Genomic DNA, 279,595 nt, shown 5'->3' with positions numbered 1-279,595 from the left:
TCATTAAGTGTTTACATGAAGTTTGAAATCTGCCAGTAAGTCTTCTCTGGCAATCTTCAAAGGCGGAATGAATTCAGAAATGTCTTGCCCGCTTTCTGCTTTTAGTTACAAATTTGATCACTATTACTGTTACTGTGATATTAAATTGATCTAAATAGGGGAGGGGAAAACTAGAGACTGGCTTTTACTGAATAGATACTGACCAACTTAACTGGACAAAGAGGCAATTGGAGGGTGGTATGGTCAACCGTCCTAAAGACATGTTCAGAAGGATAACAAGGGGTGGATTACCTTTGTTACAATCACATTGGACGTGGGAATTCAGGATACCTGGTTTCCCTGATGACTACATCTGCGGGAAGCGTGCCCAACTTCAGCGCCTGACTGACCAGGTCACGTACTTGGAGCTGGAGTTGGATGTATTCAGGATCATTCAGGAGGCTGAAGATATTAGAGATGAGACTCTTGAAGAGGTAATCACTCCCAAACTGCAGACTTCGTACAGTAGATAGGTGACACCCCCCCCCCCCCAGGAGAGGCAAGGGGATTAAGAAGCCAGTTCAGGGTTCCCCTATGGCCGTTCCTCTCAGCGTCATATACCTCTTTGAATACTGCGGGGGGGGGGGGGGTACTGTAGCTGGCTCTGAGGCTCAGCAGGGAAGGGCAAATTCAGAAGGTGGGGTAGTTGCTGGAAACTCGATAGGGGGACAGAAAGGAAAAACTGTGGCCACAAAATAGACACCCCCAATTCTTTACTTCACCCCTCTCCCCCTCCCATTTTCACCTTGTGTTTCTTCCTCTCCTCCCCCCCCCCCCCACCTTCTTAGTCTGACTCATCTTTTTCTTTCCAGTCCAAATGAAGGGTCTCAGCCCGAAATGTCAGCTGTACTCTTTTCCACAGATGCTACATGGCTTTCTGAATTCCTCCAGCATTTTGTGAGTGTTGCTTGGATTTCCAACATCTGCAGGTTTTCTCTTGTTTGTGACCAGGATGGTGTGTTGCCTCCTGGATGCTAAGGGTCCAGGATGTACTGGAGCTGCTGCAGGATATCCTCAGGGGGGAGAGTAAGTTGCCAGAGGTGGTGGTGCTTATTGGGACAAATGACATAGACAGAAAAGGGGAAGGGGTCCTACACAGTGAGTATATAGAGTTACGAAAGACGCTGAAGAGAAGGACCTCCAAGGTAGTGATTTCTGGATTACTCCCAGTGCCATGTGCTAGTGTAGTTAGTAATGGGGTGATAGCATGGATGAACGAGTGGGTGAGGAGATGGTACAGGGGACTGGGTTCCAAGTTCTTGGATTATTGGAACCTTTTATGGGGATGGGTTGCACCTGAATTAGAGGGGAGCCAATATCCTGGCTGGGAGCTTTGCTAAAACTACTCGGGAGAGTTTAAACTAGTTTTGCAGGGTGCTGGGAACCAGAGCACCTGGTCAGTAAGGGAAGGATCAGACCAGAAGGTAGATGTTAGGGAAGATATTGAAAGGCAAAATCAAAATAATAGGTTTTATGGGTTGGATAGTTTGAAGTGTGTATATTTTAATACTGGGAGTATTATGGATAATGGTGATAAACACAGCATGGATCAGTACATGGAACTATGATGATGTGGCCATTACTGAAACTTGGTTGAGAGAGGGACAGGAATGGGTAATTGATATACCAGGTTTTTGAAGCTTTAGAAAAGGAGGTAAAAGTGGGGGGTGGGGGTAGTTGCACAACTAATGAGGGACAATATCACAGCTCCACTCAGGAGGGACATAATGAATTCAGACACTGATTCCATTTGGGTCAATCTCTGGAATAGGAAAAGTGCAATCATATAGATGGGATTGTATACATACTACCCCAATAGCCACCGGGACATTGAAGAACAGATAAGTAATCAGATTAAGAAAATGTGTTAGATAGATAGATAAATAAATAAAAATAGGGTCCTTTTCATGGGAGATTTCAACTTGCCTAATATAAAATGAGACCTTCCTAGTGCAAGGGATTTAGAGGGGGGAAACTTTGTTAAGTGTATCCAGGAGAGCTTCTTAAAACAATATCGGTCTTTCCAATGAAAGGAAGGGCTGAACTGGACGTTGTATTGGGTAATGAGCCTGGCCAGGTGACTGAGCTTTCAATGGGTGAGCAGTTAGGGAACAGTGACCTCAAATCCTTAACTTTCAGAAGAGCTATAGGTAAGGGTAGGTATGGTCCTTGTGGGAAAGTTTTAAATTTGAGTAGGGTAAATGGCCATGAGCATGAGGCTGGAATTAAGAGTGGACTTCTAGCAAGTTCACATTAGACATGTGTGGGGTGTTGAAAGATCAACTGCACAAAGTACAGGAAAGGTATGTTCCTGTTAGTAGGAAGGACAGGGATGGAAAGGTAAGAGAACCTTGCAAGCCCAGAGAGTTGATGAAGAAGAAAAAGGAAAAGTCTGCAAAGTTTTGGAAGTTCAGATCAAACAAAGTGCATGAGGAGTACAAAGTACCCAGAAAAGAACTAAAGAGAAGTAGGAAAGCCAGGAGGGGCCATGAAAAGTCCTTGGCAAGTAGGATTAAGGTGAATCCCAAGGAATTCTATGCATACATCAAGAGCAAGAGGATAACAAGGGAATGGGTGGGACAACTCAAGGATAAATGGGAGAACAATACTTGGATATGTGAATGAAGTTCCTAATGAATACTTTGCTTCAATATTTACCAAGGAATAGGATATGGAGAAGCAAGAAATCATTGCTGAGTTAATAAATATATTACTGTGTTTAGAGGTCAAGAAAGAGGAGTATTAAGGTGGATAAGTCCCCAGGACCTGATGGGATTTACCCAGGTTATTGAAGGAGGCAAGTTGTGAGATTGCTGTGGCCTTGACCAGTATCTTCATGTCCTCTCTAGCCACAGGCGAGGTCCCAGAGGATTGGCAAGTGGCTAATGCTGTACATCTATCAAAGAAGAGAAGGAAAAAATCCTGGGAACTACAGACTGGTGAGTCTCACATCACTTGCAAGGGAATTGCTGGAGATAATCCTTAGGTATAGGATATATGACCATTTGGAAACCCATGATCTAGTTAGTGAGAGCCAATATAGCTTTGTGCAGGTCATTTCTTGTCAACTTAATTTGAGTGTTTTGACAAGGTGATGAGAGAGATTAACGAGAGTATGGCAGTGAATGTTGTCTACAACAATTTTAATAAGGCATTTGACAAAAATCCCTCATGAGAGGCTAATCCAGTAGAGTAAGATGCATGGGGTCCACAGCTGTTTGGTTTCAGAACTGACTTGTGTGTAGAATACAGAGTGTAGTGGTTGAAGGGTCTTATTCATGCTGGAGATCTATAACTAGTAGTGTTCCTGTGCTGAAACCTCGGCTGTTTGTGATGTATATTAATGACCTGAACTAAAATGTAGATGATTGGGTTAGTAAGTTTGCTGATGTTACCAAGATTGACGGAGTTGTGGATAGGGTAGAGGACTGACAAAGAATACCGTGTTTTATAGATCGGTTGCAGATACAGGCTGAGAAATTGCAGACGGAGATTAACTCGGATAAATGTGAGGTGTTGCACCTTGGTAGGGCAAATGCAAGGAGACAGTACAGTGTTAAAGGTAACTCTCACATTGCTAAGCAGAAAGATGTTGGGATCCAAGTTTATAGCTCCCTAAAAATGGCTACACAGGTTGATAAAGTGGCTAAGCAGTCTTATGGGATGCTGCTTTTATTAGTCAAGGCATTGGGTTCAAAAGTCAAGAAATTATGTTGCAACTTTATAAAATAATGGTTAGGCCACATCTGGTGTATTGCATACATTTCTGGTTGCCCCACTATAGGAAGAATGTTGAGGCTTTGGAGAGGGTGCCGGGTTTAGAGGGAATGTGCTGTCATGAGAGGCTGGACAAAATTTGATTAGAAACATAGACATAAAATACAAGCCCTTCAGCCCACAATGCTGTGCCAAGCATGGAATTAATTTAGAAATTACCACAGCCCTCTATTTTTCTAATCTCCACATACCTATTTAGGAGCCTCTTAAAAGATCTTATTGTATTTGCCTCCACCACTGTTGCCGGCAGCCCATTCCACACGCTCACCACTCTCTGCGTTTTTAAAAAATAATTACCCCTAACATCTCCTCTGCATCTACTTCCAAGTACCTTAAAGCCATGCCCTCTCATGCTAGCCATTTCAGCCCTGGGGAAAAAGCCTCTGACTATCCACACGATCAATGCCTCTCACTATTTTGCACACTTCCATCAGATCACCTCTCATCCTCCATCGCTCCAAGGAGAAAAGGCTGAATTCACTCAACCTATTCTCATAAGGCATGCCCCCCAATGCAGGCAACATCCTTGTAAATCTCCTCTGCACCCTTTCTATAGTTTCCACATCCTTCCTGTAGTGAGGTGACCAGGACTGAGCACAGTACTCCAAGTGGGGTCTGACCAGGGTCCCATATAGCTGCAACATTAACTCTCGGCTCTTGAATTCAATCCTACGGTTGATGAAGGCCAATACACCATACACCTTCTTAACCACAGAGCCAACCTGCGCAGCTGCTTTGACCTCCACACTGCCGACAGTCTTACCATTAATTCTATATTCTGCCATCATATTTGACCTACCAAAATGAACCACTTCACACTTATCTGTGTTGAACTCCATCTGCTACTTCTCAGACTGGAACATTAAATAAATGATATGAAAATAGACAGAAATGTATATTTTTCCCAAAACAACATTCCTTTTTCTTTCTCCCACAGATGGTGCCTGACCTCCTGCATTCCTCAAGCAATTTGTTTATTGCCCCAAATATGCCAATTAATTTAATTGACATTCCTTACTACAGGAGTATAGATAAGGCTTACAAATAAATAGTGGATAGAGAAGGTTCTCATCATAAGAAAACTTCCAAACTTCTGGACAGGACAAGATAATATCAGGCAGTAGCAAAATGGATAATGATGGCCAGTGATGGTCAGGAAGGAACAGAACACACAAACATGAGTTAACTTCCAACTCGTGATATGAACAGGGAAAATATGTAAAAAGACACAATGAAAATAATTTTAGCTGAATTTTGCCATCAGTTAGGTGAATAAATGACACAAATACACTCAAATGGAGACTTTGTTAGCTATGGGAGTGGAATCTGGTGTGATCATCATGCTGCTGTAGCCCATCCACTTCAAGGTTTGATGTTTTATACATTCAGAGATGCATCTTTGCACATCACTGTTGTGACACATGGTTATTTGAGTTACTGACAGCTTGAACCAGTTTGGCCATTCTTTTTTGTCCTCTCTCATTAACAAGGTATTTTTGCCCACAGAACTGCCACTCACTGGATGATTTTTTTTTGTATCATTATCTGTAAACTCTAGAGCAAGGGTTCCCAACCTAGGGTCCATGGACCCCTCAGTTAATGGTAAGACTCCATTGCATAAAAAATAGTTGGGAACCCCTGTTCCAGAGAATGTTTTGTGTGAAGATCCCAGATCACCAGTTTCTGAGATGTTCAAACCAGCCCATCTGCAACCAACAATCACTCCACGGTCCAAGTCACATTTCTTCCCCATTCTGATGTTTAGTCTGAACAACTGGACCTCTTCATAATGTCTGCATATTTTGATGCACTGAGTTGTTGTCATATGATATGACTGATTAGGTATTTGCATTAACGAGCAGGTGTTTTAATAAAGTGGTCACTGAGTGTGTCAGCAAAAGAGTACAAGCTTATAAACATTGCAGAGATGTGGTTGCAAGGAGACCAAAGTAGGGATTTAAATAATCTAGGATAATTAGCCTTTTGAAATTATAAAGGAATTCCTTTATATTGTGTTTATAATCTGTATATTATAAACATACAATTGCACAAAAATGTACAATATAGCCCAAGTCCCTGAATTCATGGATATTGTCAGCAAGAATAAGACCACAACAGTCCACAGATGATCACAATCCATCTTGCCTTCTACCGAGCAAATACTGGTGTGCAGCACTGACTGGGAGGGGCCATTCCCCAATCCAGTCTCCCACGTCACCTCGCCTAGGCAGATGCAACAGGTGACATTGAAGCATGGAACCTCGATAACATTACAACAAAGGCCACACAGATCCCCCTCTGGCAGTTTCGCCAATAAACCAATGAACTGGACTTACAGTATTCTACATTACCAATGTCCAACAGGGTCTTGCGGTATAGATGATTGGAAGCTTAACTTGTAACAAAGGTTGAAATTAAGCCTGAGAGACACAGTAGTGCTATTAAACTTTGGACTGCAAAGGCATCGGCTGTAAGAATAACTTTATTGAATTTACTTGCACTTACAATTTAAAATCTTTTTAAAATCAAATTAGAGGCTCTTGAATTTTTTTTATATATATTTCAGAACAATTTTTCTATATTCAGCCCAGAATCGGTACAGAAATCAATGTTGGGAGAACGTCATCAAATCAAGCAAAGATTGAACACATGATCTAATGCATGTTTTTGGTGAAGTTGCTGCCACGTGTGGTTTGCCAGTGAAGACTTCCAAACAACATTGGGCATTTTCAATGAGGGCTAGTACATCTGCCGTCACTGCCCATGGTCCATAGCCCCACCCAGTGGCCAAGCAAATTCTTTCTCAGTCTGGATTTTGTACGAGTAAAATAGATTCAAAGTAAATTTATTATCAATGCACATATATGTTATTATATACTTCAGATTCACTCTCTTGCTGGAATTTACAGGAAAAAAGAAATATAATAGAATTTTACAAATCCTGTACATCAGTAGAGAGCCAATGTGCAAATGAAAGCAAACTGCAAGTAAAAGCTGATTTATACTTGTGCGTTTCATTTACGCTGTAAGTACCGCGTATCCTACACTGTACCTACGCCGAATACTACACCGTAGGGTGACGCGCAACTCCCCAAAAACCTCACACACCAGTCGCGGCAACGCAGACAGCAACAGCTGTGATTGGTCCGCTTGGTAGCGTTGCATTACCTCCTACGCATTTCCAGTTGCTTCTTCTCCGCCATGTCCAGACACCGATGCAAAATAGATGAGCCGAATCGTCAAACTTACCTGCTGACATGCGAAAATGTTTGAAATGCATTTCCTCGTCTGTGTCTGTCACGAAGAAACTCAACACAGTGGCATATAAACCCCACCACCAACTAGCGTTCTGGCTCACACCAACGCATGCTCGCTACGGCGTAGAGCGTCACAGAAGTCAAAATCAGGGCTACGGTGCAGCCTGTATGCACAAGTATAAATCAGCCTTAAGGCATATCATCCAATTACAGCCAGCAGTTGGCCCCAGAATTACAGACACAGAAGTGCTTGATCGATTCCTGATGAACTAACAGGGATTTGCATTGCAAAGCAGAACTCTCAACAGAATCTTCCATCTATTCCACCTGCAATACCTCCCAGTGATCGAGGCAATGCTGACGAGAGTCAACGCATCTGATCTTTTGAAATTGATTCTATGAAGTTCACTGATGGCTTCACACGGGACCATAGTTAATGCAAACAATTTCTTAGGATGTGATCTACATTGTGTATTAGCTGATACTAAGCCCTGAGGCAAAGCTTAAAGGTATGCTAGTGGATTAATTGAGGAAACTTGGAGTTCTTTTTAGAAAGATTTCTATGTTTGCTCTGTCAATGATCCTAGTCCTGTTCAAGAAGTGCTTCCCATTGAAGTACAGAATGAAAAACACTTAACCCATCTACGTTCTACATATAAACAGAGACAGAAAAGACAGCAGATGTTGCAGTCTAGAGCAGTAGTTTGCCAACTTTTATGGGTTACTGCCCACTTGGTTTCCAGACCACACCCAACACACTTCCCCCTTTCCAGCCATTATACAGAAAAACTATTAAAAAAAATTTACAATGCACAATAAGAGAAAATGGGAAGTGAAAATTCCAAGCAGTGACAAATATTATTCAAATCAATTTAAAGCTACAAATAAATAATTTCTTTAAAGTTGTCCTTTATTGTAATTGAATACTCAACAATTTTAGAACATACATTAGTAATCCAACTGTTCTCTACTTTATTGCTTTTTCACCTTTCAATGGGAAGGGTGGGTTTGGTGCAGTGATATCAGCTTCTCAACATCAGGTTATATGAAATTCAGCAAGTGTCTCAGGTCCCCATGTTCAGTAATTTGCAATCTGTTTCGTTGGTTTGAAAGATGTTGAGCGACTGCACAGAAACCATGCTCCACTAAGTATGATATTGGAAAGGTAATAAAGAACATTTTGACCTTTTTCTACAGTGCAGGATTGTGTTTAGAGATTTCTTTCTGCAACCAAAAGTCTTGATATGATTCTTTTGAACCTCAGCTTCAGCTCAAAGTCATTTTGTAGTGAGATCAGTTCTTCCTCTATCCTTCCTACTAATTCCTCATTGCATGTGTTCAGGAATTGATTTATTACTCAATCTGGAATTGGATTGAGAGAAGATCTTGCAATCTTTATGACATATCTTTATGCAGCTCACCCAAGTGGGCACAGTATACTTGAATATCATCATCTGGTCTTCCTTCTTTCTCATCCAGCTCAGAGAGGCTTGGAAATTGGAGAGGTTTGTCGTGGTCAATGTTGCACTTAAATAGGGTTAACAGACAGAAATGTGGAGACAACTGATTTGACTTTGATACATTTCATATAATTTCTTTGCAATTGAAGATTGATTTCATTAAACTTTGCAAATAATTCTGACAAATAAGCAATGATGTGAGTTGATTACTGAATGAAGCATTCAAGTCTTCAAAGAATTTTGTCACTTTTTCATATAACAGACACATTGGCTACTGTTGGTTGCTTGGTGCTGATATAAATCTGTATTTCAGGTGCTACATTTTATAATGTCTGTAGTGGCAAAATTAATCCAAAATCAAAACAAAACAGTTGCCACTGGCCTGTAGCCTCAAAAGGAGTTGTTATACAAGCGTGGGATGCCTACAGCACCAATGATTTCTCCAAAAAGTTGAATTCCCGATTTTGACCCTTTATTAGCAGTTAGTAAACACACAGTTAGATAAATGCATGGCTGAGAAACTGGTGCAGGGGATAGGACTTCAGATTCTTAAATCATTGGGATCTCTTTTGGGGAAGGTATGATCTGTTCTAAAGTGATGGGTTGCACCTGAACCCAAGGGGAACTAATATTCTTGTGGTCATGTTTGTTAGAGCTGTTGAGGAGGGTTTAAACTAATTTGGCAGGGGGGCAGAAACTGAAGTGATAGGACTCATGAAAGGATGGAAGGTAAAAATGTAAAGATAGTATGCCGTCAGACTGTCTGGAAGGGCAGGCAGGTGATAGGACATAGTCACAGCCAGTTGGGTGGGTATCAGTACATTAGGGATGCAAAATCCAAAAGGGTAGCAAATACAGTACTCAAGGTGTCGCATTTCAATGCGCGGAGTATAAGAAATAAGGTGGATGATCTTGTTGCAATATTACAGATTATCAGGTACGATGTTGTAGTCATCATTGAATCGTGGCTGAAGGATGGTTGTTGTTGGGAGCTGAATGTCCAAGGTTACACGTTGTATCAGCGAGACAGGAAGGTAGGCAGAGGGGACTGGTAAAGAATGGCATCAAATCAGTAGAAAGATGTGACCTAGGATCGGAAGGTGTTGAATCCTTATGGGTTGAATTAAGAAAATGCAAGGGTAAAAGGACCCTGATGGCAGTTATATACAAGCCTTCCAACAGTGGCTGGAAGGTGGACCACAGATTACAACAGGAAATAGAAAAGGCATGTCAAAAGGGTAATGTTATGATAGGCATGGGAGATTTTAACATGCATGTTGATTGGGAAAATCAGATTGGTAATTTATCTCAAGAGAGTAAATTTGTTGACTCCCTCAGAGATGGCTTTTTAGAGCAGTTTGCAATTGAGGGAATCAGCTATATTGGATTGGGTGTAATACTGGATGTAATGTACTGGAGGTGATTAGGGAGCTTAAGAAAAAAGTATCCTTAGGAACCAGTGATCACAATATGATTGTGTTCAACTTGAAATTTGATAGGGTGAATGTAAAGTCTGATGTAGCAGTATTTCAGTGGAGTAAGGGAAACTACAGCGGTATGAGAGAGGAGTTGGCCAAAGTAAATTGGAAGGAGCTGCTGGCAGAAATGTCAGCAGAGCAGCAGTGGTGTGCATTTCTGGGAAAAATGAGGAAGGTGCAGGACACATGTCCAAAAATGAAGAAATACTCAAATGGGAAAATAGTACATCCATTGCTGACAAGGGAAGTCAAAGCTAATGTAAAAACAAAAGAGAGTGCATACAGCAAAGCAAAAATGAGTGGGAAGATAGAGGATTGGGAAGTTTTTTAAAAAAACCTACAGAGAGCAACTAACAGAATCATTAGAAGGGAAAACATGAAATATGAAAGCAAGCTGGCAAATCATATCAAAGTGGATAGTAAAACCTTTTTCAAGTATGTAAAAAATAAGAGAGATGAGATTGGATATAAAACTGTTAGAAAATGAGGCAGGAGAAATAATAACTGGGGAAAAGATGGCAGGTGAACTAAATGAGTATTTTTCATCAGTCTTCACTGTGGAAGACTCTAGCAGTATGCCCGATGTTGTAGTGTGTGAAGGAAGAAAAATGGGTTACAAGGAAGAAAGTGCTCAAAAAGCTGAAAGACCTACAAGTACATAAGTCACCCGAACCAGATGAACTGCACCCTAGGGTTCTGAAAGAGGTAACGGTAGAGATTGTGGTGGCATTAGAAATGATCTTTCAAAAATCATTGGACTCTGGCATTGTGCCAGAGAACTGGAACATTGCAAATGTCACTCTACTTTTTAAGAAAGGAGGAAGGCAACAGAAAGGAAATTATAGACCAGTTAGTTTGAACTCAGTGGTTGGGAAGATGTTAGAGTCAATTGTTAAGGACAAGGTGATAGAGTACTTGGTGAAACAGGACAAGATAGGACAAAGCCGGCATGATTTCCTTAGGGGGAATTTCTGCCTGACGAACCTATTGGAATTCTTTGAGGAGATGACAAGTAGGCTAGATAAAGGGGGTGTAGTGGATGTTGTATATTTGGACTTTCAGAAGGCCTTTGACAAGGTGCCACACATGGGGCTGCTTACCAAGATAAGAGCGCGTGGTATTACAAGGAAGTTACTAACATGGTTAGAGCATTGGCTGATTGGTAGGAGGCAGCAAATGGGAATAAAAGGATCCTTTTCTGGTTGGCTGCCAGTTACTAGTAGTGTTCTGCAGGGGTTGCTGTTGGGACCACTTCTTTTTATGCTGTATATCAAAGATTTAGATAATGGAATTGATGGCTTTGTTGCCAGGTTTGCAGATATAATGAAGATTGGTGGAGGGGCAGGTAGTGTTGAGGAAACACGCAGAATGCAGAACAACATTGACAGATTAGGAGAATGGGTAACAAAGTGGCAAATGAAATACAATGTTGGAAAATGCATAGTCATGCACTTTGATAATAGAAATAAATGTGCGGACTGTTTTCTAAACGGGGAGAAAATCCAAACCTCGGAGATGCAAAGGGACTTGAGAGTTCTTGTGCAGAAGACCCTAAAGGTTAACTTGCAGGCTGAGTCAGTGGTGAGGAAGGTAAATGCAATGTTAGCATGCATTTCAAGAGGTCTAGAATACAGGAGCAAAGATGTGATGCTGATGCTTTACAACGTACTGGTGAGGCCTCACCTTGAGTATTGTACACAGTTTTGGGCTCCTCATCTTAGAAGAGATGGGCTGGCATTGGAGGGAGTTCAGAGGACGGTCACAAGGATGATTTCAAGAATGAAAGAGTTACCATACGTTTGATGGCTCTGGGTCTGTACTCTCTGGAACTTAGAAGAATGAGGGGGGATCTCATTGAAATCTTTCGAATGTTGAAAGGCCATGACAGAGTGGATGTGGAAAAGATTTTTCCCATGGTGGAAGAGTCTAGGACAAGAGGGCATAGCCTCAGGATAAAGGGGCATCCGTTCAAAACAGAGGTGCAGAGAAATGTCTTCAGCCAGAGGATGGTGAATAACAAGCAACTGTGAAGGCCAGGTCGTTGGGTGTATTTAAGGCAGAGATTGATAGGTTCTTGATCGGACATGGCATCAAAGATTAGGGGAGAAGGCCAGGAAATGGGGTTGAGGAGGAGAAATAAAATGGATCAGCCATGAGTGAATGACAGAGCAGACTTGATGGGCTAAATGGCCTAGTTCTATGATTTATGGTCTTATGAAGCATTATTGAGTGTTATCTCAGGGGTCAGCAAAGATATGACCTCTACAGTCCCAAGCTACAAATTGCTACAAAATCAGAATAAATATGTAACTTATGTCCCCTTTGCTTTTACAACGCTCCTACTAATATAACTAGTTACCAGAATACAAAGAATACAAATCCAAATAGAGAACAGATGCATGGTTCCTACATTTCAGCCCCCAAATTATTATCCTATAATAATTACAGCTATGTGCTATAGGAGACATGAAATCTCAACATTTACACAAATGTCCTTTTTTGGTAAGCAGTGTATTCTGGATTGTGATCTTCTCCCGTCAGACCAGATTATCCCTCTTAACTGCATTCAGGAAAATCTGTCTTGAATTGCTGCTGTCAAAGCTTATCCATATGCAAAACTGAAGTCCCATTAACTGTCAGCTTTGACCAAGCATAGTCTCTTATCCTTGCAATGGTCCATTAACAGTCCAATCCAGCATTGTTCTGTTTGGATAGGGTCCATCACTAACACTGCAAATCACTTGCAGCAGCTCAAATGCTCTAGGCATATTCACCCCTATCAACAACTCAATTTCTGAATCAATTTTGGACAAATAAACACACTTCAAGTGTGCGATCCCAAAGATCTCTCTGACAAGAAATTTTCCCTTTGTGGAAAGGCATACTTTCCGGTGTACAGATGTTAGGCATTCACAATTGTTTTTACTATCCATGCCATCCACTTCCAATCCTGAAATCTCATTGCTACCCAGGACCTTCTCTTGACCCATTGTGTGTAAGAGAATGTGTATTCAGGTTGGGTTTGGTCATGAGGCTCTCGTTTCCTTGATCTAGGAAAGCGTCAGCAACCACTCTCTTGTTACACTTCATAGTCTCCACCTGAAATGGAATTATAAGAAGTTTGCAATCAATACCACCAGCCTCCATAAAAACCATTAGATACCAGGTTGGTACTCTCTGCTTTGTTTGATTCATTCAAGGCTTGTTCGGAATCTGCACCTTTTTTTTTATTCAGCTCTGAGGTCAGTTTCACTTTCCACGTTAGCCACAGTAGTGGCAAAGCTGCTTCCTTTAGATTGAGAATGAATTTTACGTACTGCTGGCGATGTAGTTTTTTATACTTTCACAAATACTGGGTGTGTAACTATATTTATTTGCTTTTCAATAAAGTCAACAACATCAATGAAAGTAACTTTACAGCTGTGCTTTTCTTGCAGCTCATGCACTGCCGATCTCCATTCTTTTTAAACTCATTTGACAATTTACTTACAACAATCTTCATATTAGCAGGGATATTCAACTCATGCATGACCTGCATGTCTTCCATGGCATTGCAACAAACTTTCAGAAAAAGACCATAGTCCTGAAGAGCTTTTGCACCTTCCAATTTAATATGTGGACAAATAAGAGCCTTTTCCATGTAGTCCACAGCATACTCATAGCCAAATCTTTCTTGTAGTAAAGCTTGTGCCTTTAGATATCTCTGTTCCAGTCTAGCCCACCAGCAACTTTTGACAAGCTGTCTAGGTAACCTCCAATGTACTGTCAAGAAAATAGAAATGGTATCATAATTATCAGTCTTACTTTCAATGCTATTCTTGAAACTCCTAGAAATGAATGATACTGCAAGGGATCACCATTGAAAATTCAAAAATCTGTTTTAGGCAGAGATACAATGGGTTATTATTGCATCACTATGCTTGTTATTTACTTTCGTGTCCCTATGGCCTCCAGTGCGGTGTTTAGAACTTTATCGTCTGAAACATGAGTGTCATCATACTGTAAATCAATGTTCTCAGAAGCACCTTGTGCTATTGGATATCACCTAAGTTCTGAATGTCTCCTTGGTGTAGGCCAAGAATGAACTACCCCTTGGGGTTCAAACTGATGACTTGTAGACTATTGATTCTCAAACATATCCACTTTGACATTGAGTATGTTGGATTTTCTCTGCTTCATGGAAACATAGGAACTCTCACCACAGACCTGCTCTGCAGCAGCATTTTTGCATTCACATCCCCCACAGCCCTTGGCACTTTAACTCTGACCATCTCAGCTGCATTTTCTTCCTGCAACTTAAGCTCCTTCATCTTCCTCTGAAGCTACTCTGCCTGTTCTTCCACTCTGCCTGTTTTTCTACGATGCTCTTCCTGGTTTCCCTGTCATTCCTGGTCTCTTCGAAGTTGTTCCATTTATTCCTCCTGGCTTCTTTGAAGTTGGTTTGTCTGTTCCTCTGAGCTATGTTTATCTCTCAATATCTGTGGTCTTGCATGTAAGTCAGCTGTATCCATTCAGCGTAACGATGTAGTACCTGACACATGGGACGTTGATTTGCCAGCAACAGAACATGTTCCACATATGTTAAACACACTGTCTTCAGTGCATACATCATCCTGTAACTCATCACCTTTATCAGCTATTGCTGCTTGTTCTTTGACTTTATTAATATTTTCATTTCCTTCAAGGAAATGACCTCACACATGGCATGTTTGTTTATTGCTCTCTTAGCCTCAAGATCAGAGTTTCCATCTGAAATTATTTTTACTTTCATTTCAGCAAATAAGAAGAAACATTGACAGTTTCAATTCAGCTTTGCAACAACAGAAACAATTAAATTATTTCAAGTCTTCAGTATTTCAACAGAATCAAGCGCTGAACACTTCAGGCAACCACCACGACTCAGCTTTCCTGTCCAGCCCAGTTGGACACAGCAATTTTTGACCACTTCAAAACTGTGTTTCAAACTAAACACACAGTGTGAACAACAAAAAAAATTGCCACAAGCCGCTCCAGGCTGGTGTGAATGCTATTGTTGATTTGGTATCATTGTCAAAATCTCAAACAGGAGTACTTATTGTCAAGGGATACAGCCACAGGGCTACTCTCTAGTACCTGACTCTTTCACAGTCAGAGGGGGAAGGGGAAGAGTCAGGTACTGGAGAGTAGCCCTGTAGCTGTACCCCTTGACAATAAGTACTGCTGTTTGAGTACTGTTGGCAGGGACAGCCAACCTGGGGGAAGCGACAGTGGCCATACCTCTGGCACAGAGTCTGGCCCTGTGGCTCAGAAGGGTAGGGAAAGGAACATGAAGGCAGTAGTGATAGGGGACTCTATAGTTAGAGTGTCAGACAGATGATTCTGTGGATGCAGGAAAGAAACTCAGATGGTAGTTTGTCTCCCAGGGGCCAGGGTCCAGGATGTTTCCGATCATGCCCAAAATATCCTGCAGTGGGAGGGAGAACAGCCAAAGGTCGTGGTACATATTGGTAACAATGACATAGGTAGGAAAAGGGAAGAGGTCCTGAAAAAAAACTACAGGGAGTTAGGAAGGAAATTGAGAAGCTGGACCACAAAGGTAGTAATCTCGGGATTACTGCCTGTGCCACGCGACAGTGAGCATAGGAATAGAATGGGGTGGAGGATAAATGTGTGGCTGAGGGGTTGGAGCAGGAGGCAGGGATTCAGATTTCTGGATCATTGGGATCTCTTTTGGGGCAGGTGTGACCTGTACAAAAAGGATGGGTTGCACTTGAATCCCAGGGGGACCAATATTCTGGCAGAGAGGTTTGCTAAGGCTACTGGGGAGAGCTTAAACTAGAATTGCTGGGGGTTGGGAACCGAACTGAAGAGGCTGAGGAAGAGCAGTTGGCTCACAATTTGAGAAAGCTTGGAGACAGTGTGTGAGGGAGGACAGGCAGGTGATAGAGAAGGGATGTGCTCAGATGGACGGTTTGAGACATGTCTATTTTAACGCAAGGAGTGTTGTGAACAAAGCGGATGAACTTAAGAGCATGGATCAGTACTTGCAGCTATGATGTGGTGGCCATTACAGAGACTTGGATGGCTCAGGGACAGGAATGGTTACTTCAAGTGCTGGGTTTTAGATGTTTCAGAAAGGACAGGGAGGGAGGCAAAAGAGGTGGGGACGTGGCACTGTTGATCAGCTGTAGTGTTATGTCTGCAGAAAAGGAGGATGTCATGGAGGGATTGTCTACAGAGTCTCTGTGGGTGGAGGTTAGGAAGAAGAAGGGGTCAATAACATTACTGGGTGTTTTTTATAGACTGCCTAATAGTAACAGGGGTATGGAGGAGCAGATAGGGAAACAGATCCTGGAAAGGTGTAATAATAACAGAGTTGTCGTGATGGGAGGTTTTAATTTCCCAAATATCGATTGGTATCTCCCTAGATCAAGGGGTTTAGATGGCGTGGAGTTTGTTAGGTGTGTTCAGGAAAGTTTCTTGACACAATATGTAGATGAGCCTACAAGAGGAGAGGCGGTACTTGATTTGGTATTGGGTAATGAACCTGGGTAGGTGTCAGATCTCACAGTGGGAGAGCATTTTGGAGATAGTGATCATAATTATATTTCCTTTACAATAGCATTAGAGAGAGATAGGAACAGACAAGTTAGAAAAGTGTTTAATCGGAGTAAGGGGAATTATGAGGCTATCAGGTAGGAGAGCGGAGGCTTAAATTGGGAACAGATATTCTCAGGGAAAAGTACGGAAGAAATGTGGCAAGTGTTCAGGGGATATTTGTGTGGAGTTCTGTATAGGTACATTCCAATGAGACAGGGAAGTTATGGTAGGGTACAGGAACTGTGGTGTACGAAGACAACAATAAATCTAGTCAAGAAGAAAGGAAAAGCCTACAAAAGGTTCAGAGAGTTAGGGATCTAGAAGATTATAAGGTTAACAGGAAGGAGTTTAAAAAGGAAATTAGGAGATCCAGAAGGGGCCATGAGAAGGCCTTGATTAAGGAATCAAGGAAGCAGGATTAAGGAAAATCCCAAGGCATACTACAAGTATGTGAAGAGCAAGAAGATAAGACGTGAAAGAATAGGACCTATTAAGTGTGACAGTGGGAAAGTGTGTATGGAACTGGAGGAAACAGCAGGGGTAACTAATGAATTCTTTGCTTCAGCATTCACTATGAAAAGGGATCTTGGTGATTGTAGTGATGACTTGCAGCAGACTGAAAAGCTTGAGCATGTAGATATTAAGAAAGAGGATGTGCTGGAACTTTTGGAAAGCATCAAGTTAGATAAGTCACCGGTACCGGATGAGATGTGCCTCAGGCTACTGTGGGAAGTGAGGGAAGAGATTACTGAGCCTCTGGCGATTATCATTGAATCATCAATGGGGACAGGAGAGGTTCTGGAGGATTGGAGGGTTGTGGTTGTTGTTCCTTTATTCAAGAAAGGGAGTAGATATAGCCCAGGAAATTATAGACCAGTGAGTCTTACTTCAGAGGTTGGCAAGTTGATGGAGAAGATCCTGAGACGCAGGATTTACAAACATTTGGAGAGGTATAATATGATTAGGAATAGTCAGCATGGGTTTGTCAAGGGCAGGTCGTGCCTTACGATCCTGATTGAAATTTTTGAGGATGTGACTAAACACGTTGATGAAGGAAGAGCAGTAGATGTAGTGCATATGGATTTCAGCAAGGCATTTGATAAGGTACCCCATGCAAGGCTTATTGAGAAAGTAAGGAGGCATGGGATCCAAGGGGACATTGCTTTGTGGATCCAGAACTGGCTTGCCCACAGAAGGCAACGTGTGGTTGTAGATGGGTCAAATTCTGCATGGAGGTTGGTGACCAGTGGTGTGCCTCAGGGATCTGTTCTGGGACCCTTACTCTTTGTGATTTGATGACCTGGATGAGGAAGTGGAGGGTTGGGTTAGTAAGTTTGCTGCTGACACAAAGGTTGGAGGTGTTCTGGATAATGCAGAGGGCTGTCAGAGGATACAGTGGGGCATTGATAGGATGCAAAACTGGGCTGAGAAGTGGCAGATGGAGTTGAACCCAGATTAGTGTGAGGTGGTTCACTTTGGTAGATCAAATATGATGACAGAATATAGTATTAATGGTAAGACTCTTGGGGTCTTGGGGTCTGAGTCCATAGGACGCTCAAAGCAGCTGCGCAGGTTGACACTGTGTTTAAGAAGGCGTACGGTGTATTGGCCTTCATAAATCATGGAATTGAATTTAGGAGCCGAGGGGTAATGTTGCAGTTATATAGGACCCTGGTCAGACCCCACTTGGAGTACTGTGCTCAGTTCTGGTCACCTCACTACAGGAAGGATGTGGAAGCCATTGAAAGGGTGCAGAGGAGATTTACAAAGATGTTGCCTGGATTAGGGAGCATGCCTTATGAGAATAGGTTGAGTGAACTCGGAAGAAGGTACAGAGGAGATGTCAGGGTTAAGTGTTTTATTCAGAGAATGGAATGGACTGCTGGCAATGGTGGTGGAGGCGGATATGATAGGGTCTTTTAAGAGACTTTTAGATATATACATGGAGCTTAGAAAAATAGCGGGCTATGGGGAAATCTAGTAATTTCTAAGGAAGGGACATGTTTGGCAAAAATTGTGGGCCAAAGGGCCTGTATTGTGCTGTAGGTTTTCTATATTTCTATGTTTCTATCTTTGCTGATAAAACGTATTGTCAAAATTGATCCAAAATCAAAACAATTACTGGCAGCCTGCAACCCCGCGGTGTTGTCTTGCTTTCATGAGAGACTCACAGCTCCAATGGTTGCTGCAAAGAGTTGAATTCCCTGTTTTGCTCCCTTATTAGAAATTAGCAAACATACAATTAAGCATTGATGAGTGGTATCTCAGTGGTCAGCAAAGATATGAACTCCATGGTCCCAAGCTACAAATTGCCACAAAATAAGCATGAATATGTAACTCCTCCCTTCACCTTTACCAGACCTCACTAATATGAACAGTTTTCATAATATACATAATGAACACAGAGCACAGATCGCAAAGCAAATAGAGAGCAGATGTATAGCTCCTACACTGTTCACATTTGCTTTCATTTTGTCTGCATCTGCCATTTTCATTGTGGATTAATAGTCAATCACATATAGTTTAAGTCCAACATCAAGTAATCTGTGATCAATAAAGGGGAAAGTTATGTTGTAATAATCAGACTCTCCGCCTGAAGATAGATGAAGTTATATCTTAGTTGGATCATGGGCTAGAGAAATGTATCAAGACCATTCAAAAGGGCAGATTCTGAATCATTGAATGCCGTAACCTCTTTCACAGGAATTACGTCATTGCGTAATTAGAGTATGTGAATTGTGCTAGCTAACACTGTACTATGGTAATGAAAGGCAACAACGTGTGCCCCCAGTATGGAAATAGCACAACTTTGTTAGTCCAGATTTCTCATGATATGCCAAAAAGAAGTGTCACGTTGCACTTCAAAACTATAACTTACTCTGAATAAGTCTACGAGAATGGTGGATTAGCAAGCGATGAGATGATTATGTCATCATTGTCAACAATTATGAGAGAATGAAGATCAAATGTTTATAATAACAAAATAATTTCTTCAATTAAGCCTGTATTCCTCAGTTACCCCTTTGCTGCTGTGCACCCTCCATCCCCCCCTTTATTTTTATTGCCTCCTTAGAAACCTCCACCACCCCCAGGTGGGCAATAGCACCCACTTTATGAACCACTGGTCTAGAGCAACACATGAAGCATATGAAGACCTCAGCAAATCAGGCAGCATCCATCAAAGAGAAAAGACAGTCGACATTTCAGGACAAGATTCTTCACAAAGGCACTCAATCCAAGATGTTGACTGTTTACTCTCTTCATAGTTAGTGCCTGCCCTGCTGAGTCCCTCCAGCTCTTTGTGCATTTCTGCAAATGAAAGCCTGACACACAAACTATCAGCTTGGAGCAGTATTTGTTCCACAGGAGGCCACTGTCTCAATGGGATACTTGTATTGAACCAGGGAATGATGGATGTCACAGCAGCTGGGGATTTTCCTTCACTAAGTTTCTGTTAATATAGATTCAAAAGAGGGTGGCCTTTACTTTTATTACACAAGATGCGGTTAGGGCAGTCTAGTTTTATAACTGATTTTTCAAAATGTCTTTCAACATAAGAGAAACAAACTATGCATTTGAATCTTACAATCGTGGGAGGGTGAATTTGGTTCTGGAAAGTTTCTTCAAAAATCTGTTTTTGTTGACAAGCTGATGGCCATGGAAAAATAAAAAAAATCATCTTACTAGAATGAGTTAAGGACAGTGAAAGGCACATTAGCATAGTGGTTATTGCTTTACAGTACAGGTGACCTGAGTTCTATTCCTGCCATTTTCCCTGTGACTGCATGTGACCCCAGTTTCCTCCTACAGTCCAAATACCTACAAGTCTAACCTACCAGTAATATAATTTTTCATATTAAATTGTCCTGTGATTAGCCCAGGATTAAATTGGGGGATTGCTGTGTGGCATGGCTCAAAGGGCCAGAAGAGCCTATTCTGTGGTGCATACCTCAATAAATACAAAATAAAATAAAAGTAGACAAACCTATTGTCTCTGTTCTTGCAATATGAAGGAATGCAGGCTGCCATTTTGTGAAGCTGCTCTGTAACCTCCATATTATGAACAAAATTTGCTCAGAAATAGTTGTATCAAAGTGCTTTAAAGCTGGACAGAATGATGCTCCTGATAATCTGCTAAACTAGAAATAATATCCGAGTAAGAAGTTATTTGTGAGGTGTTCTTTGGTAAGATAGAACATGCAGGTTGTGAATAGGGGAGTTTGTGTCTGACCTGAGTAATACAAACCTAATAATTTGCTTGTCTGCTCTGATTCAGAACAAAGAGACATTAATTACAAGTTGCTTATTACTTGTAATAAAATGCTACTGGCTTGAACCAGAGCCAGTGGGAAGCTGACACACGTTAGCCAGATAGGCTAGAGCCAACGTGATCAAAACATGACATTTGAACTAATAAGAAAAGAGTATAAGAAAGTAGGGCTTTGAATGCAAAGTGACAAGAACTCCAAAAACTAACTACCACAAGGGAGACCCCTATGATCAATCATTTGGTGAAGGGATAACTATTTCAGAGTGTCATAAATTGGAGACATGATTTAAGTGAGTATTAGTACAGAATTCAGAGCAGTAGAATTCATATTTTAAGTTATTGGCTCAGAGTCAACATAGTGACATTTGATATTTGTGCAGAGACAACAAAGTGCAAGCTTTGATTTATTAAATGTTGTGCAGTGAATTGCCTAACCTAGATCAAACGATGATAAGCCAATAGAACTTACTCATTATTAGGTTGGATTGATGCACCATCAATAACTCTGGAAGACTGGAAGTGAATGATAGGCTTTTATTAACAGCAAAAGGGAGCACGACATCTCGGAGACTAAGGGAGGAGCAGTGCCCCAATCGCCTTTATACAGGGGTCTGTGGGAGGAGCCACAGAAGCAGTCAGCAGAGGGGCGTGTCCAGACAGGTATACATAGTATACCACAGCTAAATCTTAAGGAAAGGAACAGGTTACACAGTTATGGGGAGCTTTGGTGATTTTCTTTGGCCCATCACACTTACTGTCCATGTTGCTCTCTACATCCTGCATGGTGCCCAAAACAGGAAAGTCTTGCATTTCAATGAGACCTCCACTTCGAGACATATGTGGACTCGTGCCTTTACCCTTTTTTTCTCATTTGGTAGAAAAACGATTAACATTTCTGTGACCAGCGTTCTTATGTAAATATCCTGCGACTATATTACAGTCACAACTGCCATTCCATTCAATGACTATCCTTCAATTCGGTACCCATTAAGCCTCACTAAGGTATTTCACAACATTTTAATTGTTTACAACCACGGCTAATACAACGAATAGATGCACACACCTGCAACTCATACTTAACACTCAAGCCATCTCAGACAAAAGTGATTAATTCTAGAGATTTATGCCTTTCATTAGTAAGTTTCTAAGATCTACATATCACTACCGTATATTTTAAAACAACATCTAAATCTAACTGTATTGATTCACAACAAGGCATAGAAGAATCTTGTTCAGAGTGAGCCAATTCCGTGGACAATATCCAGAATGGTGATGATGACTGAACAACAGGCAAAGTCCACAAGGTTAGTGCTGGTTTGGGTAACTTGGAAGATCAGCCCCAACAAACAATTTGGGCAAGAATTTCATTGGCAGAGCAAGAATGGGCAGAGTTTGCTATTCATGAACCAAATATTCCACATAAACCACAGAGAGGAAATTGCAGAGTTAGTAATGAGCAAGTCAAGGCTAGAATGGTTTTGAATGAGTGGGAACAAGAAGTATTAACATGTGAGGTATTCTAAGAGAAAAGAATATCCAGGAGGACAGAAGTGATGACAGCAGGGCAGATCCTGGAAAGAGTAAAGAGAAAAGAATAAAAAAAATGAAAGAGTAATGTCAGCAGAATTCTGTAATTAGCCATGGCAGCTTTAGTTAATGTAATGACTGTGTTTTGTTGAATGTCTTCAGAACTAGACAAGTAGCATCTTGTGATTTAATCTATTAATGAATATAAGACCATAAGTCATAGGAGCGGAATTAGGCCATTCAGCCTATCAAATCTGCTCCACTATTTCATCATGGTTGATACATTTCCTTCTCAGGCCCATTCTCCTGCCTTCTCCCTATAACCTATCAAGAACCTAACAGCTTCTGCTTTAAATGCACCCAGTGACCTGCCACCACAGCCACCTGTGGCAACGAATTCCACAAATTCACCACCCTCTGACTAAAGAAATTCCTCCTCATCACTGTTCTAAATGGACATCCCTCAATTCTGAGGCTGTGCCCTCTGGTCTTAGACCTAAGACATCCTCTTAACATCCACTCTATCTAGGCATTTCAACCTTCAATAAGATTCAGTGAGATCCCCCTCATTCTTCTAAATTCCAGCGAATAAAGGCCCAGAGCCTTCAATCGCTGCTCATATGATAATCCTTTCATTCCTAGAAACATTCTTGTGAACTCCTTCTGAACCCTTTCTAATATCAGCTCATCCTTTCTTAAATAAGGGGCCAAAACTCCTCACAATATCTAAATGAAGCCTCACCAGTGCCTCATACAGCCTCAGCATTAAATCCTTGCTTCTATACTCTAGTGCTCTTGAAATGAAAGTTAACATTCATTCTCCTATCAAATTCCCCCTTATCCAGCCCTTATTTCTCACCTATCAACTTCCGAGTTCTTTACTTTACCCCCTTACCCTTTCCCAGTTTCATCTATCACCTACTACCTTGTACCTTCCTTCCCCTCCCCCTTTAACTTCTTGTCTTTTGTTCCAGTCCTGATTAAGGGACCCACCCCAAAATGTTGATTATTTATTCCTTTCCATAGATGCTGCCTAACCTGCTGAATTCCTCCAGCATTTTCTGTGTCTTGCCTTTGATTTGCTGCATTTGCAGAATTTCTCATATTTGTAATGCTAACATTGCATTCACCTTCCTCACCACTGATTCAACCTGCAAATTAACCTTTAGGAAATTTTGCACGAGGACCCCCAAATCCACTGGTATCTTTGATTTTTGAATTTTCTCCCCATCTAGAAAATATTCTTTGCATTTATTCCTTCTACCGAAGTGCATGACCATATCCTTCCCAATAGTATATTCCATCTACCACCTCTTAGCTCATTCTCGTAATCTGTCTGTCCTTCTGCAGCCTCTTTGCTTCTTCACACTGTATGCCCATCCACCTATCCTCATATCATCAAACTTGGCCATAAAGCCATTAATTTCATCAGCAAAGTTGTTGGCAGGCAATGTAAAATGCAGCGGTCCCAACCTAGACCCCTGTGGAACACCGCAGGTCACTGGCAGCCAATCTATGCTCTATCCATGCTAGTATCTTTCCTCTAATACCATGGGCTCTTATCTTGTTTAGCAGCATCATGTGAGGCACCTTGTCAAAGGCCTTCTGAAGTACACAACATCCAGCAGTTCTCCTTTCTCTATCCTGCTTGTTATTTCTTCAAAGAATTCCAACAGGTTTGTCAGATAAGACTTTCACTTAAGGAAACCATCTGACTTTGGCCTATTTTGTCATGTGCCTCCAAATATTCCAAAACCATATTCGTAATAATCAAGTCCAACATTGTCCCAACCAATGAGGTCAAACTAACTTTCTTCTGCCTCCCTCCCTTCTTGAAGAGTGGAGTGATATTTACAATATTCCAGTCCTCCAGAACCATGCCAGAATCTATTGATTCTTGAAAGGTCAATATTTATGTCTCCTCATTCCCCTCAGCTTCCTCTTTTAGAACCCTGGGATGTAGTCCAAAAGGTCCAGGTGACTTATCTACCTTCATACCTTTCAGTTACCCAATCATCACCTCCCTAGTAACAGCAGCTGCATTCCCTTGACACTCTTGAACTTCTGGCATATTACTGGTGTCCTCCACAGTGAAGACTGATGTAAAATACTTATTCGGTTTGTCCACTATTTCCTTGTCCCCGTTACTATCACTCCAGTGTCATTTTCCAGCAGTCTACTCTCACCTCTCATTTACTCTCTAAATCATATCTGAAAAAACTTTGGCATAATTTTTGATATTATTGGCTAGCTTACCTTCATATTTCAACTTTTCTCCTCTTATATATTTTTAAACGCCTTCTATATTTTTATTTTTAAAAATTCCCAATCCTCTAACCTCCACTAATTTTGTTCCATTATATGGCCTCTCTTTTGCTTTTCATGTTGGCTTTGACTTCTGTTTTCAGCTATGGCTGTATCATCATTCCTTTAGATTAGTTCCTCTTGTTTGGGATGAATCTATCCTGTGCCTTCCAAATTGCTCCCAGAAACTCCAGCCATTGCTGTTCTGCCAGCATCCCTGCTAGTGTCCCCTTACATTCAGCTTTGGCCAGTTCGTCTCTCATGCCTCTGTAATTCTCTTCACTGCACTGTTATACTGAAAAGCATGGCTATTATTTCTCCCTCTCAAATTGCAGGAAATTGAATTATGTAATATTATAATCACTGTTTCCTAACAACACCCAATCCACACCCAATCCAGAATTGCTGATCCCCTAATGGGTTCAACCACAAGCTGCTCCAAAGAGTCATTCCACAAACACTTTCTCTTGAGATCCAGTAGTAACTTGATTTTCCCAATCTATCTGTGTATTGAAATCTGCTATGACTAATGTAATATTGGCATTTGACATGCTTTCTTTATCTCCCACTGTAATTTGTAGATTACATCCTAGCTACTGTTCAGAGGCCTATAAATAACTCCTATCAGGTTCTTCTTACCCTTGCAGTTTCTTAACTTTACCCACAAGGATTGTACATCTTCCAACCTTTTGGCACATTATTCTAAAGATTTTTTTATATATCCAGGGCAGAGTCACTCCTCCTGCTCTGCCTTCTTGCCCATCCTTTCAATAGACTGTGTATCATTGGATATCAAGTTCCCAACTATAATCGTCTTTCAGCCATGACTCCGTGATATCCACAATTTCATACCTGCCAATCTCTAACTACACTACAAGATCATCTACCTTGAGAATTCACACATTCAGTCCTTTATTTCTCACTCTTTTCAACTTTGCCAAATTTTATTCTACAGTTTATCCCACGGACTGCAATTTTGCTCTGTCATCTCATTGTCCTTGCTGATTGGGTCTACTTGTGAACAAACATCCCTCTCCTCAGCCCTATCACTTCAGTTCCCATTCCACTGGCAAATTAGTTTAAACCCTGCCCAGCAGCTCTAGCAAACTTGTCCACAAGGTTATTAGTCCCCCTCAGGTTCAGGTGAAGCCTATTCCTTTTGTACGTCATGTCTTCCCCAGAAGAGATCCAAATGATCCATAAATCTGAAACCCTACCCCCTGCACTATTTCCTCAGCCATGCACGCATTGCCAAATCATCCTATTCCTGCCCTCACTAGCACGTGGCACAGGCAGCAGTTCATCGATTACTATCCTGGAGGTTTTGCTCTTCTGCTTTCTAGCTAGCTCTCCAAAGTCTCGCATTTCTTTTCCTTCCTATGTCATTGGTACCAATATGTACCAAGATGTCTGGCATCTCACCCTCCCCCTTCAGAATGCCATGGATATGATCCAAGATGTCCCTGTTCCTGGCACCTGAGAGGCAACATACCCCAGCTGCTGTGCTTTGTGTCTGCGAACTTTGTGCTGATTTGCCCCACTACTATGATGAACCGAATCCCAAGGCGTTGGGCCTACTCCGGGCTGCTCCAGGGGTTTCGATCTAAGGACTCAATCTGATTCGAAGTGCTGTCATTGTTGTTCACTTCTATTGTTTGCATGGTTTGTTTTCTTTTTCTCTTTATCTGTGCACATTAGGGGTTGGTCATTATTCTTATTAATTGGGTTCTTTTGGGTTTCTTGCTTTGTGATTGCCTGTAACCAATGAAATCTCAAGGTTATATAATTTATGAATTCTTTGATAATAAATGTACTTTGAATCTTTGAATCTTGAATCCAGGTCTCTCTATCATGTCCACAGTTCTCCTATCTACTCCTCTAACTATGGAATCTCTAATGCATTCACCCTCTGTCCCCTTCCCTTCTGAGCCACAGTGCTAGACTCAATTCTGGAGACTCGGTTATTAATCCCCCTCTTCCCAGTAGGTCTTCCCCCCTCCCCATAACAGTATCCAAAATGGTGTATTTCTAATTGAGGGGAATAGCCACAGGCATACTGTCTGCTATTTCACTTTCCTCTCCTGACAGTCACTCATTCAACTGTCTCCTGCAACCTAAGGGGTGACTACCTCCCTATCACTTCTACCTATCATCTCCTTGGTTTCCCTTATGAGCCGAAAACCATGGAGATGCAGCTGCAGTTGTTTAACACGTTCTCTGGGGAGGCACAGCTCTGTGCTCCTGGTGTAGATATGGGTATCTGTGAGGACAGAGGTCTCCCAGAATTCCCATATCTCACACAAAAAACAAAACACAGCCCCTGGAGCTGTTCTGACTGCCCTAAATATGCACTTACGGATGAATAATGAGCAAGCAAAATCTTACCAGATACATTGTCAACACTTGTTATCGCCCAAGGCTGTTAAGCCAAAGCCAGAAGTCTCCCCACTCTAACACTGTCCCACTCCAACAATAGCTGCTCCACTTGCCTCTGCCTTATTTTTATTTAAATCCTGATTGCTCAATGTTCAAGTTCCAAAAAAAATGGCTATGAAGCATTGATTTTTAAAGCTCCCTCCATGACCTGGGTTCCTTTTCATCTCTGAACTCTGACTGACAATAGTTCAAGCTCCGTTAGACCAATGACATTCCAGACAGGAGTTGAGTTTTCATTTTGGATCTGCTGTACCACTATGTCTTATAGGCTCAGGGTGTGCCTCTGACCACCTGAAGTTATTGAATTGAATACATACACGAGGAGTAAAATTCGTTATATTATCTCTCTTTCTAACTGTGCCGTGTGCAATCATAGTAATTTCTAATAATTTATAATAAATAGAACAATCAATATAATATAGAGTACACTCAAATCAGTGTGAATTCATCATTATGATGGCCTGGTAGAAGAAACTGTCCGGGAGCCTGCTGGTCCCAGTTTTTGTGCTGTGGTAATGCTTCCCGCATGGTGGCAGCTGGAATAGATAGAGGTTGGGATGACTTGGGCCCCCAATGATCCTACGGGCCCTTTTAACACTCCTCTCCTTGTAAATGTCCTGAATCATATGAAGTTCACAACTACAGATGCGCTGGGCCATCCGCACCACTCTCTAAGGGAGGTACAGTTCCCATATCAGGCAGTGATGCAGCCAGTCAGGATGCTCTCAATTGTGCCCCTGTAGAAAGTTCTTAGGATTTGGGGGCCCATACCAAATATCCTCAACCATCTGAGGTGAAAGAGGCACTGTTGTGCTTTTTTCACCACACAGCTAGTGTGTACAGACCACGTGAGGTCCTCGATGACGTAGATGCTGAGGAACTTGAAGCTGTTTACCCTCTCAACCCTCCATTGATGTCAATAGAGGTTAGCCCATCTCCATTCTTCCCACAATCCACAACCAGCTCCTTTGTTTTGGTGACATTGAGAGAGAGGTTGTTTTCTTGACACCACTGTGTCAGAGAGATGACTTCTTCCCTGTAGGCCACCTTGTTATTGTTTGAAATAAGGCCAATCAATGTAGTGTTGTTGGCAAATTTAATTAGCAGGTTGGAGCTGTGGGTGGCTATACAGTCATGGGTATACAGGGAGAAAAGGAGGGGACACAGTACACAACCAAGAGGGGCTCCTGTATTGAGAATCAGAGAGTTGGAGGTGATGGAGCCCATTTTACAACTTGCTGGTGATCTGTCAGGAAGTCCAGGATCCAGCTAGACAAGGCAGGGTTAAGTCCAAGGTCTCTGAGCTTCTCTTCCAGCCTGGAAGGAACTGTGGTATTGAATGCTGAATTGTAGTCCAAGAAAAGTATTCTCACATAAGCATCTTTCTTCTCCAGATGTGTAAGGACAGTGTGTAAAGCAGTGGCTATTGCATCATCTGTCAATCGGTAATGTCAGTAGGCGAATTGTATGGGGTTCAGTGTGGGTGACAGCAAGCTGCAGATGTAATCTTTGACCAGCCTCTCAAAGTATTTGCTCATTATTGAGCTGAGTGCGACAGGACACCAGTTGTTTAGGCAGGTTAACTTGGTGTTTTTTGGTACAGGGACAATAGTGGATAATTTGAAGCAGGAGGGCACTCTACACCGGGAGAGGGAGAGGTTAAAAATATCACCTGCCAGTAGTGCTGTACACATCCTGAGTACTTGCTGGTATCAGGTCCCGCAGCCTTGTGACTGTCCACTCTTTGGAAACACCTGCGTAGCTCAGCCTCAGAGATGACCAGATTGCAGGTTGTAGCAATGGTTTTCCTTGGAGGCTCAGAGTTAGCGACATCAAGCCGAGCGTAAAAGTGATCGAGCTCATCTGGGAGAGAGGCTGCGATGTTGGCGGCAACACAATGTTTGGGTTTGAATTCTGCGATGGTATGCAGCCCTCGCCACAAGTCACATGTGCTATTCATTGTGAATCTTGATTCAATCTTATCCCTATATTGTTGTTCTGCAGCCTTGATAGTCTTGCGCAGATCATAGCTACTTTTCTTGGGTTCTAGTTGATTGCCAGTAATGTAAGCTCGATGTTGCACTGTAAGTGCTGCTCGCACGGAACTATTGATCCAGAGTTTCTGGTTCGGGAAGACCCTGACCGACTTCTGGGGGACACATCGTCGATGTACTTCTGGATGAAGCACGTGACTCCATCAGTGAACTTGGAGACATCTCCATCATGGAAAACATTCCAGTCGATGTCACCAAAGCAATCCTGCAGCATGGAGGCTGATCGGTTGGACCAACGGTGGACGGTTTTAACTATGGCCGCCCCTTGTTTCAGCTTCTGCCTATACGTCGGCAAAACAGATCGAAGAGTGATCTGATTTTCCAAAAGCTGGGCGAAGGAGAGCTTTGCACACATTGCAGAAGGGAGTGTAACAGTAGTCAAGAGTGTTTTCTCCATGAGTGCTCACCTGAATGTGCTACAAAACTTCAGAGAGACTTGCATCAGCGACGCTCGATTAAAGCCACCGGCAACGATGAAAACAGCCTCTGGGTGTGCAGTCTGCAGCATGTTAATGGTCTCACACAGTTCCTTGAGAGCCAGGTCAGTATCAGAATGTACACCACTGTGATAATAACAACGATAACTCCCCAGGCAGCCAGTAGGGTCTGCACAACAGCACCAGGTATTCCAGGTCTGGGGAACAAAAGGATTTGAGGGCAGGCACATTCTGGGGGTCACACCAAGCATTGTTGACCATGATGCATACCCCTCCTCCTTTACTCTTCCCAGTAAACTATTGGGACAGGTAAAGATAGTTTGAAAACAGGATATATGACATATCACAAGATGTACTGTATCTTTCCAGTTTAACAGTTCATCAAATATCTGATGAATTGATAAGCTGGAAACATACAGTACGTTTTGATATTTGATCCATTGCACCTAATGAGTTAGTATTGTGTTACACTGTGGAAAGTGGATTCCAATAATTTTACAAACCTTAGTACCTTTAGTAATTTGGGATCTGAAGAGACAAACGCCTTACAGGAAAACTGGTAACTGGTATTCATTTTTTTTTACATTTGGCTGATACTTCTAATTAACTTTAATGATGAATTATTCAGAAAGCTGAACACTTCCTTGGAAGCTCTGTTCTCTCTCCTGTTAACAGCTATTTTAGAGACATAGCGTCATAGAGTTGTATAGCACAGAAATGGACCCTTGGGCCCAAACTCATTACTGATAACCATGCTGCCTGTTCACTGTAATCCCATTTGCCCACATTAGGCCTGCATCCCTCAAATCCTTTCCTGTCCAAGTGTGTCCAGATGCCTTTTAAACACAGTAATTCTATCTGTCTTCATCACTTCCTTTGGCAGTTTGTTCCACATAACCACCATCCTCCTTGTCCCTCAGATCGCCTTTGAATTTCTCTCCTTTCATTTAAACCATTGCCCTCTATTTCTACATCCCCACCCAAAACTAAAGACTCTGGCTATCTACCTTGTAATTGCCCTTCCTCAAAATTTTACAATCCTCTTTAAGGTTATCCTGATTATCTTATGTTCAAGAGAATAAATAAGGCCTATTAAATCCCCACAGACAAAGAAAGCCACCCATTTAGGCAGCACCTTTGGTGAATGTCTTCTGTAACCTTTCTAATGTTACTGCATTCTGTGGTGCAGTGACACAATAATCCAAGTACTCCCACGACATGGCATCCCAGCCCTCATACTCAACAAGACTTGTAGATTGTGGAGAACTCACAGGCTTTCTGTACCTTAAGGAAATGAACAATTTGTCAGAAACACTTTTATTGGCCAGTCACACCACATGAAGTTTTGAAGGAGAATTTGGACTCAATTGTTCATGCATCCTTGCTAAGAAAATAAAAAGCAGTCAGAGATAAGTTGAGCTAATGAAATTTTTGATATAACATATCACTCAGCACAAAGTAACTGTTACTACCATCAGGGAGAAGGTATGGGAGCCAAAAGACCCACACTCAACAATCCCTCCATCATCAGATTTTGAACAGTTTATTAACCCATGACACCAGCTCATTATTTCTTTATTTTTGTATAGTTCACTAATTTTTGTAATTTAGAGTAATTTTATGCCTTTTCACTGTACTGTTGCCATGGAATAACAAATTCCATATCATGTGCGTCACTAATAATAAATCTGAATTTGATTCTGACCATTTCATTTCACCTTTCCGAATTTGTTTAAATTATCCATTAAATGTTCCTACAAGTTCATTGTTCAAATTAATCTAGACAAGGAATCAGAGGGCTGTTGAAACTGGATTCAGGGGCCAACTGAGAACTCAATTTGAAGGGGCAGCATCAAAATAAGGTTAAATATTGGGCATGGAAGAGCTGGAATGGGGTGAAGGTTCATAGGTATGGGTAGGAAAAGAGAGATACCACATTATGGTGGCCTGGAGGTCTTATAAGAGATGAAGATAGCCAAAGGATTTTGAAGCTAGAAGAAATAGCTATAGAGTTACAGTTGAGTTAAGAGGCCTGGGGAAACAGTGATTGAATGTGACGGATTGAGGACTGAAAGCAATGAGGGGAAGATGGAGGTGGGCAGGAAACAAGAGCCATTGATAGAGAGGAAAGTAATGGTGTGAGAGTAAGTAACAGAACAAGAAAATAGGAGCATTGATTAAGGATAGAGAGAACATAGACATCCATAGACCCGGTTTATTTAGGATTTGGAGGGACCAAGAATTCAAGTGTTTTGTAAAATGGACTCATGGACAACAAGTCAGCAGTGCTGCGAGAAGCAACAGGAAGTAGATGTTGACCCTAAGAAAAAGGAAGCAGGCCCTACCTGTGGTTAAAAGGAGAACTAATGTCAATGGTAAAGTCACCCACAGGAGGAAGGGCTTGCTTTTGGAGACAGCAAGACTCCAACAGCTGAATGGTCAACCCAGTGTGAGAGTGCTTAATGGGGAAGAAGGAGAGTGAATTTGGAATTGCCGCTACCAAGATAAAGATTTTTAAGTAGTTCAAGAGTGATTGAGGCCAAAAGAAATTAAGCAAATAATCATCAGAAGCATTTGAAGGTGCAATGGATGATAATGGGATGTGATTAAATTCCACAAGATTGTGAAGTCTCAAGTCATTGCAGAAGTTTAGTGGTGGTGGAATGAGAATCTTGCATAAGATGAATCCAACTCCAGCTGCAGGGAAATCTGTACCTGGGCCCATCAGTCTGCAAACATCACACAGATGGCCAAAGAACTTCTCAAGTTTACTGAGAGAAGTCTAGAAGTTCAGAGCCCATAGGTTACAAACAGTTATGCTGCTGTGCTTGATGGAAGAGTGACTGGCAGTCAGGAACTATAAGAATGTGGGCACTTGATTTGCTCGTGGAGATAGTAAGCAACCAGCAACTGGAGAGTAAAGGAAGACCACAGCGTGAAGTTGAAAACTTTACATCGGAACTCGGTAGGAGAGAAAAATAAGTTGCAGGGAAGGTGGTGAGGGGGCTGAATTGGACAAAAGGAATACCTCTGATAGAGTGCGGCCAAGGTTGCCGTGGAAATTAGCTGTAAAGATGATCATCTGGCCAATGGACTATGGGGAGAGAGCATGGTCCTTTGTTTATAAAAGCCATGACATGAAGGCAGTTAGAGACCGACAACAGACAAAAGAATATGAAAGTAGGAAAACACAGTGTTTCAGGGCTTACTCGACAGGTCAGGTCATGCTAATGGAGAAAGGAGAACTTAGCCAATATGATTGTTCTTGCACATTTTGATACAGAGGAAGCGAGTTATCTGAAGTAATGGAAATAAATATTGAGTTTGAAATGCTGCAAACAGATGATGTGTTGTTACTCAAACTTATATTAAGCTTCATCATAACAGTGCAGGAGATCAAAGAGAAAATGAGATGGAGAAATAAAATAACAGGCAACGAAAAATATAGTATAGGCCCTTGTAGCCTGAATACTAGTGTTCCATAGCATGATCACCCATTCAACACATTGTGAACAAAGTTATAGGATTAGAAGACTTACACATTAATTGCCAAAGAACTCAATTACCACAGAGCAAAAAAAGAGACAATAGTATTGTGTGCGTAACTGATTTTAAATTGCTCAATCTGTGTTCATTTCTTTTGTACTACAGGCAATTTATAGCATCAAGACTGAAGAATGACTTCAGTGAACAAATGAATATTTAACCATGTGGTATCATCACACTGCAAACTTTAGCACTATACGGTGAGCTGTCTGATATTGTACACTGTGCCAATTTGAAAAAGTAGAGCTATCCATTCTCAATTAGTTGATTAAACTCTCCCAAAATATGACCAGTATTGACTGTCACATGAAGTAGTTTGTCATCCCCAGTTTAAAAAAGCATATTTATATTATATATCTCCTCATTTAAAAAATGTCATGCATAACTTTCAGAGAAATAAAGTATGAATTATATTTCTCCAAAAATCAATGGTTAATTATTTTCTAAAAGAGATACGTACAATGGATTCCAATTAATTAAGCAGTTGGTTAATTGGGACAACTAAGAACAAAAAATAATTGATAAAATAGCCAGGATCCAGCATTTTGTGTGTGAAGCTAGAGATTCTCTTAGTTTATTTGCGAGACTATGCTGCTTAATTGGAACAGAAAACAGTTGCCGAACAGTTTCTAATTAGTGTCAGTCACGTGCACTTGCTGTGGATGTTAGACATTACACCATGTTTAAACCCGTGAGTGAAAATGAAATGATTTCACAACTTCAACCAGATAAGAACTACAAAGAATTTGAAGGTGTTGACAATCATTTTGAACATTACAATGAAAATGAAGATTTGGAGGATGCAACCGTCGAAAGTATTATATGAAGGCAGTCCATTATCTGCATTATGTGTCTGCACTGATTTTGTTCATTTACTGTCAATCAAAAGAACACAATACACACAATGAATTCCTCCATCAATAACTATTAGGAACTAATACAGTTTTTATAGTACTGTCATAGTATTTGTAATGTTCTAACTTAACTACGTTATTTGTAACTCGGTTAGATGGCAGTTTGCCTTTTTTATACCTTTTTAACTATTTCCCTGAAACTTTGGTTAATTTGAGCAACTGTTTAATTGGTCCATAAAGTACTGGTCACGATGTGTCCCAAGTAACTGTATTAATGCAGGACTCTACTTTCTAATACTTTCTACCAATATACTAATGAAACATAGCCAGTAGGTGGTGTTAATAGCATCTGTAGTTGAACCAACAACAATGAAACTCAAGAAAGCTTTCTGAACCGTGTATTTACAGCTTTTGCTTCTTTGGGTCTGACTGAAGCCTTTTGGCTGTAGACTAGCTAGATGCAGTCTTGTACAGAGTTGTGACAGTCTTCTCTAATAAATCACAGTTTCCACTAATAGTGGGTATATTATTGGATTCAAAATTTAATTTTACAATGCTCTGGACACATTGATAATGATTTAGAGTGCACTTTTGCACAATATCCACAATTTATAATTTAGTTAAATTGACAATTGACATTATGGATCTTATCAATAATGTATCAATAAAGTAATAAATAGTTGGCGCGTGGCCTAGTGGGCAAGGCATCAGACTAGTAACCTGAAGGTCACTGGTTCGAGCCTCAGCTGAGGCAGCGTGTTTGTGTCCTTGAGCAAGGCACTTAACAGCACATTGCTCTGCGATGACACCGGTGCCAAGCTGCATGGGTCCTAATGCCCTTCCCTTGGGCAACATCGGTGGCGTGGAGAGGGGAAGGCCTGCACCCTGGAAACTCCAGGCGCAGATCCATGGTCTCTCGAGACCGACGGATGCCACACACACACACACACACTAATAAATAAAACCTGAATAATGATATCAGGAAGCATAAACTTTGTTGAACAGCATGCCCATTATTTAAGCTGAAGAAAATATATCATACATGTAACGTGAACGTATTTTTCAGTTTCTTTTTCAGGAAAATGTAGTATAACCATATACTGCAGTTGAAATATCCTACACAGGACAACTAATAGGATGAGGAACAGAAATGATTATTGTTGAGCAAGCTGCTTTATGACATCATCCTTATGACATTGAGCTTCTGGAGTGTTGTAGGTGCTTCATCCATTTAGACAAGTGGAGTAAGAGCCTCTTGCTGGATATAGACCAGGCGAGAGGAATATCAGGGGCAGATAGGCAATGACTTGGCCACCACTGCAGACCCACCAACTGGAGAGTGCAGGGAGTAAGGGTCAAAATACTCTATGAAGGTTGGGTACCACCAAACGATATCTGTTTCTGGGTAAAGGCTATGGATACCTCATTAGGTAACTGTAAAGAACACCTTGGTGTTCAAGGGACATCTGTTTGGCAGTGACTTCCAGGAAAGACTGGATGGCAACTGAGAAAGGTTGGCGACACTGTAAAGACTGGCATGGGCACACAGGCCTAGCATCCTTGTGTACAGCACTTGCAAGAGGGCACCATAAAGCTATGGATAAACTAAATACACAATGTCACCAGAGTCTCCCGAGACGGGGGAGATGCGAGACTCAATAGGACAGACATAAAAGCAATGGTCAAGATTGGAAATACCATAACGAGAAGGTTCAAGGAAACAACACTGACCAGGAGGCATTCATTGCAATGTGTCATTGTGGCAGAATCTTCAAAAACATCAAAGGCCTCAAAATACACCAAAGCAGGTCCAGCCGTGGAACGAAGGCAACTCAGGAGCAACACATGTTCTCCACATCCAGTGAGATGATGGGGGACTCCAGCCAAGAAGTACCCCACAGTGCTGGAGATCTCTCTGCACCAGTGCCAAAGAAGAGACCAAGTGAGTTCCCCTAATCTATCGATCAAGGATAGAGAGGGTCAGATGGACAAGGTCATCAGACAATGTATCTTGGAAGCAGTTCAATGACGACCTGGATTGCATCTTGGAAGCTACATTGGCAGGACCTGTCTACAGGAAAATCGGCTCCCTCACAGCCATTGTGTTCAACTTTGCTAAAGAGCAATTCAGCCCAATGGAGATCTTAAAACATCACAGGAATCAAACAGGAGGGGAAGGGAGATCTGCCACCTGAGAAGCAAGATGAAGACCCTGACAAACAATTCAATAGCAGCTCACTTGATGAAAAAGAAGCTGTCAAAGACCTAACCAGCAATCTGCAGGGACAGATCGGGTGGAGATGCTGCGAAAGCAAAGAAGAGAGAAGGAGAGCACATTTTGTTAACATCCCATTCTGTTTCACCAGGGCTCTTGTCAGCCAACAAAAATTTGACACCCTAACCAGCTCAAAGCAGGAAGTGGAAGAATTTCTGCGGGAATTACACAGCAATCCCTAGAGGAATCAGGGATTGGAATTCAACTCAAAAGAACCCCCAACCAAGAATCCCAGCAACTAAGCTCAACTTGGCAGAGCCCACGTGGCAGAAGGTCCAAGATATCATCAAGAGAGCTTAGTCATCTGCCACCCCAGGTATATAAAAAATGCCCCAAACTCCTCTGGAAGTTGTGGGAGATAATGAGGAACATTTGGACCAAAGCCTCTATCTCAACAAGTTAGAAAATGGCAGAATGATGCTTTATTCACAAAGAAGGAAAATTTGCCCAGTTTAGGACAATCTCCCTTCTTACCTTGGAGTGCAAGATATTTTCTCAGTGCTTGAGAGAAGGCTGACCTCTCACAATGGAGAACCACTATAACAGCATATCCATCCAGAAAGGTGGCATCCGGGTTTTTCTGGGTGACTTGAGCACACCTCAATAATCAGCCAATTGATCTGCAAGGCCACATAGATGAAAGGTGACCTGACAGTCATCTGGTTAGACCTAGCTAACACCTATGGATCAATTCCACACATCCTCATCTGGTTGGCCTGAACCACTATCATATCCCACCAGTAACACGATACATGATCACCAGCTACCTCGGAGGATTCAAGCTACGTTTCACTTCAACCCACTTTACAACCAGGTGGCAAGGGATTCCAATTGGCTGTACCTGGCACAGCAAGGCCTCAGCTCAGCACACTTCCAAAGATGGAGGAGTGCCAGTGCAAGAGATAGGCGTGACATGGTCCAGACAGAGGAACGGAACCATAAGGACAAAAGGCAGGTATCGATGGCAATGGATTTGGGACCACAGGGCACTTGGATGAAATGGGATCTTTCCAAAAGCAATATCACTTGGGCAGAGCTTTGGAGACTGGAGCCCTTCCACATTTCTTTCCTCCTGCAATCGGTGCATGACACCATCCCAGCTGCACACATGGGGGCTGAGAGGGGACCTCAGCTGCAAGCTTTGTGTGGTCAGTAGGGTTCACTGGCACACATACTCAAGATGCAAAACAGCTTTATCACAAGGATGGTATAGGTGGTGCCATGACAAGGTCCTGCTGCCCTTGCTGACACACGAGTGGGAGAAGTGTGAAAACAGACCAGCTGGCAGAGAGACAAACAGGGCAGTCATTTTCATCAAGGAAGGGGCCACGCCAGTCATAGCAAAGAGGCATAAATCCAATCTGCTGCAAACTGCCAAATCATGGGAGATGTGACTCAATAGGGGGAGGAACTGCAGTTCTTGGAGGTGGTGAAAACCACACTTTGACCAGACATCATACTGTGGTTAACTGAAGACAAGAAAATCTTCCTGGTGGAGCTCACAGTACCACGGGAGGGAGGATGTGAGGAGGCTGACAAGAGGAAGGCCCTGAAGGACCAGTCCTTAGTCCCGGAGAGCAGGGACAAAGGATGACAGCTGTGACTATTCCCTGCGGAGATTGGCAGTGGAGGGTTCCCAGCAAGGTTGGCATGGAGGTTACTGTCTGCGCTGGGCCTTGATGAAAAGAGCAAGAACCAAGCAACACAGGATGGGGGGAGGGTGGAGCAGAAAGAGCCTCTTGTTGGATATGGAGCAGGCGAGAGGGGTTGAGCTGGAAGTCGAGAGCAGATTGGCCACCACTGCTGACCCTCCAACTGGAGAGTGTAGTGGTTAAGAGTCAAAATGCTCTTTGAAGGTTGGGCACCACCTGACAATATCTGCTCCTGGTCAAAGGCTACCGTTACCTCATCAGGTAATTGTAGAGAGCATCCCGGTGTATGATGCAAGTGATCACATCAATGACTTGTATCTTGTAGAAAGTGCAAAGGTTTTGTTGTGTCAGATGATGGAGGTGTACACCATAGGATACTCAACCTCACTAATATGTAAATACTTTATACTGTGAGTTTCTGTCTTTAGATGAATCACTAGTATATATCCACATCTAAAAAAATAATTAAATTATTTCATTTGTTCTGAGACCATTTTACTCCTTGCACAGTTAATAAACGTAAGGCATAAACTATAGGATGACCAACTTAAAATTAGAGGTGTTCCCTGTCTTTTTAGATGTTTCCCTATCTGAAAACACATCTTGGTTTATTTCAAATTAACATTGTTATATGAGGTGTGATTTTATTGACATTAGCCTGTGAATTCTAATATTGATAATCCCATGTAAAATCAGTATTCATTAGTATCCCTTGAATAGTAACCTTATTACTAATAATTTTGAAGTAAAATGGGCATATTTTGTGAATCTGAGCATTCTCTGAATATGTGGTGTATTGGCTTTCTCACTGTCAACTCCACACCATGTATACTTTGACTTCATTTTATCCATGTTCCATCCAATTAGTTTCCACCAGCATTATTTCAATAGCGATGTCAGTTTTTGTTCTTCATCACTGACGTCCAACGTGTGATTTATCATGACAGTGGCATTCGTCAGATATAGATGAAACACCACAGATCCTTGGCTGCATAGGTCTGGAGAAGACACCCTCAAGTCCCGCCAAACTCGTGAGATTGAGACAACTCATCCCACCCCAAACCCTGGCTTGTGTTGATGCTGTGTAATTTGCTACCCTGTTTCAAAATAGTACCACAAGATAACAGACACAGTGCATACGATTAAGGGAATCGATTATGAATCTTAACTTAACTAAAGGTTAGTAAAGAATAACAAAAAGAAAAGGTCCCATTCTAATTAAACAATTAAATGTGCACAAGTTGGAGCTCATCTTGAACTTCTCTGTCACTCACGTGTTGAGCCGGCGGTCAGCGTGAACACCCACACCACCTTCCAAACGTCACTCGCAATCCATCTTGAACAATTGGGTCTCCCACTGGGTCGTATGCTACAACCAGTTCTCACCAATGCCTTCTCTCTTCACCTCCCCACCACCCCTCCAAACAATAGCCCAAGACTAACCTTATTGTCCATCACCAAGAAAACCTCCCTCTGAATGGATGGCACACATTCCACATCATCCCTTATCTTCAACAATAACCCAAACTGGCTGAAGGTAGAACAGACGGCTCTTCCAGAGCTGTTAAATGAAATACCTACAGCATAACAGTAAAAATGTGTCCAGGGCATTACAAAGAAGTGCTATATAATGCCACCACAAAATTGTTCAGTGACTAGAGAGATTACAAAAGCCAAAGTATTTACATAGTCCCAGCCAAGTTTAATTCCTTACTCAATGTTATTAAAATGGATAATCTCAACATTAACACATATCAATGACATTCTTGATGCTTATTTTACTGCTGGATTAGTTCTTGTATATGTGAGATTATGGGGTTTACTTTGAAGGTTCAGAATGTCTTCTGATTTGTTTTCTTTGCTGTTAATGAACATAGGAGAGCATTGTTATTAAGTTACCGGATCAACAGCCAAATCAGACAAGGGAATTCAAATCCTACCATGCCAGGAGGGGAATTTATATTCCCAATGATAAAAACAAATCTGGAACATTAATAAATGACTCAATGAAATCGATGCAAAAGGCGGAGAGGGAAGAGGTAAAAGAAGCTCGAGGAGAAGCTGTTTTTTTTAACTGATCAGGGCAAAGAGGCTAGACTGCGCAGGCGCGTGACCTAGCGCGCCAAAGGTTTAAAAGAAAGACCACCATATACAGCAGCCATCGTTGGAGTGGACTGAGGCAGATTGGGACAGCTTTGGCCCAATCAGGCTTTGGTGAGAGCAGGCACAGGCGAGGTTTGAACGGGGCACAACTGCGCAAGCGCATGGAAGTCGGCCAGTGAGGCAGCGGGAGAATTTTAAAAGCGAGCAGAGGATGAGTACGAGCTTCACTCCAGGTGAGGTAAAGCCGGATAAACTCCTTTAATTAATCTAATTAGATTAGGAGTAGGTAATGGAGGCAGCAGTTAGGGCAGTTGAGTGCTCCGTTTGCAGCATGTAGGAAGTCAGGGCAAGCCCAGCTGTATGGTTTGTTCCCTGACAAACTGTGTTAGGGAACTGGATGAACTTCGGATCATTCGGGAGGCAGAGGCAGAAATAGACAGGAGTTTCAGGGAGATAGTCACCCTAGGAGTCAGGAGACAGGTAGCTGGGTGACTGTCAGGAGAGGGAAGGGGAATAGACAGGAAGAGCAGAGCACCCCTGTGGCCGTTCCCATCAACAATAAGTATATTGTTTTGGATACTGTTGGTGGGGACGACCTACCAGGGGCAAGTTGCAGTGGTTGGCACCGAGACTGAACCCTCAGCTCAGAAGGGAAGGAGAGAAAAGAGGAGAACAGTAGTGATAGGGGATTCGATAGTTAGGGGGACAGATAGGAGGTTCTGTGGAAGAGATCGAGAATCCCGGATGGTCTGTTGCATCCCAGGTGCCAGCGTCTGCAATATCTTGGATCGAGTTCTCAATATTCTCAAGAGGGAGGGTGGGCAGCCGGATATCGAGTTCCATGTAGGACCAATGACGTGGGTAGGAAGAGTGAGGAGGTCCTGAAATATGAGTTTAGCGAGCTAGGTGCCAAGTTAAAGGACAGGACCTCCAGGATAGCAATCTCAGGATTGTTACCAGTGCCACATGCAGGTGGGTTTAGAAATAGTAAGATAGTGCAGATCAACATGTGGCTGAAGACATGGTGCAGGAGGGAGGGCTTCAGATTTATAGATAATTGGGCAGTTTTCCAGGGAAGATGGGACCTGTTCTGGTGGGACGGTTTACATCTGAACTGGAGGGGGAAAAATATTCTTGCAGATAGGTTTGCTAGAGAGGCTCCAGTGGATCTAAATTAGATATGAGAGGGGAGGGGAACCAGAATGTATGAACAGATGTATGGGAGAAGGAAGAAAAAGAAGACAGTAATGTTTTTGTACTGTTAGAGATAAACAGAGAGGAAGAGCTGGAGAATTTCTTAAATGCATTTATTTTAATGCTAGGAGCATTGTAAGAAAGGTGGATGAGCTTAGAGCCTGGATTGATACCTGGAAATATGATGTTGTAGCTATTAGTGAAACATAGTTGCAGGAGGGGTGTGATTGGTAACTAAATATTCCTGGATTTCATTGCTTCAGATGTGATAGAATTGGAGGGAAAATAGGGGGAGGTGTTGCCTTGCTTGTCAGAGAAAATATTACAGCGGTGCTGTGGCAGGATAGATTGGAGGGCTCGTCTAGGGAGGCTATTTGGGTGGAATTGAGTAATGGGAAAGGTGTAGTAACACCTATCGGGGTTCCTTATAAACCAGCTAATGGGGAGCGAGAATTGGAGGAGCAAATTTTCAAGGAGATAGCAGATATTTGTAGTAAGCACAGGGTTGTGATTGTGGGAGATTTTAATTTTCCACACGTAGATTTGGAAGTCCATACTGTAAAAGGGATGGATGGTTTGGAGTTTGTAAAATGTGTGCAGGACAGTTTTTTGCAGAAATACATAGAAGTACCGACGAGAGAAGGGGCAGAATTGGATCTTCTGATAGGGAATGAAATAGGTCGGGTGACGGAGGTATGTGTTGGGGAGCACTTTGGGACCAGTGATCACAATGCCATTAGTTTCAATATAATTATGGAGGATAGAACTGGACCCAGGGTTGAGATTTTTGATTGGAGAAAGGTTAACTTTGAGGAGATGCGAAAGGATTTAGAAGGAGTGGATTGGGACAATTTGTTTTGTGGGAAGGATGTAATAGAGAAATGGAGGTCATTTAAAGGTGAAATTCTGAGGGTACAGAATCTTTATGTTCCTGTTAGGTTGAAAGGAAAGTTTAAAAGTTTGAGAGAGCCATGGTTTTCAAGGGATATTGGAAACTTGGTTAGGAAAAGGAGAGCTATCTACAATAAATATAGGCAGCATGGAGTAAATGAGGTGCTCGAGGAATATAAAGAATGTAAGAAGAATCTTAAAGAAATTAGAAAAGCTAAAAGAAGATATGAGGTCGATTTGACAAGTAAGGTGATAATAAATCACAAGGGTTTCTACAGTTATATTAATAGCAAAAGGACAGTGAGGGATAAAATTGGTCCCTTAGAGAATCAGGGTGGACAGCTATGTGTGGAGCGGAAAGAGATGGAGGGAGATTTTGAACAATTTATTTTCTTCGGTATTCACTAAGGAGAAGGATATTGAATTGTGTAAGGTAAGGGAAACAAGTAGGGAAGTTATAGAAACTATGATGATTAAAGAGGAGGAAGTACTGGCGCTTCTAAGGAATATAAAAGTGGATAAATCTCTGGATCCTGACAGGATATTCCCTAGGACTTTGAGGGAAGTTAGTGTAGAAATAGCAAGGGCTCTGACAGAAATATTCCAAACGTCATTAGAAACGGGGATGGTGCCGGAGGATTGGTGTATTGCTCATGTTGTTCCATTGTTTAAAAAGGTTTCTAAGAGTAAACCTAGCAATTATAGGCCTGTCAGTTTGATGTCAGTGGCGGGTAAATTAATAGAAAGTATTCTTAGAGATGGTATATATAATTATCTGGATAGAGAGGGTCTGAGTAGGAACAGTCAGCATGGATTTGTGCATGGAAGGTCATGTTTGACAAATCTCATTGAACTTTTTGAAGAGGTTACGAGGAAAGTTGACAAGGGTAAAGCAGTGGATGTTGTCCATATGGATTTCAGTAAGGCCTTTGACAAGGTTCCGCACGGAAGGTTAGTTAGGAAGGTTCAATTGTTAGGTATTAATATTGAAGTAGTAAAATGGATTCAACAGTGGCTGGATGGGAGATGCCAGAGAGTAGTGGTGGATAACTGTCAGGTTGGAGGCCGGTGACTAGTGGTGTGCCTCAGGGATCTGTACTGGAATCTGGATGATGGGGTGCTAAATTGGATTAGTAAGTATGCAGGTGATACTAAGGTAGGTGGCATTGTGGATAATGAAGTAGGTTCTCAAAGCTTGCAGAGAGATTTAGGCCAGTTAGAAGAATGGGCTGAGTGATGGCAGATGGAGTTTAATGATGATAAGTGTGAGGTGCTACATTTTGGTAGGAATAATCCAAATAGGACACACATGGTAAATGCAGAATGCAGAAGAAGAATGCAGTAGAACAGAGTGATCTAGGGATAATGGTGCATAGTTCCCTGAAAGTGGATTTCATGTGGATAGAGTGGTGAAGGAAGCTTTTGGTATGCTGGCCTTTATAAATCAGAGCATTGAGTATAGGTGTTGGGATGTAATGTTAATATTGTACAAGGCATTGGTAAGACTGAATTTGGAGTATTGTGTACAGTTCTGGTCACTGAATTATAGGAAAGATGTCAACAAAATAGAGAGAGTACTGAGAAGGTTTACTAGAATGTTACCTGGATTTCAGCACCTAAGTTACAGGGACAGGTTGAACAAGTTAGGTCTTTATTCTTTGGAGTGTAGAAGTTTGAGGGGGAACTTGATAGAGGTATTTAAAATTATGAGGGGGATAGATAGAGTTGACGTGGATAGGCTTTTTCCATTGAGAGTAGGGGAGATTCAAACAAGAGGACATGAGTTGAGAGTTAGGGGGCAAAAGTTTAGGGGTAACATGAGGAGGAATTTCTTTACTCAGAGAGTGGTAGCTGTGTGGAACGAGCTTCCAGTAGAGGCAGAGGCAGGTTCGGTATTGTCATTTAAAGTAAAATTAGATAGGTATATGGACAGGAAAAGAATGGAGGGTTATGGGCTGAGTGCAGGTCAGTGGGATTAGGTGAGAGTAAGCGTTAGGCACGGACCAGAAGGGATGTGATGGCCTGTTTCCATGTTGTAATTGTTATATGGTTAATGGCCATAATCCTTTGTTTTCACAAATACCTTCTGGAGAAGGAAATATGTTGTTGTCTATATGCAACTCCAGATCCACCAATGTGATTGATTTTTAATTCCTTGGCTCAGGAGCGTTTAGAAATTGAAAACAAATTTTGGCATTGAAGGAGCATTAATTTCTGCACCTAATGAACAGTTAAAAAAAAAAACCAAGATATAACTACCACAAAAAGAGTAGGGTAAGCTGCCTTAACAACTGTTGCCTGAAAACACTCATCTCTACGGCAATGATGTACTTTGAGAAGTTGGTCAAGGCTACAATGAACTGTTGCTTGAGCATGGACCTGAGTCTGCTGCAATTTGCTTACAGCTACAACAGGTCTACAGCAAACACTGGCTCTCCACTCAGCCTACATCAGGCTGCTGTTCATTGAATACAGTTCAGCATTCAACACCATCATCTTCTCTGCAAGTAAAAAGCTTCAACATTTGGGCCTCTGCACCTTCCTCTGTAACTGGATCCTTGACTTCTTTACTGGGAGACCACAGTCAGTGCAAATCAGTAATAACATCTCCTCCTCACTAACAATCAACACGAATATACAGGTATCTCAAGGATGATGGATTAGCCCTCTGCTCTACACTCTCTACTCATGTGACTATGCAGATAAGCACATCTATAAGCTAATTGATGACGATGGTTGTTGGCAGGATCTCAGCTGGTGGCTTGGATGCATACAGGAGTGAGATGGTGTCACAACTGCAACCTTGCACTCAATGTCAGCAAGAACAAGGAATTCATTGTGGACTGAAGGAAGGGGAGGTTGGGAGAACACACACCAATTTTCACTGGAAGTGGGGAGGGGCAGGGAGTTGGCATCTGCAGTGGAAGTGGTGAGCAGCTTCAAGTTCCTGGGCGTCAACTTCTCAGAGGTTGATGGACTCAACAAAATGATGACATCATGATGAAAGCACACCAATGGCTATAGTTCATTAGGAGTTTGAGGAGATTTGCTATGTCACCAAATACTCTAGCAAATTTCTACAGATGTGCCATGGAGAGAATTCTGGTGGGTTGCAGTACAGGATCAAACGAGACTGCAGAGAGTTACAGAGCTCAGCCAACTCCAGCACGGGGAAGAACTTCCCCACCATCACGGACATCTTTAAAATATGACACGTTACGAAGACAGCATCCATTATGAAGGATCCTTTCCATTTGAGACTTGTCCTCTTCCGATTACTACCATCAGGGAGGAGGTACAGGAGGCTGAAGATGCACTCTAAGCGTTTTAGAAACAGTTTCTTGTACTCTGCAATCAGATTTTTTAAAATTCCATAAAAGCATGAAGTCCACCTCATTATTCCTCTTTTGCACCATTTTTTGTAACTTTTTTGTCTTGCTTAATATCCTGCTTAATAATATGGTTTATTCCATTACTACAGCTATGCTGTTGTAAATTTTATTTTCTCCAGCTTTTCTGTAAATTGCCAGTATTTCCAGTTCAGTTAAGATAAGGAATCATTTGATCAGCTTAGGAATGTTGTGTCAGCCATTCAGGTTTGTTCTGATAACATTCTGTCCAATGGGAGGCCATTGAAAGAGTTTGGCGGCATCTTAGTAGAACGTAATTTATGAGAGAGGCCTTTTTGCAGGAGTTGGAGAAGAAGGGAGGTGTGGAACAGAGACAACTGAAGACACACACGGAACCCAGTGTAAGAAGTACAGGCAAATGTTTCCATGGAGAGAGTGAAAATACCTCAGAGTGAGCCAGTTAATTCATAACAGACTTTGAGGGAAGTTCGAATTGTGGCCGGTGTGTTTCTCTCAAAAGGTGGGTTCAGTGCTCTGAGTAATTAAAGCAAAGCACCTGACTACCCCGCAATGGACATTATAGACTGGTTTAACTGTATTGGCCCATTTTCTGTTAGCAGTTTGTTAAAGTTGAAATATTTGTAAATAAGCTTCCACTTAAAGTTTATGCCAGTGTAAGTTCCATCACTTCCAGGTGAACAATATCTTTTGCAAGGGCCAGTATTTATATAGCATTCCCCATAACTTGTGTTCCCTCAACAGAACATTTCAATGTTCCTGTTTGGTTGAACTTGAATAAAACTGTCCCTAGAGGTGTGATTGCTTCTTGGAGATGGCCATCTCACCGTACCCATCATCGCTGAGTCACATGGCTTTTAGCCAGGGATCGCTAACAAGCCTAATTTGTTAGGAGCCACAGTGAGAGGGCTACACATTGTACTGCTGGCACAAAAGAAAACAAAAATTTCATGACATATATCACTGATAATAAATCTGATTCTGATACTCTAGTGTATTTTGTGAGCCCTTTGTCTTAACAATCTTGATGGCCCACTAATGTAATTTGTTTGAACTTCACACCAAATGATCCTAACATTTTAAGATAGTCTGCAGAAAGTTGAAAAAAATTCAGAATTAAGCTTAAACCATTCATTGATTGGTTGCTAATGCTGACATTTCCTCACCTCAATAGCTCCTTTGTGAAGCACAAGAGATTCTGCAGATGCTGGATATCCAGAGTAATGTACAGAAAATGGAGGAGGGACTTAGTAGGCCATTTGGCTTCTGAGGAGAGGAATAAACAATCGGCGGTGGCAGCAACTCCGTGCAAAAATATTTACAGACATGGTCAAGAAGTTCAGTTGTTGTTTAGACCGAGCATCAGAATGGGGAAGAAATGTGAGGTAAGTGACTTTGACCATGGAATGATTGTTGGTGCCAGATGGGGTGATTTGAGTATATCAGGAACTGCTGATCTCCTGGGATTTTCACATATAACACTCTCTGGAGTTTACAGAGAGTGGTGAAAAAAGCAAAACCAAATCTAGTGGGCGCAGTTCTGTGGGCAAAGATGCCGTGTGAATGAGACAGGTCAGAGAAGAATGGCCTGACTGGTTCAAGCTGTGAGGAAGGTGACAGTAACTCAAATAATCCCATGCTACAACAGTGGTGTGCAGAAGAACATCTCCGAATGCACAGTACATCAAACTTTGCAGTGGATGGGTTACAGTAGCAGAAGACAGTAAACATATACTCAGAGGCCACTCTATTAGGTACAAAACAAACACAAAAATTCCAACATGCTGGAAATGCTAATCAAACTCAATATATGCTGAACATGCTCACTCTGCAGATTAATCAGTATCTTTGAAGGAATTGTACTGGTGGAACTATGGCTCAACATAATGCTGAGAGAAAACATCTGTGAACTATTTTGCATAACATTTGTTAGTATTCTTTTATAAGTTAAGCTGCTGCAGCTATAAGTCTTTACAGTCAAAGTATTTCACACATTACCAGCTTTCTGTAAAAGCTATATGGTCCACCCAGGTCCTTCAGCAGTGGAAATGTGACATCCTTCACTAGTTTAGATTCCAGACCCATTGATGTCACTGATCCTTAAGTATTGCTTAAAATTGCCTGGAAGCCATTCAGTTGTATCATAATCATTAAACTGAAATGAAGAAAGAATAAAATTTGATGGTCCTCAGTCATGGCAAAATTGTTCTCAGTCAATCTTGCAAAGATACTTTTAAATATCTTAATAAACATCAGCCTGACGGAACCACATTTACAGAATAAAATTTTACAGACAAGGTGACAGTCTCTTTCATCACAGATCTTGATCTGTAAGAATCACAAGACTCACGACACCAGGTCAAACATGGTAGGGAAACCTCTCCCCCATCTCCCCAATTTCCCATAACTGTGCTCCCTGATATGATGAATCAATGCTCCTCTAATTGAATGACACACGGAAGATGATACAGAATACACTCTGGATGGGGACTTCAATGTCAAATGTGGTTTAGTAGCAACGACACTAACTGACCTGGCCGAATCCTGAAAGACATGGCTGTCAGTTCACCTACAGCAAGTTGTAAATGAATCAACATAATAGATAAACTACTTGACCTCATCCTTATGAACTGACCTGTGGCAAGGATATTTTGTGAAACAATCACTACATAGTCCCTGTGCAGACGAAGTCCTATCTTCATACTAATGAAACTACACCCCACCCAAGGCTGTATGGCATCACAGTTGCCCTAAATAAGCTAGATTCAAAGTAGATCTGACGACTTAAAACAGGACAGACAATGAGGTGTTGATGGTCAGCAGCATTAGGAGTAAAATACACCAACAAATGAGAAATCTAAAGATCTAACATGCTCCTGATTCTTTTGTTACCTAGTTCAATTAAGAATACAGAAGGGAATTCAAGCATTCACCCCAGAGGTTCTTAAAATGAAGTACCAGCTTGACAAAAGTGCAGCACAAAGCTAAACAGTAAAATGAAACAAGTAATAGATCTGAACAGCCTCTCAACAAATCAAATCAAAACTCTCCATTTCTGCCACATCCTCTCATGAAGCTTGAACAGCAGCCAATCAGAGGATGGAGGTGAAAAGTAAAGATGCCTTCATCCAGGTCCAGGAGAGAGCTTTAAAAATCAGCAGTTTGAGCCATTTTATTTGGAGCTTGAACAGTGGACAATCAGAGTTTGGAATTCATTAGCAAGGTCAAATAAAAAATAAGACTGGGGCAAGTGGAGTGGCCATTGTTGGACTGTGGCAGCATTAGAGAGGGGAGACTTTTGGCTCTGGCTCAACAGGCTTAGATGATAACAGGCGAGGGTGGCATAAGTATCTGGTATGTATGGATAGGACAGTAAGAATGGTTTCTCTGTGTGAGATTTAGTAATTCTGGGAGACCTCCAGCCTCCCAGATAATCACATCTGCACTGTACATTGAGCTACAACTCCTCAGAGAACATGTTAAAGAACTCGAGCTGCAAGTGGTTGACCTTTGGCTCATGTGGAACTGAGGAGATGATAGATAGGAGCTACAGCGAGATAGTCACTCCTAGGTTGCAGGAGGCAGATGAATGGGTGACTATCTGAAGATGGAAGGTAAATTGGTAGCTGGTACAAAGTAAACTTATGATCGTTCCCCTCAGTAACAAGTATACCATTTTGGATACTGTTGGGAGGAATGACCCACCAGGGGAGCTATGGTGACCAGGTCTCCAAAATTAAGTCTAGCACTGTGGTTCAGGATGAAAAGGGGCAGAGGTGTTAGGATACTCCACAGTTAGAGGGCATGATAGAAAGACCCAGATGGTATGTTGCCTCCAAGGTTCCAGGGTCAGGGACATCTCAGATCATGTCCACGACATTCCAAAGGGGGAGGGTGAGCAGCCAAACATCTTGGTACATATTGGCACCAATGACACAGGAAGGAAAAGAGAGGAGGTCCTAAGGAGAGAATTTAGAGAGCTAAGTAGAAAGCTGAAAAACATAACCTCCAGGATAACAATCTCTGAATTTATGTCTGTGCCAGTGAGGAAAGAATAGGATGATTTGTCAGATGAATGTGTGGCTGAGGAGTTGGTGCAGGGGACAGTGTTTCAGAATTCTGGATCATTGGGATCTCTTCTAGGGATGATATGACCTATACAAAAGGGATTGGCTACACTTGAACCCAAGGGGGGCAAATGTCCTTGTGGGCAGGTTTTCTAGAGCTGTTGGGGAGGGTTTCAACTAACTTCGCAGGGGAATGGGGACCGGAGTGATAGGGCTGAGGATAAGGGTGTTTGTTTACAAGCAGAGGTAGTGTATAGTGAGACAGTCAGGTAGATGACAGAGAAAAGTTGCAGTCAGTGGAATGGTTTGCAGTGTAACAGAGGGACAAATCTGAAAAGGATGACAAATATAGGATGGATCTGGATGCTTTTAAGAAGGAGCTGATAGGTATCTTATGGATAGGGGAATCAAGGAATATGGGGACAAGGCAGGAACTGGGTATTGATAGTAGACGATCAGCCAAGATCTCAAAATGGTGGTGCAGGCTCAAAGGGCCGAATGGTCTACTTCTGCACCTATTGTCTATTGTCAATTGTCTATAGGACTGATCTATTATATCTGATTCCAAGCAGCATAGAAAAGAAGGTAGATGATCTTGTAGCACAGTTAGAGTTAGAGATTGGTAGATACCTTGGAGACATGGCTGAGTGATGTAGTTGGGAGTTCAATATCCAGAGATATACAATATCATAAGGACAGGCAGGTAGCCAGAGGAGGAGTATCTTTACCTGTAACAAAGTTCAATCAAATATTTAGCAAGAGGTGACATAGGATCAAAAAATATAGAATCCTTGTGGGAGTTATTTCCAGACCCCCAAAAAGTAGCCAGGAGGTAGCCTACAGATTATAGCGGGAGATAGAAAAATCATGTCAAAAAGGAAATGTTACATTCGTCATGGGGGATTTCAATATGCAGATGGATTGGGGAAATCAAGGCTTGGGAAATCCAAGAAGCTTGATCTGAAAGTGCTTCAAGGTCAGCAACCCCAATATACAAACAACATAAATGACGAATAAAAAAATTGGATTGCTGTACATAAAGAACATCTCAGAAATTTGGAAATTGTCATTCTTTGACAGCAAAATTGTTTTGGCAACAGAACATCACAGATGCTCACAAACCAACTGCAACTTTGAGGAGGAACCTATCAAAACTCAAAGCACAACAAAATGTGACTGATAGAACAAATGCTATCTGCCATATCCAGAATAGTGTCTCCGACAAGTACTACACTGATCAAACAGGAAGAAAACTATCAACCAGTTTACTCAAGCGTCAGCTAGTGAGCAGAAGGCATGATCCACTCTCGCCAGTATCAGCTCATGAAAATGAAGAAAGACACCATTTCAACTGGATGACAGCCAGAGTCTTGACTCAAGCAAGAACAAGAAAAGAATGAAAATTTCGTGAAGCATGGTTCTCTGTAGAAGAATCCATCAACAAACACATCAGAATAGATCCGGTATATTAACTCTTACGGAGAAAAGAGAAACAACAACATCACCAATCGATGAATCACCTGTAATCTTGGGATCTGAAGAGTGAAACAAACACTTCCAATTGACCTCCCTCAAAACTAGCCAATCAGAATCTTCTACTGGTAAACTGTTGACAGTGTTTTGAACAGCCAACCAGATCATGACATCTAATCAATATCTATTCGGACCCCCAAGGAGTATATAAGCCAGCATTCTGAGGAGACAACACACTCAACTGCGTACTGATGATGGCTTTCCAATTGGAGCCGAAATGTCTTCAAATATTTTGCCAAGCTCTACAATCAACAAAACTTCCAATTTGTGGAATAGCTCCAAGATGGCTTTTTGGAGCAGTTTGTGGTTGAGCCCATGAGGAGTTAAGCAATTCTGGTTTGGGTGTTGTCTAATGAATTGGATATGATTAGGTAGCTTAGGTAACAGTGACTGTAATATGATTGAATTCACCCTGCAATTTGAGGGAGAGAAGCTTAAGTCAGATGCATCAGTATTACAATGGAGTAAAGGAAATTACAGAGGCATGAGAGAGTTGCTGGCGGAAGGTGATTGGAAAGGAACACCAGCAGGGGTGATGACAGAACAGCAATGGCTGGAGTTTATGGGTGCAATTCAGAAAGTGCAGGATAGATGCATCCCAAAGAAGTGAAAGTATTCTAAAAGTGGCTGACAAAAGAAGTCAAAGCCAACATAAAAGCAAAAGAGGGCATATATTAGAGAAAAAAAATAGATTGGGATATTTTTAAATTCAACAGAGCGCAACTAAAAAAATCATCAGGGTGAAAAGATGTAATATGAAGGTAAACTAACCAACAATATCAAAAATGATACCAAATGTTTTTCAGATATATAAAGAATAAAAGAGAGGCAAGACTAAACATTGGACTGCTGGAAAAGGACACTGGAATGATAGTAATAGGGAACAAGGAAATGGAAGATGAACTGTAGAAATATTTTGCACCAGCCTTCAATGTGGAAGTTACTCATTGCATGACAGAAGTTTGAGAATGTTAAGGGGCAGAAGTGAGTGCAGTTGTTATTACTAGGGAGATGGAGCTTAGGAAACTGGAAGGTCTGAAGGTGGATAAGTCTCTGGACCTGATGGACTGCATCCCAGGGTTCTAAAAGAGGTAGTTGAAGAGATCGTAGAGGCATCAGTAATGATCTTTCAAGAATCAATAGAGTCTGGCATGGTTCTGGAGGACTGCAAAATTGCAAATATCACTCCACTCTTCAATAAGGGACGGAGACAGAAGAAAGGAAATTATAGGCCAGTTTGCTTTCTAGTTCATTCTGGTTGAACATCCAAGTTGGGTGGTCTGCATTAATTTTATCATGGTTATTATTCTATCAATTTATTGAGTTTTTCCACAAGAAAATGAAACTCAGAGTTATGTATGGTGACAGATATATACTTTGATGATAAATTTACTTTGAACTTTGAACATTATTGTCAGTTATCGGCAAGGTTGTGGACGATATCTTCAGCAATGTTTTCAGGCAAGATATAGTAATCAACAACCTGCTCACTACTACTCAGTTTGAGTTTCACAGGACCGCTTAATTCCTGACTCATCACATCTGTTGTCCAAGGGGGAGCAAAGAGTTGAGGTAAGAATGAACTGCCCTCAACATCAGGGAAGAATTTTAGTGGATATGGCATCAAAGAGTTGTGATACACCTGAAGTCAATGGACTCCAAAAGGAAAAGCAATCCAATGGTTAAGGTTATGGACTTGTAAAAAGGAAGATAGTTACTGTTGTTGGAAGCAATTTGTCAATGGATGAGGTTCCTCAGGACAAATATTTTCAGCTACTTCATTAAAGACTTTGCAATTGTCATATAATTCTTGATAATCAGTGCCATTACTACTGTCAAAGACACCATGATCAACATCCAGCAACAGAAATACTGTGACTGCAAGAACTGGATAGGGATAGTTATCTGATAAAGTGTGACTCATCTCCACCACAGCCAAGCTTCCCAGCATTCGTAAGACACAAGTCAGGAGTACTAGGATGAATACAGATCTAACAACACTCAAGAAACACAACATCATCCAGGATAGAGCAGCCCACTTGGATGGTACCCCATCCACTAACATAAACATTTATTCCTTCCATCATCTTTGACTGTGGTTACAAAAGCACTGCAGTTACTCACCCAGGGTAAGATAACAGCACGTCCCAAACCACAACCTCCAATGCCAAGAGGTACTTGGGAGCATCACTACCAGCCAGTTTTCCTCCAAGGTGACCTAAGTTGTGGGAGTAGCTCCACAATTAGAAATGGTTCAAAGGTTCAAAGGTCCAATTTAATATCAGGGAAATGTATACAATATACATCCTGAAATGCTTTTTCTTCGCAACCATCCACGAAAACCGAGAAGTGCCCCAAAGAATGAACGACAGTTAGATATGAGAACCCCAAAGTCTCCCAACCAGCTCCCCCCTCCTGCGCAAAGTGACAGCAAGCAATGATCCCCCCTCCCCTCCAGCAAAAAAAGTGCACCCGCTACCGAAAACAAGCGTGAGCTAGGCGATAGCAAAGACACAGACCTTGCAGTTACCCCAAACACTATTGCATTTCATCCGGCATTTGTCAAACCACAGGTTCAATCTCTCTCTAATAAGGGAGAGGGAGGTGTCACCCATTAGCGAGTGGGAGATGTAAAAAGAACCCACTGGTTTACAAAGTTAAAAAGTCAATTTCTTCATTTTTTACAAGCTCTGTGCCCGAAGATGGCAAAGATATCTGGTTCTCGGGCCCACAGTAAAAAATTTTCCTGCCTCCCCATCAACACGAGTCATCTGCTATGACACCAACCCTCGATCTGCCCTTCTCCAGAGCTCCGAGATCTTAGGCTTCCAATTACGAGCCAGACTCTCAGGCCAAACCCTTGGCATGCCGAACTCCAACAGCTGGTCCTCAAACCCCAAGAACGGGTCCCATTTCCACAAAGAACCGAAGTCTGTGTGTAACTCCAGTTCAGGGTCTTCAAAAGAATCCTGAAAGGGAAAAATAAAGCTATTAAAGATGGAAATAGAGCTGTTTCCGAAGATGCAAGCACAGGAGTCACCATTTAGCGTCATCTTGACTCCGTCTCCAACTTCCAAATGTGCAATAAATGCTAGCCTTGCCATCAAAACCTGCATCCTGATAAAAGAAATAAGTTAAAAATAAACATCAACATTGGTAGCCCTTGTTCTGTCTTAGTAATTTTTGCAGTACAAATATAAATTGTTTTGGTTTCTCCAGTGTAGCTTTAGACATTGTTTACTGGGAATAGGAAGAGCTTCTCAAAAGTTCTCTTGTTTTCAACACTTCCTCCTTGTGTCTTGCTTCTTTCAATTACTTTGTGTTTGACCACTCATTTTCATATATGTCAATTATAGACTGCTTTTAATTATTAAAATTATAGCTTTAATTTATCTTTTTAATTATAAATTGTTCTTTCAATGAACACACTCTATCAGTCCTGACTTTCTGATAGCAATGGATAATAGTAGCCTTGGATAAATCAATTATAAATATGAGTAACAGCATGGATAACCATCTGCTCCACAGAATAGACTCAACTGGCTTTGCAGTGATTTACTGTAAAATAAGTAAAATAACGCAGCTTGTATCCAAGCAGGCTGAGAGAGTTGGTAATATTTGATATATAATTATATTTGTGTAGTGTGTCACATCTACTTTTCCTTCAAAAAGTATGAGTTACTCCTAACTTTATTGCTTATGATTTATGTGGGCAGCAGTAACCCACTACCATTAGGGTAAATGTACAGTCATTTATAAACCCGAATCAGATTCTAATGTGTTACATAACATTTATTATGTTCTTTGTTTTATATTAAATCTGAATCAGAATCAAGTTTATTATCACCAACATCTGTTACAAAATATGTTGTTTGTAGCAGCAGTGCAGTGCAAAACATAAAAATTACTATAAGTTACAATAAAAAATAAAAAAAATAAACAATGCAAGATGGAATAGTACAATAGTGTTCATGTGTTCATGGACTATTCAGAAATCTGATAGTAGAGGGGAAGGAGCTGTTTCTAAAACATTCAGTGTCATCCTGATGGTAACAATGAGGTGAGGGTTCTTAACAATGGATACAGCTTCTTGAGGCACCACCTCTTGAAGATGTCCTCGATGGTGAGGATTGATCTCCTCTGAATTCTGCCTTCAATAATTTGAATTCTTCAATAAAGCATAACAGAATATGTTGATAATACCAAGTAAGATATTAATAGATATTTTGTTGTTATTTTGACTATGTAATTAAGTGTTGTGTGTCTTTTCAAAATGTCAGTGAATATAATGTTCCATAAAAGGAATATAATGTTCCAGTAAACTAGATAAGGCCATATTGTCTGCTTCATTTACATACTCAATTTTCTAAGGAGTAGAGAATTAAAAGCTTTTATCCAAAGGCACTTTATTCAAGTAGCATTGCTAATTCAATTAATTGTTCTCAGTTATTTGTTTTCTTTCTGTTAATTATCTATAAAAAAGGATTTGACTTATAAAAAGTTAAATGGTAGGATTTTAATAAATAATATCTGTCCATACTGTAGGATCATTCCTAACAAATGTAAAGTCTCACTTATTATTAAATAAACAGATTGAAACTTTCTGATATACTGTATATTGGTACGGTTAAATACTGAAGAGTGGTATTCAGACTGAATTATTCTCCAAAGGTTAATGTACAACAGGTCATTGATATCAGACAAGGTTCATACACACAAGAAATGTTGTTAAAACCCATTAAATGTAAAAGAAAATAGAGAAGTTGCATTCAAATACAAGTTGATTTAATTGTATGACTGATGATTGTTGCCAAATTGACTTCTCTGGATCTGAAAATTCCATTGTAAAATTTTGGAATCTCTTTCCTGAGGAAGTAAAGAAAACAACCTTACAGTACCATCACAGATACTGGTCACAAATGTAAATCTACAGAACAAAAAGAATACTGCGGAAAATAGATCTTTATTAATTTAATCAAGGAAATAACATGAAGTTTAATGCAGGCAACTGTGTGGTGACACATTTTGTAAGGCCATATGCAAGAAGAAAATATACTCTAAATGATGGGCACATTAGGAGCATTGAGGTACGAGGTAATCTTGGGATGCAAGTTCATAGCTCCTAGAAAGGAATGGGAGTGGCTAGGGTGGTAAAGAAGTCATAAGACATCTTCATGCCATCTTTCCACCACCTTAATAGTGATAGAGTTCCTCGAGTCCTTACCTACCACCCCATCAGCCTTCAGATTTAACACATTATCCTTTGCAACCTCCACCATCTCCTTAGGGATTCTACCACTAAACATACTTTTACCTAACACCCCCACTGCCTGCCCCAGCTTTCCACAGGGATTGCTCCATCTGCGATTCCCTTGTCCAATCATCCCTCCGCATCTCCCAGTACTTGTCCCTGTGAGTGGCCTAATTGCTACACCTGCCCATTAACCTCCAGCCTCACCTCTATTCAGAACCCTTCCAGGTCAGGCAACACCTCACCTGCAAATCTGCTGGGGATACCTATTGTGTCCGGTGCTCCCGATGCGGCCTCATCTACATTGATGAGAGCTGTTGTAAACTGGGCGACCACTTTGTTGAGCATCTCCGCACCATCTGCCACGAGCAGGACTTCCTTGTGGAAAAACATTTTAATTCTGATTCCCATTCCCGTTCTGACATATCAGTCCATCGTCTCCATTTGTGCCACAACGAGACCAGCCTCGGGGTGGAGGAGAAACATCTGATGTTCCATCGGTGTAGACTTTAACCTGATGACATGAATATTAATTTCGCTTTTTGGTAAACAAGTTCCCCACCTCCCTGCTTCTATACACCACTCTGATCTTTTACCTTTCCTCACCTGCCTGGTACTTCCTCCTAGGGTATCCTCCTTCTTCTCTTTCTTCTATGGTCCACTCTCCTCTCCTATCAGATTCTTCTTCTTCAGCCCTTGACCTTTCCCACCCACCTGGCTTTACCTATCACCATGTGGCTGTCCTTCTTCCCCTCCACCTGCCTTTTTAATATGGCATCTTCCCCCCTACTTCTCAGTCCTGAAGAAGGGTTTCCTCCAGCATTTTGTGTATGTTGCATAAGTCATGTTTGTCTTCAGTGGTCAGGGTGTTGAATATAAAAGTTGACAAGCTATATTGCCTTTGTATAAAACTATGGTTAGATGGCACTTGGAGTATTCTGTGCAGTTCTGGTCACCATTCTATAAGAAAGGTGTGTAGGTGTTGGAGAGGGCGCATAAGAGGTTCACCAGGATGTTGGTTGGATTGGAATGTGTTAATTATAAGTTGAATAAACATAGTTTATTTTCTCTAGAGTGTTGGAAGCCGAGGTCAGCTGATAAAAGTTTATTAAACGATGAAAAACATAGAACACGTAGATAGTCATAATCTTTATCACAAGATGGAAATATCAAATTTTAAAAGCCATTGCTTTAAGTTGAGGCTAAAAAGTTTAAAGGGGTGTATGAAGCAAGATTTTTTTACAGGGAGTTGCAGATGCCTGAGATGTGCCTTCAAGGAATGTGGTCAAAGCAAATATGATAGAAATGTTTAAAAGGTATTTAAGGCATCAGCGTTTTATAAAATGTTCAAGCACTCTGTGGGTGAACCATGTAACAATCTCAAAGCAGTATGGCAGAAGGATCTTGGAAGCAATATTGAAGATAATGAGTGGTCAAATATTTTATCAAATGTGGGTAGACTTAATAGGGAAGTGAGAGGGAAATTTATTCAGTATAAGATGGTGCACAGATATTATTGGACACTAACTAGACTCTACAAAATGGGGATTGTTGATAATCATTTATGCTGGAAATGTAAAAATGAGGTGGGCACATATTTTCACATGATTTGGGAGTGTTCCATGGTTCGTCCATTTTGGTGTAAAGTTCTTGATTTGTTGGGGAATTGGTCAGGTCCTACACTGCCCTTGTGCCCACGGCTTTGTCTCCTGGGTGATAGGACAATGATAGCTAATGTAAACAATGACAAGTTTACTATTTTAAAGGTGAGTCTCATCACAGCTACAAGAATTATATTGCAAAACTGGAAAAAGCCCAAATGTCCGACTGTGCGGAAATGGACTGAGGAAATGGTTAAGATTTCATCATATGAACACATGTTGGGAAGAATTAACAGTGAGGGAAAAGTGCAAGATGCGTGGGATCAATTTTGGTTGTATGTTAATTTAAACTTAAGTTAGAAGTTTTTTTCTGCTTCTTAGTTTTATATGTTTTCCTGTCATGGGATGGCTGTGTAAATATGCTGAACTGTATCTGCTCTATGATATGTTGTGATGCTTTGTAAAATAAGAATAAATAATAATAAAAATCTGAATTACAAAAAAAAAACATATTTAGACAGAAACATGAACTGGCAGAGCATAGAGGAACACAGACCATGTGCAGGCAAATAAGATTAATTAGATTGGTATCTTGTTCAGCAACAGACATGATGGGTCAAAGTGCATGTTTCTCTGCTGTTCTATTTTCTAAAAGTTAGAAAAAACATGATTCCCAGAAATGGTTGACCTCCTAGACTAAAAATAATCAATAAACTAACAACCACAATGCCAAGCTTAAAAAATCTGAAACATTTGTCAGAGTTAACCAGTGGACTACAAGTTAACATTAGCGTTGACTTTACAGATTTATTGACTGGCGATTGTTTATGTGTAATTGTCATGAGGTAATTTCTGTAGTATCCACTTTGGGAGTAAGAACAGGAAGGCAGATTATTATCTGAATGCTGTAGAGTTAGGTAAGGGAGAAATACAAAGAGATCTCGGAGTCCTTGTTCATCAGTCACTGAAGGTGAATGAGCAAGTGCAGCAGGCAGTGAAGAAGGCTAATGGAATGTTGGCCTTTATTACAAAGGGAATTGAGTACAAGAGCAAGGAAATCCTCTTGCATTTGTACAGAGCCCTGGTGAGACCACACCTGGAGTATTGTGTACAGTTTTGGTCTCCAGGGTTAAGGAAGGACATCCTGGCTGTAGAGGAAGTGCAGCGTAGATTCACAAGGTTAATTCCTGGGATGTCTGGACTGTCTTACGCAGAGAGGTTAGAGAGACTGGGCATGTACACGCTGGAATTAAGGAGATTGAGAGGGGATCTGATTGAAACATATAAGATTATTAAGTGATTGGACAAGATAGAGGCAGGAAATATGTTCCAGATGGTGGGAGAGTCCAGTATCAGAGGGCATGGTTTGAGAATAAGGGGTAGATCATTTAGGACAGAGTTAAGGAAAAACTTCTTCTCCCAGAGAGTTGTGGGGGGGGGGGGTCTGGAATGCACTGCCTCCGAAGGTAGTGGAGGCCAATTCTCTGGATGCTTTCAAGAAGGAACTAGATAGGTATCTTATGGATAGGGGAATCAAGGGATATGGGGACAAGGCAGGAACCGGGTATTGATGGTAATTGATCAGCCATGATCTCAAAATGGCGGTGCAGGCTCAAGGGGCCGAATGGTCTACTTCTGCACCTATTGCCTATTGTCTATTGTCTATATCTGCAAAAGTTACCATCAAAAGCTTCATCCTGAATCCATGCTGTTCAGTTCTCCATAAAAAGTAAAAATGGATAATGTTCCATAGGAGGCTATTAAGGGGATTTTGCAACCTACTTAGATTCCACACACCACAAAACCACACTTTGTTTTCTGCACCAATGGAGTGGTGAGATTTTTGCAAATGCATATTGCTCAAGTACTACTCATCTGCCCAGCTCTTGGTGAAGGTAAATCAGGACTGGTGAAGGATCTCAGCTCGAAATGTCAACTGTACTCTTTTCCATAGATGCCGTCTGACCAGCTGAATTCCTCCAGCATTTTGTGTGAGTAGCGGGATAGTATTCATAAGTTTATGGACTGTTCAGAAATTTGTTGGCAGAGGGGAAAAAACTGTTACTAAATCGTTGAGTCTAGGTCTTTAGGTTCCTGTACCTCCTGCTGGTACTAATGAGAAGAGTACATGTCCCAGATGGAGAGAGTCGTTAAGGTTTGGTTCCACCTTCTTGAGCACTGCTTTTTGAAGATGTCCTTGATGATAGGGAAGCTAAGCCCCACGATGATGCTGGCTCAGTCTACAGCCTTCTCAAGACACTTACGAACATGTGCATCGGTGCCTCCATGCAAGACTATGATGTAACCAGTCAGAATTTTCTCCACAGTGCATCTGTAGAAATTTGTTAGTCTTTGGTGACATAGCAAATCTCCTCACACTCCCTCTGAAGTATAGCCACAGGCATGCCTTCATCATGATCCTCTGTGTTGTTGACACCCAGCAATCTGAAATGGTTCAACCTATCCACCGCTGCCCTCTCAGTGAGGATTGATGCATAATAAGAAGTTGTGTTGTCTATTTTGTCACTTTATTTTAAGTAGTGTTACAGCAGGGATCACAACATTTATTATGTTCCTTTTATACTCAACACTAAAAAAACAGTGCAGTAGATTAAAAAGACAATTTGGAGAGGAGAGTTAAAAAATGAAGGAGAAAACTTCTGCATGGAGTGCATATCAGTGGATTAATGAATGAATGCTTAACATAAATAATCTCATAGTTCAAGTGAAATACCAAAGAAATGCACTTGAAATAAATACAAAACATTGCATCCGACATTTAAAATATGTTGATGATTGTTCAGCTCAACTTGCATGTGAATGGAACTTTTTTTTTCTTTATTCATAGTCTTGTGAATCAACTCTTGATTCTGTAATTGAGAGAAATAACTTGGATGAAAACAAATAAAATCAACAGTGCAAAAAATTAACTTATCTTGAGTAAAACAACTACTTTTTTCTGCAAAGGAATAAATAAATAAATATTTGAAATGGATTTAATTGTGACAAAGACTTGAAGGTATATAATGCTTCCCTTGATAGTGGAATAGTAAAGACTTCTGAATGAAGTAAGTACTTTTTTAAGAGCAGTTACTATTGTAACAGAACAAATAAAGCATAAATGAACAAGAATTTTATAATGCTGATTGTGAATTTTATAATACTTTATAATTAGGATTAAGAATTTTATAATACTTTTTAACATTGTCAATTGAGGAACAAAGATTGAATTAAGCTAGTCAAAGATTCAATAGTTTAATAGCTCCATTTAACATCAGAGAATGTATACAATATACAACCTAAAATTCTGGTTCTTCACAGACATTCACAAAAACAGAACAGTGTCCCAAAGAATGAGTGACAGTAAAAATGTTAGAACCCCAAAGCTCCCCACTCCTACCCTCCCACGCATAAAGCATTGACCTTCACCCTCCCCTACTTCAGTAAAAAAGCGTTCGCACCCCTCACCCACCAATCAAGTAATAATAAAGCCCTCAAGAAAAACCATGATCGCAGTACAACACAAACTAATCATTCACCCGACAATTCAACATAACACAAGCTCTCTCTCTCTCTAATAAAGGGGCAGTGAGGTGTCACACAGAAAGAGGGGAGACTAACCCAACAAAGAAATCACCTTCAAGTTAATACCATGGCATCCTTGCACCTTTCAAAGCCAACAGGAGTCTTGGGTAATATAAAAAAGACGTCCCATTTGAGAATGCAATATTACCTGAATAATGCTCTAAATTTCCATCTTGGATTTGTGCACTAAAAATTGAGGCTTCTGATACTGAGATGAGAATGTCGTCAGCATTGACATCTTTTAGAGAAGAATATATGGGCGAGATAACAAACAAAATAAAGCAATCGAAAAACAAAATCTGATGATGAAAGAAAAGAATAAGAGATGGTAAGAAGAAAAAAATGCTTTTATATCCTAGAATCTAATCATAAATGATACAGGAACAATTGTAATAGTTCATGCATTTTTTGTACATGCACTTGTAATTTTGGAAGAATATCTATGTAAAATCAGGATTAAAATAATATAATGTGATATGCTGGTAAATTGTGAGCATGATCAAAATATACATGAACTATTATAAGTATTAAGTTCTTCTTTCATCTCATATCAATGTCATATTAATATCATATGTATTTTTCTAAGATTTGCTAGTACTCACCTCAAGTAATTTATTCTGTATACACTTTGAGTCTAAATTATGTACAATGTCGAAGTCTCAGAACTAAATGTGGTTGTACAAGTGCATGTAACATTGGTGAGAAGATTAAAGATTCTCAGAAAATAATATTTTACAGTTGACATCCTTAATAGTTAAAAATCTGCCTTCCTGTCCTTTATAAGTGCAGGATTTGATTAAAGGCTACAGAGAAGAAAGGCAGTTTTTATGACAGCTAGATGTTTAGTGCATTACCATCAGCCTATAATTTTACAATAAATTTGATATATTATTACAAAATAACTTCAAAGGACTTTCCATTAGCAAGAACACATAAACAGGAGCAGACTATTCACCTTTTGTTGGCTGTGGCTCAATCTGAGTCAAAATATAGTGGGTTCAGATCTATCATCAGGGACTTGAGGACAGCAACTGAGGCTGACATTTGGTTCATTAGTGTCATGTTGCTACTTTATTGAAGATCTCTTGTTTTGGCTGAGACGTTCTACTGTAACCCTCTGTGCTTTCTTAGATAGGTGCAAAACATCCACTGTTTTCATTTAAAAAAAAAGAAAAGGTAAATTATTCCTATGTGAACAAACAAACAACATTACTAAAGCAAGTTAGCTTTTAATTGCCGTAGTGCAAGTCTGCACTGTACAAATCCACTATGGTTTCTCAAGCAATCATTTACTTTAAAAGTATTTAAATAGAAATGTTGTGCTTTGGAACAGTCTACGTTCATAAAAGGAATATTTTAGAAACAACCTTTATTTCTTTCCCTTGATTTTGTTTTATTTTTGGGTTACTCTTGTTGAACTATGCATTAATTTATTTACTTAACCTACTAACATTTGCTTTAATTCCCTTGGCATCCTCAGCTACTAAAACTATTTAGCTGCCTTAGCCAGGTCCCATGCTTTTTCTGTAGTCACTTTTCAATTTGCAACTCTGCAGGACTCCAAGACAAAAGTTTTGTTAAATTTTGATAATTCCACACTTTAAAAAAAAAGTTCATAGAGATCTAAATAATTCAAAATCTGTAAAATAAGAAATTTATTTTTAAATGCCTCAGCCTACTAGATATTAATTGAAAGCCAAGATGAGGTGCATAAACCACATAGCACACCTGTGATTTTAATTAAAATTGGCAACCCTATTTAGATACAAGGGATTGTCCAATTAAATGAGCTGTGGCTGGCATAAAGCTAAGAGGTTGGATGCACACGCTTTGGTTTAGGATGTTTGTGTTTTCCAGAGGGAGTCAGCTTTAAGTCTTATATGTTGAACTCTCACTTCCAAATTGTCACTGTTAAAACTTGAAGCCAGGGGTAACCTACAATGCTCTCCTCACAATAACATTAACTGATAAACAGAATGCTGGAAATCCAGAGCAACACACACAAAATGCTGGAGGAACTCAGCAGGTCAGGCAACATCTATGGAAATGAGCAAACCGTCGATGTTTCAGGACAAGACCCTTCCTCAGGAATCAAGAAGTGGGGTCTCAAACCGAAATGTTGACTGTTTGATCTTTTCCATGAACATTAATTGATGCTTTTTTCTCACCACAGAGGTTGTGTGATGTTTTGACTATTTCCAGCATCTTCTGTGCTCATTTCAGTATTTTTCAGTATTTTGCTTTGTAAATACATATCAGAGCACTGTCTTGAAAATATCATTTCATTCATCATTTGCAACACTTTGGGGACAAGAGTTCCGGGTTCACATCTGTACCTTGTGCAGAAAATGTGATTCCTGGTTTTTGTAATAAAATGGCCAAGCACTAACTTCAATAAAAGTTCACTTTACATTTTTTCCTAACAATTGTAAAGCCATAAGACATATGAGCAGAATTAGGCTATTCCAACCATAGAGCATGCTCCACCATTTCATTTATTATCTCTCAACCCCATTCTCCTGTCACTTTCCCGTAAACTTTGACACACTTAGTAATCAAGAACCTATCAACCTCTGCTTTAGATACATCCAATGACTTGGCTTCCACAGCCATTTGTGGTAAAGAATCCCACAGATTCACCATCCTCTGGCTAAAGAAATTTATCCTCACCTCTGTTCTAAAGGGTTGTCATTGTATTCTGAGGCTATGCCCTCTGATCCAAGACTCCTCAACTATAGGAAACTTCTTCTCCACCTGTTTAGTCCTTTCAATTTTCGATATAATTCAATGAGACCGCTCTCATTCTTATAAACTCCAGTGAGCACAGGTCCAGAACTATGAAACACTCCTCATACATTAACTATTTCATTTCCTGGTTTATTATAGTGTAATTATAGTTAATTATTGTGCCACCTTCAATGTTTAACATTCAGCAGCATCTCTTATGGCAAAGAAATCTTGCATCTAAGAAAAGAGATGTGAGGAGGGAATACCAAAAGTGTTGGGCACTGGTTGCTGAAGGCTCAGCTGCTAATTAGTGAGCATCTGGGAGTGAGAGACCTCAGGACATTGGTCAGCGGTTGGTGGCACTGGCTGTGAATGGTGTGGAGATGTTGGAAAATTGGAAAGGTTCAGGTGGGGGGGAGGATCTGGAAAAGGAACCGGAAGTGGAGGGTTCTGCTGAGTACAGGTTGCTGGGAGGAGGTTGGAATGAAGTTGAATCTAGATCTGGAAAACAGAAAAAGAAACATAATATTGGAATGATTTCAGGTGATGGAGTGGAAGGGAGGGATATTTTGAAAAAAAGAAAATAAGACTTCAAGATATGATTTAAAATTGACCTGGTACAGCCTTCTCTCAATCCCATTAAATTACCTACAGTTATAATCGGCTATAGGGAATATCAATTGTGTTCATACTTTAAGAGGAGGTAATGTGTTAATCATTTATAAGAATAAGAAATAGTGTGAGTAGGCAATACGTTTGAAGACTTTACTAGGCAAAAAGATAGTGTTTATGTTGCCTAATGAAAATAGAGGTGTTAGGGGTGTTCTGGTGGAGATATTGATAGAAGAATTAAATCTCATTTATTGGGAGGCAAGATTAAGGAGGTAAAGAGGTTGCAAGTAGTCAGAAATGGGGAAAAGATGCATAGTTTATTTATGCTGATATATTTTGATGAGGTTAAAGTTTGTTTGGGGTATGTTAGCTATAATGTACGAACTTCCACCTCCACTTAGATGTTACAAATGTCAGAGGTTTGGGCATGTTGCAGCAGTATGCCATGGGAAACTAAGGCGTATTAAGTATGATGGGGAATATAAGTATGAAGATTGTGAAGAAGGCGTAAATTTTAATTATTGTAATTGTGGAGGAGACATAGTGCAGATGTGAAGTGCTTAAGAAGGCAGCTGAAGTTGACTAGGTTAAAGTACAGCTAGATGTGTCTTATGCAGACACCTTGCAAAAAATTTAACTGAATGTTGCTAAAATATTACCAGTCAGAGAAAAGAATGTAAAGTCAGTAGCTATATGTCAGCATCACAGTTCTCTTACTAAAGATATTTTACTAGTTGATGAAATTGTTTGTGATATTTATAGCAGATGTGGTGAATTGATGGTAAATTTATAACAGATGTAGTTCAGACATCTAGTCGCACTGAGAAAATTAAAACTATCGTGGAAGCTGAGGAAAAGTATCTGGGTATAACTGGTGTTACCTGGGAAGCTGGAAATGAAGCTCTGATGGTGGAGTGTCTATATTTCAGACCCTTTATGAAGGACAATAATGGGATAAAGAATATTGCAGTGGAATGTGAGAAGCCTGATTTCTAATGGTCAAGGCTTTAAGAAGTTTATTTCAGATTTATCAGATCCTCCCAATATTATATGTATTCAGGAAACCTGGTAGTTACCATATTTAAGTTTTTCTTTTCAGGATAACATTGTAATTAGGCATGATAGGCTAGTTGGTAGAGGGGTTGGTGTTTCAAGTTTTATAAGGAAAGGGATAGGACATAGAGTTGGAGATGTGAATGAAGTATATGAAGCACTTGTAGCAGAACTATTTGATTGAACATGAACATTTTTTGACCATTTATATTTTGTTTAATAAGATACATACTTGATAATGGCTGTGTGGCTTATGGATCAGATTAATCTTCAAATTTAAAACATTTGTATATGATATAGCACAGACTTTGAGACTGTGTTGTGGTGCAGTAAAGTCATCTCCTGTTTCGGCTTTACTGGTTGAAATGGGACAATTACCCTTACAGTTGAAGAGGTTGAAGTTGATGTTAGCATACTGGTTTAATTTGAGGGGGCAGAGAAATGATCACCCGGGTCATAGTATGTTGGAACACTGTTGGAAACATCACAAGACGAGTGTTTTTATTTTTGGGTGACTGGGTTCTTATCACATTAAGAATGTGGGTTTGTTGGATTATGCAATATGTCACACTGCAGCTCTCTTGATAAGCCCACCTTGTTTGTTTCCAATGACTTGAGTTGATTTTAGTTTATACGATTTAATGAAGTCTAAGAATCCTGATATGCTTGAGGATTGGGGGATTATGGTAAGACTCGTGGGATAATGGGCATACATAGAGACACCTTTACAGAATACACAAAACTGCTGGATTGATGGGAGAAGGTGGTAAAACAAGAAGGAAAGGAATTATACTAACACAACTTAGAATTGGGCATACTATGCTTACTTATTCCTCATATCTTGTCAGGAAACATCACTCTGGGGTGTGTAGGTTTTGTCATCATTATGAAACAGTTTAACACATTCCATCACAGTGTGAAGCATATAAGGTTGAAAGAAATCAAATGCCGGCTTCACTAGTACCCTTTGAGTGTGGGTAGTTTTCGTTTTAAAACTTTAAGTTATGGAAGTGACTTTAATTTAATTCATGATATTATCTTTCATTATTTACAATCTATAGGGCTTTTTGGGGTAATTTAGTTTTCATTTGATAAAGAACTAGTAGGGGTTTTATTTCCCAGCTCTCTACAGCAGACTAAAGTCCACTTGGTGATAGTAATGCACTGCTATGTTGGTCTGCCAACCATCATTAAAAGTCAGAAGAAGAAGTGAATCTATTTACATTTCATTATAGACAGGAGCATTGTAGCTGCAGCAGGCATTGGCAGGTTTGGGCCATTCATTCTGACCAATGGTTTTTGAAGAATATCACACCACTCAGGTTCTCTAGTTTTCAGACAAAACAACATTGACCTTGGTGGAAGGAAACAATAGCTCATAAACTGTTAGAGATCCCCATGGGAGAAGAGTGGTCCCTAGGATGTGCAATAAGGTTAGAGAAGAGGCCAGAGGTGTTCTCCTGAGAACAAAACAGGTTGAGAGGAGATTATACACATGGCCTATATACAAGGACATGATTAGAACAAAGAACAATACAGCACAGTACAGGCCATTCAGCCCACAATGTTGTGCCAACCCTTAAAACCTGCCTCTCATATATCCCTCCACCTTAAATTTCTCCATATACCTGTCTAGTAGTCTCTCAAATTTCACTACTGTATCTGCCTCCACCACGGACTCAGGTAGTGAATTCCATGCACCAATTGCTGTCTGAGTAAAAAACCTTCCTCTAATATCCCCCTTGAACTTTCCTCCACTTACCTTAATGCCATGTCCTCTTGTATTGAGCAGTGGTGCCCTGGGGAAGAGGCGCTGGCTGTCCACTTTGTCTATTCCTCTTAATATCTTTTATACCTCTATCATGTCTCCTCTCATCCTCCTTCTCTCCAGTGAGTAAAGCCCTAGCTCCCTTAATCTCTGATCATACTCTCTGAACCAGGCAGCATCCTGGTAAGTCTCCTCTGTACTCTTTCCAATGCTTCCACATCCTTCCTATAGTGAGGTGACCAGAACTAGACACTGTACTCCAAGAGTGGCCTAACCAGAGTTTTATAGAGCTGCATCATTTCCCCGTGACTCTTAAACTCTATCCTTCAACTTATGAAAACACTCCATAAGCTTTCTTAACTACCCTATCTACCTGTGAGGCAACTTTCAGGGATCTGTGGACATGTACCCCCAGATCCCTCTGCTCTTTAAATAGCTTAAATAGAATGGATAGAAAGAAGCTGTTTCATTTAGTATAGATCATTAGACACAGATCTTGAAAGGACATTCCCTCAATATTCCCTTGGAATTTTGATAACATTTTGAACAGTCACTTTTAGTAATTTATGTAGCTAATCCTACATAAATCACCTTACTTGTTCTCAATTCCCTCTCTCTTGTCATTAACTTATTTTCAAGTCACCCTATTATAGGAAGAATATCATTAAGATGGAAAGGGAGTGGAAAAGATTCACAAGGTTCTTACCTAAAATGAAGGGTTTAAATTATACAGAGAAACTGGGTAGGCTGGTATTTTATTCCCTGGTGTATTGAAGGCTGAGGGGTGATCTCAAAGATATATAAATTCAGGCGGGGCATAGAAAAGGTGGATAGACATGGTCATTTTCCCGGGATAGGAGAGTCTAAAGTTAAAGACTATTAGGATTACTCTAGAGTTATGTGAATTTAATGAATATTAATTTAAGCAACAACCAGACTTCTGTTTTTATGGTAAATTACAAGCAGTAAATTGAAGTTAAAAGCACAGGCTGGCCCACAGATTAAGAGATTGCATATGTTCACATTGGTACAATTTCCTTAAACCCAATGTTAGACAATAGACAATAGACAATAGGTGCAGAAGTAGACCATTCGGCTCCTCGAGTCTGCACCGCCATTCTGAGATCATGGCTGATCATTCACTATCAATACCCAGTCCCTGCCTTGTCCCCATATCCCTTGATTCCCCTATCCATCAGATATCTATCCAGCTCCTTCTTGAAAGCATCCAGAGAATTGGCCTCCACCGTCTTCCGAGGCAGTGCATTCCACACCTCCACAACTCTCTGGGAGAAGAAGCTCTTCCTCAACTCTGTTTTAAATAACTGACCTCTCATTCTCAATCCATGCCCTCTGGTACTGGACTCTCCCAACATCTGGAACATATTTCCTGCCTCAATCCTATCAAATCCTTTAATTATCTTAAACGTTTCAATCAGATCCCCTCTCAATCTCCTCAATTCCAGCGTGTACAAGCCCAATCTCTCCAATCTCTCTGCGTAAGACAGCCCTGCCATCCCAGGAATCAACCTAGTGAATCTACGCTGCACTTCCTCAATTGCCAGAATGTCCTTCCTTAAACCTGGAGACCAAAACTGTACACAATATTCCAGGTGTGGTCTCACCAGGGCCCTGTACAAATGCAAAAGAACATCCTTGCTCTTGTATTCAATTCCCCTTGTAACAAAGGCCAACATTCCATTTGCCCTCTTCACTGCCTGTTGCACTTGCTCATTCACCTTCATTGACTGGTGAACTAGGACTCCTAGGTCTCTTTGCATTTCTCCCTTACCTAACTCGACACCGTTCAGACAATACTCTGCCCTCTTGTTCCAGCTTCCAAAGTGGATAACTTCACATTTGTTACAACTTCACAATGTTGTTACAGGGCAATTAACACAACCCCATTGTCTTAATGTTTGGTTTAAAGAATGTGCAATCTCTATTTTTAAAGCCACTTCCCATTAACTTAAACGTTTATACCAAACTGTCTACCTTGTCTAAATATTTAAACTGTAATGGCACAGGAGCAGCACCCATGTATATGACAATATATCCACCGATCAGCATGCTGAGCAACAAAGTGAGTTTTGATAGACAGTTAGTACAGAGTGCTACATAGTTGAAATTATTACCCTCAGCTAAAGAATAAATATTCCTTTGTGTGTGTAAGTATTGTAGTTTCCAAATTTTTCTTCATACCAATTTAAGAGAGAATTACTCCTTAAAGTCACACTTCATTCTCTACACTAATTACTCATGACACTTCCTTCACCATCCTAACCTTTTTGGGGGAAAAAGCAATTGTGTAAATTATAAATATAGAAGAGAAAACAAAACTGCTGAGAACATGATGGCATAATTTCCTCAAATGACAAAATAAATTGGTCACTGGAATTGACACATAAGTTTTTTTTTCCCTAGCTACTTTAATAAATTGCTTTTATTTGTCAAGCCATGCTATTATTGAAAATGATTTAATACAAAACATAATTGGAAAGATTAGCTTTAATGGTGAGTAAGAACAAATGAGTATATTTTGTGGTGCAGTCTCATTTCCTGATTGAGGTAGAGTTGATTCATCATTGACACACTATGAAATTGGTGACTTTGATCTACTAGAAATAACTATGTATGCCCATCATGGTCATTCTAAAGTTGACATCGCTTTTGGATTTCCATTAATTTTTGCAATGTGACCTCACCATGCCACATTCTTTGCTGAGCTCAGGAGAGAACTGTGTGTAGGTGATTTATTCTACTTGTGTACTATTAACTTCTTAGCTGGTATTTGGGGTCACGTTCTAGAAACATAGAAAACCTACAGCACAATACAGGCCCTTCGGCCCGCAATGCTGTGCTGAATATGTACTTACTTTAGAAATTACCTAGGGTTACCCATAGCCCTCTATTTTTCTAAGCTCCATGTACTTATCTAGGAGTCTCTTAAAATACCTTATCATATCTGCCTCCATCACCGTTACTGGCAGCCCATTCCACACACTCACCACTCTCTACATTAAAAAACTTAACCCTGATGTCTCCTCTGTACCTGCTTCCAAGCAGCTTAAAACTGCGCCTTCTCATGATAGCCATTTCAGCCCTGGAAGAAAGCTTCTGACAATCCACATAATCAATGCCTGTCATCATTGTGTACTCCTCTATCAGGTCACCTCTCATCCTCTGTCACTCCAAGGAGTAAAAGCCAAGTTCACTCAACCTATTCTCATAAGGCATGCTCCCCAATCCAGGCAACATCCTTGTAAATCTCCTCCGCACCCTTTCTATAGTTTCCACATCCTTCCTGTAGAGAGGTGACCAGAACTGAGCACAGTACTCCAAGTGGGGTCTGACCAGGGTCCTACATAGCTGTAACATAATCTCTTGGCTCTTGAAATCAATCCCACTATTATGAAGGGCAATGCACCGTATGTCTTCTTAACCACAGAGTCAACCTGCACAGCAGCTTTGAGTGTCCTATGGACTTAGACCCTAGATCCCCTGATCCTACACACTACTAAGAGTCTTACCATTAGTACTATATTCTGCCATCATATTTGACCTACCTCACACTTATCCGGATTGGACTCCATCTGCCACTACTCAGCCCAGTTTTGCATCCTATCAATGTTCCGCTGTAACCTCTGACAGCCCTCCACACTTTCAACAACAACACCCTGAACCTTTGTGTCATTAGCAGATTTACTAACCCATCCCTCCACTTCCTCATCCAGGTCATTAATAAAAATCACAAAGAGAAGGGGTCCCAGAACAGATCCCTAAGGCACACCACTGGTCTTCATCCAGAATATGACCCATCTACCACCACTCTTTGCCTTCTGTGAGCAAGCCAGTTCTGGATCTACAAAACAATGTCCTCTTGGAACCCATGCCTCCCTACTTTCTCAATAAGCCTTGCATGGGGTACCTTATCAAATGCCTTGTTAAAATCCATATACTCTACATCTGCGGCTCTCCCTTCATCAATGTGTTTAGTCACATCATCAAAAATTCAATCAGGCTTGTAAGGCACAACCTGCCTTTGACAAAGCCATGCTGACTATTCCCAATCTTATTATGCCTTTCCAAATGTTCATAAATCCTGCCTCTCAGGACCTTTTCCATCAACTTACCAACCACTGAAGTAAGACTCACTGGTCTATAATTTCTCGGGCTAATAAGGGAACAACATCTGCAACCCTCCAATCCCCCTGTCCCCATTGATGGTGTTCTTCTAATTCATAAACTACTGTTGCTCCACCCACAGTTCACAACTTCTGGAGTTCCATTCTGAGCTATGGACCTTGGCAGATGTTTAGATAAAACCCCTGCCACTTCTCATTTGAGCCAAGAACTCTCATCAGATCAGGATCTCTGAATTGTTGAGCAGAGAAGGGGTGAACAGGCTTCGGACTGATATCAAGTCAAGGAGATCCCACCGCCCAGTGGCATTGTGAGGAGCAACATGAGAACAGACAGCAGGTAGAGACACCTTGCTAATATAAACGTGCTGTCATTAGTAATTCATTTATTGTTGGCATGTCTACTGAGATAGAGTGAAGAGCTTTGTTTTGGGTGCTATTCAGTTAGATCATTCCAGGGTACTGTAGTACAGATGGAAAAACAATATTAAAATGCAGAATATTGTGTTGTAGTTGCAGAGAAAGAGCAGTGCAGGTAGAGAGGTAAGGGCCATGACAAGGTAGATTAAGGTATCAAGAGGATGACCAGCTTTCCTCATTTTTCATTTTTTGTACCTTTATTTTGTAATTTATAGTAATTTTTTGTCTTTGTACTGTACTGCTGCCTTAAAACAACAAATTCTACATCATGTAATTCATTCGAACTCATAGGACTAGATATTTCAATCCCTTTGATAATCAGATCCTAACTCAGGTCATAGCACAGAGATCTTAAGGGGACTTGAGCCTAGTGGGTGGCAGATAATTCCCAAGAGTCAGCAGGAAGGTACACCCCTTCTGAGATGTTTCATCAATTTAAGCCCACTACATCTCCAGAGGGCTCAACAGTGCGACCCAATGTCCCAGGTGTAGCCCCCTCCACATCTGGCCAACCAAGGGTTATTTTGGGACCCAGCTACCATTACTGGAAGTTGGAGAATTCGATGTTCATACCAAGGGGCTGGAGACTACCCAGACGGTATGTGAGGTGTTGCTCCTCCAACCTGAGTTTGGCCTCATCATGGCAGTAGAGGAGGCCATGTATGGACATATCTGAATGGGAATGTGAAGCAAAGTTGATGTGGGTGGCAATCGGGAGGTCCTGTCTGTTGTGGTGGACGGAGCGGAGGTGCTCAACGAAGCGGTCCCTCAATCTGCGTCGGGTCTCGCCGATGTAGAGGAGGCCACACCGGGAGCACCGGAACAACAGACAGGATCTCCCGGTTGCCACCCACTTCAAATCTGCTTCACATTCCCATTCAAATATGTCCATGCATGGCTACCTCTACTGTCATTTAAAACATATAACATTTGAAATAGGATTTCTATATTTCTCAGCAATTAATTCCAACAACATGCAGTATGTAGCATAAAAATTAAAAATGCATTTATTGATATTGATCACCTTTATCATAGTGACTGCAATTATTTATTGTACAAGTTACTAATGTTATATGACTACTACAATTATGAAGCTAGTTTCCAAATCCATTGCAAACACTTATAAAGAAGTATACTAACAGAAAGCCATTTGTGTGCATAGTGAAAACTAAATAAATTATTTTAAGCTGATTTCCTTCTGGCTTCATTTCAGGCAATTATCATTATGTGCTTGATCAATGCGATATTTCAGCTCCATGCAGGGCTGTCACATTACATTCTAGTTTTAATCTGTTTTTATTAGTAATTAATGGCACAGAATTTCAGTGGGCCTGCATGGCCTGCAATTTCAATCTGTTTTGCAGGCCAGATTTACAGGTGTAAAACAGGCCTGGAACAGTCCAATCTGCAACCAGTATGCACAAACTTTCTATAAGGTAGGGAGAACCCTGTTAGGTATTTTGTGCTTGGCTCTTCTGAAGGCAACCAAAGCACAATAAAAGCTAAGTTCAATATTAAAATAAAGGTCTTGTTCATTTTGTTGAAAGGATTAATAAGAATTGTGTTATTTCACTTCTAACTCATCAACTGGACTCTTCACCCACCAAAACTGTTTAAGGATTTACCACTTCCGCACAGACTGGCTGCAAGTTTGTCATTTTTAAGTTGCTCTTTAGCTTCTGGGAGTTGGTGGTCTATTTTCTATCTTCAAGAACTTTTTGATCTTTGGTTGTTAGTCTTGCTGGTGCACAACCAATTAATTGTCTGTATTGCACAAACTTGCCATAATGAATTTGCAGCAACATCTTAACATGGAGCTTTTGCCCTGGGAAAAACTGGGAGAATTCTCTTGATCTCAAAAAGTAATAACTCACTTGTGGTCCATCTTATTCCTGCCAACAGTTGATAAATTGCAGCTTTTTTTGTATGACTGCCACTTTAGGGCAGAGTCCTCATCTGACTCCACAATCCTACAGGTTCATCTTAACAGCTATTAACTTAAATTAACTCCATCATTTCTCTTATAAATAAAAGTTCAAGATTTGATGGAATTTTTGAAAGAAATACAAATCCATCTTTTGAATGGTGATCGTAATGTCCTTAAGTGTATAATAATGAGCTCCTAATGGATCTCTGGATTCCAATCTAGCAACAGGTGAGGTACCTGAGGATTCCTTAGCAACAGATGAGGTACTGGAATATTGGAGGATAGCTAATATTGTCCCATTGTGTAAGAAAGACTCTTAAAAATAAACCATGAAATTATAGGCCAGTGAGCCTGACATCAGCAGGAGGAAAGTTATTCGAATATTTTCTACGAGGTTGGATTGGAGTATTTAGGTAAACATGGTGTTACGTACCCCGTAACTGGGTCACTTACTAGCAAAGATAGTCTGATGGTACTATTTTAACAGTATTTATTGATAAAAATACACAAAATAATATCAATGCAAACATACAGATAATATATGTCGTCAATACTAAATCTAAAAGCGCGGGTATAATAATAATAATCAATAAGAAATAGCTCTATCGTTGTCTAGGGGATAATGTATTGTCCGATGGAAATATAAAAGTCACTGTTAGTTCATTCAAGCTGCAGCGTTTTGGTTTGAGAGAAAGACGGGTTAAAACTTGCCCAGTCCTTTTATGATGTCAATCCTTCGGGAGTCATTGGCAGTTGGTTTCCCCTTTGGTAGCTAAAAGACATTCTTCCGTGGTAAAAGCCACCGGTTCCGGGGCAAATGGAACCGAACACATGTGGCCTCCTCCCATCAGCTTCCGCTATTACAGGATCACTAGCGTTTCTTCTGGTGCGTCTGAGGGGCTGTTCCCACAGACCCTCTTTTATCCTGACTCACAGGGTCTCAGATGTCAATCAGGTTGGGATGATGCAATCCCTCCCTCAACCAGCCCACTTTGCCTGAGGGCTTCCACGTAGCACAGTATTGTAATACACAAATCCGTCTCCAAGAGACAATGGCTGTTTCCCGTGGCTTTATATCGCCGGGGGGGGGGGGGGGGGTCAAGACATTCCGCACGTCTCTCTCTCATTTCCTGGGTCTCCTGACCCAAATCAATAGTGATCCTGCTATTCTCAGAAAGAAGGGGGCTGCAGGCGTAACACCCCCTTTCTTCAACGTGTTTTCACCAGTGGTGAAAACGAAGTAGAACAGAGTCTTACAGGATTTTTTTTTAGAATCTAACCCAATACAAAAGCTTTTCCTTTTCACTACAGAGTAATGCAGATATACATTCAATTCAGCATCTAGTTAATGATTACAGTGTCACTTCCTTTAATATCTTAACATCTTGTACCTTACTATAGTCTTGTAGCATCAGACTTCAATTTAATAACCACCTATTTTTATTTCTTTCCTTCAGCAAACAAAAAGTAAGGAGTTGTGATCTTAGCTTATGTGTATACTACAATAGTTCATGCAAATACTAATCTTTCTGTTGCTTTCAAACTTAACAGGCAGGCTTCCATTGGGTTGTATTTATTATTCACATGCTTTGTCGAAATCCCGTAAAACTGGCTTTTGCTATCTAAAAGTGGCGTCCCCATTAACCCTCGCCTCTTTTCCAGTTAATCCCCACGTGGGGAGCTTGGGTATCCTGGCGAAATAGGCTCTCGCCCGCTTCTTTCATAGGAGTTATTTTACAACATCGTGTCCCAAACTTAGACCATCTTCTGAATTTTCACCCAATTCTTTAATTTTACACAGGTTGCTAGCTCTCTCTTCGGGACCCTTCAGGCTATGTGTTTTCAGTTCAAACTCTTTGTTCAAGCAGCATTTCAAATTCTGCCTTTTCACGCCACACTCTGGAATAACAATAGCATGGGGGGGGGGCCCCATCATCTTCCAACTCAATCTATAAGCAATCCGCAGGCTTTAAATTTTCTTCATTCAATTTGGGAACTACATATTTCCCATTTCCTTCAATAATAATATTCATCTCCCCACTTTTGATCTCCGCATTAACTTTTAACACACCGTCGAGCACAAACACCTGGGAACTCTCACTTCCCACTATTACCAAGGTTAACCCTTTCTTCACTAAACCAAGTCTATCTGACCCACAAGGACGGCCTTCCCTTTCAACTGAATCAAATACCTCAAACTTTTTCTGAGCTCCATTACTAGGTTCAGTACCATGTGCATCCATATCTTGGACACACTCAAATGGGACATTTGCCTCTTTCAGGTTTTCAATACCCGTACCCGGTCCAAATTCTAAATTCCCCTGATTCTCCCAGCTACTCTCTGGGCAACTCCCTTCCGGAGTAAACTCAACCCCGCGGGCTGAAACAACCTCATCTGCCAACCCAGCAGACTTCTTCAAGGTAAGGGCACCCTTTTCATCTAGGACTGCCCTCATTTCATTGTCAGGAACACCTTTAGAATTTTCAACTTCTTCAGACAGTTCTGCCAAACCAGACAGGTCATCCATGTCCAACCCTGGACCTTTTAATAGCTCTATCTGTTTCTCATCTTTATTTTCTGCCTCTAGAACTTTCCTCCTCGCTAAGGGCAGGTCTACCTCCTCTCCCTTACCCTCTTTTACTTTACGACTCTTTGTTTTACCACCCTCTAAACCCTCGTGGTACAGGGTCGGTAAAAATGTCTCAGCCAAATCGAAACTGGCCGGATTTAAACTGCTCCCTTTCTCAGCTGCCTTTCTCAACATGCTGCGAGTGATCGCGCATGCGGGATAGATCTTGGAATCTAGGGGCGGCGCCGCAACACTCGCTGGCCGGCTTGTCAGCATCATGGATGACCAAACCTTCCCACCGGCTAAATCGTTACCAAGAAGAACGTCCACGTCAGTCCTCGGGAATTCTGATCGCACCCCTATTTCAACTGGACCAGAGACTAGCTCACAATTCATAATAACCCTATGTAAGGGCACCATTTTCGTCCCTTTGCTTATTCCTTTCACAGCTACCATTCCCGTCTTGCGACCAAAATCTAGTACCTTACTGCTGATCAACGATAGCTCAGCCCCCGTATCTCTCCAGATCCATACTGGAACTGGTGTGTCTCCCTTTTAACACACTTTGTAACAGCGCCACCCACTGATCTCTGGGCCACTTCTGATTCACTGCCACCTTTTCAAAAAGCAAGAAATAACTATCAACATCCGTCTCCTCAAATGGAGGTACTAACCTCAACTCTCGACTAACATTAAACCGCTCCTCTCAGTCTGACCCTTGATCTCTTCACCTTTGCCTTAACTTCTCCATCTCCAAGTCATGTTTCCTTTGTTTCTCTGCCTCCCCATACTCTCTCTCCTTCTCGGCTCTCTCTCTCTCTTTCTCAGCTGCTTCCAGCTGTTTTAACTGAATTTCGTGCTCTCTTTGTTTCTCAGCTCTTTCCCTCTCTTTCTCAGCTCTTTCCTGCTCCCGTTTCACCTCTTACTCCTTTAGCTGGAGCGCATGCTCCCTTTCTCTCTCTCTCGGCTCTTTCATTCTCCTTCTCAGCTGCTTCCAGCTGCTTTACCTTAATGTCATGTTCCAACCTTAATTTCTCAAACTCTAACTGAGCTGTCCCACTATCTGGTACCTTTTCAGGGATATTTTCCAGTACTTCAGCTGCAAACACATTCTTCCCAATATAATACTGAGTTATTGCCCTTTGTACCTCCCGCTTTTTCATTGACAACCTCATCTCTACGAGCTTTAACCCCTTTGCCAAATTTATCTAGTCTGATTTGGTGGCTGCCTCTAGCGCCTCCAGAGTCGGGTTTTCTATAAATTCACCCACGTCCATCTTTGCTGGTTTCCCGTCTGGCTACCCGCGTAACCAGATTCAAGTTCTGGACTTACAAGCCCGAATCACTGGCCCTCCAATTTGGTGTCAAATCCCGAGATGAGAATCCCAAGTTGTTACGAACCCCGTAACTGGGTCACTTACCAGCAAAGATAGAGAGGTCCGTTGAAGTCTGATGGTACTATTTTAACAGTATTTATTGATAAAAATACACAAAATAATATCAATGCAAACATACAGATAATATTCATCATCAATACTAAATCTAAAAGCGTGGGTATAATAATAATAAATAAGAAATAGCTCTATCGTTGTCTAGGGGATAATGCATTGTCCGATGGAAATATAAAAGTCACTGTTAGTTCGTTCAAGCTGCAGCATTTTGGTTTGAGAGAAAGACGGGTTAAAACTTGCCCAGTCCTTTTATGATGTCAATCCTTCGAGAGTCGTTGGGAGTTGGTTTCCCCGTTGTTAGCTAAAAGCCGTTCTTCCGTGGTAAAAGCCACTGGTTCCGAGGCAAATGGAACCGAACGCACGTGGCCTCCTCCCATTGGCTTCTGCTATTACGGGATTACTAGCATTTCTTCTGGTGCGTCTGAGGGGCTCTTCCCCAGACCCTCTTTTATCCTGACTCACAGGGTCTCAGATGTCAATCAGGTTGGGATGATGCAATCCCTCCCTCAACCAGCCCACTTTGCCTGGGGGCTTCCACGTAGCACAGTATTGTAATACACAAGTCCATCTCCAAGAGACAATGGCCGTTTCCCGTAGCTTTATATTGCTGGGGGGGGGGGTCAAGACATTCCGCACATCTCTCTCTCATTTCCAGGGTCTCCGGACCCAAATCAATAGTGATCTTGCGATTCTCAAAATGGAGGGGGCTGCAGGCGTAACAATGGGCTGATTAGGAATAGTCAGTATGGCTTCGTGTGAGGTAGGTCGTCTAACTAATCTTATAGAGTTTTTCAAAAATGCTACCTGTAAAGTTGATGAAGGCAAGGCAGTAGATGTTGCCTACATGAACTTTAGCAAGGCATTTGACAAGTTTCTGCATGGGAGGCTGGTCAAAAAGGTTCAGTTGCCTGCCATTCGAGATGAGGTGGTAATTGGATTTGACATTGGCTTTGTGAGAGAAGCCAGAGAGTGGTAGTGGATGGTTGCCTCTCTGGAGACACGGTGACTAGCAGAGTGCTGCAGGGATGGGTGCTGGGTCCATTGTTATGTCATTTTTCTCAATGATCTAGATGATAATATGGTTATCTAGATTAGCAAATTTGTGGATGACACTATGACTGGGGGCATAGTAGACAATGAGAAAGACTACTGGAGCTCACAGCAGGATCTGGACCAGCTGGAAAAATGGCCTGAAAAATGGCAGATGGAATTTAAGGTAGAAGGTAGACAAGTGTGAGGTGTTGCACTTTGGTGGGACCAGCCAGGGTAGGTCTTAGACAATGGACGGTAGAGCACTGAGGACTCCTGTAGAACAAAGTGATCTGGGAATACGGGTCCATATTTCAGTGAAAGTGGTAACACAATAGATAGGGTCATAAAGAGCAAACACGAGGAAATCTGCAGATGCTGGAAATTCAAACAACAACACACACAAAATGCTGATGGAACACAGCAGGCCAGGCAGCGTCTATAGGGAGAAGCACTGTCGACGTCTTGGCCCAAAACGTCGACAGCGCTTCTCCCTATAGACGCTGCCTGGCCTGCTGTGTTCCACCAGCATTTTGTGTGTAGGGTCGTAAAGAGAGCTTTTGGCACATTGACCTTTATAAATCACAGTACAGGAGATAGGATGATTCGTTGACGTTGTAAAAGACATTGGTAAGGCCCAAATTGGAGTACTGTGTGCAGTTTTGGTCAGCTACCTACAGGAAAGATGTAAATAAGGTTGAAAGAACACAGAGAAAATTTCCAAGGATGTTGCCATAACTGCAGGATCTGAGTTATATAAGAAGATTGAATAAGTTAGGAATTTATTCCCTGGGATGTAGAAGATCAAGAGCAGATTTGATAGAGGTATAGGAAATTATGAGGGATATAGGTAAATGCAAGAAGGCTTATTCCACTAAGGTCATGGGTAAAGGGTAAGAAGTTTAAATAGAACGTGAGGGGAATCTTCTTCACTCAAAGGGCGGTGAGAGTGTGGAATGAGCTGCCAGTGCAAGTGGAGCATGTGAGCTTAATTTCAATGTTTAAGGGAAGTTTGGATAATGGAGGCCTATGGTCTGGGTGCAGGTTGAAGGGCAGAGCCAGTTTATATGGATTGGCATGGACTAGATGGGCCAAAAAGTCTGTTTTGGTGCTGTATTTTCTATGACTTTATAATGAAGCCACTCTGATTTTCTGCTGGCAAACTGAATATTAGAGATGGCAAGATTAATTACAATTTTGCTTTAACTTTTTTGAAACCAATTTAGTCACTAGAAAAAAAAAGGAATGCATTGCAGCTGACACAGGAAGTATTAGTGTTGAAAATGATCTTTTATTTCTATAACTAAATTCATATGTCAATTACTAATGCTGTTTTTTTCCCTCTCTTCCATCTGATGTAAAAATAAATACAGATAATATGATCTCGATGATTGAAATTAACTTTATTTTGGGTTGAAAGTCATCAATATCCCAGGAGCCACACTAAGTCAGAAGAGTGCATCCAAGACTTATTAAGTCATACTTCGTTAATATCTATTTACAGTATTATATCAGCAATGTTGTTGCAGCAACTCAGCACCTCAGTTCCCTAGGATACCATTTTACAATGAAGAACAAAATCTCATGATTAAGGTTGGGAACTGAGAGTCTGTAAGTGATCAAAATCAAGCTACAAGCTTTTGTTATCCTGAATTTTTTTTTGTTTGCTATGGAGCTGAGTAAATACTAAGAAAAGTCAATGAATAATTATAAAACACTTCCCACTGTTTGTTATAATCTCATTTTTCTCAGTTATTGACGTAAAGATCTCAGTGCCAGCAATCTAAGACTCTCTCAGAAGCAGTGACGTACATAGCTTTCTGCAGAAATTGTTCCTAACGATGATTCATTAATTTTGGAAATTGGCTTGGTCTTCAGATTTTTTTAACTTAAATATTATAATTAAGAGTAATGACAGCTAAATTAAGTTCCTTACTCAGTTAGCTGTAGAACTTTATATAATAATGCAGTTCAGCAATAAATAATCACTACCAGATTATTCCTTTTTGAGATTATCTTTCGTCATTTTTATTGATTTTTGAAGTATACTGGTAAAATCAAAATAATCCTATAAGCAATGTGCGTGTTTAAATGGGACCTAGAGTTATAATTTTAAACATCAAGATTATAAATGTGACTACTAATGCCAAATTAGTTTCAATATAATGATCAAGGCATCTGCATAGGTTTGTGATACAAGTCAAATCATTGAAGCAGCCAGTCAGGGTATAACAAACACAAAAGATCCTGCAGATGCTGGAAATCCAGAGCAATACCCACAAAAGGACCAAGCAGGGTAGGTCTTGCTCAGTGAACGGTAGGGCACTGAGGAGTGCGGCAGGATAAAGCGATCTGGGAATACAGGTTCATAATTCATTGAAAGTGGCATCACAGATTGATAGGTGTTTAAAGAAAGCTTTTGGCACATCAGCCTTCATAAATCAAAGTAATGAGTGTAGGAGATAGGATGCTATGTGGAAGTTGTATAAGAAATTGGTGAGGCGTAATTTGGAGTATTGCGCGTAGTTTTGGTCACCTACCTTGTAGTCATAGAGTATTACAGTACAGAACCAGGCCCTTTGGCCTACCTAGACCATGTCGAACTATTTAAACTGCCTACTCCCTTCAACATGCACCTAGCCCATAGCCCTTCATACCCCGGCTATCTATGTACCTATCCAAACTTCACTAAAATGTTGAAATCGAGCTCACATGCACCACTTGTGCAGGCAGCTCATTCCACACTCTCACAACCCTCTGAGTGAAGAAGTTTTCCCTCGTGTTCTCCTAAACTTCTCACCTTTCACCCTTAACCCATGACCACTAGTTATAGTCCTACCCAACCTCAGTGAAATAAGCCTGTTTGCATTTAACCTATTTATACCCCTCATTTTTTCATGTACCTCTATCAAATCTCTCATCTTCTACATTCCAAGAAATAAAGTCCTAACCTACTCAAGCGTTCCTTATAGCTGAGGTCCTCTAGAGCCAACAACATCCTTGTAAATCCTTCCAAATTTTCCTGCACTCTTTCAAACATTTTTGAAGAGCTGGGAAGTTGATAGGTGAAAGAGATAGAGGACAGGAGAAGGGGAAATCTGATAGGAGAGGGTAGAAGAGCATGGAAGAAAGGGAAGAGAAGCAGCAGAGGGAGGTGATGGGCAGGTGAGGAGATGAGGTGAGAAAGGGAGCCAGGAATGGGAATGGTGAAGGGGAGGCAACTACTGGAAGTTCAAGAAATCGATGTTCAAGCCATCAGGTTGGAGACTATCCAGATGGAATATAAGGTGTTGCTCCTCCAACCTGAGTGTGGCCTCATCACAGAGTCCATAGACTGACAGAATTGGAATCTAGTTATTTTACAGTATGGGAATCCCATATGGGAAAGTTAAAAACAGCTGCTATAACAACCTTATGTTTCTTGCAACAGTCTGCAATCTCTCTACAAATTTGTTCCTTTAAGGCCCTTGGACTGTTGGGTGGCCTGTAATATAACCCCATTAACAAGGTCATAGGCTTCTTACTTCTCAGGTTCAGCCATAACGCCTCACTAGATGAGTTCTCCAGTCTGTCCTGACTGAGCACTGCCATGACATTTCACACTCTCCTCTTACTCTAATTCATGTTTTTTTTCTTCTATAATTAAGTATTGCATTTAACTGCTGCCACAAAGTCAACAAATTTCATAACATATGCCAATGATATTACACCTCACAAATACAGGAACCTACAGGAAAGATGTAAATAAAGTTGAAAGGGTATAAAGAACATTTACAAGGATGTTTCAGGGCCTTGAGGACCTGAATTATAAGGAAAGATTGAATAAGTTAGGACTGTATTCCTTGTAATGTAGCAGATTGAGAAGAACTTTGATTGATGTATACAAACTTATGAGGGGTATAGACAGGGTAAATGCAAATAGGCTTTTTCCATTGAGGTTGGGTGAGACGAAATTAGAGGTCATGAGTTAAGGGTGAAATGTGAAAAGTTTAAGGGAAGCATGAGGGGAAACTGGGGAAATTGAGGAGTATAGGATCACAAGGGAAAGGTAGTGGGGCATCATGATTGCTCTGTAAACTGACATGAAACAATTTGGCTAAATAGGCTTCCTGCTAAATTAGGAGATAATAAGGAAATGAAACCATTCCCTTGTCTTTGAGTTACCTATGGGCTGCTCACTGTGATTTGAATGACTGGAAGATAATGAAGTTTAGTCAGATGACTTTATTTTGTTGTGAATATGGGAGCTAAGCTGTCTGCTCTCTAATTGGACAGATAAATTCAAAAAAATATGTAAACCTGCAACTGGGCCTATAAAGGCAACATCCTTTAATCATTGCTATTTTTGTCACCATATTTGGCATATTTATTACCATTTATCTTATTACTGTTGCTATATTTGTACAGGTACCTAAGTTTTATTATTGGATAAAGAGAGGAGCATTGTATTTTACTCTTTGACTGAATCATTATCTTTGTAGTCCTTGGTCCTGAGCCAAGTAAGGCAAGGAAAAGTATTGCATATCATACATGTAAGTCAGTGTAATTGAAATTGGGTGGTCTTAATAACAGGCAACTGGTCCAGTGCACCAGTTTCATGCTTGGACGAGCACCAGTAAATATATTGCAGATGTTCCTCAGACAGCATATATTACATTTATCAATCCTAATAGTCTAAAGACAGACTCAATGGAAAGGATTTATCTTCATTAAAAGACCCATTTCTACATTTATTGTAAACATAAAGGAAATGTACCAATATGGATAATTGAAAAACCCCTTAAATTGCCCAGTTTTTATTTTATTTTTGAACAAAAAATGTCATTGTGAATATATTTTGATTTAAGCAACTTGTGATTTATTTTAAATGAATATATTCTTTATTTTCTCTACTGTGGAATTTATTTTGGTTGTTCCTTTCTTCAGTCATTTCCTGATTAGCAGACGAGGCTGTTACTTGAACATTTAATACCAAGGGGCAAGACGAGAGGTAATGTGAGTGGAAATAATAAATTAACAACATCAGAACCAAATTCTGGAGATGCACTATTTTATACTTTCAGAAAGCAAATATTGTATCTATCCATTTTACATGGAATTAATAAAATGCAATTCAGATTTAATCTGTGTATGTGAGAAGTGTTGATGAAAATTGTGTCTTATGATTGTCATTATAATCAAATGCAATTTTCATGGTGTTCAAAAACTTGGGCTGACATTGGTGAAAACACGAAAGGGAAAATTACCATGAACTCTTTTCTATTTCTATTGCAGCATCATCTTTAGTTTCTGTCTTAGAAGAAATCCACAGCAACATTGAAAGCTTTAAAAATTAAATCATTTTTTTCCATTACTGATCTTAGGCAGAACTTAATTTTGTGAAAACAATATATTAAGTATTTTTATATTCTGAGATGTAGCCGCCAAGATAGAATATTTAGAGCCTTAAGTTCTTTTCACCAAGCATTCCCTGACCTCTGTCCTCCCCATCATCATAATGCCAGCATTAGCTGTGGAAGATGAATTATTTTTATGAATGGAAGCAAGTTTGCTTTCTCTCTTATTATATTGATGTATTTTGAACATTGAGAAGTCATGGAAAACAGAATTGTTGATTCACCTTCTTGTTTAAAAGGTTATCATTTGGTGACCACAATGGAAATCTTACATGAGCTGGAAGCATTGCACTACCAACTATTATTGCAAGTATTTCTCGCAAGCTTTTTGTAAAGTTATATATATTTTAGCCTTCCATTAAAATGAATATTTACAGAAATTTTTGGAATGAAGATTGTTACATACCTCGTGGGTATCTTGTGAATGTCTTATGACCGTGATGTAATTGAGTATCTGGTGAACATGATGTAATGGTCTTGTGATGTGGGGTGATGTAATTTCCCACCAGTGTGAGGTTACATGATATAAGTTTCCCACCAGTGAGAGGTCATGTGATGGCCTGTTTCAACAAGTATAAAATGGGAAAGCCTTGCTGTGATGCAGGTCAGTTCGTAGTTTAATTTATCAGTGACTCTGTTAAGCTGCGTATTCATCTCATGACGCTGTTTTGTTTTAAAGTGGAGTTTTACTTTCTGTCTTAAGTCTCAAAGGTTATTGCCGGCAGTCTCGCCAAATGCTGCCAGTTTAGTCCAGTCAGAGAGTGAAGATTTAAGGAAGTGCAGAAACCCGAAAGATCGAGTAAAGTTGGTGTCGGCGGTAATACAGGATCGACCTTATTTAATCTTCATTCAAAGAGATAGTAACCTGCATCCGAGATAATTCCTGCTGTAGGAGCAGAAAAGATTGGAGCAGCATTATTTGCCATGAAGAAGGTCAGTTCTTTAAGCTGTTTTTATTTTCTTTGTCATAAATCCTTCGGGCAAGGCGTATTTCAGCTGGGATCAGCAGTAACGTAACAATGTCGAGAAATTTGTTACTTTAGGAAAGTATCTCCTAATTGACTGTGTAAATCATTTGGACTCTTGCATTTAACATTTTTAAGAACTGTATTCACATTTATCGCTTTAAGAACTGTTCGAGTTGACATATAGCCGTTAACTTCGGTTAAGTTACTAATTTGTTTACTTTTCATTTGTTGTTGAGCTAAGTTTAAATAAATGTTTAATTTGTTTATAAAAAACCTGTCTCAATTCTATATTCATTGTTGCCGCATCATAACAAGATTAACAATTGATTTTTATAGCCCCCAAAGAGGATACACTTCTCTTATGCCCATGCAGCTAACTTTCATTTCTGTTTTCTCTCAGAAATTTTGTATACCTGGCCTACTGCCTCTGAATATTATTTATAGATTTATCTATTGTCTACTTGAGTACATCATTCTGAATCCTGGCAACACAGAATGGAATAAGAGTTGTATTTTTTCACTTTTAGATCCTTCATAATTATAACTAATATGACTAATAATGATTGCCCAGTTATAAAAAAACCTATTTTGCAAAAAAGCGCTATCAAATTTGCCACTGTAATACATATAAACTTCTGCACAATACATCAATCTGCTGTGAGATCAATTGAAAGTTTTCCAAATATCCATCAAAATATATGGTGCTCATCCTGTTATTACTGTAAATTAATTTTGTTGCTTTTACAGCTTTGCTAAAAATGAGGTACTCAGATCTAACTGAGATCCAGAGAGTGAAATCGTGATTGAACAAGATTTCTTTGATTTTCTTAGAATATTACATTTTTCTATTTATACGGCAAAGAAATTAATTAAATTTTATAATCATATTGTCAACTTGCTCTCCCCAAATAAACACACATATGTGCTGCTGAAAATTTTCTATGCTCACCTAAATTACTTAAAAGGATGTCTTTTTTTAATATACAGTGGATTCCGGTTAATTGGAAATACAGTATTGGTACCAGTACAGTTTCGCCCAATTAAGTGGCTGCCCCAATTAGCCAAAGTTTCATGGAAATAGCTTAAAAAGTATAGTTTAACTAAGTAATAAATTATGTTGAATTGAATTGAACAGAACAAATTAGAACACTACCAATACTTACTTGTCGATGTCTGTTATATCCTACGATAATTGTAAACCTGTCCAGGAGAATTATTAATGTGGAAAAGCCATTGCACTGGGGCAGTTGCACTCTCTCAACCTTGGAAGTTTGGGTCCATTGGGAAGAGTGGATGTTATAACTGGTTGCAGTAGTTGACCATGGCTTCTTCTGTGCCTCATCATGCAATTCGCTCACCATATTGCATTGCAGAACCGCCTTCTTGTGTGTTGAATCTCACTGTAGATTTCATCTACTCAGTCTAACAAGTACACAAATTATCTCCCAACTCTCTTGTTTTTCTGTCAATAAATTTTTATGTTTTGAAGCTACAAAGTATAACAGTAGTGACAAGGAAGTTCTAAACAAACCCAAGATGAGTACCTACCTGTTAAAGTGCAGCAAGACATTTGAACTAACAAAAAATGTACAGCATATTTAAAATTCACAATAGTGTGTTTTCTTTGCAAAAAGAAAGATGATAGAATTAAAAAGGCAGAAATAAAATAGTTCATAGGTTCATAAGGAGTGAGTACCAGATGATAATAATAATTAAAAAGAGCAGAAATGGCTGGCTACATTGGAAAGATTGACACATGTGATTACACAAAAGATAACTGGAACTTGTATACTAAAGAGATTGAGCAGGATTTTAAACTAAATGGCATAGCCAATGAAAAACAAGTGCCAGTTTTGTTGAGTGCATTGGATTTAAAGGTACTATTTGCTTAGAAATTTAACTGTTCCATCCATATAAACTAAAATTAGCTTTGCAGATATCACAAACATAATGCAGGAACATTTAGAGCTGGAACTATTGCTGATTACAGAACGTTTTGGGTTTCATAAGTGGAATCAAAAGGTAGGGGTGTCCATTTCAGAATACACAGCTGAATTAAAAAGTTGTCTGATCATTGTCAGTTTAGTAATTGGCATAATGATACACTGAGAGATTGTTTACTTTGTGGAATCTTACAAGAAACCATTCACAAATGGTTCCTAATTGAAACACAGCTTACATTTAAAAGAGCAGTTGAAATAGCTGTATCAATGAAAACAGTGACAGAGATGCAATTGAGTTGCAGGCAGGAATGAAAAGGAGCATGAACAAAATTGCAGCATCCAAACAGAAACCTGCCTAGCTGAACAAATTACGTTACTGCTGCGGAAGGGGATCACATGCAAGTTTCAAAGTGAACCTTGTGAAAATGTAACAAAGTAGGACACATACAAAGAGCATTTTGGGCAGACAAAAATAAATTAGCTGCACAGGAAAGAGAAAAAGATAAGAAGTCAAGTTGCAGTTACAAGAATTCCACTAATATGCATGGTGTTAATTAGAAAATCTGATTATAATGGGAGTGAAACAGGACTGAGTTGTTTTGAGATTTACCATGTGAAAGCTATTCAGAGACAAGCAATATGGCTTATGCCAGAAGCAAATGGCAAATTAATTAAAATTGAATTGGACACCGGCACGGCTGGTTCAGTCATTTCACAAAGTGAGTTTGAATGGTATATCAAAGATACTGAATTGAAGCCTGAAGATACCCAAATAAGAACATAAACTGGAGAAAAGAACTCTTGTGAGAGTGACATTCATGGCAGTGAAATACTACAACTAACAAGCCACATTGGGCATGTATGTGATAGAAACAGGACGGCCAGCATTGTGGGAGCACAATCGGCTGAGACAACTACAACTTGATTAGAGATCCCTCCATCATTGCATGCCATATCCCTGGTAAGAAAACCAATTGAAAGTGAATTAAGAAACGTACTGGATGATGCTCAAGGATGGCATTGGAAAATTCAAACATATTAAGGGTAAAGTTGTGTTAAATGAATGTGTCACACACACATTTTGCAAAAACTGTCCAGTTCCTTATCCCATCCATGATAAATAGCCAGTAAACTAAATTGCTTGGAGGCTGAAGGAATTCATTCCAAGGTTAAGTGAAGCCCATGGGCAACACCAGTGGTCCCATATATAAAATACAGAAAATAATCGATATATATATATGTGTGTGTGTTTGTGTGTGTGTGTGTGTGTGTGTGTGTGTGTGTTTGTGTGTGTGTGTGTGTGTGTGTGTGTGTGTGTGTGTGTGTGTGTATGTTGAGATGCAGTCTATATTTTTTTGGAGTTTATCGCTGAGCAGTGAGAAGTTTTGTGTTTTTAATATTCAGTAATATTTCAGTAATATTGTAAATATGTTGTTTACAAAGAAGGTACATTAGTATTCAGTGGCCACAGATGCTGAGAATAGTCTATGTAATTAAGCAATGACTCTCTCTCTCTTTCTCTTGATGGTGGTGATGCACCATCAATAACTCTCTGAGATGTGAGGCGAGATATCGGCTTTTATTGACTGGAAGAAAGAACAAGCAGTAGTTGACCACCATACTACATCTTGGAGACTGAGGGCAGGGCTCAGGCCTCAATCGCCTTTATACCAGGGTCAGTGGGAGGAGCCATGGTCAGTTGTCAGCGGGGGGGCGTGTGTCCAGGCAGGTATATGTAGTTCACCAAAGATGGGGAGAGTTCGCCACCAATTCACAAGTTGGAGAATTTCAGAATAAAAAGCAACAGCAGACTGTAACATGGCAATAGCGACATTTGCTGTGAAATGCGTGACATCTCTCTGTCGCTTCTTAGTGAAAGAGGAAGCCTGCGGTAATTCCAGCACTCAGGTAAACAATAGTTTTTGTTGACTGCAGGTCCCTCTTCAGTGCCTTGCTATTGCTTGCTCAGTGGGTAGCGGGCACTGATGGTTTTTGCTGAAATGGGAGGGGGAGGGGGAGGGTTGATGCTTTGCTGAGGGGTTTGGAATCCTAACATTTTCCTGTCATCCATTCTTTTGGGGTTCTACTGTTTTTCATGGATGTCTGAGAAGACTAAGTATTTCAGGTTGTATACTGTATATATTCTCCAATAATAAACTCAACCATGAACCATGTAATTAAGCATTTTTGTTTGTTTAAATAATTCATTATGGGTTATATGTAAGAATAGACAATAGACAATAGACAATAGGTGCAGAAGTAGACCATTTGGCCCTTCGAGCCTGCACCATCATTTTGAGATCATGGCTGATCAATTACTATCAATACCCGGTTCCTGCCTTGTCCCCATATCCCTTGATTCCCCTATCCATAAGATACCTATCTAGCTCCTTCTTGAAAGCATCCAGAGAACTGGCCTCCACTACCTTCTGAGGCAGTGCATTCCAGACCCCCCCCCCCACAACTCTCTGGGAGAAGAAGTTTTTCCTTAACTCTGTCCTAAATGACCTACCCCTTATTCTCAAACCATGCCCTCTGGTACTGGATTCTCCCAGCATCTGGAACATATTTCCTGCCTTTATCTTGTCCAATCCCTTAATAATCTTATATGTTTCAATCAGATCCCCTCTCAATCTCCTTAATTCCAGCATGTACAAGCCCAGTCTCTCTAACCTCTCTGCGTAAGACAGTCCAGACATCCCAGGAATTAACCTCGTGAATCTATGCTGCACTTCCTCTACAGCCAGGATGTCCTTCCTTAACCCTGAAGACCAAAACTGTACACAATACTCCAGCTGTGGTCTCACCAGGGCTCTGTACAAATGCAAGAGGATTTCCTTGCTCTTGTACTCAATTTCCTTTGTAATAAAGGCCAACATTCCATTAGCCTTTTTCACTGCCTGTTGCACTTGCTCATTCACCTTCAGTGACTGATGAACAAGGACTCCTAGATCTCTTTGTATTTCTCCCTTACCCAACTCTACACCATTCAGATAATAATCTGCCTTCCTGTTCTTACTCCCAAAGTGGATAACCTCACACTTATTCACATTAAACGCCATCTGCCAAGTATCTGCCCATTCACTCAGCCTATCCAAGTCACCCTGAATTCTCCTAACATCCTCATCACATGTCACACTGCCACCCAGCTTAGTATCATCAGCAAATTTGCTGATGTTATTTTCTATACCTTCATCCAAATCGTTAACGTAAATGGCAAACAGCTGTGGTCCCAATACCAAGCCCTGTGGCACCCCACTAGTCACCACCTGCCATTCCGAGAAACACCCATTCACCGCTACCCTTTGCTTTCTATTATATGTGAATTTCATATGCCATGACACTACCACATGATATGTGTGCACCTCATTTCAAATAAAAACAAAGAACATGATTTCTCTGCTGGCTTCCTTGTTTCCTTTCAATTAGTTTTTATGCTCTGGAGCTACAAAATGTAACAAAGCATTGTCCCAAATAAGTAACTATGATGATTAATCGTAATCCACTACAATTAACCGTTACTTCAAAATGTTTCTTTCACACTTCTCTGCTTTAAATTCTGCCTCATAAGCTTTAACCATTCTGTTTCTGTGATCCTGAAGATAAGCTTCCACAGCTTTCCATCATTTGTGCTAGGTTTTGCCTCTTCCACAGAATTATAGTGCTACTTCCATCACCTGTGTACAGGTCATTTGTAAAAGTTCCATGGGATGATTGATTTAAAACTTCTCAAATTGGACTTCACCACAAACCATCTCCGGCTCTCAGTCTGCAAAATGCCCATAACTGATTTTAAGTCTTTTTGAGTTATTTGTGCTGATAATAGAACGTCAGGTGTGAAGAATAGATAATTAAGGATAAATTTTAAATTAAATCCTTGGTATGCTATATTGTAATGATATGATTCAAGAAAGTAAGTCATTACTTGGGAAATACAGTATTGTCATTCAGCATATATTTTCAGTTTTAGGGATATGAATGTGAATTTAATCCACAAGATGTGTTAAAGCAGAAGACAAGTGTGTGATGTATATAAACTTGTCAAGTTTGTTTTGAAAATACAGAGACAAGAGCGTCAAGCTTTCAAGCTGTTAATGGTAGGAGATCTCAAAATTGCATTCCAGCCTTGAATAAGTTCATGTCAACAAGTTCAAAGATTCCTGAGATGCAAGTTATTCTATTGCTGTAAGGTAACAATGAATGCAGGGTGGAGAAAATGTAGAAAAATTCATAACAATCTAAATGAGAAAGGACAGGTAAATTTGGAAAATTGACCCTAAATATGAAATGAATGTGAACAACGGCACTATTATATTCACTTTTGCTAAACTTGGCAGGCTAAAGTCATTCTACTTGGGCCCAGAAACTTTATATTCAGTGAAACTGATAATTTCAGTGTAACTTCTCTGTTACTATCCTGTTCAAACATTCCACCAGCCTCTAGCCCTTGCCCTTTAGTCCAGAATCCAGGCTGACTGCTAATATTTACACTAATTCTACATCCCCCCACCCCCCGCCCCCAGTTTCACCTGTCACCTTGTGTTTCTTCTTCCCCTCCCCCCACCTTACTCTGACTCCTCATCTTTTTTTCTCCAATCCTGAAGAAGGGTCTCAGCGGAAAACAGTGACCGTACTCTTTTTCATAGATGCTGCCTGGCCTGCTGAGCTCCTCCTGCACTTTGTGTGCATGGTTACATTATTTTCCCCAACATTCTCGTCATTCATCCTCACAGCAGGAAGAATTCACAGTAACCAGTTGACCTACCAATCTGCACATCTTTGGGACATGGGAGGAAATGCACAAATTTACACAGACAGCAGCTGATACTAAGATCAAACTCAGGCTGCTGGAGCTCCAATAACCATACCATCATACCACCATGAAGTCTGAGCTGGCTGTGGTTGTACAAAGTAGTCCCCCATGGACAGGAAGCACATAGAGATGTGAGGCAAGAGTAACAACTGCCCACTCGGCCCCTCGAGTCAGCCCCTGGCTGATCTGACCGACCTTAACTTCACAATATGCCAAATGCAACATCTGCACATCACAGGAATCAACCTCCCTTCTATGGAGTCTATCTGTACTTCTCCCTGCCTCAGCAAAACAGCCAACAGTATCAAAGATACCATCCAGCACGGAAATTTCTCCCCTCTCTCCCACTGGCCAAAGGTACAAAGGCTGAAAGCACATACCACAAGATGCAATGACAGATTCTATTCCATTGTCATTAAACCCTTGAATAGTTCCCTTTGTGCGATAAAATGGACTTGGGTGGGTGAGATCAACAGTGAGATCCAATGACCGAGCGGACAGATCTGCAATGCTTCATAGAGAGTAAAGGGCATGAAAAGGTGCAGAAGAAATCATGGTTATCCACTGCAACTCCAGTTTGTGACAACTACTCATACTACTAGAACTGGGCTTCCGAGGTCGAGAAAATGGAACCGTCCCAGTGAAATGGCTTTTCCGCTCTAGAAACACTTCCACATAGGTTTCACTGTTATCATCAGATTTGATGGAAAACCAGCATGCTGCCATGCTTTTTGATTGACTGTAAATGAACAAAATTAGCTCAGCCACCGAGTGCAGATAGTGGATTATCTTCATACGATGCTTTTGAAGAATGCCTCCTCCAAACCTTCATTTTCATTGTAAAATTCAAAACTTTCATTTTTTTTATAGTACCTAATCTGTTGAGGTAGTGAAATAGTTTTATTTTCACTTCCACCGTTTCTGGCAACTCCAAGCCTGAATGCTAGAAACCGCAGTCAGCAAAAGAATTCTAAATTGTCTTATTGTTTATTTATCACCAACTTTCAGTAACCAAAATCACTGCTCTTTGAACACAATGCAACTGATGCTATTTAAAAACTGTTCACTGCACTGTAAGCATGGTGCAGTGTCAAATGGCTACACAAGTTCACACAATTGACACTAGTTAGAAATTGCCAATGGTCTCCTGTCCCAATTAAGTGGCTTACTTCCCAAATAAATGAAGGGAACCCCAGCTATTTTCTGGATTAGGTTTTTGTTCTTTAAGTTGTCCCTGATTAATTGATAGACCAATTAACCAGAATCCAATGCATTAGGAATTTGCTGTGGTGTGGTGTTGGGACATGCACCAAAAAAGCAACATTCAACAATTATAACAAATAAGGAATTATTTTAAACAAAGTTAGGCTTATGGAAATAGAACTATGGAAAGTATAATGCCAGCACTGCTTCAAATTGTGCTGTCCTATGAAGCTGGCATCCGTCTGACAATTGCCCAAACTTTACTGGACCAAGAGAAACAGAAATAGTGTGATCCTGTTAATTACTGAACTATCATTCTGTACTGAATATAGCTAAGACTTTGAAGGTGTAGTAGATATAATGCTTTAAAACAGAACTAACTGACCAATAACCTCTTCACTTAAGCTCATTTGGTTTCACCCATAAAACATTGAAGCGGAGTTAGACCATTCAGCCCATGGAATCATCTCCACTTTTCATCATGCCTGAACATTATCCCTCTCATCCCCATTCCCCTGCCTTCTCCCCGTAACCTTTAACCCCTTTTACTAATCAAGAATCTATCAGCCCCTGCTTTAAATATATCCAATGACTTGGACTCCACAACCATCTGTAGTTATGAATTCCACAAATTCGCCACACTCTGGCAAAATAAATTCTTCCTCATCTCTGTTCTAAATAGACATCCCACTAGTCTGAGGCATTGCACTCTGGTCCTAGACTCCCCATGAGAGGACACATCCTCTACATGTCTACCCTACCTAGGCTTTTCAATATCTATTATGTTAGGATGAGATTCCACCCTCATTCTTTTAACCTCCAGGGAGTGCATGCCCAGAGCTATCTAACACTCCTCATACATAAATCCTTTTCAGTATCATTTATGTGAACCTCCTCTGGACCTTCTGAAATGCTAGCACATACATTCTTAGATAAGGGGCCCAAAACTGCTCACAATACTTCAAGCGCACTCTGACCAATGCCTTATAAAGCTTCAGCATCATATCTTTGCTTTTATATTCTGGTCCTCTTGAAATGAATGCCAACATTGCATTTGCCTTCCTTATCACCAACACACCCTACAAGTTACCCTAAGGGAATCCTGCAACAGGACTCCAAGTCCCTTTACACCCGTGGTTCTGAATTTGCTTCCCTTTTATAAAATGGTCTATGTTTTTATTCCTTCTACCAAAGTGTATGACCATACTCTTCCCAACACTGTATTCCATCTGCCACTTCTTTGTCCATTCTCCCAATCTGTCTAAGTCTTCTTCAGACTCCTTGCTCATTCTCAATACTACTTAACCCTCCACCTACCTTTGAATCATTGCAAACCTGACCTAAACTCCATCAATTCCATCTTCCAAATCATTGATGTATAATGTATAAGTGGTTCCAACACTGACCCCTGTGAAACACTGCTAGTCATTAGTGGCCAACCAGGAAAAGGCCCACCTTTTCATGCTGCCGGTCAGCCATCTTCTATCCATGCTAATATCTTTCCTGTAATAACATGGGCTCTTTTCTTGTTTAGTAGCTTCAAATCTGGCATCTTGTCAAAGGCCTTCTGAAAATCCAAACAAACAATATCTACTAACTCTTCTTTGTCTACTCTGACTGCTATTTCCTCAAAAATTCAAACAGATTAGTCAGGCAAGATCCGGGTCTTCTTGGCGTAATATCCATTACAACTTATTCTGAACATGGATTAAAATTTCTGAGTTCTGTAGGCAAGTTGGAGCCTAGCTGGATTTGAAATTTAGACAGAGTTTGACTGAGCTCGCAAATCAAGAACCCCAAGTAAAACTGGGATTGTCAATAGGACTGAAAGAAAAACCCTCCAATGGCTGCCAATCTGATTCTTCCAATTTCAAACACAGTCTTTCAAATTGTCCCTAGCTTTAGAATCTTCACAGATTCTTCCTCTCCCAGTGATGGGGTCTTTGGAGCTTCTGTTGGAATTTCTATAGCACAAGGTTTTTACAACATGGGGTTTCTAGCCCCATGTCTAACCCCTCATCCTCCTTTCGCAGCTAGGCTTAGGACCATATATGGTTGACTTATTCTTCCAGATTACATTCAAATTAAGTTCTTTATGTAACAAGAGTCCTTGATGAAGATGGTTTGGTCCCAAATGCTGGAGCATCTGAAGCAAGAATCGAGGCGTGGTATCAAATTGAAATGAGAACTGAGCACAAAAGAAACACTAGACAATATCACTAGCAGGGCTTATAATTGATGCTCTTTAAATACTCAATTCTGATGCCCAAAACATGATTGCCAATTAATGGGACAGCCCTGAATCTTTGACGGGGCCACACCAGCTATCCATATTATGGAGAGTTAAAGCGTTTGAAACCCCAGAAGCTGGTGTGGTTGGGTGCTTGTCGTAACAGGACCCCCTCCCCTATGGCTGACTCATGACAGGAGTCATGGATGTGAGTCAAATCCAAGATGTCCCTTTCAGAAACCCAGCACTGTTCTGAATCCTTCCCCATCCACGAAGAACTGCCAAACACACCAAAAAGTTCATGAATCCAAAATTCTTCTCACAGTGAAGACGTGTTCCCCATTGACAAACCTGGGTGGCAGCGGAGCTGATGGTGGTGCGACTGGTGTATACAGGTTTTAATTCAGAAATATGGAAAGTGGGACTGATCCTGAAGGTCTTGAGGAGATGCAAGATGTAAGCCACTAGGTTTACCTTCCTGAGAATTTTGAAGGGTACAAGAAACTTGGGCACCAATTTCATAGACATCACTCAGAGAGGCAAATTCTGAGTTGACAGCCAAACCTGGTGCCCAGGCTGCAAAACTGGTCCCTGTCTTCTCTTTTCGTTATCCTTTACTTCAGCCTTCCAGGTAGATGCTAACAAAATCTCCCTTGCCCTTGTCCATTTCTCCTTGCAACATTTGATGAGATCTTCAACCACAGAAATCTCAACCTGGTCCTCAGGGAAGACTGCCGAAGAATACCCAATCTGGCATTTGATAGGGACATCCCATGCATTAATTGTTGTATTGTGTTGTGGGTGACCTTGGCACACATCAAATAATTACTACACTTATCCAGTCTTTCAGAGGCCAGACATCTTAGGATACATTCCATATTTTGATTCACTTACTCCATCTGGTCATTGGACTGTGGGTGAAACCTAGAGGAAACATGTGCTGTTGCCCCAGTTAGCTTTCAAAATGCCCTCCAGAAACATGATGCAAATTGTGGACCTCAATCTCACACAATATCTACTGGAAAACCATGGAACCTGAAGACCTGGTTCAGAACAACTTTGGTTGTCTCCACCGCAGATTGTAGTCTGCCCAAGGTGACAAATTTGCAAGCCTTTGAAAAATGATCCACAATTATCATGATAATGGTCTTCCTCTTGGACCTGTGACGAAGTCCATGCAGATGTGCATTCATGATCTGTCTGGAACAGATTGGGAGTGAAGAAGTCCTTGAAGTTGGATGCAGGTCTTCTTGTTCTGAGTGCCCACCTTGCATGCCTGCACAGACTGCCAAAACTCTTTCATCATTCCAGGCCACCAATAATTCCTCTTAATAAACTCAAGGGTCTTGGCAATCCCTGGGTGAGCAGTCATCCTTGATGAATGTCCCCAGTGAAGTATTTGGTACCAGAAGGGATTTGGGACAAACAGCCAAATTGGAGTACCATTCTTAAGAATCTTCCTTTGCACTGTGAACAAGAATGTCAATCCCCCAATGAACTGGTGCTACCACCTTGGCTTCAGACAAAATGGTAGTAGACTGCTCTTTTCATTCCGGTTCGTCAAACTGACGGGACAAGGCCTCTGGCTTCTGATTCTTTGACCTCGTTCGATATGTCAGACTGAAACTAAAGTGGTTAAGGAACAAAGACCACCTGGCCAGTCTGGAATTCAGCCTCTTGGCCTCCTGAAAACAAACCAGGTTCTTGGAGTCTGTCGAAATGATAAAAGGGTTCTTGGCTCCCTCTAGCCAGTGATACCATTCCTCCAAAGCTAATTTAGCAGCACAAAGCTCCTGATGCCAAACATCAGTCACCTCTGCCTGGTAAAAAATGCACACGGGTGCAGTTTATTGTCCAAAGGTGTCGATTGAGACAACACTGCACACACTGAGCTGATGTTACTGATGAACCTTTGGTAAAAGTTGGCAAATCCCAGGAATCATTGGACTTGTTTCACATTGGATGGTTGTGGCCAATTTCTGACTGTGTGTCTCTTACTGGGGTCCATCTTGAATTGCCATTAGAGATAATGAAGCTGAAAAATGAAATGGTGGTTACGTGAAATTCAAACTTCTCCAGCTTGACATAAAGTCCATGATCAAGAAGCCTCTTCAGAGTATCTCCGACAGCAACGACATGTTCCTCCATGGACTTCGAGAAAATTAGGGTGCTGTCCAGGCAGATGAAGGCATGCTTATGAAGAACATCACAGAGCACATTGTTTATAAAGGCCTGGAAAACTTCTGGTGCATTCACAAGGCCAAATGCATGACCAGGTGCTCATAGTACCCTCTTGGTGTGTTGAATGCCTTCTTCCACTCGTCGCCCTCCTTTACGCGAACCAGATTGTATGCCCTCCAAAAGTCCAGCTTCGAGAATTAATTTGCCCCTTGGAGAATCTCAAGGGCAGACTTCATGAGTGGAAGAGGATAACAATTCTTGACTGTCGTGCAATTCTGCCCTCTTTAATCAATGCATGGTCACAGGTTCCTGTCCTTTTTCTGTATGAAGAAGAAGCCAATACCAACTGGGGAGAGGAAGGGTCAAATGAATCCCATGGCAAGAGCCTCCTTTATAAATTCCTCAATAGCCCTTCTCTCCAGGCCTGAGATCACGTATAATTGACCCCACAGAGGACAAATACCAGGCAGCAGATTTACAGCACAGTTGTAGGGTTGGTGCAGTGGAAGAGTTGAGGCCTTGAAAACCTCTTCCAAAGGTCTTGGAGATGGAATGAATTTCTACCAGCTTAGGTGCTGAAATTACAGCTGAACCTTCCTCCAAGATGACTTCTGAGACTCCTTAGGCAGCAGGGCTGATTTGGCAGACCCCAGAGTCTCCTCTACAAGTTCACAAGAGTCTTTAGTGAAAACAGGCCAAACCACAGTCTGAATCCTTGTCCATATCCTCAGACATCAGTAGTGAGGCATTACAAATGGCCGTTGTGCTCCTTGAACTAAGCTCCCAGCATCTCCATTTTGGAGCCTTCACCTGGCAATTGGAGCTTGTGGCTTAGCTGCAAGAGTTCCAGACTGCTTGAGCACCTCCTTGGTTTGCTCCAGAATGAAAGATCTTCCAGCACACTCCCGAATGGACTCGCACAGGTCTATTGGCTGGAGCCAGCTTGTCTCCTCTTGAAGGTAGGATTGGGTTTTCTCAAGGCTCCAGTTTACCCCTCCTTGGCTGCCAGTCTCAGGAGAATCTGGGGATCAGAACACCAAGACGAAAACATACCTTCAAGCAATGATCCTCCCTTCCTTCCAGTTCATGGAAGGGTTATGCTGGGACATCCAAGGATCAGAGGCATGTGAAGAGGCTCAATGATATAGAAAATAATGTCCTCGGCATGATCCTCTATCCTTATCCACAAGATCTATATCTGGTGCTGGATCTGCCTGGAACCAAGAGGACAGTTTTCTAAGACAGTTGTGGGCATGGGCTGGCTCAACTCCTGCAATGGTAGGTTAAGCCGACGGGCGGATCCCAAGTTTAGGAAATTTCTTGCTGTCCCAGAGGCCATAAAAACATTACTGTCTTGTTGGTTCATATCGCAGGAGATCTCAGCAATCAGCATGATACGAAAAACTGTGAGGTCGTGGGTAGTGGCTGTTACCATCACAGTCCTCCCAACACAGGATAGTCTTAACAGTTCTCCCAACCACAGCAGCTTTGGGCATTCAGCCCTCAGGTAACCTGCTTTCCCACAGTAACAGCAACAATCTTGACTCCAGCGCTGGAACCTCTTACTGCTAGACATTCTTAAGTGGCCTATTTGCATTAGCTTGACAGAATCCTGAGCAGGAGACAGGCCGAGATCAGGGAGTGGAACTGCAATGCATTGAGGCCAGGCTCAGGTGAGCCCTCTGCAAGCACATGATATTGTCCCACTTAACACCCTGCCAGACAACTATCGAGACAATTGGATTGGTCAATCAGATCCTGTAAGTCCTCGGCTGGTTCTCCCAAGGTGAAGGCATCCTTTAGTTCATCTCAGTGTCCATAGCAGTATAGAGTGGCCAAGGACTCACTATTCCAGCCACTCTCTTGGGCCAAGGTCCGAAATTTGATGACGTAGCCTGCTACTGACCGTCGATCCTGTTGAATCTTCATCAGGCAATCCAAAGCTCGGCTGGCTCTGGCGGAGTGATGGAACACCTTCCTCATAGCAGCCATGAATTCCTCCAACTCTGAGCAAATCTACACGCTCTGTTCCCAATGTGTGGTGGTCCAAGCCAAGGTTCTTCCAGTCAGAAGGGAGATAATGAAGGTCACCTTGTCACGCAACAAAAGGAACTGGGATGGCTGGAGTTCGAATACCAATGAGCATTGGACGGGGAAGCTGGGTCTCCATCAAATCTCTCAAGGGTTGGAAGATGTACTAGCTCCACAGCGATTCTGAGTAATTCTGTCTTCCTTCTTGTGAAAGTTGACAAATGGCTACCTGGATGTTGTGAATCTCCAGGGTCTGTCTGGAAATTCTGTCACTGTGGTTGGCTACAGCAGCAGAAAGATTCTGAAACCCTGTTGGGTCCATACTGGTTCAATCAAACTGTGACAGTTTGAGGAGGAGGATGATTTGGACCCACATGCTGGAGTACCTGAAGCAAGGATCGAGACATGGTATCAAACTGGATCAAGAACTGAGTACAAAACAAATTCTAGACGATATCACTAGTAGGGCTTATGATTGAGCACTGACCCTCAGTCCAGATGCTCTTTAAGTACTCAATTCTGATGCCCAAAACATGATTGCCAGTTAGTGGGACAGTCCTGAATCTTTAAAGAGATCTTGCCAGCTATCCGTATTGTGGAGAGTTAGAACATCTAAACCCTGGAAGTTAGCTTGGCTGGGTGCGTGTCGTAACACTTTACTTCTCTGATGATTTGCCATTTACAATCATTTTATCTACTAGCTAGTACATCTTTGGATAGTGGGAGGAAGATAAGGCACCCAGAGGGAAGTCTGGCGGTCATGGGGTGAACATAGAAACTCCTTACAGACAGCATTGAGAGTTCTGAAATGCATGACTTACTCCTCAGATTCCCACAGGCTCTCCATCACTTACCATGTGTAATGCAGTAGTTCACAGTAATATTCTACAATTACCTAGGTTGGTGCAAATCCAACAATATTCATGAAAATCCAAGCCAAATGGGTCTAAGGAATCCATTTTCCTGGCTCTTCATCCAGCTTCCTGAATACTCACTCTCTGTCTACCACAGCTGCATTGTGACTGCACTGTAAATCTACAAAGCATTGCATTTCACCAAAACTTAATTGTCATCGCTATCCATGTACACCTAAAAGGCAAAGCCTCTAATTGCTGGGAAGAATTCTGCCTACATTCCCTTCTAAGTTAAGTATTGTGATGAGTTGGATGAGTATCTCCATCCCTTCATTATCACTGGATCAGCCTCACAGTATTTACAGTTAATAGCATTGAGCAAATCTCTTTAACTAAGAGCAATAGTTCAGCAAAGCTATGCACCACCTTCTCAAGAGCAGTTAGAGATGGGCAATGTAATTTGGCCATGTTCCAGTCCCATGAGAGAGAAAAAAATAAAATGTTTCAAACCTATAGTGCACCAGTTATGGAAAATGGGCTACATTTCCTGCATAGCACATATAACGCTCTCACCATGAGACAAACAAATGTCCCTTTACAAGGCATTGCAGAATGAATTACTGACTTCTTGGAGATAGGAGCTGTTCACAGTGCAATGACTAATGAATTGCTACATAAGTGACTTGCACCAGAAAACTTCCAGGCATATGAAGAATTTTGCTGAACATGCCTTCAGTGGCCACTTTATTAGGTACATTTGCTCGTTACTGCAAATATCGAATCAGCCAATCATGTGACAGCAACTCAATGCATAAAAGCATGCAGGCATGGTCAAGATGTTTAGTTGTAGTCCAGAGCAAATATCAGAGTGGGGAAGAACTATGATCTCAGACTTTGACAGTGGAATGAATGTTGGTGCCAGACATGGTGGTTTGAATATCTCAGCACCTGCTGATCTTCTGGATTTTCATGTACAATGGTCTCAAGAGTTTATAGAGGATGATGTAATAAACAAAATAAAAACATCCAGTTCTGTGGTCAAAAATGTTTTGTTAACGAGAGAGGTCAGGAGAATGTCCAGACTGGTTCAAGCTGACAGGATGGTGACAATGATCAAATAACCAACAGTGATATGCACGAGAGCATCTGTGAATGCTGAACACTTGAACCTTGAACTGGATGGGCTACAGCAGCTGAAGGCCACTCCTGAACTTAATAACGTAGCCACTGAGTGTGTATTTGTGCTGTAAAATAGAGAGTGCACATAGAAATAAACAGGAATGATCTAATAGCAATTATGGAGATAATGATGCTAGATAATGTAGATTGGGACTTAAAAGCAAAGTAGCACAAGGAACTGGTTTGGATAGAGATGATAAGTAATAAAGGCAAAATAGCACTTGTGGGAGTAGTGTATAGGACTTCTTGGAGTAACCATATGGTAGGACAAAGAACAGGGAAAAGAAGTAATGGGAATTTGTCAGAAAGGACCTTAACCAGCATGTAAACTGGAAGAGATCGACAGGTAAAACAAGCCTTGGTGAGGGTTTTGTAGAATATTTTAGAACAGTTTCAAAGAATAGCATAATCTGGAGCCAAATTGACAACAGTCTGTTGCAGACCTCGTATTATAAAATGAGATGGGATTAATTAATCATCTCATGTGAATGTGCCCCAAGGTACACTGAAGGTACATAATTTGTTGGTAATGTACATTGAATTGAAAGGCAAGTAGAAAGAGTTCAAAACTAGAGCTGTAAACTGAAAACAAGAACAATTACAGTGATAGGACTGCAGAGCTACTAGCTAGTTATATTAAGGGTTCAGTCAATTACGATGCAGTGGCAGATATTTAAAGGAATCTAGTGAATTCCACCAAGAAAGAAAAATTCCAAGGGGGAGGCAACCATGCATAGTTAATGAAAATATTAAAAAATGACGTCAGCTTTGAAGAGAAAGTATGTAATGTAAAAAACCTTGTGACTAGTTAGAAGAATAACTAAAAGATTAAATGAGGGAAAAATCTGAGTACAGGATTAAGTTATCCAGAAATGTTAAAACAGACAATAAGGCTTTGTATTAATATTTAAAAAGAGAAAGGATTAAGAAAGTGAGTGTTTTTTCCTTACGATATAAGTCTGGGAAGAAAGAGATAACATGAGAATTAAGCTGCTATGTTGCTTCATTTTCACTGTACTGAAAGCACTGTATCATCACAGAAAGTTCCTATTTGGGAATTGGAGGGATGAGAGACACTCAAGAATATTACAATCACAGAGGAAGTAGAACTAAGGGAATTAATGGAATTGTGGATTTCATGTCCTCTGTTCCCAATAGATATCATCCTAGGGCCTTAAAAGAAATAGCTAGTGGGAGTGTAAATGCATTGTTTCCAATTTTCCAAAATACCATAGTTCTTGGAAGATTTTGTTAGGTTGTAAAAATAAGAAATAGAACACCTTTATTCAAAAAGGGAAAGGAGACAGCAGAAAACCAACAGAGCAATTAGTTTAACATTTGCTGTAGAGAAAATATCGGAAGTTGTTTATAAATAAGCAAGAGAAAACCTGCAGATGCTGGAAATCCGAGCAACACACACAAAATGCTGGAGAAACTCAGCAGGCCAGGCAGCATCTATGGAAAAGTGTCCAGTCAACGTTTCAAGGCAAGACCCTTCATCAGAACTAGGAAAGAGAGATGAGGGGTCAGATTAAGAAAGTGGGAGGGGAGGGAGGAAGAACCGCAAGATGATAGGTGAAACCAGGAGGGGGGTGGGGAGTGGTGAAGTAAAGAGTTGGGAAGTTGATTAGCGACAAAGATACTAGGCTGGAGAAGGGAAATCTGATAGGAAAGGACAGAAGGCCATGGAAGAAAGAAAAGGGAGTGGAACACCAGAGGGAGGTGATAGGCAGGTAAGGAGATAAGATGAGAGAGGAATATGGGAATGGGGAATGGTGAAGGTGGGGTGGGGGGGTGTTACTGAAAGTTTGAGAAATTGATGTTCATGCCATCAGGTTAGAAGCTACCCAGACAGAACACTTGATGTTGCTCCTCTGACCTGAGTGTGGCCAACCATTTATAAAAGCTATTTATAAAACTGTTTTGATGAGCACATAGAATAATTCAAGGTAATAAGGCAAAGCCAATATGATTTTGCTAAGACAAAATCATATTTGATCAATTTATTGGAATTACTTAAAGTAATAACATTTGTGGTAGATAAAGTAGAACGGATGGTTGTACTCAAATTTGCAGAAAACATTTGATGACATGCTGCATCAAAGATTATTGTGGCAAATACTCATACTGTTATGGATAGAAGACTGGCTAATTAAAAGGAAATAGAGACAGTGCATAAATAAATCTTTTTTTTTTGACCAGCAAGATATAACAAGTGCTATGCCACGTGGATCAATGGTGCTCAGTATCTTACAATTAATGCAAATGACATAGATGAAACTATAGTAGCTGGATTTACTAATAGTGCAAACATGATTCAGGCAGTAATTTGTAAATAAGGTATAAAGAAGCTACAAATGGATAAAGATAGGTTAACAAAGTTCTGCCAAATGACGTGAAAAAGAACGTGAATTTGTCCATTTTGGCTGGGGAAATAAAAATGTATCTAAATAGTAGGAGATTGCAGAGTTCTGAGATGCAAAGAGATCAGGGTGTCCTAGTGCATGATTGGCAATGGGCTAGTATGTAGATCCAGTAAGTAATTAGAAAAGCTAATAGAATATTATGAGGTGACCTAAGTCAAAATGAAAAGAGGGTTCACATCAATTATATAAAACTTTTGTGAGACCACATCTGGAGAACCATGTACAGTTTTGGTCTCCTTGTTCAATCAAGGATGTTAAGACACAAGAAGAAATTAAGTGAAAGTTTACTAAACTAATAGCAGGGATGGATAGATAGAAAAAGTATGTAAAGCCTAGCTTGCAGTGATTACAGTTTAGAAAAAAGCATAATGGAAATTAATTGAGACATATAGCATCCTGAGGTGTTTTGACAGGCTGTAGATGAAGAGCATGCTTCAGTTTTGGAGAGTGTACAACTGGAGGAATGGTCACCATTTAAAATCAAGGGTTTACCCATTTTAGACTGACAAGGCATCTTTGTCAGATGGTTGTGAGTCTAAGAAAATTTCTTCCTCAAAACAGAGCTTTAGTTATCTTTTTTTAAGGTAGAAGTAGCTCAATTCTTGATAAGCAAGAGGTTGGAAGGTTCACACGAATAGGTGGGACTGAGGAACTGAAGTTACAATCAGAACAGCCGTGATCTTATTAAATGTTGGAGAAGGCTTGTGAGGCTGAGTGACTTATTCCTGCCTGTATTTCATTTGTCCATGTGGAAATGATATGCATTTGATCTAGATGCATAGGCTCATTTATTATTCCTTAAAATAGCCATACAAATTATATTATCATGCTGTTTATGTTGTTTCCATGGGAATTGCCATCCTCATGAATTTAGTTGAAATGTGCCTGTAAAGTCTGAGAGATTCAAAATGCTGCTCATTTTGAGGAGGATAGGTGTGCAGAGTTTTTATGATTCTGTATTTTTTCAATGAGCTCACTAGTCCTTTTTATCTTCACTACTTACTTACTTTCTGAAAAAAGATCAGTATATTTTCTGTTCAGGGTGCTTTTGGATAATTGACTCTTTCTTACACTAAGAAAGAATTGTAAAATAATATATAATGTTTCTTGGTCTGTGACTAGTGGTTTGTCACCGAGATTCTCTTGTGGCAAAATGTTTGGTATGCTGATAATTCAGCACCATCTCTACCTTCACACACTAGCTCACACCTGGTGATTCATCTCACCATGCCCCTTGTCAAAGCTGTCATCTACATGTCCTGTTAGCATTCATCTTTCCTCTGCTTTCGAGTTCTTCACTCTTCATGTGAAATCTTCTCCTTCAAAGTAGTTTTGCTTTATGCACTTATACTCATTATTTGCTGAACTCTGTATATCGATTAAACCTTGCTTTTCATTCCCTGTTCCTTATCTCCATGTAGCCTGCAATTCTTCAACATGCATGCATTGCTCTCTCTTCAACTGTTATATCTTAGATTTTATTAAAAAAATTGGCTTTTGCAGATCACTTTTGTATATGTTATCTCTACACTCCCAAAAAAACCAAAATGTTGAAGTTTTGAAATGTTCTAGCTTAGTTAAAAATACCTTCCAACTTTGACCCCAATTTCTCAAATTCCAACTATTACTTTCTGGCTTGCCTTTTCTTCATTGGTGCCTTTGTAACTACTTTTTCAAGACTCTTGTCCTGTCATTCTTAAACTGTTTTTCACTCCACCCTTGCCCTTAAATACTGTACTTAATTTCAGTTGAAATTGTGTAGTTCTTATAATGGTTTCCCAATCTACAATAATTTTATGATGTTTGGATAATCTTGGATCTATTTTGAGGCGCCATACTTTAGGAAGAGTGGTAAGATCATATGGTGTGTACATTTGAGATTTGCTAAAAATTGCACAGGAAATGAAAGTGAAATGCTGGAGAGAGAAACAGATTTAATATGTCAAGTTAATGAGTTTTATCAGATTTGCTGATGCAATTTGACTCTCTTACCAGGCTTTGCTTGATGTGCTGAATATTTCCCATTCCACTTTTACTTCATAAATTCAGCATCTGCAGTATTTTGATTTGGGGTTTACAGCTCAAAACCTTTGTTAATGGAAGGACTTAAGGGAATTAAGACCCTCAGAAACATAAAGAACACTAGGATTAAATGTGATAGAACTACTCAAATTATGTAATGTTTTAAAGTTAAAAAAGATTTCCATTTATGTGTGATCCAGATAGTATCATTACTAAACCAGTTAGAAGTTTTTTTTTAGCAAGCAGTAGTTTACGTGGTTCTCAAACAGATCACCAGAAACACTGTGATAGAAGTAGGACCCATAATAGCCTTTAAAAAGGATGCAAATAAATACTTGAAAAAAGTAAAAGTGCAAAGAAATTCATCTAAATAGATTCAGTATGAGCAAAATGGACTTCCAAGAAACAACTCTTTAAGGGTTTATTATGGGAGCAGAACTTAAATTACTCAAGAGTTCAAAATTAAAATCAATCCCATTGATTTTAATTTCACTTTAACTTCGATTAAAGATTTCTCTTATTTTCTTGTCGATTCCACCCCAATTGATATAATGTGACTTAATTCCATCTGTTTTGTGTTAGCCTGGAAACAACGTCCAGGAGAGGAACTGCTAAATCTTGCGATGGAATGAAGTAAACGCTCGTTAAAGCATGAAAACTAGGTTAACTCCAAAGGGGCTTCCCTCCAAAATTCAGAGCTGGGTCCAGCGATTGAAAAGAGATTTTTATTTGAACGATTTGAGGAGCGAGCTGAGGGAAAAGTATTAAACCAGGCACCCAACAGAGAAAATGTCTTCACAGCCTTGGAGGGTGGAATGATTTGTTTCAGGGTTGTAGCGTTCCATGAAAAGTAATTATTAACTTTTGTTTCGCTTTACGTCACGTGATCGTTTCATTTTTAGATTTTGTGTTTGGCTTTACGTTCCCTGGCGATGTTTGTTGACGGAAAGGGTGATGTAAAACAAGTATTGTGATGAGTTAACCCTTTCAACAACGACGCAGGTGCTCACCTGGACCACGTTCTCTGTCAGGTTTATGCTCGAAGTTTACCTCTCAACGCTGCAAACGTTGCCTGCTGTCGAAGGGGTACAATGGTCAAATCAGCAAGGACATTTCATTCAGCTGCAGCACCTTGGTTTAATGCGATCATCCCCTGTTAGTGAGTTGGTCTGTGAATGATCTTCGTGCCTGAATTAGTACTCCGGCTGTCAGGAAAATCAGCTGGAGACCTCTTGCGAGAGTGAGTAGCTGAGTGCGAGGCAGTACAAAGAAGCTGTTGTCTTCTAAGAGACACCATTCCATCTTCTTTCATTTCGTGCCACATCTCCCGTTGTTCAGAAACCAACGAAGAGGCGTTTGTTATCCTCCCCCCTCCCCTTCCTTCCCCAGCGATCCACTCAGTTCCAACCTGATAGCATCATACGGCTGGAGTAAGGAGCGAAGCTCAGTTCATGATTTGCTCTTTGATTGTTATGTTCTGCGGGATGTTTCGTTCCGACAGCAGCCAGGGTAGCAGATATCCTTAAAATGTACACTTCCTAATTGAAAAGAGCTTCTGGTGCCTTGGAAGGTTCTCGCCGATTTATTCAGCAGACCGAGTGTGACTGACATGATCACGATAGACCCTTTACAGATCCACTGTTTTGAAATGAGATGTTTTGCAAACCAGATTCCCACAAATGAATGATCTCCGATTGTAGAGAGAAGACTTTATTTCGATCCTTACCAGTCGTACTGAGGACCACGACTGTTGCCATGAAGACATCTGGCATTTTGTAAGCGTAGTAAATCACATCGCCGAACTGAAATGGTAAGATATTTTACTTCCTATGTTTGTTGTGTGAAAGAACGCTGAGATGCTGTTTACATGGATAAGCAACGGAAGAATGCACTGGATGTTCCTTACTTTGAGCTGGATCTGCTTCATTGGGAGACTAATGGATTCGCATCATCTTGACTCCTCGCAAGTGAGCGAATATTCTTTCAATTGTTAGATTTAATACTAAATCCACAATGAAAATGTGCACTGTAAATTGAACGCTATTTAATTATATTTGGAACTTCTGTAAACTCGCTTGCACGTACATTTCGTTTGGAGCTCGGCTCCGGATGAATGAAAGGGAAGGGCAGAGTAGTTGGAGGGACTTGTCACAATTCAGACCGCTGAATAAAACGCGAACGGTTTACGGCATTCACTCTATTTTGTATGCTCTTGAAAATGCGCCGCTGGACTTTAGTGTATCGCACAGTACTGGTGACAGACACTAACCCCTCAGTAAACATCAACTGTATTTTACAGAGAAAAGCGCGCGGATACTTGTAGAACTGAACAACACTTAAATACGATAGGAAATGAAAAGAGGTGTGTGTAGACACGACACGTCGCTGTCTCTCCTCCCATCAGGTGGCTCAATAGTCGAATTAACAATGGGAATGGAGAACTACGGCGATATGTTTTTTTGGTAACATCGTTTTATTGAATCGTGTGAGGAATAGAATGTTCATACGTCTTTACAATTCCTTACTGATTTGCCTTTAGTCCATTTAGACCATTCAACAGGTAACAGCACTAGATGATCTTCGACCAGGCCATTAGTGTGATTGGGTGTAATTTGGCCTGCAGGAGACCTTACCACGATGTGGAATATTGCAGTCTATTACAACAGTTCCTGGATCCAGCCGCTCGTTTTGGAGAACGAGTTCCAGCTCTAGGTGACACTCAGAGCACAGCCTTTCCAAGCTGTGAGCGCGTGTGCGCTTTATTACTGTGAACTGCCCGCGAAATTAGCTGAATGGTCGCGAATTTTACCTCTGCGGTCCATTCCTGGTCACGTCACTTCTACAGTGGAATGGGCATATGAGAGGATGCCCGTTACATCACATTGTGCAATGGTGTCTCATTTCGGGGAAGCCAAATACCCTTTTCAGTGCAGAAACTTGGCCCGAAGTACTGGGGCAGGTTTCCTATCTGCATCAATGATGTTCAAAAACGCTGCTCCCCACCCCGCCCCACACACCCCACACACACTCCCGCCTCCAGGTTCCTCTGCAAGTCGCCCGGCATCCTAAGTTGGATTTGCATCGCGCCTGACCGGCAGAAAATCCCGAAACTCCACGTTGTATCTGAAGGAGATGCGGCAGCGATCATCACACCAACAGAATCCGCGCAAGAAAGCGGCGACGCAGCATCTCCTCCTCTGTGACCATCCGAAAGAATGAAAGGAATACAACTAAATGCAGCAGCACCAGATTAATTTCCCTTGGCAGAAATTGGGTACCCCCGATTCCTACTTTCATGGAAGAACACAGTGAAGGAAAAATGAAGGAAGAACCCTTCGTTATTCGTTGAAATTGTGAATGTCCGCACAAGAGCGCCGCTTTTGTGTGCTTGTGGATTTCTCTTTCAGACGGCAAGTATGCCAGTGTGCTGCAACCTGACAGAGCGCTCACGGGAATCGCAGGCTAGCAACAGGTTATGCAGGTCCACCTTCACAGTGCAACAGTTCTTCCTCTCCGTTTTCCTCCACTTTAACTTTTTTAACAAATTTATAATAAATTCGCGTTATTATAATAACCTGGAGACGCTTGACCGCTGAGCCTGCAATTGCGAGATCAATGCGCCAGCGTCGTGTCACTTCTGTGACAGAAACAATCCCAGGAAAGCAATCAAAATTTCAAGGCGTGCTTTCAAGATTACCGACCTGTCAATAGTCGTTTACGGTAACTGAGTATGGAGAGGGGCGGGAGATAAAAACATCAGCTCACCCCTGTATTTTGGCTTGGGAGAGGGGGGTGGAAACGCACTCATGACTTGTCTGAAGCATTCAATGGGTAGGAATGAATAATTGTTCGAAATTTGGGAAGGTTGGGTGAAATGCCTTGATAACTCAGCTATAGCTTAACGACAGCCAATTAGTCTACCAATCAACCTCTCTTTGGGATGTTGGGGGGGAAATCAAAGCACTTGATAATAGGGAGAGCATAGAAATTCCTCACAGACAGCAGCACCCAGATGAACCTGGTTCGCTGAAGCTGTGAGGCAGGAGTACTACCTGCCCTGCCACAGTGACCTACACTCTTATAGCAAATGTTTAAATTGTGTGTGGTTCCTGGCAACTTAAAGCTGAATTTAATCTACCCTGCTAGCAAATTCTCTGCCTGGGAAGGCTGTGGTGGATAGATCATTGGAGGTGCAGTATTTAGGAGGGGAAGTGTTTGAAAGATTTTGGAATTGAGGGCTGTAAAGATCCACCACAGAGGATGAGTTGAGTCCTGGAGTGTCAGCCAGCTGATCATTGGATGGTGTGGAAGGCTTCAGGGACCAAGTGGCCAGTTCCTGCTTCTATTCTCTTGTGTGCGGAGATCCGTATAAAATAGACAATAACTTCTGTGATTTTGGTTGAATTTGCATGGGAATAATATGTTGATATTCAGTTTTCTGTCTTGTGAAATTATACTTAACCTTGTCTAAACAATAAACCTGTTCCTCATCAACCCCTGACACATTCACAAATTTTCATCTTTGTCTGAAGTTTGTGCAATATCATTATATATAGCACTCACAATTAGATTATTAACAAAATTGGAGGACCTGGAGATGATGAATGTAGCAGTCATTACTAACTCCCTTTAACCTGGCATCTGGAATAGGCACTCGAGAAAGAGTAATTTTTCACCTATGATGTGCTAGCCATTCACTAACTTGAACTTGGGTCCTTCCAGTAATTAACCATGAAATAATATGTGAAATACCAATGTGAAAAGAAATCAATACGTTAATTTGCAATCATGAATGTATCCAATCAGACCAGTACTTGTGACACCAAAAAAAGTTTCATTTTTTCATCTAAACTTCTAGCTGCATGCAGTACAATTTGTACTTATGTGTACAAAAGTAGGTTGCCAGTAAGTGGACCTTTCTGGATTCTTCAAAGTAACATGAAGACAGAGAACAGGTTTCTCATGAAGAATTTCGTTATGAGATTTGGATGAATTGGCAATACATATGAAAGTTTCCATTGAAGTACATATAATAATTCAATCAGTGCACAACTAAGAGCTTTTGGTCTTATAATAAAGATACTATATTTAAAAAGTGACATGATTTTGACAGTCAATTTAATTCCTTTTTAGAGCTCAAGCTAAAAAGAACAACACAGAAGAATTACACATACATCAGACTGAGCTATATTTCATAAGTACCCTGATATGGGCACGGCTATTTATGACTAATTGTCATTCTTTAACATTGCAATGTTGGATAGCATTTGTTCAGCAAACTAAAGACTTAACTGCTTCATCAGCGAATACTTTGGGTTCGGAGATTTGTGAAGTGTATGAAATGGACAGTTTTTAAATAGTCTGGCATTGCTTTTAGACACAGTTCTTCTGCTTTAACAAAGGCAATAAAAATTACAGAAACCAGATGACAAAACTGTGAAGTTTCGAATCCAATCATAAAATCTGAAAATTTGTCCTGCTCTGACTCTTGAGGTCTTTACTATTTCAGTGGGAAATATCAATATTAGTGAAGGAAGATGAGCTTATCTGTGGGTAAATGAAATCGACTTCAAAACGATCTTGAATCTGTAGAGTGAAATTGAAATTCATTAACGTAGTGAGCTTATCATCATAAATTCATATTCCATCCGAGTGAATTTCAAGTTATATAGATGAGAAAAATATTTTGGACATGTGGAGGTAAATATTAATAATAATCCACATAAGGTGGTGGAGGCAGATAAGATAGGGTCTTTTAAGAGACTTTTAGATAGGAACATGGAGCTTAAAAAAAATAGAGGGCTATAGGTAAGTCTAGTAACTTCTAGGGTAGGGACATTTTCGGCACAACCTTGTGGGCCAAAGGGCCTGTATTGTGCTGTAGGTTTTCTATGTTTCTATTTTGCAACTATATTTTCCAATGGAAGTTTATAATAATGAAAACATACAAATAAATTGTCTGAATTTTGTGGTTATAATACAAAGCTTGGGGATTTCTGTGTGTTCAGTTCAATGCCGAACTGCTTTCCTGGTCCCTTACTCTTTCACAGAGTGTTGCAACCCTTTCCAGCGTATCCTACAGAAATGTAGTTATTTCTGAAATATTCTCACTGTAGCAATATTATGTATTTTGCAAAACTGAATTATAATGATGGTCTTATCTAATAAAATTCTTACTCAACAAACTCATATAAAACTGAGTGACTGTTCATGTGACTGAATTGCCATAGTGAAATACAACACGGAAAAATATCTTTTTAGCCCTCCATGTAATTATACAAGATAAATATTTCAAAATAATTAACTTTACATTAAAAGTTAGTTTTCTAAGATTTGTTTATAAAATTGCTGCTTTACAATTATCATATTTCTATTTCATGCTCTGTAAATATGTTTAAACATTAATTAAAATATTGTATATTTTGGTTTGTTTTGGCCTGCTTTCTATAAGGATTATTAAATATGATGTGAAGTTCTGTTAGTTTGATGGCAACTCTGCTCAATAATAGTGATCCATAGTCTTAAAGATCCAAAATTGGAAGCAAGGCGATGCTGCAGAAATAGTAAGATCTTCTTTCAAACTCTGTGGCAAATACCACACTTCACCGCTGATTACAAAATGAAGGCAATTGATCTCGCATAAAAGTTAGCAAAGAATATTTAATTATTTCAAAAGAATAATTAGTTGTATTGCACTTTAAAATTTCTGCCACCAGTAAGTGGGGTTAAAGTAATGGGAAGACAAACTAAAGCTATGGCAGAACGTTTGTTTTCAGGAGTTGGATTTAACATATTTGGAGAAAGTTTCTTTACAGCTCAACTGTGACAAACTTGAAAGCAGCATTTTGTTTTACGTGAAGCATTCCCGATGCTTAAAAAAAACCCAGGGTATTCATTTATTTCCCAACCCAAAATAAAACAGGAATATTTTCACTATTAGCTTAAGCCAGTTTTCAAGCTAACTTATAGTGCTGTAGATAGAAGGGGTTTTACTGTATATAAGCTATCAATTGACTTCTTATGTAAAGGAAAATTGAATATAATGTAATTTATTTTAGGCTGCTGTCTGAGTGGGGGAAATCAGCTGTCTGTTGCTATGTCAATTGATTTACTGTTGGTACAATGCAATAGTCTGATGGAAAGAGAACTCTGATGTTTTACAGAAAAGCCAAAGAATGTTGTGAGGTAGGAGGATTTGTGGTTTCTATAAAATCCACTCTTCAGTTCCTTCAAAGAAGTGCTGAGAACAGACTGACAGCAACTGACAAAGTGAGGAAAAACATCCCCTTCATTCCTTATGTCCAATTTGAAGTCATTTCATAATTTTAAAACCTATTCAATTAATACAAGCTGCTTCCTCCGTAAAACTCATTGGGAAAATGTTTTAAGTTGAATCCTTGCCAAGCAGAGTGGTGAGAGTAGATGTTAGGAAAAATGGGTTCTGGAGAGAAGATCTATGAAATGCAAGGGGTGAGTCAGAAAACATATAAGCTTGCCAGAGTAGATAAACAAAGTTCACAGACCAAAAGATTAGATTCTCTAAACCATTGGAAATCTGTTTCAGGATGCAGCTTATCAATTTATAAATCATATATTGGAGCACCTGTGGTATAAGCAGAGTGAGTCATAGAAAATTGCTCCTTAACTGAGTCAACGTGATGTGTGGCCCATGCTAGAAATTCACCTTTCTGATCTTTGAAATGAGAAAGAAGAGATTGACAAGATGTGATGCGGCTGGTATTCTCTCTAGAAAGATTTATTTATTGCTTTTAAATCAGATGATTCAGAATGTGCCATGCAGATAAATAAATTAATGAACAGAGCCATTACTTATATTTTCAATCATAGTATATGTGATTTCTAGGTGAAGGGGTTACATCCATCTTACCCAGTTTGGTTGCGTATAGTTACTCTGAGGGAATAAATTTAACATGACTGCGTATTTGAGCCTTGACAGAATGGCCTCTCTTTAAGTAAAGTAGTCGCTTGTATATAATATTGAAGGAAATTGTCACCTCTTAGTCCAGGTCAGAGTTTAAAGAGAACAAAGAACAAAATTATTCAAAAATTGGACAAAAAAATTTAGTGAGCTTCAAAACTGATAAATCCTAAGGACCAATGAATTAAACCCTGGAGTTTTTAAAGAGATGGCTGGAGAGACAATGGATGCTCTGATATTATCTTCCGAAGGTCTATAAGATCTGGATTTATTCCTATACATTACAACGGCCTCACCATTTAAAAGAGATGGCAGAGAAAATATCGAGAACTATGGATGGATCTGTTATCTGTCACTGGTAGGGAAATGATGAAATCTATAATGGAAAAAGCAATGGCAACACCTTCAAAAGAATAATAAGGTTGAGTGAAAAATCATAAGTTTGACTAACTTGCTAGAGTTCTTTCAGATGTGATGATTAGGTCTTCAAAATGTGTTCAATCTGGAGCTGCCCAGGACGTTGATCTATCAGAGTGCATGGAATAAGGGAGAATATACTGACATGCATTGTGAATTGGTTATTGGAGAAAAAGCAAAGAGTGGCAATAAATACATTGTTCTCAGTGGATAGGTTGTAACTAAAGGAGAGCTGCATAAATTGATGCCTAAGCCACAATTTTTCATAAGCTTTATCAACAACTTGACTGAGAGAATTAAGCATCAATTTTCCAGGTTTGCTGATGATACTAAACGAGGTGGGATTATGAATACTGGGGAACTTGAAAGGTGTGTTTTAAAGTGATAAAGTGAGTGGGCAAGATCATGGGAGATGGAATAGAGTCACAGAGTAATGCAGCAGAGAAACAAGCCCTTTGGCCCATGTGGTCCATGCAAACCACAATATCCTCCCTACTAGTCCCAGTTGCCCATGTTTGGTTCATAACTCTCCACAACCCCTCAATGTACCTATTCAAATGCCTCTGCAATTGTACAATGTTTCCTCTGGCAGCTGATTCCATGTAAATAAATTACTTCTTAGGTCTCCTTTAAATACCTCTCCTTTCATCTTGTATCTGTGGGGGAAAAGACAATTTATTGTCTTAGAATCCATACCCCTCATGATTTTATAAACATCTGTGAGGTTATCCCTCATTCTTGAGAGCTTCAAAGAATAAGTGAGGCCAACTTTTGGCTATATTTCTGGCCCTTTAGTCCAGGCTGTATCCTTATAAATCTTTTCAGCACCCCCTCCAGCTTAACAATGTCATTCCTATAATAGGGTGACCAATACTGCACATAATACTCCAAGTGCAGACTGACCACTGAGTTATTGTACATAATTACTGCATGTTCTTACTCCTATACTTAGTTCCCTGACTGTTGAAGGATTTCTTCATTGCCATGCCTACTTACACACTTCTATTCTCATGACTCTCTATGGAAAATGTGAAGATTTCCACTCCAGAAAATGCCAGAAAAGCAGTTTTATTAAATAGTGAGAAATAGTGGGTAGCATTGATTTTCAAAGGGACTCGTGTGCTTTATATAAGTGGTTGAAGGTTAGTCTACAAGCAATAAGAGGCCAAAGAGTAGGTTAGCCTTTATCACAAAAAGGTCTGAATAAGATGTCTTATTGCAATTATATACAGCCATGGTAAAACCACACCTGGAGAAATAGGCACCGTTTTTGTCACCTTATCTAAGAAGACATACACTTGCCATAGAGGAAATGGAGTGAAAATTAACATGATTGGCTCAGGAATAGTAGGTTAGTCATATGATATGGAATTCAGTGGACTAGGCCAGCATTCTGTGGAGTCTAGAAGAAACGGAAGAAATCTCATTCAAACCTATAAAATTCTTAAAGAACTTGACAGGCTGAATGCAGGGACAATGTTTCCCTTGGCTGAGGAGACCAGGACTAGAGGCCATAACTTGATGGCTGGGTCCTCAGACAGAAATAAGGAGATATTTCTTCATTCAGATGAGGTAAAACTATAGAGTTTTCTACCCTGAAGGATTGTGGAGATACAGTCACTGTATTCAAACAAAATAGAAAACCATAGTTTAGTGATCATTGAGAGAATTGAAAAGATATGGGGATGGTGCTGTAAAATGGCAGAAAGGGAGTAGATCCGCTACAATCATGGTGAGTATATAGGAGGCTTGAAGGGCCGGGTGGCCTTATTGTTCTTATGAGTTAAAGTACCAATATATTTTATTGAACAAAATATCTTGCAGAGATGGACAGAGGGCAGTTCTTTTCATCATACTAGCTCACAGACAACAACCCTTTTCGATACTAATAGTGTATGAACAGACCAGGTGGTCACGTTCTTAAAGCAGTACATCCAATATTACATCAGGCACTTGGGTTATATTCTTTCTTTAATAATGAAAAGTGTAACCCCCTAGGTCGAGCCCCCACAAATATAACACTTACCCAACAGCTGAGAGGACCGCTCCGCCCACGCCTCCGCCCCTTTAGGGCTGGACATTATTCCAACAACCGGGCGGAGCCCACCACTGCTGAAACATCCTAACCTGTCACTCCTCATTCTCCAAACAGTATGGACAACCCATGGTCCCACCACCATTTCATCAGCACTAGTCTGAACTCGAACAATGCCCTCCGGGGCACCAACAGCCACCCCACCCAACACACATGCAGAGATAACCAGCAATCGCACACCCACGAAGGCACACCAGCTCTTCACCACAGACATAATTTAAAGAGGGCGATCACACAGCTTCCGCAGAAATCAATCCCAGACGAGCCCCCACAATGTAACCCCCGGGTCACCTCAGGCTCGCTCAGCTCGTTCTCGTCTAGGGGGAGCAGCCTTTGGCCCTGCCAAACTGGGTAATCAGCTGGTGTGGATGCTGTGTGATGTCCCCGCCTCTCCAAAGAACAAACAGGACACCATATGGGATTAAATGATTACAGTTTATAAAGATTACTATAACTAAGTTATTAATAATGATACAGTATACATGACGGAAAAGAAAATAAAGAAAAGATGCCAAACTTATCGAAGTCCAAACCACTTCATGCACAACCGTTGGAGCTCAATTACGGAAGTCTTCTGGCCACCATTCGATCCCCTCCGAACTCCTCAACTCGCAGCTCAGGACCACCCGAAGTGGTCAACCCAGCACATCTCCTCTCCTCAGGGTACCTCCCGGCCTTGGACCCCCGCTTGCCCAGTTTACAGCATCACGTCCTCTTTCTCTCACCCCCTCACGCCGAACTCCCCAAAAGCTCGTCAACAATAGCTTACAGACTCAGAAGAAAGAACAACATTAATCCTAATTGGTTGACAGAGGAATACAATTCTTATTATCAGGAAATTTTAACCCAAACAAGCTTCCAGCACTCTCTCGCAACAAAGCATTCCTACTTTTAATAAAACAAAGAAGCCATTTTGATTACATACACAGTAACTAAGAAAAAGAAGAAATCCACTGTACAAAAGTAAAAGAAAAAGAATAGTAAATAATTCTGCACTATTTGGTTGTAATGCCACACCCGCCCACCCCAACCGTTTCCCCAGCCCCTCCAGCCCTGTTAGTGAACTATGGTTTCTTTGCTCTATACGATGGTTAATGATGTCTCCTCAGGTAACCTCACATCTGCTTCCTCTGACTTTTTTGTCTGTTGTAACCTCCATGATCTGGGGTGTGCTGTGGGTGTAGATGCACCATTGCCTCCTGCTTTGTTTGTTGTTACCTCTGGTCATCAGAATTTTCTTCTGGTCCAACCTTGCATCTTCCATTGTTTCTCCTCCAAAGAGCAGAGGGAGAGGGTTTTTGTGTGTCTATTGCTCTACTCATAAACCTATAATCTGTGCAGTTCAGTACTTAAAATATAACAAATCATACCATGACAGCGTTATTCACAAGGATAATTCTTAAAATGGCACACACCCATTAGCCACATTAGCCACAGATGTTATATTACTTATTTAATTATAAAAAGCAAAGAGAAAAAAAATTCAACTAGGACTGGCCAATACCTTACCTTGAAAGAAGCAACATACAGGGTATAGTATATAGAATTTTGTTTGGTTTGGCCTTGTTCTTCCAGTACAACTTCTCTCATTGTAGCATAATTCCAAACTATAGTTGAACTATCAAACCTGGTGCTCAACTACCTCAATCATCATTTTCAATGTAGTGTGAAAGCAGAACATATACTGTTTATAAATGATGATTCCCATCACGTTCTATGTTCACCAGTTCATGGAATCTATGATTAATTTCTTTGAGTCTATAAATAATTCCGAGGTCCAGAGGAGATGGTGCACCAATCACAGGGTGGAACTGGTCAAAGATCTTTTCAGTTATAGGCTTACCACTTCAAATTTCAATTGTTACTGATGGTTAAGACTTTGGACACTACTGAACATGAAGGCATGCCTAGGGATTCACCTTGGGGTAGAATTCATGAGTGGTTACTAGCTTATAGGGCGACTTGTGGTAGAAAAGATATTAGACTTTGGAGGGTTGATCAGCTCTTTACAGGGTTCATGCACTGGTGGATCCAAAGAATGGAACAAGGAAATCTTGAGTATAATAGTGGATGGGTAAAATTAATGGGTGGTAGATATCTGACCAGTGAGGTAAAGTTTTATTGCTGTGCGGTGTTCACTGAGCAAATACCTATTTGTGATCTAATTTTGGGTGCATCTGCTACTTTACTAGAAAGACATAAAGGTGTTTACCATCCTTGGTCAAGAATCTCATTTTTACCAATAGCAGTAAAATAAACCCAAAATGTTTGCAGAAATTGAATAATTTCTAATTAGTCCTCAGCAGGATCGTTAATGCTTATAATATCGCTAGCTTGAAGCTCAAGAAACTTAAGAGCTGATGTTTGAAATCTTCACTCAGTAATAAAAAAATTTCTTAAATTCATCAGCCTAAAAATAGACCTATCTGAATTTAGAGGTGACCTGAAAGTCCGTGCAGATCGTACAAAGACCTCTGCACTGCCAAAGCTAGTTATCACAAAGCATACAGCAATGTTGACATTATGCCTCATTGATGAACTGCTAAAATAGATAATTTTCCATTCCAAAATTCTTTCTTTAAATTTTAAGCTGCTGTTTCCACAGACATTCTAAAAGGATACGGTGGATAAGACTTGTCTGGACAACATTATTGCTCGTACTTTGAAGGAAGTTATTTGGGTTTAGAATAAACATACGTTTTCCGACACTTTGGTTTTAAACAACTTGTCATAGCTTTGTGCACTTGAAAATGAAGCCACATGCATTAATTAGGCATGGATCAAAACCTTAATGCACTTGATGAAGCTGAGCAGCTTTTACTCATCTTAACATACCAGAACAGGACCTTGATCTTGGATTGGTTCCTCTTTTCCAAAGCTGCATGTTGCTTCTTTTCAAATTCACTAACTTCTTTTTCAGTTGACTTGTGTAAATAAATACAAAATTGCCCTAAAACAATAGCTCATTGAAGAGTTCTTTTCCAGCTCTGTGGACACTAATGATAGCTACTAAAGAGAATGGCTCTTTTTTTAAGAAATGCAGCAAGTTAACATTGAAATTAATCAAGATTTTTATACTTGAATGATTTCTGATGTGCAATGTTGAAATGAGGAGTTTGGTGTTGCCAAAAACAGGTCAAAGATATCAATTTTGAAAAATATTGCATTTGTGTTTAGAAATGCTTCCTATGTTTGTACCAGAAAGATTATATGGGAGTATGAAATTTCCAATATTCCTCAGCCAAATTTTTAATGCAAATTAATTTGAAACAGATTTCTATGTAGATTGTCCTAGCTTCAACTCAAACTAGAATAAAGAAAAAAAAACTGGAGAAAAGATCCCAGAAATATTTTTGTTACAGACATTTTTGTGGGATTAGTCAGAAAATTATGAAAATCACTCACCTAGAGTCTGAAACTGTGTCACCTTTAGACTAATTTCCTAGAGAGTTAAGTTAACAGTTAGAGTAGGACTTCCATTCTCTGCCAGTTAGAGTGCACTACAAATTACAGTAGAAAAGATTAGCAGAGAAATGGAGAACAATAATAGAAATGAAGGAAGCAACAACAATGTCTAATAAATATTTTGAATTTTCAAAACAAGACATGGCGAACATAACAAACTTTGCAAGGAACTAATGGGATAATGAAAGCGTGAAACTGAATTACTTAATATTAATAAAGACAACAGACCTGTAAAAAATAATAGGAATAATGAAGATAAATCGTTCAGATGTGATCACATACATCTTAAGTTTTAAAAAAGATGGCTGCAGAGATAATGGTGCATTAGTTGTGATCAAGAATTCCAAGATTCTTTATTCTCATCTCCATGGATTGGGAAGAAGCAAATGTCACCCTCTTGGTCAACTAAGGAGGATGAAAGAAAGTAGCATATCCAAAGCCTACTATTTGATCTCATTCATAAGAAATAGCAGAATCAAATATTCAGCACATAATAACAGGGGATTTAAAAAAATCACAATGTTTTCTTGGAATTTTCATTCGTGAGGTTTGGGTGTGTGTAGTTCGACCATTGAATATGTTCAGCACTAAGAATGGAAACTGATGGATATTAGGGCTCTCGAAGGATATGGGGTTAATGTGGGGAGATGGGGTTGATACAGAATTTTAGATGTGACATTATTTCATGTTGAAACAGACTTGTGCAATCCAATTTTTTTGTTTCTTAAGTGAGAAGGCAAACATAGAGAAATCTGGTGCACATCTTTGTACAATGTGATTCTGAATCAGAATACATGGGAAATCTAAAGATAATAGACAAAATAATATTTCATAATATAATATAAAAAATGTCACCTTTCAACTGTTGTAATTGACACCTAAAAATTGTTTGCATTGTATGAAAATAGATTAAAGCCGGTTGTCAACCTGAAACTAAACCATAGTAACACACACAAAATGCTGGAGGAACTCAGCAGGCCAGCCAGCATCTATGGAAAAGACAATAGTCGGCATTTCGGGTCGAAACCGTAGTAATATGTTTTGGACATTGAACTCACCTCTCACTGACAATTAGCATCACTGAAAGTTGATCAGGAATGGGAGCTGCAGCTCCCACTTTATCCCTTTGAACATTGTGGGAGCATATCATATAACAGCCACTGATATTCTGGGGACTTTCAGAAGGGGAAGTCGGGAGAACACACACCAGTCCTAGTAGAAAGCACGAGCAGCTACAAATTTTTGTGTGTTAACCCCTCAGTGGATATACATGTCCTGGACTCAACACAGTGATGTAGTCATGAAGAAGTTAAGCCAATGGCTATACATCATTGGGAGTTTGAGGAGATTTAGAATGTCACCACAGACTCTATCAAGTTTCTTCAGATGTACAATAAAGGGCCTTCTGACTGGTTGCGTCATCACCTGATTTGGAGCCTCCAAAATGCAGGATCAAAAGACATTGCCGAAGATTGTAGATTCAGCCAGCTCTATCACAGGCACAGCCCTCCACACCATCGAGAATGGCTTCAAAAAGCAGTGAATCAATGAGGCAGCATTCATCATTAAGGAGCCTCACCCTGTGACACATGCCCTCTTCTCATTGCTACCATCAGAGAGGAGGTGTGGAAGCCCAAAGACCCACACTCAGTGTTTTATAAACAGCTTCTTCCCCTCCATCTTCAGATTTCTGAATGGTGCATAAACCCATGAAAGCTATCTCACAATTCTGCTTTTGTACTGTTCATTTCTTTGTATTTTTGTATATTACAGTAATGTTTTATGTCTTGCACTGTATTGCCACCAGAAAACAACAAATTTCACAACATATATCAGTGACAGATAAATTACAGCAAGCAAGTTTATTAAAACAATATATTCAAATTTTTAAGATGTGGACTTAGTGACAGATAGGACATTGATAAAATGTTGATTAATGCAAGTGAAAGATAAATCCTGGCTTGGAATGATGTTATTTATTCAAACATTTATATACATTCCAAATATATTGACCGGTCTCCTAGGCATCAAGATTCAGTTATCTTTCCAGCTACATTTAAAAATACACACATGCATGTCATGGAAAGTGAAAGGATATTCTCATAACGTGAAGATGTATAATGGAGAGTATGTGGGTACGTTGCCTCTTCAGTCATATTGCCATATTTTATTGCAGCAGTTGTTAAAATTACCATGGTTTATGGGAAGTTAAGATTATAAGATTTTAGATTTAGAAGGGAGAATCTAAAATAGAAAAAAAATGTTTATAGGGCAGTTTTTCAGAGTGCCTGGAAATAGGTAGCATTGTTTCATAGTGTATTGCTCTCAGACAGTTTGCTTCACCATTACCTCAATATTCAGTTATAGATATAATGAGAATAACGAAAAAGTATCTAGTGCTTTCCCGGTATATATGATGAAAATTCTCTTCTCAGGCTTCCAGCCAGGTACAGAAATCAATTTTAACCAACGTTTCGATGACAGACTCTGCCATTTTCATCAGGGATAATGCCTGGGCATGTCTAGTCCAGCAGTTATTTATACCCCCATCATCCATCCCTACTGATTGGTTAGTCCTCATCCAATCGCGTTTCCACTGTGCCACCTTGTTTACAATTGAATTTCAATTCTTACTTAGAGTGAGACCTTCGCCTTTGTTAAAATTCTTTTCCTCTAGTTTTATTTCAATGGCTTCCTTCATTAGGTAGTCTCAAAACCCATTGTAGCAGCACAGTAGTTCTATGCCATCAAAGTCAATCCTGTGGTCATTGCATATGTATTGTTCTGCTACCACTGATTTCTCCAGGTAACCCAAACAGATACACCTCCTGTGCACCTTAATGCGTGTTTTCACTGTGCGTCCCATCTGACTGATATATGCTGCTCTGCCCTCACAGGAAATCCTCTAAAAGCCAGCCATCCTGAGTCAGGTCATTTTTGACCCACATCAGCTGTGAGTTGAGTTTCCTTACTGGTTTGTGGATGGTATTAAACTGATATTTCTTTAGGATCCTGGTGATCCTTCCAGAACCATGGAAATATAGGGAAGACATGCAGTAGCGAGGGTTCCTCCTTGTTGTTAGGTTTCCTGGTTTTTCCGTTGGCCCTTTTAAGGGACTGATTTATTTCTTTCACCTTGTAGCCATTCTGTAGGAACGTCATGTGTAATTGTCTTATTTCCTCATGGAGACTGTCTGGGTCCAAAATAGCTTTCGCACAATTATTCAAAGTAGAATTGATTGATCTATGTTGTGAGGCATGATGGTGGCTGTTATTGTGGTATAAGTCCCTGTGAGTGGGTTTCCAATAGGTGCTATGCCCAAGGCTGCTGTCTGGTTTCCGTTGCATCAAAATGTTCAGAAACGGGAGGCAACCATTCTTCTCCATCTCCATCGTAAAGTGAATGTTTGGACGTATGCTGTTCAGATGGGAATGAAACATGAAGCATAGTAAGTAACTTAGAGACTGAAGAAATCTGTAAATGATACTGAAGGTGGGATTTTGTTAAGGAAATATTTTAATTATGATGTAAATGAGTGTCAGAGAAGAATTTAGAGTTCATCTTTCATATAGACTCCTATAATCTCCTCATTAATTGGATCAGGTATTAAAGACAACTAGTGGAATATTTGGTTGATGACAAAATGAATCACGAGTTTTTATAAAACAAGTACATAAAAATAATGCTGGATTTGGACTCCCACTAACAATGCTGAGGAAACTGATTCACAGGAATGCTCCTGAAAGGAAACACAAAGGTACACAAAAGCATGGAAAATCCAAGCTGTTTATTATAATGGAGTAAATGGGATAAAGATATTTAAAATTATGAAGAGAAGTAACAGGTAAAAAGGAAATAAATCTGATAATGAACCATAACAAAATTAATGAGTACTAGAATGATAGTCACAATAGCCATCTGCATCTTTGCGGCACTCAAGGAAGAATCTGATGGGCACTTAAAAATGTTTCATCCATGTCTGTAAAGCACAAGATCTACCTGAAACCCTGAGAGTAGCAAAATTGGCTGCAGAGCTGGGTGTGTGGGGTGGGGGTGGTGCGTGGGTTGTATCCAAGGCAATGGTAGACTGCAGTAGGATTAGCACGGGACATAGAACAGTACAGCACAGGAACATGCCTTTCAGCCTACAATGTTGTGACAGCCCGATTAAATTAATCAAATGGTCAACTAAACTAATCCCTTTTGCCGACTCAATCTCCATACCCTGCCAGTTCCCTCACAATCATGAACCTGTCTAAATGTCTCTTAAAAGTCCTTAATGTATCAGCTCACCAGGAAGCACCTTCTACTCTCTGAATATAAAACAAATTGTCCCTCACCTCTCCTTTAACATTACACCTTCAACTCAAATGGATGCCCTTTGGTATTAAGTATTTCAACCCTGGCAAAAATATACCATCTGTCTACTCTATCCATGCACTCATAATCTTATAAATGTCTATCAGATCTCCCCTCAGCCTCTCCAATACAAAGAAAATAATCTCTGATTAAAGCAGATGCCCGCTAATCTAGGCCAGCGTCCTGGTAAACCTCTTTTGCACCCTCTCCAAAGCCTCAACATCTTTCCTATAATTGGGTGACCAGAACTTCATGCAAAACTGCAGATGTGGTCAAACTAGAGTTTTATAAAGCTGCAACATAACTTTCCTGACTTTTGCCTCAACTAATAAAGGCAAGCATGGCCTTTGCATACTTAACCGCACTATCAAGCTATGTAGCCACATTCAGAGTGTTATCAGCTTGGAACGCAAAATTTCTCTTGGCATCTGACCTTGGTGCAACACTTCAGATTTGGCTGGGATGAACTCAATCTGCAAGTTCTTCGCCAATGTCTGCCGTGGGATTGAGTTTAGGAGCCAGGAGGTAATGTTGCAGCTATATAGGACCCTGGTCAGACCCCACTTGGAGTACTGTGCTCAGTTCTGGTCGCCTCACTACAGGAAGGATGTGGAAACCATAGAATGGGTGCAAAGGAGATTTACAAGGATGTTGCCTGGATTGAGGAGCATACCTTATGAGAATAGGTTGAGTGAACTCAGCCTTTTTTCCTTGGAGCGACAGAGGGTGAGAGGTGACTTGATGGAGGTGTACAAGATAATGAGAGGCATTGATCATGTGGATAGTCAGAGGCTTTTTCCCAGAGCTGTAATGGCTAGCACGAGAGGGCAGTGTTTTAAGGTGCTGGGGAGTATGTACAAACGAGACGTCAGGGGTAAGTTTTTTACGCAGAGAGTGGTGAGTGTGTGGAATGGGCTGCCGGCAATGGTGGTGGAGGCAGAAACAATAGGGTCTTTTAAGAGATTCCTTGATAGGTACATGGAGCTTAGAAAACTAGAGGGCTATGGGTAAACCTAAGTAGTTCTAAGGTAGGGACATGTTCGGCACAGCTTTGTGGGCTGAAAGGCCTGTATTGTGCTGTAGGTTTTCTATGTTTCTAAATTTCTATCTGATTTATATCCTTTAGTATTCTTTGCCAGTCACCTGTGTTATCCACAACATCACCAATATTCATATCATCTGCAAACTTACTAATTCACCTATTTACATTTTCATCCAGGTCATTTATATACATCACAAACAGCAGAGGTCCCAATATCCTTGCAGAAATATACTAACCACAGTCCTCCAGCTAAAATAAGTTCCTTTGACCACGACCCTCCCCATTCTATGAACAGGCCAGATCTGAATCCAAATGACCAATTCACCATTGATCCCATGCATCTTAATCTTCCCAATGAAGCTCCCATGAGAAATCTTGTCAAGCATCTTACTGTAATCCATCTTGACAACATCCTTAGCTCGACCTTCATCAACAACCCTTGTTGTCTCATCAAAAATCTCAATGATTTGAGGAAGGCACAACCTGCCCCGCACAAAGCCATCCTGGTTCTCTAATTAGGTCATGGTTCTTCAAATGCTCACATATCCTATCCCTGAGAATCTTCTCTAGTGATTTCCCCACCACAAATCTGAGACTCACCAGTCAGAGTTCCTTGGGTTATCACGTGTTTCCTTCTTGAATAATGGAACAGTAGCTACTTGCCACTCCTCCAGGACCTCACCTGTAGTATGAGTTAGGAAGCTAGATTAGCGGTGGACCGATTGATTTGCAGAGGGAGAGAGCTTCACACAGGTCAGGGAGAAGAGTTTAAAATAGGAGCATTTCAGCACATTACTGGCAGACCAATCGATGCGCGATGCATTAGCAGGAGCATGTAAAAATAAAGCAGGGTCAAAGCAGAGTGGCCATTGTGTGAGAGGACTAATGTAGGAGTGGTAACTTGAGGCTTTGGCTCAAGAGGCTTCGGTGAGGGGGCACAGGTAAGTAGCAGGTAAGGTTTTTGTACTGGTTGAATAAAAAGTCACTAAATTACAGCTAATCAAATAAAGTAGGGATGATGCATTGTAGCTGCATGATATGGGTGCTGGTGGCTACATCTGCAGCAAGTGTTGGTTGCTTGAGGAACTCAAACTCAAAGTTGATGACCTGGAATCTGAGCTTCAAACACTGCGACACATCGGGGTGGGAGAGTTCCCTGGATTCTTTGTTTCAGCAGACAGTCACACCCATTAGATTAGCTGCCTCAAATTCAGTCTGTGGTCAGGGACAAGAGGATGTGACTGTGAGTGAGGCAGGAAGTGGGATCCAAGAGACAGTGCTGGAAGTGCCCTTGAGCATGTCCAACAGGTCTGAGATTTTTGCTCCCTGTGCGGATGGGAGTGCGGGCTGTAGGAAGGACGAGCAACCTAACTGTGGCACTGTGGTTGAGGGAGCCATTCAAGTGGGGGGGGGGGGAAGAAAAGAGTAATGTAGTGGTAATTGGGGATAGTATAGACAGGGAAACAGACAGGGTTCTCTGTCACGAGGATAGAGCATCCTGAAAAATGTGTTGCCTGCCTGGTCCCTGGGTTCAGGACGTCTTATCTGACCTGCAGAGGAATTTGCAGTGAGAGGGGAAAGATCCAGTTGCCATGGTCCATGTGGGTACCAAAGACATAGGTAAAACGAGAAAAGAGGTTCTGCTGAGGGAATTCGAGCAGCAGCTAGGGACTACATTAAAAAGCAGAACCAAAATGATGGTAATCTCTGGTTATTACCTGAACCACATGCAAACCGCATAGGTTCAAGAAGATTAGGGAGTTATATGTGTGGTGCAAGGATTAGTGTGGGAGAAGTGGGATTGAATTCATGGGAAATTATTACCGGTATTGGGGAAGGAGGGAGCTGCACCAATGGGATGGGCTGCACCTGAACCATGATGGGATCTAGCTCCTAGTGAATTGCATAACTAGGACTGTGTATTGGGCTTTAAACTAAATAGTAGGGGGATGGGTTCAACAGATCAGAGAAGTATGGATAAAGTAAAAAAGAAAAGTGTGGGTAAAGATAAACAAAAAACAAAAGATAAAAAAGAGAAAAATAAGAGTAGAGTGAAGAAAAATCAGGCGCAAAAAGTAAAAGATTACAAGGTTTTAAAAGCACAATGAGTCTATGTGCACTTTATTTGAATGCCTGTAGTATTCGAAATAAGGTCAGTGAACTTGCGGCACAATCGGTACGAAGAGGTATGATTTAGTGGTCATTACAGAGACGTGGTTGCAGGGTGGAGAGGATTGGGAATTAAATATCCGAGGATATCAGGTAATACGGAAGGATAGGCAGGAATGTAAGGGAGGTGGGGTAGCACTCTTAAATAAAGATGACATCAGGGTGATAGTGAAAGATGATCTAAGATCCAAGGAGCAGAATGTTGAATCCATCTGGGTAGAGATTAAGAATAGTAAAGGGAAAAAAATCACTGGTGGGAGTTGTCTATCGGCCACTGAATAATAACATTACAATGACACAGGCAAAAACAGAGAAATATCTGAGGCATGTAAGAATGGAACAGCAGTAATCATGGGGGACTTTAACTTGCACATAGATTGGGGGAATCAAATTGGTCAAGGCAGTCTTGAGGAGGACTTAATAGAATGCATCTGTGATGGCTTTCTCGAACAGCATGTTACTGAACCTACAAGGGAACGTGGAATCTTAGATCTGGTCTTGTGCAATGAGACAGGTAAAATTAGTGATCTTGTAGTTAGGGATCCTCTTGAAAAGAGTGAACACAGGCTATATGACGGAATAGCTAAACAACAATGGAAGACTTCCACTGAGATTTTTCAAAGTGCTCAACAAAAGAGTCCAGTTAAAAGCAAGGACAGTAAGGGTGGGAAGAGCCAGCCTTGGATAACTAAGGAAATAAAAGAAGGCACCAAATTAAAAGCGCATGCATACAAAGTCGGCAAGAGTAATGGGAGAATGGAAGATTGGGAAAACGTTAAATAGCAGCAAAGAACCATTAAGCAAGCAATACAGAAAGGGAAGAAAGATCATGACAATAAACTAGCACAAAATATAAGAATTTTTATAGTTATATAAAGTGGAAAAGATTGGCTAAATTGAACATAAGTCCCTTGGGGAATTGATATTGGGTAATGAAGAAATGGCTGAAGCTTTGAATGACTATTTTGTGTCAGTCTTCATGGTGGAGGACACATCCAACATCCCAAAGAGAGATGTATTATAATTCTCAAGAGTTCTTTTTGATTCCAGCTGCCTAACCTTAACACACTTTTCCTTTTCTTCTTGACTAAATTCATTGCTTCTCTTGATACCCAAGGTTTTCTTACCTTGCCATCCTAGTCCTGTCCTGTACTCTGTACAGTTGGTCTTAAACACCCTTCACATATCAGATGTACACTTGCCCAAAATAGATGTTCCTAATTAACACTGCCTAGTTCCTGCCTAGTATTCTGGTAATTTGGCATGCTCCAATTTGATACCTTCCCACAAGGTCCAAACTTGTCCTTATCTATAGCTATCTTAAAGCTTAAGGAGTTGTGGTCACTGTTCCCTAACTCACCCACTGAAAGGTCAGTCACCTAGCCAGGCTCATTACCCAACACCAGGTCCTATACAGCCTCTCCTCTTGTTGGACCATCTACATATTGAATTAAGAAACCCTCCTGGCTGCATTAAGTTCTGCCCCATCTAAACCCCTTGCATCAGAAGGTTCCAATCTATATTCGGAAAGTAGTCCCCAGTGACAACAATCTTATTGTTTGTACACCTATTCTTAATCTGCCTCCATATCTGTTCCTCAATAGAAATTAGAGAACAACAAAAAGTATTGCTCCCTTTTCCCATTCCGTGTTCAAGGAAATTATGAAATAAAATCCTCTTGATTCTTCAGAATATCTTGGCCATTCCACTAGTTAATTCACTTTGCAGCTTAGGAGCACAAGTCTGCATATGGCAAGCTGCGAGGAGTTTAACTATTGGTAGTAAATAGCTCCTGAATTGACTGCAGGGTCTTCATGTTAATGTTGAAATAAGTTTTCGGCTCCCTGCTACAATATCATAACCTGACTCTTACAGTGTCCAAACCTGCACAGCCTTTACAACTAAACTCTGGTGCTATGATGCCTCTATTATAATAAGTTCCATGCTCAAACTCAGGGGAAATCAGATTTGCCATTCAAATGGAAGGAATCATGTGCATTAAGACACCCCAGCCACATTTTTGAATTAGTGAGAAAAATATTCAGTCCTATTTTCACAATTAATATGCAGCCAATTCTACTGTATTTTACTTTAAAGTGGCACAATTTGCCGTATTTCAATGTCTTGTAGCATGCCATTATCCTAAATCATTCAGAATTAGCTTACTGCAAGTTGCTATTGCCAATTGTAAAAAAAAGTTTATGAAATGGATGGATTGACGCCTGTGTTCATTTTTCATTTTAACAACATCTGCACTCTCATTATGAATTAATATAGTTCTTTTCTTTCAATGCTACATCAATTTTTTTTTATGTTAGCTGATCCAATTAAATGGAAATATGTCTGGTTTAGTCTCACTTTCCCTGAGTAATTTTGGTCTCCAAGAATTATATTTATTTGAAATTCTCCGAGCATTTAAATGTCTTCAAGATAAATACTTCCCATCCAGCCATAGTTGGTATGCCATTGATGAGTACACCATTATGTTTAGATTCTCTTTGATCACTAAATATTGGGAAAACCTAATTTTCAATATGCCGTCTTCTCACCCACCAACAACGACCCTATCCCCACCCTCCCCCAACTAAAGAATTCACATCATTCTCCAAGTTTAGTTGTGTTTAAGTGATTACTCTCTCATAGTGTGATCCACTTTGCGAGCATCAAATTCCTTACAATGAGGGTATATTAACATTATTATTAATAGACAAAGGTTGAAGCACCAAACATACGTATTTGACCCTTTGAACCTACTTTGCCTTTCAACTTGCCTGAATTTCTATTTCAGTTTCATTTTATCATTTTCTCCTCCTAGCTTTTTGTGCCTTTGTATCTAGATATCTGTGTACCAGTTTTTAAAATATTTTAAATAACTTATCCTCCACCAAGGTAAAAAATTTCACAGATTCACCACCCTCCTAAGGAGGTAAGGATCCTTACCTCCTGAATCTGTAACCCTCATTCTAGGCCTCTTCCCTCCCCCTCCCTCTACTCCAGCCAAAGGAAACATCCTCACCACATTCAATTCTGTCCAGCTGTGTTAAACTTTAGTAGCCTTCAAAAGATTCCCTCTTATTCTTCTAAACTCTTGAGTACACAGGTCTAGTTGATCCATTCTTTCCCCACGTGATGATCCTGTCATCCAGGAATCATGTTGGTGTATCTTTGATGCATTCCTCAATGGCAAGCATGGTCTTTCCTGGGGAAGCAGACGAAGACTGCATATGATAGCACTGCACAGTTGCAGCAAGATCTTCTTGTTCCATTACTCAAAAACATCTTGTAAGTAAAAAGTTATATCCTGTAACTTTTAATCTGCTTTCTTAATTTATTGTTATATTTGCATGTTTGCTCTGAATAAGGAACATCAGTTGTTGAACGTACCATAAAATTCCCAATTGCCATTTATTTGTGCTCTCCCTTCCTGTCTTTTACCCTGCCAAGTGGATATTTGCCCATTCACTCAACTTGTACAAATTGCCTTGAAGCCTTTTTGCATGCTTGCAATGCACAATTCCATCTAACTTTGAGTAACTGGCAAATTTACAAATGTCATGGTTGTCCTCTCATCCAAATTACAAAAAAGATATTGTGAATAGGACCCAAGCATTGATTTCTGTGATGTCAGACTAGTCACCTCCTGCCAAACAGAGGAAGCAGAATGTATTTCCACTAGGTTTCTTGTCTGTAATCAATTTTCAGTTCTTTCCAAGTATTGAATATGACATTGATGACTCAAAGTACTTTAAAATACTGCAGCCTCGTACTTTAAACACCATCCTTTTTGGCTGATATGTTAAAAGCTCAGTTCCACAAAATCAGAGATACTTCCATGAAGAAAAGGAAATGTTATTATAATTCAAATAGAATACATGTTCCTCCATTCTAACTAGGTTTTTCTAGACAATGAAGCTTGAACCAATAAAACAATCAGATTATAGAATAAATCTTCAATATGCGACATGCAACATGCAAACAGAGTTTCACAGTATCTATGTATAATGACAGTAAAGATCATTCATTCATTCATTCATACATGTTAGGGCAAGCAATTAAGTATAGAAGCATAGTAAATTATTGCATTTTCTCATTAGCAGAGAGTGCTCTTTTTTACTAACATACTTGATTCTGGTGAATTGGTCCATCCATTAATTAGGCAGCCACTTCTTTGGGCCAACTTGTAAAAATCAAAAAATAATTGAGAAAATAACCAGAATTCCCTTCATTTATTTGGGACATTATGCCACTTAATTGGGAAGGTGACTGTTGCATCAGTTAGGGCAAATTGTTTTTAAATAGCATTTTTACGTGTGTTTGTGTTCAAAATGCAGTGAATTTTTGTTGATGATAGTAGACAAAAAAAGCAGTAAGATTATTTAGAATTGTTTTGCTTACTACAGTTTCAAACACTCAGGCTTGGAGGTGACAGAAATGGCTGGGAGTGAAAATGAAATAATTTCACTACTTCAAGTAATTAGAGACGACAAAGAATTTCAGGTATCAATAATCATCTCTAATGTTATAATAAAAATGAAAACATGGAGGATGTAATCATTGAAAGCATTGTATGAAAGCAATCCAATATCTGCACTAGGCATTTGAACTAATTTTCTACATTTACAGTCAATCAAAAGAACATGGCAGTGTGTTGGTTGTCATATCTGAATCTGAAACCCGTGAGGGAACGTTTTTAAGGTGAAAGAGCTGTTGCACTGGGATAATTCCATTGTCTCGATCTCTGAAGTCTGGGTTCAATGGTGTGAGTAGTCATCACAAACTGGGGTTTTTTCCAGTTACAGTGGATAATCATGACTTCACCTGTGTCTTACCATGCCCCCACTCATCTCGAAGTGTTGCGGAATTGCTTTCTTGGCCATTGGATCTCACTGTTGATCTCCAGTCTGCTGGAGCTGATTTCACATGCTAGGCTGGGCATGTCTCTATTTCACCGGGAGTTGAGGCCACCAGCTACCCTCACCTGGTTTAGCCCACCTGTTAAAGTGATGTGCCGGCTGTCGCATACAAACCACTACTTGAAACCAGAGGTGAGAGCTGAGTGTCTGGTGGGAACCAAAGGTGAATGAGTTGCCCCAGAATGAACACGACAAGGCCCTTCACCATTCCCTGGACACCCCATACATAGCAACATACACTGGATAAATTCCTTTTGTCATTTTATAGTACTGTTTTGATAGTGTTCTAATTTGTTTTGTATTTCACTTAAAAACGTAATTTGTTACTCAGTTAAGCAGTAGATTCTCTTTTTTATACCTTTTTTAACTATTTCCATGAAACTTTGTCTAATTGGGACAAAATGTACTGGTCCCGATGTGTCCCAATTAACCGGAATCCACTGTAGTTACTTAACGTCTTTTGAAGTAAATAAAACAAACAAGTTTGCCTGTACTTCTCATGGCTCATCTGATTTGTGAGGCCACTAAAAGAAAGGTAATATTTCAGTCCATTGGCACAATCAGATAACAGAACTCTTTTGTGTTGCCAGTATTGTAATATTTTATACCCTGTAGGACCATTAAAAGTTATGTATATCACAAACCCTTCGACTGAGCCATGTTTGTTACCTATACATTATAAAGGCTAAGAAAAGATATAGTCAACCAATTGCATTAATTCTGACTTTCCTTTTGTTAAAACTAAACCATATAAGGTAAAGAAAGATGCAATTACAACGCTGTCCCTAGAAGAAGATGCATTATTTTTGCTCCTCATTGTACTGTTAGCACTTAAAATGAGGTGGTAGCAGGATCTAAGTTCTACAACAAGTAAATGCTCATTTATTGCCTTCAGGATTTTTCAGGGCTGAACCTTTCTGTAAAAAAATATAACTCTATGATTCCCTTTCTCCAAAATTATGGAAACTAGTGCTATTGAAAATTCCAAGACTGGAATGATAGATTTTTACTAGATGATAGACAAATGAGTTCCAAAACCAGGATAGATAGAAAAAATAGTTAATCTCATTAAATGGTGGAAATGGATCATAAATATCTGACAAATAGATGACAGGTTTATTGTTTTAAATCTAGAAATTCTCACTTTCCCTCTTCCGCAAATCTCCACAACATCATGGAAGTTCATATTAAATAGAGTGTTAGGAGGCACCTCCCTAAATGCCACTGTAAGTTTTGAGCATTAAAGTCTTCCAATACCTGGAGCTACCCAGGTTGCAGAACAGAATGGAAATGAAAATGTGTCAGTGGGACCAATATTAAAGTAGCATTTTGTACTTTTTCATTGATGCTTTCATAGACCTGTGGTGCACCTGGCAGATATACAAGTAGTCTTTTCTGACTCCTGTTCCTGTTTTAACTCATGTACATTGTGTAAGACCTTGGACTCAAATGATTCTGCAGTTGCTGGAAATCATGAGCAACACACAGAAAATGCTGGAGGAACTCAACAAGTCAGGCAGCATCTATGGAGAGGAATAAACCGTCAACATCTTGGATTGTGATCGGTCATCAGGATAATTGAAGGTTCTGGCCAAAAACATCTACTGTTTGTTCTCCTCCATAGAAGCTGGCAAGCTTGCTAAATCCCTCTAGGATTTTGTGCGTACCGATCTGTATCCTGACTTCATTTGTGCATTGTGCATTTCCAGAAGTTACTCAGTGCTTTGTGTTGCTGCTTTCTATTCTCCTTAATCCACCCTTCCCATTAAATCTTTAATAGCAGCCTTTATTCTCATTGGTTTTCATAACACTTTTTTTTTAAGACAGTAATGTCTAGGCCTTCTGACCACCCAGTGAAAACTATATCAAATAACTCTATAGTGTTCAAAGAATAGTTTACAATCCACCCACCAAGTGTACCACAAATGTAAGATTTTGTATAAACCTCAAAAGGTTCAGCTTTATCACAAACATTTTGATGTAATTGATTTCACTTCAGTGACAATATCTCTATTTTGTGAGAATGCAAAACTGTAAGATGCCTAAAAAGGAAGTTTTTATACTTCAAAGTAATTCATTATCTATGAAGCTCTTCAAGCTGGACAAGAAATGAGAATGCCCAATTTAAAGCAAGCGTTTTGACCAAGATTTAATTTTAATGCAGATGAAGAAAGTAAAAGCAAGTCATGGATTTGAAATATGTAAAATAGTTTTCTGTCTTTCTATTTATAGGGCAAGTTATCTTGCATGGGCACGGGCATCAGATACTTACATGTTGACTTTCTGTGATGGATGAAGCTGATGTAAATGAGAGGTATGAAAATAATGTCATGGAAATATCTTAAAATTTTTGCTGTAGTCTCCTAAAGCATAATGTGGTATTAAGACTTATGACAGTCTATTGATTGTAGATAACTTAATGGATTTCAATGTGATTCTAGCTGTGTTTAAATCCCAAACTTGTATGAATGATAATAATTATGTAAGCTACTGTTTAATTGGATACTTAAACCAACAAACAAAAGTTGATTACATTCTTCAGTAGATATACTAATATTCCAAAATTCAGGAAGTTTTATTTGTCTTTTTTTCTGCTATTTTCCACATTAATATCATCCAATTGCTTGTGCTATATATAAAAAAGTATGTATAACTTTAGAATCAGGTGACTTACCGTACCAACCCTGCGGTCTCCCTACTACTTCTGTATCTTAACTTGTACTTTGAACATGCTAGATGGAGACCAGCCAGCAATTTTAATCAATTTGAAGGCTGGAATCAATACATCACTGTAGCATCCTGGCAAGGCTAACTCAATATTGATAAGAACAGGACCTGAAAAAGAAACTAAAGACCATAAGACCAAAAACATAAGGCAGAGTTAAGCCATTCAGCCTATCGAGTCTGCTCCACCGTCGCATCTTGGCTAATCCCCGATCCCACTCAACCCTATACGCCTGCCTTCTCACCATATCATTTGATGTCCTTACCAATCAGGAAAATATTTATTTTCACTTTAAATATACCCACAGACTTGGCCTCCACCACAGTTTGTGGCAGAGCATTCCACTTATATACTATTCTGCAACTAAAAAAAAAATCCTGTTTACCTCTGTTCTAAAGAGTCGCCCCTCAGATTTTGAGGTTGTGCCCTCTAGTTCTGGACACCCCCACCATAGGATACATTCTCTCCACATCCACCTTATCTAATCCTTTCAACAATTGGTAGGTTTCAATGAGATCCCCACTACATTCTTCTAAATTCCAGTGAGTACAGACCCAAACCTGCCAAATGGTTCTCATAGATTAATCCCTTAATTCTCAGAATCATCCTCGTGAAACTCTGACTCTCTCCAATGACAACACATCCTTTTTGAGATATGGGGCCCAAAATAGTTGGCAATACTCCAAGTGTGACCTGACCAGTGTCTTATAAAGCCTCAACATTATCTCCTGTTTTTTAAAATATTCTATTCCCCTTGAAATGAATATCAACATCGCATTTGCCTTCGTTACCACAGACTCAACCTGTAAATTAACTTTCAGGGAGTCTTGTGCAAGTATTCCAAAGTCCCTTTGCACCTTTGATGTTTGAACCTTCTCCCCATTTAGATAGTAGTCCGCACTATTGTTCCTTTTACCAAAATGCATTATCATATATTTTCCAACATTGTTTTCTATCTGACACTTCTTTTGCAATTTGTCTAAGTCCTTTTACAATCAAATTACTTACTCACCACTTCACCGATCTTTGTATTATCTGCAAACTTTGCCACAAAGCCACCAATTCCATTATCAAAATCATTGATAAACAATGTGGAAAGTAGCTGTCCTAATACAGATCCCTGAGGAAAACCACCAGAAAACCAGAAAAGTTCCCCTTTATTGCCACTCACTGCCTCTTGCCTGTCAGCCATTCCTCTGTCTATGCCCCTCTATCGTCCAGACTGACTATTACTTCCTCGAAGAATTCTAACAAATTTGTCAGGCAAGACTTCTCTTTACAGACACTATGCTGACTTTAACTTATTTTATCATTAATCTCCAAGAACTCTGAAACCTCATCCTTAATAATGGACTCCAACACTTTCTCAACCACTGAGATTAGGCTAACTGGCCTATAATTTCTTTTCTTTTGCCTTCCTTCCTTCTTAAGGAGTGGAGTGACACTTGGAATCTTCCAGTCCTCCAGGACCATGCCAGAATCGAGTGATTCTTGAAAGATCGTAAGCAATGCGTTCATTATCTCTTCAGCAACCTCTTTCAGAACTCTGGGATGTAGTCCATCTGGTCCAGGTGATTTATCCACCTTAAGACCTTTCAGTTTGCCTAGCACGTTTTCCTTTGTAATAGCAATGAAACTCATTCCTGCTCTGTGATGCTTACAGAAATCTGGCGCACTGCTAGTGTCATCCACAGTGAAGACTGATGCAAAGTGCTTATTAAATTCATCTGCCGTTACTACCTCACCAGCATTATTTTCCAGTGGTCCAAAATCAACTCTTACCTCCCTTTTACTCTTTTTATAATCAAAAAACCTTTTAGTATCCTGCTTTACATTTCTGGCTAGTTTGCCCTCATATTTGATCTTTTCCCTTCTTATGGCTCTTTAAGTTGCCTTTTGTTGGATTTTAAAAACTTCCCAATTATCCAACTTCCCGTTCACTTTTGCCCTTCAGCCACCTCTGCTCTGCCATCATCCCCACCAGTATCCCCTCCAATCCACCTGGGCAAGGTCCTCTCTCATGCCTCTGTAATTCCCTTTATTCCATTGTGATACTGATATATCTGACATAGACTTGCCCTTTCAAATTGCGGTATGAATTCAATCATATTATCATCACTGCCTCCTAATGGTTCCTTTACATTAAGATGTCTAATAAGATCTGGGTTATTACACAATACCCAATCTAAGAAAGCCTTTCCCGAGTAGGCTCAAGCACTAACTGCTCCAATAAGTCGCTTCATAGGCATTCAACAAGATCCCTCTCTTGTGATCTGATGCCAATTGATTTTCCGAATCTCCTTGCAGATTGAAGTCCCCCATTACAATTGTAACATTACTCTTATTATATAACCTTTCCAGCTCCCTTTGCAATCTCAACCACATAGCTTGGCTACTATTTGGAGGCTTATATATGATTCCGATAACGTGTTTTTTTTTATCCTTGCAGTTTCTTAACTCCACCCACTAAAATTTGGCATTCTCTGACTCTATGTCACCTCTTTCTAACGATGTTATTCTATCTCTTATCAACAGGGCCACACCACTGCCTATGCCTTCCTGCCTGTCTTTTCAATACAAAGTATATCCTTTGATCTTAAGCTCTCAACTATGACCTTTTTTGCAACCACAGCTTAGAAAAGCCAACAGCATCATACCCACCATTCTCTAATTACACCTTATTACATCAACCTTATTCCGAATACTAAGTCTATTTAAATACAGCACCTTTAGTCCTGCATTCTTCACCCTTTTGAATTTTGCCTCTGTGGTACAATTTAACTCTTTGCGCTGTCTGCATTTGTGCCCAATCATTGGCTTGCCCTTTTTTACATGCATATTACGCCCTACATAAAGGGACAGGTTGCAGTGGTAGCTCAGTAGACTGCACTAAAGTGCATTATTATGCTCAGACAATGGTTAGCTGATGTAAAAAAAATAGTTTGTAACAAAGGCATATTCCTTGAACTTTTTAACCTGAGGGAAATGCTAATATGGTTGCCAATAAAATTAGTGAGCTTGAGCATTTTAGCATTCTATAAAGGACAAGAAGGAAATTCATAAAGATGTGGAAAAGAGAATATAGAATAAAATTAGTAGGAAACATCAAAAAACTGTTAAAGCTTCAAGGACAGAAATAGTAACATTTATAATGGGAAATAAGGAACTGGCAGAATATTTAAACAATTAATTTATGTCTGTCTTCACAGAATTCTATAATAAACCCTTCCAGAAGCACTGGAGAACAAAAAGTTCAATGCAACTGAGGAAATAAAAGAAATTAGTATGAGTAAAAAAAAATTACACCAGAAGTTAATGAGCCTGTAAACTGCTAAATGCCGAAGACATGAGATACATTCCAAAGTTTTGAAACTGATTGCTTTGAAGATAGACGATGCAATGGTTTTCATTTTCAAACACTTTATAGATTTTAGAATGTTTGCTGCAGATTGGAGGGTAGCAAACATCACTCGTCTACTTAAGAAATAGTAGAGTGAGCAAACAGAGGAAGGCTGATCTGATATCAGAAATTGTGAAATTGCTGAAGTTTATAATAGAGGTTGTAAGAGCAAGGCACTTTGAGTGGACAAACCCAAACTGGTATTATCTGAGTTATTTGAAGATCCAGCTTATAGAAAAGATGTGAGGGAATGTGTGGATGTGGTGTATTCGATAGATAAGGTTTGAGCACTTTGGGATTGGGGGCCATACACTCACATAAACTGAGAACTGGTCAGCAAGGTAAAAATAAAGAGTAGAATTAAATAGATCTATTTGCAGGCTGTAACTATTGCCCACGAGACAAAACCAATCAAGAATACATGTGGAATGAGGATGCATAGAGTTATCAAGAAATTGGGGGAGGGGGGGGGGAAGGGGTGATAATCTGCATTGTGAGTTAGATAAACAGTGGAAAATCAGATTACTGCAGATGCTGAGTCATTCAGTAAACTCAAAACTGAGCCCAATAGACTCTGGATAATAGCTGAATTAAGGGAGATAGAGCAGAAAAATGGTGCTGGTAGAAGATCAGCCATATTCTATTGAATGCCAGAGCAAGTCTGAGAGCCCATATTGTATAACCTACTTCTGAGCCTATTTGTTAAGTCCACTATTCCACTCATATCCGAGCAAGGGAAGATTCAGCTGTTATTGGATCAATGAATAAAATAGAATTCCCATTTCCATCGCTGCCTGTGGTGAACTATGTGCCTGTCGGGACACACCCCCTGCTGACTGCTCCTGTGGCTCCTGCCACAGGCCCCTGTATAAAGGCGATCTGAGGCCTGACGCACGGCCTCAGTCTCCAAGACATTGTATGATAGACACTCACTCCTGGTTCCTTCTTCCAGTCAATAAAAGCCGATATCTCGCCTTACGTCTCAGTGTGAGTTATTGATGGTGCATCACTGCCTTCATCATCTCACTCATGGGCCAAGCACACTGCTTCCATTCTACTGGAGAATGTGTAGGTATAGATCTTTGTGACTGTAAGCCAATTTAAGGCAGCAGATGAATTGCCAGGAATGTGTGTGGGAATGGTCGGTGTATCCTTAGAGTCATCTGATTGCCACATTTGATATTCCACATAATTACCCATACTGGTGATACTAGAAGACAGTGTTGCATTAACTCACTGCAATATTGATCAGCATGTTTAGAAAATCCTCAAAATACATTACATGTTCTCTATTGCATTGTAACAATTGTACTTTTTGTTGATAACTATTACCATTTCTATTATTTGAAACACCTTTGTGGGTCCCTGATAATCTTGAGCACCTTAATCTTAATTCCAGAAATATCCTTTTGGGTTTGCACACTGGTCACATGTCAGTTGTCTCTATGTTTCATGTGTTCTTGTTGATCCTTGAAATCATGGAATATTGTGTGTATGTAGTTGATTATATCTAGCACCAATGGGAATCCAGTCAAAGATGGAAGCCTATATGCCTGTATATCCTCACTGGCTTAGTTAGAGGTAAAATTCCCTTATCTGCTGTCCCTGGAAAGCACATTAAACATGACCTGTCTTGTGGATTTCATGATGGCACACTACACTGGGATGTTGCTCCTCACCTCCTCACTTCCCATTCACGTCTCCCAACTGCAGGCTACTTCTGCTGATGGCCCACTTTCTATTCTACAGCTGGAGTTAGCAATAACAGTTTGCTGCCTGCACTGTCGTTTATTTCTCATCCAGAAGCCAGTCTGACTTAGCCTCAGAAAGTGTGAACTGTCCCCCACAAAAAAAAATGAATTAGCTGTGAACATTGGCCTTTTTCATAATATGTCCTTGAATTTGCATCTTTATTGGCATTCTTATGTTGTTTTGTATCATGCCTTTAGTTGGCCCCATAACAGAGTGGTTCGGTTTAAAATTGTGAGCTATCATTCCAAATGAGTGATTACCCTACAGGCAATTCACCTCCCCCAGAAGATTTGTGTGCAAGCAACATGATGCACACCAGTTAAATGCAGGAATCAAAATGATAGAGCCTAATAAGTTTGTTTTTATTGCTAGATGGAACATACCCCACCCTTCCTCACCACCACACTTGCAACAACCAACATATTCGCCAGGTTAAGATTCCCCATGATATCTCAATTCCATGCAGAAGAATGCAACAGAAAAGGAATTAGTATTGTTAGTACTTTTCGTTTGTGCCTTATTTCAAGGTTTGTATTCAAAATATTCAAATAAATGATAATTTTGGACAGAGTCAAGGAAGAATTATAAATATGAACTTAATATACTGTGCATCCAACATCAAAGGCATTCTCTTCAGTCACTCTTCAGTCAATATTCTTCATTCTATGCTCTGAAAATCAAACATATGGTGCATATTTCTCACGATGATAAGCAGTGGAACATTTTGTCAAAATTACAATTCAGCAGATAGAAAAAGTCCTTAAGAGTTTCATGCTCCATTTGATTTTACTAAATCTCTAGTGTTCAGAAAAGCAATGAGAGGAGTTGTTTGCAGGGATAGATAAACTTCAGTGAAATTGAGATCAGCAGAAGCCCTGCTTTCACAGATTAAATACTTAGAAGAAGATGTCTGTTCCAAAAAGATGAGAGGTCAATCATGACTATTGATTTTAAGAATAATGGGGGCAAGATTGAAAATAAGTTTCCGTTAGTTCCCAAGAACAAAGTTCAAAGGCTACATTGATGACTGCATTAGAGCTGCTTTCTGCCTTGATGCTGAACTCGTCATTTCATTAACTTTGCCTCCATCTTCCACGCTGCCCTTCAATTTACTTGGTCCATCTCTGACACCTCTCTCTCCTTTCTTGACCTACTCATAACTTTTACAAACCTACTGACTCTATTGCATCTTGACTACACATCTTCCCACATGCCACTTGTAAAAATTGCTATACTCTTTTCTCAGTTCCATTGTCTCCGTTGCATCTGTTCTCAGGATCAAACATTCATCTGAGATGTTCTCCTTTTTCAAAGAACCGTGTTTTCCTTCCCCCACCATTAATGCTGCCCTCACTCACATTTCCTCCATTTCTCCCCACATCTCCCCTCAGTCTATCTTCCTGTCGCTGAAACAGGGATATGGCTCCCCGTGTCCTTACCTACCACCTCACAAGCCTCCGATTTCAGCATATCATTCTCTGCAATGTCTGCCATCTACAAGAGAATCCTAACATGTTGCGCATTCCCCCCCACCCCCATTACTCTCTGTTTTCCACAAAGATTGCTCTCCATATTACTCCTTTATCCACATGTCCCTTCACACTGATTTCCCTCCTGGCACTTACCCCTGCTAGCAGAACAAGTGCTACATCTGTCCCAACAGCTCCTCCCTCACCATCAATCAGGGCCTCAAACAGTACTTCCAGGTGAGGTGACACTTCACCTGGGGTTTGTTGGGGGTCGTCTGTTGTATCGGGTGTGGCCACCCTGATGTAGATCGGGGGATCACTTTGCATCTTCACTCTATCTGCCACTAGAAGGTGGGATTTCTGGAAGGTTACCCATTTCAATTTGGCTTCCTATTCTTAGGGTTGATCCATGCTGTCCTCTACTGTCGCTATGAGGCTTCTCTCAGATTGGACAAGCAACACCTCATATTTTGCCTGGGTAGTCTGATGGCATGACATCGATTTCTTTAACTTCTGGTAATTTCTCCCCCCCCCCACCCACTTTTCCCTTTATTCATTTCCCATTCTGGTTCCCCCCCCTCACTCAGTCTTTTCTTTTTACCTGCCCATCACTCCCTTTAGTGCCCCTTCACCTTCCTTTTTTCCCTTGATCCAGTCCTCTCCTATCAGATTCCATCTTCTTCAGCCCTTGATCTCTTCCACCAATCTCCTCCCAGCTTCTTACTTCACCACCCCTCCACCACCCGTCCACCTTCCCCACTCACCTAATTTCACCAATTGTCTGCCAGATTGTACTCCTTTCCTACCCCACCTGTGTAACCTAGCTTCTGCTCCCTTCCTTTCCAATCCTGCTAAAGTGATCTTGGCCTGAAACTTTGATTGATTATTCCACACCATATATGCTGCCTGATTTTCTGAGTTTCTCCAGCACACTATTTGTGTCATTGAAGGTTGAAAGACAATTGCTTTGGAAGACTACATGACAAGGCAATGAATTCATGATATAATGACATTTTGTTAAATGTATGAACTAAAGATTTGACCTTAGATGTAGGATGGATGCCAAAGAGTTCAAGGTAAGAAACAGGTATGCAACATTAGAGCAAACTTCTCCAACAACCAGAGCTCAAAACAGAAGTATTCAAAATGTTCTTTGTAATCATATTGTGCCATTTTAATTCTTTTCATCTGATTCACAAATTATTTTATAGGCACATCCACAGTGCCGGATAGTCATGATTTTGTTATTTTAGACTGCTGGTACATTCCTATTAGCTCTTGCTTGTATGGTATTGCTTTTGTGCTCTTCATCTAAGAGGTCTGTCTGGTTGATCCAAACCAAGAGGACATGGGATGGCAGCCAAAACAAAAGACAGAGGAATAAGTAGGACACTGATTCACAAACGTCAAAAGGTCTCTTTATGGCAGGAAGAATATATACTTCTTCCACATAAATGGTTAAAAAAAAAGAAAAGATGGCACTAAATTTCATCTGCTGTGTTGAAGCCGTCAGCGTGCAAGGTGCCATAGCTTGCATTCATATTTGCTTGAATGCTCCACATTGCCAAGCTGGCACCATTCTGAATAGAAAAGGAAACCCATTCCCTGAATGTGCAATTTGTGGCTAATGGTTACAATTAGCATGAAGATCTGCGCCCAGTCGCTTGAGTGAAGCCTTGATCAATTCTTCCTTTGCCAGCCCTGTGTCACGTTAACCCAACCACACAGTCAAGCCACAGCCTGGTCACTGATTGACAGGCGATGGTTGGCGAGCCCGGTCAGGAAAAACTGAGCTGAGCATAGCGTGTGAAGCAAGCCTTCGACTGATGGTGCAGGAGGCAGCAATGTCCTATTTTGGGATGGTATTCCCTCTGCTAATATGAATGTAACATTGCCTCATGAGATGTTTAACTTGAGAAATTGGTTAAGGAGCATAAATTCCAGCATAATCATGGACTTGTGTGCTGTGGGAGACTTGTCATGCCATTATCCAAAATAAAACTAGCATGTCTCCATTGCACTGGCTGCACTTTGAATGCTTTATCTATAGGTCAAACATTGTTGACTGTTATCTTCTGTCTTGTGCGATTTGTTTCTGAAGGCAGGCACTGTTTTGCCTTTCATGTTGAGCAATAACTCTTTAAAAGTGACATCTAATTTGATATTTTTTTCCATTGGTGGGGTGTGCTCCCTGTATCTGCAGTTTATCCTTCGCTGTCAGCTGTGGTTTGCATTGCCTTGAAATTGATGACAACTTCTGATCAAAGTATTGTGTATGAAGGCAATTAATTCTGGGTTACATTTTGCTCACAGTGCAAGAAATGACGGTGAGCCAGATGGAATTTCTGGTTTCCCTATGGTTCAGAAGACGATCCTCATCACGTTTCTTTCAGCTATTATGATAATGACTATATTGGGAAATCTATTGGTTATGGTAGCTGTTTGCAAGGATAGGCAGCTAAGGTAAGTGATAAAATTGTAAAGTAATGCAAAGTGAAAGAGTGTTTTTGCAGTTTCTGGGTGTTAGTGTGACAATGATGCACACTGGTTTACAGTGAGAATTTGCAGTTAGAAGTATCAATAACTTGGTAAAAGCAATAAGATTTATAAAAATGGCTTTGAATCACAAAAGGAGATACTAAGGTTAATATCTGGCATTTTGGTCAATATTAGTAAATTTTAATGAGTATTATAAAAGAAGAGATAGCGCTAAAGACGCACGAGTATTTAGGATGGAATTTCAGAGCTTAAGGGTTAAGCCAAAGGCACAACTCCTAATGGTAGAGTAATCAAAACCAAACATGATCAAGAGGAAATAATTGGAAGAATTCAGATTATCACAGAGGGATGTGGGGCTGGAGAAGGTTACAGGCACCCGTGTTGAGGGTTGGTGGATGGAAGATAAACCAGTGGATACATTTCAAATAATGATAAGATTTTTGAATTAGTGTGTATCTGTTAGACTGGGGACAAATAGGATTAGCTCGGACAGCGGCAATGGTTAAGGGGATGCCACATTTCAATGTGGCTGGCAGAGCTCTGGGTAACAAGTTTTTGAAGGGATGACAGTGGGTGGAGAACATTGATGGAGTCAAATCTAGATGTAATAAAAGCATGGATAAGACCTGCAGGAACAGATAAAACAAGCTAAGTCTGGATCCAGTCACTCACTAATAAGAGAGAGCAACAAAGCTGAACTTGAAAAAGGATGCATCTCTGCAGGCTGACAAGAGGAGGTTCTGAAGAGTTTTTGTTTCAATTCAAAGACATTTCACTCTCTGAAAATACTTGGCCCAAAAATTTCTGAAGCTTCGCATAACTGGTCCTATAAAATGAAATGCTTAACCATTCGTTCTTACCCCAGACTGGGGACCCAGTCGCAGATTTAAGTTTGTCAGCTGTGGTCAGCTAGTCTAAGGAAGAATGCTGAGTGTTGATAGGTTATTGATAATCAGCAGGCAGCACAAATTTGTGGTCAATCGAATAAGCATTGCTGGCACATTACAATGCCAGCAGATGTTGGCCAACTTAGCTACTTTTCTTCACTCAACTTTTCTCAGGAAGCTCTTGTGCAGCTTAATGAAATTAAATATCTTAAGGTGCAAATATGCGCAAGAAAACAAAATAAAGCCCAATTGTCAGATGAAGCATTTAATATGTAATACTCCACAGTTTACAATTGTGTAAATATTCTTGATGGAAAAGAAAGGGATGCGGTGATGCATTCCTTCAAAGCAAATTACATAATTAAAAGAAGCACACTGACTTGAAGAGCATATCTATGTAATACGAGGCAGAAAATAACTGGATGTAGGATATAAATTGGTGGTAATTCAAGACATCTGCAAAGAAAATTGCAGTTTCATGCATAAAATGTTAATCAAGAGGCAGCTATGCAAAAGCTCTCCTGGATATGATTTAGCAACTAATGAAGCAAGCAAGAATGTGGATTTATTTTTATTTTACTTAGCGACACAGCGTGGAGTAGCTCCTTCCGGACTATTGAGCCATGCTGCCCCAGCAGCCCCCGACAAACCCAATTAACCCTAACCTAATCACAGGACAATTTACAATGGCCAATTAACCCACATGGTACACCTCTGGATTAAATTTCAGATGATCGGAATGAAAGTTCATTGAAAAAACAATTTAAATGAGCAAAATAAACATCTGAAAAAGGCTTTTGAAGAAATGCCTAAAGCAAATGGACATTACAATCAGCATTCGATGGAAAAATCATTGCACTGAAGAAAATCTATCAATATTTCAGTGTGGTACATCTTTGCTCATGATCATCAATATTATACTGTTCACAGCCATTGTCAATTATCATGCTTGCAGTTTCACAGTAATACATGTTAGCACTTTATATGGTAATTTATTGTTAAGCTGATATAGCAACTGAACCAACTGTGTTCTTTTGGCAACATTATGCTCCAACTGTTACGGGCCACAACTGCTCCCTTGTGTTTTTAAGAAAAGTGATCCATCTGTAATCTGTTTAGAAGTTTTAGAAACATAGAAACGTAGAAAATCTACAGCACAATATAGGCCCTTCATCCCACAAAGTTGTGCTGAAGCCTAGAAATTACTAGGCTTACCTATAGCCCTCTATTTTGCTAAGTTCAATGTATTTATTTAAAAGCTTCTTAAAAGACCCTATCGTATCCACCTCCACCACCGTTGCTGGCAGCCCACTCCATGCACTCACCACTCTCTGCATAAAAAACTTACCCCTGACATCTCCTCTGTACCTACTCCCCAGCACCATAAACCTGTGTCCGCTTGTGGCAACCATTTCTGCCCTGGGAAAAAGCCTCTGACTATCTACAAGATCAATGCCTCTCATCATCTTATACACCTCTATCAGGTCACCTCTCATCCTCCTTCGCTCCAAAGAGAAAAGGCCAAGTTCACTCAACCTATTTTCATAAGGCATGCTCCCCAATCCAGGCGACATCTTTGTAAATCCCCTCTGCACCCTTTCTATGTCTTCCACATCCTTCCTGTATTGAGGTGACCAGAACTGAGCATAGTACTCCAAGTGGTGTCAGACCAGGGTCCTATATAGCTGCAACATTACCTCTTGGCTCCTAAATTCAATACCATGATTGATGAAGGCCAATACACCATACGCCTTCTTAACCACAGAGTCAACCTGCACAGCTGCTTTGAGCATCCTATGGACTCAGACCCCAAGATCCCCTCTGATCCACCACACTGCCAAGAGTCTTCCCATAAATGCAATCATATTTGACCTACCAAAATGAACCACTTCACACGGATCTGTGTTGAACTCCATCGGCCACTTCTCAGCCCAGTTCTGCACCCTATCAATGTCCCACCGTAACTTCTGACACCCCTCCACACTATCCACAACACCTTCAACCTTTGTGTCATCAGCAAACTTACTAACCAATCCCTCCACTTCCTCATCCAGGTCATTTATAAAAATCACAAAGAGTAAGGGTCCCAGAACAGATCCCTGAGGCACTCCACTGGTCACCGAACTCCATGCAGAATATGACCTGACTACAACCACTCTTTGCCTTCTGTGAGCAAGCCAGTTCTGGATCCACAAAGCAATATCCCCTTGGATCCCATGCCTCCTTACTTTCTCAATAAGCCTTGCATGGGGTACCTTAAGAAGTGCCTTGCTGAAATCCATATACTACATCTACTGTTCTTTCTTCATCAATGTGCTTAGTCACATCCTCAAAAAGTTCAATCAGGCTCGTAAGGCACGACCTGCCATTGACAAAGCCATGCTGACTATTCCTAATCATATTATACCTCTCCAAATGTTCATAAATCCTGCCTCTCAGGATCTTCTCCATCAACTTAACAACCACTGAAGTAAGACTCACTGGTCTGTAATTTCCTGGGCTATCTCTACTCCCTTTCTTGATTAAAGGAACAACATCCGTAACCCTCCAACCCTTGGGAATCTCTCCCCATTGATGATACAAAGATCATCACCAGATGCTCAACAATCTCCTCCCTCGCCTCCCACAGTAGCCTGGGGTACATTTGTCCGGTCCCAGTGACATATCCAACTTGATGCTTTCCAAAAGCTCCAGCACATCCTCTTTCTTAATATCTACATGCTCAAGCTTTTCAGTCTGCTGCAAGTAATCACTACAATCATTAAGTTCCTTTTCCATAGTGAATACTGAAGCAAAGTATTCATTAAGTACCTCTGCTATTTCCTCCAGTTCCACACACACTTTCCCACTGTCACATTTGATAGGTCCTATTCCTTCACGTCTTATCCTCTTGATCTTCACATACTTGTAGAATGCCTTGAGGTTTTCCTTAATTCTGCCTGTCAAGGCCCTCTCATGGCCCCTTCTGGCTCTCCTAATTTCCTTCTTAAACTCATTCCTAGTAGCCTTATATTCTTCTAGATCTCTAACATTACCTAGCTCTCCGAACCTTTTGTAAGCTTTTCTTTTCTTCTTGACTAGATTTATTACAGCCTTTGTACACCACGGTTCCTGTACCCTACCATAACTTCACTTTCTCACTGGAATGTACCTATACAGAACTCTACACAAATATCCCCTGAATATTTGCCAGATTTCTTCCATACTTTTCCCTAAGAACATCTGTTTCCAATTTAAGCCTCCAATTTCCTGCCTGATAGCCTCATAATTCCCCTTACTCCAATTAAACGTTTTTCTAACTTGTCTGTTCTTATCTCTCTCCAATGCTCTTGTAAAGGAGATAGAATTATGATCACTATCTCCAAAATGCTCTCCCACTGAGAGATCTGACACCTGACCAGGTTCATTTCCCAAAAACAAATCAAGTACAGCCTCTCCTCTTGTAGGCTTATCTGTATACTCTGTCAAGAAACATTCCTGAACATACCAATCAAAGTCTATCCCATCTAAACCCCTCACTCTAGGGAGATGCCATTCAATATTTGGGGAATTAAAATCTCCCATCACGACAACTCTGTTATTATTACACCTTTCCAGGATCTGTTACCCTATCAGCTTCTCGATATCCATGTTACTATTAGACGGCCTATAAAAAACACCCAGTAAATTCATTGACCCCTTCCAGTTCCTAACCTCCACCCACAGAAACTCCGTAGACAATCCCTCCATGGTGTCCACCTTTTCTGTAGCTGTGACGCTACCATTTTACAGGGCTTCTATAGGAGATATCTGTTTTTTAGCATGTCCACCACTAATAGAGTCACAAGAGTCATAAACACTACAGCACATAAACAGGCCTTTAATCCCATCTAGTCCATGCCAAACTCTTATGCTGCCTAGTCCCACCAACCTGCACCTGGACCGTTTCCCTCCATATCCCTCCCACCCAGGTACCTATCCAAATTTCACTTAAATGCTTAAATGTTGAAATTGAACTTGCATCCACCACTTCCACTGGCAGCTTCTTCCACACTCTCACCACCCTCTGAGTGAGGAAGCTCCTCCATCACGTTCCCCTAAAACTTTTCACCTTTCACTCTTAACCTATGACCTCTAGTTGTGGTCACACACAACCTCAGTGTAGTCCTGACGAAGGGTCTCGGCCCGAAACGTCGACAGTGCTTCTTCCTGTAGATGCTGCCTGGCCTGCTGCGTTCCACCAGCATTTTGTGTGTGTTGCTCAGTGGATAAAGACTGCTTGCACTTACCCTATCTTTAACCCTCATAGCTTTGTATACCTCTATCAAATCCTTTGTTCTCCTGTGCTCTGGGGAATATAATGTTAAATGTGGAAGTGCCTAAGTTGATCAGCAGGCTTTAATTTCAATTGTTAATAAATGTCATAGAATTCATGAATGGAAAAATCTGGCATTTTTGCTTCTGATTTACATCCATACAGATTAGCTGACAATAAGGAAATACTTGAATTTGAACATTAACTTGAAAGTTTAGGTAGAAGTGATCTGAGCATTTACATTTTATCTAATGCTGTCCTATATGGTATCATAATATTCCTTTGCATATGGGAAGAGATGAGCTTTCATCCTTATGCATAGAGAGGCAGTAGTACACACACGGATTTCACCATACAAGGGGTGATTGATAAGTTCATGGCCTAAGGTAGAAGGAGATGAGTTATACAGCTCTCGTTATATGCACATGCAGGTCAACTCTTTGAGTGATCATGCAGAAAGTTTGTTAATAACTCATTGCCTTCTACCTTAGGCCATGAACTTATCAATCACTCCTCGTACTTTATATAACAATTCAGTCTATTGTTTGTTTTTAATTGAGGACAGTTTTACTATTATGAGCATTTCCTTAAATTTCTAATCCCTTATAGGAAGATCAAGACCAATTACTTTATAGTCTCTTTGGCCTTTGCCGATCTGCTTATTTCAGTCATGGTGATGCCTTTTGGAGCTATTGAACTAGTACAACAGAACTGGATATATGGAGACACATTTTGCCTTGTCCGGACTTCTTTGGATGTCATGCTAACCACAGCATCCATTCTTCATCTATGCTGCATTGCTTTAGACAGGTAGGTATAAATATGTATAGTTCTTCCATGCTCAGACAATTTCAAAGAGTACACTAAGACAAATTTATTGATTATGTATATCATATATTCTTTGTGACAAAAGCAAGTTTTAATGTTCGGATAGCCACGCTATTTTCATTAATGTGTCAGGCAGAAGGTTGTTAATTACACACTGGTGATTATATACTAATATGCCTAACATAATTATATTACCATATTAACCACATAACAATTACAGCACGAAACAGGCCATCTCATCCCTTCTAGTCCATGCCGAATGCCTACTCTCACCTAATCCCACTGACCCGCACTCAGCCCATAACCCTCCATTCCTTTCCTGTCCATATACCTATCCAATTTTGCTTTAAATGGCAATACCAAACCTGCCTCTGCCACTTCTACTGGAAGCTCATCCCACACAGCTATCACTCTCTGAGTAAAGAAATTCCCCCTTGTGTTACCCTTAAACTTTTGCCCCCTAAGTCTCAACTCATGTCCTCTTGTTTGAATCTCCCCTACTCTCAATGGAAAAAGCCTATCCACATCAACTCAATCCCCCTCATTATTTAAAATACCTCTATCAAGTCCCCCCTCAACCTTCTACGCTCTAAAGTATAAAGACCTAACTTGTTCAATTTAATTCATAAGAGGTTTTAGGTTTGGAAAAATTAATGTGAGTTTATGTTATAATTTAGTGGAGATCTTAAGATGAAATCATCTTTACATCTCAAAATGCTTTGTACTAATCACAGTGTTCTTAATTTGTCAATGTTTTATTGCTCTCATTGAAATGTTCAGTTGTTGAAGTTTATGTAATATTTTTGTGAAAAATACATCTTGCTTCAAAGTTGTTATCCTGTTTTAGAATTCTGTCATGTGACTGACTGCTCACTGAGCCGCAACAATGTGTATAGAGCAGCAGAGCAGGACCAGGTAGATAGACCCTTCAAAGAACTGGGATGGAAATGATATACCTGATTGCTGCCTTCAGCACCCTATCATACACAAAGCTATCTGAACCAAAATTACAATAATAATTTAAAATCATGTGCCTGAAAAATGTTGTTCTGAGGAGTGAAGCACATCTGTCAAAGTCCTATGTTAGCTTTGAATAGGTTACTCAGGACCATGTCCATAAATCACTTCAGGGGCTTCTGATCCCTCTCTTTTCCAAAACAATTCCTGGATTTTGGAATGTCTTGCCTCCAATTTTGTTTCTAAAGTTCTTGGGTGACTAACAGTGACAATATGGGAAGCACAGACACTTCCTTAGATGGGGCAGGAATGACTGATGGGATAGGTGGCTGCATAGTTTGTGAGATGGTGCACTCCTTTCACTGTCAACTCTGGACTGCTGCGCGCTCCTAATACATGCTCACCAGTCCTCAGTGCCCTTGCAAATGCTCATTTTTAACTTTGAGCTGAGGTGGGCCAAAGATCCCAAGGCATAAGTGAGAATATTGCACTTCTTCAAAGAAGCTTTGAGCACATCTTTGAAATCTGTGAGTCTGATAATCTCCTGCCACAACAAAGCTCATGAGAGTGTTTGCTTTGAGAACTGGGTGCCAAGCATGCAAATCTTATGACCTGGCCTCAGACAGAGTAACTGAGACCCAAAGGCAGAGGTCTGGGAAAGAACATTGTTGGGTTGTCTATTCTCCCAATGCTTTTTGAGGATTTTGTAAGACAGTATTGGTAGTATTTATCTAAACCTTGAGATGCTTGTTGCAAATAGTCCAGGGTATCCTACAAGATTTAGAGAGAAGGATTTTAGTAGTGGAGTACTAAAATGAATCCCATTCGGGGTGATGTGTAACTTGGAGAGCTTAGAATTGTTTTTTTTCTCCCCATAATATTTTTATTGTTGTCCTATTTTCCCCTCTTCACAATTGAGGGTACAGGACTAAATGTTGTTGCTATGCTATGCTTTGTTGACCCTTGCATTACTTTTTGTATTTTGACCACAATTTTCAATCAGTAAGGGAGATGAATCGAAATTAAAACAGAAAAACCGTGTTGTCTGTTTTCTATGTTATACAATGCAGCTTTTAGTCTCTTTCTATATGATTCCACCCATTGGCTGCTGAAGTTGTGCACATTGAGGAATTGAACTGGCTGTTTCTTCCAGTTGCAATTCACCCTAATCCTGGAATCATTTACCTGCTATGTTTCACTTGTTCTGTTATTTTCAAGGCGCCAAGAGTTCAATAATAAAAAAACACAAGACTCAGCAGATGCTAGAAACATTGAGCAATACACACAAAATGCTGGAGAAACTCAGCAAGTCAGGCAGTACCTATGGAGGGAAATATACAGTCAATAATTCTGATGTTCCAAATGAAGGGTCTCTGCCCAAATCATCGACTGTTTATTTCCCTCCGTAGATGCAGTCCGACATGCTGAGTCCCTCCAGCATTTTGTGTGGCATGTCCAATAATACGTAGCAATAGAATGTGAATCAGAAAGTTGCAACTAATGGTCCTTGTTATACAGTCAAAGTTCAGCAACGCATACACTATACTAAAATAATGCAATGTATATTTATAATTGTCTCCTGGAATATTGTTTATATGGCATGTGCAGAATATTTTAAACTTTAAACAGAACTCCATTGCCAAATGAGTTTGACACAGATTGATATTTTAATGTTTGCCGTCTCTCCTGGTCTGAACTCAACGCTTCAACTGATTGAGTGTTGGGGTCACTCACAGCCGCAAAGCACAATCATGGGTTCCCTTCCACCCACCAAAAACACATTCTCATTACAGCCCTTCCCAATTCCAACACAACCCCCAACTAACCCTAGTTTTTTTTAGTTTCTTCTTTGTTTGACTTCATTTTCACAGCACCCAGTTGGACACACAAGCCAATTGTTAAAGGAATAACAATCTTGAAACAACAACTACTCTTTATAACTGTTGTTATGTAAGCATCAGACATGATTGAACATTTTACTGTATTAAATGGGAACAATGACAAATTGAGTATTCTATGATGAGGTCCCAAGCGCCTTTGCTTCCAGTGTTGCCAAGGGATTTAATTTAAAAAATAGTGAAGTAATTGTTTTTTATCATTTGGCGTTAGAAAGATTACATCTGGAGTACTATATATTCCTGTTACTCTCCTTTCTTGATGAAGGATAGTAATGAATGAAAACAGTTCAGAAAACATTTTCTAGACTAATAACTGGAATGCATGAATTGTTTTATGAGCAGAGGTTGTACAGCCAGGAACATATCCTCTGGAGTTTAATAAACTGAAGGGGATTTGATTGAAATATGAAAGATGCTAAAATGTCTTAACAGAGTGGATCTGGAAAGGATATTCTTGTAGGAAAATGTAGAACTAAGGATTTCTGTTTAAAAATAAAGGCTCACCTATTTAAGAGAGAGATGAAACAATCTTTTTCCACAAATGCTGTAAGTTTTTGAACTCTACTTCCACATTCTTTTGAGAAAGGGAGTCTTTGAATTCTGATAAGCAGGGAGATGAAGGGTTTTGAATTGAATTGACTTTATTACTTGCATCCTTCATATACATGAGGAGTAAAAATCTTTACATTGCGTTTCCATCTAAATGTGCAATTTATAGTAATTTATAATTAATAAATAAATAAATAGAAAGATAGATAGATAGATAAATAAATAAATAAATAAATAGCATGTACAACAGGATTGTCAATATAACATAGAAATACATTGAGTTAATCAGTCTGTCAGCCTGATGACAAAAGCTGTCCCAAGACTGTTGGTCCTGGCTTTTATGCTGTGGTATTGTTTCCCAGATGGTAGCAGCTGGAACAGTTTGGGGTTGGGATGATTCAGATCCCCTATGATCCTTTGGGCCCTTTTTGCACACCTGTCTTTGTAAATGTCCTGAATAGTTGGAGGTTCACACCTACAGATGCGCTAGGCTGTCCGCACCACTCTCTGCAGAGTCCTGCGATTAAGGGAGGTACAGTTCCCACAACAGGCAGAGATGCAGCCAGTCAGGATGCTCTCAATTGTGTCCCTGTAGAAAGTTCTTAGGATTTGGGGGGCCCACACAAACTTCTTCTACTACCTGAAGTGAAAGGGACGCTGTTGTGCATTTTTCACCACACAGCTGGTATGTACAAACCTTACGAGATCCTCAATGATGTTTATGCCAAGAAATTTATAGCTGTTCACCCTCTCAGTCCCAGATCCATTGATGTCAATAGGGGCTGGCCTGTCGCAATTCCTCCTGTAGTCCACAACCTGCGACATTGAGGGAAAGGTTACACTGGTAGATGGGAATGATGAATTCATGTTACAATGAAATTCACCCTGATATAATTAAATGCTGAGTGGCCAACTGCTGCTCACAATTTGTATACACGAGTAAAGCTACCTTCGATGAACATAGAAGCTGCAATTTCTGTGAAATGCATGCTTCAAGTTTTCATGCTCTTTAAAGGGAGTAAGCTATCATAATGAATATTGAAAGTATCATCTTGCCATTTTATTATGGCCTCTGGTTTGGCAAATGTGCTCTGAAAAGAAGTAAGATCCATTTTGCAGAAAACTGAGTCTGGCGGCTGTAAAGACATTTTCGAATATATCTTGCATGGGGCAGATCACTGATGTAGGTAGGAAGGAAACATTTTTCGATCATTGGTCTCTGCTCTGTATTCCACTCTGTGTAAAGCCACAGGCAGATGCATAATAGAGTACATTGTAAAACAACTGAATATTAACACCATGCAGTTAACAGTCTGTCACCTCCAGGCACAATTTTCAGAAAAAAAGGTGTTTTAAATTGTTAGATTTTGTGAATACAACTGCAATTCTCACTGACCTAATCTTGCACAACATAAATTCATTACCTATCAGCATCTAATAAAAATCAGAGAAGGATTCCCTTCCAGACATGCTTCCCTGACATTACGACACAAGGAACAGAGTGACCAAGGGGATAAACGGGAATGAGGTGAGTGAGTGAGTGTAAATTAATTTTTGGATGAAAGATGGACAAAATTATTAAGGAAAGGGTATTTTTCTGTTTTGTTTTCAGGTACTATGCTATTTGTTGTCAACCTCTGGTTTACAGGAACAAAATGACACCCTCGCGTATTATTATAATGCTTGGAGGGTGTTGGATTATCCCTACATTTATTTCATTCCTTCCTATCATGCAAGGCTGGAACAGTATTGGTATACAGGAACTGGTGAGTAATGCATAGTTTAATAAAATGCATTATGAGATTAAATGTAGTGTTTGCCATATTATAATAGGAAATTTAGCAAATATTCTTTGGAACTGTCATGTCCCAAAACCACACCCAACATTTTCACAAGTTTATGTTTAAATCCTTTCATTCTGGTTCTGCCCTGTCACAGTGCAGAAATGGACATAATCAAAAAAGTTAATTATATCTTGTTAGAATGAGATGTGAGAAAACTCCTCTTTCTTAATCCGTTTTCAAATTTTTGGCAAGGTTGAGCAAGCTGTCTTCCTCTAACTCACTCCACTATCATCCAACTGGATGGGAGAACCTTCATCTGGATGATTCTCATCTATGGCGTCTTGGGTAAAGTATCATCGGCAAAGGTGCTTTGCACTGCTCTCCTGTAGTGACATCATCAATTTTAGCTGACATCATCTGAAACATGTCAAGGTCACGTGTTTGCAGGTAACATTATGTCAGCCCACCAGCTTGCCTTACTCTTCTTTCAGCATGCAGTGCTGAATAAGCAAAAACATCCTCTGGGAGAACAATGTCACTGTATTCAGACTCACACACATTATGATTGCCTACACTGTGATTATGTATTTCATTCTTGTCCTCCATGATCAGGAATTATTTGCCTACAGCGTAGTTTTGTAAAGTCTGAAGTACCAATGAATTCATTGCAGAATCTATACGCTCTGTCACATGTTTGAGGGGATGCTGTTGAGGGTCAGTTATTAAATTATTGCTGCTCTTTTGCATCTAGTCTTTACATACTCCAGATCCCAAGAGCTTAAACACTTTCTAAGTGTTTCTCCATCACTTTGAGTTTCCCTGATGTTACATCTTTTCAAGGACACTTTGAGGACATACTTGAAGCGTTTCTCTTTCCTCCTGAAACCCTCTGGACATTACAGAGCTTAAAGTAAAGTGTTTATATTGGGAATCTGGTATAAGGCACATGGACAATGTGGACCACTTATCAAAGGTTGTTGAATATAAGCAAAGAATTGACACTATTTTAATACTTCGGCAAAGAAAATCTTGAAATACTGTAAGTTATCTTGATTAAAATATCTTCTTCAATGGAATAGCAATTTTTTTTATCTCTTTGCAGGTAGAGGAAAGAAAATTCAGCAATGACATGAATACAACCTCCTGTGTCTTTATGGTGAACAAACCCTTTGCCATTACGTGCTCGGTTGTTGCATTCTACATACCTTTTATTTTAATGGTTCTAGCATACCAAAGGATATATGTAACTGCAAGAGAACATGCACGGCAGATTGAAATGTTGAAACGTGCAGGAACCTCAAATGAGTCTGGACAACAAGCTGACCATCCAGGAAATCACAGGATGAAGACTGAAACCAAAGCAGCCAAAACTTTGTGCATTATTATGGGATGCTTTTGCCTCTGTTGGGCACCATTTTTCATCACAAATATTGTAGATCCATTTATAAATTACTCTTTTCCAGAAAAGATTTGGACAGCATTCCTTTGGCTTGGATATATTAATTCAGGATTGAATCCCTTTCTGTATGCATATTTGAACAAGTCCTTCAGGCATGCCTTCTTAACAATTTTGTGCTGCGGAGAGAGGCACAGACGATCTACTAAACTGGGGCAGACACTTCCCCGTTCTACAACGATTAATGGATCAACACATGTATTGAGGTATGTGTGACACATTAAATATCCACTTTAACTTAATCCAGGTACAGGTAAGGCAACCTTTTCAATATTAATTGAACCCACACCATTATAATATTAATAAATAGAACTTTCTCCTTCCTGTTCCGGTACTTAATTCAATGGTAAAATTTAAGACAACATATTGCCATATTTTTGGGTGGTTTCCAGGAAATACAGTGGGGTATCTTTCTTACTTTGTTAATGATGGAAGTGTGTGATCGAGATTATTCATCACAAACACTTTAGCAGTGCTAAGCAATAAAACACCATTTCCTCCTTGAATCCCACATTGCTAAGCACAGGAAGATTTACTGGAGAGCAAATACTCCTGAAAATGATCAGAGCACTGATACAGTAGACAATTGGAAATTGCAAAAATTGACACACTTTGGCTAGTTTTGGCCTTGTGATTTTCCTTTCCTTATGGCCTGGTAGGACTGGAATGAGAAACATACCAGGATTTTTAAAGCTGTTCCATTAACAGAATAACTGGTGTAGTCAGGGTTATATGAGAAAGGTGACACAAATATCACGTTACAAAGAGAAATTCTTCTAATCTAGGAAATTCAGGGCAGTAAGTTTGAAAAGTATTGTTGTTCATTGTGAGTAAATGACTAAACTTTTAGTTGATTAAATAGAAACATTCTTATCCCTCTAATCTAAACTCTAGTTAATTACAGAACTGAAATATTCTTAGAAAAATCTGTACTGTGTGCATATGTGCATTGCAATTATATTTTATAGTTATTATTTATAAAGATGTGGCAAGTAGATTTCAATATTTTGCATTTGTTAGTTCATTACATTTCATGAAAATGCATAAAATAGGTTGTTAACTGCCCTGTGCCAAATGTGAATTTAGAAATCTCCGTGATAGAAATTCATGGAACTTTAGACAGATTGCCTTTGAGTGCATTTAGCATGTTGATCAACCTTCCCATCTAGTGTTTAAACTTCCAATAGTGTGTCAACTATTTTTGTACCCAGCTATAAAACGTCTGCTTCCAGTTTTATGACTGTATATAAACAGGTAAGATTTTCCAACTGATATTTATGTTAACGTGACTAGAGTGATTTAATTGCTCAGACTACAACATATGTACAGATATATTGGTCAAAAGCACAACAAATTTTATTAAGGTGCATTCAATGCAGATAAATTATTTAACAACAACAATTTTATATCGTTCCTCAAAACCTCAGAGGCTTGCCCTCTAGGTGATTGTATACAGGTTTCATTTTCTTTTCTTTGTGGCCTGTGACGACAGATTGTCTCCCTATTGGTTGTATTTTCTCTTGCTCTCTCTAACCCCGCTAATTTGCTTTTTTCTTGTTGATAACTTTCAGTTTCCAGAACTAGCTTGCTCCTGTTCTTTTCAAAAATACATTCTATACAAAATCAGCAGCAGGAGTAGACCATTGGCCTCCTCAAGCTTCTCCCACTACTCAGTGTGATCATTGCTGCTCTGTCTTGACTTCGACTCCACTTCTGCTCCAATTCCACATCACCCTCAAATCATTGTTCTTTCAAATATTAATCCATTGCCATCTCCACTAACCTCAGGAGCAGAGAATTCCAGAGATTTACCGCACTCTGAGAGAAGAAATGTTTATATACTTAAGTTTAAGAGGACCAGCTCCATATTTTGTAGCTATATGCACTTGTTTATGACCCTCCCTCAAGTGAAAATGTATCAAAATCTACCACCAAACCCACCCTCCTCCACATCAGATGTCCGAGTAATATCACCTCTCCCTCTTTCCTGAAATCCCAGGAATGCAGATAAAAACTGTCCAGCCTCTTTTGATAGGGCACATTTTGATCCAATGGAAGTTCCTGGTCTAATGACTCTCCTTTGGACTGCTTCCAATGCTGCTATATTATTTTAGTCAAGGGGAAAAGTACTATGCACAGTATTCCAAATGTGTCTTTGTCCCCGGTACAACTGTAACAACCTATCTTCCTGCCCCTTCCCCCCTACAATCCTGCTCCAATCCATAAGCTCCAACCACTTTGCAAGAAAGGCCAACATGCAGTTAGCCATAACTGATCATTGAACTTAACTCCTAGTGCATGTTTTCATGCACTAAAACATCTAGATTGCTATGAAGTTCTATCTCCATTTAGAAAGTACTCTGCCTTTGAATTCTTTTACAAAAATGCATGATCACCACTTCCCTGTGTTCGTTAAACTCCACTTGCCAGTTTTCACCCAAGCATTCAAATGTATTATATCCTGTTGCAAAATCACAATTTCATCATCACAACATGCCCTTCCACTTTGTTTCCTTGAATTTTATGTTTTATTTATTAACTTTCTCTCTCTTTTCTAGGTCCAGCTAATCCATCTCCATTTATTCCCTTGCACACAGAGCTACTTCTTGAGTGATTCCGGCTTATACCAAATATCTTGAATTCTATCACAAATAACACTTGCATTATTAACAAACCCTTCAGATATTTCAGCCCCCTCCTTTCTCTCTTTAAATCAATTTTTTAAGACTTAATATTGAAATCCCCAGAATTTAAGACCAAAGGTGTGATCACAGGAAACTGATTTCTCAGCACTGCATCTTCATCAGCAGAACTCTTCACCAATGACTTTGCAGCTATATTCTTAGATATTTACAAAAAAATCCACACCAGCAAATATTTCCTATATAAATTCATGCATTTCCAGTTCAAAAATGTCTTACTTTTAAATGAACTCTTATTTATTAAATACTTTCCATGTTTTTTGCGGTTGCTTTAGAATTAAACAGTAACAGAGTATGCAATGTGCAGTGTGTTGTTGCATCACTAGAGATTAATTTCAAGGTGATTCTAATGTAATAGGCTTACAGAGTAACATGGATTAGAGACTCTGACAACTTTCAGGCTCAAATAACTAAATTCAACACATGAGTTTTGAGCTTGAATACTAGCAGTGCTATGAACCATGAAGTTATGAAGCCAAGACTACTCTTGATTACCACTTGGCCTCCAGGATACAGATGTAAAAAAAAATTCACTCTCTCCTTCCTTAGCCCAACAACTCTGAGACCGTAATTGTCCACTAGAATTAGCAGAGAACAGAGAATGACTTTAGGATATATTCCACGTCTCTCATTTATTGTCAATATCAGGCAACAGTCTTTCCTGCTGATTTACCACAATTTTTAGATTCCAAAATTAGGAATGAAATCAAGAAATAATTTGTGTAAGTGTGGCCTATTCACAATGAGTTATTTTTTCCTGACTACAACAGAAAATACTCCTGTGTGCCTTCAGCCCAGAAGTATGCTCAGCCCAAAAATGGGCTTGGGGGTAGTGGTGTGTCCTTTGTTCGAAATGTATGAGTTCTGGGAGACTTCCTGTCTCCCTGATCACTATATCTGCATGAAGTGCACCAAGCTACAGTTCCTTAGAGACCATGTTGAAGAACTGAAGCTGCAGCTGGGTGACCTTTGGCTCAGTGAGAACGTGATGATTAGAAGCTACAGGCAGGTAGTCATCCCTAAGTTACAGGAGGCAGGTATCTGGATAACTGGCAGGAGAGGGAAAGGGAATAGGCAGCCAGGCCAGAGTGCCTGTGTGGTCGTTCCCCTCCTTAGTCAGAGAAGCAGTAAACAGATTCTGTGAATGTGAAAGGAACAGCTGGATGGTATGTTGCCTCCCAGGTGTCAGGGACAGGGATGTCTCAGATGGGGTCCACAGTATTACAAAGGGGAAGGATGAACAGCTAAATGTCATAGTACCTACAAACATAGGTAGGAAAGGGGAGGAGGTCCTGAAGAGAGACTATAGGAGTTAGGCAGAAAGCTGAACAGCAGGACCTCCAGGAAAGTAATCCCTGGATTGCTGCTTGTTCCACATGCCAGAGAAGGTAAGAACAGGGTGATTTGGCAGATGAATGTGTGGTTGAGGAACTGGGGCAGGGAGCAGGGTTTTAGATATATGGATCATTGAGATTTCTTTTGGGAAAGGTATGACCTGTACAAAAGGAAGGGGTTACACTGGAACCCAAGGGGGAGCAATGTCCTTGCAGGCAGGTTTACTAGAGCTGTAGGGGAGGGTTAAAACTAATTTGCAGGGGGATGGAAACTGAAGAGATAGGGCTCAGGATGGGACAGTTGGTAAACACCTAGATACAGCGTGTAGTGAGACTGTGAGGAAGGACTGGTAGATGATAGGGCAAAATTGCAGTCAGTGGGATGAGTTAAAGTGCAATGGGACAATGGGAGGCCAACAGCAAAATGGTAGTGAGTACAGGACTGAAGGTGTTATATTTGAATGGACATAGTATACAGACTATAGTAGGTGATCATGTAGCACAGTTAGAAGGTGGCAAATATGATGTGGGCATCTCTGAGTTGTGGCTGACCATAGTTGGGAGCTTAACATCCAAGAATACACATTGTTTCTACAGGACAGGGATGTAGACAGAAAGGGTGGGGAGACTGTAATGGTAAAAATTGAAATCAAATCCCAAGAAAGAGGTGAGATAGGATCAGATAATGTAGATTCTGAAGGGTAGATTAAGAAACTGCAAGAACAAAAAGACCCTCATGGGAGTTAAATATCGGCATCAGAACAAAGGTCAGGATGGGGACTACAATGGGAGTTATTTACAATGGGAGATGGAAAGACATGTAAAATGAACATTGTATTAGTCATGGTGGATTTCCATATGCAGGTACATTGGGGAAAATTAGAGCAGCTGGAGGTTGAGCCCACTTTGGGGAATAGCATTTTTGGACTGGGTGTTAGGTAATGATACAGATTTGATTAGGAAGCTTAAAGTAAAGGAACTCCTAGGTGACAGTGATCATAATATGATAAAATTCACTCTACAGCTTGAAAAGGAGAAGCTAAAATCAGATGTATCAGTATTATAGTGGAGTAAAAGGAATTACTGAAGCGTCAGAGAGGAGCTGGCCAAAGTTGATTGAAAGGGAACACTAGCAAAAATGATGGCAGGACAGTAATTACTGGTGCTTCTGGGGGAAATTCAGAGAGTGCTGGAATTTTATATCCCAAAGATGAACAAGTATTCTAAAGGGAAGATGAAGCAACGTTGGCTGACAAGGGAAGATAATGCAGCATAAAAACAAAAGAAAGAGAGGGCATATAATATAGCAAAATGTAGTGGAAAGTTAGAGGACTGGGAAGCTTCTAAAACCAACACAAGCCAGCAAAAAAAGCCAAAGAGGAAAAAAATAAATTATGAAGAAAAACTAGCCAATAATATAAAAGAGGATACAAATTTTTTCATCAGATATATAAAGAGTAAAAGAGAGACTAGCATAGGTATTGGACAGCTGGAAAATGAAGCTGGAGAGGGAATAACGGGGGACAAAGAATGATGGATGAACTTAAGTAATTTGTACCAATCTTCTCTGTGGAAGACACTAGCATTATTACCAGAAAAGTGAGAGTATCAGGTGACAAAAGTGAATGCAGTTGCTATTACTAAGGAGAAGGTACTTGAGAAGCTGAAAATTCTGAAGGTAGATAGTCATCTGGAGCAACAGACTATACCTAGGGTTTTGAAAGAGGTAGTTGAAGATATGTGAAAAAATTAGAAATGATCTTTCCAGAATCACTAGAATCTGGAATGGTTCCAGAGGACTGGAAAATTTTAAATGTCACTTCAGTTTTTAAGGGAAGGAAGCAAAATAAAGAAATTATCAGCCAGTTAGCCTGAGTTCAGAGGTTAGAAAGATGTTGGAATCTATTGCTAAGGATGAGGTTTCAGGGTAATTGGAGGCACAATAAAAGGGACCAAAGTCAGCATGGGCTTTTCAGGGGGAAATTTTGCCTGACAAATCGGTTGGAATTTTTTGAGGAAATAACAGGCAGGATAGACAAAAGAGAGTCAGTAGATGTTTATTTGGATTTTCAGAAGGCCTTTGACAAGGTGGCGCACATAAGGCTGCTTAACAAGATAAGAGCCCATGGTAATACATGAAAGGTACTAGCATGGATAGAAGATTGGCTGATTGGCAGGAGGCAAAGAATAGCAATAAATGTGACCTTCTCTGGTTGGGTGTCGGTGACTAGTGGTGTTCCGCAGGGGTCAGTATTGGGACTGTTTCTTTTCACATTATATGTTAATGATTTGGATGAAGGAATTGATGGCTTCGTAGCCAAGTCTGCGGACAATACAAAAATAGGTGGAGGGATGGGTAGTGTTGAGGAACAAAATATCTGCAGAAGAACTTGGACATATTGGAGAATGAGCAAAGAAGTGGCACATGGAATATAATGTAGGGAAGTGTATAGTCATGCACTTTGCCTGAAGGAAAAATGGTGAAGGGACTAGAATACAAAAGCAAGGATGTAATGCTGATGATTTATAAGGAGTATTGTGAGCAGTTTTGGGCCCCTTATCTAAGAAAAGGTATGCTGGCATTGGGGAGGCTCCAGAGGAGATTTATTAGAATGATTCCAGGAATGAAAGAGTTAACATACAGTCTAACCATCATTTGATGGCTCTGGGCCTGTTACTTGGACATCCATTGAGAACTGAGATGAGGAAATTTTTCTTTAACCAGAGGGTGGTGGATCTGTGAAATTCATTTACACAGGCAGTTGTGCACACAAGTTCATTAAGTACACTTAAGTAGAATTGATAGGTCCTTGATTAATTGGGGCATCAACAGTTACAGGGAGAAGGCAGAAGAATGGGGTTGAGAGAGATTATAAGTAAGCCATGCTGGAGTGGCGAAACAGACTCAATAGGCCGAATAGCAGAACTGTGCTCCGACGTCTTTAGATCTTACTTTCAGAATGTGCCTGGAGCTGAGCCTCATGGTGATAACTGAAGAAAATGATCAATACTGTGAAGGCAGCTCACCTATTTCAATCAATGCAGCATGTCCACCTCACTGACAGGAGAATGGTTTGAAGTTCAAAATCCAAAATAAATTTATTATCCAAGTACATATATGTCACCAGATACTACCTTGATATTCATTTTTTCTTACAGGCATTTACAGAAAAATAAAACAATATAGAATTTATGAAAAAACTATACATAACAAAGACTGGCAAACAACCGGTGTGCAAAGGAAGACAAATTGTGCAAATAATTTTTAAAAAGTCAATGAATAATAGTAACAACATGTGTGGTAGAATTCTTGAAAGTGAGTCTATAGGTTATGAAATCACTTCAGTGTTGAGGTGAATGAAGTTATCCACGCTGGTTCAGCAGCCTGATGGTTGAAGGATAACAACTGTTCCTGAACCTCATAGTTTGAGACCGAGGACTCCTGTGCCTTCTTCCCATTGGCAGCAGTGAGAATCGAGCATGGCCTGGATGATGGGGACCCTTGCTAATGAATGTTCCCTTCTTGTAACAATGCTCCGTGTAAACGTGTTCCAAATGGGTTAGGCTTTGCCTGTGATGGACTGGGCTGTTCCACCACTTCTTGTAGATTTTTCCATTCCCGGGCGTTAGTGGGCATTGGTGGTCAGGTTAGAAGGGCTGAATGGAGAATGGAAGTTGTGACCTATGAGATGTAGATTTAAAGTGCTGGAGCTTTTAAAAATTGTGTCCCTTAATGATGGTGATGCACCATCAATAACTCTTGTAGACATGAGTTAAGGTAGGCTTTTATTGGCTGGAAGAAAGCACAAGCAGCAAGCGACCACCACGCAACAACCTGGAGACTGAGGAAGGAGCTGTGCCTCCAATCGCCTTTATACCGAGGTCTGTGGGAGGAGCCACAGGAGCAGTCAGCTGGGGGGCATGTCCAGACAAGTATATGTAGTTCACCACAGATGGCTATTTGTTAGATAGCATCTTGACAGCCAGCTGGAGAAACCCAGTTTATGTACATGTTCTATTGTAGTCATACTGTTCAGTTGGTAGCTAAGAGCACCTGATAATTCCCTGGAAAAATATGTGGGATGACAGTGTGAAACCAATTTGGTCCTTTTACTTCCCAATTATCACTGTCCAGGGCACAACTAAGCTGTTTTTACTTTGATGACTTCACAGAGGGATTACTATTGGCACAGGCACAGTAGAATAAATTGATATTGGTACTAAACTTCCTGTAAGGCCAATAATTCAGAAACTCTTGTCACCTCTATTTATTAATACCAGCTTTAAATTTTACATGGCAGGAAGTGATGAGACAATGCTGCATTCTTTTAAGGGGTAGAAGACAATAAATTGGAAGGTATAGCTAATTTAATAAGCTACTAATCAGAGCAGAATTAAGCCATTTGGCCCTTGTATGTGCTCCACCATTTTATCATGGCTGATCCATTTCCCTCTCAGCCCCAATCTCCTACCTTCTCCCCATATTGCTTCATGCCCTGAGGCTGTGTCCTCTGGTTTTAGACTCCCCACCGCAGGAAATATTCCCTCCAAATCCACTCTATCTAGGCTTTCCAACATTTGATAGTTCTCAATGAGATCACCCCTCATTCTTCTGAATTCAGTTGAGTACAAGACCAGAGCCAACAAATGCTCTTTATATGACAAACCTTTCAGTCTGGAATCATTTATGTGAACCTCCTTTGAACCTTCTCCATCGCAAGCACGTCCTTTCTTACATAAGGGGTTAAATGCTCACAATACTGTAAGTGATTACTCAGAATTCTTTTAAATTTCCACTCAGAACCAAAAGTATGGAATCTTCAAGTTTGTTCCTCTGTGAAAATTTAATTGTGCCATAATTTTGCTTCACTGTTGGTTAACTGCAAATGCTTTGAGAGCTTCTTGTATTCTTCTAAATGACGATTACTTGGCATAATAATTGGAACATTTTACTTTTGCAGTCTATTTATATAAATAAAATAATAAGCATTTTTTCTGACTTGGAGATAATAAAATTCTGAGCTCCCAGTGGACAGCCACGGTCAGCAAGAGTGCAATCTACAAATCTAGTTGTCTCGCCATCAGAAATTATTCTCCAAATATTACAGCTATTGATGTTTAAAGTTTGAGATGGCACACAGTATGATAATTAACATGTGCAATCTGATAACACAAATGATAGTAGAAACTTCTTGGCAAAAGCCTTTCTCTGACTCCTCAATGACTGATCATTTGTTTTCAGCTAAATAGATAAAAATGCTTGAAGACTGTGAATTAATTGACCGCCATTTAAAAAGGCAGCAAGAATTCAATATACCAACCATCAATCACTCTGAGTGACAGTTAGAAATTAGTTTATTTTCACTCTACTGCAGTCATCTTACCTTAATCCAGAACAGTTTTAATACAGGAATTCACCAGAACTGAGATTTCAACCATGAAATGGTTCTTATAATCTGACCTACCTTGCAGGATCTTTATCAAAAATTAAATAATCATTGCTGGACAATAAATTTTAAAAACTGATAGTCAATAAGTCATAAAAAAAGAGGAAGTCTGCAGATGCTGCAAATCCAAAGCAATATAAAAATACCATATTATAGAGCACAGAAATGTCTTCCAGGATGTCAGAAAACGTTCCTATTTCCCTCAGTAATGTCCTTGAATTGAGTTGCCAAAGTTCAGTATTATAGAAAACTTTTCATCAAAACAGACTTCTCGTACCACAGGCACCAGATTGTGTTTTGACAGCATTACTTTAATAAGGCGTTCATGTTTTGAATATGTCCAATCATATGATATTATCACAGTGTCTGAAGTGCTGATGTAGTATTTACAGAAAATAATAGAACTCACTTTCTTTAGTTTGCAAGTTGGCCACACGCTTTCACTAATACTGGCTTTTTTTAAAACTCTGTTATATTTTCAATATTTTGAGTTTGTTTACATGAATGTTTAAAAGGTATCATACAGTTTGATTTAATTTTTGCTTGTCAAGTTTTACAAAATTGTTTTACAAAATTTCAGGAAGCCCTGGAAATTCCTGCAGCTTTAAGAGGCAACTAATGTTAAAAAGTGAAATCCTTATAAACACTAACTATTTACTTTTGGAGATCAATTCTTTCCATTTCTAGCAATGACTGTTGCCTAAGCACAAATGTGAGGAAAAAGAAGCAAACACTTGTCATGCCTCGTCTCTTTAATCTTACGTGATTTCCAGAATTGTGACAAACGATGTAGGAGTCACAGGAAATACTCAAGAGGTGGAGAGGGAGAGTGAAAGAAAAAAGAGGGGAAGAGAGGGAAAAGAAAAAAACGGAGTAGGAGAGAATAAGAGAGAAGGTAAAAAAGGGAGGACAGAAAGGGAATAAAGAAAAAATAAGGAAGAAGGGAAGGGAAGAGAGAGAAGAGGAAGAGATGGGGCAGAGAGGAACAATTGGAAGAGTTTAAGGGTGGAAGAGAGGTGAGGGGGAGAAGAGAGAGGTAGAAGAGATGGGAGTAAGAAATGGAGGAGATGGAGAGAGAAGACATGGAGGAGAGAGGGAGGGATATGGGTGTGTATTAGGGTTGTGGTTGTGGGATGGGGAGGAAGAACAATTGCTGAGAGAGTGGGAGGCATTCAGAGAAAGAAGATGAATGATAGTAAACTTGCAAAAATAGATATACCATTTTCTTACCTTGAGGACATGGCCACAACACCAACTCACTTTGGCTTTCAGTGACAGCATGCACATGTTAATGTTCACTTATTGTAATCTTCTCTCATTTGTCCATCAAACAGGAAACATGACATTTCCCACTCTCCCCCTTCACAAAATTCTCAAAACACAAGCAATATAAATTCCAACATTTCTTCTGATTCTAAATCAAGAAAGTAAAGAATGCATGTGAACTTTAACATAGTATGTAAAATTACTCTGAGAAACAAAGCTTCCGGAAAATTTCTCACTTGTGTGAAGATGTCTTTTGCAACTGTGGGCATAGCATTATACAACATGGTTCTCATATTTAAATCTCTAGCAACATCGATGTTAGAAGAAAAGTCAGTTTGGAATGTGTGCAATGTTGCTGGGATAAAAGAGATAACAGTATTTTTCAAAGTCTATTAAATAAAGCTAGTGTTTGCCTTGGTGGCCTCTTTGTAATTGACCATAGACATATATTGTCCTAGAACCAAACTAGAATCTTATATGCGCAGCTTATTGTTTACCATAAATTTCGTTGGGCAAGGATTAATGTTCTGTGGATCAGTCTTGTGTTGAGTTTCTTCAGACAGATGTCTTAATTGCTCCTTATTTAGCTTAGTAGTTCCAAGTATATCTGATCCAGTGGGAAATGAGAATTAATGAAAAGTTCATCTAGAGATTAGGCTGACAATTCTGCCCCACACTGAGAAAATTCAGCCATTTGGTGGACACATTTAACATCCCATCTCTTCCCTGGTATGTTTCCAGACAGTGAGTCAGATCTTGCTACTAAATTCTTGTACTGAAGTAAGTGAAATCAAGTCTGTTGCCAAACATAGAAATCAAAACTTATGGATCCTATTATTTCACTCTGCCGCTGACTCTTCATGGAGTCCAGCATTGAAAGACAACGTTGAAATTTGTCTCCGGGATTTAGAGTAGGGAATGAGCTTTTGGATTAAGCTCAAGATCTGTATGTTAATTTATAGCATAAGTGCTGGAGAATTTCAAACATCTTCTCATCAGCTACAAATATTCCCTATCATTAATCAGACTGAAAACAAGTCGACCTAGCTGATGCCTAGATGACTCAGTGAGCAGACACATCAATAGTTTCAAAGAATCCTTTTTTCATCTGTTACTAATCTTTAAATAGATAACAAGTTTCTCAACGTTAAGCCATTTCTGCCTCCCACCAATACAAAGCTAAAAATAAGCCAAAGACCCATTCAGTCCTGGGTTTCTACACAACCAAGAGCCCTTTGACATTTTATAATCTAACCCATTCATTGTCCCCAACAATCCTGATAACCTCCCTGATCAACTGAATCCTGCGTCTGTCATAAGATAAACAATTGATTTACAATTGGGATACATTGACAATACTTCAATAATAAGCAGCACTTTTCATTATTCTTGTGTTTGCAATACTGGATCTCCTATGTGGTGTCATTTTATCATCTCATCTTATGTCCACTTGAACAGTCAGAAAGTCAGAACAGTTGTGAAAATCAAAACAAAACAGAAGAAATAATTCAGTTCCTGTTTATTTAAGGTTGCCCATCATGAAAGTTAAAAGAGTAGGCCTTGCAGAATAATCTTTTCTATAATCTCCTTCCCACCCAATAACATCTATGTTCATAAGATATACAACAACTGAGATACATTCACAATACTCCTGTAATAAGCAGAACTTTTCATTATTCCTGTGTTTGCAACACTGAATCTCCTATGTGGTGGCATTTTATCATCTCATATAAATTTAAGTCCAGTTGAACAGTTATGAAAATCAAAACAAAGCAGAAGAAACAATTTGGTTCCTGTTTATTTTAAGTTGCCCATCATGCAGTTAAAGGAATAGGCCTTGTAGAAAAATATTTTCTATAATCTCCTTCCCACCCATCCAAACAACTCTCCTCATAAGATATACAACTGTGATACATTCACAATACTTCAGTAATAAGCAGCACTTTTTATTATTCCTGTGTTTGCGACACTGGATCTCCTATGAGATGGCATTTTTCATATAAATGTAAGTCCACTGGAACAGTCAGAAAATCAAAACAGTTATGAAAATCAGAACAAAGCAGAAGAAAAAGATTGGTTCCTGTTTATTTTCTGTATCCCATCATGCAAGCTAAAAGAGTGGGCCTTTCAGAATAATCTCTACCTCCCGACCATCAGCTGATCCAATCTCCGCATCCCTATCATCCACCCTTTCAACTCCCTCATAAACTTCCACATTACTACCGTACAGTCCTAACTACTTCCCCATTACAATACCACAACCCACTCCTAAACAAAATTTCACCTCCACCCCACCCCTAACATTACCTCCAACTCCTGGATCCCAACTACTCTGCACACCAGTTCCATTATCATCTACCATTAAAATATGGCCCACCAATAGGAACAACCAATTCTGTTAATTATTTTTTTAAATTTACAGATACAGCACAGTATCAGTCTTTCTGGCCCAATACCACCCAATTACATCCATTTGACCAGTTAATCTACTAACCCATACACCTTTGGAATGTGGGAGGGCACCGGAGAAATCCAAAGGAATCCTACATGGTCACGGGAAGAATCGCCTTATTGTCGATGGCGGAAATAAACCCGGGTCACTGGCACTGTAATAGTGTAATGCTAATGGCTATTTTCCTGTGTCGCTCCCTAACTTTAAAAGAGAGTAATAAAAGAAATGAGCCTCTGCTTCATCCTCTTCGATAATATCCCACTTTGCAATGTCTTCGCTGCTGTAACTGCCAAGAAAAGGTGGACAACAACTATCTTAGGTTTGATTGGCACTTGTAATTTCCAGTCTTTCACTCTTGTTATATTGTGCATATACAAGACAGAGGAAAAAAAAATAAAATAATTGATTACACTTATCAATTTTTACTTCTATGTAGGTAGCAGTGCAAGAGACAATCTCTGCTTCCTGTAGCTTGACATCCAAAAGCTCTCTAAATCACATTCAACCAAAGAGGAAAATTGGGTTCTTATAGTCGTGCAGCTTGTTTTGCTTTCAGGTCATGGGGAACTCATTTCTGGAACATGGAGTCTGACACTGGGAATCCACCACATGTGAAAAATTATCTATATTTATCTTAAATAACTACCAGTCTAGGCAATTTTCTCTTGCCTCAGCAAACTAGAGTTGACACAAGGGCCAGCCGCTACTTAAATTGCCCCCCCCCCCACCACCTTTTCATAAACTGGTCTACAATGATCAAATCTTTATTCCAATCCAAAACTGAATGCCTCCTCAAGTCCCTGTCAGGTACAGTAAGGAGGAATTTTCAACCACTGCTAAGACCTCCTAAGCTCACCTCTTACTAATTTATCCAGTGAGGATTTCTAGAATCTTTCCTGGTGAGGCAGTAATGAGTTTTCATCAAAAAAATCATTGAAGAGAGTTAAGCTACATACCTTATTAGAGCACTAAAATATATTTGGTAGCTTTGTAGGAAAAAAGCACATCCAGGACGCCATAAATATTTTAACGTGCGCCTTTTTAAAATGAAGTTTCATTCTAAAACAATTGAAAAGTTGTGTTCTGTTGTATTGATTATGCTGAAACCCCACAAGAAAAGGCAAGCAAAAACAGTGGTTATGTGCTGTGCCAATCTGTGACCAACTCCATATAACTCCCTGTCAGCCCCTAACCCCATTTCACAACCCCCCACTCCCTGATTCCAGCACTAATCCCTTGCTTTCTTGACCTACTCCCTGACCGCACCCTACCCTCAACCACCAATCTAATTGTCTGGACCCAACCACCCCCACCATCACCTGGCTACCATCGTTCATTCAGGCCCAGCATCTGATCTGAGCACTCCCCTACTCCAGCTCACAATCTGATGAACCGTTAATATCCCAGCCAGCTGACTGGTGAATTTTCCCCCAAAGACAATATTTTAGAGAGTTCCTGGTGTTCAGGTCAATATGTAAACTTCAACTAACTCAAATAAAACAAATTAAAGTGGTTAATTTTACCTTAATTGTCAAATTAACTTATACATTCCTTCACTGCAAAGAAGATTGTTGGCTGTGAAGCACTTTAATATATCCTGTGGGTTGGGAATGTCTATAAAATATACATTGTTTTTACCTTTTCCTTGGAAGTATCAGTTTTATTTTAATAGGAAATGCACAAGATCTTTTGAGGACAATTATTGATCCTTGAAAAAAAATTGACCCAGTAGAAGCCTAAAGCTTAATGTTTTTTTTGGCTTTTAGTCTCAAAATCAAAAAAAAACAATCAAGTATTTGGCTTCCACTGGGTTTAGTCCTCAGGAGACTTTTAAACAGTGCAAGCTGTCATATTGAGTAATGCTAACACAGTCATGCAAGAGCTGGCTGCCAACCACAGCTATACAACAGCATAGCTAATACTGAATGGAGGCCCTCTCATCTGTTGCTGGTGTGTAAAGAACAGCCACTTACCTCAGCAAGATTCTATACCCTCTTATCCTTTCTCTCACTATCCTGTGGCACCACTGTCTTACGATTCTTCATTTCTCAAAGTTCAATGTATCTAAGTATGTAGAATTATACAATCTTGATATTCAAACCCTTACAAACAGCCACTAGGCAATAAATCTGAAGGAACCCATTAAAAAAAGGCTAACACCAAATGCACAGAGAGAGAAAATAAAACACAAATCGTGCAAACAATAAAAGCAAGCAACAGCATTCAGAATGAAAGTGAGTCCATAGACACAAAGCCCAGAGCAGGCCCACAGCCTCGGTCTCAGTTCATCACTCAGCAGAGCTAAACTGAGCTTGCAGACATGAAGCCTGGAGAAGCCAGAGATGGCCACAGTCTCAGCTCCACGGAGAGCGCAGCAAATGTCACGGAGCAGCAGACAGAACCCTCAGCTCAACCCTTGCCTCTGGTCTCAACACCCGCCCTTTCAATCCACCCAGCCCGGCGTTTAAATTGTCAAAACAATGGGTCATCCCTTGAACTAGGACCCTGGCCCTCTTGCTTTGATATGTCTGGGCCTGGACTTTGCCACCACATTGTTATATACCTGACCTTTCCAAATCAGCCCAGTGCTTAGATCGATCAAATCTCACTCTTGCACACCCTGCTCCATCTCCATGATATGGGAACAGAAATAAGCCATTTGGCTTATTTAGTCTGCTTTGCCATTTCATCATGCCTGATCTATTTTCCCTCTCAACTCCAGTCTCCTCCCAGTATCCCTTCATGCCTTGGCTTATCAAAGATCTATCAACCTCCGCCTTAAATATATCCAATGACTTAGCCTCCACAGCAGCCTATGGAAACAAATTCCACAGATTCATGACTCTCTGGCTAAAGAAATTCCTCTTCATATGCAATCTAAAAGAATGCACTTCTAATCTGAGACTGTGTCTTCATGTTTCTTCACCATAAAAAACATCCAATCTACTGAGGCCTTTCAACATTTGATAGGTTTCAATGAGGTCACCCCTCATACTTCTGAATTCCAGTGAGTAGAGACCCAGAGCCATAAAACACTCTTCATATGGCAAGCCTTTCAGTCCCAGAACCAATTTCATGAACATCCTTTAAATCCTCTCCAATGTCATCACATCCTTTCTTAGATAAGGGGTCTAAAACTGCCCACAATACTCCAGATGTGACCTTACCAGTGCTTTAGAAAGTCATAGTATTACATCCTTGCTTTTATATTCCGGTCCCCTCAAAATGAATGCCAGCATCATATTTACCTTCCTCACCACCAACGCAAACTGAAAATTAACATTTCAGGAACCCTGCACAAGGACTCCCAAGTCCCTTGCACCACAGATTTTTGAATTTTCTCTCCATATTGAAAGTAGTCTATTCTTTTATTTCTTCTACCAAAGTGCTTGACCCTACACTTCCAACACTGTATTCCATCTGTTACTTGTTTGCCCATTCTTCTAATCTGTTTTAGTCCTTCTATAGCCTCTCTACTTCCTCAAAACCACCTGCCCTCCACCTATCTTCATATTATCTACATATTTGGCCATAAAACCCATCTATTCCATTATCCAAGTCATTGCCAGATTAAGTTAACAAACTCCGGCCTTGACCTTGACTGACAACAGCTCCAAGCCGAGACTTTACACACTGCCTCTGGAAACCCAGTCTCCCCTTCCCCCACCACAACTCTGCAAACCCATGTTCTTTAGGTCCCACTGTCAGCTCTTGGTTCCTCAGGGACTTCATCTTCCTCCTACCTGACCTTCACTGAACAACCCAATCTTACCCTCTCCTCAGACACCACCAGCCCTCTTCCCCCTTCTGATCCCAGATTTCATCTGTGCCGAGTCTTCACAGTTCTCTCCAGCATTCCCCTCTCTGAAGGAAAATGTTCTGTCTTCAGTAAGGTCCTCACCTTTGTCCTCTACACCTGCACATCAGTGAGTTCTGCTCCCACCATGACATTGAGATCTTCTTCCACTGCCTCTGTCTCCATGCCAATTTCTTTGGCAAGGGCTCTCCAGCCAATACTGATGACCTCTTCTCCTATCTTCAACCCTCCTCCTCTTCCTGGACACCCCGCTCTGGTCTTCTTCCTGTACTGGATCTTTTCATTGCTAACCGCCAATGAGACATCAACTGTCTTATCTTTACTACACCTCTCTCCAATTCTAACCTCACTCCTTCCAAACATGCTGCTCTTCGCTCTCTCTGCACTAATCCCAATCACAGCAGATAAGGAGGGTGCTATAGAAGTCTGGCGGACTGACCTCCATCTTGCTGAGGCCTAGCAACAACTCTCAGGCATTTTCTTTTACTTAATTCTTGAGAACTAGTTGTTGTCTCTGCACCATCACTGACCTTATCGCTGGGATCACCCATCCACTGCCACCAATTTCATAGTTTCCTTACCCCTTCCTCCTGTTTCTACCTCCTACCCAAGATCCACAAACTTGCCTGTACAGGTAGACTCGTTGTTTCTGCTTGTTCCCACCCCTCCCAAAATTATATCTGCATACTTCAACCCTATTTTACCAGATTAAGTTAACAAACTCCAGCCTTGACCTTGACTGACAACAGCTTCAAGCCGAGACTTTACACACTGCCTCTGGAAACCCAGTCTCCCCTTCCCCCACCACAACTCTGCAAACCCATGTCCAGGTCCCACTGTCAGCTCTTGGTTCCTCAGGGACTTCATCTTCTTCTCACCTGACCTTCCTCCCTTCCTACCTACATCTCTGACACTTTACTTGCCCAGGATATTTTCAATGGTTTCAAGTTCCCTGTCTCATTTTCACGATGGATGTCCATTCCCTATACACCTCCACTCCCCATCAGGAGGACTCTTCTCTTTTTTCATGACAACAAACCCAAGGAGTTACCTTCCACCATCACTCTCCTCCATCTGGCAGAACTGGTCCTCACTCTCAGCAATTTCTCCTTCGGCTCTTACCACTTCCTTCAAACCAAAGTCATTGCCATGGGCGCTTACATGGGTCCAGGCAACTCCCACCTGTTTGTCGGCTACGTTCCAAGACCACGTTCCAAGCCTCCATCAGTATCACTCCTCTGCTTTTTCTACGCTACATCAGTGCCTGCATTGGTGCTGCTTCCTGCACCCATGCTGAGCTCATCAACTTCATCAACTTTGCCTCCAACTTCCACACTACCCTCAAGTTTACTTGGTCCATTTCTGACAACTCCCTCCCCTTTCTCAATCTCCCTGTCTCCATCTCTGTATATCTATAGATATCTTTAATAAACCTACTGATTCTCATAGCAACCTGGACTATACCTCTTCCCACCCTGTCACTTGCAAAAATGCCATTCCCTTCTCTCAGCTCCTCTGTTGTCACCATATCTACCCTTGGGATGAGACTTTTTATTCCAGAACTAATGAAATGTCCTCCTTCTTCAAAGAAAGGGGATTCCCTTCCTCTACCATCAATGCTGCCCTCACTCCCTCACCCCTCTTGTCCTTACCTACCAACCCATTTCCAGCATATAATTCTCTGTAACTTCCACCATGTCCAGTAGGATACCACCGGGTACATCTTTTGCCACCCACTACCCTCCACTTTCCACAAGGATCTCTCCCTACGCGACTCCCTTTACTATTCATCCCTCCCCACTGATCTCCCTCATGACACTTATGCTTGCAAGTGGAGCAAGTGCCACACTAGTCCCTACACCTCCTCCCTCACTACTATTCATGGTCCCAAACAGCCCTTCCAGTTGAGGTGACACCACCTGTGAGTCTGCTGGGGTCATCTACTCTATCCAGTGCTCCCGATGTGGCTTCCTGTATATCAATGAGACCTGACATAGATTGGGAAACTGCTCCGTTGAGACCCTACGCTCCATCTGCCAGAAAAAGCAGGATCTCCCAGTGGCCACCCATTTCAATTCTACCTCCCATTCCCATCTCAACATGTCAGCTCATGGCCTCCTCTGTTGCCACGATGAGGTCACATTCAGGTGGAGGAACAACACCTTATATTCTGTCTGGGTAGCCTCCAACCTGATGACATGAACATTGATTTCTTGTACTTCAGGTAACTACCCCGTCCCATTTCCCTTTACCATTCCCCATTCTCATTTTCCTCCCTTACCTTACATCCTTACCTGTCCATCACCTCCCTTCCCTTGCTTCCATGGCCTTCTGTCCTCTCCTATCAGATTCTTTCTTCTCCAGCTGTTTATCTCTTTCACCTATCGACTTCCCAGCTCTTAACGCCTCCCCCCTTCCTAATATCACCAATCACATACTACCTTGTCCTTCTCCCCCACCTCCTTATTCTGAATTCTAATCTCTTTTTTCCAGTGCTGATGAAAGGTCTCAGCGACTGTGCGGTCTTTCTCATACAAACATTTGTAGATTGCAGCCTAGCCTGCTAAGCTCCTCCAGCATTTTGTGTGTATTACTTCGATTTCCAGCATCTGCAGATTTTCTCTTATTTAAGATATAAATGTCTGTAAGATATAAATGATATGTTTGTCTTGCACACAACAACTGAATTACTTACAATGTACAGAAACAGGCCATTTGACCCAATTAGTCTGTGGTACTGTTAATGTTCCCCTCAAGAGAAACATCATCAGCATAATTTTCTGTTCCTTTCTACCACCTGTGCACATCTGGCTTTGTCTTTAGGTTGTAGAGAACATCTTGGAATGGTATGTCATTCTCAGATTTTTGTACAAAACAGATAAATGTTTTACTCTGCGTTGGAGATTTGGAGCAGTGTATGAAGCACAGCCATCATTATATTGGAAGAAAGCTTGACTGACCATGGATGAATCTCCAGCCCCAAGTAATTGTACTTTTTCTGGTGCAACTGAGAATATATTCCAAGAGGGTCTAGTTTTGAATTCCAAATACTAATTGATATGAAATCATATAGTTTAGCTGATGGTGGGAAATGAATCTAGAGCCTCCTTGTGCTGTAGTAGCTGGCAGAGCATTTTCATACAGTACTATTTCCTATAAATATCGAAGCAAACTTTAATCAGGCGAGGAAGATTAACATACCAAATGTGATATTATTGGATATCAGTGTGAAAAATACTTGAGAGTCAGATGACAAAATTCTGAAGTAGCAAACACTTTGGCAGTGTTTTCCATATTGCTCTCTTTTCAATACAATCATCAGGAAGGAGCCTGAAGACATTTTCGGAACAGCTTCTTTCCCTCTGCCATCAGATTTCTGAATGGTCCATTAACACTACCTCGCTATTCCTGTTTTGCATCACCTATTTGTTTTTATTGTGGCTTATTGTATTTTTTAAGTACTGCACTTTGCTGCTGCCACATAATAAATTTCACATGTGTTAGTGATAATAAATCTGATTCTGATTTGGACAGGGTGAAAGCTGACCATGCTTAAGGGGCTTACTTTAGCCACCTAAACCAGTACAAAAAAGATATATAAGAGTCTGGATTCTGTGAATAGCTTTCAGGATTAGTGATGATTATATTGATTTGAATGTGCCCGTAGGAGTTAACCAGACGTTTAGCACTCAAGTGCTAATTAGACATGATTTTTGTGGAGTAATTTACATTGGTTCCCTCGCACCTTCTGATACTGAAGCTACGGAACCAGATGAGTCACTTACAGGAAGACAGCAAAACACTCACTTTGTTCATTCCTACTATTTAAAAAGTCAACACAATTGTATATTATCATGGTTGGCAGGTGGCATTCAGTATGCCAGCATAGCAAAGTTCAGAATTAGATTAATGTTAACTGTCCAGATAGAAGTCTGCTTATGGTTACTCTGGGAAATTTAGTCAAATAAAAAAAACAATTGGAATGAAAATGATTTACTGCATTTCAAACAGCATAAGAACAATCTGCCTGATTTATTAAATTAACTATACTATACAATGCCAATATTCCTGTGCACATATTCAAAATATAGTTGTTAAATTCAGTTTCTGTAATCGTTAATTAGCAATTAAATTGGTCTCATCAAAGAAAGCTTCAAAGATGCTGGTACAACAAATTCGTTAATGCTTAAGAGTAGTTCATTCTCCTAACTTGAATTCTAAATTAGAAAAGTTGAATAAATGCAACCTTATTATAAATAGAGAATGCAGTAAAAATTGCCAGAAGTTGTGAAAGTAAGCTTCAGGTCAACTTCGGCAACTATATCTAAATAAGTACATTTTTGAAGTACACTCTTTACTGTAGCATTCCAAAATTAACACAAATAACTGAGACAGAGATAAGGAAAATTACAGGAGTTAACTATTTACCATATATGGTAAGGAAAGGGGATTAAAGGACTAAGACCATAGAATAGTAAAGAACAGTTCTTTTTCAGGTTTTTCAGGTGTGCGAAGTGCCACAGGGATCAGAATTGGATCCTCTGCTCCTTTTAATTTACATTACTGACTTGGATGAAAAGAAAGATGTGATGAATCCAAATTTGCTGTTGAATTGAAACTAGATGGGAAAGAAAATCGAGATGAAATCTCTGCAAAAGGTTAAACAAATAGGAAATTACCATAACAGAGAGCTGGATGGAAAATGTAAAGTTTTAAACATTGATAGAAAGAATATAAAAGTGAAAAAATGTAGTGTTGACAACATGGCAAATGTTTTTAGAAGGTTCTAGGTGCACCCTATTACAAGATAATTGAAGGACAATATGAAAAGGAGATTGTGCATATTTTGGCTCCGTAATCATTGTAGTAGTTTCGTATGGCCCTACAGGATTAATGGTTGGGATGAGGAGTTGTTTTATAGAGCGATTGATGAACCATGATCAATTCTCAATAAAATTTCTGAAGAATGAGACATATTCTCCATGAGCTGGAACAGAATCTGAGTGTGTTTAGAGAATTGATGCTGAAAAAAAACTATTCCTTTTCTAAGGAGCAACCAGAACAAGAGAATCAGAATAAGAGGACATTTCAAAAAAGAGAAATTTCAAAGTCAAGAATTATGAAATATTGTTCCACAAAGGGCTGTGGATGTACAAAAGAATTCATTCAATTTTTTGCATTAAGGGTCTGGAAGGAAAGTGAACAGGGAATATGATACAAATGAATGGAAATTTAGGTCATTTCTGTATCCTGATGAATACTAAGATCAAGTGCATAGCATAAAACAAACGGTAGTAAGTTAGGGGATTGGAGGATAGTAGAGAGTGACAAGGAGACTAAAATGTTATAGAGAGGGAAGAGACGTAGGCTATGAAGATGGGACAAAGGGAAGAGAAGATCTGATTCTCTTCCAAATATGGAATGATAATCTCGACTTTCGTCCAAGTTATGGACCACTATCCATCACGCCAAAGTAAGCAAGGAAATAAATTGGAATCATAAAAGGTCTAAAAATAAAGCCTTTGAAGTATAACACACACCAAAAAATCTGCAGATGCTGGAAATCCAAGCAACACACTCTGAATACTGGAGGAACCCAGCAGGCCAGGCAGAATCTATGGAAAAGAGTAAACAGTCAATGTTTTGGACTGAGATCCTTCATCAGGATTGCATTAAGCCCTGTTGAAAGGTCTCAGATCGAAACATCATCTGTTTACTCTTTTCCATAGATGCTGCCTTCGAATGTTTCCATTTGAATAATCTTTCTGTTCAGGGATCTGTTTTTGCACATTGGCTGAAGATCCAATTCTTAGGATTGTCACGTTGCCTATAATGTGACTGGTGTAGGGATAGTGCTGCTGTGGATAAACATAACCGGATGGAAGCTCTAGTTTAAATAACATCATGGAGCCTATGAGAAATTGCTAGGCATACTGGGGCAGCTACTTGAGTTCTTGATCTCAGGATAAGGGATCAAGGAAGCATCAGTGATTAATAATCATACTATGGAAGGATAACTGGAAAATATCCATAACTTTCTAAGTGCCTTCTTCTGCCAAGATTTTCAAAACATCTTTTAACAAAATAATTCAGTTGAGCAGAACAGTCACCTTATCAGTTTTCCCTTTTCTGCTGTTTCCTTGGCCAGTAAAATAGGTGATCTTCTGAATTACCCTCCAATCAATCAGCTTTCAGCATGTTGAAAGTAAGATGACTGGGCATTCTGATCAATTCTCTGACAATATGGCTGGACACAGTATTGGATCTTTCTAGGTTGCGGATTTAAACTAAATATTTTCTTAAACAATATCCTGATTTAATGGGTCTGGATTGAGCTAAAGATAGAGTACAAGCTAAAAATAAAGTCTGAGCAATAACATTTCACAAAGTAAATCATTGGGATTTAATGAGATTCTCAGTATTACCACTGACAGTTTTAAAACACAACAGCCACACTTTGCACATGAGAAGAGAAGATACTGAAACTATACCAATTCAAGCATACTTTGATTCTTCTTGTGTCATCTTTTACAAAACTGTAGCATATTTTGAAATTCTTCACTTCTCATCTTGGGGGGACAATAATATATCAGTCAATTACAGTGTTACCATAATCAAAACAATCCTTAAAAATGGGGAGTCTGATTGGGTAACTACAAGAGGACTCTTTGCTGACTGCTACAAATTCCTCATGAATTGCCTCTTCTCAGAGACTGAAGAGCTCACAATGAGTACTTTGTCCATCAAAACAGACTATTGACATGATCTCCACTCTGTGCTGACGAGATATTCAGGGAGCAGCATCGACCCCTTTCAGCTTACAAAAACATTTGACTCTAGAGGGACAATAGTAAAATTTTATCTGGTGCTTGATGTTCAAGCAATTGAGAATAACTAATGGATTCTCTAAAGGTCTCATCAGGATATAGATGGGGGTCAAGCAAATTTTGTCATCACACCAACCCTCGCAAGCTTCCTTAGTGTAATATTGTCCTTCACCTCTAAAATACAGTAATAGTAGAGTTATTTTACAGAATAAATGTGTATCTGTTCATCTTCCATGGGCTGCACCCCAGACCACAATTGTCCCACCCCTGCTTCTGTTGCAGAGCTGCAGAATTCAGCTACCACTTGACCAAATATACATTCCAAAACTGAGTTCCAACTTGTCACCAGTTCTTTCACTGAAATTTATACTAAATGTCCTTTAGCAATCTGCAGCTACTGTTCACTATCCTCCCCTGCCACTAACAAGACCCTATCTGGCTTGACCTTAAGAAGGAATGAATCGCAGCAGCTTATTTCAAAATGCAACATTCCTGTCACCTGATGGTTGTGCATTTCCTTACACTTACATAGTATACAGTTTCTGGAAGGGAGTCATGTGATTTGTCCTCTGCTTAACAGGAATAGTCAATCAAGAATAGAAGCTTGTAGTAACAACATATATACTGCTTAGACAAAGGGGGAAATAACTAGTTGGGGAGAAAAGATAGTGTCAGGATAGGTAGGAATAGGTTTGGAAAGCAAAGACAAACTGACACAGTGGGCCTGCTTGAACAGTCATCTTTAAGGATTATGGTGAGCATGGGAGGGTGGGCAGAGGTTTATAAGAAGCAGGCTGTATGAGGCTGGTAGATAACAAGGCTGGAAGCTGTGGAAGGAAGAGCTCCAGAGGAAATGAGATTCATTACTGTAAGAAAGGCAATGACCTGATATTTGCTAATGGGCTGTGTTCCAGTTTGAGGATATGCTGAGATCTGATGTTCAGCTTCTTTAAGATTGGGGTTAGTTCCCTAAATCACAACAGCAGTGGCCTTGTCAGAAAGTTTGAACACAGAAGATAGAAATCTACAGCACATTTCAGGCTCTTCGACCCACAATGTTGCGCCGACCCTGTAACCTACTCTAAAAACTGCCCAGGATTTCCCTAGAACACAGCCCTCTATTTTCTAGGCTCCATGTACCTAAGAGTCTCTTAAAAGACCCTATTGTATCCACTTCCACCGCCACCACCAGCAGTGCATTCCATGCACTCACCACTCTCTGTGTGAGAAGCTTACCCCTGACATCCCTTCGGTATGTATTCCCAAGCACCTTAAAACTATGCCCCCTCATGTTAGCCATTTCAGCCCTGGGGGAAAAGCCTCTGGCTATCCACACGATCAATGCCTCTCATCATCTTATACACCTCTATCCGGTTACCTCTCATCCTCCATTGCTCCAACGAGAAAAGACCAAGTACACTCAACCTATCCTCATAAGGTATGCCCTCCAATCCAGGCAACATCCTTGTAAACCTCCTCTGCACCCTCTCTACAGTATCCACATCCTTCCTGTAGTGAGGTGACCAAAACTGAACACAATATCTCAAGTGGGATCTGATCAAGGTCTTATATAAGTATAACATTACCTCACAGCTCTTGAACTCAGTTCCACGGTTGATGAATGCCAACACATCATATGCCGTCTTAACAACACTGTCAACCTACACAGCAGCTTTGAGTGTCCTGTGGACACAGACCCATAGATCTCTCAGATCCTCCATACTGCCAAGAGTCTTACCATTAATATTATATTCTGTCTTCAAATTTGAGCTACCAAAACAAACTACTTCACTCTTATCTGGGTTGAAGTCCATCTACTACTTCTCAGCCCAGTTCTACATCCTATTGATGTCTCACTATAACCTCTGATAACCCTCCAGACTCTCCACAACACCCCCAACCTTTGTGTCATCAGAAAACTTACTAATCCATCCTTTTACTTCTTCATCCAGGTCATTTATAAAAATCACAAAGAGGAGGGTTCCCTGTACAGATCCCTGTGGAACACCACTGGTGACCGACCTCCATGTAGAATACGAAGCATCTACAACTGCCCTTTAGCCTTCTGTGGGCAAGCCCATTCTGGATCCACAAAGCAAGGTCTACTTGGATCCCATGCCTCATTGCGTTCTGAAGGAGCCTTGCATGGGGAACATTATTGAACACCTTATTGAAATCCATACACACTACATCTATTGCTCTACCTTCATCAGTGTGTTTTGTTACATCCTCAAAGAATTCAGTCAGGTTTGTAAGGCATGACCTGCCCTTGACAAAGCCTGGCTGACTATCCCTAATCAGATTATGTCTCTCCAAATGCTCATAAACCCTGCCTCTCAGGATCTTCTCCAACAACTCGCTCACTGGTCTATCATTTCCTGGGTTATCTCTACTCCCTTTCTTGAACAAGGGAACAACATTTGCAACCCTGTAATCCTCTGGTACTTCACCCATCCCTATGATGATGCAAAGATCATTGCAAGAGGCTCAGCAATCTCCTCCCTCGCTTCCCACAGTAGCCTGGGGTACATCACATCTGGTCCCAGTGACTTATCTAACTTAATGCTTTTCAAAAGCTCTGGCATGTCCTCTTTCTTAATATCTATTTGCTCAAACATTTCAGTCCACTGTAAGTCATCCCCACAATTGCTAAGGTCTTTTTCCCTGGTGAATACTGAAGCAAAGTATTTATTAAGTACCTCAGCTACCTCTTCTGACTCCATGCACACTTTCCACTATCGCCCCTGATCGGTCCTATTAACCACCAGGGGCAAGACATGTTAAAGTGCCGGGGTTAGGACTGAGCTTAAGTTACCACTCAATGCACTTTAGTAAACTACTTAAGAACTTTTTAAAAGCTATTTATTAATGCTTTTTGGGAGGGTGATTTTAGATGCATATCATATTTATACTGAGTCAAATACTGTATGTAATTAGTTTTGCTACAATAAGTGTATGGGGCACTGGAAAAATGTTGAATTTCCCCTTGGGGATGAATAAAGTATCTATCTATCTATCTATCTATCTATCTATCTATCTATCTATTCTCATACAGCTCACCCTCTTACTCTTCACATATTTGTCAAATGCCTTGGGGTTTTCCTTAATCCTGCTCACCAAGACCTTCTCATTGCCACTTCTGGCTCTCCTAGTTCCTTTCTTAAGCTGTTTCCTAGCAACCTTGTAATTTTCTAGAGCTCCAACAGTACCTAGTTTTTTGAACTTTTCATAAGCTTTTCTTTTCTTCTTAACTAGATTTTCTGCATCCTTTGTACACCATGGTTCTTTAACCCTATTATCCTTTCCCTGTAACAATGCAACATACCTGTGTAGAACTCCATGCAAATGTTCCCTGAACATTTGCCACATTTCTGCCGTGCATTTCCCTTAGAGCATCTGCTCCCAATTTATGCTCCCAAGTTCCTGCCTAATAGCATCATATTTCCCCCTACCCCAAATAAATGTTTCCATAAATTGTCTGCTCCTATCCCTCTCCAGCGCTATGGTGAAGGAGATAGAACTGTGGTCACTACCTCCAAAATTCTCTCCCACCCGACCAGGTTCATTTTCCAAAACCAGATCAAGTATAGCCTCTCCTCTAGTTAGCTTATCAACATATTACGTCAGGAAACCTTCCTGAAACTCCACCCATCTGAACCTCTTTCACTAAGGAGATGTCAATCAATATTAGGAAAGTTAAAATCTCTCATCACAACTACCCTATTATTATTGCACTGTTCCAGAATCCTCCTTCCAATCTGCTCCTTGATAGCCCTGTTACTATTGGGGGGGGGGGGGGTTTAATGGTTTAATAAAAATCTCCCAGCCCTTTTCCTGTTTCTGACTTCCATCCATACTGATCCAATAGACAATCCCTCCATGACTTCCTCCTTTTCTGCAGCCGTGACACTATCCCTAATAAGCAATGGCACACCCCTCCCCCTCTCTGTTCTTTTTGAAACATCTAAAGCCTGGCACACTCAGCAGCCATTCCTGTTCCTGAGACATCCAAGTCTCTTTAGTGGCCACAACATCATAGTTTGATGATAATATCAAGGTTGGATCATAACAAATAGAGAGCTACAATTTCAAAAGAGGTTAGGCAAAAATGGGAGTGGAAATGGAAAAATCAAGGCAGTCAATGGCACGCTTGCAGTTAGCAGTGAAAAGTGGGTAAAAGGCATGAGGGAGGGAGACAATTGGATTGAGAATTCTGGAGACAGCTTGGGACTTCTGGCAAAAGAAATGGATATAGAGCCTTTGAGTTCTGAATCCAAACAGTTAAGTCACCATGGATCCTGGCATCTCCATGCTATGAATAAGATTACCATGTGGGACATTGTTAAAAATCTTCATGAAGATAACATCCACAGCTCTACTGTCATGAATCCTCTCATCACCTCAAGAAACTCAAGCAAGCTAAGGAAGACAAGACTAGGCCCACACAAAATCACATTGACTGTCCCTAATTAAGCTATGGTACACCAGATGCTCATAAATATAAGAAACCTCTTCCCATGACAGAGGGCAGCTTAAGCTGTTTTTTTTTACCCAGAGAGTGACTAGAAACTGAAACTCATGGTCTAAGAAAGTAGTGAAAGGAAAGACTCTCAGATCATTTAAGTAGGAAATAGATGAGCAATTCAATTGGCAAAGCATAGAATGTTATAAAGTGAATATTGGAAAATGGAGCAACTATAAATGGGTACCAGATGGCCAGCAAGGGCATACCAGGCTGAATGGCCTGATTCTGTGCTGTTTGGGCTTTAAGAAGCTTTAATGAACTTCTAATTATAGAAAAATTGAGTGTGCAGGTGAAGCATGAAACATGGTTAAAACTTGCTGTGTGCATCAAATGATCATATACCTTCAGTGTTCATTCAACAGGTCACCAACCTAAGAGCACGGTGAAAACAGGAATGGGCAGCAGGAAGCTCGGCTGGAGAACATAGAACAGGACAACACTGGGCAGGCTCTTCACCCCATAATGCTGTGCCCATCTCAATCCGAATTTATACCAAATATCCTCCTCATGTGTATTGTCCATGTCCCTCCATTACCCTTCATATCTGTGAGTCAATCTAAAAATTTGAAAAGCTACCAGCCTGTCTGATTCCAATTCCATGACTGGACCTGGTAACACATTCCAGACACCCATCAGTCTCTGAGTAATAAAATACTTTCCACCCACATTGCCTTTCAGCACCCCCAGCCCCACATCTTCACATTTCTACCCTGGAGAAAAGATTCCACATGTCCACCATACCTATGTCTCTCAGATTAAAAAAAATATCTGATGTCCTCTCAGCCTCTGATGCCTCAGGGAGAATAACCACGTTTGTCCAACCTTTCCTTCCAGCTCATATTTGGGCAGCATCTTTGTAAACCACTTCTGCAAATTCTCTACTGTCTCCTTCAACCTTCCTCTACTGGGGCAACCAAAAATGCACACAATACTTCAAGTCAAATCAAGTCAAGTCACTTTTTATTGTCATTTCAACCATAACTGCTGGTACAGTGCACAGTAAAAACAAGACAACGTTTTTCAGGATCATGGTGCTACATGAAACAGTACAAAAACTAGACTGAACTATGTGAAAACAACACAGAAAAAAAAATACACTAGACTACAGACCTACCCAGGACTGCATAAAGTGCACAAAACAGTGCAGGCATTACAATAAATAATAAATAGGACAATAGGCACAGTAGAGGGCAGTAAGTTGGTGTCAGTCCAGGCTCTGGGTATTGAGGAGTCTGAGAGCTTGGGGGTAGAAACTGTTACATAGTCTGGTCGTGAGAGCCCGAATGCTTCGGTGCTTTTTCCCAGACAGCAGGCTGGAGAAGAGTTTGTATGAGGGGTGCGCGGGGTCCTTCATAATGCTGTTTGCTTTGTGGATGCAGCGTGTGGTGTAAATATCTGTAATGGCAGGAAGAGAGATCTCAATCTTCTCAGCTGACCTCACTATCCGCTGCATGGTCTTGCGATCCGAGATTATGCAATTTCCAAACCAGCAGTAATGCAGCTGCTCAGGATACTCTCAATACAACTCCTATAGAATGTGATGAGGATGGGGGGTGGGAGATGGACTTTCCTCAGCCTTCGCAGAAAGTAGAGATGCTGCTGGGCTTTCTTTGCTATGGAGCTGGTGTTGAGGGACCAGGTGAGATTCTCCACCAGGTGAACACCAAGAAATTTGGTGCTCTTAACGATCTGTACCGAGGAGCCATCGATGTTCAGCAGGGAGTGGTCGCTCCGTGCCCAAGTGTGGTCTGACTAAAGTTGTATAACTCTGCAGCATAACTTCCTTACTCTTTTACACACCAGCCTTTCCAGTGAAGGGATGTATTCCAAACCCTTTCTTTACTACCATATCCACTTTAAGTGAACTATAATTTTGGACCCCAAAATCTCTATGCAACAAAATGCTAATAAGGGCCCTATCATTAGCTATATACATTGAGGCTACCATTTGACTTACCAAAGTTTAAAACCTCACACATACCTAAATTAAACTCCATCTGCCCATGTTTGTAACGGATCTAAATTCTGCTATATTCTTTGGTAGTCCTTTACGCTGTCCACAGCTCCACTGATCTTGGGATCATCCACAAACTTGCTAATACACCCATCTATATTTTCATCTCTATCATTGATGTATATCACAAGCTGAAGTCCCAGCAGCAATCCTTGCCAAACACCACTGGTCACACACCTCCAGCCAAAGCAACAACTTTCCATCTCAGCATCTTTTATGGGCAAGCCAGTACCAAATCCAAACTTGCAATTCACCCTGGATTCCATGTATCTTCTGCTTCTGAATCAACCTACCATGAACAATCTTATCAAATGCCTTAAAGACCATATAGATAACGTCTGCTGCCTTATCCACATCAAGAATCTCTGTCACCTTCTCAAAAAAACTCTATCAAGTCTGTAAGACAATGGTCTGCCTATCCAAAGCCATGCTGACAATCCTGATGCAGGCCATGTCTTTCGAAATGTGCATAAATCCTATCCCTCATTATCCTTGTCAACAGCTTATCTACCACTGGCATGTGGCTCACTAGCCTATAATTGCCCAAATTATCCCTATTTCGCTTCATGAACAAAGTCATATTTGCTACTCTCCAGTCCTCCGGGACCTCACCTGTTGCTAGTGAGGACACAAAGACCTTTGTCAAAACCCCAGCAGTCTCCTCACATGCTGGGACATTTTCTGGGACATATGCTATCAGGTCCTGGGGACTTAGCCACCTCAATGTGTTTCAAAGACCTAACACTGCCTGCTCTTTAATCACAAAACCTCCCAGCACATTCTTATCCCCATTTGGTTTTTGCTAGCCTTCAAATCCTTCTCCTTGGTAAATAATGATGCAAAGTACTCATTTAGTATTTCTGCCACCTGCTCAGGCTCCAAGCACAAATTCCCACTTTTATCCTTGAGTAGACATACCCTCTATTTAGTCATCCTCTTCTTTTTTGACACAAGTACAAAATGCCTGGGATTCTTCTTGATTCTCCTTTCCAAGGACATTCCATGGCCCTTTTTGGGCTTCCTAATCACCTTCTTGAGAAAATTCCTGCTATCTTTAAACTCCACTAGGGTACAATCTGATTTTAGCTTCCTAAACTTTCGGGTAGATGGAGCTCATCAGCCTGGGAAGGCAATCCGTCTAAGAGAAGGAAAACTCTGATTTCAAACCTCCGCTGCCTTGTAACCATACCTACTCATGGGAAAGGCTTCGGGAGTAAACCCTGAGGACAAATCCAGAGCTGGAGTCCCTAAGGCAGTCTGACGTCTTCAATCTCGTTCTAGCAATGACACTGGTGCCAAGCTGCATCAGCCCTTGCCCTTCCTTTGGACAACATCGGTGGCATGGAGAGGGAGACTTGCTGCTTGGGCAACAGCCAGTCTTCCATACAACCTTGCCCAGGCCTGTGCCCTGGAGAGGACTTTCCAGGCACAGATCCATGGTCTTGTGAGACCAACGGATGCCATACCAACTTTACATAAGCTTCCTTTTCCTTCCTGGCTAAATATAGTACATATCAGGTCATCCAAGGTTTCCTTACTTTGCTATCCTTTTCTTTGCTCCTTACCAAAACATGCCAATCCTGCACTCTGATCAGCTGGTCTTTAAAAAACTCCCACCTGACAAGGATTTGTCTGACAGCAGCTGCTCCAAACCCACACCCCTTAGCTCCTGTCTTATCCTGTCATAATTATCTCCCAAGTTATTAATTTCCCACAGGATTCAATTCAATATCCTTACCCATAAATATTTAAAAACATACTGAGTGTGGTCAATATTCCCAAAATGTTCACATACTTTCGGACCTGTCACCTGGCCTGGCTCATTTCCCAAAACTACGTCCGGTATATTTTCTCCTCTAGTTGGACCCTCTACATACTATTCAAGAAACCTTCTTGAATGCACTGAAGAAATCCCACACAATTTAAACTTCTTGTAAAGAAAACTGAAAATGTAATTCAAAATAGAACTTTTGCACTTCTAGTAGGTTTTGATTCCCAAATAAGACATTACTGACATCCACACCAGTTCAAGCCTTAAATCCAAGGTAGTAAATCAGATCTTCAAGAGATATCACATTAACTTTGGACATACCCGGAAGGCAGGCTGTTTTAATCCCTTAACCCAAATACCCTGTTTCACTGCCTAGTTTCGAAACAAAATATAAGGTCAGATAAAATCAAGATAATATGCCAATGCAAATACAGTCCATTCCCTTCATTCTTTTAAACATCCAAATCAATTCACCTATTCATCTCTAAATAATTAGGTCTATTTTAAGGTATATAATACAAGAAAGTGATGAATATGGATTTATTTACTAGAATTCAATTTAGTTATAATATTAGCACAGTTTCATTGTACCATTGTACCTGTTCATCTCTAAATAATTAGGTCCATTTTAAGGTATATAATACAAGAAAGTGATGAATGTGGATTTATTTACTAGAATTCAATTTAGTTATAATATTAGCACAGTTTCATTGTACCATTGAAACTTAGTCCAAAACTAAAGTTGATAGAAGTGCCTGCAAGGGAATTGCTGCTTAATGGTGTAATAAATCATATAGCTGGAAATGTGATAGAAATTGATTTCCATTGATTACACCTTGCAAACACATAGACTTATGTCCTTTTGAGTGCAGGTGATAATATTTCGGTATCATAAACATCTTCAGAGCTCAACAAACTGATCTATTTTACTCAACATTGTTAATCAATAGAAAGGGTATTGGCTACTGATAATAAGTTGCCTTAAATGTAAAAAAAATCCCAAGAGGCTTCAGAGAAGTGATTTGCAACAATAAAAATTAAATGGAAGTGCTGATGACTATAAGCTTAGTCAAAGGACAAATTTTAAGACCTGTCACAAAGAATAATAAGTTAAAGATCTGGAGTGATTTAAATGGGGCATTTTAGATGCCTGATATTTGAGATTAGGAATATGATTGGCACCAGTGGAACTATTACAGACAGAATAGTTGAAAAGCAGCATTTGAGGAGAACAGGAATGAAGGATCTGAGAACTTAAAATCAAAATAAAATATTTGACTAAAGATGCCACATTGCATACACATGTGAGACTAGAACCTGGAGCCAGGCCTGAAGCAGAGAGCAAGGAAACAGGGCCACCATTTAACCGACAAACATCGACTAGAGTTTTATATACACCGTGCTCTAAGGAGACCAGATGGCCGCCTCATTCAAATTGACCTTATTTATTTATGTATGTATGTATGTTTGTATGTATGCATGTATTTATTTATTTGTTTGTTTGTTTGTTTATTTATTTGTTTATTTATTTTGCTCAGCATAGCAAAACTTCCAGTTTCCAGATACACTTACATTTACATTTCTTCCCCTCACAGACATCAGGTATCAGAAAACTTACATCAAAATATAGACATCACCACAACGTCCTATACAAAAGCCCTTATTAGTATAGCAGACAGGTTTATATCTACAAACTGCAGAAAAGGTTGCCATGTTTTATGAAAACTATTTGTTCTTGAGTGTACCATACATGTCAAAAAGTCCAAAGGAATGTATTCTATGATTAATTTACGCCAACCAAAAAGTCCAGGGGCCTTATCGGATATCCAACAAAGTAAAATGTTCTTCCTCACACAAAAAGTCAGGATTAATAATACGACTGCTGGGTAGGCCTAAGAGAAAAGACATTGGGTCCAGTTCAAGCTCCATCTTCAGAATCTTTTCCATTTCACCCAAAGTATTACTCCAATATGTCTGAGGGTTGAGACAAGTCTAAAAACAGTGGGTGAAAGTTCCAGTATTTACTTTACATTTAGAACACATTGGAGAAACCCCCATCTTAAATTTCAGGAGGCGATCTGGATTCAGATGGGCTCTATGCAGAATCTTGAGTTGCAATACTTTCGTTCTATTAAAAACTGAAATCTTCTTTGCATTATCACAGACATCTTCCCATGTTTCAGCTGTAATTTCTACTCCCAGCTCTTCCTCCCAGACCCTTCCCAGCTGCTCAGTCTCTCCACGAGAACATTCCCTCAGGATACTGCAAAAAGTACTAATGGAGACTTCACCCTTAGAATGAAACACCATCTTTTCTATGTCAGAACTATAGAAATCAGTTAACAATGACATTTTTATCTATATATAATCTTTTATCTGAAAGAAACGAAAAAGACCCTTGTTGGGTATGTTAAATTTCTGTACTATTTGACTAAAAGACATCATCGTTCCTTCATCAAACAAATCTGCTAGATGGAAGGTACCTTTAGAAAATCCAAAGTTTAAATCCAGAATCCATTATGCCAGGCTGAAAATCTGGACTGCCGGTTATTGAAGTGAAGGGTGATATTTTCGCTGCATTGCCCTCAATTTGTCGCAAGCCCTCCAAGCCCTGACTGTATTAATTGTTATTGGATTGCAACAGTATCCCTTAACTAGCTTCATCTTATTGAGGAAAAGCAAATTAATAAGAGTGCATTTTGTTTGTGAAGCTTCAATGTCTAGCCAAATTGAGGAGGGGTTCCTGCAAGCCCAGTCAACCACATAAGATAAAAAGGAACTTAATTGATATTTTTTGATGTCTGGAAAATCCAGACCCCCTAGACTACTGGGAAGCTGTAACTTAGACATTTTAATACAGGGTCTTTTTTTTTTTGTTCCAGATGAAAGAAACAAACCAGCCATTTTTTTTAGTATTTGTTGGGTAAAAATGACTGGAATCATTCATATTGGGTAGAACAGATGAGGAAGAATGTTCATTTTGAGCAAGGATATTTGGCCAAGCCAAGAAATGGGAAGAGTGCTCCATTGCTCAAGATCCTGTCTGATTTTGTCAAATAACTGTGTAAAGTTAGCTTTGAACAATTGTTCAAACGTAGGTGTGATAAATATGCCTAAGTAAGCAAAGCCTGTTTGCTACCATTTAAAGGGGAAAACACCCTGAGTGTCAGGTGCCTGCTGCAGATTCCCCAGAGGCACAGCTCTGATTTAGTAAAATTGATTTTATAACCTGAAAAGGCGCTAAGTGAATTGATGCATTATATAAGGTGGTGCACTGACATAGCAGGGTCTAATAAGAAAATTAGAACATCATCCACATACAATGTAATTTTATGTGACTTTAGTCCTATATCTGGAGCAAATATTTTGGGGTCTCGCCGAATAGCCTCAGCCAATGGTTCGATCACTAGTATGAAAAGTAGTGGTTATAAAGGGCAGCCCTGCCGGCTGCCCCTCAGAATACTAAAATTATCCAACCTAATACCATTAGTGAGAATCGCAGACAAAGGTTCATTATAACGAACCTTCACCCACTTAATAAAATTATTGCCCAAACCAAATCGTTCTAAAGTGAAAAAAAGATATGGCCATTCGACACGATCAAAGGAAACAACCAAGCCGTCTACTGCCCGTTGCTGACGTGCCTGAATCTCATTACGTTAAGTAATCTTCTGATATTGTTAGATGATCTACGACCTTTTACAAAGCCCGTTTGATCCTCTTTTAAGATAAAAGCTAACACAGTTTCTAATCATGACGCTAAGGTTTTAGATAAGATTTTAAAGTCAACATTTAACAATGAAATAGGCCTGTAGGAGGCACAATCTTCAGGGCTCTTTCCTTTCTGAATAATTAGGGAGATATTAGCTTCTGTCAATGATGGTGGGAGGAGACCACAATTAAATGCATGATTGAACGTGTTTAGCATAGGCTCTGATAATAGCCCTGTGAACTCTTTATAGAATTCACTAGTGAGTCCCTCAGGAACAGGGGCCTTCCCACTTTGGAGCTGTCTCACAGCTTCCTGTATCTCATGTATAGATAACGGAGCATTGAGGAGGGACTCTTGTTCCGAAGAAATGCCTAGGAGCTCTAAATTCCTGAGAAAGGACTCCATCCTAGATTGCCCATCATTACATTGCTCACATTGATACAGTTTAGAATAAAAATTCTTAAACACAACATTAGTCATTTTAGAATGACTAGTGTGGGCTCCTGTCCCATCCCTAATTGAAGCAATAGTCTGACAGGCATTTTTCTTTCTAGCTAAATAACCTCCAGTCATCCACAAGTCCTAGTTTTCCACATAAATCCATGATTTGTTTGGACTGTGAGGAGAGCAATGGGGGGCCACTAGGCACTCTGTTCATCAATGGGTCCATGAGACAATTAAAATCCCCACCTACAATAATGTTTTGTACTGAAAAGCTTGTAAGTTTGGAAAAAGCATCTGTTAGGAGTTTGAGAGGATGAGCTGGAGGGCAGTAAACATTGAGAATACCATATTCCTCTCCATATATCGAAGCCTTAACAATCACAAATCTCCCATACTTATCCTTAATGCAGTCTAATAACTTAAAAGATAAGTTCTTTCTAATTAAAATGACCACCCCCTACTCCTGGTATTAAAAGATGAAAAATAGACTTGATCAAATCCACTCTGTTGCAGTTTTAGATGTTCTTTATCATTTAAATGTATCACCTGCAATAAGGCTATATCCACCCTTTCCTTTTTCAGGTTTAGTAGGATTTTCTTTCTCTTGTTTGGGGAATGACTCCCCTTAATGTTCCAAGTGCACAATTTTAATATATTACTGGTCATAACCCTTTATAAAGACCATGTTACTCCGGAGGAGAAGAAACCCGACTTCAGATCAGCTGAGCAGCAATAAGTAAATTTTAAAAACTATACACAGAAACAAAACGCCAACAGCGCTGAACAAAAGGACTTACCCCACACTTAAAGGGGAGATCTGAACCTTCTAGCACCCTATATTCTGCCCCACTGCCAATATGACATTTAACATAGTCAAAAATGAAAACAGGGCATAATTTATCAATCCACGGATTTGTTACCGTCATGTTTAAACTCCTTCAGGCAGGAGCAGCACCGCTAATTTAAACAAATAACTAAACTGTGTTAATCAAAACAAGCACGTTGCCCATCCTATAAGATATCTTGCCGTTGAGTAAAGGAAAAGTAAAGCGACCATTGAGCATGTTATCATCCATAACTAGGACTACACAATATACTGTATGCATTCTTTAGCCCAACGTCTCCACAAAAGTTTTAGGTTTGCCAGGAGAATCAAATACTTGGTGGTCCCATTGTAGGTGATTTTCAGCGCCACTGGGTATAGAATAAAGGACTGGATTCCAGATTCTCTCAGCCACTTCTTTACCTGGTCGAATTTCTTGCACTTTCGAATAATGGCTGCCAAAAAATCTTGAAAAAACATAAGCCTGGATCCTTCATATATTAAAGCCTGGGCATCAGTCCCGCAGTGCCTCAAAGCCTCCATCACTTTTTGCTTATCACCGAGATTATGGAACCGCACGAGGATAGGTCCAGGGCATTGGCCTGGGCCCAGTTTTGATGAGCTCTTTCCACTTTAATGCGTCCAGCCTTGGTTTACAAATCAAAGAAATTAGCCAGCCAGCCCTTAAAATACTTTGCTGGTTGGCTACCTTCAGGTAGACCAAAGTATTTGTATATTCCTTCCCCTACCTCTGTTCTCAAGATCATCGATAAGGTTAGACAGGCTTTGAACTTGTTTTTCTATGGCCCGGATGCTGCTTTGGGCCTGATCAGCTACAGTCTCTACCGAGAATACTCGGCCCTCAGCCTCAGTTGTTCTTGTATCAAGATTTTTAAGCTCCAATGTGTGGTTCTGGAGTGTTAGAGAGAGTGGAGCCAGCTTCTCGTCAATCATTTTGGAGATGTTCTCTGTAACTTCCTGAATTACTTGACGAAAAGCAGGGTCCAACATGTTAGCATAGCTAGCAGCTGCTAGTTCCTCAGCCCGGGCGAGCGCTCTGTGCTGCCCATCTTGGCCGTCTTTTTAGTATCTTTCAATGGCATAGTGTTGAAGCAGCTCAAAAAGAATATTCATCAATGTTCATGTTATTAAATCTGACACTTGAGCATTTTAAAAAAAGTTGAAATGGATAGGTTTAGATGTGAAATTATCGGTGTTACGGTGCTGAGCTCAGCAAATCAGACTTTTCACTGCGCCGCCATCTTGAAACCCCGCAAATTGACCTATTTGTAGACTTTGGGTTTTGCCAACATGAGTCACGGATTTGCATGCCACCTTTGTGGATAGCAGCAATAAACTGGAAACAGGAAGCGCCCTATCTTCAGCAGCCTTTAGGCAACTTCAAACACCTTATCTGGAATCCCAAAACCACACCAGACTGAGTGCAAACTTACTGGAGTCTTGTCTTGGCTTGGGAAAACCTACCTGGCTGTGAGGATGGGGTGAGGCTTGTTGGGGAAGAGTACATGGAAAAGAATTCTAACTTCTTCCAAGGACAAGTATTTGATACAGATTACCAGATCCTGAAAGTAGTTCACTGAAAGCTAATTCTCTAATCAGAAGTTAGGTGCAATACAGAATGAATTTCTACCTCAAGACTTGTAGATATGAAAGATATTGAGCTGCTTTATGATTTTAAGTTAATATGGTTATGATTAGATGTTTGACTGAAGAGCTAATTTTAATACAAGATATGAAAAAGATCCAAGACCAATGCCAAGACCTTAAGGCTAAAGTATTAGCCGTTCCTCATGCAATGTAAGGGCAGATACTTAGAAAGTAAGAAATTTTGAAAAATGCATATAATAGAGAACCCAACTATTTATTTGCCTGGCAGATTTAACCTGGTTTAGTGGATAGAACAAAGGGATGCTAAGTGTTAGTATTGATGCCACTGACATTACTGATCAGTGCATCCATAATGTGCCATTTACACTGTTGAGAAGAGTTTTTTCCAGGGTCATTGCCAAATATAGCGACTGACTTAGGGAACTTAAGTAAATATTTCTTTTACAAATAGATTGAATTACAGAATAAGATTGGGTGGTGTTTATTTTTAGATATATTTGTATGTTTATATGTTCCCTGCTTTTGTGCTCCAGTTTTCTGATCATTATAATAATTGAACAGAAAAAAGTCAACCATATCTCCAATAATGGATATATCCCTCAGCTTACTTTGTGACATCACTTTAAAGAAAACTAAGAAGCATGTCATTTCCCACTTCTTTCCAGTGCATTAGCCAGTGTATTGAGCACGGACTGAAGTAAAATTCAGCACTACATCCTAGTAAAGAGGAAAAATTCGAAGAGAGGGATGAACCAAGCATTAAGCAATAATGTTAAAAATTATATTAATGGAGCAGATGCAAATGAGCTGAAAGTTAGTTGTAGGCTTGAACATTTGCGTAAATTTAGAATCTAGCAAGGAGAACTCAGAAAAGTGTAGAGATTCCTAAGGAAGTCTTGGCTAGAATAGAAAGAGAGGTGTAGTTGGCCTTTGAGTAGAAGGCAAGCATTAAGGTACTTCAAAAAAGTATGGTCACAAGATAAGAATCCTTTGTGTTGAAGATTATTATATTAGCATTGACAGAAGATTGGGTAACAGATAATAAGCAGCAAGTAGAAATAAGAAGACCATTTTCATAAATGTTGTCTATTGAGGTTTCACACAGATTGGCATTTGCAAATTTTTGGTTCACAAAACCAGTAGGTAGAAAGGCAAGTCACAAGGAGAAAACAAATTGTTTAGATGGGTACTGGTTGGTTGAGTTAGCAAATGAAGCAGAATGTGTCCAAATGTAAAGTTGCTCATTTTAGAAAGAATAATAAAAAATCATGCTCCACAAAAGAGACTTGGGACTTTTATGCACAAAATACTGAAAAGTAGCACACAAGTGAAGCGGGTAATATGGAAGAGTCATTACAAGTTTGCCCTTGTTTCAGGAAGTATAGAAGTAGAGTGGTATGCGCATAGAGCATACCTTCCCAATAACTATGTGCACGACTTGCCTAAAACAAAGGAAGAGAGAAAGAACCTCCCACATGTGCTCTCTATATACCCAGGATATTTGAAACTGGACACCAGGCAGCTAACCAATGGGAAAAGCAGCTACAGTTTCTAAACTAACCAATCATGACAAAGCAACTTTTGACAATCAGAATAAGCCATGCCCCCCACAGGACACTGCATGAGTGAGACCATATCAAGAATAGTATGTTGAGTAATGAGCTTTACCAGGTGACTGACTTAAGTTTTAAGATACTATAGCTATAGATAAGGATATCTCATGCCATACATAAGAGTATTAAATTAGAGCAGAGCAAGTTATAAGAGCATTAGACAGAAACTAGGGAAAATTAATTGGGACCGCTGTTTTTCGGCAAGTCCACATCTGACATGTGGAGGATGTTTGAAGACCAACTGCTCAGAGTCCAGGACAAGTATGTTTCAGAAGGAAGGACAAGGATAGCAATGTAAGAGAACCTTGGATGTCAACTTAAGAGAACCTTGGATGCCAACAGAGGTGATAAATTTAGTCAAGAAGAAAAAGGAAAAGCATGTAACGCTTAGGAAGCTAGAATCAAACTGAGCCCTTGAAGATTATGAAGAAGCCAGAAAAGAAATCAAGAAGGAAATTGGGAAAACCAGGAGGGGGCATGAAAATTCCTTAGCAATAAGGATTAAATAGAATCCCAAGGTATCCTACACATACATCCAGAGGAAGAGGATAATTAGGGAGAGGATGGGACCACTCAAGGTTAAAGGGGGGAACATTTGCTTAGATGCAGAGGATGTGGCTGAGGTCTTTAATGAGTACTTTACATCACTATTTATTAAGGAAAAGGTGCGTGGGGGACAGGGAGATCAGAGCTGAGTGTATTGATATGCTAGAACATTTTGAGGTAAAGGATGAGATAGTTGGCATTGGGTCACTTACCGTGTATTAACGTGGATAAGTCCCTAGAGCCTGATGGAATACACCCCAGGTTTTTGAGAGAGGCTATAAATGAGATTTCTGGACCTTGACCAACATCTTCATGTCCTTGCCAGCTGCAGGTGAGCTCCTGGAGGACTGGTGAGTAGCTAATGTTTTTCAAATTTTCAAGAAGGGAAGTAGGGATAATCCTAGAAACCATAATGGTGTTTATCATGTCAGTAATAGGGAAGTTACTGGCAAGAATTCTTAGGGATAGGATTTACGAGTATTAACCTAAATAAGGAGAATCAGTGAGACTTTATTCAGGGCAAGTCATGCCTTATTAACTTTCTTGAGTTTTTTGATGAGGAGATGAGTGTGATTGGTGAAGGTAGAGCAGTGGATGTTGTGTATGTGGGTTTTAGTGAAGCATTTGACAATGTCCCTCCTGGGAGGCTCATCCAGTAGATTCAGATAAATGGGATCCATGGTGAATTGGCTGTTAGGATTCAGAACTGGCCTGCCTACAGAGGGTAGTGGTCAAAGGGACTTACTCTAGCTGGAAGTCTGTGATTAGTGGTGTTCCACTGGGACCTGTGCAGTTTGTGATGTATATGAATAACCTGGAAGAAAATGTAGAGGGGTAGGTTAGTAAGTTTGCAGATGATATGAAGATTGGTGGTGTTCTAGTTAGCATATAATACAACAGGATATACATCAGTTGCATATATGGGCAAAGAAATGGCAGATGGAGATTAACCCAGCAAAATGTGAAGTGTAGCACCTTGGTAGGTCAAATGTAAAGAGACAGTAAACTGTTAAGGGCAAGATTCCTAACAGTGTTGATGAGCAGGGAGATCTTTGGATCCAAGTTGATAGCTCCGTGAATGTGACTACACAGGTTTTTTGCAGGGTGGTTAAGAAATCATATGTCATGCTTGGTCTTTGTTAGTTCAAATGTCAGGAAACTACGTTGCAGCTTTATAGAACTCCAGTTAGGCCGCATCTACAGCATTACATTCTTTTCTGGTTGCGCCATTATAGAAAGGCTTTCTCTGGAGCTGCAGATGCTGAAGGAAGATCTGATAGTGGTTTACAAGGTTATGAGAGGCAATAGACAATAGACAATAGATGCAGAAGTAGATCATTCAGCCCTTTGAGCCAGCACCGCCTTTTTGAGATCATGGCTGATCATCTACTATCAATACCCGGTTCCTGCCTTGTCCCCATATCCCTTGATTCCCCTATCCATAAGATACCTATCTAGCTCCTTCTTGAAAGCATCCAGAGAATTGGCCTCCACTGCCTTCCAAGGCAGTGCATTCCAGACCCCCACAACTCTCTGGGAGAAGAAGTTTTTCCTTAACTCTGTCCTAAATGACCTACCCCTTATTCTCAAACCATGCCCTCTGGTACTGGACTCTCCCAACATCTGGAACATATTTCCTGCCTCTACCTTGTCCAATCCCTTAATAATCTTATATGTTGCAATCAGATCCCCTCTCAACCTCCTTAATTCCAGCGTGTACAGCATGTAGAGGCATAGATAGAGTAGACAGACAATATCTTTTTCCAAAGGTTGAAGTTCTCGCACCAAAGGGAATGCATTTAAGGTAGGAGGGGATAACTTCTGAGGAGATGAGGAGCAAATTTTATTTTAAACAGAGTGGTGGGTGCCTGGAATATGCTACCTGTGGTAGTGACAGAAACATTTGAGACTTTTAAGATATGTTTAAATCGGCTCATAAGTATGAGGAATATGGAAGGATTGTGCGGGAAGAGAAGATTAGTTAGCCATTCAATTACTAATTTAAGTGGTTCAGCACAATATTGTGGATGAAGGGCCCATTCCACTGCTGTACTGTTCTAGGTTCTATTTTTTACTATGAAATATTGTTTTGGACTCTTTTTAGGAAAGATACATTTCTTTGGAGTAGTTTACAGAAGGTTCACTGGGATGTCCTGGGTACAGCATTTGGAACTTATCTCACTGGAATTAATAAGAATGAAAGACTGTTCTGCTTAAACATAGAATATTCTTAACTGCCGTGGAAGAAAAATGCCAAAAGGCTATTTCTTCTTATGGCAGAGATTAGATCCAGATAGTATTCTTTAAGAAGAAAGGGTTATGCATTCACCAATGAAAAGAGGAATTATTTATTCTCCCAGAATGTTGAAGGCCTTTAGAACACCTTGCATCAGAGAGCAAAGGGGGTAGAATCATTACGTATATTTAAGCCTGAGGCAAATAGATTTCTAATTCGAGGTTTGTGGGAAAAGAATAAGAAAGTGAAGTTGAGAAAAGTGGAATCAGCCACAATCATGTTGAGTGACAAAGCAAAATGGTTCACTCTGCTACCTACTTCCGAAGGTCTTAACGTTTATTCCAATGGGAAAAAATAAAATCATGAGTTATGGCAGAATGGAATTCCTTCTTTTCTATAATTATATAGAACTATCATCCCTGGGTCAAAACTGTAATAGAATATACTATTCTTTGTTATATTTAGGCAAACTTCAATATTATTCTTATCATCATGACATTGTTACTTAAAGTTTTAATAGTTTCAAACCTTGAAAACAACAAAAATAACTAACAAAGAAATACTTGGGCAACACACACAAAATGCTGGAGAAACACAGCAGGCCAGCCAGCATCCATGGAAAAACTACAGTCGACATTTCAGGCCAAAACCCTTCAGCAGGACTGGAGAAAAATAAAGCTGAGGTGTAGATTTTAAAAGATGGGGTTTGGGGTGGGGAAGGAGAGAGAGAAAAGCACCAGGTGATAGGTAAAACCTGGAGGGGGAGGGATGAAGTAAAGAGCTAGGAGTTGATTATGAAAGAGACAGAAGGCCATGGAAGAAAGAAAAACAGGGGAGGAGCACCCGAGGGAGGCGATGTTCATGCCATCAGTTCGGAGTCTACCCAGATGGAATATAAGGTGTTGTTCCTCCAAACCGACTGTGGCCTCATTCCCATTCTGACATGTCATTTTAATTCCACTTCCCATTCCCATTATGACATGTCACCAGAATAAGTAGCGACCCATTTTAATTCACTTCCCATTCTGACAGGTCCACCAGAAGAAACGGGATCTTCTAGTGGCCCCCCATTTTAATTCCACTTCCCATTCCAATTCCAATATGTTTATCCATGGTCTTCTCTGGCAATGAGGCCGCTCTCAGGTTATAGGAGCAACACTCTGTATTCCGTCTGGGTGGCCCCCAACCTGATGGTATGAACTTTGGTTTCTCAAACTTCTGGTAATGTCCCCCTTCACTGTTCCACATCCCCTCTTCCCTCTCTCATCTTATCTCCCTGCCTGCCCATCACCTCCTTCTGGTGATCCTACCCCCTTTTCTTTCTTCCATGGCCTTCTGTTCTCTCCTTTCAGACTTCCCCTCCAGCCCTTTCACCAATCATCTTTCCAGCTCTTTACTTCATCCCTCCCCTCCTGGCTTCCCCTATCACCTTGTGTTTTTCTCTCTCCCCTACCCCACCTTTTAAATCTACTCCTCATCTTTTTTTTTTATCCAGTCCTACAGAAGGGGTCTCAGCCTGAAACCTTGACTGTACTTTTTCCCATTGATGCTGCCTGGCCTGTTGAGTTCCTCCAGCATTTTGTGTGTGTTGCCAAGAACACAACGTATGATTAATTCTCAACATCTGGACACACAATGCAGACAACCCACTGAGTTGGTGCAGCCTGCTCTCTGTGATGAATTCAGCATGCAGTATGTGATATCAGTGTTGTTTGTTGGCAAAATTCTTCAGCACAGGGCCAGTTTCCCAAATGGCTAAAAGTAAATCCTAATCTGCACCACTTAAAGCCAGCCTGCGCCTCGAAAGGAGGGGTGTTGTGGTGCTGATAGGTGTTTTGGAATCTTGGAGAAATTCAGGAATGATTGCACATGAAAGGCTGTACGATTATATAAAACTACAGAGAAGTTGATGACTAAAGAGGTGGAGAAAGTTCTATTTCAGTCAGAGGCAAGGAAACTTTCTGACATGAACTCACATCATGGTGGGAGGAGATTACTCTCATTTTTAGTGCATCAAGAAACTCACTGATCTATCACATATTCAGAGTTAGCGAAAACAGCTTCAAATTGCATCAACTACCAGAATAGCTTCTAATACTGCTCAAACACTACAAGCACTCACTCATCAAGTCTTTGTTGTCCCTTTGCACCACCACACATTTAAAATATGTCTGTCTGCCTGTCTGACTGTCTGTCTGTACATTTGAGTCAGCTTGCATACCTTATTCAATCAGGACATATACAATGCATGCTATTCATTGACGAGAGCCTTCTCTCAATAATCATAATCATCAGCAGCAACAGTTAACCTGTAGGGAAGAGACCTGGGTGTGTCACCGTACGTCCTTGGAGGAGACAGTGTTGGCCATCATTGGGGTTGCCATTACTGTATCCACACTCAGTGTCTGGGTAGAAATAACTGAAGGTGATGGTTTCTTCATAATTAATCTCACTTTCTCTTCTGATTTATAAGCTATCGATGATACAAGCTGGTGCTTCTTACCTTCCCCCACTGGCCTACTTCCAAAAAAGCAGAGACTAAATCCTGGCCAGACAGTGGTTGGGCACTGAAAGAGTGAGATGAATACTCAACTGCGTTTGATGCAAACAATTCTAGACATAAACACAGACATGGGCATCCACAATTTAGAGATAATTAATTTAAACGCTATCTTAGAAACAGATTCTGCATGTGAAGAGCTATAGCCATGACTGGCCTTCATCCAGGATTGGAATAAATGATTGCTCAGGAGCCAGCTCCCCAAAGGCAATTGCATGCAAGTTCTCCTACTGATGCAAAAGGAAATGTCAGGTGCATGAAGATGCCTGTCAGAAAGTATGGGTGGAATGTTAAGGAACATTGAGGAGTTCAGTGCTAACCTTGCACAGATTTTGCGCAGAGATTAGATCACATCCTTTCTGGTTTGGAAGAGGCAGGTAAATCTATTGGATCATTTGAGAACTTAGGGGCAATTGATTATCTCATGGGTAACATCTCACTTTCCAGTGCAGCACAAGCAGAAACTATGTAATATCTGAATACCCAGACACGTTGCCTCTTGAGATCCAAGTGCTCCCAAAACACACTGCCTTGAAACGGTCTCCTGATAGGAGTCATTCTTTAGTGGTCTGCATCTCCTTCAGCACCCGTGCCTCCTCCAACACCCTCAAACATCTTTCCTGCAACTTAACTTGGTCTGTATTCACCCTTTGCCTCATATAGTATTGCAGGTGGAATGCAAACGATTAATGCATATACACCTGGAGTCAACTACGTAAGTTTTACCTTGAAGAAACAAAAAGCCCTTCAACACCTGCCTGACCATTTCCTGTTGAAACTTATGGACCAGAATACGATGGAGTGTTACAGAAGATAGATTCACTGGCATCAGATCAGTTTGGCAAATCGATAGATGGCATGATCTGCATATTCTACATATTTCTACTAAGAGTTCATGATGCACATTATGATGCTCTTATTAACATAGCCGAGGGAGTGATCCACGCCACAAACCTGTCACCATGATAGAACTGATTTAGTGTCTCATGGAGCCAAATTACAAAGCTTCAGAGTACAAAACCCAAAAAAAATCATGTTAAGTCACTATTTCAACCCTGCCATGGTATTACTTCAGGCATCTCTCTTTAGATAGAGTGTAAGTGCCTGAGTTAATACTTGAGAGATGTTCCAGAGCTGAGGAATTAAACTTACAAGGAGAGACTAAAGGACAGTTGATAAAGCAACCTTAATTCATAAGAAGATTAGTAGAGTAACTGCTCTAAATGGCTGAAGAACCAAGCAGCAAAAATAATTCATCAGGGGAAAAAAACATCTTCCACAAGTGATTAGTATTTAGGATGCATTGCCTGCTGGGTTAGTTTCAATAGAAGTTTCAGAACGTGATCTGGATAAATACTTAGAAATAAATGTGAGGAAGCAAGAATAAGGAGCTGAGCCTTGGGGGGATCTGGCTTGCATTTGAAAAGATTTTGGAAAGATGGCCTCCTTCTGTGTTGAACTAATCTATGATTCTAAATTAAGCTTTAACTACTCTACTAATTTACTCATACAGCTGTCAAGCAATGAAGCAAATCTGTTTGCCTTTACCGGGCACTCGAGAGTCTTTGCCTTTTAGAAAAGAACTCATTATATGAGATCCTTCAAATCCTGAAAGCCATTGAAACATATTTAATCTAATAATATCTATAAGTAACATGTTCACACATATTATACACATTGTATTAGAGGAATTGTTGGAATATACAGTATGTGTTATTTGGGAAATTACTAAATAAGATGTACAAAAACAGATTAGCTGAATGGTTTAAATGTTTAGATCAGAAATAAACCCAGCATAAATATGTTAAGTTTGCGCTTATTCTAATGAACTTATTCATTTTTAAGGTGAAAGCCGTAGTCCAATGTTGGGTGTTATTCATGGACCTCAGAGTATCGGGTCAAATTTGTTTGAAAAAGGAACTGTGTCAGAGATGAGGTTTGTGTAGCAGTTTAATGACCTGGCCAGGAAACTGGCTGAGCAACAAGGGCACTTGAACTGGAGGAATGGAAAGATATGAATTGGCACCACAACAGTTAACTGAGCTTACAGATGACTTAATTGATGAGGTAGCATAACATCCAAATGTGAGATTGCTCACAGAGGAGAACTCATGCAGTTTTAGTGAAAATAATAAAAAAAAAGTCAGGTTTAAGAGACTTAATGCTCCAGATACTCAAATCATTGCAATGTCATGGACTGGAGCAGAAACTAATCAAAAAGGCTGATGGAAAATGTGCCTTGAAATCAAGTGTACTGAACTACTGTAGCTTTATAAACTGCTTGGTTAGACACATCCGAAGCATTTCATTTGAGGGAATCCTGCAGAAGTTTAAGAAGATTATACCTGCTAAATTGCAAGGAGAGATTATTAATTATTAATTTCAAGATAAAGTGGCAAGATCTGTGCTATTAAGGGGAACTAATAAGTTTTAAAAAATTATTTATTGAGATAGAGTGCAGAGTAGGCCCTTCCAGACCTTCCAGCCATGCCACCCAGCAACGCTGATTTAACTCCAGCCTAATCACGGAACAACTTACAATGGCCAATTAACCTACCAACCAGCATGTCTTTGGACAGTGGGAGGAAACCGGAGCACCCGGAGGAATCCCACACAGTCACAGGGAGAATGTACAAACTCCTTACAGACAGTGACAGGATATGACCCTGGGTCATTGGTACTGTAAAGCATTGTGCTAACCACTATGCTACTGTGCTGCCAGTAAAGTGATATGAATACATTATTTCCACGATTTCAAGAATCTAAGATTAAAGAACATCACTAAAACTTAAATTTAGGCTTTTCAAGGTAGGAACCTATCTACATGTAAAACCTCTTGGAATTTAAAAGAAAGAAGATTCTCTTCCACAAATGGCAATTAAGGAAAGGTTGATTTAAAAATTAGAATTGATATACTTTTGTCAAATTGCATGGGGAAAAGAAAATAATTTGTTACGGATCAGCCAAGGCTTTATTGAATACTAGAATAGGATCAAATTTTGAATCATGAATTCCTATCCTACTTTCTTGGACTATGTTTTCTTCTGTTTAAAAGAGTTGAGTACTTTAGTCATTTCTTTGAGAAAATCCAAAATAACATGTTATTAACTTCTTAGGGGGACAGCTTTCTCCAATTTGCCATCACAATTTAGCAGAACCCTTCTTTATCCATCTGTCTTTTTGACAGTCTTTTCTCAAAGTAATGTTCCTCTAAGTAAATTCCCAGTAACTGGAGTTATGAAATGCAAGATCACCTTAGAACCGCTGTTTTGTTGACAAATAAATTACAGACAGACTTACTTTACTAATCCCGAGGGAAACTGGGTTTCGTTACAGTCGCACCAACCAAGAATAGTGTAGAAATATAGCAATATAAAACCATAAATAATTAAATAATAATAGATAAATTATGCTAAGTGGAAATAAGTCCAGGACCAGCCTATTGGCTCAGGGTGTCTGACACTCCGAGGGAGGAGTTGTAAAGTTTGATGGCCACCGGCAGGAATGACTTCCTATGATGCTAATGATGTTAAAAGATAGCTAATCACCATGTACCCCTATTAATAATGCTTTGACAATTGCTAAGGGACAAATCAGGTGCTTAATAAGTATAAATGTTAAATTGGCTGTAGTACATACAGTATATATCATACTTAGAATAGAGATAAAGATGGAAACAGAGGCATAGAAGACCACCAATGCTGAAAATCTGAAAATCTGGAGCAATGCACAAAATGCTGGAGGAAGTTTTGCATATCTTAAGTCGTATTTGCTACCTCTAATTAATTATTTTTGAGGAGTTAATTGCTATGGGAAAATCTATGAAGTTAGTTTACATGGACTTCCAGAAGGCATTTGAAATAATTGCACACAAGACATTGATTGTGAATATTAAAGTGCATGAAATTGATGGGAAAAATTATTAACCTTGTTAGGAGGAAATTTGTATTAGTGATAATAGATGTACTTAAATAGGAAGAAACAAGGCAATTGGAGACGAGAACAAGGGTAGACACTTTAGATCAGGGAATTCCAATATGGAGTACACTGACCCCTCAGTGAACGGTAAGGGTCCATGGCATAAAAATGATTGGGAGCCCCTGCTTTAGACCCATAAGCTGTTGTGGCATTTGATATGATAAAGGTTAATCCAACGTTCTTCAAATATACTCACCTTCCCTTTCCTCTTAGCCCTTGATTTCTTGTTTGGATAAAAAAATATATCTCAGCCTGAAATATACCCAAGGACCCTATCTCCTCCATCCCCCTGGAATGATCTATATCCAAGTTCTCATGACAAAGGCATAAGAGGAATTATAAGTATACAGTAGATTGAAGCATAAAATTGATTCTGTAGTCAAAAGAATGCCAAATGGATTGAATTATGCCAGTAAGAGAGTATGAGATGAGAGTATGAGATTGCTCCATAAAGACTCAATAAGGGACATACTGTATCTGAGTAATGAAAATCAAGGAAAAGTGAAGATCAAAGAATCACAAGAATGCAATGGATAGCTATATATAAAGAAAACATTTAAGGGTGTGCAGTGTGAATTGCCCAGAGGAGTCCAAAAACTAAATCATGAAGAAAGATAAACAAAAAAGCTAACTTTGTGGTTCCTGGAATGAAGATGATGCTGAATAACTTGACTGAGGTTTCTCAATTTTTAAATGGAATTGAGTGAACATGAAGAGAGGAACTTTGTTGCTAGTGACAAAGGCAAGAATAAGCAAATTTAAGCTTAAAGTTAGAGCTGAGCCACATGGAGATGCACTGGGAAATTCGTCTTCACCAATAGGGCACAGAAGTCTGGAACACTCTCCCTCAGAAAGTAGTTAATGGTAGATCAATCTGTTGTAAATTGAGTATTATTAAAAGTAAGTTAATACTAATCGGGAAGCTGTTGGTAGCAAGAGGGGGGATCCAGGGTTGGCGGGGTCTTTACTTCCGCTATTTTTACTCCCAGTATGCATTGTATATAGTTCCTCCACCCATGCTGCACGAGGTACCTGGAAGCCTCTGTGTTGTAAATATCATTTGCCGTCCCAGATAAAGATGCTCTTTTGGCCATCAAGTTGTTGAGTGGTCTTTTTGTAAAGTAGAAGTTACCACACAATCAATCAGGAGTTTAATAGCCTAGGTTATTAGCAAGCTAAGAACAGAAAAATCAATATGAACTACCTGATTTGACCAAAATATGTGGCACATTTTTTACAAAATATAATTTTATATTTCAGTGAACATATTTATGTAGAAAAAAGTAAGCATTAGAAGTAAAAAAAAATTAAATGGCAAGGGGGTTATATAACTTAACCCTTTTTGCTGTTAGGAAAACAGTACACCATGGAAAAATAAATTACAAGGCAAATCACTCTACATCCTCCTGACTTCATCTCAGATGCAAGATCTGCAGGTGTAATGACTTGACAGCATTGAGCATATAGTGGGTGTGCAAGTACTATCAAAATTATTATAATCAATAAACATTAACATATCTACATTACATTTATTTTCATTGAAAGTCTCCTTTTTTGTTAAAACTATGCTACAAGGGAATGAAATAAGAGTCAGTAAAAGTTTTTACCAAGTGCTATCATTTTTAAATGTACAAAGCAGCAATCTGTATCAGCCATGACAGGGAGTTCTCCAATGAGTCATAAGCCATCAAAGTCAAGGAGATTCCAATTTCATTCCTCATCCTCATCAAATCAGCTGACTACTGGAGTAATTAATTGAAAAGGTGTGGCTAGGACTTGGTGACCCTAAATACCTACAAAAACAGAACAGTTAAATGAAGTTTCTATGGTTACCTGGTCTACCAGGGACTATACTTGGAAATACAGCCTAAATCAGTGACATTAAAGAAAACCAATATAATGTTAGCTAAAGGTTATTTTATATCTACAAATATTAGTGCATAATTTAAATGTAAAGCATTGTACTAAATCAAGGAATAAAGAATACGCACTTCATATGTCTGTGTTAACTTCTTTCACTGTAATTTAGTTTTTTGCAACTTGATATTCTTTACATATTAACTATCTTTTCCATCTTTTCTCTATCTATGTTCCCCTTCAACTTTTCCTGCTTGAACTTTAAAGTGGTTGCTCTGCTGTCTCCAAGCTGTTGCTGCTGTTCTGTAATAGCCCTCAACCCGTGTAGATCTAGCAAATTGACCGTAAGTGATGCTGTTTCTTTTTATATCTTATTAATTGACAGTTTCATTGAGGTGTAAAAACCCTGAAGTAAAACATCCTTTTGAAAACTTCAAGATTGTTCTTTTATCTGTATGTTGTCAAAAATAGTTTAATCAACAGAAATAGCAGTCAAAAAGGATATTCCCTGCCGAGCATTTACATTTTATCTTTTAAGTTATTAAAACAATTAGTCGAGATTCAAATGTAGACAATTCATGGGTGACTATTTTAATTATTTAATCCTAGAACTAAAAGATGATGTTTTGCTCATTAGTATTATTAATATTGTAATCTGTGATATGCTGTTTATCTAACATATTCTCAAACTAGCTGCCAAGTGTCAACACCAACTCACTATCAGCTGTGAGCAAGAACTTATCAGTTAAGTGCTGTACCATTATTTTTAAATAGACTGATTCATTCTTTCAGGAAAAAAGTGGCAGCACAGAGCATTTCTATCTACCTAATGATGTCTGCTTGCATGTGCACCCTAAGAAACATGGTAGAAGGTGGCTTCCCTGGAGAAGTGTAAATTCTGTGTGACAGGAGGTGTAAGAGGATTGGGTATGATGCAGGCAAACGACATGAGAGAAAATGGGAATAAAAGAACCAAAGAACCCAGACGGTGTTTTATAACCGCCGATTGAACAAATAATGATTGCATATATAAGATTCACCTCAGTCTCTGACAGAGTTTTGATACCAAGCCCTAAGAAAACACTTTTTTTCCTTAACCTGACATATGCTCACTGAGCTCATTTTATTATTGCCACTTCAAATGGGTCAATTAAAACTCTACGTAAGTGTCTACATAATAGACATTTATCTATTACCACAAAAAAAGTCAGCAAATCTGCTGAATTTCGGTCAACACATACATTACAACTTGTGAATATTTGCTTTAAAAATTTTCATTAAAACACTATTGAATCTTGGCAACATGGTTTCAAGTTGTGAAGATGCATCACATTCTACACTGTGCTGAGGAGAACCTTATACCAAGATTTCCATAATGCATTTCACCCAGCCTTTTTAAAGCACCTAATTATGCATAGTGATATGACATTAAGTCAAGGTAAAGCAATTTTATATAGTTCAGTGAGTTATTGTATACTCATATTTGGGTGCCTCACAGCAAAGTGACAACAGCAATTAGGAAATGCTCTAAAATACATCATGATAAGATACTCAATACATTGTGATGCAGGAGACTGCAGATGCTGGAATTTGGAGCAAAAATTAAACTGCCAGATGAATTCATCTGATTGAGTAGCATCTGTGGGGAACTGCTGATAGAGGATCTCAATCCGAAACATAAACAATCCTTTTCTCTATCACCGATGTTATTCAACCTGCTGAGTTCTTCTGTAACGATATTGATTGTACCCTTCAGGAATCTAAACTTAAGCCAAGACATTAGGCCTTATAGTTGTCTATAAGCACCCTCACTTTAGGGAGATTATAAGATATAGGAGCACAATTATGCCATTTGGCCCATCGAGTCTGCTCCACCATTTCTTCATGGTTGATCCATTTTTCCTCTCAGCCCCAATCTCCTGCCTCTCCCTCCGTATCCCTCATGCCCTAACCAATCAAGAATCTGTCAACCTCTGCCTTAAATATGCCCAGTGACTTGGCCTCCACAGCTGCCTGTGGCGATGAATTCCATAGATTCACCACTCTCAGTCCTCCTCATCACTGTTCTAATTGGACATCCCTCTATTCTGAGGCTGTGTCCTCTCGTCATAGACTCCTCCGCTACAGGAAACATCCTCTCCACATCCACTCCATCAAGGCCTTTTACCATTCAACAGGTTTCAATTAGGTCACCCCTCATTTTTCTAAATTCCAGTGAGTACATGCTCAGAGCCAAAAAACACTCTTCATTTACATAGAAACATAGAAAACAAGTCCATGAGTAGGCCATTCGGCCCTTTGAGCCTGCACCGCCATTCAGTATGATCATGGCTGATCATCCAACTCAGGTTGGATTTGACAAGCTATTTAGTCCTGGAATCATTTTCATGAACCTCCTGTGACCCCTCTCCTATTTCAGCACATCCTTTCTAAGATAAGGGCCCCAAACTGTTCATAATACTTGAAGCTTGGCCTCACCGGTGCTTTATAAAGGCTCAACATTAGATCCTTGCTTTTATATTCCAATCCTCTTGAAATGAATGCTAACATTGAATTTGCCTTCCTCACCACAGACTCAAACTGAGAATTAACCTTTAGAGAATCCTGTGCAAGGACTCCCAAATCCCTTTGCACCTCAGATTTTTCTATTTTCTCTCCATTTAGAAAATAGTCAGCCCTTCCATTTCTTCTACCAGAGTTCATGACCATACACTTCCCAACACTGTATTCCATCTGCCACTTTTTGCCCATTCTCCTTATCTAAGTCCTTCTGTAGCCTTCCTATTTCCTCAAAATTACCTGCCCTCTCCACCTATCTTTATATCATCTGCAAACTTTACAACAAAGCCACAGACCCCTGTGGAGCACCACTAGTTACCAGCAGTCAACCAGATAATGCTCCCTTTATTCCCACTCTTGACTCCTGCTGGAATCTTTCCTGTAATACCATGGGCTTGTACCTTGTTAAGCAGCCTCATGTGACAAAAGCCTTCTGAAAATCCAAGTACACAACATCAACCGATTCTATTTTGTCTACCCTGCTTGTTCATATACCAGATTCATCTGCATTGATGTTTTCACAACTGCATTGATGAGTTTGGATGGCAGGAGCCTTAGGTTAACTCAGAATGTTATTTCTTACAATTAGCTTGCAGTTACAAGTAAATCAAATATTGTCATCCTGATTCTAGACACAGTCATTTCTCAAGAGGATAGTTAAGTAATAAAATTAAAAATTAATAACAAATATCTTGATCCTGGAACAGTTTCTGCTGAACTTAGTAAAATGCCTCCTTACCCAGGATGGTGAATATTCATCACACTTACAGCTGCTAGAGGCATAGACTGTTAATCTATTTTTTTATTTATTGACATGCAGTGCAGAGTAGGCCCTACCAGCCCTTTGAGCTGCACCTCCTAGTAATCTCCTGGTATACTATACTAATACTATCCTAGTCACAGGACAGTTTACAATGACCAACCATTGTATCTCTGGAATATGGGAGGGAACCAGGACACCCAAAGAAAACCCATGCGGTCACAGGGAGAAAGTACAAACTCCTTCCAGGCAGTGACAGGAATTGAACTCGGGTTGTTTGTGCTGTAAATCATTGTGCTAACCACTTTGCTGCTGTGCCCTCCCACAGCATTATATTCAGCAACATTGGTTTGAAAAACAATATTTCACTTCTAGGCAAACTAACTTTCAACAATTACGTTAAAAAAAAACACATTTTAAAGGCTCAATCACAAGAAATCAGCATGAATTTGCAGACTGCTGCTCAGAATGGTGCAGGCCAATAGGTCATTCCGTTCACACTAATGGTTGATCTTTTCTTACTTTCTGAGCCATCTTGTTGGAAGAAAAAGGAGCTTACAATAGAAATTTGTTGGGACTAGCTAACAAAAGCAGATGGTCTGAGACACTACAGGCACCCATAGTGTTCACCCTGCAAGAAGCTTTGATTAACTCACCGCCAAAACATAAGGAGCCATGTTCTCAACTTGATTTCTTGTAGGGGCAATGCCCTTCCTCAAAATCCTCCTCAAAAACCTCAGGATTGAAATATTGGACCTATAAACCTCAAAAACAAGCATCCTTAAAATCTGGACTGCAGTCACAGTGGAAATCAAATTCAAACATTTCTTAACTTCTTAGCCTCCTTAGCTGAGAAATGGATTCTTTACTGCTTTTTGGTCTCCAATTCATTAGCAAGATCACTGATATACTATGTTCCAGAACCGTTCACTCCATTTATTTCTTCTTCAGCTGCTAGAGCAAGCAAAATCGGCAGAGGGCTTGGTGCCATTGCAGATATCCCCAAGTGACTATTAATAACAAAATAAAAATTTTTGTCAATAGGAAAAGAGTGGATTCTGTAATAGTCCAGAAGCAAATAGAAGAGAAGGGCAAGGGGCCATTCGGTCCTGACTGTCAACATCAGGAATTCCATGCTAAGCTTCAACTAAAGCTGCTCCCTTGAGGATTGCTGAAATAAAACAGAATGCAGAAAGGACCCAAAGGCCCTACAATGTGGAGAGAGGAAAACCTAGTTAACATTACAGCTAATGGCATTTATTTTAAGAACTGACTGGTTCTGATGTAACAGGAAAGGCTGCTGTCTAAAAAATTTTGAATTAGTTATCAAGTTCTCATGGTTATAATAATCACAACTTTCTGAATCTTTTTGAAGACCATTTGTTCCTCATGCTCATAAGCCTCATAACATCATACCTTGACTTTCATCTTCTTTCTCAAATCACTCATACAGTTCCAGGGACACTTAAGCTATTAAACTATCTTTCTACAATCTCCATTCAATATGATCCTATTGGGTTCTGCACTCTTACTGCAACTACATACAAAATCCAAAACATCACAAAGTTTAAAATGGTTGTAGACTTTAACAATAAACAGGTCAAACTTTCAACTTAGTCCGGCATGGGAGGTTAATTAGGAAGATTCAGTCACTAGGTCTACATGGTGAGGTAGTAAATTGGATTAGACATTGGCTCAATGGAAGAAGCCAGAGAGTGGTAGTGGAGGATTGCTTCTCTGAGTGGAGGCCTGTGACTAGTAATGTGCCACAGGGATCAGTGCTGGGTCCATTGTTATTTGTCATCTATATCAATGATATGGATGATAATGTGTTAAATTGGATCAGCAAATTTGCTGATGATACAAAGATTCGAGGTGTAGTGGACAGTGAGGAAGGTTTTCAAAGCCTGCAAAGTGATTTGGACCAACTGGAAAAATGGGCTGAAAAATTAGCAGATGGGGTTTAATACAGAAAGTGTGAGGTATTGCACTTTGGAAGGAAAAACCAAGGTATAACATACAAGATAAATGGTAGGTCACTGAAGAGTTCAGTAGAACAGAGGGATCTGGGAATACAGATACAGAACTCCCTAAAAGTGGTGTCACAAGTAGATAGGGTTGTAAAGAGAGCTTTTGACACATTTGCCTTTATAAATCAAAGTATTGAGTTTAAGAGTTGGAATGTTATGAAGAGGTTATATAAGGCATTGGTGAGGCCAAGTTTGGAGTATTGTGTGCAGTTTTGGTCACCAAATTACAGGAAGGACATTGATAAGTTTGAAAGAGTGCAAAGAAGATTTACAAGGATGTTGCTGGGACTTGAGAAACTGAGTTACAGAGAAAGGTTGAATAGGTTAGGACTTTATTCCCTGGAGCGTAGAAGAATGAGGGTAGATTTGATAGAGTTATATGAAATTCTGATGGGTATAGAGTGAATGAAAGCAGGCTTTTTTCACTGAGGCTAGGGGAGAAAAAAAAAACCAGAGGACTTGGGTTAAGGATGAAGGGGGAAAAACTTAAAGGGAACATTAGGGGAGGCTTCTTCACACAGAGAGTGGTGGGGGTGTGGAATGAGCTGCCAGATGAAGTGGTAAATGTGGGCTCACTTTTAACATTTATGAAAAGCTTGGACAGGTACATGGATGAGAGATGTATGGAGGGATATGGTTCAGGTGCAGGTCAATGGGACTAGGCAGAAAAATGGTACAGCACAGCCAAGAAGGGCCAAAAGGCCTGTTTCTGTACTGTAATGTTCTATGGTTCTAGTTCCCATTTTCAGCCATATGGCACTAAAGAAGATTTCTTAGAACCGCTGATGCTAAATGTTTTTTTTTTATCAAATGTGCAGTCTTGCAAGAATGTGATTGTTATTGCTCATTGTCTAGTCTACTTTTGAATTTCAAGCCTGCTGCATCTTAAATTAATCTCAGAATGCAATACTTTCATGGTTAGCAGCTCTTCCCATCACAATACTTACGGGTGATTCTCATGTCGACCATGCAAGAACATGTTAAGGTAAAGCACAATAATGGTTATTCAAGAGCAGAACACCACTGGCTGATCAATAGGTCAGGAGCCCACCCCCCACCCCCCAATAATCTGCTCTTCATTTCAGTGGAATACTAGCTGTCAATAGTCACTGCTTCACTTTATCAAGCCTCTTGGTCTCATCTGAAATTGCAACTAAATTACTAACAATGAAACTAATTTGATGTATTAATATCTGCAATCACTCCCTTCAGAGTTTGACAGATATACTTCTGTCCTGGTGCTCCCTGGAAGCCTCGACACAATAAGCAAGACAGCTGAGCTGTGTAATGAAATACTTCAAAGAGATTTCTTCTCTGCTCTTCTGTGATTTTTCAAACAGTAACTTTTTACTGATAGATACAGTATTTCTCAAATCAAAAGACATAACATATGGCAAGATGACCTATGTTTGGCTTATGTCCGCAGTCACTAAGTTTTTCTGAAGAACCCCCAGTCTGCTGTCTACTGGCCCTGAGTATGCGATTGCACTCTTTCTAGAATAGTTTTGTAATACTGCAGAATTTCTGAAGAAACTCTTACTCTCTAGTAAATAAACACTGTTAGCGGGAGACCACTACTATTGCCAGCACTAGAACATAATTCCCAGCAATAGCAGGAGAAGGCTGATGATGATAACGTTGATTGCTCTAGAAGCCAGAACTCAAAAAGGAGCCTGTGTAACCTTATATGGTATCCATGATTAACCATGTACAGTCAATCTCACTGTCTCCAGCTCTGAATGATTGCTTGAACGTTATCACAGGAATAGATGAGAAATACACAAGGAAGGAACTGTATCGGCTTACAGCTCATGACATAGGCATTCATTTTGTGCTTTGAAGTGACAACAGCACAAACACTAGCACATTTTGGCCTCGTTATCGTGGGTTAGGAATGATAAAAACTGACAGATGTAAAACATGGGCCGAGCATATTAAATGCCTTCATGAAGCACATTGCATAAGTGGACCGACAACAACCTCAATGGAACAAAGTCTTTAAAAAGGAAATTTAATGAAAGAATGAATGAAAGTCTACTCCCCATTAGTGTCTCGAAGTATTAGTGACTTTCCATGTAGGCTTGAAACACTACCACGACATCAAAATAATTCACTAATGACATTTTGTGTAGGCTTGCAACCTACCATGACACCAAGATAATTCCCCATGGCTAGTATCTGGCATTGGTAGGACAGCTCTGTTCTTGGCCCTGCAATGCTGATATCCTCTCAGGGTGTCCACAATGAGCTCACATCTACCATCTGGGAAAACAACTGGAGAATAAAGCTTGGGTTTCACCCACTACAATTGTGACTGAGAGGTCACAGGAGAGTCATGTGAGTGGACAAAAGTCCCCATTCCCACACTGTCAACTGAATTCTCCCAGTAACAGGTGGGCACCCACATTTGCCATTGTCCAAAGTGTGCAACTTTCATTTAGGTTTGCAAGTTCTGGTGTCTAGTTCCTCATTTTCTACCCTAGACCTGGGCGTCTTGCTTTGTGGCAACCTGTGAGCAAGCAAATCTCAAGGTTGTATAATTTATACATTCTTTGATAATAAATGAATCTTGAATCATAGCAATACTGATGTCCTATGGAGCAGCAGTCCACTCTTCTGGGAATCATCCTGCTGCTGTGCAGAAGGGCAGTGCCTCCACAAGAGAAGAACCTGTTCAATTAAATCCATATTCCCTCAACATTTCCACAGACAGGTCCAGAAAAGTGAATCACTTCCAAACTGGGAGAATGAATTTATTGGCTGGGTACCAGCCTACTGAGAGAGCATGAACATGACTCCTTCATGGTTCTAGCTATCTCATGAACTGGTCTGACAGGCCCAAAGCATTTTAAAGCCCCTACCCAAGTGTTTGTTCCTAAATTCATTCTTTTAGGGTTTATCCAAGTCAGTGCTGCCAACTGGAACCAACTTCAAGGAGCTTCCCTTCCCCACTAGCTACCCCTGGTTTGCTTGTACCACATTTCTCCACTCATGTCTGGCAGCTCCAGCAGGTCTCGTTCTGACTAGCTTACAAGGCCTTCCTGCAGTGCTACCACAAGAAAGGCCCAATCAAGCATATTTGATGATCTCTTGTTCGAAGTAGTAGTAAATGGACTGAATAATCTTCAGCAGCTCGTGTTTCACGGCTTGTCCAAACAATTAACTAGTCAGATCTTCACTTCTAATTAAAATCTCAATTAGAATTTAAATATCAAAATATTGCAGTTTTGTTGAATGACTTTTGGTTGCTAGTATCATTTCAGCTTATGCTTTCAACTTTTATTGTAGAATTTTAATGGTTTCGATAAATATTTGCATGTAATTGGTTTCTGCTAACAGACTCACTCAGAAAGCAGTACACACTGCCTATCAGAAATTTAAAAAAACACCAATTAATGGATCACTGCAGACTTTTCAACTCTCCCAAAAGAGTTGAACCACTGATTAATAGAAAACTATGTAGTAAACAAAATGTAACTGATGGCTTACATGTCCAACAAATCAAAAAGGGCGGGCTGTTACTGACACTGAACAGTACCAAACTTTATAAGTGCTAGCAAAGCTTTTCCAAAATACTGTCATCATTAAACTACTCAGACAAATATTTCCACATCCAGCCGCAGATGCTTATTTTGTTTTATATTTCATAGTAATATTGGGGAATGTAAAACATGTTAACTGCGTCTATATTTGACTGCACGGTTACTACTCATTTGCTAAACTTGTAAAAATTACAATGTAATACATATGGTAATAGAATGCACCAGGCAAATTTTTCAACCCTAAAGTAGAGAAACATAGGTCACATTAATTTGAAACGGACAAATATGATAGAGATTATAGCAATTGCAATAAATTGTCTTTCATTGTGTTTGAGTGTAGAAACCTAGATGCTGCAACTTGTCCATACAGCTATAAAAGTTTTTGTGCGTGGCTTCGACAAAGCTCCACATGGAAGACTGGTCCAGAAGGTTAAGTCATTTGGCATTCAGGATAAAGTAATGAATTTAATTCAACATTAGGATAGCAGAAGAAGACAGAAAGTGGAAGCAGATGGCTGTCTCTGACTGGAGGCCTGTGCCTAGTGGTGTACCACAGGATCAGTGCTCGGTTTATTGTTTATTATCTATATTAATGATTTACATAATAATGTGGTAAACGGGATCAGCAAAATTTGCAGATTACACCAAATTGGGCTGTAGTGGACTGTGAAGAAGGATATAAAAGTTTGCTGTTGAATCTAGACCATCTGGAAAAATGGGTGGAAAAATGACAGATAGAATTTAATGCAGACAAGTGCAAGATGTTACACTTTGGCAGGACAAACCAGGGTCAGACTTACACAGTGAATGGTATGCCACTGAGATCTGCAGTAGAACAAAGGATCTGGGAGTACAGATCCATAGTTCCTTGAAAGTGGCATCACATGTAGATGAGGTCGTAAAGAGATCTTTGGGCACATTTGCCTTCATAAATCAGAGCAACAAATACAGAAGTAGAGATGTTATATTGATATTGTATAGAGACTGGTGAGGGAGAAATTGATGAATTGCATGCAGTCCTGGTCACCTATCCACAGGAAAAGTATCAATAAGCTTGAAAGAGAGCTGAGAGAGTTTACAAGTATGTTGCCATTACTTATGGACCTCACTAAAAGGTTGACTAGGTTAGGACTTTACATCATGGAACATAGGGGAAGTAAGTGTGTATGTGTGTGTGTGTGTGTCTGTGTGTGTGTGTGTGTGTGTGTGTGTGTGTGTGTGTGTGTGTGTGTGTGTGTGTGTGAGAGAGAGAGAGAGAGAGAAGGAAGAATCTTAATTAATTAATTTAGGAATACAGTGCAGAACAGGCCCTTCTGGCCCAACGAGCCATACACCCAAAATGCTACCTACTCAACACTAGCCTAATCACAGGACAAATTAGTATGACCTACTAACCAGTGCATCTTTGGACTGTGGGAGGAAACCAGAGCACCCAAAGGAAAGCTACACTGTTCACAAGGGAAATGTGCAAACTCCTTACAGGTGGTGGCAGAATTGAACTCTGAATTCCTGCACAGCCTCAGCTGTAATAGCCTCTCACTAACCGCTGAACTGCCATGGCACCCAATAGAGGTATCCAAAATTATCGAGCGTATAGATAGGGTAAATACATGCAGGCTTTTTCTCCTAATGTTAGGGAGACTTTAACTGGAGACCTTGGGTTTAGGATGAAAGGTGAAGTAAAAATCCTTATAGAGTAATCCTCAAATCCAATAGACCCCGGTGAATTTCCCCTGTGTACTTTCCAGGGTATGCCTGTGATTTGGTGTTCCATGGGATGGCCTTGCGAATGTTTCAATTTTGATGGAAAGGAATATTTTTGTCATGTTAGTGACAAGTTTCCTCCAATACCTTATCCCTTTTCACAGATGATAGGGCTGTTTCTGCTCTCTTCAATTTCTCAGGTTCAGGACGAGACCAAAGAGAAGGCTTGAAGCATGTCTGAGGTCTCTCTTCTTCATTATGTAAATTTCTGCAGCTACATTTTATGTGCAGATTTAATGCCAAGTACTAAATTAGGCTTGAAATACATGGTGCAATCACCTTGCTTCTGCTGTGACTGCTTTCCTTTCCTCAATATGTTCCTTGTACCAAATAAAAAGAGAAACCTTTTGGAGAGGAGCTCCTATGGCTGACACAGGATTTGGGCTGCTTGTGGTCATGTTTACAATACCCTTTTATGATAGTTTTTGTCATTGCATTTAATTATATTGATAGTTTTTCAGATAATGATACTGAGTGGGGCTTTTCCCACACATCTAGAAATTGTTGGCAATTGAAGGGCCGACTACATCAAGAGTACCTGTAGCTAGTAATGTTCATTTTGTCTTTTTTGCAGGATTTGTATTGAAAGACCCAAGTAGTCATGTGAAAAATAAATGAGGAAGTGCATACCACATAGCCAGTAAGGGGATTTCGGCTCAATCTTTAGGTTAGCAAAAATCTGTGAAAAACTTGACAAAAATAGTCATTTCCACCAAATTCACAAAACTTCAAAGGCCATCCCATGGTGCATAAGTTAGAGGCACAATCATGATTATTTTAAGCTTTACCTATAGGAATAATTTGAGATACTTGCAGCAATAAAAGATTTTGAGTGTAAAAGCTATGATGTTGTACAGTTCTACTTAAAGTAAAAGATATAACAATATCACTTTTCTTTTACCTCATTTTCAGACCACGCCAAAGCAGAAAGTAGCAACCTGTTGCTGTTGTAGTGAAAGATATGCAGCAACCAACATGTACACTAGGTTTATACAACTCAACTAGGCAAACTAGTTAAAGGGGGAAATGAAATAAAGTATATCAAATTCACCGAACATTTTCTACATGTATTTTGCACCCACAAATATATAAGGTTAGCAGTATAGTTTTGGTTTACAGAGAACACCCCTACATGCAGTTTTTATCGACATAATTTTTTTTTGTGAGAGATTTTACGCGCTGGGTCCTTCCATGTCTTTTCTCTTTGGGAACACCCATCTTTGCTCAGTCAAGCTGAAGTCCTGGATCCCAACCCCAGCTTACATTGTCAGGTATCTCCTCATCCGGAATCACTGTGTATGTGATCTTTTCTGTGAGCAATGCAGGAAGAAACTTCAGCCACTGTACGTAGTCCATATTTTCCTCACTACATATTTTGATGCTGTCAAAATGAGGATCTGTGGGGGACTTTAAAATTTAATCTACAGAGGTTCATCTTGATCCTTCAGTTGATTCAGGGTGGCATGCATATATGATCCTAAATAACACAGTCAATCTCAGTGAAGAATGGTATCAAACACTGCCATTACTAGGCAGACGGAGGGGGTGGGGGGGGGGGAGAAAGAAAATCAAGGGTGTGCTAAAAGCAAGAGTCCTCAATTCCCACACTAGTAGCAGCTAGTAGAACCAATGCCTCATAGCACCAATTCCATCCTGATCTTGAGTGCAGTCTGTGTGGAGTCTGCACGTTCTGTGATTCATTACAATCTTAAAACCTCATAGAATGGGACTGAAATTAATTGTTTCTTGGTCAGACAGGACTGTGTAAGGAAGTAACTTTGTTAGCAATTCATTGTCAATATGAAATATAAAAATACTAGATATATTTTTACTGAAGTATTAAAAATATAGAAATATAACATTTAGTGGAAAGCAATAGATTCTCTTATACAGGCACACATTTCCTTGTTACGAAGAAGTGAATCAAGCAGTGGTGTGAACATCAAGAAGATGATGAGGAGAATGAGACAAAACAGAGAATCTTAAGACAAACCACAGATAACCATCAGTTTCAAGAAGGTCCAACTTTACTTGCCACACCAACAGAAGAAATCAAAATACTATAATTACTAAAACAGATAGCATGTTTGGCAATTTGGCAATTTCACCCAGGCTAGCTCTTTGGCTAGGATCAGAATCAGGTTTAATATCATTGGCATATGTTGTGAAATTTGTTGACTCTGCAGCAGCAGTACAATGCAATACATAACAATAGAAAAAAAACCATGAATTACACTAAGTATATTATATATATAATAACTAAATTAAATAAGTAGAGCAAAAATTCAAATAAAAAAATAGTGAGGTAGTGTTAATGGGTTCAATGTCCATTCAGAAATCGGATAGCAGAGGGGAAGAAGCTGTTCCTGAATCATTGAGTGTGTGCCTTCAGGCTTCTATAGCTCATTCTGATGGTAACAGTAAGAGCAAGGCATGACCTGGGTGCTGGGGCTCCTTAGTGATGGATGCCACCTTTTTGAGGCATCATTTCTTGAAAATTTCCTGGATATTATGGCTAGTGCATTTGATGGAGCAGACTATTTACAACTCTCTGCAGCTGACTTTAATCTTGTGCAGTTCCTGTGATAGTTCAATCTAAGACCCTCCCAGAATATGCCCATATTTGAGTTAATAATACCAGTCAAACATACCTACAGTCTCCAGGTATTATTAATACCAGTAAGGAAGATTTTTTAAATTATTTTTCCATAGGTAGCTGCAATCACCTGCTTACTTCCAGTGAGACTGCTGTTCTTTAATTTCCTTCTTATCCTCCTCTGAAGTAAAATATTCAGTGACATAGTCATGATAAGACTTTGAAAATTGCTCTTTTCAAACAATCAATTATTTGCACTCCTATTTAGAAAATCACTGTGGAATACTGCGTCTTACTCCCACGCCACTTACTAAACATAGCTTTATTAAAAAAAGCACTGCTGCAAGATTCCACAGGCTTGCACAGAGATGATTTGTATGAGTATTTGACGAAGCAAAGGTTCTCAACTTATTCTCAGTGAATGTCCCATCCAAAGTCCAAATATACCCAACATCTGATTGATCCCTGAAAAATAGCAGTTAAGTTCTTCAGCTGGAAACAAACAAGAATGGGTGAAATTGAATTATTGATAAGATCATCCAAGGGTTCCTTGAAGCTTCCCAACATTGCTTCAGAGTCAAAGCATGAAAAGGACATAGCAATATAATCCCATTTTAAAACTTGCTATTTATTTATACCAGAGTGAGATCAAAATTTGGAAGTAATATAGATTGCACAGCTGATTTTACATAATGCAGTTGATGCCACTGATGGGTGGAACTAGACCTGCCACATTAGTTAGTCTATTGCTCCATTAATAATAACCTGATTCCCAACAACCTCAAATTTCATGATGATTAATACAACTTTGCATTGTCTATTAATTTTCAGTCACTTCACTAATTAGCAAAAAGGTTCCACTTAATAGTGCTATCAAAAGTGCTATGAATTTGACAGCAGACACAGGGTACAAGGTTGATCTAATATGAACTCTATCTCACACCATTACACACACACAAAGCATCTTCCTTTTCTTCCAGATTCCTTTTATAATGTGTAACAACCTTAGATAAGATCATCTGATGGAGCAGAGACAAAGGTAGATTTGCAATGTTTTAAACTTACATAAAACAGTTTCAACATTGTATCACAAAAACAAAATACTGCACATTATAGACATTTAACTTCAGACAGCTTCTCTGGAGAGAGAGAATCTGGTTCATCCTTCAGTTCAGTATACTGAAATCAGAACTAATAAAATTAGTATTTGTTAACCAAATAATGGTTTTCCAACAATTATAATCATAAATATATAGGACCAAATTTTGATTTTAAATAATTTCCAAGCCATTAGTGTAAAATCAAAACAACAGCTCTTAATCCACTTGCCTCATATATCACATTGTAAAATATATCAATATAAAATATTGGTAGTGGTTTCTTTTATAGTAATGCATGTTTAAGTAACCACAATTAATTAAATTTCTTACAGGCTTAGCCAACAAATTGAGTCAACATATTCTTTACTCTTCCTTTCTATTCCTTTTTAAGCAATTTTTCTTGTAGTTCTTTGAAATAGTTGCCATCTGATATTAATATCAATTATTTTAATTTGTCCTGAGTACAGTTTGGTAGTGATTAGGTTTTTCCATTGTCTTTTCTTATACACTTATATTCCTTATGTATGCTGGCTGGGTTATTCTTCCATCTGCAGTATCGTTAGCTAAGATACCTCAGCAATAGTTTTTTATCTATTTGCAATAAAAAATTACTTTATCATTTCTAATGTACATTTCACTCAATATGTTGTGGTTGAAAGAAATGTTGTATTAGTTAACAGACTGGGAGCAATTTGGAACAACTATTAGAAATTGATATTTCTTGTCAAAAAGGTAATCTCTCAGAGTACAGAAAAAATAAAGAGCAAATCATTTCTCTTGGAACAGAATAAACTTTATTGGAGATGACATTTAATACAGCCTGTTGTCCATTGGGAAGTCATTACCTACAAAGTCAGTGCATGGCAAATGGCTCAAGAATTCAGCTAACTTGGACTAATTTGTTTTTAATGCAATGATTTGTCTGACTATGCTTAGGTGCTGAAACAATGCTTTTAAATCATCTTCAGAAAGTATTGAAACGTCCAACATGAAATGAAAAGTGAGAGCTGGGTGTTGTGGGGAAATGATGGTGAAGAATTATTTTTTTCTTTCCCCCACTATAAACCAAATAGGACAGGAGATGACAATAAAAGCTACAGATTCCTTTTGGTTTGGAATGGTCTAGGATAGACCCATACAAGTAACCCTTCTCAGAAACTCAAAGTGTATGTGAAGCACACACTATCATACATTCAATCCTAGTTCTCCGTGCTTAATTGGAGTTCCTGATCACACAGATACTTCAAAAAGAGCAACAGGTTATAACTGTAAGTTTTTTTATTAAAGCGCCAACACAGTTTGCAAACAATTAAGATCTTAATTTCAAAAAACAAGACCTATTCCAGAGATAAAAAGGGTACAACATTAAGTCAAACTGAAGCTTCAATCTTCTTTAAGTTTTTACCTTTAGCGAGCTAGTACACTTCATTCCCCCTCCCCTGTCATCTCCCCAGGTCCCAGCTGGTCTTCATACCAGCACATTTGGATCCTCTCTCCATACCCACCCTCATACACAACACCAAAAAAAAATGTTCACACCTCCTCTGATTTATTGCTCAGTATGCAACAAACTCCCACTATACTCAGCATTTAGATTCTCATGCCTCCTTGTTAATATCTGCTGTCCTTCACCAGTAGGTGATCAGAGAGAAAAAGCTTTTATACAGTGAACTCGGCCTTTCCTCCTTGGAGCGATGGAGGATGAGAGGTGACCTGATAGAGGTGTATAAGATGATGAAAGGCATTGATCGTGTGGATAGTCAGAGGCTTTTTCCCAGGGCTGAAATGGTTGCCACAAGAGGACACAGGTTTAACGTGCTGGGGAGTAGGTACAGAGGAGATGTCAGGGCTAATTTTTTTACTCAGAGAGTGGTGAGTGCATGGACTGGGCTGCCAGCGATGGTGGCAGAGGTGGATACCATAGAACCGTAGAAAACTACAGCACAGTACAGGCCCTTCAGCCCTCCATGTTGTGCTGACCCATATGATCCTTAATAAAAAAAATACTAAACCCACAGTAACCCATAACCCTCCAGTTTTCTTTCATCCATGTGCCTGTCCAAGAGGCTCTTAAATACCCCTAGTATTTTAGCCTCCAACACCATCCCTGGCAAGTCATTCCAGGCACTCACAACCTTATGTGTAAAAAAACTTACCCCTGATGTCTCCCCTGAACTTCCCTCCCTTAATTTTGTACATATGTCCTCTGGTGTTTGCTATTGGTGCCCTGGGAAACAGGTACTGATTATCCACCCTATCTATGCCTCTCATAATCTTGTAGACCTCTACAAAGTCCCCTCTCATTCTTCTACGCTCCAAAGAGAAAAGTCCCAGCTCTGCTAACCTTGCTTCATATGACTTGTTCTCCAAACCAGGCAACATCCTGGTAAATCTCCTCTGCACCCTCTCCATAGCTTCCACATCCTTCTTATAATGAGGTGACCAGAATTGAACACAAAACTCTAAGTGCAGTCTCACCAGAGATTTGTAGAGTTGCAACATGACCTCTCTACTCTTGAACTCAATCCCCCTGTTAATGAAGCCTAGCATCCCATAGGCCGTCTTAACTACCCTATCAACCTGTGCAGCGACCTTGAGGGATGTATGGATTTGAATGGATACGATAGGGTCTTTTAAGAGGCTTTTAGATAGGTACATGGAGCTTAGTAAAATAGAGGTCTATAGGTAAGCCTAGTAATTTCTGAGGTAGGGACACGTTTGGCACAACTTTGTGGGCCGAAGGGCCTGTATTGTGCCATAGGTTTTCTATGTTGCTATGTGAAACCCCGTTTTAGTGGGCATCTTTAGAGATGTGGTTCATTATCCTATCGTTAACAGCCACCAGACTCAGCATTGCGAAAACCACCTTTCTCAGATTCTGTACATCTAGGATTCATATGACTTGGGTCCCGCCAAACCCACGAGGCTGGGATGTTTCGACCCCTCAAACCCTGATTTGTGTGAATATGATGTGAATAACTGTCCCATGCAATCACCTGCTGGCAAGAACTCACAGACTGTACACTGCATGCAATTATAAAGAAAGTGCATTTATGAATGTTAGCTTAATCAAAGAGTTATTAAAGACAAAAACAAAAGGGGCCCTTTTAATTAAACAGTCAAATGTGCACAGGTTAGAGCTCAAATCTTTCAAAAGCCATTGTGTCCAATGTACTAACTCCTATTCGCTGATCCACAGTAGAAATCTCCCTATCGGGGTCCATCAGATCAACTTCTATGGACGGTTCTCTCGAGCTTCTTTTCTCTCCATATCCCACCGAAAAAGACCTCAACCCACCTTAGTGTCCATCACCAAACCTCTCCTCCAGCATTCTCTAGAACCCTCTCTCAGTTCCACCCTCCTGATTAGATGACACAACATTCTTAAGCATCCTTTATCTTTAATGGTAACCCAAACACTACCAGCAGAACACACTGCTTCTACAAGAAAAACCATTATATGAAATACCCTACAACATTAGCAGTAAAATCTTTACCAGGATGTTAGACTCTCCCCCCACCAAAAATAGTCATGTCCTTATGACTTAGAAATTTATCAACCCATCATCAATAACACAGCTTTCAAAGGAATTTAGTGATATCAGGACCTCCAATCTACTTGTAAATGGTCGTGACATATATCACTAGGGGGATAGGCATAACACTGTTCCCTTGGTGTGACATAGGCCTGTCTATCTGGAAGTTCCTGATTCATTGAGACCTTCTTATCCCATCACCTACTTCTTCAATCTCAGACACTCCTTGGAATCTCTCCTGTCTACCTGGAGAGACCTCTCTGTGTCCATTACTCGTGCCTACCAGCAACTCAGCTTTCCTTGCCACTTGACTGAGTACAGGGTCATCCCCAGTTATTTTGGAGCCCTATTTCCATTTGTTGTCCAGCCACAAGCCTGCCAGTCCACTGCAAGTCCACCCACCCCCGTCCCAGCCTTGCTACATTCACATCAGCGTGTCAAGATTGAAGAATCTATTCATCAATTATTGGGGAGCTTTCATAGGGTAGCATATCCCCCAACCTCATTTCCTCATCCTCTGATTCCGTACAACATTCAGCAGTTAGGTCCTCTTCAGGTCTCTGCACTCATTTTCTTTCTGTTCTCCCACATCACTGCAGAGTCCTCCTTCTAGGTGTAGGGTCCACGTCAGGCTCTGCGTCCTTTTGTCCTAAAGGTAAAAAGTGGTTCCGTAGGAGAATTTTGATAGATCCATTCCTGTCTTCTGAAAAATTGGCGTATTTGGCAACTGACTCTCCACTACATAAGGCGTAGCCAACTAGTGGTCAGCCAACTTATGCTTCCCTGGTAGATGCAAATTCCTTATTCCTTATTATTACTTATTACTTTACTTTATTGTCACCAAACAATTGATACTAGAGAGTACAATGATCACAGTAATATTTGATTCTGCGCTTCGAGCTCCCTGAAGTACAAATGGAAGTAAGTATAATAAAAAATTTAAATTATAAATCATAATTAGAAAACAGAAAAGGGGTAGTAAGGTAGTGCAAGTCAGGTCCGGATATTTGGAAGGTACGGCCCAGATCCGGGTCAGGATCCGTTCAGCAGTCTTATCACAGTTGGAAAGAAGATGTTCCCAAATCTGGCCGTACCAATCTTCATGCTCCTGAACCTTCTCCCAGAGGGAAGAGAGACAAAAAGTGTGTTGGCTGGGTGGGTCGTCTCCTTGATTATCCTGGCAGCACTGCTTTGACAGCGTCTGGTGTAAAGTGTCCAAGGATGGAAGATTTGTTTCTGTGATGTGCTGGGCTATGATCATGATCTTCTGCAGCTTCTTCCGGTCTTGGACAGGACAACTTCCATACCAGGTTGTGATGCACCCTAGAAGAATGTTTTCTACGGTGCATCTATAAAAACTCTGTCTGTTGAGAACTTTGTCTCCAGGCATCAGTTGGGAGAACCTAATCTTTTGATCGTATCTCTTCATTTTTTTGATTCTGCTTGGTAGCAGACACCTCTGCTAGTTCATAAGCCTTTTGCAATTCCCTCCTCATGTCAGACGCATACTTAAGGTAGGTTTTCTGTGAAAAATCTTCCTCACCAGTCCAAAAAAAACAGAGGTCTACAGGCAATTTTGCTTCGCGCCCAAACATCAAATACTATGGTGAGTATCTGGTAGCTTAATTCTGTGTACAATTGTAGCTGTGGACCAGATGCCCAATATACTGACTCCATTTGTTCTTTTTGCTGTTATCCAGGGTTCTGAGCATGTCTAGCAATGTCTGATTGAACCTCTCAGTCTGAGGTCACCCTGAGGGTGATAGGTCATTATCCTCGACTTCTCAACTCCAAGCATACTCAGTAGGTCATGTATGAGCCTATTCTCAAAATCCTGTCTCCGATCACTATGCATCCATTTGGGAAGGCCATAATGAATGAAATACATTTCCCATAACACTTTTGCCACAGTGGATGTCCTGTGATCCTTTGTAGGGAAGGCCTGAGCAAATCTGGTGTAGTGATCAGTAATAACCAAGACATTCACTGTGTTGCTGGAATCAGGCTCTATGGGGAGGAAATCCATATATACTAGATCATGTGGTCCCGCAATCTGCAAATGGGATAAAGCAGCGGCCCTCATATGCAGCGCCTTCCTCCGTATACATCAAGTGCACGACTTACCGTACTCTTCACCCTCAGGCTTCATTCAGGCCAGTAGAACCAATTTCAGACTAATCCATAGGTTTTGTCAAACCCCAAATGTTTTTCTTCTCTCTTACTTCTCTGATCAGCTCACCAAACAAAGGGAATGCATCTTACAGGACATTCGGAGGCTTAAAGCAATCACATCACATGACTGTGCACCCTTCACCACTTGGTCCATCCTTAATTGATTAACATCAGCTAGTTGAATGGCTCCTTTACGCCACAAGTAAAGCATCTGTCTCTAGCCAGAAAATATAGGCAAAAAGATTCTCCCCTTTCTCTTGAAACATGCTCCCAAAGCCCGTCATAAACTCTATTGGGCTTCTCGGCGTACCAAAAATGCTTTCTAATGCTTGCATGTAGCCTGCAGAAATAGCAAAGGGGTTGTCACCTTCGAGGACCTCACCGCCTCAGCAACCGGACCTTTTAGACGCAGACCTTATCAGTCACTGTCTTTTCACATTATCGAAGTACTGCCAGTCATCCAGCATCTGAGATTTCTCCTCCATCTTGGGGTTGGGCTTCACTCCTGAGAACATTTTCAGCCTATGATAACTTCGACTCTCCAGCAGTGGACTTTGCCATTTATCCATTAGGAACATAATTGCTGATACTAGCTCAGAATTTTCACCTCACAATGGAGGACTCATTAGACCTTCTACATCAGACCACTCCTTCCCCTCACTCCACAAGAATGAGAGTGGCATGCCTTTAAAGTCTCCACCCACTGCTATGGGAAACTCGGCTTCCAATTCAGTACTCTTGCCAACGCTCCCCTTTTCTCTGAAAGTATGGACAGTCCATGGCCCCGCCTCTCCCAGGACCAAAATGGTACCAGGCAGATCCACTCCTGTCACCTCATCAGTAGTCTGTCTACCCTCAACCTAGACATTGCTAGACATGCTCAGAACCCTGGATATCAGCAAGAAGAACAAATGGAGTCAGCATATTGGGCATCTGGTCCACTGCAACAAATGTACACAGAGTGAAGCTACTGGATACTCGCCATATTGTTTGATGTTTGGGCACAAAGCAAAATTGCCTGTAAACCTCTGTTTTGGTCTGGTGGGGAAGGCTTGGCACAGAAGACCTCTCTCATGTAATTCTTTAGCTACCTTGTGCAATAGAATTTACAGCCTTGAGGGCTCACACTTTTCAGCATTGAATCCCATCTTCAGAATCTCTTTAATAGTGAAAGCAAAGATTTTAAAATGTCTAACTAATTGCTAGTTTATTGGCCATGGTCACTTTCTTGCATGGGTTTAACATGCAGCAATACCAGTTACGCAACTGCAGTATTTCCGTATTTTGTTACAACACAAAAGGAAGCCGACTGGGATGAGGCCAGCTCACAAATCAAGCTCTTTCCTGCAATAAATTCACTTGTAACCTATTCTCCCTACATCTCCATTAATACTAGCATCCATGGAACATGGAACAGTACAGTCTAGGGAGCCCTTTGGCTCCCAATGTTGTGTCAAACCAAATAAATTAGTAATCAAATGACCAGCTAATCTATTCTCCTCTGCCTACACAATGTCTATAATTTTCCATTTTCCTCACATTCTTATGCCTATCTAAACATCTCTTGAAAGGCCATAATGAATATGACTCTACTGCCACCCCAGGCAGCACAACCCAGGCACCCACCACTCTCTGCATAAAAAAAATCTTGTATCTCAAATCTCCTTTCAAAATTACCCCTCTCACCTTAAAAGCATGCCCTCTGGTTTTAGACATTTCAACCCTGGGAATAAGAGACAGCCTTTCAATTCTATCTACGCCTCGCATAATCATATAAACCTCTACTAATCTTCCCCCAGCCTTCACCTCTCCAGAGAAGACAACCCAAGTTTGTCCAACCTCATGTTATAGCACAATCCAGGCATCATCCTAGTCAACCTCTTTGGTTCCCTCTCCAAAGCCTTGTCATCCTTCCTATAATGGTGCAACCAGAATGATATGCAGTACTCCAGAAGCTGTCTCACTAGAGTTTGATAAAGCTGCAACATAACTTCCTGACTTTTAAACTTGATGCTTCGACTGATAAAGGCAAACCTTTGTAGCTACTTTCAAGGATCTGTGAATAGGGATCTGTTACATTGGAGGGCAATTAACCAACCAATCCACAAACCTTTGGAATATGGAGAAGGGGGAAGCAATTAGAGAAAAACCCAGAAGTTACAGGGAGACATGTGAACTCTATACGTATAGCACCAGAAGTTAGAATTGAATCCAAACTGCCAGAAGCTCTACTTGCTGTGCCAGTGTGCTACCCCAGATCTACTGGGAACTTCATGAACAACTATAGTTCAGAAAGATGCTTCATAAGATCCCTAAACCAGTTTACTGGACACTGGGAAGTTTATTTGTGACAGATACTTTGTAAAAAGCCAACGAACAGATACATTCAAAGTTGGCTGAAAGATTGTTTTTGTTTGGCCAAATGATATATGAAGCATTTTTCATAACTAACTTCCCATGGTTACGCACACTGCGAATAATTTATACTTTTGGCAATGATGTATAAAACTGTCTGGGAGTGGGAGCGGGAGCGTTAATAGCAGAGATTGTCAGGGCAGCAGAAAAGGAGGACCTGCGAGCTGCTGGGAAACATAGAAACATAGAAAATATGTGCAGAAGTAGGCCATTCAGCCCTTCGAGCCTGCACCGCCATTCAGTATGATCATGGCTGATCATACTGAAGTAGTGGGACTGAAGTTGGGACTGAAGCTGCTGAATTGAGCTGGCGAAAATGTTAATGGCTGTCAGCTGATGCTGGTTGTTCACAGTGAGTTCATGGACAGCGGCTGTGAGTGTGGAAATCACAGACACCTGAGTCCATTGTCTGTGGTGAGCTCATTGTCTGTTCCTCCAAGTGAGACTGGGCCTGTCGGCATAAGGTTATCTGCCTCATTGCCTCTGTAACTTCACTGAGAACAGATTCCATTGCCTGTAGCTTGTCTCCTACCTGACCATTGAATCTCACAGCCAAGGTCAGCTGCTCTGTCTCTCACTGCTGGGTCCACCTTTGTGGGTTCGAGACTTGCTGTTACCAGGTTCGAATATGGTCCAAGTGCGGAATGAGTGACACTGAAACAGGTCGATGGTTCACAAATTTTAATGCAAACAGTGTTAAAGGGAAAATAAAACAATAAGAACTAGGCATGTGGAATTTACTTACGTATGAAATACATAGTTGTATTCCACTTGAAAAAATTACATACAATCTAAGAAATTAATATGATATATTTTTGAAAATTTGGTTCCCATACTTACAAAAGATAGGATTAAATATATAGGCCCTTTGAAGATAAAATTATAAAGTAATTGGGGAAAGAAAAAATAAATATTAAAATTATTTTGAACTCCATGGAGCATGTGGGGATCCTCCGATATCCAGGCAATCTTTCTCCTCTTTCTTTTTTTCTTTCTTTAGACAAGGGTTAAGGGGGGGGGAGGGTTAATATTATTTTTCTTACTATTTTATCATCTCATTTATTCTTGTAATTTTCTAAAAATTAATAAATAAATATTTTTTTCAAAATAAAAGGAACTAGGCCAAGTAGGTGTTAACTAAAACTTCACAAATGGTAAATGAAGCCTACACTGTAGCTGCAAAGAAAATCTAAGCATTGAACAAATACCACTAGCTTTCAGAGTCAGTTGACTCAAAAGTCCAATTTCTCAGGAAATTCCAAATGTAAACAGGCAGCAAAGTGTTGCTGTGCTCTGTTCAAGTCTTAACAAGCACTACGATGACAAGTATGTTTAATACTATCACCATTAGATAATAATTGGTGATGTGCAAATTCACAAGTGCAATTGCCTTATCTACTTATCTGCCGAATCCGTGGTTGTGACAAAACATGACACTTTTAAAGTTAGTATTAGGGATGCATCAAAATGATGAGTGGAACATGTCTTGTTAAATAACCAATGGATTCACATGGAAAAGCAAAACTCGGAGTACAACAAAAGGAAAATATATAGCACTGAGTGGGGAAAGTAACGATAGGCGTTGTGAGAAGAGCTAGTGGGGCTGGGGAAAACCAGCGATAGAGATGGTTGGCCTGAAAAGTACATGGTGGAACCAGATGTGATATAATAAAAGATGGTGACCCATAGTGAGGGGAGGGACTGGAAGCCACACAGTCGGAAAAGAAAAGGAAAAAAAAAATTGATGGTGCTCAAAAAATAAATGTTTAAAAATTTCTGTTCATTTGAGAGTTAACACTTTTTTGACTGAGTTCCCATTTCCCTTTTAACCCCAGAGATGCCAGTATAATTTTCCATCAAACAGTGGAGGATACCAAATGTGGCATTAAGAATATTATCACTCAGAGCAGCAAGTAAAAGACTTAATCAGGCATTCAATCCTTCTCCTATCCACACAGGGAGAGCAGGCTATGTTATTCTAGAAGAGGAGTTCTCAACCTGGGACCCATGGATCCCTCCATTAATGGTAGTGGTCTACGGCATAAAAATGGTTGAGAACCCCTGCTCTAGAATGACACGTTTAAGTCTTGTCCTTCTCTTCTGTCACTGCAAAGATGGAATATAATAAAATATTAGAAGCAGTTTTAGAATAAACATTTGTGACAGCTTGTGACTTTCCTCAAAACACTGGCTTGGAATGTGTTCAAGAATTAACTCCTCTTATTCTGGATTGTTTTAATTCTCAGGAGTGGGATCTACTTTTTCCAAACACTCGAAAATATTTTTTTACAGCACTTAAAATCTGGGTAAAATTATAATAATTGAACAGTAATCTATTTTAGTTTTCTGTAATGGGCACTTACCATTCCAAGAAAATGTTACTTCAGTATTCAAGAAATAAACCCCATTTAAAATTTAAGTATAAAAGCAATGAACTAAAGTTAAAAAAATGAATAAGTGACCTAATTAGTGGCTTTGAATTTATAATGGACAATATACTTGTTGAGAAGTAGACAAAAATCAAAGATAACAAGTCAAACTACATTAAACTTCCATAGGAATAACAAGTTTAATATAGCAATTGTAGTAAAATATGTCACAACATAAGAACTTGTTTTAAAATGAAGTTGTTGTTACAATCTAGGTGGAGACCAATGTGTCCATAGAGAGCTTCCACAAATGGCCATGAGATAAACTACCTATCATTAAGAGGATTGCAGTTTAGGTTGTTTTACCTAATGCACCATAATCTGATGTGTAGGATAATATGTAAAGAAGAATTGATTCTATTATATTTGAAGGTATGACTATACAAGCAATATGGTCTTACTAGGACGTTGCTCAAGTCTTTAGCTAAAGGGTTGAAGCAAGGGACAAAAGCCAAAACCACTAACCAGTAGAAAGTCACACTAGGCTTTGATTAGATATTAACTAATGGCTTGTAAGCCCTTACTGGTAGGGAACTAATGACCCATAGCAATTGAGGTTACTTATTGTATCACTATTTGAAAATGACTCATTCTTGTCAGTCACATTATTATAGGAATTAGAGTTGAGACTTCAGTAACTTGTTTCACCCGCACCAAGTCATATCTGACGGCTAAGGGAAGAAAGTGAATGTGTTTTTGTTGGACAGTTTCTGTGTCTTTTGGAAGGGCAGGCAAGTGACACACTGGCTGAAAACAGAAACAGTTCCCAACGATTCCAGAGATAAAAACTTGAAGCATGTTAAGAAGAATTGAGCATCAAACAAAAACTGAAGCAGCTGGAAATCTAAAATAAAATTAGAAATCATTTATAACACTCCAGGTCAGGCAGCATCTATGGAAAGAGAAACAAAATTAACATACAAACATGTAAAATAGGCAGAAGAGCTTGCTATTTGTCCCTTCGGATTCGCTGCACCCTTCAGTGTGATCAAGTTCAGTATGCATTCCCTTCTTGAATATACTTAATGACTTGGCCTTCAAAACTTTCTCTGGTAAAGTATTTTACAGGTTTGCCACTCTCCAAGTGAAGTAGCTTTGCACTGTTTCAATCCATAATAAAAGGATTTTGACCTGAAGTGTTAACACTATCCATCTTTCTAGAGATGCTGTCCAACCTGTTATGTGCTTCCAGCATTTTTCTGTTTTTGTTTTTGAGGAGTTATTGGGTGGGTGTGTACCAACTGAGAAGGTAGCATAATAGCAGCTTGGAAGTTAAGGTAAATGGTTGCAAGCATTCAATAGCTTGGAAGGAATGAGGACCACTTTGGACAGCGACTAATGTAGGAAGTATTATTGGGTCACATGAATGGGAGAAGCTGCAGTCTAAACTACAGAAAGTCAGAAGAAATGCTTGGAGGGATGGCACAGGAGGCCAATGAATAGAGAGGCAATTTGAAAATGGAAAGAAAATGAATGCATCATATGGTTCCTTTTTAAATAATGCAATGGTAATTAACCACAGCTGCCACACATCCTTGTTTTGAACAACAAAAGTATGTTGTATATATGAAGCTAGAAAAGAATACAAGACAACCTACGTCATACATTTTGCATTTTAAACGTAAATGGATAAAATGTGGTTTGAAGGAGATGCACTGAAGTATTTTTTTAAACTCTAAACATTCAGAAGCTTAGGAGAACAGAAAAACACTAATGAGGGGTGTAATTCCACACTTTGAAGTTTCTGACTTGATTTCCAAAGGAATGTCCCTCTGCTTACTGTACGTGCAGTGATTCATGGGCTATCAAGCTAGAAGACGTCAAAGATAATGTAAAACGGGAGCACATGCTGGAAGATACTGTGCTGGGCTACCAGATGATTGGAAGAGGTTTCTAAAGGAACAGACATAAAAACCAGACTGAGCTGAAATCAAAGGGTCCTCTCATCACTGGAAGTCTCAAAAATAGGAAAAATAGGCAGGTTTGCAATTCTAAGGCATTGGAGGTAACCGAAGGAGATTGGTGTTGCGAAGGTAAAGTCACTTGTTGAAAGATGCATCTTTGTATTGTTTAATATGAAGTAAATTTTAAATGTTATAAGTTCATCAATTTTAAACCAGAACAATTGGTGCATATTGGATAGATAGGTTGATAATAGTCCCTTAAGGTTGTTTTAGCAGGGAGTGATAGTGGGGATAAGCTCCCATTACCTATTAAATGGGAGCACCTCAAATGGGAGCTCAAATGGGAGCAACGGCGTGGACCTCAAATAGCCTCTGACAACCAAGTCCAGCCCCTGGCTTTCATGTGTGGCTTAGCTACCGAGCCCAGCAGAACCATTTCTACTGACAGGAGAAGGGGAAAAGGCAGGTTACTGGTGCCTTAAGGCCAGTTGCTTCAAGCAGACGGGGCTCATCAGCTGCGGTTGGCAGCTCATCTAGGAGAAGGAAAGCTCTGATCTCAAACCTCTGTTGTTTTGTTGCTATATCCAGTCATGGGGAAGGCTTTGAGAGTAAACCCAGAGGATAACGCCCGGAACTGGAGTCCCTACAGCAGTCCTATGTTGAGTTCAACACTGACTGGCAACTCCTGCGATGCTGTTGGTACCAAACTGTATTGGTCTCTGCTGTTCCTTTGGATTCATCAGATGCGTGGAGAGGGGGAGCTTGCTACATGGGTAACAGCTTGTTCCCCGTATTGTAGAGCCCGGGCTCACATATCTAGACAGCCGGGAGGCAACATCCATAGTCAACCCTGACGGACAGAGACCTCATCGGGTTGATAAAATATTATTGCGACTTCTTGTTTAATTCCTAGCTTAAAGCATAATTTAAGAAGATGCAAATTAATTTCTACAGGCAGGCAAGCTGGTCTATACAGACGGGGTTGAATGAAAAAAATATTGATAGGCCCACAAGCAAAAGCCAGAAATTACCAGTATGGCCAGAGATAAGTGCAGTACATAAATGTCTATCGGCATCATGGGAATCCCTAGTGAACCAATATAGTGAAGGCTGGCACAAAATTGCGTGGCACAGAATGGCTGAATACTGATTAGTGCCAGCAACCACCAATCAGGGTTCAATTTCTGCCGCTACCTTTAGTATATTCTTGCCATGACCATATACCTTTCCTCTAGGTGCTCTTGTTTCCCCCCCAACCCCTCATACTCCAAAGACGTACAGTTAGGTTTAGTGAGTTTTCAGCATGAGAATTGTGGTAACAATTGCAGGCTGTCCAGCACAATCCTTGTTGATTTGATTTGACGCAGATTACGCCTTTAGCCAGAGATAGATACACTCTGCATTGTAGATTCACGATAATGGAAGTAGAGCTGATTGTATGAACCAGCAGGTACAATGGTTGGCACTCCAACCCAGGAAGAATTGTAGCTTTGGTGACAGGTTCTTGGAAATAAAAGAAAATAAATACTGAGAACACAATTGATGAATAAGCTCTTCTCCGGCTTCCAGCTGGGTACAGGTAAGTATCGATTTAAACCAAATTATTGATGATAAACTCTGCCATCTTCATCAGGGATGATGCCTGGGCATGTCTAGTCCGGTGGTAGCTATACTCCTGTTGTCCATCCATCCTGATTGGTTGGTCCTCATTCAATCAGGTTCCACTGTCCTACCTTGTTTACAATTGAATTTCTGTTCTTACTTAGAGTGAGCCCTTCATCTTTCTTAAAATTCTTTTCCTCTAGTTTCATTTCAAAGACTTCCTTCACCAGGCAGTCCCAAAAGCCATTGGTGCAACACAGTAGTTTTGTGCACAGAGTCCGTCATCAAAACTTCGATTAAAATCATACCTATACCCAGATGGAAACCTGAGAAGAGTTTATTCATCATATATGCCTGGAAAGCACTAGATCCTTTCTCAGTCCACAATTGAACTTAAATGAGATTTTTTTCAAGCCAATGATTAGATGCAACATAGTCAAAATTAGCTAATAGCTTAATTTTGATACAGTGAAAGAAAAATAAACAAATTAGGAGTCCTGCTTTTATGATGCATGAACTATTGATTGATGCTATTCCTTTCAAAGGCTGCAATAAGGAAACAATTTGGATGTGTTATGCAGCATTAAGACTTATAACCAATGTATTTACCACAATAACGTCAAACAGCAAACTATAGTATAAGCACAATTTAAACTCTGGAATTGTTGTTTAAAATCTTGCTAACGTAGTTACTTCTAATGATTTCATAATGTTGCCATCATAATGCAAATTGAATAAGTATCTATTTTTCCAAGAACATTTACATTTTTGCCTTTAGCTGGTTTGCAATTTTTATTATTTTGCTTTAACCACTAAAATTTAATTAAAAATTAAAATATAACATATCAATATAAAAACTGTTTAACTATTATATTATGCACAATTACTTTTGACATTTGCAAGACATCTGAATGTTTAAATTTTATCTTATTCTTTATTGTGAAAAATAATTACAAAGAAACAAAATAGGTTCATATATAATAGAGGATAATATTTTTATTGTTTTAAAATAAAACAGATCTAATCCCATATGGTACTCATACAATTATTTGGTCTTGAACAAACATTAAACCATCTGAATAACAATATAATTAAAAAATGTAAAATAACCTTATCCTCTTTTAGCTAATTGCAAATTAATAGTCCATTCACTAGAGCAAGATTCTTAAGTACATGAGTAACAGTTGCAATGCAAAGAAGTGTGTCTGTCTCCTATTCTTGGTGCAGTGTGATTTTATACAGTATTCTTTCTTGCCAAGGCAAACATACATAAAGTGTGTGATGTATTTATTTCTGGATTATCGACCGTCAGGAGTTTACCAAACCACCATTGAAACTGACTCTGCCTCAAAGGATAATCAGAGCTCTATCTATTAAAGGGTCCTCTTTAATAGTTAAACCTCTAATTAATGGAAGGTTACTTATATATGGCACTTCAATGGCTGCTATAAATGATCAAGGAGTGAGTCTTCAGATTTTTGGATAGCAATATAGACGCTCTCTTTGATGAGGTGGTGAGATCTTTTACATCAGTTGTTTCGTACAGCAGGTGTTTTTCTCTTCACACTTCTAATTGTTTTTTGTCAAGCCACTCCTCCAGCTCATGGCCACACTGATGGACCGTGGCAATGTGGTTTCCGATCCTGGTGAGTGGGTATGGTTGGACTAGGTGGAGGATTCTGGACACAGTGAATGCGGTCCTTTTATTTTGGGTGTCGACCGAGCCAGTGTATGTTGAAAAGCTGGCTTGATTCATGATTAAGTGTAGCCCAGGAGGGGCAGACACAAGTCTGTCTGTTCGGGAGCCAGGGTTGGATCATTATCTCGCCCACAGCCGTTCCAACAAGGTTGGCTCTGAGTTGGTATCGCCTGATGGAGTCCATGAAGCACACAAACCTTCATGCAAGGTCAACGTGTTCATCCAGCTCGTGGAGGTTTACATCAGTGATGCAAGAATACCAGGAACCCCATACCCTAAACAGATTTGCAATGGTATTGGAAGGAATTAGGTGATATGTGTGATTCACTGGAGTTAAGAACAATTGCAGTTTTGGTTTGGTCATGGTTAGTGCTATAACTATATTTACCATCAGACACATACATCTCAACACTCTGTTGTGGGAACCACTCTTTCATCAACCCAATGATTGCCACCTTGCTCTATCTTGAAGAATAAAGTGGTGATTGATTCTCACCTGACAGTAGGATCTCATTCTCAGCCTGAGGAATAACTCAATGTCTACATCATTTCTTTCATTCACTCAGTATCTGTATTTGACCAGTTATTTCAGAATAGTGATTGTGCTGTTATTATGGTTAAATTAACAAACATTGGCCATCGTTGCCCTTTCACGTCGGTGAGAGGGCAGATAACATTAACTGTTAAAATACCTTGAATCAGCACAAGTATATAGATTTTACACAAGACAGAAATCCTTCCTTCTTGAAATTCCATCTTGTGTTATCCTGTGAGCCGAGATGGTGGCCTTAATAGTGCATGGTTTTGATAGCACAGGCCTTCTTTTGTAAATGTACTTAACTTTTTTTTAAGATTTTGATGTTCTTTGAGGATTGACATGATTTAAGTTATAGACTGCAGTGACCTAGCATAAGCCAATAGGATAACTGGCAGGCAAGTTGTTGTTGACCTCAAACAAATCATTAGTTTTTCCCTATAGTGAGCAACAACCAAGTACAATAATACCAGTCTTCTTAAAGATCGGATTCTAGCTTTCTTCATGGTGAGAGCATGTCTGCAGCCTGGTCTGAAGCTTTTAGCCTGCATCCTTTAATCAATGTCAGGACATATTCCATTGTTAACCTTGATCAAGAGTTTGCTGTTATTATATCCAAATCAGTAGGGCAATGCCATCACTCCTCTTTCACAGACATGTGATACTGCCAAACCTATGTGCTGTCAAGGAAAATTACTATGATTATTGCTTCTTTATCTGCAGAAGGAGTGCCCTTACAGAATATCTAAAAAATGACTTCACCACCATAAGCTAATTTGGTCTTTCTCCACCATGTATGACTTTTCTTCCCCCAAGCTGTACAAGTTTTCCAATTATATGGGATTATCCATGAGAATTTTCACATTCGTTGGCAACTGTCCTTAGTTTTCACGCCCATCTCTCATCATGGATGATATCACATGAACCTCATGGCATTCCACAGTTCTCACAAATCGACTTTCCTGATGATTGATAGAATCAACATAAGGAAAGGAAGAAGTCATCCTCTTTCATTAAGAAAACAGAATCCATCACTTCAATAAAAAGGTGAATAGCATAGATCATCCATGGTCTGAAATAATCCAGGGGATCATATGTTTGAGCAAAGAGTCCAGGCATTGGTGAATAGCTGAGACTCTGTATGAACAAATGATGCACAGATTGAAGCAAATTATAAAATCATACTAACACACTGCAAAGAGAATCTCTATTCCAGATAATAAATTTCACTGGTTTGGTAATTATCTCCTGATTACTGTTTTTTTTTTCCAATTTATAGGTACACAGTTTTACGTAATGGCCATCTTCAGGAACATGAAAATCTGTCTCTTCGAAGTGATAATGAATTATAGAAATTATGCTCTAAACATGCTTGAGACACGTAATATATGGTCTTATCCCAGAACTGGAATTAGTGTCTCCGCTCACATGAATATGACTCCCACCAGAAAGATGCAAATAAATGTTTACAGCACCCTTATGCGCAAAACAAAATAATACCTTTCATCATTGGAGTAGGCAATTTGTAAATAGATGTTTATGGTGAATAAGGAATACTTTTAAAGTAAGTGTGTGTGAATGAGTCTCAGAGTTAATGAATTTGTGTTGTACTTATTACAAGTGATAATTGTTTTGAACCAAATGTGAAACAAAGCTGTAGAGGAAAAGAACAAAAATGTCCATTTCCACGTTATGATTCAAAGATCAAATGCACGCAATTATTTGATGTCCCGGGTTTGTGCTTGATAAATGGGATGTATTATTTGTAAGCTTTAAAACCACGCAAATGTGTCTTAAATGTCATTACAGCACACTGCATTGAAAATGTTCGATGTTGTGAAGGGAGTTGTAGAGGTCTAAACTCCTAGTAAATTATATTCTGTATTGTTTTAATGATAGGAGAGATTCCTACCCTCACAGCAACTGGGTCAATTTTTTTACTGTTATTCCCGTACTGTCAGTTTTTGGAAAATAAATCAGTGTTTAATAGGTATCTTTCCCTTTTAGATACAGTCGATTCCAGTTAATTGGTCCATCAGTAGATCAGGACATCCGCTTATCTGGGACAATTCTTAAAGAACAATAACTAATCAAGAAAATAGACAGAATTCCATTCATTTATTTGGGACACTGTACTACTTAACTGGGACAGGAAACTGTTCTCTAACAGTTTCTGACTGGCATCCATCACATGAACTTGTGTGGCCACTAAACACTGCACTGTGCTTAAAGCAAACAGTTTCAAATGGCACTATTTGCATGTGTTTGTGTTCAAAAAGCAGTGATATTGTCACTGATAGCAGACAAAGAATAAGTGTAAGAGCAATTAGAATTGTTTTACCTACTATGGTTTCAAGTATTCAGGCTTGGAGATACCAGAAACGGCCAGGAGTGAAAATGAAATGATTTCACCACTTCAACGAATTAGGAATAATGAAGAATTTGAGGGATCACTTACAGTCAATCAATAGTACGCAGCAGTGTATTTGTTGTGCATTCTGTCCAACGATGACAGTGAAAACTGAGCAAGAGTGTTTTTAAAGTGGAAAAGCTTTTGTACTAGAACAGATTCACTCTCTCAACCTTGGAAGTCCAGTTCCAATGGTACGAGTAGTTACCACAACTGTGGTCTTACTTTGTTATAGTGAATAACTATGACTTCTTCTGTGCCTTATCATGCCTTCACTCTCCTCGAACTGTTGCAGAACTGCCTCCTTCGCCATTGGATCTCATCTGCCCAGTCTGCCGGAGCTGACTTCACATGCTAGGACAGGCATGTTCCTCCCTTACTGGGGCCCGAGTCCTGCCGGCTACCCTCACCTGTTCAGCCCGCCTGTCGAAATGGCATACCAGTGTGTATCGGCTGTTGCATACAAACAGCTACAGTACTTGGAGCCACAGGTGAGAGCTGAGTGTCCAGTAGGGACTAAAGGTGAGTGAGCTGCCCCAGAACGGACACAACAAACCGTTTCACTTGAGGTGCTACCCCTTTCTGAACACCCCATACGCAGCAACATAACCCAGATGAATTCCTCCATTGATAATAAATAGGAACTAATACACTGTTTTAGCACTGGTAGTGTTCTAATTTGTTCTGTATTTCATTTAAATATATAATTTGTTACTCAGTTAAGTGGTTGTTTCTCTTTCTTAACTATTTCCATGAAACTTTGGCCAATTGGGGCAACCACTTACTGGGCCTAAATGTACTAATCTCGATATGCCCCAATTAACCAGAATCCACTGTAATACCTAAAGCAAGTCTGTGTAAAATGGAATTTAAATAAAGGTAGAATATTTGTAGAAGCTGAAAAGAACTTGCTATTCATGTTGACTGAAATTAATTTCACCTAACTATATATGTATACACTATATTTATATATGTAGATCATGAACTAGGAATAGTTCCAAAGCAACAAAGTCACATATGACAGATTTTGTTCCATCATATTAAGCAATTGTTTCTTTGTGTATCAGCTTTGATAATGCAAGCTATATTTTTATTTTGAAATGCTGCTGACAGATGTTTTAAGAGAAAAATAAATATTTAAAATTATAGAATACTTTTTTCTGTATGTCTATAGGTCCCAACAGCTTATATTATTTTGAATTCTTGATGCAAGCTATTTTGTCTTTGCACTTATTTTACCAAATATAAAACTAAATATTCAAGTTGTTATATCACTCAGCAACCTTAATATTTGATGACTAAATGATTTGCATAAAGTGGGTGGAAAAAAATCTGCAGGGCTGGAAGTGATGCATAAATTTAATAGCCACGAGGCTGGGAGAGTGAGTGTTGGAGTAATTAAGTATGAAGACAAAAGAGAGAAGATTTTCAATGGTATTGGGCAGAGTGCGATAGGAAATTTCATGAATTATACCTACACCTTGCTGATCTCTTAGGTGTTGGTGGAGGGAAGCTGAGGGTTCAAAAGAGGATACTAAGGCTGTGTAATTTTACGCTCAACTTGTGTGAGGGAAGCCTGAAATCAGGAGACAAACTGCAGAAATTTTAATGCCTTTCGAACAATGCAGTGTTTTTCTTGTCAAGGTGGGGATGTTATTCTAGAATTGATAAAAAGCTAATCCTAAACAGGGTAGTTGAAATCAAGTCAAGCATAATGCTGTAGGATTATTTCATAATCTGTAACCTGATAGGTTATGGTGCTTTCAATGGTCAAACCAGGAATTTTTTAATGCTTTGGTAGTTCCCAATTCTACTATCCTATTAGGCAGTGACTTCCGGATCCTCATCACTCTCTTAGTCAGGGTGCCAGGCTGTGGAGTGATTTCTTAGGGTTAGTCAAGTCATATGATGCCAGGCTCTGCTTGCTTTCAGAGTGCGGGCAGGAGAACACACAGGGTGTAAGGAAATTGGCTCAAATGACAAAGGGAAAAAAATGGAAAACATAGAGGTGTCGATCAGCAGTGGCCAAGATGAGAAAAAAAATGGACAAATACCAGAACAACTTACAAATAGCCCTTTGGAATGTATGAAGAATATAATAGTTGAAGTCTTTACATACCTTCTCACTGGGTTCCTAAGTTGCCCTAAATACTAGCCTCTAAATCATGGCGTATAGTACAGCAGGTGCTAGGTGTGCAGGTTGTGCTCTGTTGCTTAATCGGGGGCTTGGGATATGAGCCAGTCAAGTCTTGAGATCAACCTTGGGGTCAGGACTCAGGAGGCTGGACAATCAAGCTGAAGGTGAGGATTGACAGACTAATCAGCAAAATGGCTTGATAGGATGGGGCCGCACCATGTTGGGAAGAAGCAAAGCACTAGAAGACAAACAGGGCATCAACTTGTCTGAGGTTTCGCAGCAAACCCGCAGCATTCTCAGCTATGTCCAGTAATTATTGATCCTAAGACCAACATGAACTAATCTCACACCAATGGTCTCAATGAAATTACCATTCTACGATGGGAATCTGACACCGACAATCACATCATACATGTGATCGCAAACCAGTTGAAGTTCCAACATGACTCACAGAAAAACTAAAAGTGATTTGGTTTTGCATTTCACCCAAACAACATGCATCTTTTATCACCTAGGGCTGAGATAATCATCATTCTAGATCATTAGATCGACTGTTGGAGGCCTATGCTAATAATAACTTAGCTGAATGTTTCAGGAGAGGAGCCCTATGGTTGCATGTCAAGTCAACTATCTTCAAAATGTAAGGAGGAGATAAAGGAAGTATGAGATCAAGAGGCTTCAATCTCAAATGGATGGAACCTACTTTGATATGCTCCCCTGTAATTCAAAAGCTGTGGGTGAACACAAACTGGAATCGGAAAATAATTGAATAATCACAAGAGATGGAGCTTTTTTGGCCCATCGGGTCTGGGTCAGCCTCTTGTAAAGCGATCTATCCAGTCCTATTGATGGGCAATTTCCCAAATGCCCCTTAGATTCTATCTCTTTAAATTGTTCAGCTAATTGCTTATTGAAAGGCTGGGTAATCCTGTTACTCTGATTGCTAATACAATAAGGCATCACCCCTCTGATTTTTGCCTTTAACTTCAAATCAGTATCTGCTGACTCCCTTCTAATGGAAGTTCTGCTTCCCTTACATAAACCAACATAATCTAGTACAACCCTGTCAAATCTCCTCGGTCTTTCTAGCTTCCCCAGTCCAACTTCATAGCAGAAACCAATTCCAGTAAAAGTCTCCTTTTACCTTCACTCGGACTTCCCTAGCATTCCTGAAGAGTGATCTAACAGCTAAAGTGCAATGCATGAGTGGGTAGAGAGAAGGTGCAAGAGAGAGAGGGGAAGAAAAAGAAAATGGAAAAAAAAAATGCATGAGGTGGCAGACTGGTACATTCAAGAGATAGTCACTGCTGCAATCTGAAATTCACGAGTGCAATTGTTGGACCTTTAAAGTACTGTCTGTAGAATTACTGCCTTTTGCTGCTGGATTTATGTGACTTTACTATAATATTAGATAACATGTCATTCATTAGTGTTATCTATTTATAGAATGGTGTTGTGAGTCAAATGTTGCAAAAATTAAGTATAAATTTCACACTTCTTAATTGTACAGGTACCAAGGGTATTCCAGAGAGCACAACCCTTTAGATCCCATGTTTCAGAATTTTTCCTAACTTCAGCAGGAAGTTTGTGACTTTGCTAGGTTCTCTGTCCCTGACTTCTCAATCCCAGTAAAACCCAGGTAAAACTGTATCCAATCATTCAAAAATCCCAGCAATCCAACATTTGATTCAGAAAGTGAAGTCCAGAGTGAAAATGAGGTGTGCAGCTCGAGCTAGGGCAAGGTGCAGATTCATCTTTGCACACTACACACCCCTTCTGTAGTTGTCTATGGTTGGGGAGTTAGTTACAATTCCCTCTCTGGCCACACTGTCAAGCAGAGTTGACTCACCTCTGAAAACTCCTAGGCTCTCAGCAGTATGGATTAATGCAGTGGCCGCAGCTTATGCTGAAATTAGAAACACCTGAAGCACAAGTTAGGTGGCTACAGTTTCTACACTTACAGTTACTCTAAGACAGAAGCATTCTGAACTTCTCACCTGGCATTAGACACAACTTGCTAGGATTGACATGCCTCCCCTTATAAAAGTACTAATTTAACTTACTTACACTAATGTTCCCTTACCTCTATACTTTTAACTTATTTAGTTAATAAGTTAAAGATTTTAAATTTTGAATTAATTACCTAATCTAGTAGGTATCAGCAATTATATTTCCCCAGTTCTTAATTTAACTCTCTTTTTATTTTCACAAGAATATCTGCAGGTGCTGGAAATGCAGTAAACATGCACACAATGCTGGAGGGACTCAGGAGGTCAGGCAGCATCTATGGAAAGGAGTAAACGGTCAACATTTTGGGCCAAAACCCTTCATCAAGACTGGATAGAAAGAGGAAAGAAGTTAAAATAAGTAAAAAGGGAAGGGAGAAGAACAGCAAAGGGAGATGATGGGCAGGTGAAAGGAAAAGGTGTGAGAGGGAACCTGGAATGGGGAATAGAAAATAAGAAGGTGTGGGGAAGGGGAACTACCAGAAGCTCAAGAAATCGATGTTCATGCTATCAGGTTGGAGGCTACCCAGAAGGAATATAAAGTGGTGCTCCTCCAACCTGAGTGTGGCCTCATTGTGACAGTGCGGGAGGCCACGGATTGACATGCTGGAATGGGAATGGGACGTTGAATTGAAGTGGCTGGCCACTGGGAAATCCAACTTTTTGAGGCAGACAGAGCAAAGGTGCTCAACAACGCAGTCTCCCAATCTATGTTGGGTCTCACTGATGTAAAGGAAGCCACAACAGGAGCACTGGCTACAGTAGATGATCCTAGCAACTCACAAGTCAAGTGCCACCTCACCTGGAAGGGCTGTTTGGAGACTTGAATGGTAGTGAGGAAGGAGGTGTAGGGGCAGGTGTGCCACTTGCCTGCTTGCAAGGATAAGTGCCAGGAGGGAGATCACTGAGGAGGGACAAGTGGACAAGACAGTCACATAGGGAGTGATCCCTGTGGAAAGCAGAAAGTGGGCGCGAGGGAAAGATGTGCTTGGTGCTGAAATCCCGTTGGAGATGATGGAAGTTATGGAGAATTATGTGCTGGACGCAGAGGCTGGAGCGTTGGTAGGTGAGGACAAGAGGAACCCTATCCGTGGTGGGGCGGCAGGAGAATGGGGTGAATGCAGATGTGTATGAAATGGAAGAAATGCAGGTGAGAGCAGCATTGATGGAGGAGGAAGGAAGGCCCTTTCTTTGAAGAAGGAAGACATCTTAATTGTTCTGGAATGAAAAGCCTCATCCTGAGAGCCAGTACAGTATAAACAGAGGAAATGAGATGGCCTTTTTACAAGTGACAGGGTAGGATGAGATATAGCCAAGATGGCCGTGAGAGTCAGTGGGTTTATAAAAGATATAAAGATCCAGAGATGGAGACAGGGAGATCGAGAAAGACAGTGGTGTCAGAAATGGACCAAGTAAATTTGAGGGCAGGGTGGAAGTTAGAGGCAAAGTTGATGAAATTGATGAGCTTGGCATAGGTGCAGCATGCAGCACCAATGCAGTCATCAATGTAGTGCAGGAAAAGTTAAGGAACAATACTGGTGTTGGCTTGGAACATGGACTGTTTTACATAGCTGACGTAGCTCAGACCCATGTGAGTCTCCATGGCTACACCTTGGGTTTGACATAAGTGGGAGGAGTAAAAGAGAAATTGTTTTTCATGTTTTTCAGGATCTGGGTGTCATGGGCAATGTGAGCATTTATTGCCCATCTTTTAATGAGGCCATAGACCAACATGCCAGAATGGGAATGGGAATTTAAATGTTTGGCCACCAGGAATTTCCATTTTCAGTGGATGGAGTGGAGTGCACTATGAATCTGTCCTCAAATTTAAATCGGGTCTCACCAATGTAGAGAAGGTTGCATCAGGAACACTGGATACAATAGATGCAGGTGAAGTGTTGCCTCACCTAGAAGGATTGTTTGGGACCCTGAATGGAGCTAAGAGAGGAGATGAATGGGCAGGTGTAGCATTTCTGTCTCTTACAGGAATATGTGTCAGGAGGGAGATTGATGGGGAGGGACAAATGGACAAGGTAACCACAGAGAGAGCAGTCCTGTAGAAAGTAGAGCATGTCGGGGGGGGGGGGGCAGAGTAAAGCTGTGTTTGGTGGTAGTATATCATTGCAGATGGTGAAAGTTGTGGAGAATGATGTGGAGGCTCCTGGGGTGGTAGGTGAGGACAAGAGGAACTCTATGTCTGTGCAAAATGGGTTGAGCATGAATGTTGGAGAAGTAGAGGAGATGTGGGTGAGGGCAGCATCAATGTCAGGGAAGGGAAACCCCATTCTATGAAGAAGGAGAACATCTCTGATGTCCTGGAAAGAAAAATCCTCATCCTGGAAACAGATGTGGTGGAGACAAAGGAACTGAGAAAAGGGAGTAGCATTTTTCAAGAGCCAGTGTGGAAGGGGTATAGTCAAGATAGCCATGGGAATCGGTAGGTTTATAAAAGATGTCAGTCGATAGCTTGTCTCCAGAGATGGAGACAGAAAGATCAAGGAAGGGGAGAGGGGTGTTAGAAATGGACCAAGTGAACTGAAAAGCAGGGTGGAAGTTGGAGACAAAGTTGATGTAATTGACAAACTCAACATGAGTGCATGAAGCAGAACCAATGAAATCATCAATGTAGCACAGGAAATGTTGGGGAGCCTTACCAAGGAAGCTTTGTAACATGGACACTTCTACATAACTAATGAAAGGGAGGCATAGCTGGGGCCCATGTGGGTACCATGTGGGAATGGAAGGAGAAATTGTTGAGGGTGAGGACCAGTTCTGTCAGTCGGAGGAGAGGGTGGTGGAGGGGAACAGATTGGGTCTTTTGTTGCGAAAGAAGCAGAGAGCTTTAAGGCATCCTTTATGAGGGATAGAAGTGCAGAGGTACTGGATGTCCATGGTGAAAAAGAGGCTGTCAATGGTAGGAAATTGAAAGTCATTGAGGAGAACAAGATTGTGGACTGAACCGAGAGGAGTTCAGACATGCAGACACAAGTTCAATGGAGCAGCAGCACATGGACAATGGGCCTTCCCAGACAGTCAGATTTGTGGATCTTGGGTAGGAAATAGAAACGAGCAGTGTGGGGTAGGGAAACTATGAGGTTGGTGGCAGTGGGTGGGAGATCTCCAAAGTTGATGAAGTTAGTGATGGAGTCAGAGACAATTTTCTGATGGTCTGGGGTGGGACCTTTATACAGAGGGTAAGTAAGAGGAGGTGTATGGGAGTTGCCACCTGGCCTCAGCAAGGTAAAAGTCTGTCTATCACATTACAACTGCACCCCCTCATCTCCAAATTTAATGGTAAGGATGGGATTGCTGCAGAGAGAGTGGAGAGCAGTGCAAACAGAGGGTGTAAGGATTGAGGAGGAGAGGGTAGTGCTGATGTCGAACCAGTTGATGGCTCATCAGCAATTAGAGATGAAAAGTTCCAGAGTGGGAGGGGTCCAAGAAGAGGAGAAGGGTTGGAGACAGGAGAAAGGGCTGTCAACGCAGGGTTAGGAATATTTGCCAAAGAAGTGGGCTCAGAGACAGCGGTGACAGGAGAAGAAATCAGTGCTGTGGCAGGCGTGGAACTCATTGAGTGGATGAAGAGGGACAAAGATAAGGCCCTTGCTGAGGTCAGAACACTTTGCCTCAAAGAGGGGAAGGTTGGAAGGAATGGTGAAGGCACGGCAGGAATTAGAGCTGTGATTAGATGGGGGAGGAATGTTGGTGGCATCAGAGGGGTCAGGGACAGATTGGAATGTTCAGAGAAGATAGGGTGGGAGGAAGATGGAGGCACTGAGGTGATAGGGAAATCTGAGTGACCCGGGCTTGGAGAGTCGTGGTGGGGGAAGGGAGCCCAGGGGTCCAGTGGCAGTGAAAGTCTTGGCCTGGTGGGGGTTGCTGCTGAGGTCCAGGCTTGAGCTGAAATCTGGCCATGCAACTTGTGGGTCATTGGAACCTAAGTTGTTCTGTGATATACTAATGTTTCTAGTCCCAGATCAATACAGACTGGATTTAGCCTTGATTCTGTGCCTCAGTCTTTATTTACCCTCTTCCCTCTGATCCTCAATCAGGTCTATCCCTATCTCTGCTGTGGAACTTGTCAGCGCTCAGCTGGGTAAAATCTTATATCAAGGACTTGAGGTTGAGAGGCACATTGGAGATAAGATGGACAATGTAGTTGAACTTGTGAAACCAGAAATGATTGCAGGATTAGGATACTGTTTAAATTTGGAGAACCAATCAGAGCAGAGCAGTACAGCAAATATTTATACAGGGTATGAAAATATGATCAATTAGATTTGGAGGTTATTCAAGAGGCAAAAAAACTATAAAAAGCTGGAAAAGAAACTGAACAAACATTGTGTTTGGATGTCAGTCAGTATATGAGACTGGGAGGCAACCTGCTGTAGGAGGATACTGGTGGGGCAGCTTGTCTCAAACAATCAACAAAGAAATCCATGAAGACCTTGTATTGACATTGAACACAAGGAAGATGATGAAGAGGATCACATGAAACCTTGTACCCTTCATACTATTCACCCACTAAGGTCTTTATCACCTATTTTCTCCCACAGATCCTTCAACTTCCTTTTGAATTTCCTACCATCTACCCTTGTGGGAGGGAAGAGGCATTAACATGAAACCAGAAGGCCTAAGGGAAATCACTCAGCCAGAGGGAGATTGTGTAAAGCCCATACAGATTACACTGTAACTCAGGACTGAACCCAGGTCATTTGAACCGTGAGGCAGCAGCTCTATTCACTGAAGTAATGGCGCTCGTACCTAATCCTCACAGAGCCAGGGTAGATTTATGCCCTCAATGGGTAACAAGGAATTTCCTTGAGGGAGATATGGGGAGACCTGCGGCATCAAAAGACCAGCAAATACAATTCTGTGGCTGAGATACCCTACTTACTAAATCTCTTGGGAGAGGCTTAAGGCTTGCCAAGAAGCATAAAACTCACTAACATAATGAGATGGAAATTGAAGCAAAGGAAATAAAATGGAGATTGGTCTTATTAAGTCAACGTCCAGCAAGTATGAAGTCAGCCAAAATAGGATTCACAGAACGAGCTGTGGGGAAACACTGGAAGATTTAACTCAGTGTGAGGAACAAGTTAGCATGTGGAAATAAAAGTAGATGCCTGACGGATTAAGTAAGTCAAAGGAATCAAGTAAGTAAGGCAACAGATCTATCATCACTCTAAATTTGCTGCATCCATGTGCTATACTTCTTAGTTTACAGAGAAGACTGAATCAATTTGTCACTGGTATTCCGATTGTAGCACTACCATTTACCCTCCCCCCACCCCACATACTTCACCCACCAACCTCCACTGAGCTCTTTGTGAGAACAGCTGAGTGATCACTTCAGCATGGGTGACTTGCTAGACTCCCCAATGGCTTTGACAGCCATTGACTTCTTGCCACCCAGACTCAAGTGTGTATAATTAAATGTTTGTGAATGCCTTCGAGATTCAACCAAATGGGGGGAATAGCAAAAAAAATAAACAGTATTGATACTGCTGCCCCCCCCCACTTACTCCATCCCTATCAATGATTTTAGTCTGATTCTCTTTCTCTCTCTTTTTCCCCCCTCACTATAATCTCTCCCCCCCAGCCCTACCTTTCTTTCTCTTTTATTTCCCATAATTCTCCACCTTCCCCCTAGCCCACTTCCCTCCAGCCTATCACTTCCCAGCTCTCTACTTCATCCCTCCCCCCACTTCTTATCCCCCCTCAACCATCCCATATTACTTCACTCCTGATGAAGGGTTTCAGCCCAAAACGTCATCACTACCTCCTCCCACAGATGCTGTCTGGCCTGCTGAGTTCAGCCAGCATTTTGTGTTTTTTAAACAGTATTAAAAGTACTTTTTTTTCAACAATTAATGCTCTAAAATAAACTAACGCACATACACACATACAAAATAATTTTTTAAATTTTGAGTTAGCTTCTTTATATGTTTGTTTTACAAGAGATTGTTGAGTTCACACAAGTTGAATGACCAAGTTTCCCAAACTGAGTGCCAGGAAAGCTGAGGAAGATGCTTTCTTGAATTGGGGGAGGGGTGTGGTTGCATCCGACAGCAGGTGGGCAATGCCACAGACAGCTTTGGCTAATGTATGAGTTGGAAACTAGGATTCCACAGCAATAACTTTGTAAATCCGAGAATCAGCAGAAGTGATAGATTGGCCCCATTAAGGTACAAATTAAAACAAAGTGGCCATTTGATAATACATCAAGTATTCTTTTTAACGTGGGATATAACTGTCCATCAAGCATCTAAAAACTGGAATCTATTTCATCAGTGAATTATTTTATAAACAAACTTAATCACTGCTGTCAAGTTTTACATTAATATATATGCCTTCCTTCATTGGTGGAATTAAATGTAAAATTCAATGAATGATGCTTTCAGTTCAGTCCTTTGATTTTGAAAGACATGATAATTGAGAGGAAGTGTGGATAATTCAAAATGTCAAATTATTTTAAACATCTTCCGTAAAATCAATAAACAGTGATGCTGTAAGTTGTCAACTTGAGATTCACCATTAGCTGAATGTAATTAACATATGAACGTTGGACTATAAATTTTATTTTATTTCGGGATAGAGCGCAGAACAGGCCTTCTGGCTGAATGAATCACACTGCCCAGCAACTCACCTTTATAACATCTTAGCCTAATCACAGGACAACTTATAAGGACCATTTAACCTACTTTCTGACACCCCTTTGGACTGTGAGAGGAAACATGCGCAGACACGGGGAGAATGTACAGACGCGCCAGAACTGAACTCCAAACTCCAACGCCCAGAACTGTGATAGAAAGCTCCATAGGTTCACCACTCTCTAAGCGAAGAGGTTTCTTGCATCAATCCAGCCGGTCAATCTGGTGAACCCTCACTTAATTGCAAGTATAGTTTCTGGATAAGGAAACTAAAACTGCACACTGAACGCCAGATCTCATCTCAAGGCCCAGAATAATGGTAAGGTACTGAACACCAACAAACACTGAACAATATTAAATTAGGTAAAATAACCAAAAGTATTTTTGACACGCATTCTTTTACCATTTCTGCCCAGGCAACCAAGTCAATTTAAATGAATGGAATTATGGATTAATAGTCAGTTACTTAAGAGTGTGGATGAACAAAGGGATCTTGGGATTCAAATCCATACATCCCTCAAGGTCACTGCGCAGGTTGATAGGGTAGTTAAGAAGGCCTATGGGATGCGAGGCTTCATTAACGGGGGATTGAGTTCAAGAGTAGAGAGGTCATGTTGCAACTCTACAAATCTCTGGTGAGACCACACTTAGAGTATTGTGTTCAATTCTGGTCACCTCATTATAGGAAGGATGTGGAAGCTATGGAGAGGGTGCAGAGGAGATTTACCAGGATGTTGCCTGGTTTGGAGAACAAGTCATATGAAGCAAGGTTAGCAGAGCTGGGACCTTTCTCTTTGGAGCATAGAAGAATGAGAGGGGACTTGATAGAGGTCTACAAGATTATGAGAGGCATAGATAGGGTGGATAGTCAGTACCTGTTTCCCAGGGCACCAATAGCAAACACCAGAGGGCATATGTACAAAATTAAGGGAGGGAAGTTTAGGGGAGACATCAGGGGTAGGTTTTTTTTTACACAGAGGATTGTGAGTGGCTGGAATGACTTGCCAGGGATGGTGGTGGAGGCTAAAACATTAGGGGTATTTAAGAACCTCTTGAACAGGCACATGGATGAAAGAAAAATGGTTATAGGTAATGTGGGTTTAGTATTTTTTTAAGGATTATATGGGTCAGCAAAACATGGAGGGCTGAAGGGCCTGTACTGTGCTGTAGTGTTCTATGGTATCATCGCTAGTACACCAGGTTTCCCCACATGAAGGTTACTACTACTACTACTACTACTACTACTATGTCGACTCAGGCCTAGGGGGCCAAAGGTTAGATGTGCCCTTTAGCCCTTCTCTTCAATATGCCTTGCCCTATCACTTGGTTTAATGTTGAGTCCAGCAGCAGGGCAGGTCAGATGCATTAGCACCCAGTCACCAGGTTGTTTCATAGTTCCATGTTTGGCTGAGGTTGCATAAAAATCTGAGATAAGCTCATAATACATAGCAGAAGAATTAGGCCATTCAGCCCATCAAGTCTGCTCAGCCATTCTGTCATAGCTAATTTATTATTCTCCTCAACCCTATTCTCCTACCTTCTCCCAGTAACCTTTGATACCTTTATAAATCAAGCACCTATCAACATCCACTTTAAGTATACCCTTGGCCTCCACAGCCATCTATTGCAATGAACTCCACAGATTCAACACAGTCTGCCTATAGAAATTCCTCCTCACCTTTGTTCTCCCTCGAAACAGGAAACATCCTCTCCACATCCACTCTATTTAGGCCATTCAATATTCAATACGTTTCGATGAGATCCCTCTCCATCTTCTAAAGTCCAGCAAGTAAAAGCTCAGGGCTAGCAAACATTCCTCATACATTAACCCATTCATTCCTGGGATCATTCTCATGAACCATTTCTGGGCTATCTCTGCTGCTTGCTCAATGCTTCTTAGATAAGGGGCCTAAAACCGCTCACCATATTCCAAGTGTGTTCTGAACAATGCTATATAAAGCCTCAGCATTAATCATTGCTTTTATATTCTAGTTCACTTGAAATTAATGCTAACCCAGCCACAGAGAGCACACTGTCAGCATTGCCCCAAGGTAACACCAAATGTTAATTAGTGCTGGTGATGGAGACAAGTATACACTCAACATTTATGTATTATATAGATGAAATACCATGAAATAGAAGGTTATGGGTTGAATGCTAGATAATGGAAATGCTATCTGAAAACCAGCAAGGTTTGTTTCTGTGACATTATTATTTTTTCAAAGCATCTAACAATTCATTGTGTTTTGGCAAAATCATTTATTCTTCATTACACATTGTACACATTAGTAGTGTACAATGGATTCAGTGTAATAGACAGTGAAATGAGAATCAAGTTTAATATCACAAGTATATGTTGTGGAATTTATTCACTTTATGGCAGCAGTGCAATGCAATACATGATAAATATCAGAAAATAAATCAAATTACAGTAAGTATATGAGTATATTAAATAGTTAAGTTAAAATAAGTAGTATAAAAACAGAAATAAATAAAAAGTAGTGAAATAGCGTTCATGAGTTCAGTGTCCATTTAGAATTTGGATGTTAGAGCGGACAAGTTGCTGGGTGTGTGTCTTCAGGCTTCTGTACCTCCTTTCTAACGGTAACAATGAGAAGCGGTTATGTCTTGGATGATGGGTGTCCTTAATGATGGACTCCACCTTCCTAAGACACTGCTTCTTAAAGATGTCTTGGATGCTAGAGGCTAATACCCATGATGGACCATGATGGACCTGACTAATTTTACAACTTTCTGCAACTTAATTCAGTCCTGTGCAGTAGCTGCCCCCTCCCGTCCACCCATGAGGGTTGGTTTGTGTTTCCTCTTCTACCCTTTTTGAAGTCCACAGGCAGCTTTTTGTTCTTATTAACATTGAATTTTGTTGCTATGACACCTCTGAACTAGCTGGTATTTCTGCCCTTTTGAAGCAGGTGGGAACTTCCAAACATAGCAATGAGAGATTGAAAGTATCTTTGAATACACTGGCCAGTTGCTTGGCACAAGTTTTGCGGAGTCTTACCAGATACTCCATCTGGGCCTACCACCTTGTGAGGGTTCACCCTCCTGAAAGACAGCCTCTGAGACAGAGATCACAGGGTCACTGTGTGCTGCAGGGACTTCATAGCAGTAGTTTTATTCTCCCTTTCAAAGCCAGCACAAAAGGCGTTAACCCATCTAGAAGAAAAGCATCACTGCCTTTCATGATGTTGAGTTTTGCTTTGTAGGAAGTAATGGCCTGCAAACCCTGCCACATCAATATTAATTTGATATTAGACAGAAATTAGGGCTTAATCCCAATCCCATGCACACTGCATGTTCCAAATGAGAAAAGATGGAACCATCTGTCGCATTTTAAATTATGAATGGTTTGTCAGTTTGTATATAAACCAGCAAGCAACAATCTACATGTTTAATCTCTTCCCTGAAAGATATCAGCAAATATAAAATGTTGATGTATAATGGTTGCCACTGGGTGGTGAAGATGATGGAGACTTTTAACTCTTAATGGTTTGTCATTTTTATTGACCTGCTGAAATTGGACTCCCAGATACTGCAAAATTACGAGCTGCACATGCCCATAATTTCATTTGCAATCTAATGATTACAAGTACCAGATATCATTCTGTTCTTCATTAAAACAGGAATCTCACCTCTATTGAATAGGTCAGGGAAATCATTTTTAGTTTAACTCACTGGAGAAAATGGGATCATTCTTTTAGGGGAAAAAATCTGAACATTTATGGTTATAATCATTCCCAAGTGTTATTACCAGAGGCCTACTCACACCAAAGTAATGCCGCTTACTCCCAACACTACAGGCATTGATTAAGGACAAGAGGAGGATTTTGAATTGAATTCCTTCTCACATCAAAAGAAGCACTAACCATCAGGAAGCAACAAATTAGGGAAGTATAGAGGCAATGCTGAAAAAAACTAGTCCATATAAATAATAAACACAACGAAATTCTGCAGATGCTGGAAATCCAAATCAACACACACACAAAATAGTGGACGAACTCAGCAGCACAGGCAGCATCTATGGAAATAATATACTGCCAATGTTTCGGGTTGAGACTCCTCTTCAGTACTGGAAAGGAAAGGGAAAGACACCAGAATAAAAAGTGCGGGAGGGGAAAGAGGATAGTGAGAAGATGATTGATGAAGCTAGGTGGGTAGGAAATATAAAGGGCTGAAGTGGAAGAATTTGATAGGAGAGGAGAGCACACCTTAAGGAGAAAGGAAAGGAGGAGGGGGACTCAGGAGAAGGTGATAGGTAGGTGAGAAGAGGTAAAAGGACAACATAGGGAATAGAAGGATGGATTTTTTTTCAAGCAGAAGGCGAAATCATGCCTTCAGTTTGAAGGCTACCCAGACGGAATATAAGGTGTTGCTCCTCAAACCAGAGGATGGCCTCTTTGTGGCATAAGAGGAGGCCATAGACGATGTATCGGAATGGGAATGGGAATTGGAATTAAAATATTTGGCCACCAGGAATTTCCATTTTTGGCAAATGGAGCAGAGGTGATCAACAAAGCAACTTACAACGGACCTCACCAATATAGAGGAGGTTGCTTCGGGAGCACTGGATATTATATATGACCCCAGCAATTTGCAGATGGTGTTACCTCACCTGGGTGGACTGTTCAGCATCCTGAATGGAGGTGGGGAAGGAGGTGAATGGGCAGGTATAACACTGTGGACATTTGCAGGGTTAAGTGCCAGGAGGGAGATTAGCGGGGAGGAATGAAGGGACAAGGGAATCACAGAGGAAGCAATCCCTGTGGGAAGCAGAGGGCGGGAGGCAAAGGAATGTTTAGTGGTAGGATTCCTTTGGAGACGGCAGAAGTTGCGGAGATGTAGGTTGGTAAGGAGAAGAGGAATTACCACTGTTAAGGTGGTGGGAAAGTAAGGTGAGAGCAGATGTTCGTGAAGTAGAGGTGATATAGAGGAAAACAGCATCAATGGTGTAGGAAGAGAAACCCCATTCTTTGAAGAAAGAGGACTCTCTGATATTCTTGAAAAGGAAGCCACAGCCTGGGAACAAATACAGTGGAGACAAAGGAACTAAGAAAAGGGAAATGCATTTTTACAGGGGCAAGGTGGGAAGAGGTGTAGTCAAAATAGCCTTGGGAATCAGTAGATTTATAAATGATGAGGAAGTGGAGGGATGGGTTAGTAAGTTTGTTATGACTCAAAGGTTGGAGGTGTTGTGGATTGTGTGGATGGCTGTCAGAGGTTACAACGGGACATTGATAGGATGCAAAACTGGGCTGAGAAGTGGCAAATAGAGTTTGTGTTGCCTTTAAGGCATTTGTTTAGTTTATTATATTTTCGCTTTTGTAATTCGTTTGTTATTGTTTTCTAGTTAAAGTTAAGGTTGTTTAAATTCGTTGTCTGTGATATATCGCGGTATGCGATGACGTCACACTCGGTTTCGCTGCCTTTTGTGGGAAAACACTGGTTTGGAGAAACAGGAAGGAGGAGGCTTATGTGTGCAGGATCAGTGCGAGTAAAGCTTTCTTTCTACGCACAAGAAACATTAGTGAAGCAACGCCGTAAGTTCATGAGATAATCGATATGTTGAATTAAAAATGTTAATGCTGATTCTGTTAAAAGTAATGACGGTTGATAAAGTTTATGTTTTTTTGTTATTTAAGGAGTTGCGGATAGTTTGTGTTGAAATGTATTTAAAGCCAGTCGATGGCATAGGTAGATTCTAACTGTATGTTGCACTTTAATGTAATATAGTTGTTGTAGTTTTACTTTTGCAAGTATTTATGATGTAAATGTGATGTCAAGAAGGAAACAAATACTGTATATATTTTGTATTGTTTTATCAACAGTTTTCACCATACGTTAATGTGGAAGAGTGAACAGTAAACGGTTAATCTTACTGGGACCGCCTCATTGATTGGTTTATGCTTGGTGTTTAGTTCAGAGTTCTTTTACACCTGTGCGAGAACACTACAGAGTCCAGCCCAGATAAGTGTGAAGTGGTTCATTTTGGTAGGTCAAATATGATGACAGAATATAGTATTAATGGTAAGTCTCTTGGCAGTGTGGAGGATCAGAGGGATCTTGGGGTCTGAGTCCATAGGATGCTCAAGGCAGCTGCGCAGGTTGATTCTGCTGTTAAGGCGGCATACAGTGTATTGGCCTTCATTAATCGTGGAATTGAATTTAGGAGCTGAGAGGAAATGTTGCAGCTATATAGGACCATGGTCAGACCCCACTTGGAGTTCTGAGCTCAGTTCTGGTCACCTCACCACAGGAAGGATGTGGAAACCATAGAATGGGTGCAGAGGAGATTTACAAGGATGTTGCCTGGATTGGGGAGCATGCTTTATGAAAACAGGTTGAGTGAACTCGGTCTTTTCTCCTTGGAGCGAAGGAGGATGAGAGGTGACCTGACAGAGGTGTATAAGATGATGAGAGTCATCGGTCATGCAGATAGTCAGAGGATTTTTTTTCCAGGGCTGAAATGATTGCCACAAGAGGACGCAGATTTAAGGTGCTGGGAAGTAGGTACAGGGGTAAGTTTTTTATGTAGAGAGTGGTGAATGCGTGGAATGGGCTGCCAGCAATGGTGGTGGAGGCAGATATGATAGGGTCTTTTAAGAGACTTTTGGATAGATATATGGAGCTTAGAAAAATAGAGGGCTATAGGGAAGCCTAGTAATTTCTAAGGTAGGGGCATATTCGGCACAACTTTGTGGGCTGAAGGGCCTGTGTTGTGCTGTAGGTTTTCTATGTTTCTATGTCAGTCGACAGTTCATCTCCACAGACGGAAACAGACAGATCAAGAAAGGGGAGGGTGGTGTTAGTGATGACCCAAGTGAATTTAAGGCCAGATTGGAAGTTAGAGGCATAGTTGACTAAATTGACAAGCTCAGTATGGGTGCATGAAGCAGCAGCAATGCACTCAACAATGTAGTGGAGGAAGATTTGGGGAGGATTATCTGGAAAGACTTGAAAATGCATTGATCTATGTGGTGAATGAAGAGCAGGCATTGTTGGGGCCCATGTGGGTGCCTATTGCTACCCCATTAAAGTCATGAAAATCAAAAACAAAACTGCAAACACTGTAAATCTGAAAATAAAAACATTGAACAATTGAACCACTCAGAAGGTCAGTTAGCATTTGTGGAAAGAAAAATGTATTAGGTAGAAAACACTTTTTTGAAGTGGCTTTTACCTGGAACATTATCACTACTTCTCTTTTCACAGATGCTGTCTGACCTGTTGAGTGCTCCCAGCATCTTCTATTTAAAATAATTGCTGCACATTTTCTAAAAAATGTTACATTATAGTCCATTATCACTTTGTCTATTGATGAACTTTCTTCACAGGGAGATAATGGATCTGAATGTGTGGCTGAGGAACTGGTGCAGGAAGCAATGATTTACATTCTTGGACCACTGGGATCTGTTTTGGGGTAGGGATGAATTGTACAAAAGGGACGGGTTGCACCTTAATAGGTGGGAGACCAGCATTCTGGCAGACAGGTTTGCCACTGCAACATGGATGTGTTTAAACTAAGTAGTGGGGTGGGGGGGGGGGGGATGAACTGGAAATATAAGGATGGAGTTAAAGGGAAAGTGAAAATAAGAAAAGTTAAAAAGGGCAACAGAATCAATGGAGTAGAAAGCTCAAGAAGAGATCATACAGCATGGCCAAGTGAAATAGGAATTGATATGAAAGGAGAGGGGAGTAACGAATTAAAAGTATTATATATGAATGCATGAAGTATAAGGAATAAAGTAGATGAGCTTGAGGCTCAGTTGGAAATTGGCAAGTACGATGTTGTGGGAATAACTGAGACATGGCTTCAAGTGGACAGGGCCTGGGAAATGAATATTCAAGGATATACATCTTATCGAAAGGACAGACTGACTGGCAGAGAGGGTGGGGTGGCTCTGTTGGTGAGGAATGATATTCAGTCCCTTGTGAGGGGGGACATAGAATCTGGGGGTGTAGAGTCAGTATGGATAGAACTGAGAAATACTAAGGGCAGAAAGACCCTAATGGGAGTTATCTACAGGCCCCCAAACCGCAGTCTGGATGTAGGGTGTAAGTTGAATGAAGAGTTAAAATTGGCATGTTGCAAAGGTAATGATACAGTTGTCATGGGGGATTTCAACATGCAGGTAGACTGGGAGAATCAGAATAGTACTGGACCCCAAGAAAGGGAGTTTGTGGAGTGCCTCCGAGATGGATTCTTAGAGCAGCTTGTACTGGAGTCTACCAGGGAGAAGGCAATTCTAGATTTAGTATTGTGTAATGAACCAGATTTGACCAGGGATCTCGAGGTAAAGGATCCATTAGGAGGTAGTGACCATAATATGATATGTCTTAACCTACAATTTGAGAAAGAGAAAGGAAAATCGGATATGTCAGTATTACAGTTGAACAAATGTAACTATGGAGCTATGAGGGTGTTGCTGGCCAAAGATCAGTGGAACAATACCCTAGCAGGGAAGACAGTGGAACAACAATGGCAGGTATTTCTGGGAATAATACAGAAGGTGCAGGATTGGTTCTTTCCAAAGAGGAAGAAAGATCCTAAGGGGATTAAGGGGCGGCCGTGGCTGACGAGGGAAGTAAAGGGCAGTATAAAAATAAAAGAGAAGTATAACATAGCAAAGATGAGCGGGAAACCGGAGGACTGGGAAGCCTTTAAAGAGCAACAGAAGATAACAAAAGAGGCAATACACCAAGAAAAAATGAGGTACGAAGATAAACTAGCCAAGAATATAGAGGATAGTAAAACCTCCTTTAGGTATGTGAATAGGAAAAAAATAGTTAAGACTAAAATTGGGCCCTTGAAAAAAGAAACGGGTGAATTTATTATGGGGAACAATGAAATGGCAGATGAGTTGAACAGGTACTTTGGATCTGTCTTCACTAGGGAAGACACAAACAATCTCCCAGATGTAATAGTGGCCAAAGGAACTAGGGTAAAGGATGAACTGAAGGAAATTTGTATTAGGCAAGAAACGGTATTGGATAGACTGTAGAGTCTGAAGGCTGATAAGTCCCCGGGACCTGATGGTCTGCATCCCAGGGTACTTAAAGAGGTAGCTCTTGAAATCGTGGACACATTGGTAATCATTTTCCAATGTTCTATAGATTCAGGAACAGTTCCTGCTGATTGGAGGGTGGCTAATGTTGTCCCACTTTTCAAGAAAGGAGGGAGAGAGAAAACAGGGAATTATAGACCAGTTAGCCTGACGTCAGTGGTGGGAAAGATGCTGGAGTCAATTATAAAAGAGGAAATTACGACACATTTGGACAGCAGTAGAAGGATCAGTCCGAGTCAGCGTGGATTTATGAAGGGAAAATCATTGTTGACTAATCTTCTGGAGTTTTTTGAGGACGTAACTATGAAAATGGACAAGGGAGAGCCAGTGGATGTAGTGTACCTAGACTTCCAGAAAGCTTTTGATAAAGTCCCACATAGGAGATTAGTGGGCAAAATTAGGGCACATGGTATTGGGAGCAGAGTACTGACATGGATTGAAAATTGGCTGGCTGACAGGAAACAAAGAGTAGCAATTAACGGGTCCCTTTCGGAATGGCAGGCTGTGACCAGTGGGGTACCACAAGGTTCGGTGCTGGGACCGCAGCTATTTACAATATACATTAATGATTTAGATGAAGGGATTAAAAGTAACATTCGCAAATTTGCCGATGACACAAAGCTGGGTGGCAGTGTGAAATGTCAGGAGGATGTTATGAGAATGCAGGGTGACTTGGACAGGTTGGGTAAGTGGGCAAATGTATGGCAGATGCAGTTTAATGTGGATAAATGTGAGGTTATCCACTTTGGTGGCAAGAACAGGAAGGCAGATTACTATCTAAGTGAAGTCAAGTTAGGAAAAGGGGAAGTACAAGAAGATCTAGGTGATCTTGTACATCAGTCAATGAAAGCAAGCATGCAGGTACAGCAGGCAGTGAAGAAAGCTAATTGCATGCTGGCCTTTATAACAAGAGGAATTGAGTATAGGAGTAAAGAGGTCCTTCTGCAGCTGTACAGGGCCCTTGTGAGACCCCACCTGGAGTATTGTGTGCAGTTTTGGTCTCCAAATTTGAGGAAGGACGTTCTTGCTATTGAGGCAGTGCAGCGTAGGTTCACAAGGTTAATTCTCGGAATGGCGGGACTGTCATATGTTGAAAGATTGGAGCGACTGGGCTTCTATACACTGGAATTTAGAAGATTGAGAGGGGATCTGATTAAAACATATAAGATTATTAAGGGATTGGACACGCTGGAGGCAGGAAGCATGTTCCCGCTGATGGGTGAGTCCAGAACTAGAGGCCACAGTTTAAGAATAAGGGGTAGGCCATTTAGAACAGAGATGCGGAAAAACTTTTTCACCCAGAGAGTGGTGGATATGTGGAATGCTCTGCCCCAGAAGACAGTGGAGGCCAAGTCTCTGGATGCATTCAAGAGAGAGTTAGATAGAGCTCTTATAGATAGCGGGGTCAAGGGATATGGGGAGAGGGCAGGAACGGGGTACTGATTGTGCATGATCAGCCATGATCACAGTGAATGGCGGTGCTGGCTAGAAGGGCCAAATGGCCTACTCCTGCACCTACTGTCTATTGTCTATTACTATGTAGTGGAGCAGGAATGCCTAAAAAAAAGACTACAATGCATAATTTACTATGTTCAAATAAAGGTCAACTTTCAGTGAAAAAACTTTACATCAGAACACAATGCTATAATAGAGAAGTTCAGAATAAGTGGAAAGCTGGCATTTACAGGTCTCCAATTCAAAACAGAATAATTTTTCTGTTTACTAATCTTCCTCATGTAATAAGAAGAAAAACATTGAAAATAATTAGCCAAATACCATCATGAGAAACAACAAGGCAAAATACATTTTAATTGTTTTTCAGCTAAAATATTACTTCAGAAACATATTGGTGGATGAGACATATCTTGTTCAAGCATTTTGTCCTTAATCCAGAGGAAAAAATAATGTTTTCATCATAATTATGCTGCTCTTGAGGGTTGCCTTTAATTATTACAAACTAGCTGCAGAAAAACATGTGTTGAAACTTATTTGCAACAAACGTCCTATTTCCCTCTTATCACACTATCAGTATAAATGAGATGAGATGAGAAAAAAACAATTATAACTGTACTCAAAGACATTCCCATGCTGCATTCAATTTTATAGTTGGCACACAGAAGTTGTAAGTAAACCATCCTTGTGGCCTATGCTAAAAAGGAATTAACTGCTCATGAAATCAATTGCTTCTTGTCCATCATATTCAAGGAGAACTATATCCTGTAACACTTAACAGAAATGAAAATTGGAGTCTGACGAATGTTCTAGACCAAGTAATATTATTTAACTGATATAATTTAATTTGTTTTGCTCTTTTGTATTTCCCAAGAATTAGGTAGGAGAAGAGGTTCGGCAAGAGAAAGACGATGGCTCAGTCCCTGCCGTGTAGATTAATGGCAATGTACTTATCTCACAATGTTGAGAGGAAAAAGTATAAATGGCTTTATCATCAAGACAAAATGTATCTTCACATGCCAGTCTGGGAAAATCCATATTTTATTCTTCAGTAATGCAACAGCTTCTGAAACACATTTGCAAGATAGTGTCAGGTTACATGGATCTAAGAATATCAGAATGGTCATCATTATTGCAATTTGATTGCAATATGCATAAAACATTAGGGCCAGAATTTACAGATATGAATAAATTTCTACCTGCACGTTGAGGACATTGCCTCAAGATTCAGGGGAGAAGATTGAGGATGGAGATGAGGAGAAATTGTTTTTTCCCCAGAGGGTGGTGAATCTGTGGAATTCTCTGCCCAGGGAAGCAGTTGAAGCATCTTCACTAAATATATTTAAGAAACAGTTAGACAGGTTTTTTACATAGTAGGAGAATTAAGGGTTTTGGAGAAAAGGCAGGTAGATGGAGCTGAGCTTACGGACAAATCAGCCACAATCTTATTGAATGGTGGGGCAGGCTTGATGGGCCGGGTGGCCTACTGCTGCTCCTATTTCTTATGTTCTATGTTCTGAAAACTTAATTACTGCAAAACAATCTATCTTAGCATTGAAAGTGCATCTTGTGTCTCTCCTTTCAAATCAAAGTGATAAAAATAAAATAATTATGAACCTTTTTTCTTCTCTCTCATATCTTCATCCCATTCTTGACCTCTACTCCTCGGATTAGACCACATACCTCATTAAGGACTCTATGGTCTGATTAACTAAAAAGACACATTTTTGGACTTGCTCACACATTCTCTCCTAATTATAATCTCCCACTCCAAAGCAGTAGCAAGTGAAATGTCATTCATTCACAACTAATTGTAAATAATGGTTCAATATCTTTGAGGGGATGGTAGCTTAAAGAACTTTCTCTTTCTCTATTCAGAAAGCCCAGGAAACAGGATTAAAAATCAATAGCAACAAGGCATTCAAGGTCTAATGCCTTTTTCAAGCAAATGAGCAACTAGATATGTGGGCTCATGAGTCAAGGAAATGATTTTACATCTAGCGTTCTGCAAAAAGTAGCCTTGAGGGAACCATGACCAAGATGTGATACAAGTTTAGTTCTATCAAATCTGAATAAAGCAAACTGTAATGATATAAGATGTGAGCTGGTTCTGGATGGCTAAGTAAATGAGCAAGGTCATTCAATAATGCCTTTAACAAGGGTCCCATATGAAGAACTGGTCCAGAAGGTTAGAGCCTGTGGAAACCAAGCCAACTAGCAGATTTAGATTCAGATTCATTTATCACATGTACATGGAAACATTCAGTGAAATGTGCCATTTGCGTTATCAACCAACACACCTGAGGATGTGCTGGGGAGAGTCCGCAAGTGTCTCCTACCCTACTCTGGTGCCAACGCAGCTTGCCCACAATGCTTAGCAGAGCAACAGAGAAAACAACAAATAACCACAGCAAAACAAGCCCCTTTCCACACACACACACACCTCCAACTCCAGCCTTCAGTTATCAGGCTTCACCTTCTGGTTGATCATTGGGCCTCGATCTTCAGTATTGTCCTCCAAATTAGCTGATAATAGTGCACCAAACTCTAGACTCAGATCCTAGGATTCTAGGCTGAATTGGTATTAGGAGACAGATGGTGATTGTTGCCTTAACCACTAGAAGGGTTGCTTTAGTGATTAGAAGCCAGTTCCCAGCAGTGTATCGCATAGATCAAGTGTTGAGACTCTTAATATTTTCTATATACATTAATGACTTGATGTGAATGCAGGAAGCAGGATTAGCAAATATGCAGATGACAAGGAAGTGGAGCTTTATTGATAGTGAAGAAGGTAGAACCAGGCTAAAGAATAGTAAGCCGGTATATTGGGCAGCTGAATTTAATCCCAGTAAGCGTAAAAGTTATGAGAGCTGAACATATATAATAAATGGTAGGGGCTTCTGGACAATGGGAACTAGCTTGACAAGTGCATAGATCCTTAAAAAGTGACAATGTGGGTGGATAAGGTGGTGAGGAATTCAAACGAGATGTTTGCCTCATCAGTCAGGATATAGAATATAAGCACGTGGAAATTATGGTACAATATTACTAATTTCCTGTAGTCACCAACCCATAGGAAGGGAATTGTTACACTGGAGACAGTGCTTAGCAGATTTATCTGGATGTTTCCTGTGATTGAAAGTTTCAGTTCAGAAGTGGGATTGTTTTCCTTGGAGTGCAGGGGACTTGGTGGGAATCTGATAAAAGTATGCAAAATTATGAAGGGTACTGGTAAGATAGATAGTTGGAAGCTTTTTCCAAAACTCTAAAAATAGATGGCAACAGTTTAAGGCAAGGGGTAAGAGGTCTGGGGAGGATCAGAGAGTAAAATCTTTTCGCCTAGATGACGGTTGGAATCCAGAACCCACTGCATGAGTGGGTGATGGAAGCAGGTGCACTCAAACATTTAAGTAGGTACTCTCAAAATACTTAAGAAGTATCTGAATGAGCACCTGAGTCACCAAAGCAAAGAAGAACAGGATTGATAGAGATAGATGCTTAATAACCCACATGAGCCTGGTAAGTCTGTTGCTGTGTTGTATGACTCTAAGGATCAAGTGACAAATTATAACATTAAACAAATGCGAAGTCATCAGTTATTGGTGATCAATTTTAAATATCAAGTTAAATGGTGAGAGATTGAGGGGTGCTGACATGCAGAGAAACCTGATTGACTTTGTAAATTTATCAGTGAAAAGATACTATGGAAGTTCAATAAGCAATTAGGAAGGATAATGCCATTTGCACTTTATTGCAAGAGAAACTGTATATAACACTGGACATCCTGAACCAATTATATCAGACCTTGGAGAGATTGCATCTGAAATATTGTGTGCAGGTCTGGTCTCTTTATCTAAGAATAAACGGAATGAAGCAAGCACTCACCAGATTGGTTTCTGGAATATGAAGACAAGCTCTGAAGGTAAATCTAAATGATCATCTATCCAATTTTCACAAGAGTCTTACATTTCATCCTTTACATAAACTGCCATGATTTCATGAGACTTCTGCATTCTTCTGCAGTTTTCGGTTGAGCAGTTGAACAATTAATTATCATCAACCTCACCTTGTCACAAATCAAAGCTGGGGATCAACGCCACTTGATTTTCAGTGGCTGCAAAACGGTGCTGTTAAGCTGGGTATGTCTGATATACTGCACACTGTCTTATAAGCTGATATTTCAAAGCAGCTGTAGGGAATATTTTTAACATAAACTTCTTCCAGTAAAAACATTAAAAATAGGTAATATAATTCATAATGCAAATACTTTATGATTGAGATCTAATTGCTTACACTTCAGAATCAATAGATTTATTGACAATCAGTATCTCTAAAGAAAAGATTACTATTAATTTTGAAACAATGCTAACTTATAATGTTGAAATACTAATACTAACAGTTGCTCTGGTGATAGGAATTAGCTGGCTATGGCTCCAGTGCCCAATATCATGGTTTACATCAAACTAAATCCTGATACAAAAGAATCATTCAATATATAATTACATTTGCAATTTACTTGTATTATTTATAGCTGTTAAACTTTTTTTCACAGCTGCATAGCTTTTAAAAATAATTCTAATGAATCCTTCAGAAGTTCATGAAATATCACATTTATCTTGAGGCCATAGTGCACACATCATGGCAGAAACGACTTGTTCACTTATTAATTTACATTTGTCTGTTTTCTCTGTATTTGCTTGCAACATAAGTTGACTTACTGCAAGAAGACTATACTCTGAAATGTCTACTCTGAAACAGTCACAGACTGTCCTTGACATAGTAGCAGCCAGTTCTAATCAAGCCAAATTGCTGCTGCTGGAGACCCCCACTGATTTTATTATACTTGTATGATGTGCCCTCAACTCTGACAATGATTGTTCCAAAATTAGAAGATATGCATTTGATAAGAATATAAGAAATCGGAACAGGGGTAGGTCATCTGGGCTGTCGAGCCTGCTCCGCCATTCAGTAAGATCGTGGCTAATCTGGCCATGGACTCATTTCCACCTTCCTGCCTTTTCCCCATAACACTTAATTCCCCTTCTATGCAAAAATCTACCCAACCCTGTCTTAAATGTATTTACTGAGGTAGCGTCCACTGCTTCATTGGGCAGAGAATTCCATAGATTTGCCACTCTCTGGAAGAATCACTTCCTCCTCATCTCTATCCTAAATCTTGAGGCTATAACCCCTAGCTCTAGTCTCACCTATCAGTGAAAACAACTTTTTTGCCTCTATCTTATCTATCCCCTTCATAATTTTATATGTTTCTATAAGTTTCTTCTCATTCTTCTGAATTCCAGTGAGTACAGTCCCAGGTAACTCAATCTCCCCTTATAGTCTAACACCCTCATCTCTGGAATCAACCTGGTGCACCTCCTCTGCAACCCCTCTGAAGCCAGTATGTCCTTCCTTAAGTAAGGCAACCAGGACTGCACACAGTACTGCAGGTGCTGCCTCACCAACACCAGCATAACTTCCCTGCTCTTAATTTCAGTCCCTGTAACAATGAAGTCCAACAGCCATTTGCCTTCTTGATGGCCTGCTGCACCTGCAAACCAACCTTTTGTGATTCATGCACCTTTTATGATCCTTTATTAGCAATTAGCAAACATACAATCTTGAAGCAATGAAACTTTAGCGTAATCAAGTGTAAGTTAAGCGTAATTGAGTGGTCAACAAACAATACAACATCTGGTCGGCCCCCAGCTGCAAACCACTATACTGTAAACAAAAACACAATTTATTGCTTCACTTTTAACACGGCCCCACTCATGTGACTAGTTACCATAATCAACATAATAAATGGACAACACAGAATTCAATGCAGATAGACAAACAGATGCATGGTTCCTAGATTCCGTCCCCCTAATTACTAGAATACTTACAGCTACATGCTACCAAGACAGAGGAGACATGGTATCTCAGCATTCACACAAATGTCTTTTTGGTAAGCAGTCTATTCTGGATCGTGATCTTTTCCTGACAAGAGGTTATTCCTCTTGACTGCATTCAGAAAAATCTGTCTTGAATTGCTACTGCCAAAGCTCATTCAAGTGCAAAACTGAAATCCCATTAAATGTCAGGTCTGGCTGAGCGTAGTCTCTTCCACCACGATGGTCTCCTGTCAATGATGCATTAACAGAGCATCCCAGTATTGCTTTGATTGCATAGGGTCCATCATTAACACCGCAAATCATTTGCAATGCCTTCAATGCCTTAGGCACATACACTCCTGATGCACCATCAATAACTCTGAGACAGGAGGCGAGATATCGGCTTTTATTGACTGGAAGAAAGAACAAGCAGTAATTGACCACCATACTACATCCTGGAGACTGAGAGGCCGGGCTCAGGCCCCAATCGCCTTTATACAGGGGTCTGTGGGAGGAGCCACGGTCAGTGGGAGGAGCCACAGGAGCAGTCAGTGGGGGGGGGGGGGAAGGGGGGGAACGTGTCCAGACAGGTATATGTAGTTCACCACAACTCCTATCAGCAGCACTATTTCTGACTCAATTTCCAGCAAATGAATATACTTCCAGCGAGACCATTCCTAAAGAGGAATGTTCCTTTAGTAGCAAGCATTCGTTCCTGTGTACAGATATTAGGCAGTTCACAATAATTTTCACTATCTAAGTTAGCTAGTTCCAATCCTGAAATGACATAGCTGTTCACAACCTTCTCTTGACCCATTGTGAGACAGTACATATTCTTTTCCTGTCAGGATAAGCTTATGCATGGTGCTCTCTGCACAGAACACTGCTGCACTTCTTGATCTAGGAAAGCACTGTCCTGTTACTCTTCTTAGACTTCACTTGAACTGGAATTATAGAAAGTTTACAATCATGATCACCAGCACCCATAAAACCATTAGATTACAGGGCATTACTCACCGCTGTGTTTGATCCATTCATGGGTTATTTCAAATTTGCACCCCTTTCATCAGCTCCAAGCTCACATGTAGCTTCATTTTCCACAGTAGCTGCTTCCTCCAGCTTGAGAATGAATGTGTGATGCAGTTTTGTTCACAGTTTTGGTTACTGCCGACGATGTGGCATTGTATATGTTCCCAAACACTGGTTGTGTAATCAACTTCACTTGCCTTTCAATAAAATCAACAATGTCAGTGAAAGTAACCTTACGGTTGTGACTTGCTAGCAACTTACAGACCACCGATCTCCATTTTTCCCTAAGTTTAGGGAACAATTTACCTTTGACAATCATCATATTAGCAGGCATGTTCAACTCACACATGTCCTACACATCTTCCATGCATTGCAACAGCCTCTAAGAAAAAGAGAGTAGTCTTGAAGAGCTCTCACATCTTCCAATTCAATATGCCACCAAGAAAGAGCCTTTCTATGTAGGCTGCAGCAATACACTGCTCATCCCCAAAATGTTCCTGTAATAAAACATGGGCCTTTAAGTATCCTTGCTCCAGGCCAGCTCACTTACAACTTTTGATTTGCACCCTATGGTAACCTCCAGTGTATGTTCAAGAAAATAGAGACGATCACCATAATTATCAGTCTTACCTTCAAAGCTATTCTTGAAATCCCTTACTGCAATGGATCAACAAAAATTTGAATCTCTCTTTTAGGCAGAGAAGCAACATGCTATTGTTGTATAACTAAGTTTGTTGTTTACTTTTGTGTCCTAATGGCCTCCAGAACACTGTACTGTAATCTGATGTTGTCAGAAGCACCTTGCGTACCTTCAATATGGCATTGGTTCAGAGTGCCACTTTGCTGCAGACTGAGAGTGAACACCCTGAACTATGGAGTTCAAACTCAAGGCTCATAGACGTTTGAGGAATTAATGTATCCACATTGGCATCGACTATGTTAGACTTTCTCTGCACCATGTCAACAGTGGAACTCTCAACATAGAACTGTCCTGCTGGAACACATTTAGCACCCACAACACTTGAAGCCCTTGGCACTTTACCTCTGGCCATCTCGGCTCCAATTTCTTCCTGCAGCTTAAGTTGCTCCATCTTTCTATGAAGTTGTTTTGCCATCTTCTCCTGGTTTCTCTGAGGCTGTTTCATCTTCTCTTCTAATGCATGTTTATCCATCAATATTTGTTGTTTTGCACGTAACCCAGCTAAATCAGCCTCCATTCTGATGCGTGCCAATGAGGCATCAGAAGCACAAAGTGCTCTGCTAGCAAAAGAAACTGCTGCACACATTGTCTTAAGGGTATACATCATCCTGGAACTCATCAGCCTTGTATGTAGTCATAGCATGCTCTATGGCTTAATAAACATTTTCATTTTCTCCAACACCTTGCCCTTGAACCACGCATGCTTGTTTTAACCATTGTTCAGCCTCTGTATTAATAAGCTTAACAATGCTTATAAAGTTTTCAATCTGTCTGTCTTGCTCAGAGATAGACATTAAAGACAACAGCAAGTTATATTGCTTACCAACATCTTCCCGAAGAAATTTTAAGTCTTCCAAATGAGATTACACATGTAAAACATCTTGGTCTGCATGTGAAAGATTTCTAATTAATGATACTAAATGTTCAGTCTTTTTAATGATTTTATTATAGTCCATTCCAAAGTTGTCAATTCTATCAAAGCTTTTCCAATAAATTTCATTTCTTTCTTAGTCTTGACTTCAAACTCACTGCTTCCAGCTTGACTCATGTTGTTTTCCTAAATCACAAACCAAACAAAATAATAGCAATTCTGTTCAGATGTCAACAGTCAAAATAGTTAACATTTCAATAGAACCAAATGCCAAACCCTAAGGCAAGTACCACACTATAGAGCTTACAGTCCCCAATTGGACAGGTGGCACTGACTATTCAAAACTGTGTTTCAAACCCAAACACACAGCATGAATCAATAACAGGCCATTACTTGCCACAAGCTGCTCAAGGCTATGGTGCTTCTACATTCACTGTCATGTACAAATGCCATTGTTTGTTTGGTATTGGTCGATTGCTGCTGCTGGTGACCCCCATGTAATTGTTATAGTAGTATGATGCACCTTCAACTCCAATAATGATTGTTCCAAAAGTCAAAGTTATGTATTTGATTTTTTATTAGCAAACATACAATCTTGAAGAAATGAAACTTAAGTGAACCCAAATGTAAGATAAGCATTACTGGGCAGTCAACGAAAGATAATATGACTGTTGTCCCCAGCTGTAAACTACCACAAATGAAGCAAGAGAACGTAGCTTATTCCTTTTGCTTTTATCACACCCTCACTCATGTGACTAGTTACCATAATAAACATGCAACACAGAATACAATGCAGATAGAGAAGAGAAGTGTGGCCCTTACAGCATAGGATTGTGATCATCCACCTTTAGAATTATTGTTCTATGTACCAATATACTCAGAGCACTATAATTCAATTCTCAGCAAAGTTATGATGTAAACTCACTACAGGAGTATTAAGAAACATAATAGTCTAAATTATGGCTTATATTGCCAATTTTTTTCATTGTAGAAAATCTCAGGTCATATTATCAACATGGACCTCCCCTATCCTTTTCAGCAAATTGCTATCATTCTATACTGGAATCCTGCTGAGTTGCACATGAATAGTAGGTTGAAGTGATGGTAGATAATTATAGACTTCAATGTTAATATTTTTTAACATAAATACAGACCCATATGGGAAAAATAAATAGATGATAAAAGAACCTACTGATGCTGTCTTTTCATACACCTCCACCCCAAAAGAAGTGATATCAGATTGCAAAATTAACTTCTGCTTTGCCAATGTGAAATATTCATCTGTAAGAACTGCAGCCAGGGCCAAAACTGAGAACATCAAGGACTTTGAACTTTACACAACTGGCTTGGAGTGGAAGGAATAAATGTCTCTGTTATCGGGAATCTCAGTGGCGGGGAGGGATGGTGGATCTCTTGCGAACCAGATGCTGAACAAAATTATGCTGAGCTTGTGTGTGAACCGCAATGATCATGTTGAACTGTTTGCACCCACCTTACCGGTAAGTTAGACAATGCAATTCCATGCAAATCAACTCTAGTATGTTTGTTATCTCCCTAATACCAGTTACACTGCTGAAGTTATGCTCTGCTTCATTTCAATATAATTTGAGTCAACAGCTTCAAACTATTAACCTTAATTTATCACAATTTACTAATCATAGCTTAATAAGCAAATGCATATTTTGTTAAATATTTATTTGATTTATGATTATCAATATAGCAATGTTTGTTCAAACAACAAACTGTGCAGCAAACAAGCAAATCAAAACCATTGGTGAATTAGAGGATTGTTTCTTATCCTTATATTCATCATTGTTGCTCTTTTCATGACAAGTTGGGTTTACTTAGACCTGCATTGTGGTTCCATTGATACCTTTACTCACAGTGAATTGGAACCACTTGCAGCAAGGGGCACATTGGGAGTACTCCACAACATTGGGGTTCTCCCAGAAACCGGATCACCATCCTTCTCCTCTGATTTCTCCTTCTCCACCTTTCCTCCTTCATTTCTAAAATCTACACTTCATAAATTTATGCTGACCTGCTTCTCAGAGATAGCATACAGATGCTGCTATCCACTTACAATGGTAGGAGCTGCCATTGTAAACAAACAAGTCATGGTCTGTCATTTCTAAATGAGAATGAACCATGATGACTTCTTAAATTGACAATGTGCCAATAATACATTTGGTAATAGCACTGCACATAAGACATGTTTAGTTCACCAAATAAGGGAAAAATCTAATTTCTCGGCAAAAGTGAGAGAATAGAGAACTTTTTGAATGGATAAGGAAAAGACTGCATAAGAGAGTGAAAAATGTGGGAATCATTAGATGAAAGTTATGAGGAGCACTGAGGTGTTTCACAAGGATGAATTGCTATGAGGCATTGTAGCCTTTTCAGCTTAAACTCAGTGAGTGCCAGGAAATAATATAAAACCACAGGTATCTGTTGCTTCAATCATTAGGCAAAATATATTTCAAATACTGATCTTTCCAGTATTTCTAGTTTGAAAATTCAGACTTGTCTTATTGACTGTTCTTCTACAGAGGATAGAACATAAAATAATATAAATACAAATTCATTGAATATAACTTCAGAAGAACACTGACAGTTTTGCAAAATGTTTGATAGTGACTCATTTAAAGCTATCAGGACTGAAAATGTTATCATGCAACAGATTTGTTGTGAAAAAACAAAACAAAAAAACAAAAAAAAAATCAATGCAATCGCCTTGTGTAGATAATGAACTGCCTTATACCATGATATCAATGACTGCATCCTCTAAATTTTCATTTTCATTGTAATATTCAAGATTCCTTCGGATTACTCATTTTCACTCCTGGATGTTTCTGACCTCTCCAAGACTGAACGTTCGAAACTGCAGTGAGCAAAACGGTTCCGAATTGTCATACTGAGATGACAGAAACTATCAGCGACAGAACCCACTACTTTTTGAACACACACACACACACATACAAAGGACACTATATAAAAATTCTTCGCTCAAAGCAAGGAGTAGTCCCTAACTGCCACGCAAGTGTATGCATTTGACACGTTAGAAACAGTTCATCATCAGTCTCCTGCTCCAATTAAGCTGCATAGTGTCCCAAATAAACAAAGGGATTCCCAACTATTTTCTCAATTAGGTTTTGTTCTCTAAGAGCTGCCACAAATTAACCGATGATCCATTTAAATGGAATCCACTGTATTTTGTAGGATAAAGCTGTTATGTTTTCCCTTTCTTAAAATTTACTATTTCTTAGATAAACATACCAGTCGTTCATTTTCCAGTTGTACACTGGCAATGCAATTCAAAGGGATCTTATCAACTTGAGGGCTGGACATGATCAAACAACTAAAGGCAATGACATGATTGGAGTAGACATTTATTTATTTTACCTCACTGTTCTTTTTCTCAAATATCTTATGGAGTATATTTGAATTATGCAAATTAATAAAACCTATTGAAACTTACTTTAGTTTTATTCCAATCTTATATTCCTTTAACATAAATTTTGTATGAAATCATAGCTTAATAAGCAAATGCATATTTTGTTAAATATTTATTTGATTTATGATTATCAATATAGCAATGTTTTAGAAGATCAGGACCATTGCTATAAACAAGGAAACTTAATGGTTTTATAATCATTAAATGCATTATAATTGAACACTGTATGGGAATATAAATGAGAAAATCTGAAAATTACAAGGAGTTGTTTAACGTAATGTGGCAGCCAATGTTCTCCAGCAAGAAAGTATTTATGTTCCATATGGTCTTTCAACTCCAAAATAATTGTCCATGACATATATGCACAGGGAATAATTTCACTTTGGCTGCTGTGTTATGGAGCATGACAGCATGCACATAAACTTCATCAAAAGCGTGCAGTGCAGATAGATTAGTGCTGTTTTTTTATATTACTGACAATGTAGGCTCATATGTTTGGCTACAAAAGATCCTGCACCAGTTGACAAAGGAATTGTCAACAATCTGGGTGTAATTTGAGCAAACTCGGGCTTCCAACCAGATACAGGTATCAGTCATAACCGACGTTTCAATGACTAACCCTGCCGATGGAGATGGCAGAGCTGGTCATTGAAACGTCAGTAAGTTGTTCACTGTAACAATGCTGATCTAAATGTTCAGGGGAATTTATCTTTAACTTGAACTTCAGAAAGGAACAATATGTTGTATGGTTCATCTGCACTTTAATAAACACACACACACACACACACACACACACACACACACACACACACACACACACACACACACACACACACACACACACACACACACACACACACACACACACACACACCAAATAAGGTTGAGTTGTCAATGCAAAAGCAAACTGTTCAAGGAACTCAGAAGGTGAATCAGCAGCTATGGGGTAAAGTGACAATTGATATCTCAGGCCAAAACCATGCTTCTGCATCATCCATGTGTTATCAATGGCCATCAAAATGACAGTGGCAGTGAGCATTGCAGTGACTTTGAATTAACCAAGGCTGGGGCCTCCAATATTGGCAATGTTGTATAGCTTGCCGTTCATAACTGTTGTAAAGGAGGTCATTCTATTCTTTCCTGGCCAGAGACCAGAAGGCAGAAAGTTCAGCAGAACTGCTAGGAATGCAAGCCTCTCCATTCTGTCTTTGAAGTCACTGTGACTCCATTTGCTAGTTCTGCCTTGGCACAGAAACTAAAGAGAGTCCACTGAGACCAGTTGATCTCAGGGTGCTGTTCAGCAGCCTGGAAGTAGTTAAGGTTTCCTTGTTGTGGACAAGATATTTGCTCTAATTGAATTTGAATTAACACAGCACTGGCCACTGCTAAATGAGGACCAACCATTGTCAACAGTTGAAAAGGTACTCACTTACATCATCCACACTTCATAAATTAAACACAAGTGTGGATTAATATGAAGGTGGTAAATGGGAAGAAACATCAGGTATGGAAGTATTATCATTTCATTATGATTATAATTATGATTAAGAATCATTATGATTCTTTTGGGCCCATCTTGGTCAGTCATAGCTGTCCTGCTATAAGCCACCTGATTCTGAAAGGGAGAAGGGTGCGCATCAGTGAGCATTGAGCATTCGGGCTGCCATAGTGACCAACTGGCAGTACATGCAAATGGTCATTTGTGGGTGTAAGGCTTGTCAGAGGGCTTAGCATGTGAGGATGTGGTGGAACATATCAATGTTAGGAATGAGGCCTGACAGACAACTGTTGACAGAAGTGTACTGGATTAAACAGTATCCAAGTTATGTAACACAGCAGGTATGAGAAAGTATTAAATATGTACTCACTAGCCTTCAGTATTCATGCGCAGTCATTTCTTGGAGCAATGCATCCACGTCCCTAAGGTTTGACTCCTGACTTTGATTTTAGAGTCAGTGTCTCACTGCTGTCTGAGAATGCATCTGGAGATCTTCATCTACAACATCCAAAAATCCTGGAGCTCACTATCTCCCATGTTCTTCTCTCTTTATTGTCATCACACCTATTTCCATATCAACTTCCAGCACATCACAAACATTTCTTCTTTAAGTGATGACGCTAGCTTTAATCAGAATTGGCCACTCACAATACTTACCCCATTCAAGCAATCAGCAATTCATTGGCTGAATGCTGAGATCTTTATAATGAGGAAGAAGGCCAGAGTTAATGTCCCACCTACAATGCGATCAACAAGCGTGGACTGATTGCTTTTCACAATCTTGGTATACATTATCAGTTAGCTTAGAATTGTAATAGTATATTGAGAGTCAACATCAAAATGCTGATCAAGACTGCAGGCAGTTAGGGCAGTCGCCACTATGTGGCACTATGCCACAGCATTACATTTTTGAGATTGTGGCCATGTGGTTTTGTAAATTTTGAAATTCAACCATTTTTGTTTTGTATTGAATGTAAAATCATTTAACTTCAATCTTGCAAACTTTACACTCAATCACATCTTTCTAAAGGACTGTCAGAGTCTTCAGAATTCATCCACTCAATCCTGAGAGCTCCTGCGAATTACAAAAATATTTTGAAGAGCACCATTTCTCCACTACACTGAGCAACATTGTACTCCCTCATCCAGTTAAAAGTGCAGTTATATCACTTTACAGCTCCTGACCATTCTTCCTCACTCATTGACAGAGACCATTTTGGCCACTTCTTCCACATACAAATATCATTCTAGCTCTGAAAGCTTTTTCTCTTCCAGTGAGTAGCAGCATATTTCTGCCTCTCCCCATGCACTCACTAAGTATTTTTGAACTTCTCTTTCCTTCCACATTTTAGGAGCAGCATCTTGAATAAGGCAATGACTTGATTCAAGCTGCATTAATATTCTCTTCTCATTGACCGTTAAATCTTTCCTCCACATTCACTAGACATCTAAACCGACTCTGCCTCATCATGCACCACTCTCACATTTTGTCATTCATTCATTGTGTGCCATATTGTATGACGTAAGCGATCCTGGTCTTTCCATAATGCAGCTAGCAGGCTAGCGCAGGGAAGGAGCATCTTACATCTGATGCACCATCAATAACTCTCCCTGAGACGTGAAGTCGAGATATCGGCTTTTATTGACTGGAAGAAAGAACAAGTAGTAGTTGATCACCATACTACATCCTGGAGAATGAGGCCGGGCTCAGGCCTCAATCGCCTTTATACCGGGGTCTGTGGGAAGAGCCACAGGAGCAGTCAGCAGGGGGCGTGTCCAGACAGGTATATGTAGTTCACCACAACATCTCCTTTGGTAGAGGTATATCTCCACTCCACCATTAACCATGCCTAAGTAATAACAATGATTGTTTTTGGCAAGTTTATCAACAGATGTGGTTTACCATTGCCTTTTTCTGGGCAGAGTCTTTACAAGCTGGATGACGCCAGCCATTCTCAATACTTCTCAGAGATTGTCTACCTGGTGTCTGGTCACATAACCAGGACTTGTGATATGCACCAGCTGCTCATACAACCATCCACCACCTGCTCCCATGGCTTCACAAGACCCTGATCAGGGAGGCTATTCAGGTGCTACACCTTGCCCAAGGGTGACCTACAGGCTAGCAGAGGGAAGGAGCACCTTACTTCTCTTTGGGTAGAGATGCATCTCCATTCCGCCATTAATTATGCCTAAATAATAACCATCCAAACAGCACATCTACTGTATCTCTTCCTTTCTTTAGCTTCTGAACTCACAACTCTTTTGAATATTATGTATCTTTCTTTAGCCAGAGATTGGTGAATTTGTGGAATTTGTTACCATAGGCAGCTGAGGTGTTGGTTGTATTTAAGATTAATAGGATCTTGATTGGCCACGGCGCCAAAGGTTACAGGGAGAAGGCCAAGGAGTGGGGCAGAGGAGGTGAAAAAAGGGTCAGCCATGATTGAATGGCAGAGCAGACTCATAGGGACAAATGTCATAATTCTATTCCTACATCTTACAGACTTCTAACTCAATGACTTTTCAAATTCCAAGTGCCTGTGACCTTTGTTAGAAGTCCCTACTTAATTAGAAATTAGGGTAACAGCACATTGTCAATTTGGAAACTGTATTCCATCAATCAGTCATTGCAGTTACACAGGAAAAACTGACTTTGACAAAAAGATTCTGCAGATGCTACAAATCTTGAGCAACACACACAAAATGCTAGGGATACAAAGCAAGACAGGCAGCACTTACAGAGGGAAATGAACAGATCAAGACCCTTCATCAGAACTGATGTCCATGTTTTGGGCTGAGAACCACATTAGTTATGCACAACCCACCTGGTTTACTCATGTCCCTCA

General features: G+C 40.2%; 1 protein-coding gene across 1 annotated transcript; it reads left to right on the top strand.

The window, feature by feature from the left end:
• The first annotated feature begins 107,920 nt into the window (after positions 1-107,920).
• On the top strand, positions 107,921-243,107 carry htr4 (5-hydroxytryptamine receptor 4). The gene is made up of 7 exons (XM_059990201.1): positions 107,921-108,293; positions 135,116-135,197; positions 144,543-144,692; positions 150,519-150,719; positions 155,754-155,907; positions 157,028-157,587; positions 240,857-243,107. The coding sequence occupies exons 2-7, from the start codon at positions 135,172-135,174 to the stop codon at positions 240,927-240,929; spliced, it is 1,164 nt and encodes a 387-aa protein (XP_059846184.1). The 5' UTR covers positions 107,921-108,293; positions 135,116-135,171; the 3' UTR covers positions 240,930-243,107.
• The last annotated feature ends 36,488 nt before the right edge of the window (positions 243,108-279,595 follow it).

The sequence above is a fragment of the Hypanus sabinus genome, chromosome 15, assembly GCF_030144855.1.
Source record: "Hypanus sabinus isolate sHypSab1 chromosome 15, sHypSab1.hap1, whole genome shotgun sequence".
Classification (NCBI taxonomy): domain Eukaryota; kingdom Metazoa; phylum Chordata; class Chondrichthyes; order Myliobatiformes; family Dasyatidae; genus Hypanus; species Hypanus sabinus.
This window is presented reverse-complemented; position numbering and strand designations above follow the sequence as displayed.

What these genes read in the sequence shown, in the direction of transcription:
- htr4 (XM_059990201.1), top strand. Translation starts at nt 135,172, where the DNA reads ATGGATGAAGCTGATGTAAATGAGAG. An exon ending in TGCAAGGATAGGCAGCTAAG is followed by an intron (nt 144,693 to 150,518) that starts GTAAGTGATAAA and finishes AATCCCTTATAG; the next exon opens with GAAGATCAAGACCAATTACT. An exon ending in TGCTGCATTGCTTTAGACAG is followed by an intron (nt 150,720 to 155,753) that starts GTAGGTATAAAT and finishes TTTTGTTTTCAG; the next exon opens with GTACTATGCTATTTGTTGTC.